This window comes from Hemibagrus wyckioides, linkage group LG06 (assembly GCF_019097595.1).
Source record: "Hemibagrus wyckioides isolate EC202008001 linkage group LG06, SWU_Hwy_1.0, whole genome shotgun sequence".
Taxonomy (NCBI): Eukaryota; Metazoa; Chordata; class Actinopteri; order Siluriformes; family Bagridae; genus Hemibagrus; species Hemibagrus wyckioides.
In genome coordinates this window covers 17,072,783-17,361,140 of record NC_080715.1, presented here as the reverse complement: position 1 = coordinate 17,361,140, position 288,358 = coordinate 17,072,783, and the positions used below count along the sequence as shown (strand labels likewise).

Below are 288,358 nucleotides of genomic sequence, written 5' to 3'. Positions count from 1 at the left end.
AAAAGAGGGTTTATTCTGGAAACTGAGGCTCTTGCTGCTATAGTGAGTTACAGCTTTATTACTGAACATCTACAAAGCCATCTGTTTTACTTACATTAACAATTCTGATAAACATGTACATTTTCAAAATGTTAAATTGAATGCAACAATAAAAATAAAAGTTTACAGTAAGCAGCTACCCCTATTATTTTTGTGTCATGCCTTCTGCCGATGCTTGAGGAGATAAAGGGGGGTGATGTGACATCATCTTACCTGCGAGACCGGAGTTGAAGATTACAGTGGGGGATCCACAACCTGGTAGAGGTGGTGCCATGGGTGGTGGAGGTGGGGGCATGGGGGAAGATTCTTCTACAGTGTCGCCAGAGCCTGGGAGAGGTGGAGGTGGTGGTGGTGGAGGAGGAGGAGGAGGGGGTGGCTCAAGGACAGCTGATGGACCGTTAAGTACTGAAACATAAAAAGACGGAGGAGAAAAGAGTCAGTGAACGAAAGTAAACAAAGAGATAAGAAAGAATGCAAACAAGAAGCGACAATAAAAAGCTGTGAACACCAAAAAATGACATTAGAGAAAAAACAACACGAAATGTAAAAGAGCCACATAGAGAAAGAGAGAGAGAGACATGCTACAGTAGCTTGCCAGAAGATATTTCTCCCACAGAGAGTCAATTAGCAAGACCAAATATAAAGTCATTTGCTGTTTCTAATCCACTTGCTGTGTGATACAAAAGAGAACTGCTGGAGCTGGAGGCTGCCATGCCTCTGTTATCATTTCCATTTAAAAGCTTATAAAATGCTGTAGAGGCAAATGCAAACACTAAGTATTTCAAATTACTACAGTTCAAACATCAGAGCACTTGTCAGGAGAACTGAGCATTGATGCATTAGTATAGAATCTAACTACCTGACTAAACACATTAGTACATCTAAGTTACTCACACATTGCAGGCATCGGTGGGGGTGGAGGGGGAGGTGGTGGCATGGACATGGCCGGTTCTACACCGTTACTTGGTCCCACAGGACCCACCAAGGCACCCTTCGGTACCCCCGTCACACCCTCGGTGCCCGCCAGCAGGCCATTCGTGGATGGTGCAGAGGTCAGGATGGCAATATCCCCGTCTCCTTTCTTCTGGATTTTGATGGTTCCTTGCTTTTCCAGTTCATGGATCTTCTTCTCCAGATTGCACTGCCTCTGGATGGCCTCGTCCTTCTCCTTCACCACCCTCCTGAGTGTGTGCACCTGCGAGCTTACATCCTTGTAGACTTCCTAAAGAATAACAGCATTCATACTGATTTTTCTCTGTTCACCCTGCAAATGGATTGCTTAGATTTCTATTTACAATTTTTTATATACAAAAATAAGATCTGCCGCTAGCAAAAAAAAAAACATGGATAAAGAAGCAGGGAAACTCACCCGTATAGAGTCCAGTTCCTTGTTTTTATGCATTAGCTGCTTCTCCAGTTCTACAATCTTTGCCATGGCTTCATTTTCTGTGTCCTGTAACTTCTCTGTCATCTGCATCGAGAGACATGATCATAAACAGAAACTAATATTTTTGCGAAAACTAAGAGAGCCTTAGATTAAGATAATCTAATAGCAATCTTAAAATAATAGATGACAATTTGCATGTAAAGTTATAAAAACTGTCTAAAGAATATGCCTAATATTCTCGTGGTAAATTGGTGCATCAACAACAGAGATAAACACCAAAAAGCACGTATCAAAAAGATATGTTATGGTTATGGCCTTAAATTAAAAAAATTACAATTCTAACAAACCCCGTTCCAGCATTAGCAGAGTCGATTCTATTGAAACGGACTACATAGAAAGAGGGCAACTAACTAAACAGAAGTGTTCAACAATACTTGATGCTTACACTGAAATGACTTCAAAGCTTTGACATGCTAATTATCAAGTATCTGGGGCACTATTCATGTCATTTCCTTTGTCATCTGATGAATTGAGGAACATTCTTCATTGATCTAATTTGTTTAATAAAGTCCATTTCTTGGCTGGAGGGAGAAAAAAAAAACTCAGGTTTGTACCCAGAACCATTAGAGGAATTTAAAATTCAGGCCAAGAGCCCCAAGGGCCTGAGTGTTTTTTTCCTATCCTAACGTTCTATTTTATGCTTATTAGCTATCAATGAAAGCCGGTTAACAGAACACATAAGCATCTGAACATCTTCTATAGGTCAGGACAGTGTTGTTAAACTCTTTCCAAAGGGAGATGTTTTAAGGGAGAGGCTGATGAGTCGAGCACATTTACATGTAAGAAACTTTGCTTATTTTTGCCCTCATGGTCACTGGGAAGGGAAATGTGACGGGTGTCTAAACAAGGCACTCACATGAGACATGCTCTCTTCCAGCTCCTCTACTCGTTCTATTGCTGCATTCTTCGTCTCAGCATCCTCCAACAGCGCTCCCACATCGAACACGTTATCCAGGTAGGCCTGGATTTGCACCTGCAATTTATCGCTCTCAGTGTGCTTCAGCTTCTACTCAGAGCACAGAGACGAGAAAAAAGGGAAAAAGCAAGCAGGGGATGAGTGTATCTACAAAAATAGCGAGTAAGTAATGCTTAAAAAAACCAGCTAAATAAACCTGGCCTTTATACCACTGAACTAATGTATACTCACATCCAGGTACTCATCCAAACATAGTTTAGTGAAGTCATACTGTAGGTGCACTCTGAAATTCATATCTTCTACCGAGTGGACCACAATGTTTATGAACTGCATACACGCCACCTGGAAGGTAGTGAAAAGCTGAAAGTTAATAGGTAGAATTATAAATAAAAAAAAAAAGAAAGAAAAGCAAATACTAAATGGTGACCACATAGGGTGTGCCTATTTACTATGCCCAGGATAGCAAAGCATGCAAAGCACATTCAGCAGTCTGCAAAACAATGCCTGTTTAGTTGATGAAAACTAAGAAACTTTCCCCCCAATAATTACATACACAATAAAGAACAGAAAAAAATGTAATCAATCTCACAGATGAAATGCAATGATACGACAAAAATGTCAGTAACATGTTGAACTGGTAAAGGTCATTACACAAACAAATGAACTGCAGCCTGCTGCTTGCTATTCTCTGTAGCTGTACTCACTACTAGATAGACTCCGGGCCTGACTGCACTGATTTGCAAAAAAACTGCAATACAACAATACAGCACTAAAGAATTAGTGCGCAAGATGATGCCCTACTAAATTATTTCCCCGTTAACAGGTATAGGTACATGTAGGGTAATAATGTGCCCATTAGAGTAAATCTATTAAGTAAGCCCATTACCCTATGAAGGAGTTGCTGTATGTTGGAGATACAGTCATAGCAGCATGATAAAACTGAAGCAACCAAAACTCATCACATCACAGTAAAAGAAATGTTTTGAAAATCCACTGACAGTAATGTGGAATTACAAAATGTTCTCACCTTCCAATTAAGAAGGAATTAAGGCATGGGAAATAAATGCACATTTGAAAACATACATGACAATGCGTCTGTACACAAAGCGATGCCCATGAAGACATGGTTTTCTAAGGTTCTAGTGGAAGAACTCAAGTGTCCTGCCCAGATCCCTGACCTCAACCCCACTGAACACCTTTGGGATGATCTGGAATACCGACTTTGCCCCAAGCTTTCTCATCTGACATCAGTTTTTGACCTTACTAATGCTCTTGTGGCTGAATAGGCAAATCCTCACAGACAAAATCTAGTGGAAAGCCTTCCCAGGAGGAAAGGAGGCCATTATGCCAACACAAGGAGGACTAACTCCATATTAATGCTCAATGGAATGAGATTTTCAAGAAGCACACGTGTGTAAGCAACAGGGGTCCAAATACTTTTTAGCCATATAGTGTATACAGAACATACTGAGGAAATTTAAGAGGAGAGAAAGGACAATCGGATTTCACTAACTGCTCATACAATTGCTATAGTTTCTCATCAAATAAGGACTGGACAAAAACTAATAAAAATGGCTAATACAGAACTACATCTGTGATGTGTTTTCATCAAAAGTCTAAATTAACCCTGCACAAACACAGACTAATAAAAAATTGACTTGAAGCAAGGTGCAAATGGACTGTTTGTTGTTTTTAGAGAGCGTTTCTCACACATGAAGGACTACGTGACAGCGAGCTGACACAGACTTGTGAATTTAACACACAAGCACTAAATACACACAGGCCTGCTCCTCTGTGCCTAAGTTATGATGAATGTAATTTATGATTTATTTAAGTGGCACAATGCAGCAGAAACTACAAGTGCATTCACTGTGTAGTAATAATCTACTATTACAAACTGAATGGTAGTTAAGGATGAAAAGAAGCCACCAGCAGCTGCCTGATATGGGTTTGGATAAGTACCATGAAGTCAATGTTATTGTCCTCATTCTTGAAGTGCTCCATCAGCTTCTCAAAGCGTTGATTTTCTGAACAAACCTTTAAAAACAAAGCACACATTTGCATTTTCTTTAGTTACACAAGAATTTGTATGTGACATGCTTGCAAAAAGACGACAACATGCATATTCTATAACAAACAAGAAGACAACACAAATGTAAAAAATTACCCAGGGACCCAGGTTGAGATTACTGTGTTACACAGATACAGAGGAAGAAAACAGAGTTTGAGCACTCAAAAACAGAGATCTATGAAAGCTACCTGCTATAAATCATGCATATGTGATTGAGGATTTATTCAAACGCGATGGTCCTTGTTAAAAAACAAATAAAATTAATAACTAAAGAAAGTGCCTTAATCCATATTCATATACAAAATCCATATTCCTGCTCAAAGCTGAACCTGCTTCAAATCTGGACAGCTGTCTAACAGATGTGATTTGCATGTATCCATGTTAGCTGTTATTACTCATTCCCTATTACCTTACAGCACTGGTATTTCAACGGGTTAACATTAACATTAACATGTACTTCTAATAATCAAATGCTATCGCTGACAGCACTAAAGAAGCTGACAATTACTGCCATTTCAGCCATTAATACATCTAATACCAAGTGTTTAAATTTGCAATAGCAATAATAACACTGAAAGACTTTCCCCTACATCTGACTCCACCTATTCATACAAACTATGTATGCATCTTAAGTGGCTTTTTAAGTAAAAGGAGAAGAGCAAAGGTCATGGTGGGGTCAAAATTTTGCAAAGAAATGAAATGTGAAATGAAAAGAAAAAAGTGAAACGAAGAGAAAGAAAAGTTCTAAATAAAATATTGCACAGGATAACAGGACTTTCGACCGTGCAACGTGATGCATAATGATGATTTGGGAACATTGCAGCGCTGTACCTCTTTAAAGTTATCAAAAGCAGCGAGAATGATCTCATGCCCCCCTCGGACTAGACAAACGGCAGCCAGTAGCTCCAGTACTAGTGCTTTCGTCCTACAAAACAAACACACACACACACAGGAAAAGATATAAGTGCTATATTTCACCATTTCATGTTGGTGACTGAAATTATATCCCATTAAACAGGAAACACAACAGGGGTTTTAAACTGGCATGACTACTATAGTGGTAGCAATGAGAAGTGCACAAACACAACATAAGTCAGGGAGCTATGAACATGCAAAACTGGGCACACCCACATACACAGATTAGGAGACTGTCCTGTTACAGCTGCCGATATTTATGACCCTGCCATAGAGGACTCGCAACCTGCCTGAATGAGAGCATGGCACATGCTGGGAAAACTCCATTACAAAGCAGGTGTTTTCAATCTCTCTCTCTAAAACACTTTCTCCCTCCAGCACAGACATACACATAACCACACACCATTTACAATGCTTTACCTGGGGTTCCTGTTGTTCAGACTTAGTGCAATTTCATTCACAGCATGAGGGTGGGACATAACCATGTTGAAGCCATACTAACAAAAAAGGGGGAAAAAAGGGAGTGATGCATTAATGAGCACAGGAGGATGCCTTAAATTGAATTAAACACCCAAACTGAAAATTTGAAAAATGACCTGTCAAAGTGTAAACAAGAGAAAATAAAGCCTTCGTCAGCAAATGATATGTACGCCACTGTGTATGGTGTTCACCTGATAGTTCATAATGGCTCGTAGGCACATAATGCAGACGTGAACGTCGTCTTTCTTACACAGCAGTCTCGAATTCTTCAGCGTTCTTCTGCTGGGTAATGTATTACATCTGAGAAGAGAGTTAAGAGGAGAGAAGAAAAAAAGCAAAACGCTGAAAGAATAAATCGCTTCGCCGCAAATCAGATGCAATTTGGAAAAACACATTTCAGAACAAAACTGTTAAAATGTCAAGAAGAAAGAGACTCACAGAAAACCAGAGCAATATCGCAATCTAACACTAAAGCCTTGAATGGTAACAGACTGACAAATGTTGCTACGGCGACAGCAGCGGAATTTAAAGTAAAATATAATGTTTATTATGCTCTGGAGACTGCCAACCCACCGGCCATAACTTAAATTACAGCTAGGACATTAAACGCGCTAGTCGACAAACAGTGGTGCCTCTGCTGTGTAGAGGGTATTGTCTTAACTCGAGCAGCTTCACACACATATCACTTGCGCTGTGCACAATGGCAGCATCATTGACATGCATGGCAGAGGTCTGTGGTGCTTTATAAAAGCAGAATGAGCCCAAGGCTTTTATGTGCGATACAGGGGCACACAAACAAAAGTTAAACAAAAAAAAAAAAATGCGAAAACACATGCACACACACATACATACACACGTTTTGGCAAAATGTGCAGACACATATCCATTCAGACTTACTGCATATTAACTGTTCAGTACTTACATATGTCTGACATAAATATTAATGCAGATCATTAATGCTACACCGTACTTAAATCTAATCGGAAATGTAACTCCAGTAAGAGAAAGGAAACATTATGGCTCTTGCAGTTTCATAAAATAAAATAAAAAAACTTGTATAAAAGCATGAGGACCAGTCAAATGCACCAACAAAATCAAAACTGTCAGATTTTCCAATGCATGGTATATATTGGGATATAAAAACACATACACGGGTTATTTCTGTCTTGTCACAAGGCCCATGCATGCAGAGTTTCCGAATCATCTTCCTCAAAGCACTGAGACAGTAACAGTGAGACAGTCTGGCACATACATGTCAGCGTGAGTGTTTCTCCTGTAGTGCTTATTCTACATAGTGTTAGAGGAGTCTGGAGCCTATCCCTGGAGACTCGGGGAACAAGAAGAGGGGACACCCTGGACGGGGTGCCTACCAATCACAGGGCACAATCACACACACACACACTATAAACAAATAAAAGATGCCAATCAGCCTAAAACACATTGAAAAAACGGGAGTACCTGGACATCCAAACTCCACGCACCCAGGGTATCAAACCTCGTACCCCAGAGGTGAACATGCTAACCTCTAAGCTACCATCCCTTCGTTCCTCAGGATCTATCATGTAGATGCAAACCATTATCATGCTATTATCTTCATTAAGTGTGTCTCCCTGAATTATTTTTACTTTCATTATGTATGTATCCGGGGAGATGCTATTTAAAATCATTACTAATCATTTGTGGAATAACTAATTACACATGTCCATGTGGGTACGAATACACGAGTGCAACTCAACATCCTGCCAGACACGAGAGGGTTTTCTCTTATCATAGTCTTGGCAACTTATTATTTCTCACTAGCATTAGCCAAATTAAAGTCGGGGAAAAACAATCCTCTAGCAATCTGAATTCTCTGCATTACATCGGAAAAGGAAGGTTTTGCCTTGTGTTAATAAATATAGCTTAGTCCCTAATCTGTATAATCTGGAATCAGCCATGCAAAAGGAGTGAACCAAACTCAACATGTTTTTATGTTTAAGGGTCCTACATGACAAAACTGGAATGTTACGTAGAAGCCAAGGATAACTAAGCCTTTTCGCTATCATTTTTGGCTCAAATATTCACAACATCCTGAAAAATCTGGTAACGCTTGACTCATCCTCATGACTATGTTCAGTACATCCCTGTGAGGATGCAGTAGGTTGGTTATGTTTGCTTCTCTTTTCAGAACAGTAGCTATGCCCCCACATGTGTGTGTACATCCGGTGAGAACAGTGTGGCGTATGATTGTGAGTAATTCATTAATCATAGGAATGGAAGTCTGACAATGTTCTCTTCGATTCTGTAAAGCTATTATTCATAGTCTGAGTTTATACCTCATGTAGTGTCGACTTGTTTTGACAAGTTTGTGCTGTGACAGCAAGAAATTCATCTTACGCACCACAGCTCAGGCAGATCAAAATCAGTAGCATGGCTTATGCCTGGTTTTGCTTCTTAGAGTCAAAACAAACTTTTAACGTTTAACGGAAAAGCAGAAGAGTAGCAGAGGCATCTCAGCTGCCTGTCAAGTAAAGAGGCAGGAAAAAGCACAAAGCAATGAAAAAATAGATAAAACACATTTTGTTTCTTTCTTTCTTTTTTTTTCACTGAATCTCATCATTTTCCAACAAAAGCATGTCCATAAATGTTTTATTATTATTTTATTATTATTATTTTTTATTTATTACAATTTGCCAACAATTCATTTTTTTACTTCTGATACCTAAAATATCTTATACCTTTTAACCACTTATGGTTAAGCTTCACGTTGTGAAACAAGTTTGTTCCTGTTATCACAGCTATAAACGGTGGTTCCTTTATCAGCTTCTCTTTTTTCTCTTTCTGTTGAAGATAAGAATAAATATAAAAAAAACCTCCACTTGAGATCTTTTACAGAAACCGCAAACTGACCTGTCCTGAAGATATACTAATAAATAACGTTTTTTCCCCCAAAAAATTTGCTTATTATTAGGCTTAGAGTGTGTCTACGTATTAATAAATTTTAAAATTAATAATAAAGTATTAGAATGAGCACTTTAGTATAAACTTAACAGGTGATTTGACCTGCAGCAGGATTGAGAGTTCCAGTCAGGAAGTCCATGCACACTCACTAAAGTGTGATACACACACCACTGTTAGGGACTGCAGCCAGCGTGATTTGATTGCTGTTATACATGTAGGAAAATTAGCGCCTAAGGAAATTCAATCATTCCATTTAACATACCTTAACGTAGAGTGTCTCCCAGCTCTGCTGATGCTTCCTGGAATCGGAGAGGGTAGATTGCTCCCCCTGTGGAGATCTTCAATAGAGCGACTCCAGGATTTCGACTTGTCCATCGCATTGTCTGTGCCATTCTCAAAACTGTCACCGTCAAATCTGCACACATCAGCATACAGTATACTAATCTTCAATTCGATTTCACAATGGATTTTATTTTTATGTTTATCTGCCCATCCGATGCCCGTTTAGGTCAAACCTTAAATGGTGTCCTATTTACTCTTATTGAGCACTAAAGTTTGGGCTTTGTTTTTCTTTATTTTTATTTTCATGAAAAGGGATGGATAATTAATGGTACATGAACGTAAAGCACAAACACTCATTCCAATAAAGCATATTTAATCACTCACTGGTTTGGACACCGATAAAGTCTCTACAGTACAACCCTGTGACTGTGTCTGTCTCTGAGAATGCAGTGAATGGACAGTGTACATTATACACGCTAACTCCCAGTCCAGTCGGAGTGAGAGGGAGAGTGATGAGTCAGTGTAGCACAGCATATGTGGCAATGTGAATGTGAATACATCTATGGTTAAGGAGAAAGGATCTATTGTGCTCATTGTGCGTTGTGTATAAGCATGGGTGACTTACGTGACAGCATACTGTGCAAATGAGAGATACTCCACCAACACGTCCAGGCCCTTATTCTCCTCGTTTAGAAACTCGCGCACCCATCTACACAAAAAAAAAAAGACAGGCAGAGAGACATTTGGGACCAAGCAGTGACAGCTGCAAAAATGTATTTTCAGAAATCTCAGAAAGCTGTACAAATCATAAAAATCTGCAAATCATAAAATGTGTCTCAAACAGGAGCTTGTGAACAGACAGGAAGGATTTGAAGATATTTTTTTTTCCTTTTACAGAATCTAAATTCCAAGTGTTTCCTCTCATCATTTTCTAGGCAGAATCATGAATATTTTGCACTTCAAAAGCAATGGCAATGATACACACACACACACACACACACACACACACACAAAACAGAAGCTGAGTGATCAAAAGCCACTTTTAACCGGTTCTCTTCACTGTGTGTGCACTTCTTTGCTTTCATTTGGAAAGCCACATGGAAAGAACTTCCTTTCTTCTCACACAGCGTGTCTTTGATTGGCTCATATTCAGTGGCAGCTCTGTTGAGTCTACCTTTGTAAACACTTTTCAAAGAGTAATTGCTATATAGTTTAACACTTGAATTAGATTAGTTTGTTAACTTCCTATCCTTGTCAGGAGTCTTAAAACCTGAAGCACATACATTTTCCAAACAGCTTTATTATGTTGCCTTGTCAATTCCTCGCTCTCCCCATGTCACTAACAAATGCTAATGCTCTATTATCTTATACAGATAAGACAGATTAGTCATAGAATCCAGTTTAGCAGCATGTGGTGGGCTAAAACGACTAATCCCACTAGTAGTTACAGTAAGCGATGCTCTGTGATTGAGCTTTGTGTATTTATATAGAGTGGGCCGTCGATTTGCTTCGGGTTTTTTTTATGGTATAGCTGCCTCTCCTGTGTGTGAGATCTTGTATACTTAGGTGTACGGATAGTTGGAACGCCAGGAACAGCAGGACTTCCTGCTTTTCTGCAGCTGTGACCTCATGAAAATCTGTCAGCTTTTCCACTTCCATCTGGTTTTAGACTTGTTGTTGCAGTCATCTCCTTATCTAATGATCTCTCAGTCACAAGAACAGCGATCTTCAGAGAACTGGTGCCCATAAATGAGATTTTCATATGTCTGAATATATTGTAAGCGAGTTTCTGCTTTCCTGAGTGTTGTCTGCAGCAACCTAGAGCATAGACTAAATTAATCGATTGTGTGTTTGAGAAATCATATTTGGCCATGTCAACAAATAAAGCTGAACCAAGAAAGCTAAGAGTATTACAGATAATGACTTTAATGTATATTCTGAACACATATCTATTAATGTTTGTTAATGGCTATTTATTTCCTACTTAGGTACACACAAACACACAGTCTTGATCACTCACCCGATGTGATTAGTCCTTAATGAAATTTCTAGTTCTCTCAGCACCTGAGTTGATTCTTGAACTCTCCGCCGGAATTTCTGTGTACAGGATGAAAGGAAACAACATGAGAATTTATGAAGGGAAATACACTGAAAAAGCTTCCTGTGTTGCTGAATCAGACACGTCACTAATGCTAACAGTTAACTCCCAGAACACTGATCTCACGCTGTCTAATGTAAAGAACTAAAAAACACACAGTGAAGTGAAAGATGTACTCTGTATCATTATTCACTTGTGACGTGATAAAACAAGTTCTGAAACTCATTATTTCATTTGATCCTAACACTCAAGTGGAGGATTCACCCACCTGGTTACAAAAAATACAACACAAACAATGCTAATTAGCGAACACTTGGGTGGACGCACTGTCATGCTGGTTGCTGTTTTGGTTCAGAGGTGACTCCTATGCCTTGAGTAATCATATCATCTCATTAAAGTGGGAGCTCATTTCATGTGTAAGCCTCTCTGTGCTGAAGCTAAACTGTGGACCCATTCTTGTCCCGCGTGCTGTTTCCAAGGATACAGCCCCTGTGTGCGAGCCCCATGACCCGATCTCGTGTCAGGTGAAATGCATGTGAACAAACCACCCAGCGCAGCAGAGCAGACAGGGGAGGGGGAAGACTAGCCTTCATCTACAGACAAAAAGCTGAGCCAGACACACACACACACACACACACGACAGCCTTTTCGAAGATGTGCTGATACAAATTGTGTAGGGACTAGAAACTAACAGGCCAGGCATGAATAATCAATCCCTGGTTCATCAGAAGTCAAATACTGATGTCAGAAACGCTACAGCAGGTGGGAGAACCACAAGAAAGTAGCGTTTTTAATCAAATACACAGAAAGAGAGTGATATTAAAGAAACAAACCAAAAGAACAGAGGCTGAGGCAAAAAATAATAAAGCATGTGCTTCGTGACAGCTCCCTGCATGTAGCTCTGACTCATGTAGAGAGGAACTCTGGGCAGTTTCAGGGGCAGTTACGTGTGTGTGAGCATGTATGTCCATATAATGCTTGAGCATGTTAAACAAGTACACAGAGGCATGACTGTATTTGCTTTTGGAACTATTTTACCCATAGGAGGCCTTTTATATTCGGGTTTATCCTCAATCCGCTACATATTAACAAGCTTTGTATTACATAACCAGCTCAGAATGTCTGTTTGGTTGATGCTTAAGCTGGCATATTGGGCAAATTTATTAATTTAGCCAGTCTAAGGAACTGACCAAGGGTCTTTAGGATCGTCATCCTCATCCATCTTGTAGTGAAAACCGTACTCTATATATGTATTGTATTATAGTACAGTATAATACAATACCTAATATAATAAATTATATAATATACATTTTTATATTTCAAATGGATCTACCCCTTTAAGTTTGTAAATTTGTGTGTGGATTACAGACTCCTCACTCTTCACTAAGCATTCCCAGCTGTGTGTGAAAGTAAGAGAGAGAGAGAGAGAGAGAGAGAGAGAGAGAAAGAGAGAAAGGAAGGGGGTGGGGTGTTCTCCCAGAGGGGTCATCCTTGAAACTGGAAACAAATCTATGGCTCAGACATTCTTCAGGACCTTATGCAATGGCCGTCTTCCTGCTGCTAGCTGATTGGCCAAGAAGGGTATGTGGAATGCGTTCTATGTAAAAACGAGAGAAGGTCTGCTTGAGCTTCACCAGCACACAAAGTAGTGATTGTTCAGCTGTGTTAAAAAAAAAAAAAAAAAAAAAAAAAATGGGGCGAGCCAGGATGTAAAACCATAACTCTCTCTCTCTCTCTCTCTCTCTCTTTCTCTCTCTCTCTCCCTCCATAACCCTCCTTCTTTTCACTGTCTGCCTCTCACCTCCTTTTATATCTCTACCACTTCTGTCCCTAAGAGTGTTACTGGGCCCCCACTGTCTCTCACAACTATTTTCTCGCCTAACTCTGTCTCCCGTTTTCCTTTTTTTTCCAGTTGTATTTGCTTACAGCTCTCGTTCCCTCCTCCTCTTTTGCTCTCGTTTTTAACTGTATTTTCTGTTTCTTTTGCCCCCTCATGCTCTTGCTGCTGTTCTCGGAAGGGTAGGGAGATCAGAGTGTGCAATACTCAGGAAGGAGGGGTTGTGGATGATGGCTGGGTGTTTTCTCACAGTCTCACATGTAGTATTGCCTGATTTTAACGGCCCTCCCACATTCGAAGGAAAAACAACAACAAAAACTTGAGCTCTTTTTTTTCCAGAATGAAATTGTTTTCATCTTTCCATGACAGGGGCAGTAGGTAGAGCATATCACAGTAGATGCAGTGCATTAGATAAATGATTGTACTAACTGGTTGTAAATGATTGAACCGTAACAGTGTTAAGTGTAAACAGCTCTGGTGATCAACCCTTTTTTTTATTATTCTGTGTAAGAAACAAACTTTTCATTTATCTCATAAATTCTCTCTGGTTGTTTCTGGAAACACTTGCTATAGTAACATCTGTACAGCTTTGTATCTCCTACGTCGTTTCCTTGATCTTCATTCATTCATCATTCTCCTGTCTCTCCTGTCATCATCCATCTGCGCTCCCGTCACTTCCTTCATAAAAGCATCACAGTTTACTGGCAAAAGCTGAAAACTGCTTAAAAGAGAAACCTTTCCACCCAGTATACACTCTCTACATGAGAAATAAAGTTATTCTGAACACAATAATAAAAACACTCACTTTAGAGAAAATGCCATTCACTATCCATATACAGAGCTCATCTTGTTTATTCCACAAGCCAGGACCATTCCTCAGACTCAACTTCACAACTGACAATAACACAGTAACTGAAAAAAAGAAAATCCTGGAGCTACTCTGGGGTCTGAACTTTTGGGGTCTGTATTATTTTTAAGGTTTGCAATGACAGCAGTGGAATGTTGTAGCAGCGATGTTCAGTCTGTGAGACATGAAGCACTGCAGCAAATCAGAACTGACCTTCCTGGTGACTGCTGGGTCCAGATAACCCTTCAACTTCTGGATGTATGTGTGAGGAGGGTTTTTCACTTGAAATCTTTCCTAATAGAGAAAAAGATATTGTTAGTTGTAAAAAAAATGCAGAATGAACAGACAGGGGAACAACTAAGCAGCAGTATAGTACTAGTAGCATGAATTCCTATTTACGACAAATCTGTACAGCAATTTGACTACATACAGTATAATACGATTAAACATCACTGTTTAACTGATTGAAAACAAGGTGGTATGGAAGAGCAGAGAGCTACCTCATAGATCCAGAGGACTGAATCTATGCTTCTGAAAGTGTTTATGGCTTATATCTGACATTTATACTGGTTTATTTGCTAGAATGGTGACCAAAATAATAAAAAGATGAGGCATGTAGGACCAGTACCCATTTAAAATAATCTTTTATCACACATACCATAATACAATTATACATCATATAAAACCTTTTTTATGACAGTTTTAGTATGGCTTTTCTTTTGCTAGAGGAGGTCAAACTGGGCAGATTTGCTATGGTCCAAATCCAAGTTTGCGATTGCTCCGCTGGTCTGGATTCATGCACACTTGATTCTATCGAACCCTGATGTATTTGCTGATCATCTAACATCATGAATGTCCATGGAGAACACAAAACACAACATGATTTTTTTGATCGTTATTATTTTGGTGCTATTATTGTCACCTCAACTGTTCTGACCCACAACGTTCCCCTGCCACTCATATTACACATGCGACGTGGAAACAAATGATGTCATCATCAAAAACACAAGGCACAGGGCGCTTTACTTCCTGATCAAGTGCGGACCCGAGTACCAGCTGCGTTCCCATTCACATTAATCACAGCACAGTTTCAGTGCAGCTGAACTCACATTACCTCTGACAGGTAGTCTCAGGTTCAGTACCATGTTGTGTTTCCAAGTCCACATAACAGCTTCCATATTACTAACTTTTCCTGTGAACCATGCTCTGTTTCAGAAGAAACTGCCAGTGTGAAACCCCCTGTAATATTCTTGAATAAGTCTAAAAGCATGGTGAAAAGACTGAAGTTATTCTGTCTCAATCCTCCTTTCTCTTTTCGTGATGTAGCTTGATATGTTGATTGCAGCAGGCAATCTTTGCTTTTCTTTAGTTGCTGTGTTTCTGGCCTGTTGTGCATCAGTGTCATTACTAAGCTATTCCTGAAGGATTATGACAGGAAATAAGAAAAATAATACACATTGTAATTCCCACAACAACAGCACAGATATTCAATTGTATTTGGGTGGTCGTGAAACAGCTTAACTGAATTTGTATGTTTTGTTTTCGGGTTGATTCATGTTTTGATTTGTAATGATAGAAAATCCCAAAATAATTAATTTAATTGCAAACATTATGGAAATAGGAGTTGATTTGCCAGTTAATAAAAAAGTTTGGAGTGTTTAAAGTATTTATGTCATGCTCTTCTGAGAATTTGAATTCTGACCATTGGAACAGCCGTTCCTTTTGTTTGGCCTTGGTAAGGACACTGGATAGATAACCCTTGTGTTCCATGCACAATAACAGGAAAAAGGACAGTCCCTAGGAAACCTCAAACCAAGGCCCTGACACATAGCACTGGTGTTAATATATATACACTAACATTTCTTTTTCATTCATTTTTGCAGACACGTTTATCCGAAACAAATCACAAAAGTGGTAGTGCATAATCCAGACCTCTATCTTTCACCTTGGCAGTTTATTCTCACCGTGGTCCAAAACCTGTTACTACCAGTATGAGGTGGTCTGAGTTCGGTTGCACTGGCACAACTGTGCCGTGTTTACTGTAAATGTGAACGCAACTCATGCCCAGGTCCTCTCTTGTTCAACATGAGCCTGTGTTTTAGTCATCATTAGTTAAAGAGGAGATGCCCTGCTGCGCTCTGTGCACATGTGTGATGAAGTAAGATGAACGTAAATGCACCAGGGTTCGATATAATCAAGTATCAATCAAGAATCAAACATGCAATCCAGAGCTAAATGGCTACAAAGTGCCTATAACCAAGTAAAGTAAAGTAAAATTTAGTTGTAGGAAGAAAAGTTAAAAGCACAAGAGAAGCCAAAAGTGTTTAGCTGTAAAGTGTACAGTAAGTAAAAAAGAGGATCAAGCACAGATCCCTGAGGTACACCGCAGTACATGTCTTGACGTGACTTGATGTAGATAGAGATACTGTGCATTAAATCAGACTTGTGGAAATGTTCTTAATTCACTTATTAAGACTTCCATGCCAAGCTTCAGAGAGTTAACAGAGTAAGGCTACATGACATCAGTACTCATTCACGCAAATGTCAATAACAGGCCTGAAATAACTAAAAGCAACCTGGTGATTTGGGAAAGAAAAGCATGAGAAAATGTGTGTGGCTTTGTCTGGAGGCCTTCGGCCAAGGTTAAACAGTGGCTTAGAGGAGCATAAATTTAGATGGATTTATACGTGCTGCTGTTGCTGTGTACTTTATACACATCGAGATCCATGCTTAGTCTGTACATGCAGTCAGGTGAGCTAGAATGAGAGCAGGATTAGAAGCGTGAAATCATACGGCTCACCTGATCGCAGATGAGCTCCCACTTCTTCTCGTTGTCATACTGACGCAGTAACCGGGCTTTGTCTGGAGGCAAATTCATAGAATTCTAGGAAGATACAACAAAAACAATGAGAACAATGTCAAATGCAACAGTTACAGATTATGAACAGAGAAATGTGTGCAGAATATTAAGAGGTATTATAATACGCATTTATTTATTATTCATCCACATTTAGTGCTTTATAAAGACGTTACAGAGTGACACAGGCTAAAGGAGACATGGGGTGACATATTTGTATTCTATTGGAAATTATAAGTATATAACAACTGCGTATAACTATATACCAAGTGCCAGATTTTCTCAAGTACATATAAATCATGTGTTAAAGCAACAGTGCACATGATTGGCTGAACCAATCCTATAGCAATCCTGCCTGCTGACCCTGGACACCTGTGCTCTCGCAAATTGGTTCCTACTGACATTTATCCACCATTCAACCACATTTGCCATTCAAACATTCCATCACCAACAAGTCCAGTCCTTCTCATAACAAATCTGTATGCATGAAATACCTGTAAAATATACATTACAATTTCTTTACTTTTTTTTTTTTTTTTACAAAGCAAAAGATATAAAATAAAATGAATAGCAAATTAATACTGTATAATAATAATATTAACAATAATAATGAATTGCAAATAAATAAAATATGAATCATGTGACTATTAAAAAATTTAAATACTGATCGATAAATTAATATTAATTCTTAACAAAATATATTTCCCTCCCCATTTCTTTTTATAAGTGCACACAATTTTGTCTCATTTTTCTAGGGGCTTTGAAAGCTATTGTGAAAAAAAAAAAGATTTTAAAACATTGGCCTTGCCATGACCTTAACCCTGACTGTCCAAAATGATCAGTGCCACAATGATCGTTTTACAAAACCCTACAAACATTTAACCACTTGTTTTTGAGATATCGAGCTAACAAGAATGTTGGACAGACAGATGCACAAACAGACATGTGAACAACCCCAAAACATGAGACAAAGCTAGCATCATCCAGCGTATGAACGGTTCTGTAGACTGCATACATCTCTATTTCCGTCTCAAATCAGAACTTTGAGACGGTGCAAGTCCACAGTTAATGGTTTTAATTGCTAGTGTACAAGTGTTAAATCCCCCTCATCTCTGCCCTCATCACTTCAAAATAAATGCCACACAAATTTAATAATCGCATTATAAATCCAGCACACATTTTCACAAAGCTGTGTGTCAGTCTAAGTGCAATGCTGAGCTCAGCGCTATACTAAAAATGAGATTCTATTGTATACAGCTCACTTCCTCCTGCACTTCCACTAGACTAAAGCAAAGTTACAGCGTGACAGAGATCTTATTTACAAAGCTAACTGGTGTAATTACATTATAACACATTTATAAGATCTTTTTTTTTATCTTTTTTATCATTTCATGATCCCACATTTTAGTTTTTTTTTTATTTTAAGGCAGGATTTTATATATATGGACGTTTTTCATGATCATTTGTAGAAAACTATCAGATTTACTATTGCTATATTCATTCTGGTAGTGATTGGGATGAGTGCAGCTTTGTTTTTCACAGTTTAAACTCTCACATGTCGAGCATCCACACACATGTTAGTTCCAAACCTGAAAAAAATAAATCAAGCACTCCTTCCTTTTCCGCTCTTGCACAAACCCCTTTTCCCTTCTGCCCTACTTTTAAACATCTGCGCCATGGAACTCCCCAGAAATACTGCAGTCAACATCAACATTTGGCTCCAAATCTCCTCCTGCTCCTTTCCTTCGTTTTTATCCTCCCCTCTCTTTCAGACTTTCCCTCTCTCTCATGCTGCTTCGCTTCCCACCTCTGTTATACTAGAGAAAAAAGCGAGCTTTCTCTTTGCACCCCACCCTTCAGAGCATGAGGTAAGAATGAAACGAATAATTATAATCGAACCGTCCCGCCCTGACACACAGTCTCTCAATCTGACATATGCACCAAAACCAAGAAACAAGAGTGCTGCTTTAAAGTGCGTGTAATCGCTCATGCCCCGCCCACTGCCCGAAGCTCTTTGTAACGTTGCCTCTTTATATGGAAAAATATCAACCATTTCTCATGTGTTTTCAGCTGTAAACTTCTACTGTTTTCCACTGCAGGGCTGGGCATGGGAGCACTAGAGAAGCGATCAGGATGTTGTCTTTTCCAGCCTCATCACAGGGGCTCGGCTGGAGAAAAACGCCACATGGCATTTAAGCATCAGCAGATGAGCTTGCCTGAGCTGGGCTACGCCAAGCTTCAAGGTTACGTGGATATGGCCGCGTTTTTGTCCTACCATTTACAATTCGTGCAATAAAAATGGAAACGTTAATAAAAATCAAAGTGCTTGTGAAGTGTATTAACCCTTTAGGCTTCACTTTTGAGTATTAAAATCATATAGGACCAAAAAGCATCAAGCATCAGGTACATGTTTTGTCAGGATTTTGTAAATCCACACTGAAGTGATTCGGTGATGATGAACAGTGTCAGGTGAGGTAACACGGTTGCCATGTACACAATGGCAAATCACATGGTCTGAAAGACATCCCAATCTTGAGACAGAGATTATGCTGAGACTGGAGCTGTGTGAATCCAGCAGATGCAGACAGAATCACAAACACACACCAGACCTGTGACCAGTGAGTCAATATGTATCAAGAGATTAAATCATGTCTGTTAGAAAATCAATGAGGAAAGCATTCAGACAAATGAGCAGCCAAGTCCACTAACATGTCCAGTAACCACAAACTGGCCGAAGACATTAACCATCACGTTAATCCGCATAAATCTGCTCAAATTAAGAAGCCTTAATAACGGAATATTTAGACAGTGTACGCGACTTGTTATGTTTGGAAATCAGGATGAAGATCAATATCCATAATGTAGTTTACAGAAGAAGAAAAGGATAACTGTCCACTGCTTGAGCGTAAATCTAATCTCGGGTACGGTATTTAACCGAAATAGTGAAATGTATTTCAATTACCACAAATTATAAGGAAAGTAGAGAAGCTGAACTTCTGACCTGGCCTTCAACTCAGGACACAGATGGAGTGGGAGACAGAAAGAGAGGGAAAAACAAGCAAGGGAAAATGAAAAGGAAAGAATGAGAAGGCTACTAGTCCTTATATAACACCAAAGCAAACACAAACCATTGGTCACTTTACAAACCAGAATGACTAATGAACCTGAATGTGAATTATACAAACAGAAAAAAGGGATGTTTTAACATAACATACAGTCTGGGTCAGGCTTTACCTTCACATCAATCTGTCAACTCTGCGTTACCTGTATTTTAACTGGCTCGTAGTGGTCAGCACCAACCTGCCTGAGCTCTCGCTGCCTACAATTATATCATTCCTGTTTAATATAGAATACAAAATACAAGCCAGAGAAAACTACACAGCGGCCATAGGTGGTAATTAAATAAAAAATGATTGCTCTGAAGTAGTTCGCAAGCTGTTTTTATTCTGACTAGCAATAAATTCTATGTTGAATCTTTGGCGTTATGGCATCCATGTTGCTTCATATTCAGAGATAATCATCTAGAAGCATGCTGAAACAGACTGTGTATAATTTTGCATGTTTCTGTATTAACTGTCCTTCTAAGACATTTATGTATAGTCTGGTAACTCTCTACATGTTCCAACACACACACATACTTCTTGCTAATGGGCTCCTAAGCAAGCTTTGGTACATGTTCAAAAAAAAAGGCTGCAAGGGTGTTTTAATCTTGTTATGTGTGCCTCCCAAAATAAAAACGAAATTACAGCACAAACTCTAAAACTCTAAGGCTACCTCTACACTAATCCAGATAAATTTGAAAGTCTAAAAACGCTCCGTGTCCACATTGTTGTTTTCGAACCGTTTCCCATAAGTTGGTCATCCACACTGAAACATCTGAAAATGCTTACGTCCCTGTACTGTGCATGAGTAAAGAGCAAGACGCTTCGACCTGCGTCTTTTCCGCCTGCCATTTATTTACTTTCTGGCTCTTTGAAACGCCGCGGCAATATGTTGAGGATAAGCAGCGAGTTTTTAAAATGGACCGACAGTGAGGTGGAGTTAAACCTTTTCATTATTGTACAGTACACAAGCAATAATTTCACTTAGTGCCTAGAAAGGACCAAACAACTCTGTTTAAAGGCACTATAATAGGTGAGAAATAATCTATTTACTAGCTCGCTGAACAGGTAAGTAAAAGCCTAAGTGTGCTGCTGGTCTCATGTTGTGGTTGCCTGGAAACGGAGCAGGCTAAAAAGTGGTAGCTAATGTAATATAGTAATGTATGGTGAGTTAGTTTGCTGGCTAAGTGGATTAATACAGACTAAGGGAAGCGAAATATGATCTTCGTCCTCTTCAAACAAAGTTTCTAATGTTGCACATTGTGTTTGCAAGCAATGTTCAGCATTGAGCGGTGGTGTTCTGTCCTCACATTACAGATAAAAGATAATATTGGAGTCTGGATAGTGTCTTGGCAGCATGTTTACCTGGGAAAGTGACTACATGTAGTAGCCAGGAGATTTATACGATGACTTTTTATTTTTTTGCTTGATTTTTTCTGTTTCTCCACAAACCATGTTCATCCATGCACACTAATGCACATTATTCAAACTGGTGTATACACAACCGTATCGTGTTTCAGCAGGTGTGTAGTTTCAGCAAACGGCGGGATTCAGAAGCTTGTGCTATAGTTACAGCAGTGAGGTTTTTGCTCATCAACTATGAATGAAATAAATCCATAGCACACAAAAATCTGCTCGTTCCTGGAGTTCCTAATGAATTTTCCACCCTGGTATAATTATGCAGTGTTGGTTATATCTATATGAAAGTTATGTAAGTCTCCATTATTGAATATTTGATAACTTCAACAGAAGAAAATTCATGTTGTAATGAACTCAGTAATAACTCTGATGCTCATACTCTTTAGGGATAACTCTTTAGAGATAAATATCCATTTATAATTCGAATTCTGAATTTTTAGATTCCTGTAAAGCTGCTTTGTGACAATGTCCACTGTTAAAAGCACTACACAAATAAAATTTCATATCAAATTCAGTATTTAATTCCCGTTTTTCACTTAAATCAAAACTAGGCCTTCAATAATTGCTCAACATCTTCCCAATAAGCAACAAGAGATTTTAACAGTAAAAGGTTTATATTTAACATATCTTTCATTAAAGTAAAATAATGGTATATAAATTGTGTTTGGAGACTTATTGTAAGTGATGTTCTATGCAGTGAACTCAAGGTTACAGACAATTTTATTGTTCAGTGCCACGGCTGATTTTTTCCTCTTTCTGACTGCATGATTTAATGACATGACAGGAGAAACATGACATGTCTGAACTTCATTTGCTGATTTGGGCAAGATCACAGACTAAGGTAATGTTAACTTAATGAATGAGAGGATTTCATTGCGAAAATATTTCTGAGAACAGCTCTACCTTGGAAGCAGAATTAAATTCATCTATTTCAATAGCCAAAGGGTAAAGAGAACTCTTCAAACACTGCATTCACTCCAGAGCTAGTGACAAACCTATATTCGGTCCTCCTAAAAGCACAGATTAACATACATCTGGTGTGTTACATTACAACTGAAAATAAACACATGGAGACAGATTACCAGGCCTCACACGCCATGCCCACAAACCACTGGCTGAATGTCTGACGCATATGGTACACAAAATTGGAAACAATTCAGGAATTTCGAAAGTCATCATCTGATTGGTTGGATTTCCATTTGTGTCACATTTCAACGGTCCTCCTGGTGACTCCTTATGTCATGTCTACAACTGTGATGATGATGTTGAGTGTTAATGAGGATCTCTGCCTTGTGCCCTGAGTTCCTTGGGATAATCTCCAGGTTCTCTGTGACTGGATCTAGAGAGCTAGCTAGGGAGCCAACATTATTAAAAACTTGTATGTTCATGTGCTAACTAGCTCTGTATACAAACCGTAATCTTTTTTAAATGCTACTGTTCGCTTGTTAGCTAGCTAGACTGTCAAGGACAACTAAACTAACCTTTATCTGAGGCAGAGCTGCCTTCAAAATGATCTTGACTGGTGAGTATCGTCACTGGCTAACAGAGACACAGATACCTTGACCTTACACATCATCTTACATAACTTCGTCAATGTTTCAGTAAGTTGTGTTTGCTATTCAGCATGAACATTAACGTACAATCCTCAATCAAATGTGACTTTTTGCACCATGAATTAAAAATGAAAAGAATCTGGTTTAAAACATTGGACACAGATTTCTCTCAAATTCTAGCTGCTTTTGCTTTTCCATCTTTGCTGTAATCTTTTCTATTTCCCTTCCCTCTCTCGAGTGAAACACTTGGTTGTACTTTCTCACATTACTGCATTTCCTTAGTGTTTCCTGAGGCGGGTGGAGAGTGAGAGAAGCAGCCAGACACCGTCTATCCCACGACTGAAGAAAAGCCTCCTCTCTGATGGCCAGACAGAGTGAGATGAGAAAACCACCAGGCAAATAGAAGAGATGACAAGAGTTCGTTTAATTAAATACTAGAACATGGCATCAAACCGACTCCAAATGCAGTCTGCTAACATTCTTGGCCTGTGTTCCGTCTCCGAGTTGTGCATACTGAATATCACCATGCTCAGAGAGATCGGTTACTTGCTCCTGGATTTTTCATATTTAAATACAACTGTACAGGGATGGCTAACTTTTCTCAGTCAGGACAAAGTGGGCAAGCCCTAGCCTGGAAAGTTATCTCCAGTTACCCACAATCCTGTGCAGGCCTGGCTGGCTGCGTTAGTTTCATCCCCTAATTAGTGCAGTGCATTTCTGTAATCTGTTGAATGTCTGTGGGTGCACAGATGTCCCCCGGCTGTTTTAGGATAAGCTGTGTAATCCTACCTTCAACCCCCACTGCAGGATCATAAGATAAAGCACATGATGGTTTATTTTTGTGAATTTGGATAATTTGTAGTTTTAAGACAAATATTAGACAAAGGATGTATATTGACCTTTTAAAAAATAGCATTAGAGCTTGTCCACAGATCAATTGTCCATGTCCTATATATAAATTTTTCTTAATATCCAAAGAGGAAAAATGAAAACAGACTGAATTGTGATGAAGAATGTCATGATAATGTGTAGTCCACTGTAGAGTTTATCTAATTGGCTGAATTTTTCCACCACACTCCAGTCTGAGTGAGGTGAAGTGCGGTTTCCACTCAGTGACGGAGGACCTTAATAGAAATGCAATGAGATCATGGTTTGTCAAATATCTATTCCACCTGTAGCATCTGTTAGTGCCATTCACCTCTACAGGCAACGATAAACCTCTCTTTGTTAAAGGTAGGAAACTTGAGCTATAATGGGTTTGTACATTCTGCAGTTCCTGCAGCTTTCATGTCTCTATCTGCCACTCTATCTGTCTTTAATTTACCTACTCGTTCACCCACTCATAAAACGTAATTACTTGTGTCTTTATTGTCCAAATCCTAAAACAGCACCATATCTGCAACTGCATCCAGGACGTCTAGACTACCGGTTCTTTTTTAAGGCTGGTGAATCAGCTGTAGGCAGAACTGTTTTCGGTTTTTCACAGTGGACTGCTTGTAGATCTAACATCAAGTATGTCTGTGTGACATCAATCAACTTTCATGTGATTATGCTCTAAAACTTAGGATCATATTTGGAAACCATAGCCAGCTCCATTTTTTTTTTGCAAAGTTAGTACAGTCTACATCTGTACATTACATACACTACACAAGCCAAAAGTTTGTGCACACCTCCCCATCACACTCATATGTGTTTGATAAACATCCCATTCCAGAGTTACTCCCTGTTGCTGCTTCCAATCTTCTGGGAAGTTTTTCCACTAGATTTTGGAGTGTGTCTGTGGGGATTTTTGTTCATTTAGCCAATAGAGCATTAGTGAGGTCAGGCACTGCTGCTGGGCGAAGAGGTCTGGTGTGCAGTTGGTGCTCCAGTTCATCCTAAAGGTGTTCAGTGGGGCTGAGTTCAGAGCTTGGGTCACCGGAGTTATTCATTTCCAACCTTAACAAACTATGCCTTGATGGAGCTTGTGTTTAGCATGGGAGCATTGTCATACTGGAATAGGGCTGGGTCTGTTAATTCCAGAGAAGGAAAACTGTAATTCTACAGCATACAAAGACATTCCTTACAATTGTGGGCTTGTGGTAATAATTAGGAGGGTCAAATGTCTATATTTCAGCCATACAGTATATCTGTAACAGATTTGTCCATTTTTAAACCATGAACCTAACATTATCAGTGTTTTATCATGGCACTTAAAGCACAATGAAAATCCAGATTCTGAATGGATCATTTTTAAATAGGAACGTACTGTCGTTATTTCTGATAAATCTTATGTGAAAAAATTATTATTTAAATTAGGAATTTTACTCATGTATGGATCCTTTCAAGTCAAAGAAATATAGAAATAGCCCACGTAAATATATTCCATCTAAGTGGACAATCTAGTAAAGATTTTGTTACAGCCTACACACCTGGTAATGATCACACACACCATAGTCCCGACAGCAAGCAGCTATATTATATATATAAAAAAAGGTGTAGCCTATATAGTACAATTCCGATGTGACGATCCTGGAGACACTCCTATTGGCAGTAATTACTTAAGATGTCCTCTGGCAGTGTTTTTTCACTGACAAATGTTCTACCTGATCAGTCCTTAATAGCCTCTTAATAAAAGGGGGAGGCCTGTTATGACATGACAGATGTTTTGTGTGAGGTGGAAGCACCACTCTGAGTAGGCCCAAGCACAGATTACACACTATCTGTCCATGGCTGATGGCTGCTGACTGACAACCTGGCACAGAGTCACCCTGAGGGCATAATGAAGACATCTACACAATGAGCTGCTGTCAGTGCCAATGAACTGTCACTGACAGACCTATTCAATCATTCAGGAGGCAAACTGCTAGGTGGTATTTTTTTATGCAATCTAAAACTAAAATGATGATGATAAATGCTATGCTTTAACTGCTGTCTGGATTACTTGCCAATGTTCAATTGCACTTGTCCTCCAATATAACCTCTTATCGCCTTTTCCAGAGTTTATTTGATACCTTTTGTATAATTATTGTCTAGTGCTCTGGAGTGGTACAAAAAACATGTTTGCCCTACTGTCTTGAGGTTGTAGGCTAAAATCCCAAGTTTCACTCTGGTTGTTCTTGAAAGCTTTCATTACAATAACATATACATATATATATACACATACATATATATATATACACATACATATATATATATACACATACATATATATATATATATATATATACACATATATATATATATATATATATATATATATATATATATATACATATATATATATATACATATATATATATATATATATATATATATACATACATATATATATATATATATATATATATATATATATATATATATATATATATATACATACATATATATATATATATATATATATACACATATATATATATATATATATACATATATATACATATACATATATATATATATATATACACAAACATATATATATATACATATATATATATATACATATATACATATACACATATATACATATACATATATATATATATATACATATACATATATATACATATATATATACATATACATATATATATATCCATATACATATATACATATATATACATATATATATATATATACACATATATATATATATATACATATATATATATATATACATATACACTATATTGCCAAAAGTATTCGCTCACCATCCAAATAATCAGAATCAGGTGTTCCAATCACTTCCATGGCCACAGGTGTATAAAATCAAGCACCTAGGCATGCAGACTGTTTTTACAAACATTTGTGAAAGAATGGGTCACTCTCAGGAGCTCAGTGAATTCCAGCGTGGAACTGTGATAGGATGCCACCTGTGCAACAAATCCAGTCGTGAAATTTCCTCGCTCCTAAATATTCCACAGTCAACTGTCAGCTGTATTATAAGAACGTGGAAGTGTTTGGGAACGACAGCAACTCAGCCACGAAGTGGTAGGCCACGTAAACTGACGGAGCGGGGTCAGCGGATGCTGAGGCGCATAGTGCGAAGAGGTCGCCAACTTTCTGCAGAGTCAATCGCTACAGACCTCCACACTTCATGTGGCCTTCAGATTAGCTCAAGAACAGTGCGCAGAGAGCTTCATGGAATGGGTTTCCATGGCCGAGCAGCTGCATCCAAGCCATACATCACCAAGTGCAATGCAAAGCGTCGGATGCAGTGGTGTAAAGCACGCCGCCACTGGACTCTAGAGCAGTGGAGACGCGTTCTCTGGAGTGACGAATCGCGCTTCTCCATCTGGCAATCTGATGGACGAGTCTAGGTTTGGCGGTCGCCAGGAGAACGGTACTTGTCTGACTGCATTGTGCCAAGTGTAAAGTTTGGTGGAGGGGGGATTATGGTGTGGGGTTGTTTTTCAGGAGCTGGGCTTGGCCCCTTAGTTCCAGTGAAAGGAACTCTGAATGCTTCAGCATACCAAGACATTTTGGACAATTCCATGCTCCCAACTTTGTGGGAACAGTTTGGAGCTGGCCCCTTCCTCTTCCAACATGACTGTGCACCAGTGCACAAAGCAAGGTCCATAAAGACATGGATGACAGAGTCTGGTGTGGATGAACTTGACTGGCCTGCACAGAGTCCTGACCTCAACCCCATAGAACACCTTTGGGATGAATTAGAGCGGAGACTGAGAGCCATGCCTTCTCGTCCAACATCAGTGTGTGACCTCACAAATACGCTTCTGGAAGAATGGTCAAAAATTCCCATAAACACACTCCTAAACCTTGTGGACAGCCTTCCCAGAAGAGTTGAAGCTGTTATAGCTGCAAAGGGTGGACCGACGTCATATTGAACCCTATGGATTAGGAATGGGATGTCACTTAAGTTCATATGCGAGTCAAGGCAGGTGAGCGAATACTTTTGGCAATATAGTGTATATATTATGAGTGTGGCATTGTTGGTATTCAATCAGTCTAAAATAAAATAGTCTAAGCCTTCTAAACTACCAAATGTACGAGTATGACAAAGTAAGCCACATTCAGAACACACACTATAAAATGACTGTTTTTAAAAGCTTCACATAAAATTGCACAAAGTGCAAAGATCAATATTAGCACTGCCTTTAGCAGCCATCATCACCTCCTCTTGATTGGTTCAAAGTTGAGTTCTTTCAATTAGTGTTCTATCATTAAAACCTCTTGCACTGTTGGTCTTTTCTTCATGTTGGTCAGGAAATTACTTGAGTTGTTTGTCATGTGGAGTAAATGATGATGCCCTAAAGCTGGGTCCAGACCAGAAGCACTGTGAAGAATACATCTGTGACCAGGTTTGTTTGTGGTGGAAAAGCATGGAGTGGTATGGCTCTGCAACCAGCACCATCACTTGTTAGTGGAAAATGACTAGCTCTGTCCTTCCTTCAGTCAAGTCTCAAGAGATACACCTCCTCACAAAAATCTCCCTCACAAACAACACTAGTATTGAGCACAGATTAACAGCATTTTGAACATAAGTAAATAAAATGTTTTTGTTTTAAATGCTGAGAGGATTACGCTACCACTGAGCTGAAGACAAAAACAGAGGGTGTCGCTACCTGATTAGTAGTGACCGCCTGACCTTTACTGCACATAATCACCATTTTTATAGCAGCTTTCACTTTCACTGAAGCTTCAGTTGTATACGAAGACAAAAATAGGTGAGGCACAGCTATGGACCTGGTTCAACAATTCACCAAATACACACACAAGCATCTGGGACTGATTTAAGCGGTGAGGAAAGACACCATTATCGCTGTAGTTGCCCTGTTAAAGGGTGTTTAATGGTGTTTAGAGAAGGATGCAAGCTGTGACAGACCCACACAGCTTCGGTTCACTTACCTGTGTAACACCATTGACTGGAAGATATATTTATAACCCTAATCATTTAACGCTACACTTTATAACATGATTTAAGAAAAAAATATTAAACTCAAAGTTTTGGGACAGAAAGTCAGGCTATAGAGATATCGATTCAATTCTGTTTTATCCGTATAGTGCTTTTAACAATGGACACTGTCGCAAAGCAGCAATCAGACATAATCAGATCAGACATCAGACATAGATCGGTATAATCTACAGGACAGTCCACGAGGAAGCATGTTTTCAGTGCTGCTAAGTCTCATAACTTTCTTTGTCCTTGTCCTAGACTCTGGAATTGACCCCGGGCAGTAATCCTAGAGCTAAATCAGAAACTCTGCCTAAACAAAGGAAGTGGATTACTAATAAAGTCTTGTGACTTATTAACCCTGAGTCTCTCAACCGCTGATCACATGATATGCACTGGGCTCCTGGAGATTAGCTGAGAGAAACGTGTTGGGTAGGTTAACAATCCAAACTACAGAGAAATTAAACCTGGGTGCTTCATCCTCATGTGTGGAATGTGACCCTGTCAATCCTTTGGATGGTTTTTATTAAAGCAGTTGTTTTAGGATAATGTTTACTTTTCCCAAGCGCATCCTGGGAAGACTTATAATATATAATAATCTTAACTATTTATGATTAGGTTCATAGTTGTAGCAGGAAGACCCAAGAAGACCCAAGAAGCATAACATATTGTATAACATATTAATTAATACTACATGATTGCTTATTACTTCTATAAGCCTCTATAAAGCAGCTCAGCTTTATACTAGCACTTTATGGACAGAAGAAAACATCAGCTTTGTGAAAAGTTTGGCGAGAAGACACCAAAGTATTTTGTTAAGACTGGATGAAGATGGGAAACATATCAGACATTTGAGTAAACTAAATTTCCTACTTTTATGACATTAAACACAGAAAAGTAAAAAAGGAAATAAGATCACACAATGCCTTGTACATTAAAACAGAATTGTTGTTAAAAATGGGGAGGGGGGGGCAACAGGGGTTCTTTGTGCTTCCTGGTGATTTCTGAGCTGATGATGATTCATGAGATTATCATACACTGTTAGATAAGACTTCACACAATGGTTTGATGTGTAAGTTTACACAGCAAAACTAAATGTCTATACTTGCAAGTCAAAGCATCTTGAATTCGGCCAAACTGACATGATCGTTTTATTCTGAGATTACTATGAATCAAATTTTATTCAAACTCTTTAAATCTATTGTCAGATTTGCTTCTTTCTAGAAGGTATGCTTAAAATTAGAAAACGATCTTCCAAGAAAACAAGAAATTAGTAAAAAAAATATCTGGAAATAGGTGTAAGACTCATATTTGGTCTATTGAAAGCTTATTAAATGAAATTCTAGATAGATTTGATTATATTCAGGATACATTCACATGCTATTCACATGCTACTCTATGCGTCTATTCTGTATCTGAGGTGCAACACGTTTGTATTATATGACGTCTGAAGTCGACGTGTCAGCAGAGAAAGTGGCAGCAAGTATAAAGCCACCCTGACAGATTGCTGTATTGTTCTCTCTCTCTCCATGCAGCACATTCAGATACAGTTGAAGCTCCCATTCACACAGCAGATGTTGCCCCTGGCAAGAGCTCAGGCTACAAACAAGTCCTTTCACCCACACACCTTCAAAAGACAAGCCTCTCCAGGGACACACAGCCACAGTGCATCTGTCTGCGCTCGGCAGAACTGTTTGCTTGGGTCTCGTCCAATGGCCAAAGTGTTTCAGCATCACTGAAGCCCGAGTACAAACATTACAGGCACAAAGGCGAAGTCCATTCAATACCGGAGTGTATTAGGAGGAGTGCTTAGACGATGGCGCTCTTCACATGCTAAGAGGGCCACAGGGCAAAGCAAGGAGACAGTAAAGTGCAGAGCGCAGGGATTAAAAAGCATCTGAGGTTCAGTAACCAGGTCAAGGCAAAAAGCTTAGTGTATAACGGACATTTTGGCATGAACAAATGTGTGTTTCGAATTGAAATACTTTTTAAAAAAAATCATTTGAAGAAAATATTTCTTAAACAATCCTAATAAGATCATATAAGATCATAAGATCTTAATTAGAACGCATACAGTAACATGAATACTATCCCAGTACTCAGAGATACTGAATTCACACACATTGCAGAAGTGTGCAGCTAAAACACAGCAGAAACTTTGTGCAGTCACAATCTTGTGAAAAAAACTGCTTTGTTTCTCTCTTTTCTGTTCTCTGAGGATCCTTCTCTTTGTTTTCGAAGTACAGATGCAGGTCTCTGTGTTTACAATGAAAAACAGCTGGATTGCCTAACGGCTCGATTTGTCAAAGCAAACACCCACGCACGCGTCTGCACTCTCAAAGTGTCTAGTCACGTCCCCGCTACGGTTTCTAACAGCCGTCATCTTGGCCAGCACAAAGAGCCTCCCAGAATGCCCTGCATGACAATGAGGCACGGTGCCCAGTAGTGACGCTCTGGCTACTGTACGGCTGCACTAGGCGAATCGCAGCAGCGTTTCTGAGCTGTTAATGAAGCCGTAGCAGACCATTACATCACCCCACAACTTAGGCCATCCAGCAGACAAAAGAGCTGCCACGTTAAACAATCGAGCTGATGAGAGGCACAACACTGTAGAGTGTGTAGTGAATATAACACACAGGACCTTGTCACATGTACGTTAGTGTTTGTTAATCAGTGTTAAGGACGTCACAATCAAGCGATCTTATCAGTAGCCTCAAGAAGGTGGGTCATATACTTTTATGAGCGCTTTTTTTTTATAATCAATGCCACACAGCATTAGACATGTATTATACTGTGTGCTTCAGAAACAGAAAGTATACCATGCATGCATTTCAACCACTTTTATTTCCACTAGCTTAAAATAAAACAGATGAAAATGTTACTGTACTCTATAATAAAGACACTAAGAGATGACAAGGCCAAGGAAACACAGGCTGTATAGAGTGAGCAAAATAACAACAGAAATCCCAGGATTATATCGAAATAAAAACACACCCCAAAAGAAGGCCAACTACAAACTGCTGTTAAGGTCAAAGCCAAGAATCAGTTTCCCACACGGCAGGCTGCCACACTGCCCGCTGCATACTAGAGCTCTGCTTCAGCTTTTCCCAACCAGCACTTTCCTACACCACAGGCCCTGACTGCACAGAGCCCTTAAAAGGGCACAGCACTGACGCTACTCTCTTCTGTCTCCAGATCTTCTTGCTTTCTAATTAGATAAGGGTGTCAACGTGTCACTAGTTGCTTTTCAGTCAGGGAGCACCTCGAGCTGCTCATGGGTGGATGCACGGCTAGAGACCTACAGCCAGAGCAGAATCCTGGGCTCCAGTAAGGAGCGAGTAGACACCACAGGGTTCGGGTGCTGTGCCAAGGTCCACGCCGAGACAGAATAAAGAACGTCTCTGTTCTTTTTGCTACTTGTGTGGAATCTGACGCTCCTATCAACTCTCTACTGCACTAAGGATCAGCATTGTTCACTTGATTTAATAGAAAGTCAGCAGAAAAATGACAAGAATGCTGTGAGTAGCTGCACTGCTGATGTCATCACTGAACAGCGTACTACGGGAGGCATGTGCATGTAATAATGCTTAAGCGTGACTTAATCGTAATCAAATCGTAAATATGTCTTTTGAAGGAGGCTATAAAATGCAACATTGATGTGAATTCTACCCTCGGTACATACACGGATGGGTTTGCTAAGCATAAAAATATTCTGGTTTGCTGCATGGCATAGCACAGAAACAAGCACTACAATTTCATAACCACAGGCTACTGCTCACATTTATTATACAGCTTTTAAGTGGAACCTCAGCAGAATGCTACTGCAGCATAAAAAAAACCTCTGTAATGAAGGTCTACACTAAATGAAAATAAGGTCGGCTGTGAGAAAGATAGCGAACCATGCGTGACTAAACAAATTTGACTAAAACACCATGGATATACATGCATGTCTTTTAAAAAAAAGGTTTTAGGAATGTACGTATTTCATACACCGATCAGGCATAACATTGTGACCACCTGCCTAATATTGTGTTGGTCCCACTTTTCCCGCTAAAACAGCCCTGACCCATCATGCACTGTGTATTCTGACACCTTTCTATCAGAACCAGCATTAACTTCTTCAGTAATTTGAGCAACAGTAGCTCGTCTGTTGGATCGGATCACACGGTCCAGCCTTCGCTCCCCACGTGCATCAATGAGCCTTGCCCGCCCCTGACCCTGTCGCCGGTTCACCACTGTTCCCTCCTTGGACCACTTTTGATACATACTGACTGCAGACCGGGAACACCCCACAAGAGCTGCAGTTTTGGAGATGCCCTGATCCAGTCGTCTAGCCATCACAATTTGGCCCTCATCAAACTCGCTCAAATCCTTACGCTTGCCCATTTTTCCTGCTTCTAACACATCGACTTTGAGGACTAAACTTTGTTCACGTGCTGCCTAATATATCCCACTCACTAACAGGTGCCATGATGAGGAGATCATCAGTTTTATTCACTTCACCTGTCACCGCTCATAATGTTATGGCTGATCGGTGTATTATAAACAATATACACATGAGCCATCCTTTGCAATCCTTCAAGGCAGGGCTTATTTAAGATTATTTAAAAAAAATACAAACAGACAGTGACACAAAAGATGAATACATCCATACATTTTCTGTACTGCTGATCTGACACAGGGTCACAGGGACCCTGGAGTCTATCCCAGGAGACTCTGGGCACAAGGCAGGGGGCATGCTGGACCGGGTGCCAAACAATCACAGGGCACAATCACACACACACATGCACACAGTATGGACAATTTAGAGACTCCAATCAGCCTCTAATGCACGTCTCTGATCTGGGGAGGACATGCAGTACCTAGAGCAGGGATGTCCAATCTTATCCGCAGAGGGCCGGTGTGGGTGCAGGTTTTCATTCCAACCAAGTGCAATACAAGAAGCAATAGGCTCCCTGTGAAGGTACATGTGCTTTTGAATCCTTTTGAATATTAGTGACAGGAAAAACAGTGTGATTAGAGAAGGATGTTTTTTGTACATCATTCTTGAATCGAGCTAAAAAGAAAGCTGCCTTTTCAGAGGATGGAGTGTTAAGTACATTAAGTTTAAACATTTATTTCACCTCACACAAGCACTGAAATTATTATTAATATTATTAGTAGTAGAAGTTACTTGCTTTTATTTCCAGTAAACACCTTTTTCTCAAATTCAGCACACTCTAACTTTGTCTTTTGTTCATTACATTCAGCATTCACTTCTATTTTTATCAAACTCCCAGGTTGATCTATCTGTAAATTCAACAGGAAACAAACCCATGGGGTTTTACAGGAAAGACAGCAGAGGTGGTTAACAATAGCACTGCTACTGATGTTCTCCTCCTGGCTGGGCTTGTCACTGGTGAGTCTTTCACAGGATAAAGCACATTATTTTAAAGACAACAAATCCTTTCCTTCAGACATAAGTTAGCACCAGGAAAAGACTACAGGACTTCTTTTCAGCATAATCCACTAATTACATATAGACGGATCCTCGTCTCAAAAGCCCAACCATTACACCGGGCGGAAATACGAGTGCTTTATTATCAAAATTTCGGTGTTCTGAATGCCTCTGAATAACTTAGGTCAGCCTACTATGTTAAAAAAAAATGTTAAAGACGTGTCCAAGCAAACATTACAAAAGGTAGAGTCAAGTAAAATAAAAAGAAACGACACAAGACTGCGATCCTCTCGCCACCTCAACAGCTCCTTTTACCATTCCTTCAATGATTTATGCTACTGACAATTTTTATTAACTATGTATAGCGGTTTGGTCGACTTTTATTGCTGTGAATGTGCTTTATACAAAAAAAAAAAAAAAAAAAGTGCTTACTTTTACTCACTAAAGCACCGAGTCTTGCAAAGCCAGACTGTTTATTAAGAGCGGACAGCTAGAGCAAAAGCAAACCAGAAAATCCTAGACGACGGTCAAAGCCGTAAATACTACTGTAACGTTATTTGTGAGCTGTACTGAGGGGGGAAAAACAAGACCACTTATAAAACATTTCCACAAGACTTTTGGGGATTGTGCATGTACATGATGTGCATCATGCTATCTCTATATTCATCTCTCTAAATTTCTTAACATACTGAGCTTTAACGCTATTGAAATCACTGTAAGCAAATAGGGTTTGCAAACACACTGGTTATCCTGCTTAAGACTTTACAGGACTGATCTTCTCCAGCAGACTCTTTACCTAGCTTCCATTCATCACAAACTCTAAAACTGGATGTGTTGGGTGGTTCTCGTCGACCTTGCCCTACTTGGCCTATGTTTATCCTTAATTACACAGAAACAAACCCCAGCAAAAGTGTTGACTAGATTAGAAATGTTCTGTTCTTTGTTACTTTTCATGCTGGAAGAGTTTCATAACAAAACAGTCTTTTCCTCTTAAATCTGATAAGTGTGCTCGTTCTACACCATGCCAAGTACCGGAGTCATGGTTCTTCACCTCGGAGAAGCGGTTAACAGTAATGTTTCTGCCGCTATGGTGACCGCGACGCTGCTTGAAGATATGCTTTCGGGTGAAGATTAGCACAAATGCCACACGTTGTTGCCTCCTGGCCTTGGGGAGATTACACACATGCACCTAAACTCCTCACGGTTACTTCAACAAATCATGTGTACAGGTTAAAATTCTTGAAAGGATGTGATGGCAAAAAAAAAGAAAAAAAAAAAAGTGAAGATTAATAAATTATAATTCACATCTACAAATATTTTTACAGACTGTACTATAACTGGAATTTCCCTTAAAAAAAAAACAAAAAACAAAGAAAAGATTTCCATTTCAGTCAGTCACATGTGAAACAGTTTGTCTTTTATCTTGGCAACAGCTGAAGATCATGAATATGTCTGGTTTGAGAATCAGTAGCAGTTCCAGACATTCTTTATTTCCTGGGAGTTTCAGGTCAAACGCAGCATTACAGCATGAGCGGGTTGCGCTTTTGTGTCTCGAGAGAGAGCGGAATAATCTGAGGGTGGATTTCATAGCGTCCACACAATATGTGCTTGAATCGTCTCAGTGGATCACTGTAGTGGGTTTTTACCACATACTGCATGCAGCTGAGCACGTACGTGAGGTTTAACGTCTAAAGAAGAGCTCGAGCTGATTTACACTGGCACAGAGATCCAAAGTGGAAGTGTTTACACTCCCCCTGTGGCTACACAAAAAAACACAAGAGTCACATGTTACAACACCGAGAGGATGTCATGGGATCATATACAAAATAAATATTCAGGTTCATCATCAGTGACAGCAGCACAGTGGTGTAGGAACGGAGGGGTCATCAATAAAGCAGCTACTCCGTCAGCCTGCCAGAGCTCAGAGCTTGGCATGTGTCGATGTTTAATAGCAGTAAAGAACTTTAAGAGCTGTGATTAAAACGCAGAAGCCCTCCGGACGCCTGCCAAAACATCATGACCTCATCGCTATCACAATCTGCCATCACATTTACTCGAGAAAGTGTTACAGTATCATGGAAAAAAAATATATCCTGCAGAGTGTTTAGCCTAGACACAAAGACGCAATTTTTTACTTACAAACACAATAAATACTAAAGGATTTTGCCATTCTATTATGCTGTACAATAAATCTGACCACTAAATTGGATTCCTGATTTGACTGGAACGAAATCTATTCCTTCAATGTGGAAAAATACTGGATTATAGCAATACATAAAAATGCTTTTTTAATACATAAAAAATAGTAATTGTTGGCATACTGATGTTGATGAGAGGATTAAAACAAAAGAGGAAAAATCTCTTCATGGTGGTAACAGCCATCCGTGAATTTTCCTATAACGCCATGTCCTGCCATGTTTTATTACATACAAAATAGTCAAGATCGATAAAAGTGATGTTGCCATGAGGTGAAAAGCAAGTCGATGTGGTTATTATAATACTGCCTGACTGCATAGTTACAGGTTTTTTTTTTATTTTTTTATAAATGATCATATAAACATACACAAGAAGTCCCCTCTGGCCAGAGAAAAAGAACCGCAGCCTCAGGCACTGTGCGAGGCTGAATGACTCATTAAAACCAAACCAGCTCTATTGCCTCCTGGGGCACTTTAACTTTCCAGTTTGCATCTTTTAACTTTCCAGTAGCACTGTAACTTTTCTCGCTTTCTTTCGCCCCAGGCCTCTCTGCCGTCATTCATCTGAACTGTGTGATCATCATTTGTGTGTGTGTGTGTGTTAACTGCAGAAGCCTGGATCAGAGTGATGAGGGCTGCTCTAGTGTCAGTGAAGCATAAAGTCTGACGGTGTTTGAGCTATAAAAACGAGACGAGCAGGCAGCCAGGGCTGTACCACCAAAACACATGCATACAAACACACGCAAAACAGAAGAGTAGACATCAAATGCATTCCTCAGACACGCAGGTGTGCAGTCTGTTAAAGCCGACCTAACTACAGATTTGGGGATCACAAAGGTTTTGAATAAAGCTGAGACGCTTTGGGACGGTATTCTTATTCATAGAGACAGTAGGCGGGGCTCCGCAGAGAAAATGAATAGAAGTTACAGAATGCATTTAGTACACTGTAATGCTTTAGGATATGCGTTTCATTTTCACGGGCAGGATGATATGCGCCAGGGCTAGACCGGTATGAGCTGAGAAAATAAGGTAGAGTATTAGTTCAATAGTGGAAGATTTTTTAAATAGTTTTACACTCATCGCCAAGTCTGCTTCCAACTTTTAAAGCATTTGGAATGATGATTATTAACACTGCAGGTATGAAAACTGAGAGAAGACTACCAGACTACTCATTTATAAATATACCTGCTAATCTTAACTCTATGAATTTCACGTGGTGTGTTAGTTCTGCACAAATTACGCTATGCATATGTTCCAAGGATTACAAGGTGCCTAAATATTTAGATACACAATCTGAAATTTCAGTATTCAGTAATATAGTAATGACATAACTATAAATCCCTCAGAAAAAAGCATGGGTTCCCCGTTAAGTCAAGGTTTCTTCCTCATGCTGCCTCAGGAAGTTTTACCTCACTGTTGGTGCCTCTGGCTTGCTCATTAGGAAGCTAAATCTACATCCGGATTTCTGTAAAGCTGCTTTGTGACAATATCTATTGTTGAAGCTTTTTGTTACATAAATAAAACTGGACTGCATTGCCGTACGGTTCGATTTAATGATACGACCATTCCTGATTTCCTAATTCCCTATTTATTTATTGATCCCGTACTGTAGCCACTGAATAGTACAGACTTTCTGAAAGTGTAAAACAGGCCACCATCACCAGTCTGATGCTTTGCATAACGTCATCAGAAGCTTACAGAGAGAGAGAGAGAGAGACAGAGAGAGAGAGAGAGAGAGAGAGAGTCAGCTCAATGAAACAACAACACAAAAACAAGTCAGACACTGGACAACAACCAGAGCTCTGACATCGGCGTCTTATCCAAAATAAAAACAGAACGAGAAGGACTGGTACATCTCTAACATTCATACAGATACGGTATCACATGCTCAGCATTTGCAGTGTAGATGAGACAGGCAGCTGGGGCAGGTGTTGTGTAAATGTGGATGGTGAACTGATTTGCAAGCAGCAGCAGTGCGTGTTAGGCAAAACAATGCTCTGTGTCCATCATCACTCTAACCAACCAGCCATGTGTAAAGAAATCTATGTCTGATCTTTTACCCAGAAGGAAAACTTGCAAAATCATCAGCACTTCTTGTGAGCTCTGAGAAAAATCCAGCACTAAAAACAAGACCATTCATTTTCACTGCCATTGAGTGGCATTCACTTTTACCTAGGAAAGGTGCATATAAGGTACATTTATGTGCCTTAAATCATGTTTAAAGATACATTGTATTCCCTTTTCCATGTAAAAGTTACATATTTACAGATACAACTAATAAGTGGAAGTCACCCATGACTACATGAAGCTAATAAAATACAAATAAAACATATATATATATATATATATATATATATATATATATAAGCTTCATGTCAGAAAATCTTTCTAGCTCTACTGTTTAAAAGAAAAGAGACGAGGTAAGAAACAGGTTTTCCTCTGACCACAGAGCAGATCTCATTAACTAACCCCACTTTAACTCTGCTCCGGATAATGTAATAACTAATAACACACGTTATACGTGTATAATAAATGTGTTATATACTCTAACATCTTTTGTGTGGCCGTGCGCGGTTTGGTGATACAGTGGAGAGTAGTAGTTGTAGCTGGTCTCGTTAGCTTAGCTCATTAACGCACACAATAGCGGGGAGTGACCGAGTGGAGCTGCTCAGTGTCCGGCGGCCGGACACTCCTCACTGCAGGCAGGATGTGCCACTTACAGCCAAACAAAGGCTGACTTTAATGAGACACGCACCTTTTTATTTAATATGTTTGTTTGTTTTTTAAAAGTTCTCATACTTTACTTACCAAAACAACTGCGAACCGTTCTTCTAATTCCCCCGGGTCCGGCATGGGCAGTTTTAACGGCATGTTGTGTCCTCTCGGGTCAGTGTGCTGGTCCAAACTCCCCGCATTCCCCATGTTGAAGTCTTTCTTTCTTGTTTTTTGACTTGTAACTATTTCACACAGCTTTCCAGTCCAAATTGTTGCCTTTTACACGTTACAAACAAACTCCAGCCTCGATTTACGGCGTCAGCAGAAACAAATCCGCGAGAGGGAGAAAATGGGGTAAGTCCAGACGCAGGGCTCCTGCGCGAGCATTATAGCGTTAAACGGGAATCCGGGAAACTTAGAAGCAGCGGCGGAACATTTGATGGCAAAGTGAAATAAACGTGTCTTATCCGTATCTTGCACAATTTCCACACCACTCCCAGTGAGTCGTACAGCTGACGCGGTGCATGATTCAGACTGAGTGGTCGCCCCGTCTAAGTTAGCTAAGATCTCAGGTACAGCTCCGGACTAGTTCACTCTCTCCTCTCTCTCATCCTTCAACTCAACTCAAGTCTCACACTAACCACGCCCACTGTGGGCGTGTCGAAAACACTGTGGGTGTGTCCTTATTGACCGCGGGTTCTGGGCTGGTGCATGCTGGTATTTGGTGTTCTCGCGGAATTAGCAAAAACCTTCGTCCTAGATTTTAATCTAAAGCTCATATAGAAATCACGCAAAGCACAAAACAAGCATTAATATATATATAAATCAGTAAAACATGTGTTTGGTGAGCTGTGATCTATCCAGCACTTTCACAGTGACATCAGTCTGGGAGTGTTTGCTTTGTCCCAGCTGGACATTTTCACAGAAATCACAGGGCGTTAGCTGTCTCAGACCATCTGGCAGAGAGGACCAAAAACACATCTGAATCTCACTCTCAGGCTTAGAATTGGTCAAACTAGTCACTATTACTTCTTTCACTTCCACGTCTTTCGTCTTATTCCCGTAATGTCAGTAGTCCCTGTAGAAACGTGGGAATCAGGATGGGAGTTTTATCATTTTGCAGCCACTTTAAGCATTAAATAAACTTCATGAGACCATGCGGCACAGATTTATTTGATGAACATGATCCAAGTATTTAAATAGTTCATTATTAAAAATGTCTTCAATTCAACTTCTTTGTATGGCGCTTTTCACAATGGACATCGTCTCAAAGCAGATTTACAGAAGTAGAGAAACGGAAGGAAACTACATAAGACTATATAAACTATACATAAGTTTAAACTAAAGTTACTGTTTTATCCGTGTAAATTAATTCTATGTTGTATTCTGTCTATTCTTCAGCGCCACAGAGTTTTTATATTCTTCAAATTTCCACTCACAGATCACATTCGACACAGTTTGACACCATTTATAGACCGACGTGTTTTTGAGTTTGGATTAAAACCTGTTCAATTCAGTCATGTAAGTCTTAGATCTATATCAAATCTAATTCTGATATACAAGTCAACCCCCTGGCTATCACAGACCCCATTCATCACATGATAATCACGGAGATGATGCTACATTTTAGGATAGCAGACATCTACTCCAAAATAAAACAATGAAGTTGTTTCATTGTCGGCTTTCAAGCCTTTTACGTTCTTCCTCTTGTGGTATTAGGGAGTTTTTCCATGTTATGTCATCTCACTGGGATCTTAATCCACCTCTGGGTTTCTGAGAAGTTGTTTTGCTGACAGTGCCTGTAATAAAATGTGCTGTGATAATGAAAATTTAATCTAATTAATACTGGGGTCAGTAATTGTTTCAGTCAAGGTCTCCCTGGCTTTGCTCTGGTCCTCAGTCCTCACTCTGAGATTTCCTGATGTAGGATAATGTACACTCTCAAAGCAAAATAATCAGCAGTGCAGGTCAGTCGTGACTGATATTTTAAACTCTCTATACCTTCTTTGTACGCTCCCATGCCTTCTTTTTGACCAAGATCTCTCAGTTAATCATGAATTTATATAAAAAATGATTGAGAGAGAAACATGCATTGTTTGTACATGTGAGGGTTTATGTCTATAGTGTGATTGGAGTGTAAAAGTTTCCACTATCTTATGACAAAATGAAGACAGAAATTATTTACCAATAAGACATATTTGGTCTCACAGATGTGCCTCCAATTTTACAAGCAACAAAATGGTCAAAAAATGCACATACTGTATATAACTCTGTAAATTCCTGTTTTACGCAAGACCAATTTGTCACTGGAAGATACATATAGAAAGTAACACAAATTATTCAGTATAATTGTGACAGAAAAGTTCAGGCAGATTAAGTGACTAAGGAAAAAAAAAAGAAAAGAAAAATGATACGATTCAATAAGTTGAATTTTTATTTCGAATTGTGATATTATTTAATAACTCTATTATTGTGTTTTTGGCTCACATTTTATTTTTGCTTTGATTTTTTTTTTGTATAGACATTGTTAAATCGAGGTAAATATTTTCCCATTTTCACCCAGAAAGCATTGCACTCAGCTGTATTTTTGGAGCTTTCATGTAAAGACAGACAGACACAGTTGCATGGCACCTAAAGTTCCTACATTCGTAAGTTTGTGTCGTCTTAACTCAAATCATTTTACTTCAGATGAACTATTTTACTTGCCAAGGACACAGTGAGACTTCAGTATTGTGTTTTAATTCCACACAGAAGGGAAGGGAGTGCGGTAGGAAATAGGAACACAGCTGGTGAAACGTAAGTAGTCTAAAGAGACCCTCTGCGTTTAAGTGCACTACAAGGAAATGTAAAATGCCAGACAGATGCCAAAAATAAAGTCAGAACAATAAAATCTCTATGTCAAAAGGGGATCTCTGAGGGACTCCAATTCACGGACGTTGCTAAATTAGTCTGCAATGTAGCCAAAGGCAGCACTGTTCTTAAGCCTGGAGTACACACTCACGAGAGAGCTCGGAAAACAGAGCACACATTGTGGTGTACGCCAGCGATGCCCTCCGTTTAAGGCACGCTCATTCTTTCACAAAGTCAGGAGAGGGCTTCGAGTGAGCCAAAAGATGCTTATCAGTTTAGAGAATTAAAACGCTTTAAAAAAAGATTTTCATTTTTGTTCATTAATAAAGTCTTTATTTGTTTGGCTTGGAGTCTATGATCATCTAATGTATTGTTTGCATTGTACTGAAGTCCCAGAGAATGGGAAGGGTGAATTTGGTCACGGGACAGTCTTGTTCTTGTGTACTGGTGGGTGGGCCCCTTTAATAGGACACTATAAAGCAACACTGACATCTAGGGGACATACTGCTGATGCTAGTGCATGCTCCTTTCAAAGCACTTTTGTGTGTACAGCTTGCCTTTGCTCTTCCTGCTATCCAGTGTAACCACAAAGAAGATGAGTTCCCTTTAAAGTCTCAAAGGGTTTCATCCTCAGGGAGTTTTTCTTGCCACGGTCACTTCTGACTTCCTCATTGATGGCTCAATCGTTAAGGCTCTGGGTTACTGATCAAAAGGTTGGGGGTTCAAGCGCCAGCACTACCAAGCTGCCACTGTTGAACCCTTGAGCAAGGTCCTTAGCCCGCTCTGCTCCAGGGATATTTGGCTGACCCTGTGCTCTGACCCCAGCTTTGTAACAAGCTGGGATATGTGAAGAAAAGAATTTCACGGGTTGCTTCGTCTACTTCAGATTTCTCTAAAGCTGCTTTGTGACAAAATGTCACTATAATTAAATTGTAGTTATATTTATACTACATTTAATTATATTTACACTATAATTATATAACATTGTGATCAGCTGCCATTTTCCTGTGTACACCACAGCACAACACAGAAGCATCCATTTGTGACTTAAAAAACATTTATTCAGTAACAGTGAGTTACTACAGTTGTAGTGTTCTCATTACAATGTAATCTACAGTTGGTCAACGTAATACCATAAAAATAAAGAAATATAATACTTACATATCGGCTGTAAAACCTTTAAGACGTGGTCAGTTATTTGTAACAGTTAAGTGCTGTTTTAAAAGGTGGTGAAGAGTGGCAGCAATGCAATAAAGGTAACTTGTGCCTGATTAAATACATAAATTCATTCTAAAAGAGAAGTAGCACACAAACACACCTGCGAGTTTGGGTTTGTTTGGTTAAGAAGCAAATTAAAATGGAACACAATTAAATATGGTGAATATCTTATGACATAATGTCTGGAATGTAAATTTTTATAAATACTTTAACACCTGCCACGGCATCTTGTATTTAAAAAGAAAAAAAAGTAAAAGTGCAATCACAGGAGAAATGTAAGCCCGCCTCTAATATACCTCCTTCAGTCCATGTGGGTAAAACAAAACGAGTGAGTGTAAGAAAGCAAGGTGAAAACCAAAGACTGTCCCATCATCTTTTACCACTTATTCCTCTTCCTCCTCTTCCTCCTCTCCTCCCATGACTTCTACAATGAGCTCAGCTGTGCAGATGGCTTCTCCGAGGCTATTAACTGCTTTGCAGGTATATTTGGCATCATCATCCCCGCTAACCTCAGATATAACCAGGCTGCAGTTCCCTTCCTCATCATAATCAATCTGGAAATGACGAGTTTCCTTGATAGGCTGGTCGTCCTTATACCACACTACCTCAGGATCAGGATAACCTGAAAAAAAGAAACAAAGAAAAGAATTTAAACACAGTTTGTACTGATGAAATCCACACACCCATCCATCCATCCATCCATCCATCCATCCATCACACTGCTTATCCTGCTGGGTCTCAGAGAACCTGGAGCCTATCCCAGGAGACTCTGGACACAAGGCAGGTTAGATCTTGGACAAGTTCCACCCAGGCATATATAAATATAAAACATGCACACTTCCAGACAATACATCATGCCTATTTATTTATTAATTTATTTAAATCCATTTTGTCAGGGACTGGTGGAATGATGGACAAAGCTTGAATATGTGATCTTTGCACCCAGGGTCTAGAGAGCAAAACTAAAATATCTATCTTAAAAATACATTTAAAAAGAAAAACTTTACTGTAATAAATAGTGATCAGAATTCGCTATTAGGATCAAAACCTGTTGAGGTGTTTGTATTCACATACCCTCAATCTTGCAGTCGAAGCGTGCAGCACTGCCCTCCACCACCTCCACATCCTTAATCACTGAACTAAATGAGGGTTTCATCTGACTCCTCTGCTCGCTCTCCTCTGGGAACTTCTTCTGGTTCTCTTCTGCAGAAATCCCAAGCCATTCAACAGAATGAAAAATAGATGTCCAGACTGTTCTCAATTCCTCAATAAGCACAGTTTATAAAAAAAAAAAAAAAGTGTTCTAGTCTGAACAGTGATATCAGAGGACAATGTGAAGGACTACGAGTGGTTTCTTTCACATATGTATCTATACTACGTGATATTAGGAGAAGACGGTAAAATTGACATTGATAAAAATGTATGTGGCATTGCACCATTTAAATATAAAAGCATCCAAATGATGCTTTTAATAAAACTCATCTTATAATCCCCACCCACTAACTAGCAGTCCCTTATCACATCACAGCTAGCAGTCAGTTTGAGTACCAACACGTGACTTATGATGTAAGCCATTGCAGTTGCAACACACTCGGAGAGAACTAATAACTACCTTCATCCACAAACAAAGTCACAGATGCTAAATATAGGTTAATGCTGCTCTGATTGACAGGAGTGTGAGTATGCCATTCAACCACCAATACTGCACAACGTTCCTGGATTCTTGGCCACAAGCTATCTGAATTGTAACTTGTCCTTGGGCTTTGTGGACATCCAATAATGATGAGGCATTAGCTTACACTGTGTCTGTCTCTATTTGGCCATTAGGTAGGGTTGTCTTTGAACCAACTGGCAATAATGAAACAAAAGCCCCAACTACCAATGAAAGAAAAACACTGTTGTCATGGTACCTTCAGCTGAGAAGCCCCTCTTGGCATGGACGCCAGCCATCATGGCCATGGAGGAGAGTCGCCCAATGGCACGCACTGCATGCCCTGTTTTCTGTGAAGACGGTTGATTTGTATATTATGTTAATATGAATGTTAATAAGAAAGTTGTCAGCAAGAATTAAAAAAAAATATTCATAGATACAGATGAGTGACAAATTAAAGGAAAACCTTTGATAATCTTAGTGTTTAATTATTTGTCGGATCACTACAAGCCACCAGAAGTACATGGAACTGTAGTAGAGCTTGCAAAAGACAGCTGTTCCATGAGATGTTCCTTCAAATAGTGTTCTGATGACGGTGGAGAGTGCTGTCTAACACACAAGCCATAGTATACGATTTACATTTTCTTACTTTCTCATTTAAAGTCAGATATATTCTATGGACCCCTTTTGCTCTGTGTATGTGGACAATGTCATCATAGAAGAGACCATACACATCAGCAGAGAAAATTTATTATAGGATAATAATAATAATGTGACTAGTCAGTATAGCTGTGGATTGATTTCCAGTGTCTCTTAATCAGGACAAGTGGACCCAAACCAGACAGGAACTGTTTTCTCTTTAATTAGTCACAGATCTGTATGTACCCTATCAATTAAAAATATGGATATACTTCTATATGGAGGCTTTACTAGCTTCTATTATCAACACTGACATTAACACTGACATTGATGAGACCATTGTTGTTCTTTCGAGAAAGATTCTCTTCAAGTTTTAATAGACATCAAGCACTGAGGCTGATTCTCCTAGCTTTTAACTACTAAGTTAAGTAGAAACTAGTAAAGCTACTAGTTCATCTTCAGACAACATTTAGATATGGACATTAATGTATTAGGTCACAGAAGTATCCTGTACTTCACAGTACAAGACTATCTATTTCTAAAGTATAGTAATAACGCACTTTCTATATCAGTTGCATCATCTACAGCACTTCAGAATAAGTTGACAGTGAAATCATGGTCTCCAATATGACATTTAAAGTTGCACACGGACACTGTGACTTGAGATATACACCGTCTCAGCTCACCTGCCACCTCCTCCTCAGAATGTATTTCTTCATCCTTTCCTTAGAGAGCTTCTTGGCTTCCATGTTCTTGGTGTCCTGTTTAAGCCAGGGGTGCTGAAAACACTGCTCACACGTGAGACGAGCCCTAAGTAAACACCGTTACTCAGCTTCATATAGAAACCACTTCTTTCACCTCTGACTTTTAAACCAATCTGCAGTGACTGAATGGTTTATCACCGAGTTACTCTCAGCTCGTCTAAAGCTCATTTAAAGCTTTAAATACCGCACATCCTCGTACCCTGAAGGAATGACTGTGTAATGTAAATACAATCAAACGACACCCAATAATTAGATCATCATTTAGAGGACCGAATAAGTAAACTGAGTAAGTAACCTCATTTAAGTCTTATCAGGGACTTCATTCACCACGTTCATTAAGAAAGATAATCAAATCCTCGCCACAGTCTGGATTGAAAACATGTGTGACCCACTTATTTACAGAAAATGTGTCAGTAATTAAAATCAACCTTCTCTGCACTCTACACTCACACAAAAATAAATATCCCCCTGCTATAACATGAAATGTATAACATGGAAAAAAATAATTATAGCTGAAACAGATCTGAAACATAAAGCTGCCCCATACATCTGTATAAGCCCTCACTTTGTGTTCATGCATTCATTTCTTTAGAACCTTTTCCAGACTCATGAATATACATACCTGCCAATTATATCAAGCTCTACTCCATAATTAAACATATATAATTTTGTTTCTATATATTTATATACAATATGGAGTAGTGTTTGTAGAGATGCCACACCAGTAAATTAAGCCAACAGTGAGACGAAGCCTACTTCATGTCTTTCTTCAGCAGATTGCTGATAAAGTCCTTAGCTTCATCGGAAATTTCATCAAATGCCTCGTCCTCAAAATCCCACGTTGCCGATGTAACGTTGGACAGCGTCTCGTTTTCATTATCCCCCATGAATGGAGATAATCCACTCACGCTGAAAAGAGAGACAGGGAGCGAGAGAGAGAGAAGCAATGGTCAGAGTAAAGGCAGAAGACAAACATTAGAGAGATTAAAGGGTGAATTTGTGAAAGTGAGTGGGGTTGTGTGACAGCTGGCTGCACTCACACTGAGTAATTCCATCATTCTCTCCTCAAAGCAGTAGCTGTGAGAGATTACTATTATTTGGCATTAATTACGCTGATCACTATCAGATTATTCTCAATACCACTCCACCCACAACAGATGGAAACAGAATACTACACAGATGCTTCTACACTCCACCACTGTTACTTCATCAACTTTCATTTGCTTTTAAATACACATCCTCTGCGTATCTGAAGTGCTCTGGTGCTCTAGTGCTCAGCGGGACATTTTCTTTGTGCCAAGCTCAGGCACGGTTTATTGCTGAGCAGCAATTTCTCTTAACCCTCAAAAACACTGTCTTAATCTTCCAGCTCTTTACAGCTCAGCCACTTGCGCTAGCCTTGCTGGAACCTGGAATCCCAGGACTAGTATTAAGGGGAAAGATCAGAGAGAGGCCACAGCACTACCACAGAGAGACAGACTTCTGCAAACAACGCTGAGATCACATGAGCGGCGGTTCTGTAGCATAAACACAGGGGGTGAGAGAGTCCACACATTTCCCTCCCTGTGCACACGGATTCTCTATAGATCAACTGCCTACAGCTGGGGATGTATAATCTCAGCCTGACTACCATCTGCTCTCTCTTTCACACACACGAGTACACACACAAGCAAGACAAGCTATCTGATCCCCATGGCACAATAAAAATCTGCAACCGATATGACTGCTACCAAAACCAAATGTTGCGTTACTCACAGTATGTAGCAGATGACACCGATACTCCACATGTCTGTAGTGTAGCTGATCGCTTCATAGTTGATCACCTCTGGCGCTACAAACTCTGGTGTTCCGAACAGCACCTTCAGTGAGCCAGCATTTTCTATTGTTTAAAAAAGATTTATGCTTTAAACACAGCAGAGACTGTAGCAGCGGTTAGTTATACACTCTTCATAGACAGTGTAAGATTTTTAATGTTTTATATGTTGTACACCAACACTGAATAAATATTAACTGATAAAATGTGTAATGTGTTAATACTGTTAGATAAATTATAAGACAAAGGGGATACCCAAAAGAACATACCTAGCCTGCGAGCAAGCCCGAAGTCGATGAGTTTGATTTTGCTGCCAGTTTTGTTGACGCACATGATGTTCTCTGGTTTGAGGTCCAGGTGAACGATTCCTTTCTTGTGAATAAAATTGACCCCGTCTATGATCTGCAGCATGTATTTAATCACTTCTCTTTCTGTCAGCTCAAAATCCTCATCGATGATGCGCTCGAACAGCTCTCCTCCAGAAACCCTGCACAATGTTCATCATAATCCTTACTGTTTCGTAGTATATAAAGATAAAAAAGACTATGATATAAACTCCTCCTCTGTATGCCAGGATCGCCGAGACGCATAATAATGAAATACGATGCAGGAAATTAACTTCTGAATAAACTTTTATTATTTTCATGGTGTAAGTACAAATTGAAGTCTGAAGCGATTTAAAAGAAAACTGGGTTTGATTTATTTTTCTAGAAGGTTTAAGCAAGAAGGATATACGTGCTCATTTAAGGGGATTGAAGGAGAGAAGCCAAATGTCTGAATCAGCATAGTTTAGATGCTCATCTACGTCTGAATGCATTTAAATAGAAATGAAAAAAAATGGGCAAGATCCTTGCTATGAACATGTGTAACCTCCATTATCAGTCGTATTTATCTAGCATGTCTGTATACAGCAATATATAATATTACTATATAATAAATAGATATAATTTAATATCAATGAGAACTCATTAATAATATATTTATAATAATTAAAAAAACATACTCACATCTCCAGCACCATGACCATGTCTGACTTGCCTTCGAAGGCATCAACACACTGCACAAGCTTCGGGTGATGCAGGTCATTCATGATTTTAATCTCTTGTCTGACATTCTCCTTCTCTTTTGCGGAGTATGCTTTTATAAATTTCCCAGCCCAGACCTTTTTGGTTGATTTCTCCACCAGTTTAAATACTGTTCCAAATTTTCCCCTAGGACAAATCAAAGAAAAAGTCACACCGAGACAAGGCTGATTTCAGGATTGTGGCACCATTTAGGCCTTTTACTTCTGAAAAATTAGACTTAACATTCTGTCCATTATCAACTTTTAGTCTTAAAAAACAGGCCATATGAAAAGTGTTTTTGGCCAAATTTTATTGATTTATTTATTTGTGTGTGTGTGTGTGTGTGGACAATGGCCGAATGTTTCTCAACCCTGCTTCAATTGTTTAAATATTATTATTAATAAAATAATATGTATAATGAGATTACTTTCCCTTCAGTCAGTGTTTGAAATAATGCTTACAGATTCAATTTTTCACATTTGTTCCAAAATAATAATTTGTCATTTGTATTTCATTTATATTAATTGAATTTGTATTTCATTTATATTAAATCTCAATTTTAACAGAGTCCACATGCCAACTACATCCAAATATTTATCATTTTATTAGTAAAAAAATAGTAAAAAAAAAAAAAAGAAAAAAAGGAAAGAAATTGACTATTTTGTGATAAAACAGTGAAGTAACAGGGTTTTGTCAAAATTTATTTCTGGCTCTATTTATCCACTTATAATGAATTACTCATGACCAAATATATTTTATGCAATATACCCAAAATAAAAATCATTTTGTAGTATTCTAATGTTTATTTTTCAATAAAAGGTGTTGTCCCAGAGTGGAGGAACCTGATAAAAAAATTGAAGCAGCAACAACTTATCAAGATTTTCTTAATGTTTTAATTCAATTTTATAAACTTACACTACCGTTCAGAAGTTTGGGATCACTTTGAAATTTCCTTGTTTTCCAGTTGTGCACTGAAGCCTCACACTTTTTCTGTTCTGGTTAGAACCAGTTTCTATGAAGGGAGTAGTTCACAGCATGGCAAGATATGTTCTTACCATGAAAAGAGTCAAGATTCAAGATTCAAAGAACTTTATTAATCCCAGGGGGAAACTGCTTAAAAGAAAGAAAGGTCTGAGCCTGTAACCAAACCCATACCTCCTGATGCTCCAGATACTAAACTAACCTAAAGAAGGCCACTTTTATTGTTCCCTTAATCGGTACAGTAGTATTCAGTCATGCTAGCACAATTCCAAAAGTGTTTTCTAATAAACAAGTAAAGAAATGAATTCATTTCAGTCTTATAAAATGATTAACTTGGATTTGCAAACATGAGACTGAAACACAGGACTGATGACTGCTGATAATGGGGCTCTGTGCATCTCTGATTAAATCATCTGATTAAATTTATATGTTGTTGAAATTGACAAAAACATAAAAACAAACAAACAAAAAATCTTTGGAAAACAAGGAAATGTCCAAGTGATCCCAAACCTTTGAATGGTAGTGTATACACATATATTGACATGAAGCTCATTTACCTCAATTAAAAAATGCAAATTGTCAAAAGTCAGTGAGATGTAAATGGCATGAAATTGGGGAATCATCTCAACAGTTCAACATTCAACGGTTTGATATTATAGAAAGCCGAAAAAGAAATCACAGTATTGAAACTCACGAGCCCAGCCGGTCGCCCACATCATAGAGGTCTTTAACCTTCACGTCTGTCCTGATGGTGACGTCTCTGTACTGGGGTTGCTTCTCTGATTCTGTCAGTAAAACACAACAACTCTATGAGAAAGCCTTTTTTTTTTTTTTTTATTACCGTATTCAATTACTTACACTGAAGTAACAAAAATAATTTACAATCTCAATTTAAAATAAAATTTAAAATCAGATCCAAAAATCCATAAAGACATACCTTCATCTGAAAGCTCAGCCTCATCTTTATTCTCTGTTGAATAACATTTAAACAGCATGTTGGGATGTTACTACAGGACTAAGATGTAACATACAGTGCAATTTTGGTATCAAAACACTAGGTGGCGCTCACCATCTTCTTGTTCCACTTCCTCCACCCCCACTTCAACAGGAACGCTTTCTGCACTAGGCTCCCCAACACCGTAAATATTCGCTGCTCTTACACGGAATTTGTACTTCCTATCAGGTAAAAGGCTTTGAACATTGTAAGAGGTGCTGTTACAGGATGCCAGGCCTTTCCATTCCTTATCCACCGAATTCCAGGCTTCCAGCTTATAAGACTGAACGGCACTTCCGCCATCGTACGTTGGGCCGTACCATGAGAGGGTCAGACTGGATTTGCGGATGTCTGTGACAGCTGGGATGCGTGCAGGAGGGTCGGGTTTGTCTGAAATGCAAAGGGTAAGAGGTCAGGGTCAAAACTGAGGCAGCCAGGAATATGATGCACTACTATATAGCACTATTTTATGAAGGCATTCATTCAACTTCAGTGACTGTTTCGTCCTGATTTAGGGTGGATTTAAACCTGAAACCTATTCCATAATACAACAGGGCTTGAGGTGGAGATTCACCCAGTATAGGACACCAGTCTATAACAGGACATTTACACACTCATTCACCACTGATCCTCCTATTGATGTGGCTCCTAAAGAACAGAGAAATTTGGGTCTGTAATATTTCCCATATTTTGTATAGTTTTCATAGTGGGTAGCATTGCTGCCTCACGGCTCCAGGATCCCTGGTCCAGTTATGGAGTTGGGTAACTGTGGTGTTTCTGCATAGTTTTTGTCTGGGTTCCCAGGTCTCCTCCCACTATCCAAAAACATGCCACTGGGTGGATTGGTGTGGATAAGTTGCCTCTAGCTGAGAATGAGAGTGTGAACGTGTGTGTGTGTGTGTGTGTGTGTGTACACGAGTGTGTGCATAGTGCCTTGCATTGGACTGTTGTCCCAATAAAGGTATGTTCCTGCGACCTAGTGTTGTTGGAAACTGGATTCACTGCAACCGTGACCAGGAAGAAAACACTTATAAAAAATGAATGAATGAATCCATCAAATCAATCAGCTGAATCAACAATGTGACTGCCGATGGCCTCCATGGAAAAATTAACTACTTATTACACTAAATCTAATACTGTGACGCATTTCTCCTGAAGGGAAAACCTTGAACGTTCTAGAATGTTCGAGTCCAGGCGATGTTTCTCATGACAGTAAAAAGTTTAAAAATAGGTTTCTAATTGTTTTTCTTAGAAAAATAAGATTTACTTTTTGGTCTTTAGTAGCTAACGAACTGTGAAGTACAGCAGAAAGTATAACCTGGCAAACATAATAAAGCAAAAAATCCATTTCTATTGCTCTGAACTATCCAAAAAGTTCAAAGAGAGTGCACTTATTTAACCTTTAACTGATTTAGGCCATTTCAGGAATTTTGGAAAAAGCTGTTTTAAAAAGCAAGAATCACCATAGACAGGACAGAAAGGTGGACATGCCAGTGAAGTCCACGTTAGCATTGGTGCATTTTGATGAAGCCTTACCCACTATAGTGAGATTGAGGGCAGCTTGCTTCATGCCATAGCTGTTCCTGATCTCGATGGTGTAGCAGCCGCAGTGCTCTTGCTGGCTGTGTGCTATCGTCAGCTGACTGCTGGAGTCTGTGCTCTCGATGCTGATGTCTCCGGTCCTATCTTCAATCTGTCATGACAGGAAATCAGTTTTAAATGTGTTTGCAGCAACTTGTACGGTAAACGCTGGTCTTGTTAGGGTTTTGTTAAAGCATTGCTTATTAATAAGTAAAACATTTACTGGTTTGCGGAACTTGAGCCAGGTTGAGTTGATGGGTGGAGCTCCAGTGAACGTACAGAGAAGACTAACCCGCTCACCTGCTCGGATCTTCAGATCATCAGGAAAGTGCAGGATCTGAGGAGGCATACCTAAACGCAAAGTGTGTGTACATGCACGCAGACATAAAAGGTTTAGTGCTTTTACAGCTGGTGCCAGTCTGAGTCAACACACAGTAAGGGCATAGGTTCAGGGGCTAAGCGTGTTATTAGGCAAACAAAGCTTAGAAGATTCCAGAAATCCCATGACACACTAGAGGCTATAGGCTACAGAAATATACCCAAAGCCTTATTAAGGCATGAGTAAACGCAGTGAACTCTAAGTGCTGAATGCTAAATACGTGACTTTCACTGAAATAGGACAGTAAATCAAATGGTCTTATGTTACCTTGTTTAGGAGGTATTTTGGGTGGTGGCTTCTTGATTCGAGCCTCGTCTGAAAAAAACAAAAAGAAAGAAACATAAACCATTTCACTGAGCCTTAACTGCCACCAACAACCACAAGTAAATGGGTCAATAAACAAACAAACAAAAAGCAATTTGAATACAGCATATGTAGCAAAAATGTAGGAATGTACGAAACACACACACGCCTTATTTTTGTGAGGACTTTCCACTAACCCTTACCTAGTAACCAAGAAAGAAAAAGAAAAACAAAAGAAAACATTTCGTGAGCACCAGCCTCCTATAACAGTCACATCTTCCTATGTTTGTGGGGACATAGTTCTGATATCTTTGTGAGTTACATCCATTGGCTTTGGTATTACTGTAGCTGAATTATGCAGGACAGGTTAACTTGCTAAAAAAATAGAAAAGAAAAAGATTTCTTTTTGTGAGATCTAGCCAAACATGCTCCCAAACATGAAATGCTTTCAAAACCTTTATAATTAATTAAATATCAGTTCGATAATGGCATCAATCCCTCAGAAAAGATTAAAAAGCTGCACACACACACACACACACACACACACACACACACACACTGGTGGTTTAGCCAGCTCTGAGAGTAAAGAGAGAGGGGTGTCTTGTATTTCTGTCCTCAGAGAGATCAGCTGCTTATTTTCTTTGGTGTTTGCCTTTTTTGGTCATACTAAATATAGCCCCCAAAGAATCCAGGAAATAGTTCTTGGCAACATTTATTTTACATCTGATTATTGTCATGAAACAATGTGGTCGAGAAGCCAACTAACCCAAAACAGCATTCAGAAGCAGTACCAGGGCTAATTCAATCAAACGCCATCAGAAATGTAGGCTGTATTTTGCTGAAGGATGTCACACATTCCAGACGCTTTGCTGCTCCAGAAGAAAACACTTCCCTTTTTAGAGGAAATGAAAACATCCCTTTTCCAGCACTAAGATATCAGTATCATGACTCAAATGTTCACAGACTGTTGATGAGAATCAGCCAAGAACGATATTTTGATTGTAAGCTTGGTCAGTATCGAAGGAAAATAACAAACTATCAGTGATAAACGAATGCAAACATCTTCGTTTAGTCATTTAGAATCATCACCAAAAATGTCTTTACCCAGACATTTCCACTTACTTTTTTTCCCCTAATTTTTCAATTGTTTACCACTATGCCAAGATCTACTCTGTCATTACTTTTGTAACTAAACCCTGAATAACACAAATCTCAACACTATGCCTGAAGCCTGTCTAATGGAGTATGATATCAAAGTTATATAAATTATGCAAGTGACCATGGAATCAGTACATCCACAATTAAGACTTTTACCAACTTTTACCCTTTAAAGGCCTGTCCTGTGTGTGCAGTGTCTCTTTAGGGTCCAGACTCATGCTCAAGAGAGATGCAGAGCCACTACCCATTAGATATGTGTCCTTTCATATTAAGGATTCAGTAAATCAACTCGCTGATGAACCATGTTCTGAAGGTTCATGTTCATTATTTAAACCAGATTTGTTTAGAAACAGCATGACACAAAAATCATGGCATCTACAAGAAAATGGCTTTCAGAAGCAAATATTTAGATGATTCATTAAACACAGGCACACACACACACACACACACACTATATGCATGCATACTCATAAGGACCCTTTACCTATCCGTCTCCAATCTTAACCTCAGTAATAGGGGAGGGGAAGGGAAGGGAAAGGAAGGCTTTTTTTGTCTTCTTTTTCTTCTTCTTCTGCAGTTTTCCATTTCAAAAGCCAAAACTATCCTATATTCCTGTCCTTATGGAGATATCTGGCCTCAATGAAGACAATGAATATTGACCCCTACACAAACACACACCACAGCTACACTACACAGCCAAAAGTTTGTGGACACCTGACCATCACACACACACACACACACACACACACATTTGTTGTTATAATAATCTGCACTCTTTCAGGAATGTTTTATACTAGATTTTGGCCAGATAATCTACATTCTACCCTACCCATCACTGAACATTCATAATGTAAATTATGTTAATTATGTTATTATATTAAATTCACATGTAATTTTCAAATTTATACAAATGAGTAGTTTCCAGTGATGTATGTTTGTGTGTGTGTTCCCTTCACTCATGGTTAAGACAATGTCCTTTACATGTTTTTCCCCTTTTTTATTTAATCATGTTTTAAAAAGTTAAGAAGAGTTTTATTTGTTATACAATTTCACATTGGGATTAAATGAATAAATTACAGGAACAAATTCTCCACACACAAACACACACACACACACACACACACACTACAGCCCTCTTTCATGTCTAGCAGTGTTTAGTCTGTATTGGGCATCTTCAAGTCGTCACATTTTTATGACGGATAATCACTAGGCCACTGTACGACGGAGCATGTGCACTCTTGCCATTATAACATCACGTTCAGCAGTGAACCAAAACGCACCAGCCTCTTAAATTAGTATTTACAGCACCCATCTTTAAATATCCAATAATTTACTAGGTCTTGAGGTCAAGCTAATTTTATGGGTCCTACTATTTTTGGCCACTATTTTACAACTTGTGTCAGAAAGAAGGTTTTTCTTAAAGAAAAAATGAAAGCAGGTCCAGACTCCTTAATGAGGGCAATAACGTCAAGGAAAATCTGAAATGGAACAATGTCTGAGTATGAGTAAAGACTCGGAAGAGGAATGCGGGAAAGATACAAATACAACAGCGGCAGCAACATAACAAAAAGGATGTCACTGACATTGAAATAAGCAAGTTTAGAGGTTAGATTAGATGGTTCACTGTGGACACATGGGAAACACACGACTAGGAGCGGTGATGAGCAGAGCAGCACACACAGTGAATGACACCAGTAGTGGTGAGATTTCCAGCTGGGTGTGTTTGCATTACTCTCAGCACGGTCTTATTTCAACCGAAACTTTGCCATCCAACCCAGTACAGACCCAAACTCTTTCCAGCAGCCTACACAACACTGCCTGCCTTTAAAGGTTTAGAGTAAATAATAAATGATTCCCTATAACTGCACATCATACAAAGAATGCATCTCAATCAACGTCCTAGCTCATGAATCAGTATATCGTGTACACGGGTTTGTGCGCTCGCACTCACTACATATTCATGTCTCAATTTCCGACAGCATGACAACCTGCTCGTGTTGTAAAAACATCACCACTTTCATTTATCACCCAAAGGCAGGGCATTAATTATTCATATTGTTTAAGGTACATAATGAAAACATAATTTCGGTCATGGTTCTTCACTCAGGCTAGTTAGTGGATTTTTCTTACTCATGAAACAGTCAGACTAAACAAACCATACAGTATATAGAACGTTAAAAACTTGTAGACGAAGTTGGCTGGGAGTTTTTGCCTGCTGTTTATTTCAAACTGAGAGGCTTCCAAAAATATGGCGTCGTTTCCAGTAAGAAAACGCTGATGCTCCCTGGTTTCGGAGGTGCATCGAGAGGAACATCCAGTGCACTGGAAGGATTTCAGTTTGTAAGACACCACTTAAAAAGATTGACACACTGATCACCGTGCCCTGACTACTGAACTAGGGAGAAAATTGAGATGCACCCCAAGTCATGAAATAATTCATTTAGTTATTCATTTACATATACACATACACACACACATATATATATATATATATATATACACACATACACTATATTGCCAAAAGTATTCGCTCACCCATCCAAATAATCAGAATCAGGTGTTCCAATCACTTCCATGGCCACAGGTGTATAAAATCAAGCACCTAGGCATGCAGACTGTTTTTACAAACATTTGTGAAAGAATGGGTCGCTCTCAGGAGCTCAGTGAATTCCAGCGTGGAACTGTGATAGGATGCCACCTGTGCAACAAATCCAGTCGTGAAATTTCCTCGCTCCTAAATATTCCACAGTCAACTGTCAGCTGTATTATAAGAACGTGGAAGTGTTTGGGAACGACAGCAACTCAGCCACGAAGTGGTAGGCCACGTAAACTGACGGAGCGGGGTCAGTGGATGCTGAGGCGCATAGTGCGAAGAGGTCGCCAACTTTCTGCAGAGTCAATCGCTACAGACCTCCAAACTTCATGTGGCCTTCAGATTAGCTCAAGAACAGTGCGCAGAGAGCTTCATGGAATGGGTTTCCATGTCCGAGCAGCTGCATCCAAGCCATACATCACCAAGTGCAATGCAAAGCATTGGATGCAGTGGTGTAAAGCACGCCGCCACTGGACTCTAGAGCAGTGGAGACGCGTTCTCTGGAGTGACGAATCGTGCTTCTCCATCTGGCAATCTGATGGACGAGTCTGGGTTTGGCGGTTGCCAGGAGAACGGTACTTGTCTGACTGCATTGTGCCAAGTGTAAAGTTTGGTGGAGGGGGGATTATGGTGTGGGGTTGTTTTTCAGGAGCTGGGCTCGGCCCCTTAGTTCCAGTGAAAGGAACTCTGAATGCTTCAGCATACCAAGACATTTTGGACAATTCCATGCTCCCAACTTTGTGGGAACAGTTTGGAGCTGGCCCCTTCCTCTTCCAACATGACTGTGCACCAGTGCACAAAGCAAGGTCCATAAAGACATGGATAACAGAGTCTGGTGTGGATGAACTTGACTGGCCTGCACAGAGTCCTGACCTCAACCTGATAGAACACCTTTGGGATGAATTAGAGTGGAGACTGAGAGCCAGGCCTTCTCGTCCAACATCAGTGTGTGACCTCACAAATGTGCTTCTGGAAGAATGGTCAAAAATTCCCATAAACACACTCCGACAGCCTTCCCAGAAGAGTTGAAGCTGTTATAGCTGCAAAGGGTGGACCGACGTCATATTGAGCCCTATGGATTAGGAATGGGATGTCACTTAAGTTCATATGCGAGTCAAGGCAGGTGAGCGAATACTTTTGGCAATATAGTGTACATACATACATACATACATACATATATACACAGCCTTTAGTCGACAGCCTTATCCACAGTGACTAACAGGTGTTCTTTGTAGTAAGAAATATCCTCAGGCTAGTATAAATATCAAGATATAGAGGGCTTAGAAAGAAAAAATGTCTTTTTTTAATGCTCATATCATGAGAGAGAACCGCATCTGCAAAATGCTGACTTACTATTGTCTATTCCTACATTGTTCATACACGTCACTCATCACTGCAGATGCTACTGAATATTACACAGGTGCTGAAAGTCACAGGTTAGATACAGATCAAGCCAACAGGACCAAGTATCTAAATGCACAGAATAATGCAACAACAACAACAAAGCAGTAATAAAAAGGCTCTCAGGTTCTCTGCTTTATTAATAGCTTAGCAGCAGGGCTGGATAATATGATGATATCATACTGATACCATGATAGACTATCCCACAGTACACTTTTCTGACTGCATGCATCATAATATCTTTATCACATTTTACATCTTTTTAAAAAAGAAAGTGGCGTAACTGAACTTTTGTACTTGATCTTTAAGGAACCAAAGAGATTTTTGCACATCATTCTTTTAACTGAATTATATAAGATATAAGATATGAAACAGCTGCTTATATTTACTTTAAATGATCATGTATTATGGTAATTATTGCATATTGTGTATATATTGTTTATAAGCGCTGTATATTGCACGACCAAGACAATTTCCATGTAGACATTTACACTCGGCAAACTGTTTTTGAGGTCCTTTTCAGTGTATTTTTTCTTCTTCTTACGTTACTGATTTTCGAAGAGTGTTAGCAAGCATGTTTGTCGAGTACAGTAGAAACATCTCTGAAATTATATGATATTTTCGTTAGATTAACTCCAATCCATATCTACACATTCACTAAGAACTCAAATGTAGTCACTGGAACTCTCATCATGCCGACTAGGTGCAAAATGCAAAACAAAACAAATCTTAAAAACGAGCATTGCTGCAACTGGCTGTGAATACAACAAAATCTGATCCTCTGACTATTTAGTTTGTTTGGTTTTCTCCCACATTTTGCCGGGTGTTAAATTGAAAGTGAAAACAGCAATGTTGTAGTGGCGGAAAAGCTTACTTTCCCAAAAGACCACCCAATCAGCAACACAGCCGGATGTCTGAGCACAGCTGATCACAGAGCAGTCTGTGTGGGTTAAAGGGTGTGTTCTGTTGATCCCAAAAACTGTGCAACAAAGTTAAGTATTTCTTTATTTGTCACATATACATTACTGAACATCCATTATATTTCATCCTTGGAGGGTTGGGGTCAGAGTACAGGGTCAGCCATGATGCAGTGCCCCTGGAGTGGGGGGTAGGTGGTAGCTTGGTGGTGAACCAACAATCTTTCGATCAACAACCCAGAGCCTTAACCACTCAAGCTACCACCACATTACAGTAAACTTCACACCTCATAACTGATAAGTTCCTCAGCAGCCTGTTTGAAGCATCAGTTTAGCTTCCCTGATCATTGCCTACAAGTTCAATAACTAACGTGAAGGGTATACAGAATTAACCCTGATCTTATTTTAGAAATTCAAATAATTACAGATGGTTTAAATAATGTTTAGGAAAAGGAAATATCAGGTTATTTAACCTTAACTGAATTAAATGTAGACATTATGGACAGGAAGAATTCTGTCAAACACATTTGTTTGTTTGTTTTTTCATGTGGAGCAGGTCACATTATTAATGGGCCTCCTTAAATTCACAAGCAATGAGCTAAAGCCGGTGCAAATAATGTCTCAAGTGGAACATTTCCATAGCAGTTGATATCAGGACAGAATTACCATTAGAACTTCCTGAAAATTTAAGCTACAGTGACTGAGGCCTGAAACTATGCCACTAGGAAAAGGTTAGAGGAAAAGATCTGAGGCATGATTTGAGGCTAATTGTGGTCTTGTACCTTGTGCCTCCAGTCTGAATGTTCAAAATCTGCATATACATATGTACATTAGCCCATTAATGATATATTTGGAGGACATTTTCACCATTGCTTCAGTACTGTTGCTGGTGAGTGTCCTCTTATGTGAACCACATCACCCTTCTGAGAAAAAAAGTTAAATAAGAACTAACCAGAGGATTTTTTTTCCCCTTACATCCAGGTGTCCCACATTCACTACACACACACTCTGAGGTTCTACTAAGAGCAAACAGAGGACAACACTGCAGACAAACACTGGCAGTGATGGCAAGAAAAAATAGAAACAATGTGTGTGGCAGAGAGAGAGAGAGAGAGAGAGAGAGAGAGAGAGAGATGCAGACAAAATAAAGAGAGAAAGAGAGACGACTGAGACCATACATGGAAGTTTAAGAGAATTGTAGCCATGCAATAAAAGGCTTAGTTCTAGCTTGATCTCTGATACTTTGTCCTTTCCAGACTGTCTCTTCATTTTTTCCCCCCTTATTTTAACTCCACATTTCCTTCACCTTCACCCCATACAGTCTCTTGTCAAAAAGCTGCAGTGGTAAGAAGCTGAGTTCAGACATGAGACCTATATGAATCTACTGAAATGAAGCAAAAACACTCTGGTCACTTTTTTTTTTTTTATCATGGAACTGTACTAGATATAAAGCTAAAAAGAAATCTGTAGAACTACCAGGTCCGCTTCAGTACAATGCAAACAAACTACAGCAAATCTGTAATTAGCCTTAAAAATGAAAGTTGTCAATTTGTTATTTAACTGAAGTGGATAAAAATTGATGCATAACATCAATTTTAGTGGAGAATTAGTTAGAATTAGAATTAATTAGTGGAGAAATATTATTTTAGATTTTGATGCATGCTGTATTTTTTATTATGTAGAACATTAAAATTACTACATGTATAGTTTCCCATATCCTAGAAAACCTAAATCTGTGTGTATATAACCCATATACAACTCATGTTAAGGCTGAAGACTGTGTGTGTGTGTGTGTGTGGAAAAGTTTCAATTTGAATTCAGCAGTGGGAAAGACAGGTCTCTCCCATGCCTCTCCTTTTTGGGAAATAAAGAAGGAAGTGCATATTTTGGAAACTTACTCTCTGTGGTTGGAGTGGAGGGCTTCTTGCTTTTCTTGTCAGCTGGTGTTGAGCTTGAGGCACTGGGATCTGAAGAAACAGTAGACAGCATGTGAAATGCTGACTTTTATAAACATATGCTTGGGGGGAAGAAAAGCGATAGAGATAGAACAGAGCAAGATGTAGAGAACGACACAGAATGTCATCACTTATTATTTGTGCAATAGCAGAAGTGCAATTATGTGCAATAGCGTTTTTTTTCTTCCATCCTGCTTGTACCTCTAGAGGCATGCAGTTGGGAGGTAAACTGGCTGACCTTAGTAATTGCAGGAAACCACTGGGTTGGAAGGAGAGTCAGCCAAGTCACACCTCACAAAAAAGAATTCAATCTGCAACAGTGAGCTTAAACAGCGCTGATCCATAATCCATATAGTGACAGGAACATGGCTAGGTTACATTTTGTACCAAGACTGAATTTGCTTACCATCAACCAGCACCATGCAGCTGCACTCAGCTCTTCCTGTGCTGCTTTCAGCTCTGCACACGTACTGGCCCTCGTCTTCAGGCAAGGCCTTATCGATGGTCAGGGAACACAAGCCATCTGATTGTACAGAACACACACACACACACACATTATATATAAATACATATATCAAAAATTAGAGAGAAAAAGAGAGGGAAACTCCGATAAATGACAAATACTGAAATATTGCAGTCAGAAATATTAATATAGTCATAACTTCAAGCCTTTCATGTGTGCAACAGAATAATTCATACTGTGCCAGGAAAGACTGGGAGCAATGGGCACATTGGTGGTTCTGTGGTAAAGGCTTTAGGGCTGCTGATTAGAGAGTTCTGAGCTCTTAACCCTCAACTGCTCATATCTGCACTGTCTCAAATAATGATCATAGCACACATAAGGACAAGTATATGAGCAAGAATATTTAATTATACTTGTATTTCAAATTCTTCTGGAACAAAACTGAATGAAAATGATCGACTGATTCAGTGCACCACTATGCAGCCAAAGTGCTGTCTGTTGTCCAATAATGGCTCCAGACAACAGGAGAGCAGCATTCTAAAACCTTGACGGTGCACACTCAAGAAATTTGCTGTCTCTGTGCCTGCTATTCATACTGTAAATGTGATAGCAGCTTTTATACAGAAATTATGAGGTGTACACAGGAGACAAAGCGGAAAGGAGCTATAATGTTAATAACTAGCTTGTCGAGTTATTTTGGATCATACGCCTATACTGAGATGAAGCAGACCTCTTGGACTGGACATCAAATTGGGCATCTAAACTTTATGGCTCCCTAGAGTAAATGCATCTGAAAAAAATCAGATCCTGGAGGACACAGAGTCAGAAAAAGGACTCAAACACAATTTTTGGAAATTCAGTTCATATTACTGTCCATATTACATTCTCGTATCATTCTGCTAATTAAATTTGCATGTTGGAGTAACATGTGAGACATGTTATATACATGAGTGATTATAATGCAATCTTTTACATTTAATGTTGAAGCGCTGTTGCTTTTTGGGGGGGTTTGAAGTTAATGGATTCTAAATATTTGTTAATTTCTAGTTTTAATGTCATTTTTGTTTTTAATAAATATAAATTCCATCAAAACAAAACAAAGTACAAATTTTTATACTAACCCTCATTGGAAATAATGATGAATTTGGACGGCTTGATAACCTTTCCATCTAGACTCCATGTCACGGAAGCAGGTGATTCAGATGAAAACTGGCACTGCAATTGTAAGCGTTCCCCATCCAATACTCTCACATCTCTCAGTTTTTGTGTAAAAAGTGGCTCTTTTCCTTCTCCTGCATTTATTATTTCTTTCATCCCTCCATGTACACAGTTCACATCATTTTCCTTCCCCGTGGAGCTCTTTGGCTCTGGGCTCGGTGTATTATTCTCTACACTCCCTTGTTTCTTCTTCTTGTTCAATACAGATCTAAAGTCAGTTGGCTCATTTTTGTTGATATCTGCCTTTGCAGAAAAAGTAGAAACAGGTTTGGGGCTCACAGTTCCTTTTTTGCCCAACACTGCTCTGAAGTCCACCTGCTGGGGAAAGTGGATCTTTCTCTCCTCCTCGCTTTGGGTCTTGGGCTTGATTTGCCGTTGGAGGTTGCTCCTGAAGTCCATCTGCTCGGCCGTGATCTCCTTCAGGTCCTCCTCTGAGACGCTCTTTGTGGTGACCTTCCGGCCCAAGACGGTTCGGAAGTCAATCTGCTCAGCTTCCTTTTGGCGGATTTGGTCTTCTCGATGCTCCTTAGTCTCCACTCGCCTTTTCAGAAGACCGCGGGAAGCAACTGACTCCTCTGGATCCCAATGGCCCCAAACAGGATCCGGCTCTGATGGGAGTGTAGTGGAGCTTGGTGCCTCTCTTGTCTCTCCCCTGTCTCGCTCAGTCTTCTCCACCCCTCCAGATCTCTTATCAGCCCCTCTACAGTGAAGGACATGCAGTAGAAAGAACACAACAATGTTTAAAAAGGAACAGCCCACACTAGAGTGCAGCATAAAGGAGCAGAGACTTAGTCAAGCACAACATAAAGTTACATCACAGATGACTTCAGAAGCCTTATAAGGAAAGGAGTCTAAAAGAGGCTCTTTTGCTAGAGCGCTCCTCTTGGGACTATAGCACAGCTGGAGGAATCGGCATCAACAATTTGTTAAGCTAGAGGGTGTACAGGTTATAAACTGAGCCTGGTAGCTGAGACATCTATAAATAATGCTGAAACAAAAAAAAAAAAAGAGGTGGAACACCGAGAAGTACTTACATTTTATAAGACTCATGCCCAGAGTCCTCATTAACAATCAAAGGGGCCACTGCGCTGCAGTCTCCTATTTTGTTTCTGCAGAATGCAAAGGTTTTTGTGGGTTCAGACAAAAAGACAACTGGAGAAGTAGCACAATATTATGCAGAATTGAAAAATATGAAAATGATCAGCCTTTTTTTCTCCACTATATTTGTGAAGGAAGTGAAGGCACTTCATCTACCACTTCTGTTCACACAGGTTTAAAACTTCAGAACTGAAACCTATTGTTTCCCCCTTATTCTGAAACAATACAATACAAATCCTTGACTATAAATAGCAAAAATAACTTCCTCTTGCCTCCCTGACCTAGCCTGAATGAGACTTTTTTCTCATTTTACATAAGAATATAAGAGACAAACATTTCCAACAGAAAGCCCTAAGAAGAGCTCATACTTGAGATGGATCTCGTAGTTTCCAGCATGATGAACTTTCACTCTTCTGATAAGGAGCGAAACGACATCCTCTTTCTGCAGCACCTCAAAGTCCTGCCCAGAGGACACCGCCTGTCCATCTTTCATCCAAAGGAATTCTGGGAAGGGGTCTCCTGCTATGGCACAGGAAATCAGAGCATGCTGACCCTCAAACACTGTGGTAGACTTGGGCTTAGTGATAAACCATGGCTGTACACCATCCTGGGGCTCTGAAATACACACAAACACAAGTCTTATTTTTAAAATCCCACTAATACCCAATTCCAAAAGAATTCTGTCCAATCCTGCCCATTCCCACAGTTATTATTTCAATTTGTTCCCACCCATGATATCTTCAAATGAGCTTAGTTTCCTAAAACAGAAGCAAATTAGCAATTCACACATTTACTGATGAATGTTGCACAGCATCTCATGGTGTTTTACCATCCCACAAGTGTCATATCACACCTGCTCCTGCCTGAATGACAGTAAACCCCACCTGCTCTCACATCCTGGAACCCATTTAGTTCAGCAATAACAAAGTGCTAGATGATAATAACAGGTAATAATAACGCTGCACAATACCTTGCACAGTGAGTGAAGCTTCAGTCCGAGCTTCTCCCGCCTCATTCCAGGCCTCACAAGTGTATGTGCCGGTGTCTTCTGGGAACACTTCCTGTATGAGGAGGCTATACTGGGTGCCTTTGCTCTCAAAGTGGAAGTCTTCAGACTCTTGAATCTCCTTTCCATTTTGTAGCCAGAGCACCTCTGGAGCAGGATGTCCTAAACACCATCACATCATTCATCATCGCAAAGCAAGTCACCTTTCAATGGACAAAATTTAAATAGACTTATTCTGATTTTAACCCTGGATTTTACAGAAATCAACAAGCCAAAATGTTTCTATTTTAGCCCTTTGTTGTACTTCATAATCTATATGAAATGTGTGAGCGATTTCTCTGATTCCTCTAGAGGTTGATATACGGGAATGACCCTAAGGGCAAAAGCATTTGCACATTCCAAACAACAGCTCATAGGGGAGACTAGCGGAAATTTTAGCAAAACAACACAAAACACGTGAGCAAAACAACAAACACAGATAAACATCCTGATGTACAGCCACATTTATAGTAGGAAAGTCAGACAATACAGGATCCTACTAAAATTCCATATAAATACAAAAGCAAAGATAGCAGAGCTGTTAAACATTAAAACAAAAGTGATCATTAGCAGACTTTTCATTGTATGTGTTATCATTATATGATATTATTACAGGCTGTCAGTGTTATTGCCTCTGAACAGCACCTGGGTCACCTATTCAGTCTTGGACTGGTTACACTATTTTTTTCTTTTTATTTAAGTAGCCTTTGTCACATATATTGCACAGTGAAATTCTTACTTCACATATCCCATCCTTGGAGGGTTGGGATCAGAATGGAGGGTCAGCCATGATGCAGCACCCCTGAAGCAGGGTGGTTTAGGGGGCTTTGCTCAAGGGCCCAACTGTGAACTCTGAACCCCAATCTTCCGATCAACAACCCAGAGCTTTAACCACTTGAGCTACTATTGCCTCTATGTTATACAGAGTGTGGGAATGTGTGTATGCAGAGTGCCCAGCAATGGACTGGCATCCTAGCCACGGTGTATTTCTGCTTCATGCCTTGTTCCCAGGATAGGCTGTGGATCCACTGCTATCATGATCAGGATAAAGCAGCTAATGAATAGGAAAGAATCAGGGGGCTTTCTCAGTGGCAGTTTAATATGAAACAGAGTATGGTTTGGATGAAAAATTGGTAACGTGAAAGCTGTTATGTGGACCAGGAAGCAAGCTGTGATACCAAACCCGATCTGTAGGAGGTGGTGTGAGCACTGTAACTGTGTTGTGTTTCCTGTGAATATGAATTCAGCTGATTCTCCACAATTGTTCAGGAAGTAAAGTAACCTGTGCATGTCTATTAGCGATGATGACATGTGACACTCAATGAACATTGAGTGACAGAAAAAAGATGCACAATAATAGTACCATAATAATAAAAAACAAATACTATGGGGAGTCGTATTGAGTTCACTCTCTTGCATTTGTGATTATGTAAAATGAATCCAAATGTACCAGGGTTCGACAGAATCAAGCGAGTCTGAATGCAGAACAGCGCTGCGGATGGGCACCAAGAACCACTGCATTCGGATTCAGACTGCAGCAGACATGTCCAGTGTAAAAAGCACCTTAGACTGCACCTAAAACAATTAATGATGTCTCTTACCCGTCACCTCCACAGTCATGGTAACCTGGCTGCCATCCATCACCCTTAGATCATGCAGTTCCTTAAGGAACACTGGTGCAGAGGGTCTCTTCTGCTCCGAGACCGGCACAGCAACTGGTCGTTTAACGTTTGATTTGGCTGGAACAACCACACAGACAGAAAATTAGATAATGAGATTAAAACGTGACTCTTCCACAAGCAGCTATACTGTTTTATTAAACTCGTTAAAAAAAAAAAAAACCTACACAGATGATTAATAACACGTGTGTCAAACGCCAACCTTTAACACAAGTCATTCTTTTATTGACCTCTTTGTCACACAATTCCATCAACACTACTGCAAATCACCTCCAACAAGACCAGAAAGATATATTATGAGTTCTCCTACTCTCTAACCTCCTCCCTGAGGGGAATTACTAAGGACTGGATCAGTGTGCATGGGAACAGCCAAGAGATCATCTGCAGAACTAATGATCAAACCAGAGAAGCCTGTAGAAATATGCAGGATGGGAGAAGAAAAAGCCCTTCAGCTACAGTGGCTTGCATAAATTGACCCCCCCCCCCAAAAAAAAAACAAAATTATATATATATATATATATATATATATATATATATATATATATATATATATATATATATATATATATATATATATAAAATTTTTTTGTTTTGTTTTATTTTATTTATTTATTTTTGATATAATATCATAAAGCTACTGAATTTGAGATTGGTGTTCAGTAAACAGCAATACAAGGTCAATTTCATTTGTGTGGACCTGAAGAGACATTCCTGATCCAGTCCAAGTTTATAATCCGAAGATCTCTGATGTCAGATGAGTTCATCAGGGCTTCAGTATGCAAACATGGCAATGGTATTATTATTTTAATGTGATATCAGTGAGGCTGATATTTTTCCGAGAATCACTCAGCTGCAGGAGATCTTGCAATATTACATGATCCAATATATTATGTAAGCACAAGAGCAGGTGAAGGGACTCACAAATCAATGCAAAAGCAGATTAAAATACATCCAGAATGATCTTGAATGATATTTTCTGACTGTCTCACTCTGCTACTATAAGGACTTCACGTGAGATGTGCGTTTGATAAATGCATATATGATTATATTTAGAACAACAATACTATGCACACAATCTGATGATTTTATCCACAGAGAATTCCTGCAGCCTCCCTCAATGTTATCTGTTATGTAATGTTATCAAAGCTAACCCCTTCGTTAGCCCCATATAGTGCTCTAGAAGTCCAGAAATGCAGGCTGGTGATTATCGGCCATGTGCATACAGTTTCATGAATCTCTTTTGTTATTATCTTTAACTAAATGCCCTTATTAATCTGGATATTATTTGTACATTACATGTAATATTATTATCTATTATTATATCTATATCTATTATTATTATCTCATTACTTCCTTCTCCTCTGCTATACTGGCTGCTCTCCACATCTGTCCTTCAGAGGGACAGGCAGTACTGGCCTATCAGTTCCAGCCACGGCTGTGTGGGAAAACGCTGGTATTTCACATTTTTAACTCGCATCAATGTTGAACCTTTGCCACAGAGCAGTTCACAGACAGCAGCAAGTACAAGCAGGAACATAGAAAGCAGCTGGTCTTTTTAATCCTACAGAAATATCTCTTAGAAAGCACAGCCATGGGATTTACTTCTTAAAGGGAATTGAAGTGTGACAGAAAAATGTTAATTCATATCTGAACAGCGCATATCTATTTTTTCAAGACTGGAATTGAGTAAAGATTGTTGGAAACTTGTAAAGTTTCAAAAAAAAAAAAGTTTGAGATATTTGATGAAACCTGATATTAAAAGATTTCTAAGAATCAGTGTCATCACATCCGTTCCTGCCTTTCACATCCAAAAAATAAAAAGCCAGGAAAATCTGAGCAGTGGGGAATTTTCCCTTTACTTTTAGAGTCTTTTGATATTGTAAGAGCTAGCTTGACTTCAGCTCTGTGTATGAAACAGTTTTTTGGTAATACATAACTTTTCATTCTGCTTTTAATTCCTTGTTTAATTCTTGCATACTGGCTGCCAAAGGAATCTTCTCAGACATTGCTGATGGTTTCAGAAAAGTGCTTTTTTCATAATGAATTTTGTCTTGATCACAAACATTCAAGGGTTTTGTTGCTGTTTTTTTTTTTATATATATATTTTTTGCTGAGCTGTAGCTAATGTTGGGATATTAGACAACACACTCATACCTTTAACAAGCACTCGGGCGGTGCACACTGCTCGCCCATGCTCATTTTCAGCTACACATGAGTACAAGCCTTCATCTGCACACACTGCATTCTGTACAGTCAGCTGGGCCTGAACGCCATCAAACACAGCATTTCCATATGGGATTGCTTTATCTGAGTGAGTGAGTGAGTGAGAGAGAGAGAGCACATTAAAAGGATTAATATGATGTGCAGGTGTCATGTCATGTCATGTCATGGGTTACACCTTACAAGTTATATCTCACTTCCTCCATATAAGAGCTCAGGGGGTTACCACAAACCTGATCATTTCCTCATGAAACTGATATCTGACATGTACTTATTAACCATACACAATATTCCCATCAGTACTGTTCTCAAGTGATGAGAAAATATTCATTGATAAAATTCATGTTAGGATCCATCCAACATTTATTTTATTATTATTATTTTCTTGTATCTGCTATCACAGCTCTCTCTTATCACACAACACCTACCACCTGTGTAATGTGAAGGCCATTACAAAATACATTTTGATTCAAAAAATTTAATTCACTAGTTACACATAGAAACTAATTTCAACCATAAGCCTTTTTCAAAAATGATTACACCCCCATGAAAAATGCACTAAATCTCATCTACTGGTAAGAAAACAGACAGCACATGTGACCAGAGCAGCTGCAAATGTGAAGAAGCTCTCAGAACAGCTTTCCACACTGTGGTTATCATCTCTCTAAACCCTGCACTTAACCCTGGGTTATCATCTCTCTAAACCCTGCACTTAACCCTGGGTAGAGGAGTGTTTCACACTTGTAATTCAAAAAGCAGGGTTGACAATGCTTTTGCCAAACATGTACAGTGTGAAGGATACAATGTCAAAACATTACGACTAGATGCTTAGCAACAATGACCCAGTCAGAAATGGGAGGATTTACATAGTGGCATTTTTTCCTCAGTGATGCAAAAGCAGAAAACAGACCATTATTTAAAGTGGTTGTGTGCTGTATTCCAGTGACATTCCAGTCATGGTTGTTGACACCACAAGAATGCAAATATGAACACTAACCCAGGGGTTTAGGAATGTAACGTGTGAAATGTCAGATTATGAATATCCAGGATTAACTCTTAACCCTGGGTAAAGTATGAGCAGTAAGTTGCCCTCTGTTGGCTAGGAAGTGAACTGTATTATAGTAACATGGAAATATAAACACAGCTATTGAATCCCAAAATGAAAGCCATGTCCCATTGATTATTTTCCTATGGGTTTTACACACATGCGGTAACTTCTTACCATTGAAAAGCCAGGAGATTGTGGGTTGTGGCCTGGCCTCCACTGAGCACTGCAGACTGATGTTCTGTCCTTCTGTTATTGTACAGCCTTTTAGAGCACTGCTGAACACTGGAGCCTTCCCTTCTAAACGCAGGCCTACACACACACACACACACACACACAGTTTGGCGGTGTTATCAAAGAAATCCAAAGCAGAACCCACAGCTTCACCAGTAGGTGGCAGAAATGCTCTAATGTGTCTCAGAATCCAAACGTAAAGAAAAAGCCACTGAAATAACTCCCCAAGTTTGAGATATAACCTAGGCTCAGTGTGAGATATGAAAATAAAGCACATGAGCTAACCGAGGCATGCAGTCAGATTATGATGAAAGAACTTTTTAGGCCTTTATATGGTCAAACAGCTCTCACAGAAAGCATATAGTGCACGCCTTTGACATCAGTTCAGTGGACTTTCCAGCCTTTACAGCCCTAAGATTTCATCCAATTTCTTTCTCAGACAATTTCATCGAAATTATTGCTGAGCAAGCCGTCATGCCCTTCTCTCTGTCTTCTCAGAGAGACAGTCAAAAAGAGTTTATAGTCCAGTACACCACTCCAAAAACAATATACTTTCATATTTGAACTATATTTGTTTGAAGGTTTAAACAAACCATTTTATGACCTTTATACTCCTCATAATCTGTCTCACAGCATTTAACGTGAAACACAATACAACATTATTCTTTTGTTCATTCATTCATTCATCTTCAGTGATCATGTTATCTTGGTCAGGGTGGCAGTGGATTCCCTAGGAATACTGTACAAAGTGGGAATAAGCAGAAGCAGACATTCTCAGACACACACACACACACACACCTATTGGCACTTCAGCACTCCCAATCTTCCTGACATGTTTTTATGAAGTGGAAGGAAACCCACCTGGACATAACTCAACACTCAACATCACACATCAGTCAGATGTACATACTTACTCTTCACAGTGAGAGTCCAGCTGCAGGTAGCTTTCCCCTTGCTGTTTGTGGCGGTGCAGCTGTACTGTCCTGCATCTGTTTTCTGCACATTTTCCACACATAGCAAATGCAGACCATCCTCCTGCTGAGTGCTGATACCTGCTCCGAGTCTGAGTACAGCACCATCTTTAACCCAGCTCACAGTGGGCACCGGATAACCGGCCACTGAGGACACATACAAACTTATATCATATATATTATACAGTATTTTATAAACTAAAGAAATCAAAAATAGTAAATATACTTTATGTTCAATTTCAGTCAAAACAAAAACAAACTCAGTTTGGATCTTGTTAAATTTCCATAATGAATAAGTGAAATTAGTTCTGAAAGCAATACACTACAGAAGATACACACTTGGGCCATTCAGAAATCTTAGGTCTTATGAGCTAGTTCTGTTATTTGTACTCACCATTTTGACTTTAACAATTTCTTTACAAAGTGAAGGTCTGAGTCATTGCTGGCTTGTGGTTAGCAAAACTAACTCATACATTAGAGTTAATGGGAAAGATATGTAGAAGTTGACCATGCTTACCTTGGCATTTGAATGTCACTTTAGTTCCTTGGGTGACCTCCTGGCTTTGAGGCTGTAAATCAAAGCTGGGCGGACTTCCCAAAGCCTCAACTCGACTCTCTCTATTCATCCTGTTCATCTCTCTGCTAGACTCCTTCACTGCAGGAACCTCGTTCTTCCTTAAAGATCTTTCTTCTGGATCTGGATCTTTCTTCTGCACAACCTGCTCTGTCACCTTGGTGCTGGATTCAGAACTGCTTTTCTTGGTCTGTTGACTACAAATGGTTATGGAGGCAGATGACCTCTGTTGACCAGCTGGTTTCCTCTCATCTTTTGATTCAATAGCAGTCTGTGGGGATGGCGTCACCGCGCCTTTCTGGATCTCTGGCCTGGGTGCCGGGCTCTCTTTTACTGCTGTAGTGGTAGTGGATGCTGTGTGGGTGTCTGTGACAGCGCTAAGTGTGGATGTGTTGGTGGACTTTTGCTCATCGATAAGGCCATTACTTTTATGTTCAACTGCAGTAGTGGAAGCCAATTTTGGGAGATCATTACTTGAAGATTTGCTGCTGTTTGGAGAAAGATAAGCAAAAGTTTAATGTAAGCAAAGCTAACAAACTAAAAGTACACACATGTATAGATAGACAGATAGACAGATAGAGAGGTTACTCACTTGTCATTGTTTGTGTCTGAACCTGAATGAAATGTACAAGTACAAGAAACCCAGAGTTAGGTAATGGAAGATAATATCATAGTATCATTTCATAATAAAAACAACCAAAATTGTCTCACAAATGTGCAGCTTGGCTTGGTTTCTCACATTCAATTTGATACCACAATGCTTTCATACAGATGAAGGACAAGCTCAGTTACAAAATGTTTATACCTTGAACAATGACTTCTGTTGTAGTAGAGGCCTTGCCCGCACTGTTGGCCAGCAGACAGGTATATGTCCCAGCATCCTCTGCTTGTGCAAAGCGGATCTCCAAGAAGTGCAGTCCTGACCTCTGAAACATGTTGTAATGATCCGAACTCTGAAGCTCATTGTCACCCTGTAACAGCCAATACACAGAGACAGATAAATTAAATATATTGTTTTATTCCAAGGTTAATTAGAGACAATAAATTCGGTGCTTTTACCTTAAACCACTGGATCTGAGGTTGGGGACGTCCAGTAATCTTAACTGAGAACTTGCCAGTCTGTCCAATTTTCAAGTAGAGGCGGGAAGGTTTCGTTACAAACTTTGGAGGACTTTCACCCCAGATGCTGGGCCTGTTCTGTACTGCAGGGATCCCCAACCGACCCCTAGAGTGAAAACAACACCACAGAAGCAAAATAAATAAATAAAGTGATTATTTTAATACAATAAAATAAAATAAATAAAAATGCTGTCTATGGGCTATATTGGTTATTTTAATGATGGCAATGGCCAACTATGTAATATGGAACATCATATTGTACTTTTATCTATTATCCATAAATACATTTAATGTTAATCCATGAGACAGCTTAGTTCCTATTATTACCAACATTGCTGTTTTACCTCTAAATGTTATAAAGTGCTGACCTGGGAGATTCCTTCCAAAATACTAAACATCTCCTCACAGAATACTTCATACTTAAAATATTGTCACACAGAGTGTCACATCCACCACAGAAGCTACTATAGAAACAATAAAGTATTAGAACAAGTGCATCAAAATACACCCTGCAGCCAGCACTACTGTGAGAGTTTATAGAAAATAAACCAACATCTTCTGACCAATCAGATTTGAAGATTAATAAGCACCGTCATAAAAATATTCATAATGATATTATCCTCTAATATTGTGAATGCAGACACGCTGGCCACCTTCTAACTGCAGTCTCTATGACCTGAACATATGGGTAGATCTTTGAGTGGATTATTCCTGTGTAACTCTACATGGTGCCCCTGATTTCCGGCCCCTGCCCCTAGCCCATGAACTGTCCTGCCTGCAAACCTGGGCATGTCACTGTGCAATACATACTGCTAAATGTTAAATATATGAAACATTTGACCTTTAACTGCATGTTATCAAATAGGATTTAAAATTCCTCTAACAAAGGTAAGCAGCTGTTTGACTCATGTCAGGAAAACAGACTGCAAGCCAAAATGCCAAAACTCAGTATAAACTCTCAATCTCCATTTGAATGCAAAATACTATGTGCAAACCATACACATGCTTACAATATAAACAAAAAAAAAAAAAAAACAAGTCTTACCCTGGTTTACTGGCAGATGGAAGGCTGTATTTCTTGACTGCATTGTCTGTGTGATGGATGAAAAATATCAATTGCATAGAAAACATACAAAGACACGTAGACAGACACACAAACACATGCCTCAGTAGTGAGGTGGCCTCTTCCTCTTGTTGCTGTCTCTTCCATCTTGACCTCAAGAACACTATTTGTGCTACCAGTTACAGAAGCCATGCATCACCCTGTATGCTTCCAGTTGTGTTCAGTACATCTAACTGGCTTCAGTGTTTATGGATAATAAATGAATACAGATGTTTTCCAGAGGCCATGCTGGTGTTTACACTGATGCAGGATATAGACTGGAGTGCCATGCGTCTATTTCATGCCTAATGTAAAGTCAGGATGAAGAGCATGATGTTGGCGGATTGACAGACACAGCTGCTGAAGTATTTGTGCTGGAATGTGAATGTGAATACAGGAGGATGTGAAAGAACAAGAAAGATCTCAGTGGAGGAACAAGAATGCTCCAAGTGCTCAAGCGGGACAGGCTGAAATGTTGGTTTTGCAAATATGCCATTTCCTTTCGACAATTTTCTTCTGTAATTATGGTGCGCTGGTTAATTTGTCATCAGTGATAGAGACGAGACGTTGGTACTGAATACCACATGCACAAGGGTTGGAATTTTTGAAGCCAAGTATCTGAATATTTGTGTTCCTTGACTTTGAGGTATGCCAATATGATGGGGTCAGTTAAGGCAAAGTCTGTAGTAGCCATAACCTCTAAGTAAAGAGGTAGGAGAGATCCTGTTGCTCATTAATTTTTTTTTTTTTTTTTTGCTATATAGTGCAGAGTCATGTAGCATAGTAAAAGGCTAGAGAAGGATAATATGTTCTGTCATCAGGCCTGCTTTAGTTAAAATAAAATGAATAAAGCTTGGGACTCTGGCCAACATTGCTTCGCCTGACTTAGTGTGGAAATTCATTAGCTTGACTGTTCTTGGAAAACACTCAGGGATTCCTTAATGGTATGAGTGCTATTCATCCAAAAAAAGGGTCACATACATCAGTTCATCAAAGCAGCATCAGAGCTTAACCTTAGTAAACAAACTAAATGATTTTTAGTATATTAGATTAAATTAGATTTTTAGTGCTGTTAAAGTAATAAATTATAGTAAATGAGGTGAAAAATCTGTTCATTTTCTCTCCTTAGCAGGGTTTTAGCACGACCTATTGAACTAGCAAGAGAATGTTTTTGATGGAGACAAACCACTTCTGTATGTCGCTCTGAGGAAAATAATTCTGATGAATACTGTAAATGTGAATCTAAAAAATGTAGGGTGGCTTCATAAGTCATTGACTCGGTTGAGTAACCTTGGAAAAAACATGCCATGACTGCTTTGTAATTCGAATGAGTATCAGAAATGTATTTGTATAACATCAAATTAAAGCAGTACTGTACCTTCCACAATGATGTCTACGGTAATCTGTCGAGTTCCTGCATCATTTGCAGCCTCACAAGTGTAACGTCCTGCATCGTCTTCCTGGACTCCTTCAACCACCAGACTAAAGGTTCCACGTGCACTCTGTTCCATGGAGTATCGACCTCCAGCGATCACAGCTTTCCCATTCCTGAACCAACACACCTGCGGTTCTGGAGAACCACGAACCTTTAGAAACACAGAAACGGTCAATACAGACAAACACAGCACACACACACACAGAGCCTAAAGCAAAAACAGTGTGAAACAAAACAATGTACATTATCAAAGAATCATTTACTGTAACAAGAAAAAAAAAAAAAAAACAATTTTGTTCCCGTATGAGACTAGCGATTACAGTTCAGTCACAGGAAGCTCTTGGGTGTGTGAACAGCCGGCATGTGAGGGCCATAATTAAAACAGTGCAGTTGGAAAGACAGCACTGCTGCAAACATAATCAGCTCTCAGCCCAAACTAGCCAAGGGCACAGTACACAGAGTCAGTTCCACTCCAATAGCGATGATAAGAGCAGCCTTCATCATTAACCACCAAGTTACTGATTATCAGCACCAGCACACTCGCTGAGGGAGAGCACCCCGTCTCTGCTTCCTGCTCACTTTCCTGATTCCTGGTTTGCTGATGCTAGTAAGACTCTCTGTCCTCCAAATACTTTCCCATCAGCACAGTCTCTAATTACTTTCCTTCTTTTCACCATTCTGTATCCTTTTTATAATCCTCAAACATGCCAGTAATTCTGAACAATTCCAATAAAAATCTTCTGGCTTCCCAAAAATCTTCTGCATGCGACCCAAACCCTTTGTTGTCTTCCCGGTTGTTCACTTAAACGAACATTAGAAAAAGTGATCAGTGCTTATTCTGTTGCCTTATAAGTCTTTAGCATGAGTACAAGTCTTTAAGTATTGTAGTGACTCGTTCAATTTCATTTTGAGTCACTTCCTGAAGCTCAATCCCGCATGTATCCGAATTCCACCAAGCATTACAAATCAGCCGGCCACAGCTAATTTAATGAACAATATCCTTCCTAGTCTTTTTACTCATGGCAGTGCAAAATCTCAGCTCGTAGCAGGCCTGGACATTGAACCAACATTCAATTTCTGAAAGTGTACCATGAAAAGCATGCAAGCAGAAACTGCTTTGCTCACTTTGGAAAACCAATGCACTCATAGCACAGGCTCACTTCCAACAAGTGACTGAAGACAGAGAGAAGTACAAAGCATGACTCCAGCTGCTACGAATTTCGGATCGAAAATACAAATTAATATGGCTCGACAGCTTGTAGACAACAGAATGATACCAGATGGCCTTCAAAATCCCACAAAAATGTTTAAAGGAAAGAAAAAAAAAAAAATAACCCATTGTTACACAAAGTAAAACTTTCTGTTTTCTTACCCAGACAACAGCATATAAAAATGTCCTCTTTTGAACCGGATCAGCCGTTACCTCACTGAGACTGGCCCAGGTTCTCCAAAAAGATTTGCCCAAAAATAGCAGTATTAGGTCTGAACTCTTTATTAAAACATAGTGGCAGTGGTATTTCCTCAGTGTGCTCGCTTAACAGCTCTCCTCTTTCTCTCTCTGGACCTAGCTCAGACTAAGACCTTGAGTTAGAGACTGTGGTCAAATGCTGTACCTCAAGAATCCTGCTGTACTTAGAAAAAAAACATAGGCTTGTTTACATAAAGACCTTCCTTTCTTCAATTTTTCTTTCACATCCAGACAGAAGCGATGCTTAGGACGGAGGGAGAGAGCAGGCATACAACTATTGTTGTCAAAAGAGACAAGGGTACACGTGCAGAGGATCAGGAGATACAATAGCTGCTAAGGGATGTTTACGGCTGTTTATAGCGGCAATATAATAAATGATAAAAGTGACAAACTTGCTTTGCAGAAGTTCCACAACATTAAATATAGCAATAAATGGATAAAAAAACATAACAGGGTCTTTAAAAACAAATAGTTAGAGTTGCTGTGGCTTCAGAAGAACAAAACACTTTGAAACATGCTTTTATAGGACAATATTCAAGTACTTCTCTTCACACCACACCATAATACAACATTCCATCATGGATTATTTCCTTATAACAGCATGCCCCATTGTGTTTTATTCCTTATATCATAGAAAATTAGACATTATTTGGATAATCCACTGCAGACATGGGTTAAATGTTTCAAATAAATGAGAATGAGTTTCAATGCGAGTCACACTGTAGATGCCATTTGAACAATTCACTTATAATACACTGATAACCAAAACATCTGTTAAACAGCATCTATAAAACATTTCATAAAAGGGGTGTGTGATGTCATATTGTTGTTTAACTGCATGAGCAAAACCTGATGGTTGTTTGTGTTATCACAATTTCTTGGCATTTTCATTTTCTTGGCATTGTTCTTATTGCCTAAACCTTGAAGAAATCTTGTATAGACAAAATCTTGTCTGCTAATACAGAGTCAGAGGTCTTCTGCTGGGAGACGAGGTTCAAAAATAAAATGTAGAGAGAATTTGTTCTGCATCGTGTGCCAAGTGGAATTAATTGATAGCATCTGCGCCAGCCAAGCACTTCAAATGATAAAAACATTTGTCCTATCGCTGGGAGAGACTGTGTCCACTGTCTCAGAGAGAGCACTATCTTAGATGATCAGCTGTTACATGATAATATGGCAAGATCAAGTGAAGAGTGGCAACAATCTGGACTGAAATCAATCGAACTAATTCATATCCAATTGAGACTTAAATTCAAATCCAATCCAAATGGACTAGGAGTGAGGAAAAGAGAGGAAAAGAGAGGAGAAAAGAAAGAAAGAAATCCCTCACATATGCTTCCAATAAGCTCCTATCCTGTAAGTTTTTTTCCTTTTCCAAACAGCATACCTTGCAGTATTTCTTACAGCAGAACTTCTCCATATAGTCTCCATACTAGAGCTACTTATTATATAACCTGTTACTGCTTTTAGCTGGCCTGGAACAAACAACTAAAAAGAAAAGAGGGAAGGAGAGGACATGCCAGGACAGGAGGACAAATGAAGTGAAAAGCTCCCATATCTTCTCGCTTATTCAGACAGAAGAATTCCCTATTATTGGAATAATGGCCTTAATTAATAATGGGTCATGAAGGCTATGTGACATTCAAGTATGAAGCAACACCTGAGCTGTATTCACACTGTCATACAAATATTTTTCTGGAATATGAGACTATAAACGCTGCATGGAAAAGGACTCGGACGATATAGCCAAACAGGCAGCTTAAAAAAATTAAAAACATGATGGAGGTATTTTAATCTCAATCAGGTCTCATTTTTAAACCTGTCCATCAGTAAGAGTAGCACAGGAGACAGCTAGCCTAATCCTATTTACCCCTTCCTATTCCATACTACACTTACATAACCAATATAAAAAAACTTCTTGGCCACAAACACACCATCAGCATCCTATTAACCTGCTAGTGCTGGGTCCAGGCTTTAGTCTGCATGGTGCTTAAAATGCTGCTCCAGCAAATGATTAATCAGATTAGTTTTCATGCTCAATAAATTACTTGTTCTCCCAAAAGGATTCCCTAATAAATGCATGCATACTCACCTGCTCACCTAAACTCAAACCTCTCACTGCCCTCAGCGCCACTCACTCACGCACGCACTGCCCTCAGCTCCACTCACTCACGCACGCACTGCCCTCAGCTCCACTCACTCACGCACGCACTGCCCTCAGCTCCACTCACTCACGCACGCACTGCCCTCAGCTCCACTCACTCACGCACGCACTGCCCTCAGCTCCACTCACTCACGCACGCACTGCCCTCAGCTCCACTCACTCACGCACGCACTGCCCTCAGCTCCACTCACTCACGCACGCACTGCCCTCAGCTCCACTCACTCACGCACGCACTGCCCTCAGCTCCACTCACTCACGCACGCACTGCCCTCAGCTCCACTCACTCACGCACGCACTGCCCTCAGCTCCACTCACTCACGCACGCACTGCCCTCAGCTCCACTCACTCACGCACGCACTGCCCTCAGCTCCACTCACTCACGCACGCACTGCCCTCAGCTCCACTCACTCACGCACGCACTGCCCTCAGCTCCACTCACTCACGCACGCACTGCCCTCAACTCCACTCACTCACGCACGCACTGCCCTCAACTCCACTCACTCACGCACGCACTGCCCTCAACTCCACTCACTCACGCACGCACTGCCCTCAACTCCACTCACTCATTCACTGACCTCAACTCCACTCACTCACTGACCTCAACTCCACTCACGCACTGACTGACCTCAACTCCACTCACGCACTGACTGACCTCAACTCCACTCACGCACTGACTGACCTCAACTCCACTCACGCACTGACTGACCTCAACTCCACTCACTCACTGACTGACCTCAACTCCGCTCACTCATTCACTGACTGACCTCAACTCCGCTCACTCATTCACTGACTGACCTCAACTCCGCTCACTCATTCACTGACTGACCTCAACTCCGCTCACTCATTCACTGACTGACCTCAACTCCGCTCACTCACTGACCTCAACTCCACTCACTCATTCATTGACTCAACCTCTCTCATGGACTCACTCACTCACTGACCCACTCACAGTAAGCACTGTATCCTGATCAGAGTCACAGGGATTGCAGGGGATCATGCGTACACACACACACACACACACACACACACATATTCACTTACTCCTTCACATCTTTGGGTAATCAACCCCCTAGCATGTTTTTGGGACTTGGGAGGAAACCAGAGAACCTGGAGGAACCCCAGAAGGAGACAGGGAGAATGTGCATAAAAGCTCCACATGGACCGTATAGAAACCGAGCTCAGGAGAGACTCAGCCTGCCAGAACTAATCGGTTGACGGTAAATGGTGCAAATAATACAGCCATTGTAGTCCAATGCTGGCCATTGTGAAGAAATTAAAATATGTGGAAAATATCTAAATTCAACTCCAGCATGTTCTCTTTAATGAAAAGCCTGCCAAAGAAATGCTACTGTAACTGTCTGGAGCCGAGACACCACACTACACCACATTCTTGTGGAAAGCTATGAATTTTAGAGCTACACGTTTTCATAACGGGACGCTGTATCTGTAAAAAGAAAGTAAAAGTGTCTTGATTCGGTTTTTGAAATTGAAGCAACATGAGATTTCTGTTGCTCTTTCTTTTCCTTTTTCACTCTCGTTTTGGTCGAGATGTTTTATGTGGGACCCAGAATATGGTGACAAACGTGATATTTACAGTGGTCACAGTGAGTTGCAGTATGTTATGAAGGATTGGAAGCTGTGAGGAATTTCCCCAACATTTTCTTCGAGTAACTAATCTTTCCTATTTTAGGAAATACATGGTATCCTTGAGCCATTCTGGTTCACTGTTTTTTTTTTTTCCTTGCCTCTCAGGAATTCATACATGTTGGAGTAGAAACAGAGAGCAAGTGTATCAGTGCACATGTGCCAGAGAGTCACAGTCTAACATGCTCTCTAACACTATTTGCTCCTGTTAGAAATGTGGACCGTCTCTGAAATTCCTCTCTATAAATCAGCCAAAGAAAAGTGTAATGTGTTTAAGTGAGTGTTATTTTAGTTGCATTATTTTACAGGTAAACCTCTTCAGATGCTCCAATGGGTAAACTGTCATGAACCAGACAAACCAAACCTCCACCAAATTCTTTTGCTGCTGCCTGATCATAACATAAATGTACATTATTTAAAAAAAACTGATTCAATCAGAATGTTCCTATGGAGGAATTCCTTCCACATCAAACTTTTTTGTAAAAGTTAGAATAAAATCCTGGCCTTGAAACAGAGACATCTGGCTTGCTTCTGATCATCAAAGCAAACAGGCTAAATGGATGATTTGGACTGTGAAACATTCGAAGTAGAGAAAAATAAAAACAGGAGGACAGCAGGAAAGCAAGAGCCACAAGACTGAAGTATTTTAATCTCTATCAGGACTTATTCTCAGACCTGTCTTTCAGAAGGAGTAGCACGATGTCTAATGTTTACCAGGCCTCCACTATATTACATTTTCACACACTCCTTGGCTACAAATGCTCTCGAGGCACTCATAACCTGCTGTCAAAATGACGGCACATCAGAAATCTGCTAGCATTGGATCCAAGCGTTAGTCTGCATTGAGCTGCAGTCATTTTAGGCTGGATAATACTGATGTAAGACTGAGCAATGCTGCTTCAGCAACTGTCAAGCTGACTGATTACACAGGACGTCCTGCCAGTGAGTGGTACAGTGGGGTGTTTTCTCAGTCCATCTGCAAAACTGCACAACAGCAGGAGCTGAGGAACTTTTCAAAAAAGAAGCCTCTGGATTCTTCAGTGTTGTTTTTGGTCGGATTTACAGCCCGAGACTGTCTGCTGGGAGTAGCCGTAGACACAGCTCGCTTTCTAAACCTGAAAATGATATCGGATTTGTCCGAACTACTGATGGGGCAAAACAGAAAACTAGGCCTGAAACGGTCTGTCTGCTTAATGTCCTCTCCAACTTTCCATTCAACAGACAACAGTTATGAATTGCTCGTCTGCAGCTGGTCCGTTTATGGTAGTTTTTCTTCTGTATGGAAAGCTAACATTTATAACAGAACAGAAAGGCCCTGAGGTCCAGAGCACTGACAAACACACTCACTGTTGACTATGGTGCTGAGGAAGGTTTAAGCTGCTATAAAACAACATGAGCACTTTCTTTTAAAAACAACAGAATGCTACATGGTCTGTGTAAATCAAATTCTTTAATAACAAGAAAGTGGTTCAGGTGAAGAGATCTGAAGTCAGTGTGCATGGATGCTCCCAGTTTGTAAAATCTAATGTACACTGAAGATGTTGGACCAATTAGCTATGATCTACTGAGAATACTAGAACCCGTGAACTAAAAGAACCAAAGATTTGGGCTGAATGTGAGGTGACGACATCAAACGATGCTCGAATCTGGGTCATTTTGAAAAGATCCTCCAAATATCAGGGACTGCCTAATACAAAAATGTTAAAAGTGTGTGTTAACAGAACATTTAAGTAGAATTTTTTAGAATCGCAAGAATTTCTTAAAACATACCGTCTTTCCTTAAAGAGTTAAGAGTTCTTGAATGAAGAGTGAAACATTAAGTAGACTCCCTGAATTAGTTCTTGAGGTCTGAAATAAAAAAAAAGATACATTGCCTTCTACTTCACAAGACCATAGCCTTGTACTAACAATCTCCTTCAAAGAGAACTTTAAGTGAAAGCAGAGCTGAGTACACATGTCTATCAGGACCTCTCCCTTTTATCTGGGATCTTTTCTATCTGTTCCCTATGGATAGAACTCCTGCTGTCTGTGGCTAAAAGACCAGCAGTGGCTGATTTCCACTTCTGTGCCATCTCAGGCTTATAGCAAGGCCAGATGATGAGCAGCTGTTGTGCTCTTTTAGAAATTACTCAAGTATAAAATAACTTGTGTGTAAATTAAGAAAAGAAACAGTATTCTAGTGTTCCAGTGGTGTAGTAAATCAGATAAATTACAGATCCATTGGTTTTGATGGAGCTATCAGAGATGACTGGATGTTCCCCAAACTCGCCAAAAACAATAACATGAGACTCATTCTGATGCTTAATGCTAACTTTAGATATGATATGAATGCAGTCCTGCTCGCATGTGCTATTGTAGAGACTACCGTTATTTACTTTTGTATATTTTACCCCACATGTCCAACTACGTAACGTGCAAGGCCAAACATTGTTGTGACCACCACTAACTGACTCAGCTTTTGGTCTGGTTTCATCTAATTTGGCCTGACTGCTGCTTTATCTAACAAAACAGACAGGTGGAGTGTTTTGGTGGCTCCTGCACCATCGTAGCAAGAGGTCAAAATTAATAAAAGCTACAGCTAAAGAGTAGATGTTGGCATATCCATCAGCAATAACATCAGCAGTTTTATTAAGGTTGGTAGAAATGCAATAACCACTAATTCTGGCTCATTATTTATTTTTCTCTCTTATGCTTTGTCTATATCAATGGCTATTTCCAGTAGAAACAGGACATTCTGTAAATTCTTACTGTATTAGAACAGTAAAATCTTACAAATTTTCAATAATGTCTGTCATATAATATATATATATATATATATACACACACACACACACACACACACACACACACACACACACATACACACACACATATATACATACACATACATACATATACATATATACACATACACACAGGGGTTGGACAATGAAACTGAAACGCCTGGTTTTAGACCACAATAATTCATTAGTATGGTGTAGGGCCTCCTTTTGCGGCCAATACAGCATCAATTCGTCTTGGGAATGACAGATACAAGTCCTGCACAGTGGCCAGAGGGATTTTGAGCCATTCTTCTTGCAGAATAGTGGCCAGGTCACTACGTGATGCTGGTGGAGGAAAACGTTTCCTGACTTGTTCCTCCAAAACACCCCAAAGTGGCTCAATAATATTTAGATCTGGTGACTGTGCAGGCCATGGGAGATGTTCAACTTCAATTTCATGTTCATCAAACCACTCTGTCACCAGTCTTGCTGTGTGTATTGGTGCATTATCATCCTGATACACGGCACTGCCTTCAGGATACAATGTTTGAACCATTGGGTGCACATGGTCCTCCAGAATGGTTCGGTAGTCCTTGACAGTGACGCGCCCATCTAGCACAAGTATTGGGCCTAGGGAATGCCATGATATTGCAGCCCAAACCATCACTGATCCACCCCCATGCTTCACTCTGGGCATGCAACAGTCTGGGTGGTACGTTTCTTTAGGGTTTCTCCACACCATAACTCTCCCGGATGTGGGAAAGACAGTGAAGGTGGACTCATCAGAGAACAATACATGTTTCACAGCCCAAGATTTTCGCTGCTGGCACCATTGAAACCGACGTTTGGCACGAGTGACCAAAGGTTTGGCTATAGCAGCCCGGCCATGTACATTGACCCTGTGGAGCTCCCGACGGACAGTTTTGGTGCACATTTAATTCTGCAGTGAGTTGGGCAGCTGTGGTTTTATGTTTTTTGAATACAATCCGGGTTAGCACCCGGACATCCCTTTCAGACAGCTTCCTCTTGCGTCCACAGTTACTCCTGTTGGATGTGGTTCATCCTTCTTGGTGGTATGCTGACATTACCCTGGATACCGTGGCTCTTGATACATCACAAAGACTTGCTGTCTTAGTCACAGATGCGCCAGCGAGACGTGCACCAACAATTTGTCCTCTTTTGAACTCTGATATGTCACCCATAATGTTGTGTGCATTGCAATATTTTAAGCAAAACTGTGCTATTACTCTGCTAATTAAACCTTCACACTCTGCTCTTACTGGTGGAATGTGCAATCAATGAAGATTGGCCACCGGGCTGGTCAAATTTAGCCATGAAACCTCCAACACTAAATTGGCCAGTGTTTCAGTTTCATTGTCCAACCCCTGTATATACACACACACACACACACACATATATATAATGTGTGTATATATATATATATATATATATATATATATATATATATATATATATATATATATATATATATATATATATATATATATATATATATATCATATATCATATATATATATATATATATATATATATATATATATATATATATATATATATATAATATTATATACACACACACACACACACTATATTGCCAAAAGTATTCGCTCACCTGCCTTGACTTGCATATGAACTTAAGTGACATCCCATTCCTAATCCATAGGGTTCAATATGACGTCGGTCCACCCTTTGCAGCTATAACAGCTTCAACTCTTCTGGGAAGGCTGTCCACAAGGTTTAGGAGTGTGTTTATGGGAATTTTTGACCATTCTTCCAGAAGCGCATTTGTGAGGTCACACACTGATGTTGGACGAGAAGGCCTGGCTCTCAGTCTCCACTCTAATTCATCCCAAAGGTGTTCTATCAGGTTGAGGTCAGGACTCTGTGCAGGCCAGTCAAGTTCATCCACACCAGACTCTGTCATCCATGTCTTTATGGACCTTGCTTTGTGCACTGGTGCACAGTCATGTTGGAAGAGGAAGGGGTCAGCTCCAAACTGTTCCCACAAAGTTGGGAGCATGGAATTGTCCAAAATGTCTTGGTATGCTGAAGCATTCAGAGTTCCTTTCACTGGAACTAAGGGGCCAAGCCCAGCTCCTGAAAAACAACCCCACACCATAATCCCCCCTCCACCAAACTTTACACTTGGCACAATGCAGTCAGACAAGTACCGTTCTCCTGGCAACCACCAAACCCAGACTCGTCCATCAGATTGCCAGATGGAGAAGTGCGATTCGTCCCTCCAGAGAATGCGTCTCCACTGCTCTAGAGTCCATTGGCGGCGTGCTTTACACCACTGCATCCGACGCTTTGCATTGCACTTGGTGATGTATGGCTTGGATGCAGCTGCTCGGCCATGGAAACCCATTCCATGAAGCTCTCTGCGCACTGTTCTTGAGCTAATCTGAAGGCCACATGAAGTTTGGAGGTCTGTAGCGATTGACTCTGCAGAAAGTTGGCGACCTCTTCACACTATGTGCCTCAGCATCCGCTGACCCCGCTCCGTCAGTTTACGTGGCCTACCACTTCGTGGCTGAGTTGCTGTCGTTCCCAAACACTTCCACGTTCTTATAATACAGCTGACAGTTGACTGTGGAATATTTAGGAGTGAGGAAATTTCACGACTGGATTTGTTGCACAGGTGGCATCCTATCACAGTTCCACACTGGAATTCACTGAGCTCCTGAGAGCGACCCATTCTTTCACAAATGTTTGTAAAAACAGTCTGCATACCTAGGTGCTTGATTTTATACACCTGTGGCCATGGAAGTGATTGGAACACCTGATTCTGATTATTTGGATGGGTGAGCGAATACTTTTGGCAATATAGTGTATATATACATACACATATATATATACATACACATATACATACATATATATATATATATATATATATATGTATGTATATGTGTATGCATATATATATATATATATATATATATATATATATATATATATATATATATACATACACATATACATACATATATATATATATATATATATATGCATGCAATTCTTTAATATTCAATAAGAATTCTAGGACTTTTTCCTTCTAAGTACAGTCTAAGTGGGATGTGGCAGCTTAGTTAAGGCATTAGGCATTGGACTACTGATCAGAAGGTTGTGCTGGGCCTCTGAGCAAGGCCCTTAACCCGCAGGACAGTCCATAAGCATCACATGAAGAAAGGTTCTTCACTATTGAGCAATAATGCAGATGAAAGTCTTGAGTGTCCAGTATGACATCTTGTGTATATATACGATCTGATTGTGTCAGGATTCAGAGGGGAAATGAAGAAAGTGCCTTTTGTTTAGAACAGGGTTGATTTCATGTAGTTTGTTATGAAGGCACTGGTCCTATTCCCAAGTTTAATGTAATGGAACAGGAACTAGTTTATCTTGTGGATGCTGCACAACATTAACTGCACTATAATCAGTTAAATGTTTCCTCTCCCTTTCATTAACATGTTGGAAATGGTAATTGTTGGCAAACTGCTGTGGTAGTAGTGAAATAAAACGAAAAAGGGTGAAAATAAATCAAAGTGGCGTGATGCTTTCATGAAAATTGTGAAAAGTGAAAAAAAAGGTGGAATATTTGCCTCACGTGCTATAAAAAAGAAACTTTTCCGCAGTGCTTTGTGATTCCGTGATTGATTCCTACCAGACGGTGCTGCTCTTTGTGCTGGAAGTTTCAACACTGTTAAAGCCACAAGGTTTGCCAGCATCTCCTGCAGCGTGAGCTTTCTGTGTCTGTCTCTAAGGCTTTCTCTCTGGATGCTTTCTGACAAAATGTCTGAGAAGTGAAGGCAAGAGAAGTCCAGGTCCCCCCCCCCCTTCACTCTCAGCTCCCACTGAGTGTGTGTCTGTCTCTCTCTGTCTCTCTCTCTGTCTCTCTCTCTCTCTCTGTATACACAGGCAGCTTGGACAGAGGCTTTTATTATTTCAATATCCTGTGTTTATCCACACAGTGTGAGAGGGAGACAGCAAAGTCGTGTCCCAAATCCACCTCATCCTGCACCTCATACAACAAACTTTCTGAATGCAATAAACTGAAAATGTCTGTTAAGTTTTTACACACACCCAAAAACAAAAGATTCAAAAGTGAACAATAAATTTATCACATTGGCCATTATAGTGAATGATGACGGATGAAATGGAGAAATAAATCACATTATCATCTTCATTCTTTAATTCATGTGGATGGTGAGGATATATTCCCTCTGTATATATGTGATGAGACAGTCCAAATAGCTGTACCTGTATTTCACAATCATTATATCATATATGACAGAAAATGAAACACTACGGACATTTTTGTAAAACGTCAGTGAAAAAAGAAAGGCTGCGCCTACATTTGGAAAGAGTATGTTTTAAGTCCTTTATTCTTCTAGCAGACCTGCTGTCAGTTTGTTATTATGACTACGTAAGTCCCGTACCTATAAACCAATCAGGAATAACATTATGACCACTTGCCTAATGTTATGTTGGTCCCACTTTTGCTGCCAAAACAGCCCTGACCCATCATGCACTGTGTATTTTGACACATTTCTATCAGAACCAGCATTAACTTCTTCAACAATCTGAGCAAGTCTGTTGGATCGGATCAGACAGACCAGGCTTCACTCCACAGGTGCATCAATGAGCCTTGGCCACCCATTGACCCTGTCACCGGTTCACCACTGTTCCCTCCTTGGACCACTTTTGATAGATACTGACCACTGCAGACCAGGAACACCACACAAGAGCTTCAGTTTTGGAGATGCTCTGATCCAGTCGTCTAGCCATCACAATTTGGCCCTTGTCAAATCTTTACACTTGCCCATGGCACTAACAGGTGCCACGATGAGGAGATGGCACTGTTATGCCTGATTGGTTACTGCTGACAGACGGACAGACAGACGGCCAGATTCAAAGGTACATAGAGCATAGAAAGATCTTCCCTCTGCTGATACACTTTATATCTAATGCTAACTTCTGACATCTAATGCTCCTTTCATGCACAGAGTGACAGCAACAGTTAAGAAAAGTTCAACTGTATGCAAATTTGGACTCCATATGAGAGTGAAGACAGTAGTGCGCACCTGAACCATGGCAAATAGCACACACTGCTTCTCTTAGCAGGTAGAAAACTAATTTGTCGTCAAGTGGAATGCTAGCTGCACCACAAACTGATAACTGGATCATCTACAGGGGACTTCACAGTACAGCAACTAGCAGAGATAAAATCCCTGTATATGTGAAGTTTAAGAGGAGTTACTTGACACTGCAGGACTAATGTGCACATAACACACACAAGAAAAATCTAAACCATCTGTGAACTATGAAATTATTAAACTAAACTTAAAGCACAAAAAGCTAGCTTGCAACATTTTAGCAAATTTCAACCTGAAATTTAGGTTAGTGTCAATATAAACTCTGTATACACAATGTGCTTCTTTCAAATCATAACTAAGATGTATTTTATATATCTAATTTAAGAAATATTTGACATTTGTTGAGAGCCATGACATTTCCTTATTACTAATGCAATAAAACAGACTCCGGAGAACTCAGACATTCGGATCCAATTGAAGGAAGATTATTTTCTTATTATTACCACCTTTCATCAAATTTAGAGCAACTCTGCAGCAAATGTACTTCATCGTTGGCACGTGTAAAGTTCGCACATGTAAAATCAAAGCCAAATGAAGATGAGGATCACTGAATGATACTCAATAATGCTAGAATGGTGAACTGTATGGTTAACTGGAGTTGTACCTTGCCCTCAAGTCGAGCTGTGCCTCCTTGAGAGACACGAGCATTGCAGGGAGGAAGGGTGAATGTCGGAGCTTCGTTACCGAGAGAGACCTTCCCCAAAGTCAGCCTGGTCTTTGACATGTGAGAACTCGTCACCAACTGTACATCTCCCATATTTCTGCAAGTAAAAGAGAAAACAATAGAGTTGCATCACGGATCTAGGTAAAAGACACACATTTACACACTTCTTCAGATCTAGGGACAATTTAGCATAGCCAATTCATCCACAAAAACACACACAACTCACAGGATTCACTTCACCACCGTTCCACACAGAACACAAGACATTATCATGTAATGTTTAGCATTTCTGTGTATTCCCACATATCTAGCATCTATTAAACCTGACTGCTAACATGTTTTCTTGTTTTACTTCCCTTTTTTCATGACTAAATAGGTGAAGTTTATAGTTTAATTCCACTCACATACCTACTTTGGATTATATAATTACCTTTAAAAAGAAACCTACAAATCAGTTAAGATCAGTGTTCGACTGAGTGCTGCTTAATGTATCATTTTTTTCATAGTGAAAATTGAGGTTGGCTTCAATGAGCACATTTGTTTAGTTCTGCAGCTTGTAAAAACAGATAAGGTAACACACCTTATCATATTCAGCTTGTCTCAGAATTTTCAAGTTGCGATTATTTTGGAAGAAAACACATTCCACACGAGTGACACATTAAGTTAAAGGCTCCAGTGTAATGTTCGCTATTAACTGAGCTGGTGACTTTATTCTGCTTACATTTTGTTTCGAATTCAGATCTTATTAAATGTTGGCCCATGATCTACATTTTATCCAGTAAATCAAGTGAACCAATGAAAACACTGACTGATCTTGCATAGATAGTTCAAATGACCATCATCTTCTTCACATGAATGCAGTTCCTTAACATATATGTAAATTTTCACTGTATAATTCTGAGCCATGTGAGCCTGAACCCAATATACACCACCACATATGACCCTACTCGAACCTGCCTTTCTTAGGGAGTAATCATCTGGCTAGCTGTTTAGAGATTCCAACAATGAGTCAATTACTTTCTAAAAAAAATAGCCAATACTGTCACAGTGAATATGCTACCAGTATAATAAAGTGTTTCCTTCTATATGCTTCCTCAATAGTCATCAAAAGTTCACTGAGCCACTGATGGGCCTTAAACAAGTTCATCCACTGCCACAGTTATCTTTAGATTTTATCTCAGCTGTAAGTCACTTAAATAACGTCTGCCAGATAAACCAATGTAAACACACTACAGAATAAAAAATAATTAGCTACACATTTTTGATCTAGAATGACTGTGGACCATCCCTCTCATTTCATATGATTCTGTCCAATGTAAGCCGCACCTCACACACCCAGGGATTTATTGATTAAAATAAACGAATCTGACGCCCAAGTAAACCTGAGCACCTCCAAATTCCTGCTAGTAAATGGAAAGTTTCTGGGAGATCAGCCAACCAGCACAAGGTTACAGTCATAATCATATGCAAAACATAAAATTATATTTCACAAGGATTTTTAATTTAGTAAGATAGCAAGTCAAAATATAACGAAATTATTAAAAAAGCCTATTTGATCAATTAGTTTCTTGACTTTTATTTTACATGTTCATTCATTTGGATAGCACTTTTTCTGTGTAACAATAGACACTGTCCTACAGCAGCTTTACATAATTATTGGCACCCATTAGAGAATGCCTAAAACTATAGTGAATATTTTTTTTTATAAACTTTTTAGTTTGTAATTGATATTTTTTCCCCCCTCAAACACACTGCTTCTGAATCACGTGTAATTTCATACTAAAGAAAATTTTACATTTCATCTTTTTTTACTCATTTATTTATTAATTGCTTGCATTCATTCTTTCCAAATTTTCTTTAGTTATTTTCCATGTTTTATGAGACAATACTACCTTTGTTTGTTTGTCTGTCTGTCTGTCTGTCTATGTGAATATCTATCTGTCTGTATGTCAATCTATCAAAGAAAAGTATTTCCTCCAATTGAATGGAAAATCTGAATCACTGTGTGTACTTATATATATTTCATTGTATACATTTTTCTTTGTTCACACTTTTAAAAGACATCAATAATTCTGGAGCTGACCGTATGCTGGCCCGTTGCCCCCATCTCTTCTGTTTAAGTCGTTATAGTGCTGCAGTATGTAAACCAAGCATTAACACCATATAACCAAACTGCAAATGAGTACAACACACTCCTATAAAATGCATATAAAAATAAATGTCGGTGATAAAATACACATACGACGGATGCTAAAACCACAGGCATTTATTCTCTTTGGAATACTCTTTGGGAAAGTCCAGCACCGGTGCTCCTTAATGATTTGCTTGACCTCACTGAGACATAAGGAGGTAAAGGAGGATGTTTCACACTAAGCTGGAAAAGCCCTCATTAGCACTGAGTAACTTCTTCAGCATGGTCTAGTGGCTTTGAGGATTCTAACCTTGATTAAAAGTAAAAAACATCAACATAAAGCAGTACAGAGAACAGCATGCATGTGAGGAATGCAATGGCTACTGAGCACTCCACGGGTAGTGTAAATACAGCTGGATATTTGATGTAGAACACTCTTCCTTTTCTTCCTCTCCCATTTATCTCTCTACATCTCCCTGGAGTTCTTTCTTCTACCACTATGATTTTTTTTTCCTCCTCTTACTTCACATCTACCCTAATTGTGGAGCTTTAAGGCTTTTCTAAATGGTTTTCTATCAGTTTCTTTATGAGGCAAGCATTGCCTGGATGGACTGGATGCAGCAATATTCTATAAAACAGACAGTAGGCAAATCTTAGGTTTATATAAATGCGCTTGGTCTAATGTGATATTACACAAAAACATGTTTGGCAGACACTCCACCTAAACAGGAAATGTGTGTTGGTGATGTATTACAGTAATATTTTCGGTGAAGAGCTCATACAGGAATCTTTCAAAGGAGATTACAGTGTTTTCTGCTACAGGAAAGTCTTTAGGTTGAAGAGCTTTGTGCTTCAAAAGCAAGTCAATTCGCTCAAGGATTTCTCGGAGTCATCATGTCAATTTCCTTTAGGATCAGAGCAGTTTATTCAACAGTACATGAAAGCTCTCGCAAAGCAAAGAAGGTGTAAACTGTACCAGAGCACACTACAGTGCCTCTCAATTTTTCAACTAAAATAGTTATGTCTATTACACCATTACATTTTGGAAGGTGTTTTGCATGCGGTTCATCATCAGTGAAAAATCAGCTTAGTGGAACATGAGATTAATATCCCAGTCATGATCAGCAGGGATAAATTTCACCCAATGTGAACTCTCATTTGTCTTAAACACTTTCTACTCTGATTTATATAGAGCTTTATATAATTGATATAGCTTTATAGAATTTATAAAGAAAGAATATAATGGGCTTTTTATGCACCATATCCGCTTTCGAGGGACCATAAGTAACTGGAACGATTAACATAAACTGTTCTGTTTAACTTGGAGCAAGACAGAAACACACCCAGTACATTGCAGGACACACACACACCTTTAGGGTCAATCCACATATATTGGCATATTCTTGGGAAATGGGAAACTCAGCACACAGTAACCTGAGCTCAGGTTCTAACCAGGGATTCTGGAGCTGTGAGGAGATTATGCGACCTGATGCACCACCATGTCACTCCCTTTTAGTGCAGTTTTACTAAAGTTATTAGCTCATTATCCTGAAGTGTGGCAGCATTCAGTTCTGGGAAATTTGGATGGATCTGAGCAGCAAAGATGATTCTGAGAAACAGAATTCCTTGTGTTGTTGTTGTTGTGTGCATTTTCATCAATCAAGGAGAAAAATGTAAACTAATTCCATCCCCACCATCTTTTCAAGCTGTTCCTTTCTTTTCACAACACATTCCCAGTGCCTCTCTCTCTTACAGCTGGCGTATCCCTAACCCTTAGCACCTATACTCTAAAGATGTTAGTAGTCTTATATAGGGCAGTAAAATCCTCTGAAGCCATTCATGCAATTTCGATTTGCATCCATTACACAGCGGAAATGTGTAATTATTGCACTTCACAGTTTACAAGGTCACTTGCTATTGCATAGCTTTTAAAATTGAACCATAGAGTCATTCTGAGCCAAAATGTTTTGTCTAGGTCTGTGTTTTTTTAGTCTCATAATGGCCTGCTGCACTGGCATCAGCTTTTCTAAGCTCCTCATGTTGCCCTCACTCTCTGTTATAGTCATCTCTTGGTGTATAGTGCATGAATATGTGATTCAGACAGATCGGACAGTGTAATCAATCTGCAGGAATTAAGAGAACTCTGAATATTGGGAAATATTTCCAGGCACTTCAGTCTCCCACTGTTTCATTCCTTTAAGACAGAAGAAAAGCTTTTTACAGAAGAGCAAAGATGAATGCACCAGACCTGCAAGAACACAAACATTCAGGCAATGCTTTTTTTTTTTTTTTTTTTTTTTTTTTACTAGAATTAAATATCTTCAAGCAGAAAAGATATAGATGCCTTTATTTAAAACAGCCCTTTATAAAACACCAGGATCCCCTCATTCACTGACTGGGTCCAGTCTGAACCTGAGGCACGGTGATCATTAAACATAAATTTATAATAACAACAAAAGAATGAGCTCACTCTGCAGTAGATTCTGGTTTACATCAGTCTACAAACTTCATTGGACGTTGAAATAAGCTCTCTATGGAAGTTTTGCTAATCCTGTCGAATGAGAGAGAGGATTCACAGACAGATCTTTGTCCAGAAGCAAAACATTACATCTAACCAGAATGCACACCTGTTTCAGATTAAACAAATAATTTGGTAATAATTTACTATGAGGCTCTTAGCTTCTAAACCTGAAACGTGTATAGGTGAGCAGACGTTTATCTGACAGCTTTAACAACTAGCCTCTATAAGACGAGCATTTACCCTTAAGCGCATATCCATGTCTGTGTGCATGCATGTTTGTTAAACTATTATGTACAGTATTCCATTAGCGTGTGTGTGTTTATCTGATTATAGTATTCAGCATGGCATATGAGGCAACAATGACTCTGTGCCTCGCAGATACACACAAAACAACACACACACACACTTTCCTTTCTTACAGTACAATGGGATAGATGGAAAACAGGAATGTGCAGTAACAGTGTTCGCAATTCGGGGCATTTAGAATGATATAAATGGCAATATTTAAATCTAACCACAATTTTTAACAAATTAGCATATTCACCTAGTGTTTTAATTTGACTTTTAATAAGGATGTGCTCATTATCCTTCTCGAGCTTAAATTATAACAGTCTAAGCAATTTCATTTAGATTAAATTGCAAATTGTCTTGCATTGTTTGCACAAACTGTGTGCTTGCACTTAGTCCCTAGTTCTTTATGTTACTTGTTATTTTATGTAGCTCTCTGTCTTTTTGTAGCACCATAGTCCTGAAGGGAAGGTTGTTGCATTTCACTGTTCTGCACCAGATATGTACGGTTGAATCGACAATAAAAGCTTCTTGACTCGCCTTGAAATGAAATTCTGACAATAACTGTGATCTTAAATGATCGGATTTACTGCAGTCTTCTCATAGTCAGGTGAACGGCTTTAAACTCACATATTTAATGTAATCAATTTGTAAGTCAGATGTTTGTACACTCCACTTTGCTGTAAGAAAGTGTACAACACTATGATTTTAGCCTGCTCACAAAGTAACTCTTTAGCACCCCCATGCAGTGTGATAGAATCATTTATTTGATTGTATCAACCATGCTCACTTCGATATGCTCATATTGGCTCATCTCATTGGTTAATTCAGACATCAGGTAGCGGTCTCCTGACTGCTTTGCTACGTTGCATTTATTTAGATCCTGGTTCACCTGCAGCCCCTTGTCTTATCATGGAGGTTTATATGACCATGCGATCATTCACCCTAGCATCACTGTGCTGTTAGATAACAGCCTTCAGACAAGGTGAGCACTATTGCCAAATCAGTGGTTAATAACCTCAGCACAGTGATGTCATCTGTGTGTCTTTCGTTCAAACACATGCCAAGACACATTACTCACACTGTCCAGTTGAGATCTAAAATTTCCTGGATGCTTTAGTGGCAAGTCCTGTCCAGCTTTGCACAAAACAAAGATGAGATTCCTAAAAACATATTAGTGCAAACCTCCGAGGACAAATAACACACACAGATGCCAGTAGCTTTTCTGTCTTTCTGTCTGTTCCAACATCTGATGTTTTATCATGGAAAAGAAACCATATTTTACAAAACTGGAAAGTGATCATGAAAATAAAGTTACGTTATACTATCAAAGTAAAAATGAGCGTGCGAGAGAGAGAGAGAGAGAGAGAGAGAGAGAGAGAGAGAGAGCAGGAAAACAACTATTAGTTTAGCAGCAGGATGGGAAAACAAAGCTATAACAGAGGGGGTGGTCTTACACATGGGCAGTGTGTGGTTGGCCTTCTGGCGGTTGTAGAAATTTTGAGACTAAATTAAAGGAATCAAGTCCAAACACCAAACACACACACGCACACCCACACATTCTGTCACAGCACACACAAGCTCACACACAGATACATTCATACATACATATGTGACGTAATATGTTGTGAATGTTATATTTTCCCCAGCTGCACAAACACAGCATGTAGATATTGAACACATCAACTAAGGAAACAATGACAGTGAAAAAGGAAAAACAGCATGACAAAAGACACACACACACACAGAGGACACTGACAGGACACTGATAAGGGACAAACGCTGCCCCTATCTGCTGTTAACACCAGCACAATAAATTGTGTGTTTGGGAACATTCTCCATAAGCTTTTATTCACAACAAGAATAGTACACCTGGTTACACTGATGAAACTCTTGTCTGATTATCCCTGTTCTGAATCCAGCAAACTGAATAATATTGACCTATGTAATGCTCAGCACTATAGCTAACTATCCTAGACACGCCAATAAAATGTTCAGAAGTTTAGAGACATTGCGGCTCTGCTGCAGTAATAAATCATATTTCTTGCCCATTTTCCATGCATCTGAAGTTTCGTGCTGAAAAATACAATAGTATCAGCAGGACGAATATCAGATCTTGTTCAAGGCCAAAATGAGACTGATAGAGAAACAGAGGATCAGTCTGCGAGCCATTCAAGACCTACATTTCAATTTAACTGCTCTCAAGTGGTACAGGTCAGATTCATAAACATGTCAAAGAGATGAGAGGGAAAAACACCACAACACACATAATTCATCATGAACAGGTACTACAGAGGCTGATGACTATTTTAAAATGTTACTCTTAAATCTCCACAAAGCTATTGGAAAAAGGTCAATCTACTACTGATTAAAAGTAACAGAATCCAGAGCCTCATGACAACGAAAGGAACAGCAGCCTGTGGTTTAGGCAGTTAATGTCTTTTCCTGTATAGGGAATACCAGAGCGGGCCACTTTATTTGGATTAAAATGGGATCAAAGGGATCTCAGGGTCAGGCTAAATCGATGTCGGAAACGTCTCATTTGTGCTGAGCGGGTGCAGTTATGCATGAGACACACTGCCCTGGACAGAAACTGGGAAACTACAGCTACGAAAGAAACTACACCTGTGAGTTAGGGCTGCACATGTTTTTAAATCATTTCAATGCTGGCCTTTAAAAGTCTGCTTGATTTTCTCTGCATGTATCATCAGCTTCTTGGAATTTCTACAACAGTCCAGGCCAAACTCAATCATATGACAGTGTGAAGATTTAATACAGTTCAGTGCATACCACAATTAATAAGAGCTGGAACTAGGGTCAACATTTTAGTGTTGAGCTCATCATAGTTCATATACGACAATGCCAAATGTAGACTACCTGAAGTGTTCATTTCTAAATGCCTGTTATGTTATGCTTCCATTCCTCCATAAATTTCTTTAAACTTTTCATTTTACTGAGTTAAAAATGTTAGTTTAGAGTCTCTCTGTGTGCTTATCCTCCTTTTCTCTCTTGATTCTCCTTTAAACAGAATGGACGATTGAGTGTATGGGGTGTGTGTGTGTGTATATAGTACTATAACTGATGATACTATATATTGTCTTGGAGTAGAAGTTTCTCCACCTATTAGACTACATTCAGCCATCACACTATCAAGACACTTCCAGAGGTAAAACAACCACCCAAACAAACAAACAAACAAACAAACAAACAAACCCCCTTAAAATGGTGATCTAGTTACTAGCCATGATTGTAACTGATTATAAATCACAATGTTATGTTATATTTAGTTTACAATTCCTCAACGATTGCTGCTCAAGTCACTTCAAATCTTATTGCTCTGCTGCTCTTCTTGTGATCTAAGCTAGATATTTTTCACTAGTTAAAGAGCTTGAAATGATCAGATCAGATCAACCACTTAAGGGGAAACAAATGTGATGGCGCGCGCGCGCACGCGCACACACACACACACACACACACACACACACACACAGAGAGAGAGAGACAGAGAGAGAGATCTTTGAGTTTCATTTGAACACGTGATTAGAATCACAAATACTGAAAGTCTTCAATTAAATAAAAAACCAGAATAAGAGAGTATTTTAGCATCAGTGCACAGGAACTCTTCACTGTCATACTGGTGATGGGAAAGTTGTCGGTGTAAGTGCACTGCTGTGTAGATAAGCAGGAGTGTATAGTGAGTGAGTGTGAGTGAGTGTATAGTGAGAGTGTGTGTGTGTGTGTGTGTGTGTGTGTGTACTCACCGTGCTGGATGCAGCAGATCTCCGTGCTGTTTAGTTAAAAGCTCTGCTCTGGCTCTGAGTATCTGCCCGCTGCTGTTTGGAGTTAACGCGCTGTCACGGTTCGTGACGTAACACGCTATGGCGATTTTTATTGGCTGAGAGATGAAGATGCGGAAGAACAGGCGGTCCTTAATACGGCGGTCAGAAATGTGAATGGCTACTTCCAAAACCTGATACTATAATGTTCAATAGTATGCATAATAATAATAATAATAATAATAATAATAATAATAATAATAATAATAATAATAAACAAGAGCAAAGCTACGTACCACTACTGCTGTCTTGTAGGTGTTTCCCCCCATTTTCAAAACTGCACCAATTTAACAATTCATCAATTTACACATGTATATAGGTTGCATGGTAATCAACAAATCATTGACCTATGTATTTTCCAGCATTACTAGGTCTAACACAGGGGTCCGAGTGTACCTCCCTGTCCTGTACTTTCTAGTGTTTTATTTCTTCTCAGGTAGGGCTGTTAGCTGAATCAGGTGGTATTGTGAGCAGGGAAAACACTAGAACAGAGGTCCAACAGGACCAGGGTTGGAAACCTGTTGTCACTGAAATGAAGCTCTATCAGCCATTGTTTTCAGACACCAATATTCATATACAATCTGTCTGGATAGACATCAACAAACACATCTAGACTACTAGCTGCCTCTAATGACCTTGCTGAAAAATCCAGCTACCTGGTCAAACTGCTAGACCTCCTTTACCAGCTGGTATGTGCTGATAGAAAGTGGTGTCTGAATCACTGCTGTATCATAAACAAGCTGTAAGAAACACAACAGTATGTCAGTTACAAAATCACAATATTAAACCTGTCAGGTTGACCAGCTAACACGGGTGTTGCTCAGAACAAACTAGACATTTCAGCAAGAGGTAATAAATGCACAGCTCTCTCACTCAAACAGCAACTTTAAGCAGCATCTGTGCATTAAGATGCGAAAACATTGTTTTGCTACACCAGTTACGTGTAACAACACATTCAGATTTTTGAATTTTCAACACATTTTATGCCTTGAACAGTATATTATTAGGATATGTATGTATGTCCAATTGAAAATACTTTTTCTAGGCCACCCAAGCATCTTTAACTACAATACAATTTACAAAGAAATACTTTTATATGTTTTTAAATTAGGTGTGTAGCCATGAGGAAGATAAGGAAGGTGTTATAGACTGCCTAAAACATGTGGAATTATTGCTGCATGTGTTTACAGTCAGAATTATATATGCTGATTATTATTTATGATTTTCTTTTTCTTTTCTTTTTTTTATCGACAGGGGAAAACAATAGTCCAATGTGTATACCTTTGCTATACATGTAAAAGAAGTTACGTCTTGATATAGAATGACCAAAACTTCTAACTTCTAACACATTCTACTTTAATGATTATTTAGAGCAAGCAAGCAAGACAGAAACAGCACATTTTTCTGATAGCCTTCTTCTCCTAAAGTAACAGTCTAGACATGCCACCTAGAGGCTGACATGTATAATAGAAGACAACAGACATTATATTGGGGTTGCAACATAGGAATTTGCACCTTCTGTTACTTTACCTTGGGTTGAAAGTGATAAAGAATGTGGTAATTGGTCTCGTGATGTTGGCTTATATTAAAATAAAAAACACAATAAACTCCACTGTCCACATTAAGGATAGGCCTCTTCCTGCATGACAACAGTAGAATCCCTGAGAGTCAGATACAACCCACAGGAAAAGTTTAAATAAACAGCTTTTGGGAGTGCTGCTGCAAACCAAACACTAGACGCGACAAGATAGTTCAGTGATTTGGGTGATGGATGGTAGAGAAATATTAAATCATGATCTTAGAAATGTATTTATTTCATTCTTTTTCAGTATCCACCAAAAACTGACTTTTGGATAATCAGACAGATATTTTACACATTTTGTATTCTTTCTCTGTAATATATCATACCTCACCTCTTTTCGCATCTAATGCTTTATTTTGGCATGTACACCATAAAGGTTATGCACATTCCTGAGTGATAAGACCCCAAATAAGTTATTTCTGATCTGCACAATATGATAACACTCTCTACCCAAATTTGTCCTGACATGTAAACAGAATTTGGGGAATGTCAACTTGAACAACAGTGTTTTCAGCTCATGCAAACAGGAAAGCAATGAGGCATTGATAACAATTCAGTCCACAGGTAACCTGATACTCTCTGCCTCTGGTTTTAGAATACAGGACTGTGAAGCTTTCACGATATATATAATGCTTTTCAGTGCTGTTAGGGCTGGGGAACGTGCTAGGACTAGTAGGTCTTCTGGAGGACAGACTTGACTCTAGTGTGGATTAAGACAAATGTACACATCTTTATTCACTCCAGGGTTACAATAGCAAGGCCATGTTACATTATTTGGAACATAATGTTCAGGCAGACTGTCCTATAGTCTTTCTGCTCAGCAATGTACTGTGTTCCAGCATGTAGAGTTTTCAGGCCCATGGGGGGAAAAACACTATTGCTTCTGGACCTGAGGATTTTAGAGTGTTTTGCAACTCCTGTATAGTACAATAACTGTAATAAAGTAATAAATCCCAGTAACTGATTGTTAAGGACGTGTCAGTCGCAATCCTTTCAACAAAGTTGACTAAAACAGGAAGAAAAAAATGAGGTTATTTTAGTATAGTGGCACAATAAAATTCCTAAATTAGACTTAATGGTCACTACACTCCTGATTCCTGTTAATATTACCACATATGCATAGGAATGTTGCTTGCTCACACACTGTCTTCCAACTGGTAGATTTATTGGTGGAAAAAAGTTTAGCAATCCCAAACTGCCTATATTATGAGAAGTGTGACAGACGTATATCTGATTAGTCACAAAGATCCTTTTCTATTTAAATAGCCATTTCTGAATAACCAAATCAGAGAGATATTATAACTATGACTAATAACGTATAAAATATCCAAGTGAAATTATGAGTGGGAAATTAAAACTATATCTAATCCTCTGCTGCATGGATTAGGGTCAGTGGAGACTCAATGAATAAGTTGTTGGACTATTTAATGGAAGGAAGGGAGTTTGAATCCCTGGGCCTTTGAGCAAGGCCCTTAACCATCAATTGCTCAATTGTGTAAATGAGATAACTGTAATCTGCTCTGGATAAGGGTGTCTGCCAAAATGTAAATGGAGGGTATTGATTAATTTTCTCCAACAGCACTGCTCTAACAGTGGTGTCAATTGTAGTTCAGATGATAACTTTATGTCAGTTCTATTCCAATATCGTCGTCATCACTCTGTTGTTTATTGTTTTCCTATAACAGATCACCTAATTGTGTGTTATTCTTTACATAATTTATTACAACTGGATGAAGGTTCATCCATTTGCACTGAGCTCCCTGCTCCCTGACCTGCAGTCTATCTAAAGCAAGTGGTGCTGGACCAAGGCCAGGAAGATAGTTAAGGACTTCATGAAGGCAAACACAGGGAAAATGAGGAAAAGATGCTTCCAGTACATTCGAGCTCTCAACTAGGAAAACACATTGGACTAGAGCTTGGACTGATCACCCACTATCTCAACCTCTCAACCTGATTTTTTATGTATATTATAAATATATATTTTTTGATTTCTACTTGATGGTTCATGCACCTGGCACAAAGCTGACATGGCTCTCTGCTCTTGGCTGTTAAATAGCTAAACCATATGTTGTGTGTTCGAGGAGGCCTGCTAGTCAGAGAGAGGAAGCTGGCATTGTGCCTGGTCAAAGTGCCATGGCTGACTAACAATACACCTTCTGGTCAAAAATTGTACACACACACACACACACACATACACACACACACACACACACACAAAGAACTTCTGAGTGCATTGATACTCATGGTAACAGCAGGAGATGGAAACAGAATGACAGGCATTTTACTGAATAAGCACATATGTTTTTAATATTTTTCTGATTACAAACAATTCTAAACTAGAATGTTTTTGTGCATAAAACCCTAACTGACAAAAAATGTTAACAAAAGATTTGCAAAATGGTTTTCACAATCACATATGTACAGTCTGCTCTGTGATAGAGAGAAGACCTGTGCAAGTAGATATATTTGTACTAGAGATGCTCACAGTCTCATCGCTTTCACACAGGGACAGACTGCAACCTGCTGTAGTCCTGACCGCCATTTTTATATTGGAAGAATATTATGATTTTATATTATACATAACTTACATTACAATTTTGAAATCATTTGTTCTAGACCTACTCACAAAATTCTAAAACAGTTATAAATTCCCTATGGAGAGGTTGCATGAAGACAACACCAATTACACTTCCAAGTTGGGGGGCACAGTGGTTTAGTGCTGAGTATGATTGCTTGCCGGGGGTTGGAGCTACAATTCCTGTCTCTGTGTGTGTATTTGTGTTTGTGTGTGTGCATGTAGAGTGAGTTTGCATATTCTCCCTGTGCTTTGGGGGTTTCCTCTGGGTACTCCTGTTTCCTCCCTCAGTAAAAAAACATGCATTGTAAACTGATTGTCATCTTTAAATTGTCCATAGTGTGTGTGTATGTGTGTGTTTGTGCCCTGTGATGGGTTTGCACCCCATCGTGGATGGCCTATTCCTCGTCCCATGTCCCCTGGGATAGGTGCCAGACTACACAAGTAGTCTGAACAGTACAGAAAATAGACGGACGGTACTGTTTAGCAAATTCCCCTATACTGCCTATAAAATATGGTCACGAATAAAAGGCCACGGAGTCTTGTAAAGATGGACAGCAATAAGAATTCCTTAAAGTACAAGAACATGTTGGCCCACAACCTAGTTGCTTCTATTGGGAAATTATGTGAAATTATGAACTGGACTTTCAACAGAATAATACCCCCAAATGCACATAAACCACATATATGGTTTCAGTAACAAATAATCTGTATCATGCGATGGCCATCACTGTCTCTGGATTTGAGCTCTGTTGTAACATGTGGTCTGAATTGAAGACTGCAGCCAACATGCACAACCCATAGAACAGATAGAAGCTTTAAATGTTTTGCCTGAAGGAGTATTCAAGATTGTTCAGGTTTTCTCTAACCTTGTTAGTAATTACAGGAAGAAGCTCAGGGTTAGGGTTAGGTTTCAATGTTATTTTCCATCTGAAAATGTATAGGTCATTTGTTAATAGCAGAGGTGCTTTTGATGATTTCCCAATAGTGCAGTGTGTGTTCCAGCACTCATTTCTTAATATATACAATTATATATATTTGTTGTTCTGTCTAGGTAGTGAGTAATGTCCTGTGACAGTGATATATGCATTCTTCTTACACTGTCACATATTTGCAATTTGTGTTTACTGCACTGCTGCATATTGTTCTGTGCTGCTGCACCACGGTCTTTTTAAAAAATAAAATATATATAATATATATATATATATATATATGTATAGTGCCTTTCTGCAATAGCATGCGTAACTAGAGTAGCGGAGTAGGGGGCGGGGCTGACAGAAGGACGTGTGGCTTTTGTAATTTGCATATCATGCATATTTATACATGCATGTTTTCTGAAAAAGTCTAGTCTATAGCTTGAATACTAGTCTATAACTTGTAGAGATTTGTGATGTGATTTGGGATGCATGACGTATAATATAATGAACTAATGATATAGTAGTATATAATACTAGTAGATATAGTAGTAGCTTTTCCTAGTTTTCCGTAATAACTTATGTATAATATATACACACAGACACACAATATGAGTTCTTGAAATCAGTATATATATATATATATATATACTTATGATTTCTTTGATTTTTTTATGATACTTGATTTCAAGAACTCATATTGTGTGTCTGTGTGTATGTGTGTGTATGTGTGTGTGTGTGTGTGGTAATAAAAACAGTTAAATCTTAGAGAAGTGCTGATGGTGCGATTCGCTAGAGGGCAGTAGACAACCGCAATTCCACAGCCTTTGTCTCCCACATTATTCGCGCCGGTCATTTTGGGATACACTGATTGGTCATTCATTTCTTACAGTTATAATTCCCGTAGAACTGTTCACGAGACATTGCTCTGATGAACCATTTTAAGAGTCACACCAGCATGGTTGGCTGGGCTTCATGAAGCAAATGTAAGTCAGGATGGACTGTGTAACAGTAGAAAAGAGACAGAAAAGTTATATTCTAGTGTAGATCTATAGGTTCATCACGCCTGATCTTATTTTGCGTATTGATGTGGCACGGGTGTTTGCATTTTAGCTATAAAATAAAGGTGGAATCGAGCCAAACACATTGTGGTGTTTTTGTGACATCACCAGCTCTGCGCTGCATCCGCGCGCTCTCCACTGTCTTGTCCTTCCTTACGATGTTGAGCTGCTCCACTGCTATTGGCTGGTCGAAACACCATTGCATTGATTAGAAATTCACAATTTGAGTGTGTATTGGCGGTCGCGGTAGATTTGCCAGTCATCTCCTCGGTGTACCCCGGCTCTTTGTGGGAGCAGAACTGAGGAGGCAGAAGGAGAGGCAGGGTCGGAAACAATAGAGCTGAGGAGCCGCTGCGCTTTGTGCCTCATTAGCGCTGCCCGGAGCGCGCGCACGTCCACCACGCCAAGATGCGGGGATTTTAACGCACGCACGCACGCACCTCTACTTACCGGATTCTCTTCCTACCCTTACGTTTGAGTTGTTGAAAGAACCAAGCGGGTAGATATGAATTCTGCCGAAGCAGCCGACGAGGGACCAAACGACTCAGACACGGACGCCTTCTTCAAAACAGGTAGGGCTGATATAATATCCGCGACGTGGGGTGGTGTTTACATCCATTTGGGTTTTTTTAATGCAAAAACATAGAACCAATATCAAGAACAGAAAAACAAAAACAAACAAGCATACACAGAAATGGATGTAAGTGAAAACGCAGCCTGATGATGCAAACGCACAGAGTCTGATGTTGGTGCGCCGCGTGAGCAAATCAATTCACTCAAACAACTCAGTGTGTTTTTAATGAAAGACTACATGACTTAACTGTATAAAGATTAATGCGTGATTCAACAGTTATACTACTGTTCCTAGTACTACATTCAGTAGCAGTGGACACCATGGCTTTGTTTGACAGCTGCACTTCTCCCTGTCACTGGATTCTGAGCCTATCAGTATTGTCACACACACACACACACACACACACACACATACCACGCTGATGTTACAAATGATGAACAAGAAACAGCAATGGCTGAAAGATGAAACTAATGATCAGAGCTGAGTGTTTGGGGATAAGCTATAAGCCCCTGTTCATGGAGCTGTGCTTGCCTGACTTGAGTAGACTCTCTGTATCCTGATGACTAAACTAAACAGCTAAAACAATGATACTGCACTGGACACTGATTGGACAGTCCATATTTTGAACCAGTTTTATACACTTTAACTATAATCACTATTAGAAATGGGGTCTGGGTCTTTGGTGGATCATTTAATAATTAATGAATGATTGGTGATTTGGTTGAAGTTCTTTGGGTCTGCTGTCTGAAAGAGAAATTGTAGGCGTTGGGGGTTCCATTAAAGGGGTCAGTGAAAGGGTTGGGGCATTGGGGGTTCCATCAAAGGGGCCATTATCATCACTATATCAGGCATTAATTACATGCTATATACATGTACATCCTAGTTTCCAGGACATTTAATACTTCTCACTACTCGCCATAATGGAGATACAATATCACATCACACTCAGAAAACAAAGGTCAGATCTAAGAGCCTGAATCTTTTGGTTGCCTTCAAGAGGAACCTTTAACACGTCTGTGTACAACCCCACAAGAGTGTTTTCCCCATCAGCGAATGTTCCAAGGCTAAGCATGATTGTAACTAGTTGTTGTTGCTTCATGCTGCACAAATAAACACCAGCTAAAATTTTAAAAAATACTATTCACCAGCATCATTTGGCCATCTTCATGTAGCTGTGCAATGCATGTGTGCCATTAATCTGCACTTTATGCCTGAATGAATGTAAGATTTCTGTTTTAATGCTGAAAGGTTTTTCTCTTTTCTTGTGGTACCTTAATGCAAACCAGGTTCTTTCACTCGTTTGAGTATAACCATCTGAAAGCTGGAATGGTGGGAGCAAGATGCAGGCTTGAGCAAGTGTTGTGGTGATGTGGCCACATATCGAGCACTTTCCGTAGTTACGCTAAGGAAATCTTGCTCATTTAGAGTTGGAGAGACCCTGAACCGCAGGCACTGTGAACAATCTAGGTTTTGCCCAACACAAAGCTATAGAAATATAATCTAGACTATAGAAAGACAGCAGATCTGATTCTTGATTTGTTCAGTCTGGACGTGGAGCTTAGTGGACCACAGCGCTGCGTTTTGGGTGAAAGCTAAGATGATTTACAGATGGTATAGAGGTCTGAGAGCATTATCAGAGATGAGAGAGTGTCTTTGCTGTGGTTCGTTCAAAGCATATAAGGACATCTGTCTCAAGCAGCACTGGGAGATCAGTCATCAGTGTCTGTATTAATACGTCATGGCAGCCTCTGCCCCAGGGGACGCCAAAAGATGAGGAGAGGGATGAAGAGAGGGATGGATTGGGCCAGGATACGGACAAAGGGAATGATGGACAGACAGATCTGCAGTGAAACAGATAGTGAGATCTAGCCTGAGACCAACACAGTTTGAATGGAAAGCCCTCCCTTCTACACCTTTTCTAAAAGCATTGGGTGTTTGCCCTCAGAGAGAAAGGCATTACGTGGCTGAGTAAGCAGTAATCCATTCACAAACTGCTGTCTGAAAGAGCTGAAGTGGTTTTATGTCCTTAGCCGTACGGCACTCTTTTGCTTCAAGTGTATTCACTGCTTACAGACGGATTAACCCAGAGCCAAACTCACACTCATGCATGGACAAAGACTTCAGGCTAGCCAAGGCTTTTAGTGCAAGTTTACAGCCCTCATCCTATTAAGAGAGATGAAAAAAAAATTCACCCCTCCTTCAGTTGTTCTCATCATTTGTTCATTTGAATCATCTGGAATGATTCAGGCTTTCTGGCTATTAGAAAAGCAGCAATTTGGCCTACAGTGCTGGTTTAAATGAGGCGAGCTACATCCAACTGAAGGGCGGACGTGTCTTCAGGTAATAACAGCAGGAGATTGGCACAGAACAACCCTCCAATCAATACCTGTATAGCTTTAGCCATTTTGTCAACAACAATTGCCTCCCTGGGAGCCTGACAGAGTACAGCTGCAGAGCCTGGCTCCAGTTTTGCTCGTCCTCTCGAAAGCTACTCTACACGACACAAGGAGGGTTTTCTGTATTGATTAGCTAATCACTCAATGAGCTGGGATGGAGGCCAAGGCCTGGAATGAGGTCATACTGAATTCATCCCAAGAGGTCCAGGTTAGTGATGCGACTTGGCTACTCTAATCAATTTCATCTAAATGGTGGGGTTATAGAGATATTTAAAGAGCAACAAGGACCAAAATTATAAAACAAAAAATAAACTGTCAATACATCTCATGTAAATGTGCCTACTTGCCTCTTAAATGGAGATTTCCCATGTGTACTACGTATATATTGCTTACTCCCCCTCATCATGATGCATGTTATATTCAAAAGATTACAACTGAGAGTGGATATTTGTGGGCAGGCACTTCACTTATTTAAAGAGGAGGTCTGATATTAATGATACAGCTCTCAGTGCAGGGTTTTTAATAAGTAACAATTTTGCTTCAACTTCGTAAATGGCACAAGTTGTGTTGTTTTGAATCCCTTCCCATACAATTCACAATGCAAATACAGCTAGGTGATTAAAGTCTGCTTATTTCAAAGGGTATTTACATGTAAACTGGAATCTCTGAGCTTTTTATATATCGTTTGTCATATTTTTATGCGCATGAGCTGACTGGCTATCTTTGCTCTACATAATAATACCATAGTCATTTGTTATGCCCTGATATATTTCTTTGATATTATTTACAAATATGTTAAATAGTGTTGTGCATGGGGCATGGTGACTTAGAGGTTGTCATATTTGCCTCGTACCTCAGGGATTGGGGTTTGATTCCTGCCTCTGCCCTGTGTGTGTGGAATTTTCATGTTCTCTCTGTTCAGGGGTTTCTTCCGGGTCCTCTGGTTTCCTCCTCCTTTGTACCTTCTAGTACAAAGACATGTGTTGTAGGTTGGATGTGTGTGATTGTGCCCTGCGATTTGTTGGCACTCTGTTGAGGGAGTCTCCTGCCCTGTGCCTAGAGTCCCTTGAGAAACGAAAAAGCATGAATGGATGGATAGACAATATTGTACACATGAAACTCTTTTTTTGCTGGCAGTTTGTTAGCAAACCTAAATGTTATGATAAATGTTGTGAATCTTTCAATAGGTACTTTTAAGAGGCTTCCTAGACGGACCTAACCATAGAGGGTCCTACATTTATTTTTGTTGTAAAATATATACATTAAATAATGTTTAAATAATCTTTCCGTTAGAAAGTTCCCAGTATCTTGGACCAAAGTGTATTAATACGCAGGGATCATTTGTGTATTAGTGTACTGGTTGATTATACAGTGTTTACAATGTGATTACATTATCAACTCAACAACATACTAGCAAGTCATTCAGTGGGCTGTTAGTCATTTGATATGCATATGTGACTCAGGCAAATCCATTACATTACACCAATGTTAAAGGTAGAACCAAAAATGAAATCGTTTAACGTCCCTAGAGTCAGTTAGAAAATGTAATGAAATCTTGTAAGATGAAACATATTTACATGTACATTACATTTGAATAACACAAATTTGATCATATAATTTAAACAGGCTCATGCTGTGTACAGTGTAACATTGGAGACGCTTTCAGAGCAGGCTTACTGGATTCACTGATTGCCTTGCCTAGCGGGTAGGCTTTGTTGTGACAGACGTTGGCCCTCTAGCATTGTGTGTGTGTGTGTGTGTGTATTTGTGTGTGTGTATTTGTGTGTGCACGTGTGCGTATTCCCTCCTCCACTCTCTATTACATTCTCTGCCTCACACACACAATCTAGCATGGAGAGAACAATAGGAGGAATCTGGCCAGTGTCAGTCAGGACAATGAACACGCCCATGGTTTGGCTTCATTCTGTGTTTGTGTGTGTGTGTGTGTAAGAGAGAGAGACTCTCTCCCTTTCTCCCTCTCTCTCTCTCTCTCTCTCTCTTGCTCTCTTACACACACATTTTTGTAGAAGCAGATGGCTAATTGGCCAATGTAAGCCACATGGGTAATAAAGAGCGTAAGAGGAGATTTGACTGGATTATTGAGTCATGATCTGATGTTAAGGGAGAGAGCAGGAGAAGCAGGATATCCCCTTCGTCTTATGGAGCCAGCAGTTTCTAAATTCACCAGGCAGAAACATTTGCCTCTACCGGGTTAGTGTGGAGAGACAGTTAGCACTTCTGGCTAATAGGGTCAGAGCTTATTAGCTGATGCTTGAATGAAGCTTTTAGGTGGATTGGAAGAAAGATTCTCTAGAGAGCTCTGGGCAGGCAGCTGTGTCTCTGCTGATAAAGACCCATGGCTCTTTAAATTTGTAAAGTTAAGTGTTTGTAATGCAGTAAAATTGGTTGACATTTTCCTTTCAGTTTTCAACTTCACCACCAAAACCCATTTTTCGGGAATCTGTATTCTCATGATTATGCTCTTTGACAGTAAGACAGTCAGTGTCTATTAGTTAGATAGCTGGATCTACTGAACCTACCATCATGTTTTTGAAGGTGGGAGAAAACCCAAGAACCCAGAAGAAACCCAAACAGTCCGGATGAAAACAATCACAGAAACTCCACACAGGCAGTAACTCAAGCTCAGGAAGGCACCAGGGACCCTGAAGACCAAGCCTATTATAAAATCTGACAAAATAATGACTTTTATAGATAGAATTGAATGATACATTTTTACAAGTTATATTGAAAATTAAGGATTTCCCTTGATTTTAATATAGATCTGTGTCGCTGTCTTTGCTAACTGATGAGAGCTGTGAGAAAGAAATGCTATGATGTTGCTCTTTCTTACTCCTCTGTCCATTTCGCTTAATGGTTTTTTTCTTTTTAGTGAATGATTCAGTGAATTGTAGAAATATCAGATGGATGCTGTAAGGATATACTTAAATTCATTTTAGGTCCCAGTATAATTATCTTTAATTTACCTGAAATTACCTCTAAGGGAACCTTATAATGCTGACATATATGGACAGACCTGTATTGTCTCACTGTGTCACTATTAGGAGTATTAGAGGGATGAAAGTGCTAGTGACAAACATTATTAACTTCTAGCTTTAAAGGATCAACGGTCAAGAAGATAGATAGATAAATGGATGGATGGGTGGATGGATGGATGGATGGATGGGTGGATGGATGGATGGATCAATGTATAATTAAATATGTACATATACAAAACTATTAGGTGTTTCTCTTTGACATTAAATTTGGTTACACATCTGTTGAAACGTCTGTTGATCTTTTTACCATTCATCTGCTCTTTGCTGTCAGTTGTCAACACATTCAATTGTACATAGAGATAAAAGGCCATCTATTGATTATCATTGATGTATTTTGCTGGCTGCAAGACCAAAGAGCAAAAGGTCATTTATTATTATAAATCATTAGTCAGCTATTCTTAACTTTGGATGGTTTTCTATATCACAGTTCAGTTAGTTACAATTTTTGTCTGATACTTTCCATAGTATTTCCACCTCCAACAAATTTAGTATCGTCAACTAGCCTAGGCTATTTTAGGATAGGAATAATATCATGGGCTGAGTGTATTGTCTGATAATTGAATTGTCCTAGTGTCATATATGATCTGGCAGGAGTCTTGAGATCTGCTATATGATTGCTGTGCTTTAGCATGGATGGGAAAATGGACCCATGCTAAGAGCTATTGATCTTTGTGTGTGTGTGTGTGTGTGTGTGGTGTGGGGCATGGTGTTTTGTACCTACCAACTACACAAAGAAAGTATGATGTAATATCACCGCGAATGGGCAGATTTGGAATCAGTTGTAATCACATTCATGGAGTTTCAACTACATCCTTACACAGGAAGTTTGCAGACCATAGAACCATCAGCAGTCTGGCTGTGGTTCAGTGCTGATTTATGCACATACTAACCATGTATTGCTGTCCATAGGCAACTCAGTGCAGGTGTAAATTCTTAAATTAAAGCTGACGTTCTGTGCTTTAGGCTGTTATTCATTCTCTGTTCTGCTGTGCTGGACTATAGAAGTGAAAGAGCAAAATATGTCATTTCCATCATGTGGGCTTGAACATGCATTTTTTCCGGGTTATTAATTAGCAGAATGAGTCTGTTTAGTGTGGAGATTTGGAAAATGTGATCTGGGTTGTCTGCAAGATTTTAGGAACTTACTGCAACATCTTCAAGCACCGCTGCCGTCTCCCCACAGATTGAGCATGTAAGATCAGCTAATATAAAAAAGGAGACTCATATAAATCAAACCTTTTTGGCAGGATCTTTAGAGGGAGTAATAGCTTTGGTAAGCAGAGGAAATGAAAATAGGTATTGAAATAGATCTACTGGAGATTCTATTGCTCATTTGTTCTTCATCAGAGGGGGCATATCAGGTTCATCTTGCCCAATGAGGGATCACTCTGACTGGCCTAGCAGCCCCAAGGACATGCCGGTGGAAGCAGAGAGGACTCATGCATATTTAATATCCCGCTTACTCAGTCTGCTTCACAGGTACTGTAGATAGGATGCATACAATGGCATATAAAGATAGCTCTAAAGATATTGCAGATAATAAACCTCCCACTGTAGAGGATTCATATTTGCATTAGGTGAGACTGTTTTTAGCTTGAACGTTCTTGAATAAACCCGTAGGCATACTTCAGACTAAGCTCAGTAGATGCATGTGCTTTGCATATTCTTTGTCGTGGCATTTAGTCTTGGTCAGCATTTCATCCCCAGAGGTGATTCAGACCTTTGTGTAAATGCAAGATCTGACAGTGAAATCCTGCAGTGCAAGCACTGTGTTCACCACTTACAATGCTAGACTGGAACACTGGAAACACAGACACACACACACACACACCACACACACCACACACACAATCCTTCCAAACTATCCATCCAAACAGATGCTGGTTATGCATCATCATTCAAGGAGAGGAAAAAACCTGGGATGGACCAAATACAGAAAAGGATAGACTTACGTACTTAAAAGAAATCAGCTTGGCCAAGTGCTTCTATAGCATAATATTTCACCAGTGGAGAAAAAAATCTCTCTCTGTCTCCCCTTCCCTATATATACCCTGTTTAGTTTTGAGTGTGACATATTTCAGTACAGTTGAATATGCTATATGGACCTACATTCACCCTTCACTTTATTAGGAACACCTGTACACCTGCATGTTATCATGCAATTATCTACTTAGCCGATCATGTGACACAAGTTAATTTTCACCTCACATCAGGATGTCATCCCTGAGTTTATCCGTGGAACGGTTGTTGGTGCCAGATGGGCTGGTTTGAATATTTGAGAAACTGTTGATTTGCATCTCCTGGGAATTTCACACACAGCAGTCCCCCGAGATCACACAGTCTATGTATGTAAAATGGATTTATGTAAAAATGGCTACAGATTATGGAAACAAGGATATGACTAGACTGGACATTTTAGTTAAATTAAAATGTACAGGTCATGAAAAATAGGCTGCTATTATTAATAGGCTTGATTTCTGGATAAAAAACAAGGCTGTCTGGATTGTTATGCAGAAACAGAAGCATGTGAGACAGTTAGTATAAGTGTGCATAAGAACTGTGTCAGGTTTTAAGATACTTAAAATAATGTGCCAGCTGTTTTGCTTATTATATTAAATGACAGTGTACCAAAGAGTACTGCTGCAGTGTTTAAAAGGAATCGGTGGATGCATGAAATATTGATTTGAATTTTCTGATATTTATTGTATTTACAGTCATTTGTTTGGTATCTAACACTATATTTTCTAGTTCCGAGTATGAGTATTAATGATAATCCTCTCCATATTACATACATACATACATAAGATGAGTATTAATGATAATCCTCTCCATATTCCCTGTCTACACATAGATGAGTTCAGAGATTACAAGTGGGCTCACACTCTAGAGACCCTGCCAAGACGTGTATGCTGGACGTATAAGAATCATATATTACTACTTACTAGAAACATCTGGAAAAACCATTCAGTGTGAGAGATGGAATGAGTGAGACCCACTTATTGAATTCATGAGCTTTCGGCTGGCCGGGTAGGAAAATATGTCTTACAGATAATGGCATGAGGCTGGTTTTCTTTCCTACCAGATAATGAGTGTGTCTGAAACTGGGTGAGCTGGAGCAGGTCTGATGGATGTAAGTCTAGATGTAAGCCTCATTTGTATGACCATGTTAAGGAACCAGTGAGTATAGAGATGATAGACACACTCCTGGATTTGCTGACCTTGCTGACCTAGCTGAGCAATGCACCATGAAAAGATGTGTGTAGTTTTAAGGCTGCCGAACATGAACAATATATTTTTGTGTATTTGGTATGTTATTGCCGTGTTTGAGGTCAGGGTGAGAGAAAATCATAGCTGTGCCATTAGCCTCATATGGAACACAGCTGCTGGATTAATGAACACATCATGAGCGTTGGCACTGCACACATACAGCTTCTCTGCCAGTATAAACCAACTGGTTGCATTAAAGTAAAACTCAGGGAAATGTAAAGTAAAAACAGAAGTGCTGTGGCTATAGTATGAGAGTAGTGAATAGATGGAAAGAGTTGAAAGGCGATTGCAATGCAAGTGTAAGAGGATGAGAGTATAGGATCTAGGTAACCTAATAAACACAAAAGATGAAAAGAAGCACCAACATTGGTTTCAGGGTTGTATTCAGTGTTCCAGTGCTGTAGTAAATCACAGAGCCTTTGCAAGTGTAAGGCATTCAGCAGTATCAAAGACAGACAGCGAATAGGGCCAGATGGAAATGGTGACGGAAATTTACACAGTAAAGCTTCTGCATGTTTATGAACTTGGCAGCACAGCGTACATCAGTGTCATGTAATAAATGTTGCCATCGGTTCAGAAAAGCAAGATAGTAAATAGAAGGTCTGAGGGGTTACTATACAAACTGAGCCCAGTCTACTCTACTGAGTAAGTCTTTAAAATGCTTCTCTGACAGCATGGCTGGATTTATACATCAAACTGAAGTTAAATTACAGCTGAACAGTTCTCTCAAGGGAGGACACCGATTACAACTAATGCATGGAAACACACACACACACACACACACAGTTGCCTTACTATCCTTGTAAGGCCCTTCCACTGAATTAATTACTAATGCAGCTAATTAATTCTATGCCAACACCTGAATCTAATGCTAACCTTAATCTTAATAACCAAAAGAAACCTTTTAACTAAACAGATAGATAGATACCTTATTAAATTTATGTCACTGCACACACACACACACACGCACGTACAGACGTATCACACTTTATTCTACTCTTTACCTAGAGGAATTTGGTGACTGTGGTTAACACTCAGGAGCAATAACGTTCACAAGTATGTAAGCTGAGGATTTTATCAGTATTCGTCTGGTATGTTTCAGAGAAGGAAAGGAGCTGGGGTCTTGTGGGTACGTATGTTGGAGCTGAAAATGGCTGAGGAAGTCTGGCTTGAGTGTGTGTGTACACAGAAAAATGGTTGGAAAGGGTCTAAATACCGCTGACATAAAAATCTCTCCTCTCCAGCATATGGAGATGATGGAGAAAGCAATCCTATTTGCCTCACCACAGATGAATTTTAGCCAGTACTGTGCGAACTGAGGCCTGCGGCGTCCCACTGCTCTCTGCTCCACCATAGTCTTGGCAAGAAGGCAGCCAATTGAAGTTTTCCTTTTCCTTAATTGGTAGGAAATAAAGGATTTTGTAAGTCTGTTTGCTGAAATGAGTGGAGCATTGCTTTGTAGAGATGGTGCATTTTTCCCATTTTTTGGGGAGTGCTGAAACATGCATGTCACTAGCAATTACAAATCATGTTGCCAGCAATTAAAGGTCATTTTTGTTTGGCTTGTTGCCATGCCTACTGAACCGCTGGATGTTATTTTTTTGTGTTTAGGACACGCAACAGAACGGTTGTGTTTCAACCAGTCCCAATGGACTGAACAGATCCTGTATACAGTGTCTGTGGATTTTATTAAATGAACAAAGAGGTTTGCTAAAAGACTTAAAGTGATTTCAGATTACTGGCTTGTGTGCTTAAAATAGCTGGTGGGAAAATCTTGGTCATATGGTGCTTGGGAGTCTCATGAAGGTTGCATTGACTTTTAGTGTATTATGTGTGCATGTATTTGGAAAAAAGTCATTTATTGATCAGAATCAATAGGAACATCAATGAACAGTGTGTCAATAGATAAATAGTTTAGTTCTAAAGTGTACTTGAGATCCGTCCGAGATATTGTACCATATCAGAAATTCGAACTGATTTTTGATTAATCATTTAAGGAAAAATTCATATATCTTTTAAGAAAATGCATATATCTTTTCAGTTAAGAATACCAATATATACCAACATGTGCTAGGTCCATACTGTATGTTCATGCTGCTTTTAACAGAATTAGTGCTGCTGAAATGTCATTAACTGTGAAGCACTTCCTTGAAAATGGTATTTTTTTTTCTGGTATTATACCCAATCCCACTTTATTAAAGAATTTATCAGCTAGCACACTAAAAGTAATTGGAGTATTACAGCAGTTCATCACTGAGATTAGGACCAACTGCTTTTAACAAAAGACATCCCACTATGGCTTAGAAAGGGATTGCTGCTCTGTCTGTCTGAAATCTGATGACAGAGGATTAACAGAGTAACCTCTTAAGCTGAACAAGAGCAGATCACATCTGTTAAAGCAAAAACAAATGGCAAAAGTGCTTAGATTTTAGAGCAGAAATCTGCTCTTCTAAAAGGGTTTTAGCTCTTTGTTAGCTTGGCAGCAGTTAATTAGCTTAGTTCAGTTTTAATGGGTTTCCCTTAAGGGTTTTAATTCTGTTGGAATAATCAGCTGTGCTCTTTCTCTGCTGGATGCTGAATGAATTTCTAAAAAAGCACAAAAGTAATGTGCTAACTGTTTTAACCAGATGTATGTCTCTATCTTTAGATGATTGGTCTAAAAGATGCTGCTTAGTCACTGGCATTGAGAGATTTGGATTTCACTTTAGCACTTGAACATCTAGAATATCATGAAGTCTAATAGAAAACGGTTCATTGGAACAAGTAAATATTGCATTGTTGTTTAGAATGATCGAGTATGTGAATACATGCAGTGTAACAGTGCAACGGCTGCCTAACAGCTCCAGGGTTCTCAGTTCAGCCCGGTGATTCTGATGTTTTCCTTGTGTGTGAATGTGAATGCATTTCCTCATTGTTCTCTGGTTTCCCCCTATATATATACATATATAAATACTTTTTACTTTTTAGTATATTAGTGTATTTTACTATATACTTTGTAAAAGGTCTAAAGTCCATAAACAGATGTCACATACTTACGTTAGCATTAACATTAACATTCAATTGTTTTGTTTCTAAAAAGCTGAATCAGCACTGAGCCTCTCTACAATTGGAGGTTGACTCATTTTATGGCATTCAATTAGCTGGAATGAGTGGTCTGCTAAAAGGCAAGTCGGAAACAAAAGAAGGCACCAAACAAGAGCCCGTTTGTTCCCGTTTGTCTCTTAAAGAGCTCCACTAAAATTTGTGTTGTGGCATATACCTTCTGTTTGGTCCTGTGTAGCCAGTTGGTTGTTTTCTCACTGTAGAGTGTTTGTGAATGCTGCACCACGGGTCTCAGCTGAGTCAGCCATCAGCAGGTCCGTCCTTCAGTGACATCATCACCTGGTGTCCAGGCGTTAGTGAAAGAGCGGAGGCGGAGGAGAAGCTATTGGGTGTGGGGTTAATGGAATTACGTCTCTCAATCTGTGAAACGAGTCAGCTATCGATGGCTCATCTTTACATACCACACTTATGTAGCAATGAGATTTCCTTGGGGAAAAGATCTGCTTTATCACATCCAGTTTTAAACATCATTCTTTTTTGTCTGCTGGAGAAGTGACCCACATCTGGTTTACGGTGTTGGCCCTGCATGTACTTTGCGTCAGTGGAGTCATCTGGTTTCTACACAGACAACTTGCGTCTGTTGTGATTTATTTGGTCTGTTCACATCAGCTGTATGTGATTTGGTTTAATTACAGGAAGACGTTCATTATTATGGGCATGGAAACAATGGATTACGTTTTGCACTTTAAAGTAATCACCCAGTAATGTTTGCTATGTGAACTCTGGGTGAATGCTCCCAAAAATAGCTCCGGTTACAGCTCGCAGAGGGAAAGAGAGAGCAATTAGTCTTTCAGTGAGGGCCCCACAACTCCTACTGTTTTATTGTGCTGCATTCTGATTACACCAACCTTATATATAACAATCTGCTAAATCACAGTTCGTTTATAGCTCCATTCTTTTAGACAAAGTGATCAGAAATCAGGAAGCAACATCTTATCTGATCCAAAATAAGTACTAAATGAGTTTGGTGCATTTTGGATTATATTGAGCCTGCACTGAATTCCCTGCTACATTTCTGTATGGACTCTTAGACGGAAGAAATATTCCAGAGAGTGTGTGAGTTATGGAGACACAGGCAGTCCCGTGCCAGGCTTCATTTATATTGACAGTCTGTCTGCGGCTTGAGGGCTGCTAATGCCATTTACTCCTTTCAAGTAGTAATGATGATTGTTCTATTTGGCAGTAAGATGCTCCATTCTCCAAAGGTTATGGAGGCCAATGAACCACTGCAGTGACCAGAAGCCACTGAGCGGGAGAGGAGAAAGAGAAAGAAATGTACAAAAGTAGCTAAAGGTTGTTCACTGAATTAACTTCACTGAGAGAAGCTTTGCAATAGCCTTAGGATATTGAGGTGCTGTTTTCTGCATATCTTGCATTTACGTTAGAGCTCCTGCGTGGAAGAAAACCACAGCAGGAAGCGTACATGCAACCACTCCTCACAGGCAGGATTTTTAATGAGCTACAGGAGGTGAGTTTAGAGACTTTAAAAAGAAGCAGTCTATCTAAAATGAGGAAGCAGATCTCCCTAATTGCTGCCTGCGGTGAGTGTAATCACAGGTTAGGCAGCTGGTTAATGTAGTAATGTAGTAGTCTTGATAAATAGATGTTTAAGACAACACTATTGTACTTGGTCGGATTCTCATCTGTGTACACACATACAAACATTTTCAGTAAGAAGCTGGCCAATTGCAGGAAATAAGAAGGACATTCAGAGGGTTGGTTTTAGTACTGCTGATGGCTCTGTTGTGAGTTTGTGGTAAGAATATGAGGCCACAGGAACCACGCACTTGGGGGACAATGGCAATGCCGACTTCCAGCTCCAGGATCCTCAGTTCGAACTTGAGCTTGTATTACTGTCAGCATGATGCTTGCCACGTATCCGTGGAGATTCCTCTGGGTTCTCCAGTTTCCTCCCATTTTTCAAAACATGCCAGTAGATAGGGTGGCTGCTCTAATTTGCCACTAGGTATGAATTAGTGTGTGAATGTGCTTGTGCATGCAATGGACTGCTATTCGAGGGTATGTGGTGCCCACCTTATGCCCAGTGTTACCAGGAAAAGTGACCATGACCAGGATGAAGCAGCTATAGAAGATGAATAAATAAAGAAACCAAACAGGTTTAATTTGTTAATTTGCTGGCTGCTCTACTTAACAGCACTCTGCTGCCATCAATCAATAAATAAAATACTTGGCAAATAAGATTGAATACAGTCAGTATTGTGAGGGAGGAAAAAGGTAACAAGTTGCTCTTTTGTAAAATAGGAAAATAATAAACAAACAAACAAAACAAAACAAAAAACAGCATCACACAACAGTCAAAAAGCAGATTTTAAAAATGAAAAATGAATGTACATTGTATTGATGGTGTATTGATTACCATGACGTTTATGTTTCACTTGTTTCATTGAATCCTTGCAGTCAATATAAGAAGTTACACGATTATTTAAATGATCAACACACTGACCCTGTATTGATGTTCCACCAAGTGCTATAAATGTTCAATGTTCACTAGCTCCTCTGACTGCTGCAGTGCGACTGACTGATGACAAAAATACATTGGCCGTCTTCCTCGCTGCATCTCAGCCTCACTCTCCCTTTCGCATTCTGATGTCATTCTGACCAAATGAAGGACAGACGTGATGATGATGTAATCGCTGCCATATCCTATATTATTATTCTTCCCTTGTCCCATATGCCTCAGGACAGTCTTGTCAGCTAGCTCAGCAGATGTATTCTAAAAGAATTTGGCACAAGGTACTGACTGTCTGTATCTCTGTCAGACACACACACACACACACACTTGTATATGGGGGCCTTGTTTCTCCTTTCAGTCTGGCTGTGCAGCTGGACTCCAGACTGATAACCCCTCCAGAGCCTGGCCTCTGCACACCAGAGCCATTTAACAGGTCATGTCTGCCAAAGGAAGTGTGGCTGTTAGTCCTTTTCACTCGAGTAGAAGGTAGCTGTTCACAGCCTGGGTTAAACAAAACCACCTTTGACTATATCCTATTTAAAATCCTGCCAAGCCTACAGCCTGTATAACTTATCACTGTGAATGGCTAACCTGGTTTTCTGTGTCACATCTCTTATGTATGTTAAAATAGCTGTTTAGAGAGGTCACTAATAAGTATTCAAGCCCTCAAAATCTAAAGTACCTCATTGCTTATTTATGGCCACGGGAAATGACTGTATGCTGTCTGAGTGGCGGTGTATCAGGGAGCGCAGGGAGCTGTGTGACATGAGTGTTTTATCGGGCCGATAACTGCAACCGTCTGCTGGGTGGGTGTGCATGAGTGAGTGACTGATTTCTGAGTGGGTGCTTTCCATGCAGACAGACTGGAGCAGCTGATGCATGCATACACGCACATGCACACACACACACACACACACACACACACCAATATCCACTTTGATTCAAGTTGCTCTCTTAATCTAGTGTGTGTCTGTGTGTGTGTGTGTGATAAAGGGGTTGAAAAAGCAGACATCTACAGCTGAACAAGCACATGCATCAAAGCGTTAACTTTTTTTTTTAAAACTTACAAACAGATGGTTTGAGTGTTTCTTATTATGAGGTACCCTTTGAACAATTTGGACACTACTCTTGCAGGCCATGTTCTTGAAGTTATGTTTTTGAATTTTGAGTGAAACCTGGTGTTAGGAAGGTTTCAAAATTTCTTGCATCATGCAGCTGGCTAACCGTTGGTTAATATGTTTTGCTGTGCTGGAATGTTTTGTTTACATTCTACATCTGGGGATATAATTGGATTGAGAATATAGATTATCCAGAGTAATTTGGTCCAGAATGTAAAGTACACAAAGGTAGTGACAGCAATAAGCATTCTGTATGAGGTGAGATTTTTTTTTTTAATACTCCTGACGTAAGATACTTAGTTTCCTGTACAGAAATCCCTGGATCCAAGAGCTGTTAATGTCAAAACTGTGGAGTTTAATGGACCGATCATCCGATCATGCCTAATCCAAGTGAAAAAACATTCATAAATCTAATTCTGACTAAATGCTGCCCGGGGTGAAGAACATAAAGGTTTGCACCAAGTCCATTTTCCTCTCCGAATTTAAATTTCTATTATGCATAGAAAAGGTATCCAGATATCTTGCTGTAAATGATCTTCTGAAAGGAGTGTCTGGAACTGTACATGTACTGACACGTTCACTGCAGTTATTCTGCTTACTGAATAATTCATAGTAGTTACTTGAATAATAATTTGACGAACTCAGTTTGGTGGAAATAATTTATTGTAATATATATATATATATTTAAATTTGTTAGTTGATGCATGACCTGAGGTTGCTGGCTATTAACCAGATTAAAGTGATTGCATCTGCATATCAATCTGGGAAGTATACAGCAAAGTATACCTGCTATGTTGGCATGTTAGCAAAAAAATCTGTGTGCACTACATACACTCACCAGAGGCATCAATGATCTCTGCTATTTCCCTTCCAAACCTTTTTTTCTTCATATAATGATTATAGCAAACATCATCCTTGGCTATTTGTTCCAAGTTATAAAGAGGTCATTCTATTAGGAGTTTCTCAACTCTGTGACATACGAAAGGTATCGTGTCAGTAAAAGGAGCTTTATAGTGTTATATCAGCATGATCAGAGAGAACTTACGGGGCTTTATGACAGTTGTGTATTTGCAGTAGGAACCTTTTATCCACTAAAAAGTAGTTAATCCAGATGCAAATATGAAAGATAGAAGAGGAGGAGAAAACAGAGGCCTTGTGAGAAAGAGATGGATTTCTTCATGAATGTATGGATCATTTTGGTTTATTTCGATGATGTAAATGCTTGTGTAGAGCAGCTAAGCTGTATACACTTTGTTGAATGTTCTGAGCTTAGATATCACAATTCCTCCACAATATCAGCAATTCATATTAAATAAGAATAGATTTTGTTTGGCTTTAAAATGGAATGTTGTGCATCAACATCTCTGTGGCAAAAAAAATATGAGGTACAGCCAACGATAAAAAATTACCTGGAGTTATTCCGTGTCAAAACAGGGAATTTGTTTAAATTGTGACCAATTTTTAGTCTCAAGATTTCATAGCCAAAGAACCAGAAGTACTGCATTAAATAGTGTGTCCAGGTGTCTGCTCTTCATCACAGTTACAGAGTGAATTCAGTAATATCAGTAGACCGAAGAGAATACGCAGACCTCAAATTAGTCCTAGTAAGAAGTAAGTGGTTGTATGTAGACTAGTAGTCTGGTGTTGAGAAATGACTATGTAGTGAATGTGAAGAGGCTTAGAGAGATGCAGGGACAGCTGTTGCTCAGACAGAGCTCAGGATCTGTAGGTCCCACCTGCTGTTTCTTTCTGCTGTTTAGAAAGTCAAACATGACAAATGAGAGCAATAGGAGAGATGGTTTCCTGAGATCTGGGTAGGCAGAGGGCTAGAAATAGCAGGTTTTGAGGCAGACCAAATATAAACCTGGGATGAAGGATAAATCGAAGACAGGTGTTCGTGGATGAAGAGGAAGGGGAAAAAATCCCCCTCATTGTATTTCACATCTGACTCCGGCTAGCTTGTGTGACAGGTGTAAGGAAAACATGACTAGGCAAGTCTAGATTTTTCTAGACTACATGAAATGCTGTACTGCACTGGGCAAATCCCTTCACACAGAGTGGGAAAATCAGTGAAATGATGATATGCTAAACCACAGAAAAAATGAAGTCAGACATTTTAGTCACAACCAAAAAATGAACAAAAGTCATTTGAAACACACCATCATTACTCAAACTAACATCAAACTCACTAATCCTAGGACAGGAGGCAAGAATAAATGTAGGCTTCATTTTTACATTTTGAAATCTTTTTACCAAATGACAAAAATGGGATTTCTGTCTGTCTTGGGCTTGCCCATGTTCAGCATTGAATTTTTGACAGGTCACACTCCACAGTGGTGGTTAATGACTCATATGGAAGGAGACACTCAGTGCTTTAAGAATTTCTAGCTTTTCCCTAAGCATTTCTGGTTTTTACCGAGCATACTAGGGGCAAAAGTAGTTCACACAAATGCTTGTTCATAAGCATCTAAAACTTTTAGGCATTGTCTTCAATCACTAAAATTCTGTGTAAGGTTATCCCAACAGAACATTTCACACTGAAAGCCAGCAGTGTTCTGACTAATTTTCTATCACTTGTGTGGATAAAATGATTAATTTGTTTATGCAAACTAAAACAGGTCCGATTATTCGATGTCCATTCTACCAGCAGAATGGAACTCCATTCGGCCACAGGAAATCCTACCAGCAGAATGGAACTCCAGTCAGCCACAGAGCCACAGAGTTTCTTATTGAACTTCTCAGAGTTTATAGATTGATTGATAGTCCAGGTTGTGTCTTATTAACTTTAAAAGAGAAAAAACTTTGGTTAAAGCTGCTAAGTGACATGCAGCAATAGTTTTGTGTATCCCTGACCATCGCAAGTTTATGTGGTTCTTCTCCAACCTTCTGCCACAAAGTTGAAAGCAGACACTTGTATAGGTCTCTGTAGGCTGTAGGAATTACAATTTCCCCTCACTGGAACTAAGAGGCCCAAACCTGTTCCAGCATCTCAATGCTCCTGTGCACTCCTGTTCTTCACTCTGATGGTATCCATTGATAGCCTAATGCCTATACACTTCAGATGAAAGTGGTGTTAACTCAAGTGTTATCACCTATTGCGGAGCCATCCTGTATCTTAGATTACCTCTTTTCAGATAAAAGCCTCTTCCATCCCCGTGTACAGGGCAGGAAGTTGGATAAATGGAAATGGCAGACTGACTAAAGGAGAAATGTGTGGCTTTAACAGTAGTTTTTTTTAAAGATGCAGCGTGTTTAGGTCACTTATTGATCGTCTGAGTGGTGTCAGTAGGCCTGTCTCTCCATTTGCTGCTTTTTTCCCAACTGAGCCATTGTTAATGCAATGTAAGATTTTCTACTGTGTGCATCGGCTGAAATTATTTTCTTCACTGTAATAGAGTGGATTCTTTATTGCTACATACATTTTCTTTTCTAATATTCTTTATTGCATGCTCACAACCCTCTCTGCTTTTCCTGAGAGCTGAACCTCCCAGAAATCTCTTCAGAATTCTGCTTACATGCATCCTTTCTACCACAGTAAGCTGCTAATTTCAGAAATCAGACTTAAAGTAGATCTTTCTGTGATGGTCTAGCTCGAAGTCAGAGTTGGGAGAATCTCGTATCAATTCGCTTGAGGTTCTCATTGGTATCAATAGTTTAGAATTAAAGGGTCACCATGGCTTCAGATGAGATGCTGCATTCATGCTACATTATGCTGTATATAGGATTGAATGAAATTTATTATTACTTCCAGTAGGTCTAAAATGGTTGACTTCAAAACTCAGTGTCATTTGGCACAATGACATTTGGCATAATGTTCATAAATTCTTCGGAAGCATTCATAGATGCACTCATATTATAAAGCATGCGAAATGATAATAGAATTTTAAAAATGACTCTTGTGTTTCTGGGCTTTCTAACAGTTAGGTTCAGGGTATCAGGGTATTTTCCTGTCTTGTTGTGTTTTATTTCTTGCATATTCAGGCAATGACATCACATAGGATTCCAGCTGAATAACTAATTGAAATGCTCATAAGAATCCCACTGAAATTTCATGGCTGCTTTTTTTGCTCATAAGGTATAGATGTGTAACTGCACTTTCAGTGTTTATCCACAAAATAGTTTCTATGACGAGGGAGACCACCCTGCTTTTATGCAAACCATTCCCACCTCCTATAATCTACAGAAAAACATTCAAAATCCTCATACTAACAACGATATTTAGCTCACATGGAAATTCATTCACATTCCAATTATACTGTCTGTGTTTCACATGAAAAGCAGCTTTCTCTCTTTCTTTTACTGTGTGAAACACTAGCTGGAGTGTGCCTCACCTGCCTGTACCCCTACATAGGTCAGAGGGCAGAGGTCGAAGGATGGGCCCAGGGGTGGGAAACCCAATCTGTGCTTTGAGCTCTTCCTCCCTTGTTGTCACATTTTTTTTGTATGTATTTATTTATTTATTTATTTATTTATTTATTTTTAGAAATACAGCAGGCTTCAATATGATTAATGCCAAAGCCTATAAAAAAAATCACCAGCTACCTCTTGAGAAGCTAGACATTGTAAATACAAAGAAAGAAATATATAAACCTATGCCTATAAAAAAAACAAAAAAACCTTTGTAATAAAAATACAGGTCCCATTACTCTGTGCAATAACAGTGAGTGGAGGTAACTGCCAGTACTTGTTTCTGTTCATTTATCTCATACTTTTCTCTTTATTTCTAACAAAGAACATAAATGTCAGCTTTCTCAGTCATTGCTCAGCATTAGCTTGAATAAAGCATGCTCTTTATTATCAGCCTGTGCTGCACATACTTTTTTAAACCAAGATGGCCTGTTCCGGGCCTTTTTATAAAGCTGCATGGTCTTGGGGCGGCTTTGGTATTTCTTAAACCCTTCAGCTGGCCGTGAGGATGACCACATGGGTGTAATTATGACTATCCACTATCCCAATGACACACACACACACACAGAAAGAGAGAGAGAGAGAGAGAGAAGAGAGTCTCAATGAGGGTTTAAATTATTTTTAATATATGATTCGTTCAAATATGTTAATAATGATGCTTAAGACGCCAATAAATCAAGTGAGTGCATCATTCTGTGGTACCACACAGTAGCCTACTTCAGCACTTGCAAACCATCTGCACAGTAGGATATCTATCTATCTATCTATCTATCTATCTATCTATCTATCTATCTATCTATCTATCTATCTATCTATCTATCTATCTATCTATCTATCTATCTATCTATCTATGCATGTTGAATGTGTTTATGGTTAATTACATCTTTGTTCATTCTCTGGACACCCCCCCCCACTCGAAACCCTAGGGCAGCTTGAGTTTCACAGCAGGAAAAAAAGAGTCTGGCTGGAATATATGTGATAAGCGCAATGACTAAAAGGACTAATTCATTCATGTATTCATTCATTATGAACATATCTCCCTGCAGATATTCCCCTGTGTATTTTGCTTTTCACAGTTTATACATGTTTTTCAATCAGAGCTCATCTGATAAATTAGCAGTGACAGCTGTGGTTTGCGACATTCACTACATTCAAAGCTGCTTGGAGATTAGCATTAGCTGACTTTCTAAGAAATCAAGCTTTGTGTTGTTGCACACGAGCTTCCTGATAAGGAGAACAACAATTTATTTTTATTTGATATAGTGTATCTCGTGTAATGAACATATTGTTTGTACTGTGGGGAAGTGACAATAGTCCGTCTCAGTGTGTTGGTTTTATGGTGGAAGCGATGATTACCACATATTCCACAGATTTCCCACTTTGTTAATGTTCTGGGTGAAAAAAGGTCCTGCAATGAGGAATAAAACATTGTTTTGATGGAAAACATTAAAACTGCTCAGGAATTTAGCCCTGAACTCCTTGCCCTTTGTGTGTTTGTGTGTGTGTGTGTGTGTTTGTTCATACTGTAAGTGTATGAAGGTGAATGTGTTTTGGAGCCCTTATGGGATATTGGTGCTGAAAGCTGACTTTTCTCAAACAGCTGTACTGTAATCTACATCATCATCATCATCATCAACATCATCATCTCTCTCTCTCTGTCTCTCTCTTTTTCTCTATTTCTTGCTCACACACACACACACACACACACACAGCATTGGATCAGAGGGAAGCAGTGCTGAAAGCTTTAGTTCCCCTGGCAGCAGGGTTAAAGAAATAAGGGCCTCCCTTCCATCCGTCTGTAGCCAGACACCTGAGTCCTCCCCTGTGTGTGATATTACACTGACTCGCCTAATTAGCACTGTGCTGTTATTCTACTTTCACACACACACTCAGGCTGTTGGCAGTCCAACAGTGCCAGAAAAATTCATCCACATCTGCTTACACACAAGGTCCGTTTGTGTTTATTTGAGTAGAAAGACGTGGACAAAAATCTTTGTGTTAGATTCAAAATATTCGTGAACTGATGGAAACCCATTAAGCATGTTGCTATCACTTTAGACCTATAAGAGTTTTGGTGGTTCCACTCTGTTAAAGATTCAGATGAATTGCATTGCATATTGACAGAAGATTTAGTATCTATACAACCACAAACATCTCTATATCAGTGGTTTCTTTTTTTTTCTTGCAGACATTGTTCCAGATGTGTATATATCACACATCTGGAATAATGTTTGCCAGACCCCCACAGGACACATTTGAATGCCCTTAGAAAACCATTAAATGTATTTCAAACTGGCCTCCTGTTAAACTATTAGAAGATTCTGCATTTTGATAGACATATCATTAAAACATGCCATTACTGTCCATTATAAACCTGTAACATTTCTGCCATATTATTATTATTATTATTATTATTATTATTATTATTATTATTATTATTATAATGCATTCTCTTGTATGTGTATGTTAGTTTGTGTGTGTGTGTGTGATTTGGAACTTTGACCTTTTTTTCTGTCTGTCTGTGAGGTCAGAGGCAAAGTGTGTGGATTTTGACCTTTGTGTTTAACCTGAAGTTCAGCTGTGGTCACAGGAGAGCAGTGGAGCTTGTTACTGGTTGAGTATTGAACCTCCTGTTTGGAGTCACATATGAGGATCTGGAGGATACACTTCTAAATATTTAGTGTAGTGTAGTGTGGTGAAATGTAGAAGGAGCATTCCTGCCTTATGGATGCGTTAATTGAGAGACTTTATCTAATGAAGGAAATTGTATGACTTTATTAAGCAGTAGATTAGTGGGAAAAAAATAATTTACTTTTGCTGGTAGATAAGAAATGTTAATTTAATGGAGAAAATAATGTAGCATTATATTAGTGTGGACACAAAAAATGATATGACAGTGACTGCTTTCAGAGCTGCTCAAGCAAACATGTTTAAAATCATGTCTAATATGTCTAATACCCTATATGTAGAGGATGTCTGGACAAAGTAGGCTATAATATTATAAAATTAATAATATTTGGGAATTAGCTAATGCCCACATGCTTTTCATTTCACTGCAAGTTGTATAGCATGTATAATTGTGTTCATGACAAAAGAAATCTTGAATTTGGACTGATCTGTCTATAAATATAATTATAACAGCTCAGGAAATTCCTAATTTGCACTATATAATGTATGTTCTTTTTTTAAATCTGTATATAAAAGGAAACAATTAATATGTAAAATGTGTGCAATATTGCCTTTTGTTGCAGAAGAACACCCCGCATGCCTTTTCACTCTCTCTCTCCTTGTCTCTCCCTGCTGTAATTCTGTGCTAATGTGTTATGAGCAGAGACTGGGCTGATGCTAGAGACACATTAGGCTAATTTAGCCTCTAAAGAGTGAAATAATCCAATCCATCAGTCCAGTCAGCGTATACTTGGACAGAAGCGAGAAAGAGGAAGGGAGTGTGTCCTCAGGGACAAGATTGAGGGAGGAGGAGAGACCGGGTGAAAACCAGAGGAAGACCAGCCATCTCTCCTTCCTCTTTGTTTTCTCATTGATCTTGCTCTCTAGCGAATGGCTAAATGGTTTTTGGCATGTCCCTGTGCCCACCCTCACGTCTCCTCTCTCTCCACTCTCTCTGCTCACTCTGTCTTTGTTTACCCAGCATCCATCACTGTCCCGGACTCCAGCATACACAAAGGGGCCATCTACCTCAACTACCCCAGCGTTTTCTTGTCTTTATCTTTGGAGTGCTTGTATACACCGTCCTGTATTCTAGCTCTCTTACTCTCTTTGTTGTTTCTTTTTTCTCGCTCCATCTCTCCTTCTTTGTCTAGTATGGACTCTTGCCTTTCTCCCACCAGTGTCCTGAACTCACTGGAGTGTTTCTCTGCCTCTCCCTGCGTCTTATTTTCTTTTGCTCGATCTATCGGTCTCTGGTATTCTACCATTTTATCTGTATCTAGATAACTGATACAGATCAGTCTGCATTGTGTGGACTCCCAGCAGAGAGCTTGATGTACACTTTTGTTCTGTGTAGTGAAAACTATGGTCAATGTCTGCATATTTATTATACTGTATATTTATTAGTTATAGTTAGTGATCTTGATGTTGAAGCATTCATTTGGATGTATAAGCCAGAACTGCTGAATACTGCTGTTAAAGAGGGAGTTTTTTCAATTAAAAGGTAACTGATTGACAAGCACTTCAATGATGATGTCCCTTTGTCTGGATTGGTGGTCCTTATCATCTGATTTTTGTCTCATTAACAGAGATTGGGGCAATACCTGTAGCTTTTTCTCTGAGCATGTAGTTTATTGACAGCTAGGAGAATGTGAGGAGTTTCCCACAAATAAATAATAAATAAATAAATAAATAACATAAAGCATAAATTGTTAAGCATAAATTTAACATTCATTCTGTATGAGTGATTAAACTGGCAGATTGCCAAGGCATCTTTATTACACAAAACAAAAATTCTGTTCTTTTGTGGTTCATTTGCTTAAATGGTAAGAAATTTATGCCAGTAGTAATGCATAATTTTACACTTTGTTTATGACACTACAGAAGGAGCCACTGAATAAATAAGTTCATCTGCTGTGCATATCTTTCAGTTCAATCCTTAGTTGAGCTGATGGTATATGGAAGATTACACATCTACATTTATCATTACAGTTTGCACTGTTCCTCAGCTTACTGTCTGTGTGGAGTTTCTGTTCATGTACTTCCTGTGGCCAAGTGTGTTTTCTCTGGGTTTTCTGGTTTCCTCCCAACTCTCAAAACAAGCTAGTAGGTGGACTGGCTATGCTAAATTGTTGATTATGTGCCTGTATGTGTGTGCATGGTGCTCTGTGTTGGACTGGCATCCCAACTAGGTTGTATTCCTGCCTTGCACCCAGTATTCTCAGGGTAGGCTGTGGATCCACCATGACCCTGCATGTTAAGACCCAAGTGTCAAAATAAAATACCATTTAAAGACCAAAAGCCAATAATAAAAATATATAAACATTTTTTCTGATTTTTTGGTTTTCATTTATGTATGAAAGTCAACAGAGTTTTCAAAATTGAGACAGAAATTTGTGAAGTTGTAAATGCTTGTACCTCAGGCATGAATTTTTGCTGGAATTTTAAGCCATAAACATTTACTACATAATAATATTGTACAGTACAATTACGAGAGCCCACAGAGACCACTCTTAACTCAACCACCAGTTGTTAAAATCCTGATTTACAGTCAAAGTTTATCAAGGCACAGAGAGCAGTGCGTATAGAGTCGTTGTAATGACCACTCTTCTGTATGCCAAGCTACCACCTGCGACTCAATGAGTGCTTTTGCTAGTGCTGTACCATCCTTAACTCATCACCTGCACTAAAGTCCTCGATCAAGTGAAGGTCACCAGCCATGTTGCATAGGATGGAGGATCATCACGTATCTAAGTCTAAGATTATACTCTATGGCAAACTTCCACTGGCCACTGTGACAGAGGGGCACTGGTTACACGTTAACCTCCACCAGTGCTGGGCTTTAGCCATGACAATGAGTGGATTTGGTTTCTTATTGTATTGGCTGACTTTGTAATTTTTGGTTTTCCAAACCGGTATATCTTAACCTATGCATAAAATAGCTAGCTTATAATATAAACAAATATTGATTTTAACAATGCAATTGTTTTAATAAGCAAGTTTATGTCATTTAACAAAAATAAATGAGCAATCTTCTGTTGTTATATGAATCTATACTATTTTGGGCACTTTTAAAAGAAGACAGCCTTGTTTGGGAAGACAGGTTTTGTTAAAATGCTGCATTCTTTAAATTGCAAGAATTAGCTCTATTGCTCTAGTTCCAGTGTATTGTCTTGTTACCTTTTGCCATGCTGCAGTGGTGATAAAAACATAATAGGAGTGACCATGTTAGTGTGTTTGGTACATTGTAAAAATGTGTGTAGAGTATTATTCTTTTGTTAATATGAAAAGTCCCCTAGTAAATGGTGTGTGCAAAATCTATCACGGTGCAAGTTGCCAGTAGACTCTATATTTTAATGTGTTTGTGTGGTGTGAAATGCTCGATTGACTCCTGATAATAGTCTCCAAAGTACTCAGTGGGTAATGTGAGAGAAAGCTGCAGCAGCGTGTGCAGCGGTGTCATGCTACACTGCACTCCATCCGCGGCACACAAACCCATTTCTGTTTTCATCCTGGAGTGCATTCTCTACAGCAGAGAGTGGGTGTACGTAAAGCGAGAGCTCTTCTCAATAACTGCTACATCACAGGTGACTTACCCATAAACTCTTTCTCTCTCGTTCAGGTTTTACTCAGTTGAACAGAGCTCTCACGTTATACTGTGACAAATCAGCATTCACAGTATACCCGTCTCTTACAGCATTTATTTTCCACGCCTTGGTCTCCTTTCATAACTGGAATGCCTCAAATACCACCTTAGACCTCTGTTTTCTGGCAGCCAGTCAAATGAAAATGCACAAGATGGCACAAAGTCTCTCTTGTCTTGTAAGCATTCCTTTTCGAACAAACCTCAGTTGTTCCTAGTTCACCTCAAACAGCAGAGATTTCTTGATCTTGCTTGAAGGGAGAGCTACTGTAATTCAGTAGAGAGGAGCTGGCACTTCAGGAGCTTACAAGACCAAGCAGTGTATTAGTGTAGTGGAGACCGGAGCATTTTTTTGTGCTACACTATCCACTTCATCTTTTATCCAAATTTTGCTGTGTACTCGCCAGTGGTCAGGAGGCCCTATTGAATTACATAGGCCCAGTTTAATGAAAGATGCAAGGAAGGGACTTGTTTCTCTTGCCCTGAGGAGGGACATTCCAGTAGTTCTTACTATGCAGAAATATTTGAACTTCGACTCAACATTTGTCTACGCTGATGCTTATTAGAAGTAGAAAACATACATATAAGACCTTGATATAAAGCACATTGCAAGTGCTTTCTTTTATGATCTTGACAGTACTAAGGTGTGCCCATGCAATACTTAGTATCCATACCAAGGCTGATGAGCAAGTGTGATATTCACCAACACAATACACAATCTTTTACATGACTACAAGGGACAAATTCTTAAAACTCTAAACACTAAAACATTATTACTCTGTACAGAGACATGGCTTAAGTTAAGTTTATCCATCAGTTTTCAAACCGTTGGCTGAAAAATAGAGAGAGGTACATTCATAATTTTTGCATTTCTACAATACTAATGTGCCTCCAGTACACTATGCGTTCAGCTGGAAGTCCTGTTCAGCAGCCCCTCTTTTGTCTTGCCCTGAATGTGATCTATAATTCAGTAGGCCTCACCAGCGAGACTGACAGACCATAATGAAAGTCTGAGTCTCAAAGCAAGCTGTCAGGTGAAGCAGGTCAGTGGAGTGCTGTTCTGGTGGAGCTAAAGAAAACACTCCTCCATGCTTCATTAGAGTGGTCAGAGGAAATATTAACCCCATGCCGACTTACCCTCCGTGCTATTTATACACATCCAGGTTGACAAAATATTATTCCAGTGCATGTTCATTTTAGTCTATTGCCTGAGTTTATCTTCAGTTATGCTTATTTTGGTATTTTGCACCAGCTGCTTGGGTCATTTGCAAGTATTCCTGCTGGCTATTATTGTACATTTGTATTCACGTCATGTGATTTGTTATTTATTCAAGTGGCACAGAGATGAGGGATGTAACAATCAGATAGTTTGGATTGCTGCATCTATTTAAAAGGCATTGATTGAATTGAATTGATGCAATAATCATAAACTGATTATTAAGCAATTATAACTTGATTACTGTTATAATGAAATATGAATATAAAAAAAACAGACATTTTGTGTGTAAAAAAAATAAAAAACAAAACTATAATTTGATAGGCACGCAAGGTGATTTTCCATAACTCTAATACTTCAGTCCTTCTTTACAACAGCACATTGTTATAGCTTCCAAATGGGAAGAGTGTGAATGTGCAAGTGAGCAGTGATGAAAACATTGCACTGATTTAGGCATAGATGGCCACAAGGTTAGCAAATGCAAAGACACACACACACACACACACAAATTTACATGCAACAGCATGAGAGCTGTTTTGATGGTCACATGATTCATCACATAGTTCTGTGCACATTTGTCACATTGTGTATGAAAGCATAATAAAACCCTATAGAAATGGAATGAGGGGTAATGGGGTAATGAGGATACATACACAAGCTGTCAAATTGTGTCTAACCATGGTTGTGTGTTCTGAATGTTTATGATTATGTAAAATTTCTTAAAACAATGTATATTAAATATTGTATGATATTATGTGATGTATTTTATTTTATTTTATTTTATTTTATTTTATATTTTTTATTTAGTCAAATCTGCTATTCCAAAGTAAGTGCATGTGACAGGTGAAAGAATTAACATATTAAGTCATTTAATTAACTTTGTGTTGAAACCAGTGTGGGAAATAACTGAAATTAAATGACAATAAAAAAACAACATCCAGTCTGTTTGTAGGATTATGGTATATCTAAATGTCTTAAAATAGTTAAAATATTAAATATATGGACAAAATGTATAGTCCCGTTATTCAGAACCAATCAACTCTAAAGCTCATATTGATTGTAATGGCCATTCTAATCTCTGAGACGGAATAAAAAGAAGACAAATGGCATGTCAGGCAAGTGGGCTGGTCCTGGGATTGTTTCACATTATCATGTTCTCTACACAATAGCTGACCCCAGAGTTAGCACATGCGTGTTTCCTCTTCTGACTAATGATCCGTAAGCACTGTGTGTTACTCTGCCACCTGAAAAGAGCTATTGTTCCTCATAGCAAACACATCTGTCTAACTGTTTTTATTCAGTATTAATATTCTTTATTGACAGACACTCGCAGCAGTCACATTTTTGGAACAGTTCCTCCTTTTGTTCTTTTTGTTTTACAGTTTTGAGACCTCTTCATGCTAATTTAGGTTTTTACCCCGATGATTATTTTATTTTAAACTGATTTTTTGCCCGGTGCTTGGAAAAGAATTGGAGACCTTGGAAAAGTGTAGGCAATTCATCACCAAACATTTCCTGTTACTTGTCTCCGGAAATGTCAGCCACTTCCTTTTCTTTTATTTTCATGGTCCTATGTAGTTGTGTGGTGAATTATTGCCACAGCTCTGGTTGGAATGGTTGTGGGAATGTAATTGTGTGGTCCTGTGGTTATCTGATTACTGGTCATTGTCTGTTTGTTATACTGTAAACTAGGACTAATATGAAGATATCATTGTCATGATGAGTTACCATGATTTATTAAATTCATTTCTACACATTGTATTTTTTCTATTCACACACGCACACACACACACACACACACACACTCAGTAAAACTACATGGACACAGAGAACATCAGAAACAGACAGAAACTTGAGCTTGGGATAAAACTGTGTTCCCCAAATTACAGACATTAACTCAATACATTATTAGAGGTTTTCAAAGACTTTTAAAAAATTGGGACTCTGCATTTTATAGATGGTGTATGTTAATAGACACTTAATTATCATGTTGCACAGCAAGACTACAGCATGAATATATCATAATATATTATGAGGGTAAGATTTTTGCAATATCATCCATCTATCCATGTATTGTTTGAACCCAGCCATATCCCAGGAGTCTCTTGGCACAAGGTGTGGGACACACTGGACAGTGTGCCAGTCCATGGCAGGGCACAATCACACACACACACACTATGAATAATTCAGAGATGCATACAGTGCATGTCTTTGGATTGGGGGTGGAAACTAGGGCATCTGGAGTAAAACCCCTGAACCATGAGAAGAGGATGCAAATGCCATACACACAGGGTGGAGATAAAAATTTATAGCCTATCCTCGGCAGTGTGAGGTAAACATGCAAACCACTAAGCCACTGTGCCTCACATGATATCACCCAATGGCAATCTACATAATAATCCACACGCCAACACTACATGTACACACAGAACAAGGAATTTCATTTATGGAAAGATGTGTTCATATGTACACTCATTAATAAAACGTATTAGGATAAAAAATAAACAGAAAATCCCAGATTTCTCTCTCTTGATTGCTCAGTCATTTAATAAGACAAGTGTTATAGAGCTGATGGTGATGGTGAGGTGAGGCTGATGGTGGTGTCTTGCTGCAGGTTTTCTGTAAGAGCGAGGACAAAGCTATCAAGCATTATGTGACCAAGTTGGCACATTTTATTGCTTTGTGGCTTCAGTCGATGGTTTAGCAGAGCACAGCTTGTCTGATTCCCCACCTCCTGGCCCTTTTAGTGATGAAACGATAAGAGGATAAAGAGAGAGGAAGTATTGATTTCAGTATGTGGGAGGGTAAAGTGGCCCAGCCTTCTGCCTGACTTATTTTTCTAATCTGAAATCATGTTTCAGTAAAGGGCAGTCCACCTCTCTCATCTAGCAGAGAGCACACAGAGACAAGAGACAAGAGAAGAAGAAAAGAGTGATTTGGGTGAATCTTGAACATGTACACTCTGATTTAACAAACGTGTGTTGAACTGAAGTTATACAGTAGGTGCAAGACAACTTATCAATAAGTAATGAGATGGAGAGGGTGAGGGATGTGTAGGGTTTTGTGTGTGTGTGTGTGTGTGTGTGTATGTGACGTGTCTAGCTTTCATTCTAAATCTCAGGTTCTGCTGTTTGCTCTCAGTAAAAAAAAAACCCCAAAATATCAGTTTTCTTGCATTTTCTTGCATTCCAAAATTAAAATTGTGATGAAAATGCACAATGAGTGCAGAGGGAGTTTCAGATATTGCTTTTGTCTTTCACCCAAACTTCCTGCTTCCACCCTGATTCCCAGGGAGCAGCTCCTTTACACCCTGTGTTGGAGAAAAGAAAAAATAAACATAGGAGTTACAACAATTCAGAGGCAAATCAGAGGCAGAGCTGAGAGAGAATAGCAAAATAAGAGAGAGAATGAAGAATGAGGGCCCGAATGAAAGTTTAAATCTCTGAGGCTTTTTAGCTGAAGTCAAGGCAACACACACACACACACTCTCTCTCTCTCTCTCTCTCTCTCTCTCCATCTTACCTTTTCTGAATCAGAAGAAATAGAGCAACACAGGTTATACAGATTTTTTCAGAAAGTGGATGTTCTGTCTAAGCAAACAAATCGGATGTGCTCGCTTGTCATTCAGACAGGCAGCTCACATATGAATTTTTTTGGCAAAAAGGGAAGATTTTCAGCATGACGCTCTGCTGTTCTTGCAAACATAAACCGGTCTTAGTCTCACTGCGGCAGTGTGCGTTCACACATCAACTGAGGTTCGATAGAAGTTTTGTGTAGGTGCTACTAAGAACAGCAGTGAAATTTGCATGTTATATTTACTCACCCAGTGCAAGAAAGCTCATATTCAAGTGAAAACCATTTAAATGTACAAATTCTGTCAGATTTATTCAACTTTAATGAGATGAACTTATTTCTTTGTTTGTGATGCTGCAGTATGAAATACATTTGTAATGCATTTCTATTGACACACAAAAAAAGATGGTACTTTAGATGGAGGCTCCATTATACTTTGAGTGAAGATGTGCAGATAATATAGTCCAATGAATATATATATGGTATATATATATATATATATATATATATATATATATATATATATATATATATATATATATATATATACGCTACCACTGAAAAGTTTGGGATCACTCAAGAATGTTATTGTTTTCCAAGGAAACACACACAAAATTAGTCTGAATAGAAAATATAGCAAAAGAACAGGACATGCTGACATGTCAGAGTTAGAAATAATGATTCTGATGGAAATGATGAATGTTTTCTTCAAACTTCTGCCTTCATCAAAAAAACATCTCTTGTAGCAATTAATTCTAGCTGTCTAAATGTGGAAGAATATGTGAATAATTTCTGTGATCTCTCTGGATGTAATGGGATGGTGTCAGGACACTCAGGGATGAGGTCTGTTCCGGGTGAACCTCCCTCATGACGCTGGTTGAGAATTTGTGTGTGCAAAGCTTCATCAAGAATACTGTTAAGAAGTTTCACAGTGTTGAAAAAGTGAAGTAGTTTTAATTTGTTTAACTTTTTCTCTCACTGCACAATTTTATGTGTTATTGCCTGGTGTTAATGTATTCCCAAATAGTAGACACAGTAAAAAAACTTTTGACTAGAAGTGTATTTGTGGCAGTGTGAGGACACCCTTAAAATACTAAGCCGAAAATCCATGATACATTGGCATGTTGAGAAGTTTTTCAAAACCCAGGAAGCTCACACTGGCAGAAGTGTTCATTCTCAGAATAGACAGTGACGTAATGTATCTGTGTGAATCACTAGTGAGTCTGCGTTATATCACACAGTTCTGTCTGTGCATGTCAGCTGGGGTTGTGTGTGTGTGTGTGTGTGTGTGTGTGTGGAGTTAGACATGCACTGTTGTCTGATGTGTCAAACTGAGCCAATATAATCAAGCATAACCTTTTCTTTTTTCTTTTCTTTTTTTTTAAGAAACAATGCGGCTTTTATAAGTCATTACATTTCTAAATAGTTTTTATGGTACGACTAAATGATGTAGCACTACTTTAATATGAAATAACCTAAATGAAAAGAAGCACAAAGATTAAGGTTAGCATCCGGTTTAAGATTATTTGTATTTCTTCTGACTTATTCAAAATTGAATAAAATAAACACTTTGTCCTCATTTGTTCAGATTTGTACGACTTTTTGAAAAATAAGGTCTGGTTGGTTTCATACAGCATATCTATCTGATCTTGCTGGAATCACAGTTCTTTCGTGAGAGGAAGAATACAGAGTGCCACAGATTCCCTTTTGCTTCTTCCCATGCAGGATTTTCATGGTCATTAAGTTGTATTCAACTGAACAACGTCAATCTCAGGAACTTTGGTAGACTGTTTCCGTGCTCTGAATTAATTTCTCTCTTTCTTTCTTTCTATGTCTGGTTTGTCTCCTTATTTTTCTCAGCTCCTCAGGAAAAGGACACAGCCAGAAAAATGCTCTCATTAGTCACTGCTGTCTAATGAAATCTAACAGGAATATTCAAGACTTGTTACAAGGCTTAATTTTACTTGTACTATGTTTGAGTTCTATAAGACCTGATCTTAGGTTTGTCTCAGGTAGTGTAGAAAGCTTGGATGATCCTTTATGGTTATTGCCTTCACTACATCATGTTTGCTTTGTAAATAAGATTATTTACAGCAGTGCACAGTGGGAAAGATTTGGACTGGCTGATATTTACAACGGTGTATCTAATGAGTGTACATAGTGCAGAGCAAATCGATATTCTTATTGAACTGTATTTGTGTGTGTCTATGTGTGTGTGTGTGTGTGAGACATACACATCATGACACAATTTAGTACAATAATCAATAGTAAAGACGGAGACTAATGCTACACATTAATCATCATAAATGTGTGTGACTTTTGGTCTTCTGAATGTGAATATGTGCTCAGCTGAGCATCACTCTGATGTGGTTGCTTAAGCTGAGCACATGCACTGTTGAGCGAGTGCCAGTTGTGTGAGTCACGGGGTGTAATGAAACCCCTCCATTTTTGTAAGAAGAAGAAGAAGAAGAAGAAGAGGAAGAAGAATACTGTCCTTGAAAGGTTACCTCTGATGACTTTTTTTTTGCCTAATGATTTTGTGGCTTGCCCACTTTTCATTATCAGTCACTTACATGGAGTTGAGCAGGGTGGAGCAGGATTGGTCATGTCAGTGTAATTATGTGCTTACAGACCAGGATTTACAATATCCGTGCTACTTCCTCAGAGAAAAAGACGTGCTACACATGCCTGTGTCTTAGTGCTGTGAGTGCTAGTGATGAGGCAGTTTTGATTACATTAAAGGCCCTTGTTCTAATCATCTAAATAAATCTCTTTAACCCATTACTCCAGGTGTCTGTGCTTATTCCCCAGTGTACAGTTATAATTGCTAGAAATGATGTAGACATTACCCATGATTCTGCTTAGCCTCAATAACATCTGGTAATGATTTTAGACTACAGACTGTGTGAAAATGTTGTCCTTTTTTTTTTTGTTGTTTTTGACTGTCATACCCTCTTCTCTCTGAAGTACCTAATCCTATATTCAGAGAATATATTTACTCACCACATATCATGTAACACTAGGGTATTACACACAACTGACATTCTAGGTCTAGGATTAGTATTTCCTACTCCAGGGTCAGCATTACTCACTGAGAAAGACATCAAGTCTCTGGTTTCAATTCTCAATTCTTTTAAAAGACGTAAACAAGCCGGTGTGAGGCATTGAAGCTTATCACTTGTGAGGCATTGAAGCTTGTTAACATTTAATGCATTACTCTGATTACATGATGCATTATTGTAATTATTCCGATATGGTGTTCATACTGTGATAAACTGTATAGAAATAAACTTTTCTGAGATATTACCTTTTGAATATTTTATAGCAATTACACCCTCTGATTCAAGGAAGTTGATTAGAGCTTAAATGTAAAACTGTGGTGCATTTTAATCCATAATGCAAAAAAGAAGAAGATAAAATGACCTGCATTACAAATGATGTCTTTTCTGTGTCATTGGAGATTTTCAAAATACAGCACTCTTGTTTTGCTTGGAGTTTTTTTTTTTTTCTTCAGCAAACCCACTGTGATACATTTTTTTGTATCATAGAAATGTCTTCAAATGTTGTAATATGATATTTTTGTCATATCGCCTACACTTACCTCTAATCCACTTTGACTGAGGTTTTGTTCCTAATTTCCTCTGATGGATTATTATGATAATGGCCTGCTGTATAACCATGATTTATGAGCTGGGCTTTTTCTCTCTATGTTGCCTGGCTCAGTGGATGAGGTTTTGTGTGACGTAAACCAGGACCCTACCGCACTGGTTGTTGTTGTTCCTAAGCTCCCCTCAACAGGTCTGTAATTAAGTGACAATTGTGAGAACATGGTAGAAGAGAAAGTGGCCCCTGTGAATCACAAAGGACACATGTTTACAAAACAGAAAGCAAATTGAGAGAATGTGAACATTTGATGATCCAATAATAACTGACCTACAAAAGGCAGAGAGCTAAACAAAACCTCTGTATGTTTGCAAAGCCAGACAGTTTCAGACAGACTCTGTCTTATCTCGACTCAGTGGAGCCTTCAACAGCAGAACAGGGCTTTTTTGTTTTTGTTTTTTCAGGCTGTCGCAAAAGAGAAATATTCAGTTTTTGAACTGTGTCCTGCAATGCCAAGTAAAAAAGAAGATATCGAATCTTTTAGCTATAATTTATTTTGTATACTTTCCTGAGCTCAGTTTTCAGAATGTTGAAGGTTGCATTGTGATTGGCTCGCTGTTTTTCCATGTGCTGATTTCCAGTAGGAGAACGTCTGAATATTACATTAAGCCAAATACAATGTTCCCCTTATCAGAAAAATAATTAAAGAAAAATGTTATATAAAATTTACATATTTATATGGATTTGGTTAAACCCTGGGATTTTCACCTCATCACTCTTATCATCACAGCCATGAAGAAATTCATTAAAGATAAATAATTAAAGTCTTTTTTTTTTCACTTAAGGTGCATCCCAAATCATGTCCTCCCAGCATGCACTATTCTACACCATGCTGTAGTATAAATAGTGTCAGTACTGAAAAGTCTAAGATGGAGAAGTGCACTTCAAATGCCCAGATGATGCATTTATGTACCAGAAAAACGAAGTGTGGATCGCTGGACATTTCATGCACTGAACGATTGCCGCTTTGCTAACATAATGGAAAAGTTATAGTTTTACACATACATCTTACAAATTTCTTTTAAATTAGCTCATGCTGTGTGACTTAATTTTCAACATTTTAAAAAATTTACTGTATTCTGCTAAAGCTCGCAGTGTCACATTTCGTCATTTGTCATCGTCGACTTCTGTAAATAAAAAAGTGTAATTGTTCTATTTGAGACGATTCTGCCCTTCTACACCTACACTAGAGTACATCGTGTGTAGTGTAGAGTACATCATTTGGGCCACTGTAGTTCGGCTTAACCGATCAGAGGACTTTTTTGATTCTCAAATTGCTTATCTGTGCATATCTAACCCTTAAATTGTTTAGTAGACTGAGTGTAAAACCAGCAATATTTACATTGGCAATGCAGTAAGCATTACAGCATTGATGTTGTATCAGCTGTGTCTGTGCTTAACTTTCATTAAAGTAGAATTTGAAGAAAATTCCTGTCTGATATTTAGATTTCCATAGTCATGCACAGATGAGAGCCAAACATCTGTCTTAACATTTTCAGTACAACTGAGTTTACATTGTTATCCTGTGCCAACCTTCATAGATCCACTGGATGTATTTTTTGGAAAGAAGACTTTGTCACATTCACAATACAGCAGAGTTGAGTTCTTTTCCTCACATATCCCAGTTTAGGAAGTTGGGGTCAGAGCACAGGGTCAGCTATAATACAGCAGGCTGGAACAGAGAAGGTTAAGGATCTTGCTCAAGGGCCCAACAATGCTGGGGCTTAAACCCCTGACCTTCTGAGCAACAATCCTTAAACATTTGAGCCACCAATCCCTTCTTTTTCATTTTTATTTATATTTCAGTTACACTGTGATTTCCTGAGCGTCATAAATACAGAATTTTCATTGAGAGCATCACCGAATCTAGACATATTGTCTACTAAATAAATAAATGAACACAAATGAGTGAATGAAAATGCAGCATGCTAGTGAGCACCTGACTTTTTATTTGACTTTTTATTCACTGTTTGTGTATAGCTTATCATTATAAATCTGATTGTACTGGTCACTTTTTATACAATGGATGTGCTGCAGCTGCTTGGTTCACCTGTGTTTGTGTGTGTGTCTGTGTGTGTGTGTCTGTTCTGCTCTACTTGGACTAGAATCTCTCACCGTTGGGTAACTCCACTAGGAGCAAAACACATTTTAAATCCACTCAATTTCCCAGCAAGCATTTTGTGGATGAGGTAGAAATTTAACAGATACATTTTACAGATGTGCCCAGTGTCATGCTGTAAGCGCAGACATGACCAGTCCAGAAGCTGAGCCTTTTCTCCAGAGATGCGGCAGCTTGCCACCCAGCAGGAGTTAAAATAGTGCAAGAGTGTCTTGCTAAAGCGAATCGTGTTAATCACATGACTTCTGCACGTTCCTCTTCACAGCTCTTGTCATGACTCTTCTTCTGTGACTGAGCAAATGTTATTCTGAACATATATGTGTAAGGCTTCATCCACACACGTGTACAACAGCTGAGAATTCCTACTGCAAGCTGTTCAAATCCGGTGGATGCTTCCTTCCTTTCCGAGCTAGAGCGGCACCTGTCGTCTTGTGCTTTTGGCCTCCCAGGTTTATCCCGAGGGTGCCGTGTGCATGTGGAGGAGAAATCGCACATGTTCTTGAACACAGAGTGGCTGTAAAAAGAGCACTTAACTGCTGTAATTATGAAAACAGCTTCACAGTTCAAAGATGGGTCTGTGTACGCAGGCTACCGTAGACAAAGCCGCCTGTCAGGGTATCAGTGATCTTTTCTCCCTCTGCGTGACTCATGCACCACTCTGTGTTGGGATCAAAATATACAGCAATATATAATTTAAGGCTCTGCATCAACACGGATGGATCCAAGTGAGTTTTTGACTGTGACAAGATTATTCACATCCATTCCCATGTACCTTGTCAAATGCCTCATCTACTCCCCAAAGCTGATTGATTCATGGGTAAACTCCATCAGATTATTTATACTGAATATATGAGTATTTTCAAGTTTACTACACCAAAACCCAAAGTGGGTGTGGTCTGTTTGTTTCTTGTTTCATAAATATAACTAATGATATTAATCAAATTATAACTAATTATTATAATCAAAATATAACTAATGTAGTAGCCTAATTTAAACTATGACCATGATCAGGCAGGTAATAAGAATGAATAAATAAAATCCACATTTACAAATACGGTCAACTATTGTCCTGTGAGCTTCACTCTCATCAGCATGATAGTAAAACTTCCCACTTGTGCGACTTTTTATAGTTTTTATCCTCTGGGATCGTGATACACACCTAATCTCAACCAGATATCCTATGAGTCTTACTATAAAGCCTCCTTTAAAAAAAATAAAAGCACAAAGTGTACCTCAGTATCTGTATTTGTGTCTGTTTACAACACATTATCTGTATAATAAAGGTAATATATTTGTATTTTCATAGACGCGCCCTTTTAGCAATAGCGCTTATTCATTCACTCCTACACACCTCATACCAGCTGGCACTTCTCTCCATTACTGTTTTGTTAGAAATTAGCAGAGCTCTTTCATCAGTATTACTGGTCTCAGATCAGTAAAGCCCTAGTGATCTGGCACGTGGCCTGAACAGATGGTGAGCAGTGACTGTTACATAAAAGCAGTTGCTATTGAGCCAGAATCCGGCGCTCAGGCCAAACCCTGATCTCAGAGTTATAGAACCGTCATGGGGGACTGATGATTCAATTCAATTTTATATGTGTAGAGCTTTAACAATGGACAGTGTCACAAAGTAGTTTTACAGAAATATATACATTCAGGATCTAAATTTATAAATGTATCCCTAATGTATCTACAATGTACAGAATGCACATATATTGCACAGATATATAATTGTATTTTTCTTTACAAATTATGTGCTGTAAATACAACTTGCACATACTTTTCTATGCACACACTGACATAGCTTTAATTATTGATGTACATATATTTATTTATTTATTTTGTTTCTACTATTTGCACTTCTTATAGATGCTGAATGGCATTTTGTTGCTATGTACCTGTAATTTGCAATAACAATATACAAATATAAAAGTATTAAACAAATTCTATCTATCTATCTATCTATCTATCTATCTATCTATCTATCTATCTATCTGTCTGTCTGTCTGTCTGTCTGTCTGTCTGTCTGTCTGTCTGTCTGTCTATGAGCAGAGGTGACAATGGCAAGAAAAATCTCCCTGAAACAATATGTGGAAGAAACCTTGAGAGGAACCAGACTCTAAATAGTACCCATCCTCATCTGGGTGATGATAAGCAGAGTTGTTGAAATATTGCGACCTCTCCTAAAGTCCTCAGAGAACCTCTATCACATGCTGAAGTGCTTCATGGCACATCTGTATTTTGTGCTTGTAAATTGTCTTGGATTCACTTCAATAAAGTAACAAAATCCCAGGTTTAAATGCAGCACCTAAAAATGGCTACGCTAAAATCATGAACAGATTTTGATAGAATCATTAATGCATTTGATGGAAGACAGGCTTAATCTATAAAATCTCTCTAGGCTTTCTTCTATTTCATTTAACAATAGTGATACATGCACATGACAAATTCCCTCTTGCTTGGCTACAATTGACTTCCACTAAGTATCAAACTTGGAGGTGGATTCAGTCCCTGTTGTTTCCAAATTAATTCCAGCAGTTCAGGACAGCCGAAATGAAAAATTTTTTCAAGCATGCGTGATTGACGCTGATTTAACACCTACACCGAAACAATCTGTAACCTCTGTTGCCCTTCTGTAGATGAGTATGTGAGCCTAACGGAGACAGCTAACTAACACCTCTCCTGCATGCTCCAGTATGGACACTCATTTATCTCACTGACTTTTTCATCCTCCAGAGCCATCCATCACACCTTGAACACACACACGCACACACACACACACACACACACAGTATAGATTTTTATTTGCTCACTGCTGTGGTGGCTGAAGCAGGAATTGACAGGTAGAAAGAGCAGAGAGGGAAAGAGAGAGAAATTGATGGACTGTCTACTGATCTGTAATGTCTTTACTGTGATAGTATCAATTTGCCTTTCCCACACACACACACACACACACACACACACACACACACATGCACACACAATTACACATGCTTCGAAATTCTATAACTCCTCTTACCTTAGGCAAGTGATTTATGGTTTTGCTTCATCTCAATGCAAACACAGTCATATTTTTGCCATGTAGTGGTAGTTTGTTTTATTGTTAATGTAACAGTATAATGGCACAGCATGACAAATCCTGTGTCACAGAAAAAAAACCCTTTTGTATACAGTTTATCTGCAACACCTGATTTACAAGGAAGATCAACCTTCTGCTACAAGCAGTGTATTAAACTTTCATTTGAATGCTTTGTATGAGTTGTTCGACACTAAAATAATTTGACCAAACATAGTCTTGTGTAGCCAGGACTTAAGACTAACTGCAGAAGGTCTGGACTGACCTTCAGTTTTTACTGGCCAAGGTTTCTGATTGATATGTAAAGCAACCAATCACAGTTCATTTCTTTTAGCGTCACAGAAACGGGCTGTCGTGCAAAAATAGATTGTTCATTTAAGAAAGTCGTGAAAATTAATGAGTCTGTACAATGAACTTGACATCACTGTCATCCTGAAGTGTTTCTAATTTTGTGTGCCATATGCATCAGACATTCAGCTGACAGTCTGTGGGCGTGACATATGAGTCTGTCACTAGACCAAGCTAACCTCTACCACTACAGAGTTTAAATAAGATCAAGTTAAAAAATTTTTTTTTTACCTCTTTATGAACATACTGAGCCAGGCAATATGTGCCTGTAATGACATGATTCATTCCTTACCTGGTTTATTAAATGTCTCCTTTTTTCTGCAAGCACAATCAGGCTTGTAAGTCATGTGGATGCAGTCTCTGTATCCTCAGAAGCCTAAAGATGTTACAGGGTAAAGACTGTCCACATTTTGGATAAATATATGATACAGTTATACATTACTGTGTGTCCAACAAGCCTAAGTTAGGCTTATTTCATGAACCTGGCAAGTTGTAAAATGTTGTGAAAGTAGGTTTACAGAAGAGGTATATATATATATATAGATACATATATATATATATATATATATATATATATATACATGTATGTATGTATGGTACATTCTGACCCACCATCACTTAACCAAGCACATCTCTTCTGTATTTGAATTTTGAATGATATATATATATATATATATATATATATATATATATATATATATATATATATATATATATATACATGTACAGAGCGTACCATACAGAGCATTCAAGTTTGATACAATAATATTCATATGCAACATATTCTTGTTCTGGCGAATATATGGAGAATATATTGTCACTATAAATACATTTTAATATTTAAAGTATAAAAGATGCTGCAGATAAGGAGACTGTGAATGTTTTTTTGTGGCACTGGGTTGGGTAAATCTGTGTGTCAGTGTAGCTGGTGGTGGCCTCTTCTTTTGTGCACAGAGCCAACATCTATTTCTGACTCTTTCTTTCTTTCCATTGCAATTTTCCTTAAAGAAATCCTTCAGATTTTTTTTTTTACCTATTCTCTATCAACTGCATCAGAAGCATAGGGGTCATTTATATGCTTATCTTTCATCAGTAATCACTTAATCTTGGTCAGGGTTGTGGTGGATCCAGAGCCCATACTGGGAACACTGGCAGGAAAATTCATCCATAACAGGAAGCTAGTCCATCGCAGGGCTCCATGCACACACACACACACGCACACACACACACACACACACACACTCATACCTATGGCAGTTTAGTGTAGCTGCAGTTGGAGGAAGCCTGGAGGAAAATTGCTATTAACAATAATTTCATCAAATCACATTTTACTGAGATAAGAATGTAAAACCATTATTTTATTAATTATATTCAATTTTATTAACATTACATTTCTCTATAGTCTACTATATTTTTTGTTTGTTCAAAATATATTTGACGATATTCTAGTTCTATTATGTGTGATTATCCTTCATTTCTAAAGAAAAAACCTCACATTACATCACAGGATTGTAAAACGTTTGTAACAAATTAAGAACCTTGAATCTTGAACTTGTTTACTCAGAGCTAACTTATAATGGAAGCCATTTGTTGATTTAGATGTAAAACTTAAAAAGAAATGCGTCTGTCTAACTACACTTATTATACCCAATAACAATAAAATTCTTTTTCAGATGAGACAGGCCTGAAAAAATGTTACTAAAGCTGTTTGTAATGTAATTTTATCCAATTTTCCAGTACTGTGGCAATAAAATAAATGAGCATAAATAATTTCTGTGTGTGTTTCTTTATGAATTCCCAAAGGTTTTGTGGTTTTTGTGGCAAGCGGAGTCTAAAGCGCATGTTTACGCGGTTACGTCAACAACACAGTTCCCTCTGAAAAATCGGTCACTGAAATTATGCAGATGTATTTGGCTCTTAATTCAGTTTGCTGAATTTGAAGCTTAATTCACACACACACAAAAAAAACTCTGGCTAAGGAGTTCATAAAAGCACCATTGAGACATAAATTAATTTACATTTCGTAAGCTAAGCGATAGCAGAAATTCATTTGTTTCATGGATGTTCCACAACTGTAATGGTTATAAGTATAATCAGTTATACAACAGTTATAAAAACAGTTTTATATGATGTGTATTTCAAAAAGAAATTAAAAAAAAAATTGCTGTGGTATAAGAGGAATAAAACATGACATGACATGACGTTTTCGGTAAATATTAAACTTAAAAAACATGGTAAAAGCATCACCTTGGCACTGATTATTTTCCTATAACCCACTGTTTTATTTCACACCTAATACTTAACTACTTTTAAAAATTCTTTTCTACTCACAATTATCTAGTGCTTATTAGCCTAAAGTCAAACACAGAGTCTTCAGTATGCACTGTTTGTGTTTGGATGTAGACCGACTGCTGCTGTGTTTGCTTGAAAGTCTGTTGTTTTGTCATGTTGTCTTCAAAACTGTGTCTCAGTGGGTTATTCCTTTTTCTGACAGGGTTTGACTTATTAGAGCACAGGGAGAGACAAAGAGAGAGAAAAAATAGGGAGAAAAAAGGGAGGAATGAGAGAATCTTTGCCTTTTCCTACATATTTGTAAATCACTCTTTCTGACTAGGGACTACTTCTGTATGTAATATGCCAAAATAATAGATGACTATATGGTTTGTTTTAAATTAAGCCAAAGAAAGAAGCCAACTTTATTACAGATATATAAGTTACAGGGAAGTTCACTGTGGAGTTCTATAATTGATTTTATAATCAACAGTTTTTTAAGTAGTACTATGCCATTAGCCTTATAAATGAAATTGGTCAAGGTGAATTATTCCTCAGTTTTGTTTTTTTTGTTAGGCAGAAGCCAAAAAATTTATAGTTCATGAGATATGGACAGAAACATAAAACCTTACACTATAGCACCATTAACACATCAATCTGTCTGTGTCCATTTCATTTGCTTTAGTATGTGTAAGGAGTAATATTGACCAAGTATAGTATATAGCACACACACGCACACACACACACACACACACACACACACACAGACACACACACACACACACATCTTTGTTACACACACAATTACACATGCTCCAAAATTCAATCATAACTCCTCTGGATTTATGGTCTGGGCTCTGCAGCAGTTTTTATTGGCCAGGGACCGCCCAAGAAGGCGACATGTAAAGCAACCAATCACAGTTTGTTTTGTTCAGCATCACGCTTAGGGATGTGAAAATGTAAAGTCGATGTCTGTACGAAAAACAGACCAGCGTTCAACCTTAGATTCGATGTTCATTTAAGAAAGTCCATATATATATATATATATATATATATATATATAAAGCATTGTGTGTTTCATCACCACAGCTATCAGGTTTTTTTTTATTACCAGGGAAACAGTCATCATGTTTTCAGACACCCTTACTGTTTTGTAATGTTTATCTATATATAAGTTTACAGTTAACGGTACATGCAGTTGTTCCTTAAATCCAGCCATGGCTATCGTATATTAAGTGGCAGAAAATTAGAATCACAATTGTTTCATATTTTAAATCTTGCATTCATGGGCCTTAATACAATCTGAGTACTTCCTGTAAGGCCAAAAGCTTGTATCTGTAATGAGGCTGGATGCTGAAAAGCATTCATTCGCTTGTCACGGGTCTAGTAACAAGAGGATGTACAGCGATCACTGCTGTCTTTCTCTGTTGCTGGCAGAGACAGTTTCTATTTTCAACTTCCGTTCTGCCTACGTCCTAGCCAGTGCAGACTCCAAAACTTGGATGTTCATTTCCGAAGTGTGCAGTTTTTAAGACATTTGAGTTACAGGCCCCTGAAGCAGCTTGTCATAATCTATTGTGCGTGTCTGTGAGTGAAGTGAGTGTGGACTTGTGTTCGGCTGATGACTGGAGCTCCATTGTTCTTGGCAGCGTCTCTAGTTAATGTGCACAGCCTGCGCCATGCGTCTGAATGCCACTGGGAGTATCAGCTTCCCCTCAGCCTGGCATCCATCTCCTCACAACTCTGATTTAGTGCCGAGACAGATTAGCATTTCAGATGCTAGCTCTGGCCTGTTAGCATGTTAGCCGGATCACAGGGGAATTCCTGACATACTACTCCAGTGCTGAAATACATTTTTGGTGTTAGCATGCCACCACAGCATCCAGCTCAGAGAGCCTGCAGGAGTTGTGGGGTTCAAACAATTATGTGTCCTTTTTTTACGCCAGTGCAGTAAGTAGGTCTCTTTTGGGAAAGAGAAAACAAACATTTAAAATAAACCCACAAAATGTGTGATATAAATGTGAATAAATATGCGCATGTGGTGGTGACTCATGAGTAACTTGGCATGTAATGTATATTGCTAAGGAGAATCTCAGATGGCTTATATGGAAGCTCTGGGACCAGGACTGCTCTGAAATTCACATTTTCTGGAGTCCTGAATTACATTCTCTAGTGGAAAGAACCAGATTCTGTTAAGCAGACAACAGGGAATGAAGTATGGGACCGTGTCTACACCCCTCAGCCCAGTTGTACTCAGTTTGCAGGCTGTATTCAGTATGATACATTGTATGTCAAGAAAAACACCTGCATAGTATTTGCTACTACAAGAATAGTTTAGACTCCTCAGTGTCTTCTTTTATATTGTGTTGTAATGTTGATATGTTGCTTTTGGAACAGTGACGAGTCATAAAATTGTGAGCTTCAGAAAGTAGCTCATGTTCCTGACCAAAATCCATTTAATGGTTGAGTGAATTTTAGGTTTTAATAATTTCTCCTTGTATTCTGGCAGCTATCAGATTGACTCAGAGGCGATACACAGGTTTCTGATGCTGCCCCAGGAACTGATTAACTGTGCTTGGGAGAGAAACAAAATCCAACATATAACCAATCAGGACAAAGAGTTGCCTCTGTAACTGTCCGTCAGTGTTGCCTGTTAATTCATAAAGCTCCATTTCTTTAGCCAAACTCATCTTACATAAACTTTTGTCTTTCAATGGTAGTGATAGAGGGAGGAGAGTGTGAAAGAATTTTATTAGGTACCAACATAATCAGAATTTAGTTGAGTGCATGTAGAGAGATAGATCAGAATTTAGTTTCTCTTAAGTAATATGTTATTTGCTCCTCTGGTTTTTAAAATTTACGCATAATCATGCACCGTATTGCCCTTTCAGCATTTAGATATCGATATCAGAGCAGTATTAAGTCTGACAATTTGCTGTAATCAGTATAATTTATCCCGCCATACATACTCTGGGCATTTGAACACTACTATGAAATTCCGAATTAAGTATAAATGTTTGATATGGTGATGCTTGGGAATAGGCAAAATGTCATCTCAGTGACTGTGGCTTGGTTGTTGGTGCCAGACAGACTGTTTTCAATCTGCGATCTTCTGGGAATTTTAGCCACAAGAGTTGATACAGAATGGTTTGACAACAAAAAACATCCAGTGAGCGGCAGTTGTGTGGGTGGAAATGTCTTGTTGATGAGATGGAGAGGGAATGGCTGGATTGATTTGAGCTGAGAGGAAGGCCACGGTAGCTTAAATAACTACGTTTGACAGCCCTGGTGAGCGGAATAGCATCTCAGAACACACGCATGCTAAACCTTCAGATGAAGATCAGGTTCCATGCCTGACAGCCAAGAACAGGAATCTGAGGCTACGGTGGGGAGAAGTCTTATAGAAACCGGACAGTTGAAGATTGGAAAAATGTCATCTGGTCTTTTTCCGATCTTTAACTGCCTAGTTTAGGGGAACCTGTGCGCCCACACTTTGCAGATGTTTTATGCTACATTTTCAGTGCTCTTTTTGGGGGGTTGTAAAAACAGGCAATTATGTTAATATGGTGGTCCAGATGCTGCTGAAGTAACGAGTGAACTCACTGTAACGAGAGCACTAGAGAAGGAGGTGTGTGGTTAGTTTCAATAACTTCAATAACTATGTATTTTAAACTCTGTGTGAAGACTATGCTGGTTCTGGTCGAGGAAACCCATAGGCATGTGTTTTGGGGGGGGGTAACATATGGTGGTGACTGAATACACCTTTACACATCCAATGAAGTAAATGCAGAGAAGCACCTGGAGTGTGTAACACACCACATTGTAGATGGTTTTCATCTGCTATGGAAATATGGCTTTAAAAAAAGGAAGCGAACAAAAGCTGGTACAAATGATCCATCTGGAGATGCTGTGATGAAGACAGGGAGCATCCACACATGATTAATGGAAAACACATGGATATCTCATGGATGCTTTCTCCCCACACATTCTTTCTCATTCCCTTTCTTGTACTCTCAGAATACAGAAAATGCTTCCAGCATGCTTATGAGCATGCTTCATTTATAGACCCTTTTTTTTAGGTTCATCTCAAAACACATGCTCACTCAGGAGCAGCCAAACTCCACAGTCCCTAAATCAAAGGAAAATCAAAACAGAATTATCAAGCACAGTGCCAGCTGCATGTTCTTTTCCTGACTATGCAGTAAATTGGAATTAGCCACTGGCTGTGTTCTGGAGAGAGCTGTGTGTGTTCGGCATGGGTTGGTGTGTGTTTGTTCGTTAGTACACATGTTAAATGGGGTGTATTGGTGTGTGCTGTTATTATACTGCTGTGAAGAGATTTTTAAGAACTCTTTCGAGAGTTGCAGGGCTGTTCTACTGCACTCACTGTCTGTAGGGTTTGTTTTGGCACATACATAGTATAAACACACACACACACACACAAATGTTATTAAGAGACACTCTAAGTTAATATATTTAAACAGAGCTCCATTTTGGATATGACATCATTCTGTCATGATAACCAGGAATCCTACATTCAGTCCACTATACTCCCTGTGTGTGTGTGTGTGTGTGTGTGTGTGTGTGTGTACGTGTTTGAGAAACAACTGTTCTCATAATGATATAGTAATATCTTAGAGCAAGCTGTATAATAGTAATAGCTGAAAATGTAGACAATGTGAGTGAAATATTTGTAAATAAAAAGCACTTTACAATAAGACTGATTTTATTAAAAAAAAAACCCAGATACTTTTGGTTGCTGAAGAGGTATAGCTTCATGTAGCATTCTGTAGCTACAATAATACATAAATTCATTGGCCTCAAAATGGCCTACAAAGATTTGTCATTTTAAGTTGCCCACCTACATCAAACATGCATCAATATTTACCCGTGGTAGAAAATATTCACATGCGGAATTGGCTTATGTAGGTGCTTAATGTGCTTTTTGTGGTGGCCCATTATTATTATTATTTTTATTATTAGCTGGATTTCATGCCTAAGAGGATGCTAGATTTTAATAGCAAAGTGTATAGAACACCCTCCTTGAACCCAGCACTTGCCAGTAAACCAGAAAAAATTCACAACTCTTCAGAATATGGCCCAAAAATTTGTGTGTGTGTGTGTGTGAGAGTGAATCAAAACAAGCATAAGTCTATACATTGATAGCGTATAGATAAATGTCCTCAGAATCAGTGTCTTTATTAAATATATGGCATTTCTATAGCTATTATTTGAAAAAGTAAAAGAACCTAAATATTCAGTTATTCATTACTGAGATTAAGGCCAGGCTTAGATATAAGTATAGGCATTACATTAGCTACAGTGATCGTTATGTCACCGGAAGGTCACAAAGATCGAAAAAGCAATGTTTGTGGGCGTGATTCTAGTCTAGAGTTCTGGTCATAGACCAGAAATCGATAATTTGCCACATTACGTAACTCATCGAAACATAGTCATAAATGTACAAACACACAGTGACATATGCAAATCCACCATGATAAATGATCTCAAAGATAAATGCCCACATCATTTAGTGATGTAAATATAATGTAAGAAACTATTCTTATATAGTCTAATACATTTCATGCAAATCCACAAACTCATGCATTTATTAAACATATACTTGCATGTGTGCATTTAAAATGATCCTCAGTGTTAACCAGATCACCAGGAATCCTACATTCAATCCACTATACTCCCTCTGTGTGTGTGTGTGTGTACATGTTTGAGAACCAATTGCTCTCACAATGATTTCTATTTGGAAATAAAAAGCATTTTTATTATTTTTTGTATACTTGCATGTGCATATCACATTGCTGAATTGGAAATGAGAGAAAAATTTACATTCAAACACAGGTAATTTTTCATTTTCATTTCAGTTCTGAGCTTGAGACTCATCATTGCCTGCGTGTTTGTGTATTGGCTGTGTCATGCTTGTCAGTGTCAGTGGCTATGCCAGTATTTTTGTGTTATTCAGCCTTAATTGATACCAGACTTGATACCAAGCTGTACAAACCACGTCTACACTCCACAAAATAAGAACCGTCACTTACTATATGTACAGTATACTTGCTTATTTCAGGAGTGTGCTCTTTTTAAATTACTTTAAGCAGGTTCAATGAAAAGTTAAATACTATCACTATTATCATAATATAATATTACCATGCTACTTGTAATTCAACATGGCTTTAGATGATATTTAGTACGCAGAGCACCAGATCAGGAAATTAGTATGTAGTTGTTTGTTTTTTTTTTAAACATGTCCTATTTGTATAAAGGCTTTTAAATGAAGTTAGAGACAGAACACAACTAAACTACACCTTTATGGTTGCAAGCAAACAGACTATACATCAACAAGCTGCTACAAAAAAATTAGACAATAGTGACCTGGACAGAACGTTAGACAAAACAGGTAATATACAAAAGGCCAGCTGTGCTGAAATGGCACTGTGTGATAACCTTTATTCACAGGGATAAATATAGGTGTGATAGGATTGGTTGAATAGGAAGATATGTTTGAGTGAGTGAGTAAGAGCTTGGGACAACTCACAAACGCAAGTCTGGGCATGAAAGAAATAAAACACAACTGGCTATGATGTTACTAGTTTATTTTGTTTTCCAGCTGTTACTTAGTCTTTTATTTCTTTTCTACTACAGCTGTTGGCCAACAGAAACAAAATTTCACTTATTAAGGAATGATGACACATCATTTTTTTTTATCCACTGACTGTTACAAAGCGTAGACGTTGGAGACTTCCTTCCGTAATTGCAAAATACATGGCTCCTCACAGAAACAAGACACATCAATTGCACACATTGACAAATAAAACTGGCAAATATAAGTTGTTACTATAGAACTAATAACGTATTAGATTGTAAATCTAAACAGCAGTGAATGAATCAACACTAATCAGAATCAAGAATTCAGCAGTGCTGTGGTATAAGCAGAAAATAATAAATACAGATTCAGATATGGCTTGATTACTGTAAACGTATTGTTTTATTATTTATATTTTATAAATATCATTAATACATTTACCTTTATTCTGATAACACACAGCTAGTTTTTTGCAGTAACACCAGCAAGGGCACACAGTTATAAGAATTTAAAGCAATTAACATGAGAGTGTGTGTATGAAAATGATGTTGCAATAGCAGAACAGAAATTCAGGTCCTGTTTTCTTTAAAATTAAGAACCAATGCAGTTTACAATGGTTAGAACTTGTCTATATTGCACACACACACACACACACACACAATCTCTCAGTGGTCACCCACCCCACCGTATCATGTGCATATGGTATTCCCCTGATTGGTCAGCTGTAATGAATTGTCAGTGAAAGAATGATGAATAAAGATGTGTGTTTGTGCGCAGCAGAGCATGAACTGTGTCGTGGAAATTCACGCTTGAGCTTCAGATTATAAAGCGATTAGAGGGGCATGCTGTTTTGCCCCTACAGCTCCTACCACAGCACAGGTATTTATGGAGATATTAGCTCTCTTCTTCTTTACTCTCCTTTCTTTGTCTGTGCGTTTGTGTATCTGTGCGTCTTCCTCCTGTTGTGACTGGTTCACTTCAGTGTTTATTAGGAAATCCTCTTTCATTAGCCGATCTTCCTGTAAACGGGACATTTTATTTTGTATAGACAGAGACATCCTGAATTCCTGCCGGAATTATACCTTTAGTGAGATGGGAGATAAAAGGTGTTTAATGTGTTGTCAGCGCTGATAACAGTGTAACTATCTCCGAGTCTCAGACAGATTTCAGAAAGGCTTCGGCTGCAGTCTAATGGCCCCCTGGCTGATTTTGTTTTGTAGGACATGCCATTTGTCTTTTCTTTCCTGGAAAACCTCAGGAGATTCATGATTTATGGGTGTATTTTTCTATTACAAAAGACCTGTATGTCAATTTGGATAATACTCACAATAAATCATAAGAATCTTACTCTCATTAATTATTCATGAGGCACTTTAAAGATTAAGAGTAGATCAGAGTAGATTAAGCCACTGTGTATTATTTCTAGCTGTTCACATTGCTGTGTTTATTTAGCTTTATCTCTTTGTTTGAATTCTATAATCTGTGTGGTTTTAATGTAATAACTAACCCCAAACATTGTATGTACTTTGTACTCTATGACTGTCAGACTTCACAGTCTCACAATGCAGTTACTCATGAACACAACACGGACACAGAATCTCTGCATCATGCAGCTTCTTGAGTGTTTGTGAATAAAGCAGTATTCAGAGAAAAAGACCTGAAAAATGTGCAATCTGTGCATTCTTTATAGTGTTATCAGGAGAGCTAGCAAGCGCCTTCTGATGTACATCAGTCTTAAGCATGTCTCATGGAAGGGAAATATACAACCTTCAACAAGCTCCCAGGTGCAGAAATATGTTGGTGCTGATCATGCTATACAGAGGGCAGTGAGTTATGTGCCACAAAGAGCATATTAACAAGATCTGTAGTTTTATACGGGGAGGCAGTAGAGGTGAAGTCAGGATTTATGAGGTGTGAGAGCACTGCTCTTTTCATGGGTGCCAACAATGTGAAAATAATAACATACCAGTTCTGTTATTAAAAGAACTTCGATATCACGCAAATGTGTCTGAAACAAGTTTTTAATAAATCTGTTAAGGGCCTTATTGAACTAAACAATTTACTATTCATTTTTATGTTATTTATTTTTCCCCCAGGCCTTATTCATACCCTCCTTAAATATTCGATTGATTTGATATGAAAATACAATCCATATATCTTCAAATCTTTTTTTTTGTTTCTGTTTCTGTCTCTGTGTTTTTTTAGATACATAATCTAAATAGATACATAATTGAAATAAAAGCAGATAAATGAGCATGCTTGCATCAAAACATTAACAGCTGCCTGAAGTGAAGTCAAATACATTTTATAGTTTTAAAATAAAATAATTTCTGGAAATAGCATTGTTCAACTGTTTTAGATTATTATTATAATCATTATGTTGTGTTATGATCAACATTTTCATCACATAACAGTGATTAGCTCCAGACTAGAGGTCTAGGAGAGACCGGAATGTTGTAGTGGTGGTGGTGTCGGTCTGTTCATGCACATTATAGATTTCTAATTTTTTCATATTTTATTGTCATCATAGTTTTGTCATGTTTGCATGTTTTGGGCCTAGTGTTTTTTTGTTTTTTTTTAAGAGATCATTTGTTTGTTATTATCATGCTGTACTATTAACAAATACATTGAAGAATACATTAATTGTCCATTTATTTTTCCAGGCTGAACTTTGGCTGCTCAGAGAAAAGTCTAAAATTACATTTCCTCACACACCTCTAGTGACAGCATGCTAATAAAATATGTCTGATTTCTTGGGACTGTTAGCTGAGTGCAGTCAGGAATAATTGATTTTTGACAGCGCAGCCAGACAGTGCTTAGTAAATCTTCCTGTATTTTTTTGGGCCTACAGAAGTGAGGTGGCAATTAGGGCAGTAAGTGCCATGGACAGGGTGACAGCTGTGGTAGATCCAGCCCTCTGCCAAATATAACAAAAATGAGGCAGATTGTTAGGTAGTGTGCTGGCAATTTTTATTCCTTCATCCTCCTGGAGAAACTAAATATGACTCTGAGAATGTTCCAGGATTTAATCATTCACAGCAAATTCTGAAATAAATAGAGTAGAAATTAAATTGTTTACAGACATGTGCAGATGCGGTGGAGATGGTTATCTTTAGTTTGCAGTTTGCTGTGAACAATTATATGCAGGAATATATCCAGATTCATAGTTAGCTTGTTTCGAGGTTAGAGGAACAGACACTAGCTGTGAGTCTGCCTCCCTTTGGTTCTCAGTAAGCTCTTTATGGCCAGTATGATATTTCTCAATGGAACACCTAGAAACGAGTCAGGATAATGAGATGAGGGAATGAAGACTTCAGAGCAGCTGATTCTAGCTAAAGTGCGTGTGACCCTACCTCGATTAAGGGTGTAAGGGTCTTGTGTACTACCTTATAATTGTGTTGTGCTGTGGTAAGATACTGTAGCTGGGGGAAATATCAGACCTCTTGGTGGTAAATGCTCATAAGCTGGGTTCTATTAGGTATTAGGAAAATGGTATTTTTATATGGCAAATTATACAAACGGTATAATATACTGTAAATAAATATTGACAAAGTTTTCCAGTAACCTACTGGCAACAGGGTTGTTAGTACTGTATAATATATTACACTAAAAAAAGTATACATATTTACTTACACAGCATAAAGATAACACATCATCCAGCACATTTGCCCATTTGGCTAATTCTTTGTAGGCTGTGGTGGCTCAATGGTTAAGGCTCTGGGTTGCAGATCAGAAGGTTTGGTCTTTGAATTATAGTCTTAAACATCAGCTCAGCTTTTATCCTACATTAACTATAAGCTGCTATCTTAAAATATATCACCCAAATCAGCAAATGTAATGACTTATATGATATTTCATGCCATGCCACAGATTACAGTGCTTAAATTTTATTGTAAATTTTTTGGGGAGATTTTTTATTTTGTCTGTAAAATGTAAGGTATTTTTTTCCAGTGTACGGGTATACAAGGTAGTCTATTTTTATTTTTATTTTTTAAAGTGCAGCCAAATACATAGATGCAGCCAATACGCTAGAAGAAACAGAGTGATTTTTCAGTAGATGGTGAAAGATGGTGATCGTATAACGACAGGGGATTGCAGTGTAGATGATTATTGGAAATCGTTTTTTTTTTGTCTCCCTCTACCTCTCTGTGCCATGTGGTGCCAAGCATTCTGCAGTTTGCAGTTGTGCCTAAGGGAAATCCCTGCTTTATTTCTATTTCATGCCTGTATTTCATTATAATTTTTCATTTGCATACATTTCCCTCTCAGCTTTTAGACCAGCTGCTGCTGCATCTATCTGTCACTGTGCTACCAAGAATGGCTTCCCTTTCCTCCTTTGACTTTTCTGATCTAGGGACTAGAGAACAGAGATAGCATCATCTTCAGAATGATTGGCATCCTTTATGAAAAACGAGCAAAAACTAGTTTAAAATGGAACAAATCTACTTGTCACTGACATCAATAAAACTCTTCCCATCATTCCTAGCTTCTTCACTTTTGAAATATCGCTCATAGCCAGTTTAACTTTAACCTTGTCTTGAGTTTTGTGATCCGTAGCTGATGGAGTGGCAGACTGAGAGTCTCTTAAAAGGAACCCTGGCATCTCTCCAATGCCAGCCAGTGGTAAACCTCATTATTTCTGTGGTCAGCAGGTGCAGATGGGTGATTAGACGCTCATAATTAAATGCGTTAACACCAACAGATGTAATGCATAAGGGGTCCTGCTGTGAACTGTGCTTTTTAAATAATTACCCAACGTCCACAATAAGAAGGTAATGATAAACGTAATTATTGCATTCAGAAAATAGATAATGAGTAGTGGGTTTATTGTATGTTTATTTTTTATATTGAGAAGTATTTTCTTACAATATTAAGAAATAGATTGAATTATTAACATTAAATGAGGCACACAACAGTCATAAAAATTTCTAAAGAACCTAAACGCACATAAATGAACCTTTTTACACTGAAACATCACCCCAACGTGAAGAATTATTGGAAAGCTCATGCAGACATGATTCCTGTGAGCTGCTAGAATAGACACAAAGCTTCCTCTAGATTTATGTGCATGTGATGTAGTGCATAAAAGAGCAGTAAGTAACACATGTTATCATCGACGCAACATACAGACCCATTAGGATGTGGGCGCTGGGCCATGTTGCTCCGGTCCTTTAATTCTGTTTGGGGGGATGTAGGACTGCAGTGTCTTGATTTATTGGGGCCTGATGGAGATGTGGTTAAGAGGATTTCTTCTGCTTTGCAAACCCAGACGGTCTGGGTTGTGGATTAGATAAAATGGCGTCCCCCAACCCCATCCCACCCCAATCATACGCAGCCCCACTATTCTTTTTTTGTCTGGCTATACAACGCATCCAAGCTATTTCTTGCTATCTTTTCACGCTGCATCGTGGAACGCAGAGATCCTTTAAACGATAATTCTCCTATATTTTCAATGCTAAATATAATAGATGTCTGAATTTGGCTGTGTGAAATCAGAGCATAACTGAGTGGTTTATGCCAGTTGTGAGGGGCTTGACCTCATTTCTTTTGTAGATGTGTTGCTAGGGGTAACTGTCCCCTTGACAACAAAAAAGGATCCAGGGTAGTTTTGTAGTCCTGCCTCTTCTGTCAGTGTATCTGTTCGTGTGTGTATACATGTGCATGAGTAGTGTCGCTGAGAGATAAGACCCTGCCTGTTTTCTCAGCTTTACCCTGCACTTGGACGTTTGCTCTCATTTGTTGTGTTTCTCATTAGCCGGAACCATCTCATTAAGGTATCATTTGCATAGTATGGCTTTGTTAATGGAATAATTTCTCATTTGCAAATGCAAACATGTATTTCTCCACAACGAGCAGTGTGCCAGTGCTAATCGGAGATTAGTGTTATAGCACACAACACAATCTGCTGCAGAGGACTACAGCATTCATTGCTGGTACTTGTACACAATGTCTTGAGTTGAAACCTGTCAACATATTCAGTTGTTTAAATTAATCTATATTGATTTTTTCATAAGCCAGTTCTAGAGAAATCTGGATATAGATTTATATTTGGATCTATAAAGAGCTAGTGACACTACCTAGGAAAAGACACCATGAGGAAGAAAAACTTTAAGAGGAACCAGATTCTAAAAAATCCATCCACTTTTGGGTAATCTTTTCTTATCTAAAAGCATATACTATAAAGTCAAACACTACCAATTGTTCTGAAAGAATGTTTATGTGAATATTCTGAATAAAAACCCTGGGATGAAGAAGAAAATTCTTTCTGACTACAGCAGCAATTCTTAGATAGAAGTCTACAGTATCCAAGTGAGATTATCCTCTGGACCACGTCTGAGCCTTGGCCATAAACTATTTTTGGGAGGTGCAAATCCTTAGAGTATCCATGTGGGACCATGCACAGCAGCAGAGGGTGAGTCACAAATACAAAAAGGTCCAAGCAGAAGTAGAGCATCAGAATGAATCAGGCAGATCCTGAGGGCGTGACGAGCCACCAGCAGTAGAAGTGTGTCAGAATCAGACACCAAAACCACATCATGCAGCAGGAGTACAAACTAACAAGCATTTCTTTAACACTTCTAGCCTTCTACATAGGAAGAGAATAAGTAGTGCTCAGTGACACAGAATAAATAATAAGCATTAATTGTGTATTGAATACACCGAATCTGAGTCATGCCACTGTTCACTTTCATTTCCTCACGGTCCTATTGACTGCACGTCTCCACTCATGCACAGATCTTCCACATTTAAATGACTTTCTTCTACTTCCTCAGATTTCCAAAATGATTCATTTCACTGGAACAGTCTATTCTGTTGAAGTTAATTACTTTTGAATTTCTTTCTGTGAAACACTAGAACGATAACGAATGGATGTTTTCTCAAAACCAAGCGAAAGTCAAGAAACCGGAAAGCCACTAAGCCATTCTTGTTATCCAATAGGATTGATGATATATTCTTAGACAAAAGATCCAAACTTCCTTTTAGCTTAAATTAATCTATTCTTTGGTTTTGTTATTTACTAACGCAACAGCTGTTTTAGGTTTTTGTTGCCTTTAGCGTTTGTCAAAATAATTTTGTTGCACTTTGTAGATGAGGCATATGGCACAAACTGAGGCAGTGTCCTGTATTTTTCCAGGAAAACACACACACACACACACACACAGACACACACACACATATGGATTCTTCACTTCCTTTCTATTGACATTGATGAAAAAGCTTCTGCACTCTGTGCTCTCTCTTATTTGGTGTATTCATGTCATTTCTATATTAAACAAAAGGTAGTGATTCATAAAAGATGGCAAAGATGCCTGTTTATGGATGAAATATAGATCATTGATCAGTAATAGAGAGAGAACCTGGGACACGAGGCTATAATTTATTGTCTAGAGGAAAGGCTTAGACTGGAGAGAGCTTTTAACCAGGATCAGACACAGGTTAGAGTGAAGAGGGCTGGAGGAGTGTTGAATAAACACACACTCTGAGGGCCTCATACAGACTGGAGGAGATTGATCTGGGAACATTGTAACCTCTCTCTCTGTTTCTATACATCTCATCTCTTTATCTCTCTCACCCTGTTTATCTTTGTCTCCGTCGCATCTTTTTTATGTTATGACTCGTTTTTCCTCTCTTGTACCATTTTTTTTTTCATTGTACAACATTTTCTGTGTTTCTCTAGCCATAAATCACATTTGTTATCTGCTATTTTTTTGTTTTATTATTTCTTTTATGTTTGCTCTCTCTAACCGGACCCTGCTTTTAATTAGACACATTCTAGATCTTAGCTGATAATTCACTCCGTTTTTTAATCAACACACAGCCTTGGAAGTGTCTCTTATTTGCTGTGTCCATATCACAGCCCTTTTCTAATCATTCATAGATTAGCATTATTGCCCATTGCTTCTGTAAATGTACCGCATAATCATTTCCTGCAAGTGGAGAATTAAACATTTTGCACTTGACATTTACTTTATTTCCTCTCCGAAAAGTGCTGCATTTCAAGCCTTTGAAGTAGTTGTTCATTAGCAGACTGATTCGCCGTGTCTGCTCTTTAGTAGGGAGCCGAGAGCCAGCTACATGTCTTCACCTCTCTGAAAGGAGAAGCATTCAGTGTCTTTAGGGAGTCGTTAAGTGAGGAGTGTTTTGAATGGCTCAATTCTGAAGAGTGCTGATGACGTGTCTTTTTGTCTCTATCATTTCGATGTGTATGTGCATCTCTCTGGTGCTCTCTTCCCTGTCTTTCTCTCTCTCTCTCTCTCTCTCTCTCTCTGTCTGTCTCTGAGGGAGTGGAATCTTTATGGCATTGGGTTTTGTCTTCAAACCAGTACGGTTCAGGAGGGTAAATGGAAGAGAGATAAGAGTCAGGTGGGTGGCTGTAGTGATCAAGCAAGATAACAAGACAGATAGGGAAAACCTCAGGAAGATGAAAAAAGCTGTTGAAAAGATGAAAGTGTGATGAGAGAAAGGAGGAAAAGGAAGGCCAAGAGGTAAAGAGAAAGAGAGAGATTTACTGCACTCTCTGGATCTATATTAGTGGTAGACTCATCCTGCAGTGGATTGGGCTTTACTGCGAGGAAATGGCTCCTAAAACAGACAGCAAGCACTCAATTTTCCTGCTGCATGTTCTCTGTCTTTTACCGAAGAACACAGACAAGTGGTGTAGCCATTATGTGTGTGTGTGTGTGTGTGTGTGTGTGCTTTACTATCTAGATTTTTTGTATTTCTGTCAAAAAAGTGTAAGCATAACCCTTACTATATCTTACTGGACATCCCAATCCCAAAAAAGAAAAGCACATCTTGAACAGCAGGTATTATAGAAGACATCTCCAGACATGATCACTTAGTCGACCTCAGTTCAACTCACAGTAATCAAATGCTGTAAACTACAGTGAATGCATACAGGTATTGTGATATGAAAGATCAGGTTTGATCTAAGAAAATCCTCAAAATGCTTGGGATATTTTTTTTCTACAAACAGTAAAAATTAGAACTGGACATTGAATGCCTGTTGTATGACTAGATCTCTACACATGCTTTACTTCCAAGCTGATTAAATATCAAATCCTGGTTGACAACATTAGCAATATTGGTTGCTGATATAATCTGGTACTAACCTTGTTCTACTTGGATGATTGGAGAGGGGAACAATTTAAGGCTGGATAAACTATAGTTTAACTTCTTTCTTGATATTTGGAGAAGGCATTGTATTGTGTACTCTTTATAAATGCTCTTCAACATCTAGGTTTTGTCCCCATTTTCATCCCAATTTGTTCTATTGCAAATTCTTAGCTACGTACCTTCTAAGAAGTTAAAGGCTAGCTATCTACCATCTTCCACATATATGAACTCAAAGATGCCCATGATTGGCTAGACGGGTGAGAGAACTACCTAATTTTGATGCATCACAGATGAGCTACTTCTCTCCAACTTCCAGAAACATACATATAAATGAATAGGCATCTACAATAAATGGTAATATGGCACTAAAGTGTTTAAATTGCCTCTCAGAGTGTGAGTACATGGTGCCCTGCAGTAGACAGTTTTCCCATCCAGCTTTTAAAACTTTCAACCCTGAATGAGATGCCAGTAGGTCACAGTATGACACCATAACCGTCCAGCTGCACACTCATTCAGGCCTACTGGCATGAGTGGTCAGAGGAGATAAGAGGAAACTGGTGAATATGGAGGAAACCCACACAGATACTTGTAAAACAACACAAAACCTGAGATCGAACCTGGTACCCTGGACCTGTGAGTTGGATGCATCTTGCTGCACCTGAATATAATTGAATAAAAAAAAAAAGAATGGATTTTTATTACTTGGGTGGTAACGAGACATGCTAAGTTCCGTGTATCATTTATACATGGCTTGGATAGGTCAGAGCACAGAATCAGCTACATGTAATACAGCATCCTGTAGCAGAGAGGGTTAAGGACCTTACACAAGGGCCCATCAGTGGCAGCTTGGCAGTGCTGGGTCAACAAGTATTATGATTTGAAATCTCTGTTTCTAAATCCAGGTACAAGCGTTAATAAACAGTGTCTGCATTGGACATTTTTAACTACTGCACTTGTGGGACTGTGTTGATGGCAGCATGTGTATGATGGTAGTCTGGTAAGCCAGCAGACTGCAGCACAGCTGAGCTAGAGATCTTCACTGAGCCACCAATCACATGTTCCACTTACTCAAACTCTATCCCCTGCCAACGTACACAAAAGACACCATAGGCAGAGAGAGAGAGAGAGTGTGTGTGTGTGTGTGTGTTTAGTTCTGTATTCCAGAGCCAGTCACGCCTGCCATTGTTGCTGTCTGTTCATATGAGGTTTCTTGTGAATGAGGTGTTCCTTGCCCCAGTGTCTCAGTTTTCCTACATGCTGTATTTTCTTCCATACTGTATATATATGTACAGTGTATGTTTATATATATATATATATATATATATATATACACATACATACACTGTATGTATTACTTCTTCCTAGATTTCAAATATGTCATCAAATAAAGTCTGGACAATCATTTAAATTGGAGTTGGAGTTGGACAGGTCCTGTAGTCTCTGTTGCTGAAGTGGAATGCAATAATCTGTTAATGAGATTAAAGTTGAAAGCAGATTGAGTGATCACTTTTTCTCTCCCCTTTTCCCTTGTTTGCAGGATCTTACAGGAGTGAAGGGATAAAGGCCAGCGATGTGTTACATGTGCTGAAAGATAAGGTGGCCTTTGTGTCAGGTGAGTAGACTCTTTGAGCAGCTACTGTGAATGCACAGCTGCTTTATGTTCATTATGATAATTTGTAGGTGATTCAGAGAGCAAAGTAAAGTAAAAAAACAAACAAACATGTGGTTTACGTTCATTACAGTCATTTATTTGGCTTACCGTTGTGGGGCTGAATTCTGACAAACAGTCAAAAAAGACCAGAAATTCAATTGATCATAATTAAAACAATGTCCATGTGAAATATGTAACCTTCCCTTGAAAAGCAGCAATGGCTGTGAAAATGAGAAAAGTCTTTAGGTTCTGGTGTACAGCTGACCTTCTGTTGGTGCTGATTTGGTGCTGATGGCCAGTGAGTCATGGACTGAAACGTCATTGTGTGTGGAAGCTGCCAGACATGTGTATGATACACCAGCACTAGTACTGCAAACAGGTGTAACATCACACATGTTGGTCAGTAGAACATGAAGCCACACACATGCACACTCTGCTGCTTTAAAAAACAGCATTTCTCGGCTGATTCAATCCTGGTTAAAGAAATCAGTGTGGAGATCAGGAATTTCATAGCTGCAGATAGTAGTGGAGAGTGCAGGATTCAGAACATATCCAGGGCTACAGAAAGCATATTTAATTAGCCATGGTTCTGTTGCATTGCTTTTGTTTCACTTCAATCTGGATGGACCATTCAAACACCTTCATTACCAAGTCTTAATTATTGTATTTGTATATTTTTAGTTTCGTGTATTGTTCCACCTCCAACAATGGAAAATTACAATAATAATTTATCGTCTCATTATTGCATCCTTTAATGCCAATTCCAGCTCATGGTGGTATCACAGCTTTGGTATAACAGTGTAAGGTTCCAATGTGATTGTGATATCATGTTTTACACACGCAACATGATAGTTCAATAGAGCGTAATAGAATTCAGCAAGTTTGAGATGGTCACATCATGTAAGCAACATAATGAGAATAATTTATAATATGTGATATGTTGTGATGTGTCTGTTACCATAACAACTGAATTTTTTGTTTAAGCTAAAATAAAACAGATTTTTTGAAGGCTTCTGAATCTTGCATCCTAACTGCTGCTCCTTCTGGTCTAGTTCTGCCTCATTGTGTTAATGAGGAGAGTAAATCAGGCCAGACGGAGCTTTTAGAGGAGCAGGAGGAGCAGGCTGGGGATAAGTAGACAGGGGAGAGACTCTTATAAAGGGCTAAATACTGTGTTGAACTCACTTTACTTGCATTACTTCAGTGCACACAAGGAGGACATTAACTTTAAGCAGTCCTTGTAAAGACCTTGGGGGAAGAGAAAAGAGTGTGAATGTGCATAAATGTGTGTGTGTGTGTGTGTGCGCACTGGCACTGGAAGGAATTACTCTCATGTGACTTACAAGGATGATTTTAGCCCGATATATTGGAGTGTTCTCAGCTGTGATGTCTCCCTGCATCATCCCCATGAAGAACAGCATAGTCCTGGACTGGTGCCAGAGCAAGGCAGTGCTGCTTAGCAGTGTGAAATGATGGCGCAGTTGACCTGCCAGGGAGGATATCTGTGTGTATACTGTAAATCAGACGCATACGGCACTGTTGGCAGTTGAGGCTCTCCCTAAAAGTGTCAGTACATATATGTCAGTGCAATCACTCCCAGAAAATGAGTGTCTTCTCCCCTGTACTGTGTGTGTGTGTGTGTGTGTGTGTGTGTCCCCTTCTGTTTTCAATCACTCCAATCTTCCATCCTCTTTCTCATGGTTTCGTTTTTCTTCACTGCATCATAATAGAATGTCAAAAGAGGTTAAAGACAGTCTTAAAAATTGAGCCTGCATAGCTCCCGTTCTTGTTGCTAGGCAGACCACACATCTGCTTCATCCAAGAAGTTTCATATGCAAATAAGAAACGCCCTCTGTCATGTAAAACAGGTACTTCATTAAATAAATATCTAGCTTGTGTGACACACATCAACGAAAGACCTTGAGGGGAAAATGATGTATTTTAATCATTTATTAGCAGCATACTAAAGAGGTACTGTGCTCAAGAAGGAAACCGTTTGTGTTTGTGTTTTCAGGAGGTCGTGATAAGAGAGGAGGGCCGATTCTGACCTTCCCAGCTAGGAGTAATCATGACCGAATAAAGCAGGAGGATCTGAGGAGACTAGTCACATATCTGTCCACTGTGCCCAGGTGAGCAACCACACAAATCTACACAATTAATGCTAAACAGCAACCTTTACATTATATATATATATATATATATATATATATATATATATATATATATATATATATATATATATATATATCACCATTATATACAGATAAATATAAATGGCTCGCATACTGTATATTTCAGTATTTCATAATACTGATATCTGCCTTTACATAGTCAGTGTTTAAATGGACAATAAAGCAACCATGATGCTACAGATCAGGTTGATAAAAATAAATAAAATTATATAAATAAAAATAAATAAAAAAGCTCAGTCGGGGCTTCTGATTTTGAGTTACTTTTTGGAAGGTTGTGTGTTCATATCCCACCACTGGCAAGCTGCTACTCCTTTAACCCTAAGGATTTCAGTTGTGTAAATGAGATGTTTGTAAGTTGCTATGGATAAGGGAGTCTGCCAAATGTAAAATGTGATGTTAATATTATTTGTTGATATATGTACTGGCTTTTTCATAGATGATTTGCATTTTCTACACGAGTCCCAGCCAGATATCAGTAAACATGCCAATATAAATATGGTTGCAGTTTGAAATGGCTTTTCTGTGTAAATATGTTGTGGCATTGATTTGGCACTGATTGCAATAACATTAATTCACATAGCAAACTTATACTTAAATCAGTTTTTTAGACTTTTTATCTAAAAAAAACCTGTAAAAGTCAACAAATTAAATTATTTATTTGGAATTTATTTACGTTTGCTGTCCTTAAAATACTGTTTGGATGTTAGCGTAATGTTATGCTAGGAGATTTTGCCATATACTGTGTTTTTCCTACAAACAGTTAAGATCGTAAACATTTTCAGTGCCTTATAAGACACAACACCAAAAAAAGCTCTACTCCTGTCCTGTCATTTTGTGTTTTTGTTCTCTTTTGCTCCTGTCACAAATTTTTGATTTACACAGTGTAACAGAAAACTCTCCGCTGCCTCTCTGAACAAAAATCAGTACATGGCCTTTAAAAGTAAACTGGCTTTCGTCGCATAAAGGCAATCCACTGTCATAGTAGCGTAGAGGTTATTTGTGTGCTGATTCATTTTGCCCGCTGTTGTAGTTACTTTCTGGTGAAAGAGGGTGTCCTTCATTACATCATTACATAGTGAATTGTCCTTGCATTTATTTTTGCATGAATCGATATTCTTATTGTTCCTCTTGGGTATTTCCCTTGATTAAATGCAAGGTCAACTGTGTGTGTGCAGGTGTGCATTTTAAATGAACTGTAAACTAGAGCAAAATGAAAGACGTTGTTTCTGGTGAATGTGCTGTACTGCATTTATTTTTAATCCATTAAAATCCATATTTACTGCCACCCATCCCGCAGTCACCCGCTGTTCTCCCCTCACAGAGCAGCTTCAGCTTGTGGTTTACAAGCAGCTCTGCTGGACAGCTGGTATCCCTCCTTATAACCGCCTACACAACTGCCTTAGTCCACATATCAGTTCACATGTCTCTGTGATGGAGTACAGGCTAGAGCTGGCATTCACTGGTTCAAGATTACATTCAAGGTCAATATGTGGCATAATAACTGAGATGAACAATGGACAGTTTTGTAAAGAAGAAAAAAAAACAGTATGAGCAGGAAGTGGTGTGTGTCATGTCCACACTTATGTTTTGCTTGGCTTTAAATGGAATGTTTGCGTGCTTCTACATTTGGGTGTAGTGTAGTATAGTGTACTATAGTATAGTGTAGTGTAGTATAGTTTAGTGCAGTGTGACCATAAATGGGCTTGTGAGCTCAAAAAGAAAAATAGTCAGATGTTTGAAAAACACACATACACAGAGGTATGAACATGAAGTATGAATACATCCATGGTCAGGAACTTAGGAATATCACACTTTGTTATTAAATGTTTACAAACATAAATTACGTATTTGGGTTGCTTGTGTGCTTTTTTTGTGTGCGATGGTACTCTTTATACATCATCATCATTAGACTTATCAAAGCTCATGTTAGTTACGAGAAACTACACTAATGCAAGTATAAATATGTATGTAAGTAAAGCGAGATGTTCGGTTTCCAGTAGAGAGGACATCATCAGCTGCATCATCAGACTTAGATCACTGTGTAACTGTAAGCTTGTACAGAAAATCGATTTTACTGAGCGTGTCTTTCTCCAGGGTATGAGCTCGATTCTCAGCAAGTCATGAGATTGTGTTGTAGAGAAAGTCCTGTTTTTTTATTTACTTTTTTTTATTTTTTTATTTTTTTATTTTTGTCATTGTATAGCAATTGCTGTCAGAATGACAAAAGTGTAATTTGTTATCAAGAAACTGATATTTGTTGGTTGATAAGTCTATAAGTTAGTATGCTGGTTTTATCTTCAAAACATTGTACTGTGTTTTGACACATCATGAGATGTTAGTAAAGGCAAGGGAAGCAGCTGAGTAGAATGTTTAACAGTAATATTTAACTGCTATGGCAATTATTTAACAGACACATGGTCAGTGTGCATTGGTTTCCATTTTTATTGTTTAAACCATAGTAAACTTGTTATAATTGCTCTCTCTCACACAATCACTATCAGGGTGGTGGCCTAAAACCAGGAACACTGGGCCTATGGTGGGACTACACTCTGTATAAGGGACATTACATGGCACCATGCACACACACACACACACACACACACACACACACACACACTTCACTAACTCAATCTCAGGATTGAATCAGGGATTAAATTGTACATAGTGTTGGTGGGGAGGAGTGCTTCACCTTTTTTCATATAGAAAATTAAGCCTAGCCATGAATGAAGTGGAAACTCAAGACATTGGACTGCTGATTGGAAGGTTGTGAGCTCAAATCTCAGGACCTCCAAGCTGCCACTGCTGGGCCCTTGAGCAAGTCCCTTAACTCAGTTGTATAAATGAGATAAATCTGAGGCGCTCTGGATAAGGGCATCTGCCAAATGCCTTAAATGTAAATGGAGGCTATAGAACTGACCTGTAGTTTGAACGAGCCATTTTCCACACACTGATGTATGACTATTTTAACAACAAAATCATTAAGCTATAGAGAGCAACGTCTGTATCTCCGACATATTTTTTTTTACAGTTACTGAGGTGTATATAAAAAGTCAAAAACATCATCTAACTCGATATAATGTGTTCTCACTTACCTGTATGAATACATTCTAGACATTATTAGTTGTTTTTAAACCAGTGATCCAGACAAAGCAGAGAACATCAGGCTTATATTATGCCGTATGTTGTTGATGATCACAGAGCCTGTACTGTATGTAACGTATGACATTCCTTGTCTTGTGCGCTGTATTAATTCCAGGCCGACTGAAGCACACGCAGAGAAGCAGGCAATTATTCCATATTTTTATCTCCCAATTGCAGTGTTCTACCACTGAGGCAAATGCTAAAAATAGCCACATGGCTCCATTGTAGCCTCTGGTTGTGACAATGTAGACCCGTTGTCACAGAATATCTGTAAAGTGGATATATTTTATTTGAAAAGGTTGTTTATATATTTTATATCTTAAGTTTATTTATAGTTAGCTCTTTAGGGAATAGGTTTGTTGTCTGATGAATTTACGCTTTATTCACATGGTTATACCTTTTAATAGCTCTCCATGTCTCTCTTTCTCTCCTTTCTTTGGATGTTAAAGCTATTAATTTACCTGATTAGGCTATAGTGCATTAAGCACTGGTTTTTGCTGTAGTAGTCTCTTATATTTTAATTCATATTGATGGTCACATCTCTCTCTCTCTCTCTCTCTCTCTCTCTTCTCTCTCTTTCTCTCTCTCTCTCTCTCTCTCTCTCTCTCTTTCTCTCGCTCTCTCTCTCTCTCTTTCTCTCTCTCTCTCTTTCTCTCTCTCTCTCTTTCTCTCTCTCTCTTTCTCTCTCTCTCTCTCTCTCTCTCTCTCTTTCTCTCGCTCTCTCTTTCTCTCTCTCTCTCTCTCTCTCTCTCTCTCTCTCTCTCTCTCTTTCTCTTCTCAGTGAGGATGTGTGTAAGCGGGGTTTCACCGTGATCATTGATATGCGTGGCTCTAAGTGGGACCTGATTAAGCCGTTACTGAAGACCCTGCAGGAAGCATTCCCAGCTGAGATCTGTGTTGCTCTCATCATCAAACCTGACAACTTCTGGCAGAAGCAGAAGACCAACTTTGGCAGTGCCAAGTTCACCTTTGAGGTACAGATAAGCACCAGACTTCTAAATCTTCTGTATAAAACTGCTATATTTTTTTTTTACAAAAGATATTTACCATTCCATAGGTGCTGTATGCTAGTGGATATAAATCAACAAGGAGTATTCTTGTTACAGATTAGAGAAATATTTTATTAAAAATCTTTGTTTTTGATTAAGTGGGTGTCAGTCTGAGGTTTTTGTTTAGTTGATGTTAGTTATGTGTGCTGAACTCAATATTCTGAGATTTATGTTTGTTATGCCATTTAAACAGTATCTTAATAGAGGGCATGTGTGTGTAGAGTAATATCAGTGAGCATGTTTTTTTGGGATTTTTTATGGATGCAAGAAGCTGTTAATTATGCCGTGACTTGCAAGCATAGTGTAGACCCCGGCAAAAGGAGGTGTGCATGTCCCAGTGCTCGGTGCTCGTAGAACTGTAGTGCTTGCACACATCAAGTCATGTCAAGTCAAGTCAAGTCAAGAAGATTTTATTGTCATTTCAGCCATATATAGCTGACACAGTACACAGTGAAATGAAGAACCCTGGTGCTACAAAACAACACAGAACTACAAAACAACACAGAACTACAAAACAACACAGAACTACAAAACAGCACAGAGCTACAAAACAGCACAGAGCTACAAAACAGCACAGAGCTACAAAACAACACAGAACTACAAAACAGCACAGAGCAACAAAACAACACAGAGCTACAAAACAACACAGAGCTACAAAACAACACAGAACTACAAAACAGCACAGAGCTACAAAACAGCACAGAGCTACAAAACAGCACAGAGCTACAAAACAACACAGAGCTACAAAACAACACAGAGCTACAAAACAGCACAGAGTTACAAAACAGCACAGAGCTACAAAACAGCACAGAGCTACAAAACAGCACAGAGCTACAAAACAACACAGAGCTACAAAACAACACAGAACTACAAAACAGCACAGAGCTACAAAACAGCACAGAGCTACAAAACAACACAGAGCTACAAAACAACACAGAGCTACAAAACAGCACAGAACTACAAAACAGCACAGAGCTAAAAAACAGCACAGAGCTACAAAACAGCACAGAGCTACAAAACAACACAGAGCTACAAAACAGCACAGAGCTACAAAACAACACAGAGCTACAAAACAACACAGAGCTACAAAACAGCACAGAGCTACAAAACAGCACAGAGCTACAAAACAACACAGAACTACAAAACAGCACAGAGCTACAAAACAGCACAGAGCTACAAAACAACACAGAGCTACAAAACAACACAGAACTACAAAACAGCACAGAGCTACAAAACAGCACAGAGCTACAAAACAGCACAGAGCTACAAAACAGCACAGAGCTACAAAACAGCACAGAGCTACAAAACAGCACAGAGCTACAAAACAGCACAGAGCTACAAAACAACACAGAGCTACAAAACAACACAGAGCTACAAAACAGCACAGAACTACAAAACAGCACAGAGCTACAAAACAGCACAGAGCTACAAAACAGCACAGAGCTACAAAACAGCACAGAGCTACAAAACAGCACAGAGCTACAAAACAGCACAGAGCTACAAAACAACACAGAGCTACAAAACAACACAGAGCTACAAAACAGCACAGAGTTACAAAACAGCACAGAACTACAAAACAGCACAGAGCTACAAAACAGCACAGAGCAACAAAACAACACAGAACTACAAAACAGCACAGAGCTACAAAACAACACAGAGCTACAAAACAGCACAGAGTTACAAAACAACACAGAGCTACAAAACAGCACAGAGTTACAAAACAACACAGAGCTACAAAACAACAAAGAGCTACAAAACAGCACAGAGTTACAAAACAACACAGAGCTACAAAACAACACAGAGCTACAAAACAGCACAGAGTTACAAAACAGCACAGAGTTACAAAACAACACAGAGCTACAAAACAGCACAGAGTTACAAAACAACACAGAGCTACAAAACAACACAGAGCTACAAAACAGCACAGAGCTACAAAACAGCACAGAGCTACAAAACAGCACAGAGCTACAAAACAACACAGAGCTACAAAACAGCACAGAGTTACAAAACAACACAGAGCTACAAAACAACACAGAGCTACAAAACAACACAGAGCTACAAAACAACACAGAGTTACAAAACAGCACAGAGCTACAAAACAGCACAGAGCTACAAAACAACATAGAACTACAAAACAGCACAGAGCTACAAAACAGCACATAGCTACAAAACAACACAGAGCTACAAAACAGCACAGAGTTACAAAACAACACAGAGCTACAAAACAACACAGAGTTACAAAACAGCACAGAGCTACAAAACAGCACAGAGCTACAAAACAACACAGAGCTACAAAACAGCACAGAACTACAAAACAGCACAGAGCTACAAAACAGCACAGAGCTACAAAACAACAAAGAGCTACAAAACAGCACAGAGCAACAAAACAACACAGAACTACAAAACAACAAAGAGCTACAAAACAGCACAGAGTTACAAAACAACACAGAGCTACAAAACAACACAGAGCTACAAAACAGCACAGAGCTACAAAACAACACAGAGCTACAAAACAGCACAGAGTTACAAAACAACACAGAGCTACAAAACAGCACAGAGCAACAAAACAGCACAGAACTACAAAACAGCACAGAGTTACAAAACAGCACAGAGCTACAAAACAACATAGAACTACAAAACAGCACAGAACTACAAAACAGCACAGAGTTACAAAACAGCACAGAGCAACAAAACAACACAGAGCTACAAAACAACACAGAGTTACAAAACAGCACAGAGCTACAAAACAGCACAGAGCTACAAAACAGCACAGAGTTACAAAACAGCACAGAGCTACAAAACAACACAGAGCTACAAAACAACACAGAGTTACAAAACAGCACAGAGCTACAAAACAGCACAGAGCTACAAAACAACATAGAACTACAAAACAGCACAGAGCTACAAAACAGCACAGAGCTACAAAACAACACAGAGCTACAAAACAGCACAGAGTTACAAAACAACACAGAACTACAAAACAACACAGAGTTACAAAACAGCACAGAGCTACAAAACAGCACAGAGTTACAAAACAACACAGAACTACAAAACAGCACAGAGTTACAAAACAGCACAGAACTACAAAACAACACAGAGTTACAAAACAACACAGAGTTACAAAACAACACAGAGTTACAAAACAACACAGAGCTACAAAACAGCAGTTACAAAACAACACAGAGCTACAAAACAACACAGAGCTACAAAACAACACAGAGCTACAAAACAACACAGAGCTACAAAACAGCACAGAGCTACAAAACAACATAGAACTACAAAACAGCACAGAACTACAAAACAGCACAGAGCTACAAAACAGCACAGAGTTACAAAACAACACAGAACTACAAAACAGCACAGAGTTACAAAACAGCACAGAGCTACAAAACAGCACAGAGCTACAAAACAGCACAGAACTACAAAACAGCACAGAACTACAAAACAGCACAGAGCTACAAAACAGCACAGAGTTACAAAACAACACAGAACTACAAAACAGCACAGAGCTACAAAACAGCACAGAGTTACAAAACAGCACAGAGTTACAAAACAGCACAGAGCTACAAAACAGCACAGAACTACAAAACAGCACAGAGTTACAAAACAACACAGAACTACAAAACAGCACAGAACTACAAAACAGCACAGAGCTACAAAACAGCACAGAGTTACAAAACAACACAGAACTACAAAACAGCACAGAGCTACAAAACAGCACAGAGTTACAAAACAGCACAGAGTTACAAAACAGCACAGAGCTACAAAACAGCACAGAGTTACAAAACAGCACAGAGTTACAAAACAGCACAGAACTACAAAACAGCACAGAGTTACAAAACAACACAGAACTACAAAACAGCACAGAACTACAAAACAGCACAGAGTTACAAAACAACACAGAACTACAAAACAGCACAGAGTTACAAAACAACACAGAACTACAAAACAGCACAGAGTTACAAAACAACACAGAACTACAAAACAGCACAGAACTACAAAACAGCACAGAGCTACAAAACAGCACAGAGTTACAAAACAACACAGAACTACAAAACAGCACAGAGTTACAAAACAGCACAGAGTTACAAAACAGCACAGAGCTACAAAACAGCACAGAGCTACAAAACAGCACAGAGTTACAAAACAACACAGAACTACAAAACAGCACAGAACTACAAAACAGCACAGAGCTACAAAACAACACAGAGCTACAAAACAGCACAGAGCTACAAAACAGCACAGAGTTACAAAACAACACAGAACTACAAAACAACACAGAGTTACAAAACAGCACAGAGTTACAAAACAACACAGAACTACAAAACAGCACAGAGTTACAAAACAACACAGAACTACAAAACAGCACAGAGTTACAAAACAGCACAGAACTACAAAACAACACAGAGCTACAAAACAGCACAGAGTTACAAAACAACACAGAACTACAAAACAGCACAGAGCTACAAAACAGCACAGAGTTACAAAACAGCACAGAGTTACAAAACAGCACAGAGCTACAAAACAGCACAGAGTTACAAAACAGCACAGAGTTACAAAACAGCACAGAACTACAAAACAGCACAGAGTTACAAAACAGCACAGAGTTACAAAACAGCACAGAGTTACAAAACAACACAGAACTACAAAACAGCACAGAGTTACAAAACAGCACAGAACTACAAAACAACACAGAGTTACAAAACAGCACAGAACTACAAAACAGCACAGAGCTACAAAACAGCACAGAGCTACAAAACAGCACAGAGTTACAAAACAGCACAGAACTACAAAACAGCACAGAACTACAAAACAGCACAGAGTTACAAAACAGCACAGAGCTACAAAACAACACAGAACTACAAAACAGCACAGAGCTACAAAACAGCACAGAACTACAAAACAGCACAGAGCTACAAAACAGCACAGAGTTACAAAACAGCACAGAACTACAAAACAGCACAGAGCTACAAAACAGCACAGAGTTACAAAACAGCACAGAACTACAAAACAGCACAGAGCTACAAAACAGCACAGAGCTACAAAACAGCACAGAACTACAAAACAGCACAGAGTTACAAAACAACACAGAACTACAAAACAGCACAGAGCTACAAAACAACACAGAGCTAGCTGTAGCAAACTGATAGCTGCAGTTGGTGGCAGTTTGAAATGTGTGCAAAACAGCAACAGCAACAATTGAGTAAATGTGCAAAAAAACATGTCAACAGTTATAATATGGGTGATGCTATAGACATGGATGAATATTGACTTGAGTTGTGTGTTTGACATGACAGTTTCTCTAGATGCTTGCTTCAGTGTTCCATGATAACTGATACTACTCACAGTCTCTATTAAAGATACTATATAACCACTACAAGATGTTTTTGTATTGTAGAAGATGCTGGATAAGCTCCACTTGATGTTTTATAGATCACAGTATGCAGGCTGCTTTGGTTTGATCATTAATGTAAGTACATTACTAGGCTTATGTCACAACGTATCACCTGGTAGGGGTCATGTTGGTATCAGAGCATTTTTCACGACCATGACTCTTGTCATGCTATCCAAATTTTTCAGTTCGATTTTTTTCTAGCCTACTCTAAACACAAGCTGGTTAACAACTCAAATTGGTATGGATCTTGGCCGTAGGCAATGAAAAGTGTGAAAAGAGTAAATACAGGAAGTGGATAAAACATCAGACAGGGATCTGTAGTTACAGGAGGAAAACTTGGCTGCAAAGTACTAACACAGCTGGATGGGCAAGAAATAAGGTTTCTTTCTTTCTTTTATTTTATTTTTTGCATGTATCAACACATACAGTGTCTTAATCAGCAGCTGTGAGCTGTGGCAGCTCCGTGTTTGTTTTGCTGTTGCTGTCTCCAGGCACTTGTTTTTGCGAATTGGTTTTCAGTTCAGCAGAAAGTCACAAGTTGAGTAATGTGTTATCCCAAGGCGCTATTGTGTGTGATACCCATCATTTACTCTGTGGTCCCTAGTTGTTTATTGTGCGGTCCCCAGTTGTTTAATGTGCATTCCCCAAATGTATTAGTCACTATACAAATCGATAGAAAACAGCAAGAGTGTGACACCCAATCTGTTTTTAAAGGTTTAAAGTTCATTGAATCCAGGGCTATAATCATCCCACATGCATTTCTCTAAAAGCAGGCGCTAGAGTTCATTTTCCTGTAATAACCTCTCCACTCTGTCTGTCTTTCTGCTGCTGGTAGACTAGCCTGGTGTCGGTAGAGGGTCTGACCAAGCTTGTGGACCCATCTCAGTTGACAGACGATTTTGAGGGTTCTCTGGAATACAATCACGAGGAGTGGATGGAACTGCGAGTGGCACTTGAAGAGTTCCTGGGCAGCGCTGTGCACCTCCTCTCACGCCTGGAGGAGCTACAGGAGCAGCTGGCTAAGAAGGAGTTCCCGGTGGATGTGGAGGGATCACGCAGGCTTATTGAGGAACACACACAGCTGAAGAAGAAGGTGATGAAGGCTCCCGTGGAGGAGTTGGACCGAGAAGGCCAGAGGCTGCTGCAGTGCATCCGCTCCAGTGACGGTTATTCTGGCAGGAACTGCATCTCAGGCAGCGCAGATTTTCAGAGTGTGGTGCCTAAAATTGCCAGCCTGCTTGATAAGCTGCACAGCACCAGGCAGCATCTGCACCAGATGTGGCACATGAGGAAACTGAAGCTGGATCAGTGTTTTCAGCTGCGGCTCTTCGAGCAGGATGCTGAGAAGGTGAGCGAGCTTTGTGCTGTTAATTTTTTATTTCAGGAGCTTTTATGCTTGGGACAAGCTTATAGCTTAGGATAAGATGATAAATGAACAATGGGGCTTTACCAGGTTAAAGGAAAAGATGATGTTCTACAGAGAACCTTTACCTATTGTAACAAAAACAATACACATTATTTCCATGCTCATGCAGATATAGAATAGGAGGAATATTTTTTTGTCATATACCTTGGAAAATATTATTTACTTCATCCTATATATGCCTGTGATTAAGTGCAACTTCCTTGTATTTATTTAGATGTGCAATGTCTCTGGCATGAGAGTTAACTTTTGAGTGTATGTGTATGTCCAGCCTCAGTCTGTGTTCGGTCAGTCAGGATTCATCACAGATATAGAGAGAAAAAAGAGCAGCCTGAGAGGGAACGACTTTGTAGCTGCTGTAATGTACTTGATAACAGGAACTACCGCATAACATTCTGTAAACATGACCCTTTATGCATTAACAAATTATTAATTGGAATTGGTGGCAAATTGGTGGTGTATTAGATAAGCACTATGGAACATACTGTTTTAGTGAAAATAATCCACTTTCTTTTTTAATACAGCATTAATTTCCTATAACAGCAGATCCCATCATGTTTTGTTACTTACTTGGCTACACCTAAATTGCGTGTGACATAATTCATGCATCAATACATCTTTCAAATCTCCTGCAATATCTCACATACGAATCACTCCACTTTATCTGGGGTCTTTGTAAATCAGGGCTTCGCTAAGTGAATCTGTAGTGAATCTAGCTTTCAGGATTGGATTAGTCATTCTGTTTCTATGGAGTGTAGTGCTTAAAAATAGGCCAAGAAGAGTGATTGCACTATAAGAGCTGAAAAATCACAGCACGGTGAAATGGGTAGATTTAAAAGAAAGATGGATGGGCAGCCACAGAAATGATAGCTATATTCCTATAGCTATATTGAAACCGTGCTGTAAATAGCACTATCCCGGGGGATCCACTAGTTTGAAAATACAGCTTTTCATGTTCATTTTTACTGTAGAATGAAGACAAGCCCCCTGTGTGTACATTATTACACATTTCAGTGTCCTTGGACTGGATACAAAACAGTGAAAATGAAATTCAATGGTATAATAAGATATGACACCGGGCCAGGGCACTGAAATGTGTTGTGTTGTATTGTGTTTTGTTGTATGTGGAGGTTTGATGATGCTCTCTAAGCAAGCATTTCTCCAACCAGTGTTCCGTATCAGCACAGAGGCAGCATATGGTATAATTTACTAATAAACTTGGAGTACTTTGTTTTGCCTTGCTTGAAAGTTAATATGTTTTGGAACAAAGCCATAATGCATCTTTTATAGCAGTATCTGAGGGCTGGCATGTTGATGCACCATTATGTCCTGGAGAAGATGGAAGAGTGCAATAGACCGCAATGAAAACTCTTGTTTTGCTTCACCGTGTTAGCAAAAAGGTATTCAAGCTGGATATTAGCGCTAAAAGATCAGAGGTCAGTAATGAACACTTGTCCAGTTAGGAGCTAAACCATGCTTTGGGGAACCTGGGCTCTGTTCCATTTTAGTTGCTTGAATTTTATTGCTATATTCTGGGTGTCAGTTTCCGTAGAAGAGCTGAACAGTTTCTCAAAATCTCTGTAGTCCAGTATGACAGGCAGTAGTTGCGAGGTACAGCATGTGTTACCTGTGACCATGCGGTGGCTCATCCATGTGTAGATTCAGTTTGACTTCAATTGATTTGAATGACATTTTATGTAACGACAGACCTCAACTTTACCAGAATTACAGTGGGTGTAGATTTAGATCCATAATAAGCAAAGCTAGAGGTGACAGTAGTAAGGAAAAACTCCATGAAATGGAAAGAGGAAGAAAACTTGAAAGCACTCCAAAAGGAAACCGCTGTCTTCTGGGTGACAACGGATTATAAATCATTACAGAATAAAGCTGTAGAAGAGTCGAGTCAAACAGTACTAAGAGTGTTAAAAGGATGAGAATAGTGTGAATAATAGTTCTGGAACAGTGTGCAGAAGTCTTGCATGCTGTAAAGCAAAGAAATGCTGTAAAGCAAAGATGTTTCTACATTAGAAGAATACGATAAAGAGCAGGGAGCAGAAACAAATGAAACAAGGTAAGTATTTGGTGTGATCACCTTTTGCTTAAAAATAGTCTCAGGTACAGTGTGTTCAGTTTTATAAGGAAATTAGCTGGTACTAATGTAACTGTTATATATACTAATTATAAATAGGGAAAATGTAACCATATTATACTATACTATTATATAAGTTTAACTGGAAAGCTCATGTTTGGAAATATAAAATGTTTTAGTCATTTAAAGCAATTTAAATGCAAAAAAAAGGTGCCAAGACTTTTTGTATATATGGGTTAGATATGAATGTATGCTTGAATGTATGCTTACACACAATGAAGGTAATCGAAAATGTAGCTTTTCTTTTGCACAGTTAGTATTATTGAAGTGTTTTCTTCAGAGATTTGTTGTGTCAGTGCCACACTGACCTGGTTTTCTCCCTCTCTCCGTCATGCTCTACAGTTTAGTGGTGCACCTGCTCTTAGAAGTCAGAGCACTTTTCATGCTACACTTATTATTTGGCACGTTTGGAGTTTAAAAGGGGGATTTTTTTTCCCCCTTCGTTGGCTATTGTTAAACTCAACGCCTTTCACTGTAATCCCACTGAAGACTGCTTATATCTCCACAGTTCCAGATCAAAGACAGTAATAAAGGAGAGCAGAATGGCTGCGGACTTTCATGTGTGTTTCTCTTTAAGAGTGTGGGCTCGGGGCTGACCTCACTCTGCCTCTTTCCTTCTCTCTGATTACGGCATGTTTGATCTCCACCACTTTGGGCTGGAGATAATTCTCTTGACATAAGGTGGATGCCTTTAGGGCTGGTCCATAGAGCTGTTCTGAAGCCCTGCTCTGTAGTGGAAGATTTTCAATAAAGATGTGGTGTTGGGGAAACAGTCTGGCAGACAGGCTGAAATGCCTCGGGGGAAGGGGATTTTGCTGTGGTGATTAAATTTCTTTTCAAGAACAATATGTGATTTTTAATCGTAGCGTGAATCGAGCGTCGAATGTTAACACAGCAAACGTTTTGTATGTTTTGAAATGATCAAAGCTTAAAGTTATTTATGCATCCTTGTGCCAAGCTGTGTTGTAGAAAGATAACAATTATGTAAATCATAATGCTAATCCACACTCCAGTCCTGACTGATAACGATTAGATAAATCTGTCAGTAAACTTTAATATACGTGTAGGGAAGCCATGTGTATCAATATGAAGTGAGGCTGATATCAGACTCCGTGGAAGCATCTTAGGCATAATGAATAAAGCAGAGAGATAATGCTTGTGTGGTTTGGAAATGTGAAGATGTTCATTCTAACTACTATAAACATATTTGTGGTAAATTATGTTTGGTTTCCAGTGTGGTTTAAGAAATATTTGAAATGTTTAATGTGTTGGAACTGGGTTGAGAGATTAGTCTAATTATTTTTAGCGTTAGCTAGTCATAGCTTAAATCACATTTTATTTGAATTAATTGTCTAGGTTAGGTCTCTAGGTTCTAGATGGTATCAGGTGACTGCAGTTTACTGAAGAATTTGTCTTTTTATTTACTAATGATGACTTAAAATTATATGAAGAACTAGTGACTTATTCAGCTTTATTAGCTCCGTAAACTGCAGTCCCTTGACACTACCTAGAACCTAAAGATCTACCAAGTCTAATAAAATGTGCATTTAGGTTCATAATTCATAATAAATCAATAGTTTGTATAAGAAGGGTTTAATAAGGTGTTTCATGCACATGATCAATAATTGCTAATAACCTACTTATTACTCATATATTAATGAATGAATAGTAATATATAGCGAATAAACCTTACTTTACAAGTGTTCCATTTGTCCTTCATTAAACAGTTATTAACATGGTCTTAATTAACCCCATATATCTTTTCCTTAAAAAAAACAAAGTGTTACTCATAGTTTTAACAGCTTTTTGTCTGAAGTTGGAACTACTAGAGTCTGAATTGATTACAGAAATTTACCAGAAAGCAAACATGCCTGAAAGTTAAATGCTTTCAGAGCTTAAATTCACACAAGGATGCTCCATCCAAGTCTTTCAGCTAGTTGTCATGGTAGTGCCAACACACTCACTATAAGCAAATAACTCCTTTATCACTGTTCTCACACTTCATCTCCCTGAACCCTGTCATGTCTTTTCTGGGTAATTTGTCTGAGAATATTTGAATTTTTTAGTGACCCAGTCCTGTTACGTCTTCTCTCTCACAGATTGTTGCGACTGTTTTTGATTAATGAAATTTTCACGCAATAACAATATGACATAGATGAATGAGGAGTTAGAAATGGTGCTAAGTTAGTTTGACCTCAAACCCTGTCCTCATATTTCTGTAAAATGAGAGAGGAGCTGTTTCTCGGCAGCAGGAGGATTGTGTAGAGTGTGTGAAAGATTCCTCATAACGCATCGCTTCTCTCTGCAGATGTTCGACTGGATCAGTCACAATAAAGAGCTGTTCCTGCAGAGCCACACTGAGATCGGCGTGAGCTATCAGCACGCTGTGGACCTTCAGACGCAGCACAACCACTTCGCCATGAACTCCATGGTGCGTCCATTTTCACCTCGCATACGGATTCTTCTTTCAGCATTTGTGCATTGTGTGTCCTTACAAAATCTTTTCAGAAATATTGTGTACCAACATACAGCATTTGAACAACTCTGTCCACTGTGTGATGAAATATTAACAAGTTTTGTGTAGAATAAATATGTATCAAATGCATTTTTTTTTGTCCAAAAGCTCTGTATATGTTATATATTATGTGATATTATTCCTCTCATATTTATCATGTTTTTTAAACATGTTAACAGAACAAGTAAGTACTGAATGGTTGTACCATAGTTTGCATTAGTTATTCTATAATCTAGAATCAAACATTATATAATCTAACATCAAATATGTCAAACGAAGTCACAATAATAGATAGAAATTGATCTTTTATCTGTATTGAAACTGCTTGTGACTCCTGCACCAGCTTCACTGTGTGTAGAATCAAAGCTGGTGTCTGTTTAGTTTATAGAGACAATAAGGGCAGCTTTTTCACTGTTCACATAAAGTCGGTTATTTATGTGATAACTACAGATGTAAACAGCTGCAGATGTCCTGAAACAGAATGTCTGATAACCTTTTATGAATTTATGTATTTTTTTCAGAATGCGTATGTGAACATAAACCGGATCATGTCTGTGGCATCACGATTGTCTGAGGCAGGTCACTATGCATCACAGCAGATTAAACAGATCAGCGCACAACTCGATCAGGAGTGGAAGAGTTTTGCTGCTGCTCTTGATGAACGCAGCACAATCCTTGCCATGTCTGCAGTCTTCCACCAGAAATCTGAACAGGTAAATCTGTGCATAGATTTTAGATAGTTTTTGTTGGCAAAGATGATTTTTCTAAACCAGTGAAATCAGACTGTTGCTCGCCGTATAGCTCGTCATCATTGTGCTGTCACTAATTCAAGACAATTCTCTTTGCTGAATTTGTGTGTATGTATCCAGTTCCTCTCAGGTGTGGAGGCCTGGTGTAAAATGTGCAGTGAGGGAGGTCTTCCCTCAGAGATGCAGGATTTGGAGCGAGCCATTCACCACCACCAGACTCTGTATGAACAGGTCACACAGGCTTACACAGAGGTACACAGCTTTTCTTTGAGAAATTTTTCTATGTAGTGTTTATAGTTGTCTAGATTAAAACTATGCTTTTCTATTTTTTGTATCTTATAAAATGTGTTTGCTCTTGTGAATTCTACACTCTATTTGGTCAGAAAGTTTGGATACATTTTTGATTAACAGCACAGATCTGTCAGTAGTGCAGACTACTGTATAATTGTCATATATATACACAATATTTCCAAACATTTTGGGACGTCTGCCTTAACATGCACATGAATTTAATATCGAGTTGGCCCGCCCTTTGCAGCTATAACATCTTCAACTCTTCTGGGAAGGCTTTCCACAAGGTTTAGGAGTGTGTTTATGGGAATTTTTTGACCATTCCGCTCGAAGTACATTTGTGAGGTCATGCACTGATGAAGGTCTGTCTCGCAGTCTCCGCTCTAATTCATCCCGAAGGTGTTCTATCAGGTTGAGGTCAGGACTCTGTGCAGGCATTAAGCATTAAGAGTTCCTTTCACTGGAACTAAGGGGCCAAGAACAACCCCTGAATTTGAAGGGGTGTCCCAAAACCTTTTGGCAATATAGTGTATATATTCAATATATAATAGCATAATTTCACCATTCACAGAAACATGTATGATGAATGCTTCATCTAGTCTAAGCTTACTAATAGATAAGATAAGATAAGATAAGATAAGATAAGATAAGATAAGATAAGATAAGATAAACATAAATACATAAAAGACAAGACACAAATAGGCATTAGAAATAAATATAAAATAAGGTGCAGTAAAATAAATATTGACAAATAAAATCCCTGAGACTGCTTGAGATTAAAATCACAATAACTAACCTGTTTTGCAGATGTTCTACTAAGCATTGTAGAACAATATAGAATAAATACTAAACAAATGTAAATGTAACAAGAAAAATGTATGACATGACTTTCTTTAGTTAATAAAAATTATGATTGGCAGCTTGCTGTGGTATAAGAGTGAAAAACATTTCAGGAAGGTAATCAGCTTTGTCACTGGACTTTGGAGTTGATAATTGCCCTCTGCTTGACATTGCATCACCCCATCCTGTGCTAAATTATTTTCCCATAACAACATGCCTTGCCATGTTTTATTCTGGATATAAACAACTGATAGACCAATCTTGCTCAACTGTAGTGTCTAATAATTGAAATAATGACATAAGGACATAATGAAAATGTTCCAGTAAGAGACATGGGATGTTATAATGTGTATTGGATATATCCTATAATTTAAGTTGAATGTGAATTACAGAAAATGAAACATTTTCACGAATGTTCTTGATTCTGGGCTGCAGGGGTTGTGGGTTTTTTGTATGTAATGTTTAAAAGGTTGAAAAATGCTGCATAGTGTTTTCTTATGTAGATCTCGGTGTAACATGCTGCTTGTGGATAGAGTTGATTTCTGAAACTTGGACGTACTGTATCAACTGAATATCTGTGTTAAATCCCCTTGTTTTTCATTCATTGGAAAAACAAAGACGTCGATTTCTAGTCTTACAATTTCTCAATCGTGTTTTGGAGGTTAGGCTTTTTATTTTTTCCAAAACAGCATTTTTTTTTCAGTATGGTTCAAAGAAAGGCCAGCATTGTCAGTAAGATGTAAAGTCCATTCTAATTTTATCCAGTGGTGCTTTACATGAATCTGCCACAGCTTGACATTAACATTGCTTAACATTATTTGAGGAAAGAAAAAGGTGTATTTATTAAACAAAGGGCTTAAGATGAATGATGAATTATTAATCTGACATTATTCATTCATACATGATCAAGTACAATTTTTGTATCCCATGACTGATCCAATCAGAGCTGTAGTGTGCACATGATGTATTGGGAGGTTTAGCTGTAAAACTTGATAAAGGATCACAGACTCTCTTGAGAGCTCATAGTCTCAAATATATTGCATTTGCGTTAAATATGGAGAAATTTGAGAAAATGAATGGGAAATAAAACTTTTATTGTCATTCCTGTAGATTTTGCTCTGTCTCTGTGTTCTTCTCTTCATGGCTAAATGAAACTAAAGATGCTAGAGTAAACTCTATAATGACAAAAAAAGTGAGTGCATTCATAAATCTTGAGCCAAGTCAATGATTCAGTTAGTTTAAAAGCATTAGCTTTTGTGCAAAGTAATAGTATGCTACAGTGTTTGCATTGTAAGGGTTTTTGTATGTCTTACCCTTATTGTTTTTTTCTTTGTCTCTATAATCATCTCTTATTAATTGTGTCTCCCTTCTCAGGTGAGTCAGGATGGGAAGGCGTTGCTAGATGTACTGCAGCGGCCGTTAAGTCCTGGCAACTCTGAGTCACTGACTGCAACAGCGAACTACTCTAAAGCAGTGCACTGCATACTGGATGTAGTGCATGAGGTCCTGCATCACCACCGGCGCCTGGAAAGCATCTGGCAGCATCGTAAAGTCCGCCTGCACCAAAGACTACAGCTTTGCGTGTTCCAGCAGGATGTGCAGCAAGTAATGGAAAAAGCAAACACACTCATAAACACACTCAGATTTGTAGCAATCCATTTTCCTCACTGTATCTGAAGCTTTTAGATAGTTAGGTAAGGATACAGTTATGAAATTCAATTTGATCAAATTCATATTAACTGTTTAATAGATCAGGATCCAATATACACACATGAATAGCTATACACACATACACTACTGTTTACTGGGGAATTCCTGTACATCTGCACATGTATTGGCTGATTAGATAATAATATAATCGAGCAGTTCTTTATGTGGTACAAATAACATGGGCAGTGATGTACCATATATATATATATATATACACACACATATATGTGTGTGTATATATATATGTACCATATATATATATATATATACACACACACATAGTGGCATGTTGTGGGTCATGGCCAGATTTGACGGTCCAAATGACCTAAATTCACAGTCATATTGGCATCTCCAATCAACTGTCATCTCTTAACAAACACTTTTAATGGAAATACTCTGACAAGCAATTTTTTTTTAGCTATTCTGGTGATTATAATGTGTGAACTTTACATGTCTATGTATCTACATCAGGAGTGTCCAGTCTTAATTGCAAAGGGCTACGTTGGCCCTTTCTGGATAAAATTGGACACTCCTGGTCTATACACATAATTTGAATTACTGAGTCTATCCTAAGTGCCTTTACAGAATTCCAAAAATATTTTTTCGCTTCTCTTAAATGTGCTTTAATCGATTCTGCATTTAAGAGAACATCATGTTATTTGAGCTGCTCTGTCAGCACTTAGCTATGAGTATAGAATTATGCATTCTGCTTTTTTACATACCACATTTTTTTCCCTCTAATAGTTTTGAGGCTGGATATCTGCCCAGAAGTCCAGTTAATATCCCTGTCTGTGAGTCAGTGATGGCTGTGAGCTGGATTTCACCCTAAAGACAAGCTGGCTTTATCAGCAGCGAGAACGCGTGAGCCTGCATTCACTCCAGTGCTGCCAGTGCATATCTAGTGAGGTCTTGCAGGCCAAATCAAGATTTGAACACAGCCCAATAAGTCAAAGAGTCTAAACGCACAAACGAAGCCAACCTTAGTGTAGCCCAGAGGGGAGACACGCTGATACGAGTTTGGCTTTGTTAAAAGCCTAATCGGTTATTCATGTCTCTTGTTCAGGCTGTCTTATCATAGTCCTCCTGTTCTTCCTTTACATATACTGTAGCTCTTCACAAACGTTGCTCACTTAAGCTGGGTTGAATGTTCAGGTCTCCCGTGCTAAGCCAATGAGAGCAGCATGAAGCCTAGTGAAGATAAACTGTGTGTATTGAGACCCTTTTCTCATATTTCATCACTTCTTTACACATCATAACACCAGGTAATGAAGCTCTCAAAGGCACTGTATAATGTTGTGCAGGTTCCCACACATTAACATCTGAGTATCTGAGAGGAAATTACCCGAATCTGTTACGATGATTAAATCCATATGGTGCTTAATTCAGCAATGCTTATATCTTCTGCAACATTAATCTCACCCAGCTCATCTTGTCTTTCCAACTTTCTTGTAATTGCTGATTTATAATCGGCTATTTGAATGGTCTGTTTCCATATAGATCTTTGCATGAGTACCTGTATAGCTAATATACTATATCTATTTTTAAAACCCTTTCTGAAAAGTTTGTTAATCTAGGCAGAGATCAAGCTCTTAAATAGCTTTATAAGTGTGTGCAGTAAAAAGGTAGGTAAATCAACTATGCCAGGTATTCAGGCTGAATAAACAGGACCTCCCAGGTACAGGTTCAAGAGGAATGCTCAGATGAGTGGATTTATAAGCTAGGCACAAGAAGAGTTATGTGCAAGTCCACCCTAAGCACTTCTAGAGACTTGCTTATTTGTTTATATTGGAAACTCCAGCTGTTGGGAATATAATGAGGAAAAATGCCAGGTAAATGATTGCAGAAACACTTTTGTGTGTATGCAGTTGTAAGACTATGCAGTTCTGTTGATCTGTCATAGGCTAGAAAATATATGTTCTTGAACATTTTCTGAAACTCATTCATGTCCAGTAACAGCTTTTGTAGGATATCCTATCCCTGTGGAGCCAATCTTAGGAATACTGAGCATAAGCCAGGATGGGAGACCAGTCCATCACAAGGCAGCATGGACATATTTGCACATCTGTCCTCTCTCATTCACATTTAGGAGCAAATTTAGGGTAGCCAATCTACCTACTGGCAGGTTTTTAAGAGGTGGGAAAAAACAGGAGAACCTAGAGGAACCCCATGAGGAAAACAGAGAGAACATGCACAAAAATTCTGCATAGACATTGATGAGCATACACACCTGCTTTACTACTGTACTGCTCGTCCCTTTAACTGTAGAATAGATCCCACAGACTATTCAGCAGTGTTCAGATACTGGGATCAATATTTAAATGTATACAATAATATTCTGGCTAATTATTGGCGCTCTACAGCTTTCGACTCCTGAACCTTTAATTCATAGAACATATTATTTCACATTATTTATAGACCTATTGTTTTTTGACCTTATTATTATTATTAAATTCATTCAATTCACACTACCACTACCAGACTGATCACTGTAAGAACTCCTTTATACACATGATAGCTCTGAATATTTTGGGTTTTTTACACCACAGTATTGAGAGAAAAAAAAATCACAATCCCCTCAAACATACTTCATGGACCATTTGAGGATCCTGGACCTCTTCACCATACTAAGTCAGCAGCATTGTCTCCACATTTCTGTGTCCACAGACACTCTGTGTAGTTTAGTAAGTGAGATCAGAAAGATAAAGCTCGAGTCCCTTTCCTCTTTTGACCTCTGTCCATCATTACTGCAAGGTTATCAGTGGAACACATGTGCTGTGACCTCTGTCCTTTGTAATTGAGATAAATCAGAAGCCATGATTGTGGTGATTAAAGACCAGAGGGACAGGAGGGATTGTGTGTGAGAAATGTGAGGGGGGATGTACCTCTTCACCTGAAGTCAGAAAAACGATCTGTCCTGGGAATGTCAGTGAGGAGTGAACAGAGGCCTGGGCATATTAACCTTTCTTTCATCTCATATTCTTAGCAGTAATGAAAATTCTAGCCTCTGCTGGTGTATTTCCATATGGTGTCCATTCCACAGATAAATACTACATGATTGCATCTGTGCAGTTTCATTGCTGCAATGCAAAATAGATTTGGCCATATTTCGCAAATGTAAACCTTATGTACATCTTCAGGTACGTGACCTCTCTCACCATTTAAATTATACACGGATTAAGACACACAGACATAACTCCCCTTACACAAGTCTGGTTAAGATTAGAAAATGTCCACCGGGTTTTTGAATGTTATTTTTATGCGGATGAGCATGACACAGTCCTGAAAAACTCTTCAAGTCTAGACCAACAGAAACTGAATCATCCATGCAACATTTTTAAAATCTCTCTCTGGGGGAACCGGCATCCAGTTTGTACGCCAAAATTGTTTAGTACGCTTTCTGTTCTCACACATTAGTTCTAGTGTGTTGAGCCTGTTTTATTCTCAGACATGGTCAAAAGCAGCACTGGTGGAGGGCTTCGAATGGTTTTATATTATTTGTGTATGTCCTACACATGATCAGTCTTGTTTTTCGACATCATGAAAGCAGAGCATTAAGAGGCGAACCAACATCAGTGAAAACTGGCTACAGCACTGAATGCAATAATTATAGATCATAAACAAAAAACTAATATGCATATAAATGTGAAATTCACTTATTATGATAAACAACGCTGTTCAAGGTTGCTTTTTTAAATCAAGTATTTTAAGTCTATCTTTCCTAAATTTTAAACATGGTCAGGGGAAAAGCTGTGCTTTCCATTAGGAAGCTTTATCATTCAAACCACACAAAACTTACAGTTCTATCATTTCTCTTGTCATGTACTTGTGCTTGATTAGACAATGTTTGCTTAGTGTATTTTCAGTTTTTTTTTTTAAAAAAAGGCCATGCTTGAGAAGCAGTCCATTATGTTTATGTCATGTGCATCATGTGAATCACTGCTTATACCTTGTTATGGAGATAACTAACTAACTAAATAAATAAATAAATAAATAAGTAATTGAGCTCCAGCACTTTAAGGCATTTCAAGATGGTTAATCTTAGAAATAAAAGTTGACCTGCTGCCTGAAAAACGTTAGTAAACTCAGCTTGAAGAGAGCCTTTGTTCCACAATGGTTGTTTCCTTTCTGGAAACACATACACTTAAGATTAAGTTGCCTTTATTTTATCACATATACATTACAGCACAGTGAAATTCTTTCTTTGTATATCCCATCCTTGGAGGTTGGGGTCAGAGCGCAGGGTCAGCCATGATATAGCGCCCCTAGAGCAGAAAGGGTTAAGGGCCATGCTCATGGGCCCAACAGTGGCAGCTTGGCGGTGCTGGGGCTTGAACCCTGATCTGCCGGTCAACAACCCAGAGTGTTAACCACTTGAGCTACCACCGCCCACTCAAGCTCAGTATTCAAATCTTGTCATGCCAGTTGTAGTTAAAGAGAATGAATAAGTTTAATAATTTCATGGGGCAATCATGTTTCACAGTGAATGCACACCAAATGTAACTGCTTAAAACAATCATCAACTACAGGCTGTGTGAATCTACAGTCTGCAAGGCTAGGGAAAAAAATCTGTCCCATCCTTCACTGCATACCCTTCTGTTTATTTTTTACTCACAACTATTTCCCAATATAATACTGATATATTCCACAAAATCCAAAAGATAATTCACCAATTGATTTGCGGAATATCATTTTTCTTTAAAGAGAAGGAGGGCTTAACCTTGCTAGCCTATTTACACTAGACAGCTATGATCAACAGTAATGAGTTCCATAATTAGGGTGTTTATACTGTTGAGTGCTTCAAGAATGAAGAATTTTACACACCACACCCCAGGGCCCAAGCTGATATGTTTATTGGAAAAATCCCACAAAAAATATTGTTGAATCCACCTGAGCTGTAACCTAATCTTAAATCTTAGTGTTACAGTAATGATCATCACAGAGTGGTTCATCTAATAGACAGTTAAATATAATTCAATTTTTTTAATTACTTTGCCTTGAAAACAGTGTGAATGAAAGCGGGTTTATCCGAGGTTAGAGCTAAATGTGAACTGGAGCAAGAGTGAATGCCATATCATTAGATAAGCCAGTTATATTTTGTGTTATCGTTATATTTAGTGTAGCTCTCCCTGTTCGTGCGAGTGTTTTTAAAACAGACTGCGGATGCTGTAATCAGCCATGCATAAACAGAAGGCCACCACACCCACTGAAATGGTTTATAAAATTATGTCATATAAAATTGTGTCTCTCCCCCACCTTCTGATTGTGTAGAGAATGACAGACATCATCAGGGACGGATTTAAGATTGAAATTTTTAATGTTTTCCTAAGTTACATACATTATGTGATTTGTATATTTAGATATCTTTTTAATTTCAGGAAGTAGAAGATGTGGACTTAAACTATTGAGACTGCAGACTTGTTTAAACTAAGACTTGTTTATTCAGAGCTTATACACTCAGCGTCCCATTCACATGAGCTCACCCTATGGGGTCTGTATTGTGTTCACATTCCAGAAACATACAGAGACAGTCTAAAACTAAATTGGGTTAATCCTCAGTGTTTGGCCTCTCTACACTCTCTCTTCTTCTGATATTTATAAACACAGTTTCTCTGCAGTGTTTTGCTCTCTGAAAGTTGAGCGACGAGGCAAATTAATAGGGTTTCGGTTATGATTGCACAGGCAAGCTATGGTTTATGTTAGGCCAGACTGTGTATAGTACTAATGAAATCAAAGCTGTGTTTCTGTATTGCTGTCCACTTATGTAACTGCTGATAAAGTGGCTTCAGCGTTTTGTTTGACAGAGAGACAGTCGTAACTGATTGTTCACCATGTGGAAGAGTGAAGAGGCAATTACTGTCGCTGAGCTCTGTCTGTGTCTGTGTGTGTGTGTGTGTGTGTGTACTTTACTTACTTATAACACTTCTGGGCATGAACCTAATCGAATATAGGAGAAAGAATATGAGTAGTACACATTTATTTCATAAGAAAGTTTTTTATTACATTATTTCATTGACTCATTTCAAATCATTTAAATGGTGTGTGTTTTTGTGTTTTACAAAGGTGATGGACTGGATAGAAAATCACGGCGAGGCTTTCTTGAGTAAACACACAGGAGTGGGCAAGTCTCTGCACAGAGCCAGGGCCCTGCAGAAACGCCATGATGACTTTGAGGAGGTGGCACAGGTAACAGAACAAACACATCTGTAAAAATTCAATTCAATTCAATTTTATTTGTATAACGCTTTTAACAAAGAGCATTGTCTCAAAGCAGCTTTACATGAGAAACAACATAAGAAAACAACAAACATATGAACAGACAAACAGACAGACAGTCCTAGATGTTATCCCAAGTGAGCAAGCCTGAGGTGACTGAGGCGACTGTGGCAAGGAAAAACTCCCTTAGATGGTATGAGGAAGAAACCTTGAGTGGAACCAGACTCAAAAGGGAACCCATCCTCATTTGGGTGACAAAAATGTAAAAATCATTGTAAATAACTGTAATAGTGTAACTCTTTACTGCATGATTCAAGTCATATGGACAGTTCTATACCTTTTCTGACTGAGTATGAAACCTAATATGAACAAATTGTTTTGAATGAACAGATATGTTCCAAACATAAGCCAATACAGATACAAATAAGTGGTGCTTTCCTTTTTTATTTATTTATCTATCTATCTATCTATCTATCTATCTATCTATCTATCTATCTATCTATCTATCTATCTATCTATCTATCTATCTATCTATCTATCTATCTATTTTACATAGAAAGCTGGATATAAATGTTCATAGAGCATTTGAGCAGTCAGATATGAAGCTTTGATGTGACTATTGATGGGTGACATAAACCTGTGCTGCTGCATTATGCATATAAAGCATCCTTAGTATCTGCCTGGTCAGGGTCACAGTGCTTTAAATTAGACTCCTAATTTGTTTATATTTTAGAAAATACGATCACCTAAATCACATATAAAACATTACAGTGCTTCCAGGAGCATGGTGGTTGTAGGGTTCAGGCCACACCCACTTTAAATCTGAATGCATGAAATATATGGAAATTTGAAACACTGAGCAGTTACAGATACACATATTGTCACTGTGTTACACCCGGTCTTACAACATTATTCTTATGAAAGCAAACAAAGTCCGATCACATCACCACTGTTTGTTTGAATTAATTCATTTCTCATGCGATTGAGTTGCACAGGATAACAAACACCATTTTGACTTATGGCAGTGTGAATTCAGCAGTGGGCCATATCTAAATAAACATGAGCAGTGTGATCTTAGCATTGTTTGTATCTGCGTACAGCTTTGACTACAAGAATTATAGCCATTTAGTACTAACATCATCGCATCTGAAGCAATCCATCAATCTCCTCTGACCACTCTTGGTAATTATAGGCCTTAATGTTAGGTTTTTGTAACATGTGTAACACTATAATAGCTGCATAATGGTGTATAAAGCAATTCTATCTATCTGTGTAAATATGGATCAATGAGAAAACTGCACAATGAGCTTCTTTTACACAGTGTAGTGGGAGCTTTTACGCACAATTATAACACTGAGTGGATGTGTAAGCCATTGGAAAAATAGTCAGTATTAAAATGTTTACACAGTGTAATAAAAGGATATTAGAAAAGGGGAAAAAAAGATACTTAACATACTGAAAAAGACACTTAAGAAAATAATTCTGTTTGAGTTATGTTAAGCTATAATATTCTGTATCAAAAAAATATATTGACAGTCATTATTAGGATTAATGTAAACCCTGAAACCTCTCCACTCCCACTGTTTGTAAAAAAGCACACAATCTCTGCATTGTCATTAAAGGTTTCTACTCATGTTTACGATTCATTGTTGAGATCTTCTTATGAAAACATCTATTTTGCTATTTGTTTCGAGAGCTTTAATTGTAGTAAACATTTCTACACAATATCTCTTTCCACAGATTTGTCTTTCTGTAATTGTGGATCCCATGAGTACTTGTGTTCTTATAAAATGCATGCCACAGCTGTCTAACTTCCTGCCTTGGAACTATTTCCACTATTAATTGCTGCTATTATGAATGCAGCTCACAAAAAAGTTTTATTACCTATAATAGGTGCTTACAAAAGGTTACCAGGTGACAGCTCTGAGTAAAAGTAAAAAAAAAAAATTCTTTATTTTCAACTCAACTACTTGTAGTACTTTATCTAGGATTTTATAGACTTTGGCAAAAAAAAAGAAAAATAATAATCAGTCTGCAGTCTAGCAGCCTGGAGGCAGTCATGTAAATGCGGCCGCTTATACATTGCAAATATTTATAAACCCTACAGTATAAATCCTATCTTCTACTTCTATTTTTTTCTCAACAATGGTGTAATAAAGAGAAATCGACAATTTATAGTCTCTCCTGTAAATGTTCGGGGGGCTTTTAAAGCATAATAAATACATTCGTCATTACACATTCTGCTACTGACCTTTCCGTTTTATATGCTTAGCCCGTTTTATAGTACACAGTTTAATCTTTCTGGAATATTCCTTAAAGAGTCAAATGAATATGAGAACCAGCTGCTTTTACCAAACTTCCTGGATGACCTGAACCAGGCAGATTTGGGATGGCTGGAATGATTGTGCAAAAGGAACAAAAAACACCTAGGCAGTTTGTCATGTTCTTACACTTAAATGCCAACAAGTTAACACCATTTCTTAAGGCAGTGTTATTACAGTCTGTAGTCTTGATGCTGAAAATGTATTTGCTGGATTTAAGTTTTCTAGGACTTGTTATTTTTTTGCCTAGTAGAGCAATACTGCACTCAATGAAGTCATAAATAATATGTGTATTTAAATTATAATTTTTAACTGGACTTGATCATATTTTTTCAGAGTTCACATGTCTTTGAGAAAAGAAAGAGGGATGAATGATATTTGCAGATAATCAGAAAAGACTAATACATATAAAGACTTATTTATATAAAAATAGAAAAACATGCAGATCTTTTCTTGAAGATATACCGTAAATCGGTAAATATCTATTATCTGTGTGCAGAGCACGAACATTACCAGTATATTTTATTACCATGAATATACAACAATGCTATACATTACCTCCTGCAAAGATCCCCGATAAAATTCAGACTCAAAAGAAGTCCATTCCCCTAATCAGCATATTGAGGATGACAGTAACAAGCTAAAATAAGGAGAGAAGCTAACAGTAATTCATCTTCAACTGCATGATACCGAATAGGGAGGTTCTGAGCAGAGATGAAGTTTACTAGAGTGAGATTTAACAGCGGAAATTGGATTGTGCAGAGGAAGGATCTATGACATCCAATGTTAAAAGTCTATTGATTGCATTAGCGATATGAGATTATGTAGGAGTTCAGTATAACTACAAGGCACACACAGACGACCAGTGCGCTGCTTTGGAGAACACTGAATATTCGACAGATACGAACTAGAGACTGTGAGACTCCAGGAGAGGTTAGAGGAAGTAGGATGGAGTTATAGTGCACAGACTGATTCATATAGTAGTTTGAGATCAAATACAGCTTGAGAAATAGAACCAGATATGGTAGATAAGGTTAGGTAGACTCACAGATTTGAAAACGGTGTGATCAAAACAGTTATCAGTAAGTACAATGAAACTATTTGGAAAGGGTTGTTGTTGTGAGAGGAGTCTATCAGCAACATGCCTGAGAAATAATAAGAGAGTAAAGAGTTACAATACCAGTATCTGTACTAAACAAAAAGAAAAGCAATCTGAACAAGTACACCATATTATGAAGATCTTTCTCAAAGGTCAGACAGCATGTAGTGATTCAAACTTGTTGAGTCTTGTTGGTCAGTTTGCATACGACTGTGTCCTCCAAACAAATATCAAACCAGCTGAACCTCTTCATTGAGAATAGTTGCTGTAAATGTATAATGCATAATTTGCATGAAAGTACAGAGATTTTTTTCTTGAGAGATTTTTTGTGTGTGAGTAATAAAACTTTTATACATTAGTTGAGCGTAACATTCTGCTCATTCAGCCAAGCAGCTGCCCTGCGGTTTGAATACATTCACATTTATTTGGCAGATGATTTTTCTAGAGTGAGTTATATCTGAGCTGAACATTTCAGGGTTAGCAGCTTTGTTTCAGGGCCCAAGGACATCTTGCTTGGAATTGAAGTAATAACCTTTCAATCACAAACCACAAAGCCTTCACCTTTGAGCCTCTGAGAATACTACTGATTTATGCAATATACAGAACCCTCACCGGTCACTTTAATATGTGCACTTGTACCCCTGTCTGTTCATGCAATTAGTAGGTCAGCCAATCACATGCCAGCTCCACCTGACCTTCTAATTTCAGCTGCCCAGTTTCAATCATCCTGTGCCCACTGAAGCTACTATAACTATAATATATGTAAAGTACTGCTGCCACATTATTTTCTGATTGGATAATTGCATAAATGAACATGTGTACTGGTGTTCCTATTAAAGTGGCCTGTAATTATATCTTGTTGCTCAATAAATATCTCTAGTATAGTCTGACGGCACTGTCCTAAGAGACATAATTTATCCTCTGTTAAGCAGATACAATTTAGAGCATTGTTTGCAGGCTAGGAACTCCACTTTGGCCAGCGGAGAACCACAGGTGCACATGAGCTGATACAATAATCTCTAATAACTGGGGATTTTCATGGAGAGGTTTGTCCTACAGATGGCTGTTATTATGCATGAAATAAAAAGATGTGCTTGTGTATTTTAGAGTGTCAGTGTAATCAAATCAGACAAGCAGAATGGTTTAGAAGGGCATCTGTCAAAATGTAGAGTTTTCCTGCTTCTGAACACATGTATACGCTGACAGTGGTCTAACTAATACTTGTGTCCTGGTTTCTCATCCATCAGAACACCTACACTAATGCTGACAAGCTCCTCGAGGCAGCCGAACAGCTGGCTCAGACGGGTGAGTGCGATCCGGAAGAAATCTACAAGGCAGCGCGGCACCTAGAGGTTAGGATCCAGGACTTTGTAAGAAGGGTGGAGCAGCGGAAACTACTGCTGGACATGTCCGTCTCCTTCCACACTCACACCAAAGAGGTAAACTTTCCTTCGGTCTTATAGCTCTTTTATTAGGATCATTTAACTATATCTGAAACCTTATATCAGCTAAGTGCAGATTTGTCTCGTTTATGGGAAACCTAATGGAATAAGTAGGCATGCTGGGTAATGTAGTCTGCAGCTTTGTGGACTTTCTGGTAACCATAGAGACAAGCATACCAATCATTCGTGGGGGATAAGGTTAGATTACTTAAGATTGCTGAGACTCTTTCCTCTGTTTAACACTCGCTGATCAGTACCAGATGTGACATTGTTTTCCTGCAGAAAGTGTACGCATCTGTGTGTTTGCGTCCGCATGTGTTTATGTGCATGTTTATTGATAAAACAAAAGTAACCCTGTCAACACTGAAACGCAACAAAACTAACTGCTACTGGAATCAAGTGACACATTTTGATCTTTCAGCTTCACACACTGATTTCAGAGAAGGGCATGCTATTACTCATGCAGCCACAGCAAAGTAAATATTTTATAAAACAGAGCAGGCACCATCTGTCCCAGCTGAGTGGATACCATTCATCTCATGGAGTTGTCTTAAAACGAGTCCCCTGTTTGACTGTCCCCCTGCTTGGCTTCTGTAATGGAGATATAATTTATTTTATAGTCCTGTTGATGGATGAGATTTTAGGCTAGACTCTGGGATTGTGGAGTTTATAAAGGCAGTGCTCTATCAGGCGCTTTAAGGATGCTGGTTTGCTCTGGCTGGATCTCTGGTGGATATGCCATGCTGAGGCTGGGATTATGTACAGGATGAACCACAGCTCTCACTGAGAGAATTCTCTTAAAATGAGTCAGAAGACGGCGTTCCACTTTCATCTATTTATGATTGTGATGTATTTTGGGATCTTACCTCACAAATAGCCCACTGATTATAGTGTAACTTGAGTACGTATACTAAGAGATGCATTGTGGTCAATAAAACAACATTAAACTCTTTCTTCGTTTGAGCTTGTGAGTTAAGCGTGTGCTAATGTGTGCTTGCTTTGGAATATTGGCTTAAATAAAGTTTGGAATGCTAATTTTTTTTTTTTTTATGTTGCATATACGTCTATAGTGTACATTATTATAAAATACAGACCTAGTATTGGAAACAGCCAGGAAAATCGTTTTGTTTTTCAATCAAAAAACCAAATCAAAAGATGAATACGATATGATAGATCATAATTTTAGCCTTCATTTCTTGTTATTTACATCTAAACAATTATGCAGAAGTATTGGAACAGAACAGTACATTGAAATAAATTGGGGTTGGGGTATGTTTTTGGGAGAGAAAAAAACAGTGACAATGTTATTAAAATTAAGGTTTTTGTTGTTTCTTATGAATATCAGAGAAAGGGTCAGAATATGTGTCTGTGGACGTGTTAGTGAGGACCAAATGTCCCTTCAAGGAATAGGAATTTCTGCAAATTTGAACTTTGGAACATGTTAGTCTGGTGTACATGAGGAAAACTGCTTTAATACAAACATTCTATCTTTTATTAAAAAAGAAAAAAAGTAAAGAGCCAAAATGCTCAAAATTACTCTGCTTATAAAGTAAGTGAAAATATCACAGAGAGTTGAACTTAGGACCTTAATGCTATAAGAGCTCATCATTGTATACAGCATCCAATAATGTGCATGAAGACCTTTTGCACTACATGAATTAAAACACCATGAAAAAAAAAGCTGCATATCAAAGCTAAACTCTGACCATCGATGATCGGGTCCTGACATTTCTGAATCACATTTTAAACTGATGTTCTGGATGTGAGACTATGCTACACGATGGTATCTCAGTTGAAGGATGTGTGTGTGTGTGTTGTGTTTGATACGATTCCCATCTTAGTCTGAGTATTAAGCAGTAGATCAGCATGAGCAGCATGAAATGTGTTTGCTTTGGGCAAGTTGTGCACACTCGTTCTGATTTTGCGTTAATCAGCACGTCATTCTCTTCATGCCAAATCTATCAGTGTGCCAGTTTGAATCAAGGGGATTACATGGTCTAGTAAGAGCAGATAAATGCTGAGATCACATCTGAGGTGCAGGTAAAAACAACTCAGTGTTTTGTGCACACATAGGCGGTGGGTCATTTTAAAAAAAAATTCTCTGTGAACACATTGTCGCACAATTGTCATCGCTTCCATTGTGTGTCAAGATATTAGAAAAGAAATCTTATTTTTCATCCTCAATTTCTACCAATCTTGACTTGCAAAAACAGGCATGATGATATATTAGGCAGTTCCTTATTACTGATAGCTCAGCGAGATTGCATTGTTCTTTGGCAAAGCTGAAAAGTCAGCAAATGGCATTTCCTATTCAGAGGCCGCACTGATTGACTGTGAATAAGGTTACTATGGCAACTCCAGACGTACTGCCACTAAACCTTATGAATGCATTAACCCTTTAAAGCCAGGATTACCAAGTCATACTCCAACACGCTTGAGGTTTTTTGTTTGAATAAAGGCTAAAGTAATAAACAAGATCTAATATCAACAAGACCTATTGAAATTCATGTAGATGATACTCTCATGCTGTACTTTGGTCCTTAATACTACATATAGTACACTTTGTAGCATACTGTATGAAAGCAGGTATAATATTAAAATATGTTATAAATTATTTGAATCACTGTGCATTTGTGTGTGATGAGAAGATGTGGGTGACTGGATGAGAGTTTTATTCAAGTGTCAATCATTTATTTGTCTTCAGTAAGTGCTTTACACTAGTGAAGGTGGTGGTGGATCCGGAAAAATTCACCTATTCCAGAAAATAAATGGGCAACAGTCTGTTGTGGGGAATATCCAAGACTCAGGAGTAAGCTGCAAGATGTGGGCTACAGGTCAAATCTAATTGATGACCACCGGCTTTAAAGGTTGAATGATAACTGGTTCTGTGTAATCTGTTAAGTAATCTGTTATTTGTAGCTGGAGTATTTCATTTGGATGGAAATGGCTTGCATCCTATTTCTGCCATTCATGCTGCCATGATACTACATGTCATCACAGTAAAACAAAAAAAGGTACTTTTCACATCTGAGCTTCCTGAGTCATGCTAATTTGCCATATGTCAAACATCACCAATCAGTATGGCCTGAGCTGTGGGTGCCTTGTTCTGGGTTATAGTGCTGCCAAAAGCTGGATAACTTCATGGCTTTTTCCGAACAATAACTGACTTGTAGGCTTATATAGATACCTGCTGATTCTTGTAGATTAGAACATATTTCCAGCTACAGAACAAAAAACAATGTTAATAATAGTAACAACAAAAAGGACAAATATTTCAGTCTTTTCTCATAATTACTTTAGCTTGTCTTTTTTATGATTGTTTTTAAACATTTTTTACTTTGTGATGTTTTTTATTTGTATGACAAAAACAGACGACTTTTTGAAAGCAGTAGAAGGTCATTTGTTGTGCCAGTGCATTGTGCATGGAAAAGCCTGTGGCTATGAGTAGTGTTTCCAGTTTATTTACTCTTATCTTGATGTGTCAGTCAACCGCCAAGAAAACAGCACTAAATAATCACCAGCAATGGCATGTTTTCTTTCTCTGGGCCAAATGTGCGAGCTGTGCAGAGCCTTGAGATGTTTCATATGTTCCTGTAACTCTGTTCCTGTAATTTCTGGCTATATGGAAACTCCATGTCTCCAAATGCATTGTGTCACTTCCATTAAAATAGTTTTGTTTTTCCCCAATTATTGCTCTGGCACACTTGTAGAACACCACATGTATCTGAGTAAGAATGGATTTTGGTGGGACACTTGTGTCCAGTAGTGACATATTAGAGTAACCACATAATCATTTTTTTTAGATGACAATGATTTAAAAAACTGAATGTTATTAAATCATTCACGCTATTCATGGTATTTCTCTCTACCCTCACACACATGCATGAGTACACTCTCTGCTCTTTCACTGCTCTCTAGCTCAACGTTTTTGCATGATAATGTGCTGACAGAAGGATATTCTTTTCTGCTGTAGTTTGTGGAATGTGATGATAGGTGCTGTACTCAAAGCTTGTTTGTAGTTTTCTTTAGGCCTAGCTGAAGTCTTGCGTGCGATTTCATCTTTCATCAATATTTAAAATGATCCATGGATTATTGCTGCCTCCTGGACACAAGCATAGATCATCTTGCATGGGTCATAACACCCCATGACCCCAAGTTACATCACTCAGGAGGTGTCCAGTAGCATTGAAATTATTGTTATTATTCCAGGCTGAATCTTCTAGTGATGACAAGGAAGAGTCTGCAAGAAATTATGGTGACATCTGGAGAAACACCAACCTAGGCCAGTTAGGATTACAGACCAGCCTGCACCTTTTGAGCGGAAGAACCCACAGCAAGCTACAGATTGGCTTAGCAGGATATTTATTCCCAGGGGTCTAAAAGTGGTGGAGGAGTTACTCCACAGTACCCGAGCATCCAGCTGATACAAGCCCATTTAGAGCATGGAAATATCTGAGTGTCAGTTGCTCTCAAGCCTTCAAGGAGATGTTTCTGCAGATGATGTAGGTGCCCTTGTATCCTCCCATGACTGATAACAGTGCACTACAATCCAGGGCTACTCTGAAGGCTCCTGAAGATGATCTGGAGTAGGAGCAAGGTTGCTGATCTGTTGAGATGTATAGATTGGGTGTGAATTCCAAAGATAAAGTCAATGAGCATTGATCAGTTCATCATAATGCTTCTAAGTGCTAAAGGAGAGATATTCTTTAGCATTGTTGCCATGCAAGTGATAGACTAGTGTGTGAATCTACATCTACACCACTGGCCATGAGAGTGCCGTAGTATCTGAAGTATGCTGGGTAATGTCAGCTAGATGATAAGGGAGGCTAGAGAGATGAAACAGGAACTATATGATATACCAGTTCAGATATCCTTTTGACTCAGATGATGAACATCAGTAATTAGCCTTTCATCTGGAAATGTCACATTAGGATTAGAATTAGATGGAGGTGTTCTTTGACCTCGTTCTCTAGTCCAAGGGCTTAATGGTGAAGGCTCTGGGTTACAGGTCAGAAGGTCAGGGGTTCAAGCACCACCAAGCTGCCAGTGTAGGACACTTGAGCAAGGCCCTTACTGTAACTCTGTCTGTCCTAGGGATACTGTATCATGACAGATCCTGTGTTCTGACCACAGCTTTCTAACAAGCCTGATATGTGAAGAAAATAATTTCACAGTGCTATGAATTATATGTAACAAATAATGGCTTGTTGTGATTATTCTCCAGATACATCCTTTGTGTCATGGAGCAGGTGTAGACTGAAGGTTGGGTAACTTTAAAATCTCTGGCTTTAGTGGTGGAGGTAGAGAAGATGATTGACACTTTCTAAAATACACAACAATATCATTCATCACAGAAAAAATCTGCAGTATTTAACTGCAGCCATAAAGATGCTAATTTGATACACGCAGCAGGGCAAGGGGTGGAAAGATATATTGTTCCAAGATGGAAGCAATTTGGGCAATGAGAATAATATATTTTTGGTTCGGTTTCTAATAATGGAAACAGGTCCAGACAGAAATGATCATGAAATAGATTATTTATTGAAGTAAATGGAGGCAATGTTTGGTCTTAATTTGCCTGTGTGTGGTGTTTCATTCTCCTAATAAGGAACAAATGTCTTTACAGTGGTAGGAAAATACCATCCTGATATTAGAATGGCCAACAAGCTCATCAGAAAAACCTGGCTCTTTACCTGAAAAATGTAAGCTTCCATAACACTAATGCAATTCTTCAATGGATTATTCTGGATTTGCTTGTATTTGCAGCTGTGGACATGGATGGAGGATCTGCAGAAGGAACTGTTAGAGGAGGTGTGTTCAGACTCTGTGGACTCGGTGCAAGAACTGATCAAACAGTTTCAGCAGCAGCAAGCCGCTACACTGGAGGCCACGCTCAATGTCATTAAAGAGGGAGAGGACCTCATACAGCAACTCAGGTTAATACACACTAAACATACATGCATTCACACACACACCCAAACCTCTAAGCTGACCTCTCTTCCCTTTCTCTCGCAGAGACTCAGCGATGAACAGTAATAAGATGCCCCACAACAGTTCTATATCTCACATAGAGAGTGTGCTACAGCAGCTGGATGAGGCGCAGGGTCAGATGGAGGAGCTCTTTCATGAAAGAAAGATTAAACTAGACATCTTTCTTCAACTGCGCATCTTTGAACAGTACACAATTGAGGTGAGGGGTTCAGGTCAAGCAGTATTGTCATTTATCTGTAATATCACATAATGTATCAGGCTTAGATTGCTCACTCTCTCTCTACTCTGACCAATGTGGCATGAAGTTGTGCTTATTTTCAATTTTCAATCTGTTTCTTACACATGAATTGGGATGCTTTTATATGCAAATAACAATTCACGCTACAATCAAAGATGTGAGTAAAATATAACTTCAACTGTTCGATTCTTAAATGCTGCACAATAAATGAGCAGAGAAGAATTTATAAATTTAGGTTGGGTTCTGGATTGATACTGAAATGTGCTAATATATGAACTAATTGATTAGCATAATTAACACTGACATTACATCAGTATATGGAGTAAAAAGAGACAGTGTGGCCACACATAGTGACTTTAAAATTGCATTCGTTTTCTTAGCACATTAATATATGGTTTAAAAGGAAACTGCCTGATAGATTTTTCCAAGCCAGCTGGAGAACTTGCCACAGTTTTCACTTCTGTTTCTGTAGGTACAGTAATACCAGGGGGCCTTAATTATGTTTTTGTCTCCAAAATAGCTGGTTACTTAATATGCTTCTTTCTTTAATGGAATATAACATTTAAATAATAATCTTTTTGAAAAATGACTTTTGTTTGGGAATGAAAATCGATTTTTGTTTTTTTCCAGATACCTCATAAAACAAAATGTATACTTAAGAATCAGTATGACTGTATGAATGAATTTTTTGCACAGTATTGTATGGCCTGATAAATCTAGCAACATAACAAACTGTCCTGTAATATCAGCCTGACATGACAAGTCATGTAAAGCTTGAAATCAGATTCTGTTTTGTTTCACTGTCTGTCGTTAGTTAGATTCATATTGCATGGAATGATGACCGTGAATGAATTTAGACTTTTTGCCCTGTCCCGTGATGTGCAGGTCACTGCAGAACTGGACGCATGGAATGAGGATCTGGTACGGCAGATTAGCGAATTCAGTGCAGAGGATCCCAGTCTGGTGGAACAGAGGCTCCAGAGGCACGCTGATAGAAAACTGGCCATGAACAATATGACATATGAGGTCATCCAGCAGGGTCAAGACCTACACCAGTACATCATGGAGGTCCAGGCTTCAGGTGAGAGAGAGAGAGAGAGAGAGAGAGAATGGATAGATGGATGGACAGATGGATGAATAAATGGATGTTTATATAACTGTCACGCAAGCAAAACTTGAAATCATTAAGCAATCTTTAAATGCTAGTGGAGAGGCAACAGAGACAGAAAAGTGTATAGGGCAGACTGATGGATGTAGATAAATGAATAAAGAAAGGGAGATAAGCAGACGTTGAGTGTCTGAGCCAACGAGGCAGCTGAGCTTTACAGTCTCTCTGGCTTAACTCAGCAGCTGTGTGACTCTCCATGCAGAGAAGCCAAAACGAAGGTTAAATAATCAAAGCCCATCTATAACCTCCCCTGTCCCTCTCTCCATATTCCCTGCATCTATCTATTTTGATTTCTATCTCCTCCACCCCTTCTGTCCTCCACCCCTATAATCCTTTTGCTCTCTTTCTGCCGGCGGTTCTGTGTCTTAGAGATATTTTTAACATGGGAAACAGGCTTTCTTTTTCAAACTGCTGACCCATCTCACACCCCCCCTTACTCCCACATATGGACCTTGGCTCATGAGTCTCTGCCTGTTCTGGCTTTGAAAATGCCACTCTGCCAAATCACACTGAGGCAATCTCACACACTCCCTCTCACTCGTTCACTGGGTGTGTCTTTGTCTCTACTCTAGTGCAGGTTTGAACACTTAAATTAGGCTGCATGATCGATCTCCATACTGAAATTCTGTATGAACACGGTTCAAACATCTTGTCTTCTGGCCTTTAAATAATTGTTTTTCTGTCAGAGTCAAAGAAGCTTTATTGTCACTTCAACCATATATATCTGATGCAGTACACAGTGAAGTGAAACAACGTTCCTCCTAGACCAGAGGTGCTACACATACAAAGACAAAGTACAGTGACGCAGACAAACATAGAGCTAAACATAGATAAAAACTAAACCATACTTAAGGTGCAATAAAAACTAAAACTATATTTAAGGTGCAATAAATAAACTAGACATATAACAGAAGCGCACAGGATGACAAGACAAGACAGTGCAGACAAACAACATATAGACTGACTTTTGTGCAGATAGCAGTGTATACAGTGAGTGCAAATAAGAAATTGACATTTTGTGCAAAGAACAGTGTATACAGTGAATGCAAATATTAAAGTGACACATGTAAACAGGATTAATATAAAAAATGTAAAGTGAAATGTAAAGTGACATGTGCGTGCAAACAGGACAATTTTGTGTGTGTGTGTGTGTCTGTGTCCAGCACAGTTCAGTTCTTATTGGAACACAGAACACAATTCTTTTTATTGTATTTTGTCTGTTATTCTGTTATAGAAGAGGGATACATGCATAACCTTATGGTGAATGAATAAATGATGTATTTCTAAACAATAGTCATGACTGTAAATTATAAATCATGCACCATATGGTTTTACTATATTGACCCCAAGCAATATAGTGCACTCAGGTTGTCCAAGACACGCGACACTCCATGGAGAAAGTAAATAGGTACTGCCACCCAGTGGCTATTACATGTAAATGCTTCACTACATTCAAGCACTGTTTTCTATTACAGCATTTGATTTTGAACGTTTACATTCCCCTGACTTACCATTTTACTATTTATCTGAAAAAATAGAACTGGCAACAACAGGCACAAGCTACTATCTATGCTGAAATCCAAACCAGTTGAACACAGGAAAGCATTTGTTCATATACATTTGGCAGACGCCCTTATCCAGTCTTACATTGATTTCATTTATATACCCAAGATGTTGAGTGTTAAGGGATTTATTGAAGGACTCAGCAGTGGCAGCTTTTGGTGGTCCGGGGATCCAGTAATCCAAAATCTTAACCACTGAGATGCTCCATCCTGTGCTCATGCTCTCCTTCACAGTCCTATTCATACCTAGAAGCAATACAACATCTGCCTACCTGCATGTTTTTGAACAGTGGAAGGAAACCCATGCATACAGGCAGAGAACATGCAAAACTCTGCACAGACAGTAACCCAAGCTCATCATCAAACCCAGAATCCTGGAGCTATGAGGCAGAAATGCTACTCACTGCACCACCATGTCATCCACAGTACAAAACATCAGAGAAAAGTTTCTTAATAATAATAATAATAATAATAATAATAATAATAATAATTAAAACATGTCAGAGTTTCACAATCATTGTCTTAGATTCCAGACCTGATTTAAAGAAGACATGTCTGAAGAACTGTCTGATAAAATGAATAAAGATTGCCAAAACAGTCATGTATATTTAGGGGAGCAAAACTTACAACTAAAAGCTGTTTGTTATTGATATGTTTGTAGCCATGGTCCTGCGTGGAGAAGCAACATTTCATTCCAGTTTACACAAGAGGAACGTCAATAAGAACCCACATGACTTGATATCGTAATATATATCTTAACATGATTTGACCATTTTGTTAATTGGGATAATGAAGAATCTAAAAGTAGATGAATCTGTGAAGCCTAACACTCTAAATGTCTTGTTAGTATCAATAGATTTAAAAACATTTCAATTAAAATATTGGAGGAATTATTCTTTATGCATTTCAACACTGCATGGACAAAACACTCATGCTTTTATATTTGATTATGTGTGTGTGTGTAGGCATAGAGTTAACAGGGGAGAAGGAAGTGGATTTAGCAACTCAGGTTCAGGAACTGTTGGAGTTTCTTCATGAGAAACAGCATGAATTGGACATGAGTGCAGAGCAGACACAGAAACGGCTAGAGCAGTGTCTCCAACTGCGCCATCTACAGGCTGAGGTTAAACAGGTAAAGCATTTATGCTCACACACACAGACACACACACCCATATTCATACACAATTATACACACATACTCATAAAACTATAGGCACAAAGCATATTCAAAAAACACCTACATGCAAAAGCTTCCATCTTATACTACTTCTTTGCATGATGTTCACTGAAGATCTGCTAGTTGGAACGTGGCAAAATCTAGCCTGTCATGTAGCAGCGAAAGTTCAAAAAAGCATTATGAAAATGAACTCCACCACCACCATATTGCATGGCTTTGCAAAGGAGAAAGCATTTTATTTGCTGCAAATAAATCCATGGAAACAGCCTTCAGCATCTAGCAGAAAGAAGCAGTGCAGCACTACTGTATGTGCCAGCAGCATATGCATGTGCATACATAGTGTTAGAAATATAACCGACTGACCCGTTCAGCTTGAGTCATCCATATGCAAAGCAGAGAGAACAGCAGCCATGCAGAAATCTGTCACTTTTAAAGCGAATGTGATGTGAGGTCTGAGTGGAAAGCTATGAAGACATACAGTACAGAATAGTGTCCTCATTCTCAGTCTCACCTCTCCAGGCAAAAACATAAAAGTATGGCCATATGAATAAAACATGCCTTCCCTTAGGTGTAGTGTGCATACAGAATTTTTTCCTCAACAGCTCTGGTTCTGTAACATTCAGCAATCCCAGCTCATGATGACAATACAGCTAGACTGGTCAACACTAGCCACACCTTGGGTGATGACCCACATTTATTAATAATACATTGATACTCCCTATACAGTCCCTCAAGGATTTTGTGGGGGTTTTTTTGCTGCCAAAAAATACTACAGCTTTTTTAAAATCTGTGATGCAACTTGCAGAGTCTTGGATGGCTTGCCTGGAGACAGGGACTGCCTGTAATTCTGCAGGAACACTTAGAGACCTGTATATACGTCCTATACAGGTCTACAGTTTTTAGGAGTGGTAGTCTGTTTGGTGTAGGTCATTTTATTTTTAAGCAAAAATTGACGTTCAGAATTCATAACCTGTAACAGGTTATGACAAATATCACAAAAATAACATCAACTTATGCATTCAGTACATACAGTATGTTTACACTGCCCCATACAGACCTATCAGCTGTGTTATTCCAGACAGAGGGTCAGAGGCTAATGATGCCTCCGGCTACTCAGATGTCTGTCACTTCTTCCTGCTTTCTCCGAGATATTCTCATTCAGGATGTAATGAAGGGTCAAGCGGAGTCTCCAGAGACAGCCATCAAGTGCCTCCACTTATACAAGTGCTAATAGAGAGAAATGGGCTGATTAAGAGCTGCAGATACGGAGAGAGACAGAGGGAGAGAGAGAGAGAGAAAGAGAGAGAGGTTTTCCCTGAAGCCACCAGGGAATCCATGTATGTTTAAAATTCAGGAACCGGCAAACAGGTTGAATTAGTCGAGCATGTGAAGGTTTAAATACCACTGAAACGAAACACTGCTCTGAATTATTCATGATCTTCGCGTATCATATATGTGTGGTGGCCGGGGAAATCCTGTCACATGGGGAAATTCTGACTATTTATATTATGTGCGCGTCTGACAATGACAGGTTTTCCGGAACTGAATTGTGTTTCTCTTTTGCAAGTATCTCAATATTTCAAGCATAAGTACATTTATAGATATATGCTATAAATCATATCGATTTATAAGTTATAAAGTTATATTAACTTATAAGTCTATTAATTGTATGCTGTAATTTTATGCTGTGAATTTATTCAAATTTGTTTAAAACATATTTTAAAAAAGAGACACAGGATACACTGTTTAAAAGCAATTGTTACTTAGTGATTTAATTTTCATTTCCTGTAATAATTATCAGTATAATTATTAGGATATAAACAATGTAAAAACTAATACATTTAGCCAAGAAAGCTATTTTTCGCTTACATATTGGCTCCTGATATGATCTTCTTCATGACTGCAGAAATCCTAGGCTAGTTCTGAAACTTAATATAGGCATTTCTACATTGTTTTGGGGGAAATCTTATTTATTCCTTAAAATTGGTCAAATTGTGTCAAAATAGGTACAAATATTTTGCTAGAATTCAGATTCAGCCACAGCAAAATTTGATGGGATTTCCCAGAATTCCACACATACTCTGTTTGAATCATTAAGAAGATGTAAAAGCTACAGTACATTCTGGGTTGAGGTTTCATTCCTAGTCGTGTGTGTGTGTGTGTTTGTGTGATTTTGTATTCAGGTGCTCAGTTGGATCCGCAATGGTGAGTCTATGCTGAACGCCAGCATGGTTAATGCCAGTTCACTGTCTGAGGCGGAACAATTACAACGAGAACACGAACAGTTCCAGCTTGCTATTGAGGTACACACACACACACACACACATACATACATACATACACATACACTCACACAACCACCCTAAATCCTACTCAGCTCAGAATAGCTCTGGAACCCATTTAAGGGGATGAATACAAATGCCTTTAAAAACGTATTAGCTGCATTTTTATTACATCAGTACACAGGATGTAGCTGTAGCAGTAATAATCATCAGTATTCCAGGCCCTGCTCCCCAGGCCAGAAGAGATATGACTGCAAGTACTTAGAAAAGCCAAAACATGTCAGACTTCTTCCCCTTGTGAGGAAGAGTTTTAAGTGAAGAACTTTAGGGCAGGATCTTGTATGAAAGAAAACACTCTGATGATATACCAAGCAGATGGAGCTGGAGCTGTTAGTCTACAGCCTTTACAATACAACTAGATAGATGTATGACTCAGAGCTCCTTTATAAATATTTTCCCTTCTTGGTGTTGGCATTTCAGGTTTCTTGGCTCATGTGGAAGTTTAAGGATGACGCATTGCAGCTTTAACTATTAAATATCCTGAATGACATGCACTTTATTTTATAAATATTCTCCTTATTAAAGGTAAAGCAGTCCATATTTTGTCTCTGGCAAAAAAATGATACTGATATTTTAACTGTTGCGCCATGATATACTGCATGTATTTGTAATTACACACACAGATTTAATAGATTTTGTAGTTATAGAAGAAAAGTCAGATGCTCAGAAACTGGACTTTTTTCCTCTTGGAGGCTGCAGTGCTCGTTGTTTATCGCTGTGGCTTTTGGCTTTAGGTTTCCTGTGCTGTCGTTTCCTGCTTTGGGGTAAATTTTGTCAGTTTGTCACTAGTAGATGAGGAACATGCAGTCTCTTGACCCCAGAAATCCTAATTCTGTTGTACTGAAGGTTAAATGATTAAATAGCAAGGTAAAAGGATACAGAAAGCATGGATCTAAATATAAATTCGATGTCTTTGGATGTTACTGTAAAGCTGCTTCGCAAAAATGGCCACTGTTAAAATATCCATTGTTAAAATCGTTATACAAATAGAATTGATTTGAATCGAATGTCTATCGTTGTTCCAGTGAAAAAACAACATTGTAAGGATTAAATTCCACATTATTTTAATGTTTAACTCACCCTGCTGATGACTTGCAGCTACATTTACATTTCTGGCATTTGGCACGCACCCTTATCCAGAGCAACTTACATTTTATACAACTGAGATATTAAGGGCCTTGCTCAGGGGCCCAGCAGTGGACGCTTGGTTGACCTAGGATTTGAACTTCCAATTAGTAGTTTAACACTTTAACTACTGAGCTTACACATCCCACAGCTACATTTCTAGACTTCTGCATCATAATGTTTCTAGAAGTCCTGAAATTTCTAATTATAATTTGTATTCATTTTTGTTTTTTGTCTCTGTCTCCAGTCCCTGTTCCATGCAAACTCTCTTCAGAAGACCCATCAGAGTGCACTGCAGGTCCAGCAGAAGGCAGAAGTTTTGCTGCAAGCAGGCCACTATGACCCTGATGCCATCCGCACCTGTGCTGAAAAAGTGGCCATGCACTGGCAGCAGCTCATGCTAAAAATGGAGGACCGTCTCAAGCTAGTTAACGCTTCGGTGGCCTTCTACAAGACCTCTGAGCAGGTAAAATGCATCACTGTACCATCTGCTGCTTATTCAATAAATACTATGATACGTAATATTCAGCTTTGTTAACCCCAATGCAATCGACCTGAGTATGAAAATAAAAGAAAGAAGAAAAGACTGAAAGATGGGTTTATTAAATGGGAAGGGAAGATGGCCGAATGTGAGCTTGTGTGTATGTTGTATATAGGTGTGCAGTGTGTTGGAGAGTTTGGAGCAGGAATACAGACGGGATGAGGACTGGTGTGGAGGACATGATAAGCTGGGACCTTTAGCTGAGAGTGACCACGTGCTGCCTCTCATCAGCAAACATCTGGAGCAGAAGGAGGCCTTCCTGAAGGTAATTTAAAGATGATCACATATACTTAAGAAGAGATATATTTTATTTAATCTCACTTTTACTGCTGTAAAGCTTGTTTTTTTTTTTTTTTGTTTGTAAATACAGAAATAAAACATCTGAAATGCTATGTCAAAAATGAACGTAAAGGAAAATCATTAAGTTAAGGTTTTATCTTTAACTCTATTAACCTTTTTTACCAGTACACCAGCGTTCCATTCTGCCCGTGGAAATCTGACATTTAATAAACAAATATATAAACAAGTGAATTATTTTATTGCAGCGAGTCTGATATTAACTTAGTCAGGACACTGTTTTACCTTCCATTGGAATAACCTTACACAGAATTTTAGTGGTTAAAAATTAGACCTTTAAATTAGCTGCTTGTGAACAAACATCTTAGAGAGCAGAAATGGGTTTGATATCACCATTTAACATTAAAGATATAAACATATGGTTGAAAAAGGGGGTTTTTTTTGGATGTTTTATGAAGATATTGATCCAAAAAACAAAAATGTTTACTACAAATTCTTGATATCCTTTCATATGAGTCTTTAAGCGCTGCTGTGGAGTATGACAATGCAAAGTAACTCAATGCTGAACATGGACAATACATAACAGGCAGAAATGTCTTTTTTTTTGGTCCATCATGGCCAGTTGGTTTTTCCTAAAGCATCCATCAAAGCTTTCACACTTGCTTGTCAGATCTAACAGTTAATGCCATGTTCAGCATCGATCTGTCAGCTAAAATGCTGTTTCATAAGAAACGTATTTATTATCTAAGCCTTTATCTCTCTATGCAGACACAATGGAGACTGAAGAATTCATATACTTTTCTGAAAAGTTTTTATTAAGTTTACTTTCTATAATACTGTCATCTATAATACATTTAAGCACACTATATCAAACCTTTTGGACTGTGTTTTTGTGTTGGGCCTTCTGACTTTTTAAAGTTCTGGATTTTTTGAAGCTTAAAGTATGAAATAATAAAATAATTCTCAGTGATGTTTGCAGCTCTGCTTTATGAGATTATCTCTTTTAGTCGCTGTAATTCCTTCCTAATTTGTGTTAATGTGTTCTTCACAGTTTCCCACTAATCCACTTTTCTCCACTTATTGCCCAGATTAGTTTAGTGTGAAACCGAATTGTGTGTAATTATCAGTGTAAGTCACTCTGAAATAAAGAATGAGTGTTTTGTATCATTTTGTCTCCTTCTACTAAACCGAACCTCTGACGTAGCTGAAGAAGTCACAAAGGCAGGACTTGTTCAGGATTCTGATCTCCGTTCATGATAATGTGCTTGTTTCAGGCGTGTACTCTAGCCAGACGTAATGCTGAAGTTTTCCTCAAGTACATCCACCGCAACAACGTCAGCACTCCCTCCACCTCTGGCAACACGCGTGGCTCCGAGCAGCAGGTCAAAGGTCAGACTGCTGTATACTGATTCATGTTGAGTTGCTGTATGCTGGACAGATTAAACTGTAGCATCTATTCAGTAAACGCTTATGGGTAATGATGCTGAAGGCAAGTGTCTTCTACAGTGTACTGATAGGCTGTGTTGTTTTCTCTTGTAGCAATCCTTAATGAGCTGTTACAGAGGGAGAACAGAGTCCTGCACTTCTGGACCATGAAGAAGCGTCGCTTGGATCAGTGCCAGCAATATGTGGTGTTTGAACGCAGTGCCAAACAGGTGAGATTAATCAAACTTGAGAGCAGCAGACTCACACACACACACACACACACACACACAATGAATACTCCTCATCATTTGCATAGTGATGCCACTCCAGGCATCTGCACCACCCGACAGTGATTTGTAATGAATGCACCTATAAAAACTTCACGCTTTTTATATGCCTTTTATTTCTTTTACACTTCCTCACACCTGCATCCTTTCTTCATCTCCACAATGCAGTCGTTGGACTGGCTTCAGGAGGCAGGTGAATATTTCCTGTCCACTCACAACACTCTAGGAGACTCAGCTGAGAAAACTCAAGAGCTGCTGAAAGAGTATGAGAACTTCTGTGTCCCTGCTAAGGTGGGTATTGCTCACACACAGCCCTGGTGAAGAGTCCTCTGTCTTTCTGTGTTTTTCATCAGCACTACGTACTGTAAGTGTCAAGTGTTTCTAGTTAAACATATCACAATGCTTCTAGGCTTTATTTTTATTATATACACTCTTAATAAACTTGCCAGAAAGGTTCAATCTGAGACTAGAGGTGTACCATTGGATGCAGCAAATAATAATAATAATAATAATAAATAATAGCAAATAAAAAGAGAGGTTTTTAATTTTATGAGGGAGAAAGTGACCAGTCAGTTATTCTATTCATGGGACAAACAAAAGACCGTGTTCATTAACATCAATATGCAGCATTTAAAGTATTCTGAGCAACTGCTGGGTTAAGATTGCAAGTGTTTCAATTAGAAACAACAAAATTTGTTTTTTAAATCTAAAAATGATCTCTAACACAAATGATATAGCTTAGGGTGAGGAGCTTTCAGAGCCAGAATTCACACACCATGCTGACTTTCCCCAGTGTGTTCCAATGTTTCTGGGGGCATCTTGGTAGCATTAATGTTTTTATTTATGAACAGATGTTTTTATTTAATAATCAGTTTCAGTACAAAGAGATGAAAAACAGACTAGAGCATACAACGTAATATAAAACACAGCATGGGAGATATTTGTGAGATGTTGCAGTAAAGAAACATTTTTAAAACATACTTTAAAATATAAGAAAGAAGGAACAAATGATTTGATAAACTCCAAAGCAATCCTCCGAATCTCTAATATCTTAGCTCTTGCCCTGCTTCCTGTTAAGGCTATGGCTATTTTAGGGAGCAAAATATCTACAGTATATACACTGCCTTTCCATTTGTGATTGCAGTTCTCCAGACAGACAGCAGAGAGCTCTAAAAATGTTTTTCTCTCTCATAAAATATTCAAGAAACAACTCATGATTGTTCTGAAATAGACCAACTAAAACAAACCCTGTCACTCATAAACATGTGGAAACAACATGCACAAACTCACACCTGTCTACTCAAACCATCCAGTGTTTTCCAGATTTATCCAAACTCCCTGTCATACACAGAGTACAGATTCACTCGCCTAGCATTTAGGATAAATTCTGCATGTTGTATCTGTCAGCAAACCAAGGAGAAGGTAAAGCTGCTCATCCAGCTGGCTGACAACTTTGTGGAGAAGGGCCATGTGCATGTGACCGAGCTGAAGAAATGGGTGAGCACGGTGGACAGGCGCTACAGAGACTTCTCCCAGCGCATGGGCCAGTACCGCTGCGGCCTGGAGAACGCACTGGGCATTAGCACTGAGGTGAGAAAGCAATCTTCAGCACAGACAACAGCTACAGTATTTTATCTGACCCACTAAAGAAATGAATAGGATCATTTGAGTAAGTCATTTAAATGGCTTAAAGCATTTATTACAAAAACACGTTTACTTATGATGGGTTGGAAGAAGATTCAACTACAAGTATATCATTGCCATCGCTGTGATCATAATGATGCAACTATAATTGATCCAGAGATTTTTATGCCTATAACAACAATCTGTTAATTGTGTTAAAGGGTTTCATTTTGCACACAGGCAATGAAATGTTAATAATGAGCTATACTTTCCTACAGCAGTAAAAGAAAAAATGGTATTACATCAGATTATCTATGACAGGATGTGTGCATATCTGTGTCTCTCTTTCAGCATAATAAGGACCTGGAGTTAGATATCATTCCAGCCAGCCTGACTGACCCAGAAGTCAAACTCCGTGAACCCAACCATGAGGTCAATGAGGAGAAAAGGAAGTCAGCCAGGAAGAAAGAGTGAGTCTTTAAATGTTAAAACTTTAAATATAACAGGTAACTTGTCCCAGATTAAAAAAATAGGAAGTGGTTAATTTACCGTATATGTCTAAAACCTGTATAATAATTATTTAATAATTTATTTAACGGCATGAAGTCTAGAACTGTATCATGCCTATTAAAACTTAATAAAAGGTAATTATAAAAGAATAAGCTAAAAGTGACAGAGATTATAAATAAATTGACAGAGATTAAAAATAAAATTAACTCTTTCCTTGAATTTGGCTACTGTGATGATCAGTGTGTGTGTGTGTGTGTGTGTGTGTGTGTGTGTGTGTGGGTGGGTGGGTGCCATTAGATTTATTATGGCAGAGTTGCTGCAAACTGAAAAAGCCTACGTTAGAGATCTTCATGAGTGCTTAGAGGTAAGTGACAATGTTCCTAAATTAATATCAATTCATTAAAAGCATAGATGATAAAACCGTCATTGCTGGGAATATTCTCTCATTTTTCTGTCAGATTCTAAGACCAATTATTGTGTGTAAATTTTCTGATTTTTTCTGAGTTTTTGTTTTGCATGATTTTGTGGTCATTATAGCAGACAGTAATTTTCTGTGTGTGTGTGTGTGTGTGTGTAGACGTACCTCTGGGAGATGACTAGTGGTGTGGAAGAGATCCCACCTGGCATTGCCAACAAAGAGCATGTCATCTTTGGAAACATCCAGGAGATTTATGACTTCCACAATAAGTAAGATGCTATCTAGAAGCACATGTTACAGGTTATGCATTAATACAACGCTTTGATCAGATCCTGACTCGGATTGAGGAGCCGAGTTTTACTACGATGTTGGTGTTTTTATTTCATTTTAGATTTAGTTTTAAATATGGAAATGTAAGCAAGCATATTGCTGATTATGTTCCTCGTTTGAGATGCAGATGGCGCTGGACCATGATTAAACATTGTTTTCATCCTGATTTCTTCTTATTTAGCATTTTCTTGAAAGAGTTAATCAATTACGAGCAGTTGCCGGAGGACGTGGGCCATTGCTTTGTCACATGGGTGAGTGCCGTTGATGCACTTTGATCTTGTGTTAAGCCTCTTACAACAATAATAATACTACTACTACTAATAATAATAGTGCTTAAACATGATCAATCTTTACATTTTATGCTATATTTCCAGGCGGATAAATTCCAGATCTATGTGACTTACTGTAAAAATAAGCCAGACTCAAATCAGCTCATCTTGGAGCAAGCTGGAAGCTTTTTTGATGTAAGAGCATCTTCTCTATTCTTTTTCTCTGTATTCACTTCTTCACCCTATTAAACCCCTAGTGTTAGGATGTTCAGAGAAAGGGTGACAGAAAATGTGATTTTCTCAATGAGGGGCAGAGACAGATCTATGTCTAAACTCAGTGGCAACAGTTCCAATTCTGAATCAGTGTCAAAATGTCAGACACTAGTCAGACGATCACCAAACAGCATGGAACTAGGGCAAGCAAGAGCAAGCCGAGTGAGTGTGCAGTCTAGGAAGTCCAATGCAGCCATGTTTGTAGGCTGTTGTGAATCTTTATGTGTAGGAATGCAAAGTTTCTGATGGTCTTGGATGTAAAGAAAACATGCTGTGACTTTCTCTCAGTTTATAGCAGCTACATGTATGAAAAGTATGTACACAGACACAGCCGTGACAAATGATGTCAGGCAGAGCCAGGCCAAAATAGCAAGCATAGCCCTGTAACAACCATCATGCGCTAGCTTACCTTCATTCACAACTCATTGCCATACCTCATACCTGAAAATGCCTACGAAAAGGGAATATGCAGAGTTGGAAAATCCAGTGAACAATATCAAGCGACTCAGGCATGGACCCATGGTCAGTATAAAGCTTTGGATCACACTCCAAGAAGTCTATATTTCACAGAAAAGACAGAACAGAAGAATGAGTTGAGAATGAAAAACAGCTGGATCAACTCTAGCAGTTCCTTAAATGCCGCCTCTGAGACAATGTATTGTACAACTACTGACAGGCAGCACATAATGGAGCAGGAGCCCAGAAGTAAAGCAGCAGCATACAGTAGTATCAGCATTCTCAGCAATCTCAGTCTGAATCTGGAGACAGGAAAGATGCCTGACCAATCATGAGAACAGAAGCATAACAACTCCCTGCATTTTATCTCCTAAAGTTTTGTTCATACTGTAGTGTAGCTAATGTTTAATTATGGCATGTTTACAACCAGCACTCAATCTTAGCCAGTGGAGGGCACCAGACACTGAATTACAGGATGCCAAGGTATTAATCATGAGTAATCATTGAGCACAGACAGACCATAATGAATTCAGCATGGGAGTCTGTGTGCTATATTTAAGCATGCTGTTATAATCTATTGATTATTCTCGGTGCAGGAAATCCAGCAGAGGCACGGCCTGGCAAACTCCATCTCCTCTTACCTTATCAAGCCTGTACAGAGGATCACCAAGTACCAGCTTCTCCTCAAGGTGCTGTGTGTGTGTGTGTGTGTGTGTGTGTGTGTTCATGTGTCTGTCTGTGAGATTGCCATTTATTATGTCAGAGGTGGTGATGTTGGGGTGCAAAAGAGAACAAAAGAGTGGACTTAAAAGACAATATCTATAGATTGGTCATTATTCCATTTGCCTAAAGAAAAGCTACACCTTCTATGACTGTCTCTTTCTCTCTCTCATTCTCATTCTCGTTCTTTCTCTCTCTCTCTCTCTCTCTCTCTCTCTCTCCTTCACTCTCTTATTTTTTCATACCGTTTCATCATGCACAGCAATATTCATCATATTGGATTTCTCATATTTTCCCTTCATTTATCTCATACTCTCCTCTTTCTAGCTCAATTTTACATAAGAAATACAGGTGTGTTTTTGTGTGTGTATTTGTGTCCTGCGTATCAGAACTGCTTTTGTGAATATCAAAAGATTCTGCTCGGTGTCTGAAATAATACAGCCGAAGTATACCATTTAATGTGGCTTTCTCCTTTTGTCCTCTCAGGAGCTGCTGAGCTGTTGTGAAGAGGGTAAAGGTGAGATTAAGGATGGGCTGGAGGTGATGCTGGCTGTGCCCAAGAGAGCCAACGATGCCATGCACCTCAGCATGCTAGAGGGTATGCACACTTTTCCACCGCTGAAAGCTTTGTACAGTGAAAGCACAGAGGATACACATACTATTATCAAAAAAAAAGATACCCTGGCTTATATGCAGATGACATTTGTTCAGATGATTCTGCTCTATGGAATTGACTGGCAGGCTGATGACTGTTCTCTAACCTCTCATGGTCTTTTACCTGACCTCTGCTCTTTACTTGTCTGAAGGTTTTGATGAGAACTTGGATGTTCAGGGAGAGCTGATCCTACAGGACACATTCCAGGTGTGGGACCCCAAATCTCTGATCCGGAAAGGTCGAGACCGCCACCTCTTCCTCTTTGAGATCTCCCTCGTCTTCAGCAAGGAGATCAAAGACTCAGCTGGCCGGACTAAATACGTCTACAAAAGCAAACTACTGGTATCCAGGATGTCTGATCTCAATATTTTGCATTTAAAACTGTAATGATTTAGAGGGCAGCACACCATTATTCTCAGTCTTAGTTTTCAGTGTTGCTTGAATAACTTATTTTGTTGGGTCTTTCAAAGACAACACAACATCTGTCCGCAAGCAAGCACAACATCTGATTTTTTAAAACAAAAAATTATTCACACTCATCAAGAGGAAGGACATATTGTATCAATCAGCTTGTGCATGAGAATGACTATGTTCAGTAATTTATTCACTTGTTCATTTACAATAAACTCTTCATCAGGGCCATGGTGAATCTCAGGAACACAGGGCATGAGGTAGGAATGCACCTTTAATGGGCTGCTATTCCATCATTAACATCTAAGGGCAACATAGGGTCACAGCCAGTCCACCTACTGGCATGTTTTTGGGAGGTGGGAGGAAACCCACATGAAGATGAGGGGAACATGAACAGAAACTCCACACAGTGGTAATAACCTGATCTCAGGATTGAACCAGCAACACTAACCACTGCACCAGCATGACACCCTGGCTGAATGCAGCTTAGCATAAAACTGCATGGTTCATTGTTGGCCAGATGCTGAGGTTGCATTTTGTGCTTCATGTTCAAGCAGGGCCTAACAATGACATTCTTACTTTTCAGGAAGAAAACTGTATGATGCATTGATTAAAGCTGTGTGCGAGTTGTTTGATGAGCAAATGAAACAGCGGGGCAGTGTCCCCTGGAATATATGTTAACTAGCCTGCAATATCACCAGAGTTCAATCCCATGTAAAACATTTGCCTTTACTTGAGACAGCAGATGAAACACTAAAGCAGACACCACAAACTGTGACGCTAATGCTAGTGCTGGTATACTTTACTTACAGGATTGCTGCTGTTATTAAGAAGAGCGAAAACATAATTAAATATTGGAAAATAATATTCGTTGACTCTTTTTTTTTGGGATGCTTAAGTTATATTATATATAGTTTAGATTTAATGCTTATACAAATGAACAATACAATAAAGTAATACATAATACACATTTTTTTGTCCAAAGATCTTTATCTGTAAGAGGTTAGAGTCAGGTGTGTGGGGTTTATGTATATGCTGAGATGTAGATCATGTAGAAATTTGTTTTTGTGCTGTGTAAAATCTCTAGAATGAGAAATTCACTTTACCCAGTGTTTTGGTGACAGATGTACCAGTCAGAGCAAATCTGTTATAGAAGCTGCATCATCCCTGGAATTTTCCAGGAAATAGAAAAGAAAAACAGTGATCAGATTTAGTATTTTTTTTTTATTTAATACCACTGTATGTCAAATGATGCTGCTGATGTGATGAGTTGTTCTCATTTATCTCTTTATTGTTTTTTTTTGTTTAGACATCTGAGTTGGGGGTGACTGAACACATAGAGGGCGACCCCTGTAAATTTGCACTTTGGGCAGGACGGACGCCTTCATCTGACAACAAGACAGTCCTCAAGGTGCTATCTAGGAGATATATGTAAACATTATGACTCGTAGGTCAAGGATTTGACAAAGCCAAATATTACTGGAGCTCATTATGTGCATTTGTCCAGCTTTGTGCATATTTATTTAATAATACAGCAGTGAGATTACCGCTAAAGGCCATTTTTGTTAAACGTTTTCCACAGGCATCCAGCATCGAGGTAAAGCAGGAGTGGATAAAGAACATACGGGAGGTTATTCAAGAGAGGATCATTCATCTGAAGGGGGCACTAAAGGAGCCTATACCAATACCTAAAACCCCTGCCAAGCCACGCAACAACAGCAAGAGGTTAGACTTCACCCTTGTGTTCTTCCAAACATATGAGCATTTCTACTGTATGTTTTAAAAACATTTACTCTCCAGCTTCCTTGTCTAAAGGTACAGCAGTGACGGTTGTGTTATGTTTATTTGTTTGTTTGTGTCTATGCAGAGAAGTTGGAGAGGATGCTGATAGTCAGGGAGATGGCAGCAGTCAGCCGGACACCATCTCCATCGCCTCTCGAACCTCCCAGAACACAGCAGACAGTGACAAGGTAGAAACTCAGCATGTTTCAGTGCTCCCACTGTCTACAATCAGACCAGTTTGCACTGCATGAGAAACTGCAAGATTGCTTCTGAGACTAATTTCAAGATAAATTATCCCAAGACATCACACTTTAGAATCATTTTAATGATTCAGGAGAAAATTTTGTAACCCCACCCCTGAAAAGGGCAGTGTGACTTTTGATTGACAAGTGGGTATCAAACAGGGTTTCCTGCCCTTTCCTTAAGACTTGAGCAGGGGTGGTACCATGGCTAAGTAAGAATGCTAGCCATGTTGGCACTTTGTATTTAGAGTGCCAAATAAGCATGTTAAATTATGAAAAGTCTGTTTAGGTTTTGTGCTAGTTTGTGCCGTTCCGTGAGGAATTATGAGGGGGCCTGTGAATTCAAAGTAAGATCCATTTACACTGCTTTACTCTACAGGTCATTGTTTATTTGAACATGATAGTAGTATTACTAACAGGAGTGAGTGTGTGTGTGTGTGTGTATTGATTGTGAGATGACTGTGACTTGCACTTGTCCAAAGCTAAGCTGAAACTCTCAATGGTGAGAGCAGAGTGTGTGTGTGTGTATGTGTGTGTGTGTGAGAGAGAGAGAGAGAGAGAGAGAGAGAGAGAGAGAGAGAGAGAGAGAATGAGTGAGTAAGTGTGTTTGAGTGTTCTCATGATGTCGTTTTTCTGTTGCTCTGCTTTGTTGGAGAAATGTCAGTTCACTGTATTTGCTGGAGGTAAATAAACCCACATGCATTTCTTTCACACTTGACAACAGCAGCACACACTTGCACACTTGCCATGTGGGAGTATTATTTTCCCCTGCTGTGTCCTTCAGACGAGTCTGTGGGCAGGTTTGGTTTTTTCTGTCCTGTTGTTCTTTGTGTGCTGATTCTGCTGAAATTGTATTTTCTTTCTACTTGAGGCTCAAGTGCAGTTTAACAATTAGATACTACACTAGCATGAGCTGGCTTTATATTTAGGTCTCGGTTGTGTTAGAGCCATGACACTACTTTACTGTGATATGGTCGTGATGAGTGAGGGTTAGAAGCAAAATCAGGCAGTGTACAAACACACTGGGTCAAGAGTGAGATTTTATGATGTATTTTATTATTAAAAAGAAATCTGTTAGTTACATTAAGACCCTGTGGCTTTATTTTGTTGATTTTTTTATGAGCTCCGCTTTGTCGATTGTTTTCTGACAGTGTTCATTCTGGGTTCTTAAACAGTTATTTTCTCAGTTCATTGTGGATTTTCCAGACCACTCAGATGCCCAACCTACATCCATCTCCCTGCATGTCTCAAATCTTCAGTCTTGGTTTTTGGAGGTAAACACGCTCAAAGCTCCAGACATGGGCTGTTTTTCTGCTGTCTTAAATCTTGTGGTCCAACAAGCAGACAAAGACGCCCAGTCAGGCTCCGTAGCACATGAGACGTTTTCTTTCTATGGTTTTTCACTTACCATTAATTGGGGCTATGGTTCCATTGAGGAAATGAACAGGCACAGCTCCATTACTGCTCAGGCTTTTTTTTTTCTCAAAATCTCTCATGTCCTGAATTGTGAAAAATGATACAGTTCCAAGAACCTGGGCCCTATATAACTTTTTACTGATGAATAGTTGTAATGTATGAGAGTTCGTCCAGTTATTCATCAACCTGCACAAGGAGCAGATAATGTATAACTCATAAAAAAAAAACAGCATAAGATTAGTTTATCATACTTACTGTCATTGATATACTGTATTCTTGTAGTCTATTAAAAATTTAAGTTTTTCCCCTTTTAGTACCCTATACTGTACACTATTTCATGCATATTTTTTAGCTTTAAACCCGCCTTGTCACTGCTTTGCGCAGATCCATGGATTATATAGTATAAATGATATCAATTCAGGAAGTAAATCATAAATTTATCCCTAATGAGCAAGCCAAAGGCAGCAGTGTCCAGAAATACTCCCTGAGATGATATGAAGAGGAAACCTTAAGAGGACTCAAAAAATGAACCCATCCTCATCTGGGTGACACCAGAGAGTGCGATTATAAATGAATGTCCTTTCTATAAATGTGGTCAAAAAGGTCCAGGCAGGACTTCACAGCACCAGTGTCCAGATTGTGATCCTGATCACAGGATTCTGTCTGCGTGGACTTTCAGAGCTTACGAAACCAGGCTGGTTGGTGGACTGTCCTCTCTAAGGTGTGAATATTAGCTGTGAATGGGTGTGTGTGTGATGCTGTCTCATCTAGGGTGTAAATCCTTAGCTCCAGTGTGTTGTTAAATGTCTAATTTATGTAAGTAATAATAATAGCCTTATTATTTAAACTGCTTTTTGTACATAATACAACTATGAGCATCTAGATAATACAGCTATTCTGCTCTCACACCACTGAAACCTCATATCATAAGACCATGTGCATGCTCCCGCCACCAGAGCACAGCTGCTTTAAAGACACTCACACACCTATTACAGCTATCACTAAGAGCAAAGGAGGTTAGAACCGGCCAGAGTGTGTATACACACACACACACACGGTCATAGTTTACAGGTTGTTCAGGCTTGCAAACACTCAGCAGTGACAGTTTTTTTGCAGTACTACCTGGAAGCCTGTCAGTCCCAGCCAATCAGAATCTGTCACCGATCTGAGAAAAAGAGAGAGCGAGAGAGAGACAGAGAGAGAGTGAGTGAGGGAGAGGCAGAGAGACGCAGAGAGAAAGAGAAACACAGAGGTGGAGAGCAGGAAGGAAAGAGAATAGAATCACAGACAAGTCACCATGCCAAAGTGGATGAGCTTTAAACTTTTCAAGGAGAGCAGTCGAGTAAGTACTCCTCTTTATAGATTTGTTTTCTGCTGTCATAATGAGCCATGCTGGAGACATTTAAAAGTCTAGGAGTGTTTAGAGGTTTAGTGCTATGGCTGTGCCGTGTTGCAGACAAGCTGACGGAGATTACACGAAATCAGGTGGTCAATTCATACAGGGCAAAGGTGCTCCAAGTGATGATGCTGTATGAAATGACTGTCAGTCTGGCTGAGACTGTGAAGTCAGTCGAATGGGGGGGGGGGCATTGAATGAAGTTAAGACGTTGGTTATTGTCACTTGTTCCTTTATGATTCACATAATGAGTCAATTACAAGATTTCAGAAAAAAAAAAACTGATGTCGGGATTTTTTTTGCATCCATTCAGCTCTGAGAGTGTTGACCAACATCTGTGTATCAGATGGTTATTTATTTGGATGAATTGTATGCTCACAGCATGTAGAAACAGAAAAACAGACCATTAGAATGTGAGATGAAGATAATAACAACCGTGTTTGCTCTTAAAAATACAAATAAAAAGCACGCAAAAATATGTGTTCTCTCGAATGTAGTGCTTTGCCGCCTTTGAATGTGTGTAAGTTTATCATTCTCCCTATAGAGTTCCTTGTTATTCTCATGAGAGACACATGAGAGATAAGGAGTGTTTTCGCTGGCATGGCTTGGCAACTAGAAATTAGGTCACACTGAGGGCTGTAACACACCTACTCGGGGGTTACGTTTTTTTCTTCTTTTTTTTTTGCAACCTTAAGTCCAATTCTGCAGTCTGTATTGATTTCTTAAGTAATGATAAATGTTGTTGTAAGGGTTCATAGAAGCCAAAGCAATAGATCAGAGCTGTCGGGCACATTCACCTGAACATGTTGACAGCGTGTTATTCCACTCGAACCCACTATCTTCTAGCATGTTCTATGAAGCATAGATCTCAAGCATGTGTAAACACACAATGCTTAAAGGAATAGTTTGACTAAAAAAAATTCCCCCTATGTAGTGCATTAGTTTTTTTGTGTGTATGAAGTTTACTTAGTTTTGCACTAGAGTTATGAGGTTATTGTTGCTAACAAATAAGAGAATACTCATACCACCAGTATAGCATGGTACAGAATCTTAAATCATCACACACTTTTTCAGCAATGCATAAATATACTTAATAATGCATTTTCTCACTGTGTGAAATATCACTATATGAAATGTCATATATTATATTATATAAATGTATATTATGTCAAATATGCTCTCCTGCTGCACATCATCAGACATGTAGGTGGCACTGGGCAAAGATTTTAATGATTCATCCAATTTGATGTGATCAGTTATTTTATGAAAACATATAGCTACAAATAGTATTAAAACTAAATTCTACTAAAAAAGCCAAATGGAGGTTTTGAGGTTGCCGAGCGAGGTACAAATAAGTGGATAATGAAACCTCATTATCTTAACTGAAATAGACACTAACTAACTAATATAAACATGCATGTATGACTTGTAGTAAAACAAATTTGTACATAATCCTTAACCTCTTTATTATCCTGTCATGTTTGCCAGAGTGGCATAAAGTCAGCCAGTTGTTAGACAATGTTTTGGCTACGAGATTTGAGGTTCTGTCCTGGCTTTGCACTTCCATGACACTCCAGTTTTGTTTTATGTTTAACAATTAGCTTTTAATCTCACATGCATGCATTTTCATGATTCATGATCCATGCATTCTATTTAATCCACTGTGAAGCCAAATCGTACCTTGGCTGATGTGTGTAATGCAGAACAAGAACAAGTAGCATGCAATGTATCTACAAGATGAAGTTTGTGTGACATAAGTGTTAAGCTCCTTTTGTTTAAATACATCAACATAGCAAATGAATACTTTTGCTCAAACGTTTCCATTTTTTGTAAACCGCTAGCTTAAAGCTTTAATTTCTACTCTTATTCTTATAACTTTTGTAGCTCTAGTAAAAAAAACAAAAAACAAAGCACGTTTCAGGCACCATTTCTGGATGATGAATTAAATGAGAGAGAAAGACAAATATATAGAAAAAACCTTTTTAGATCCTCTAATTTCCATGACAAAGAACCTTCATCCCATGAACTTCGCAAACCTTGTCACCTGACGCGTGTCCTTTCCGAGGTGGGATTTTCTACGTCTGACACTGAAAATCACCTAGCAACATCACCTTCCTCCCCCTCAAATCTGAGACCTGATACTTCAGCATGCAGATGGTTGCTGAGAGAGAAGAATAATTAAAAAGGAAAAAAAACTGAGTGAATCTGCTTTGCGCTGTTAAAACAAGCCACCTCTCTGACCTTTCAGCATCTGCCTCCAGTGTGAAATGAGGCTCTACTGATGTGAGATCATAAGAGTCGCCACATGACATGGGAACATAGTGGAACATTAGTCTTGTAGAGGACCAGGGTGTAGATTCTCACTGTAACAGCATGATTTACTCATCTATTCAGTGTTTTGTTGGGAAAAACCTTATACCTGACCTGGCCAGATAGACAAAAACGACTGTTCCTTTCTTTGACCTTTTTGTCTCTTATTACTAGGACGCACACACAGAAGAAATACACACAACTTTGACACAGTTCGAAAAGGATTGTTTCTAGTTCAGGTGGTTTTCTGATCCTGAGGCTCTGTAACAGGGTGAATCAGGAGAGGAGTCAGTTCTGCTGCTCAGTTAAAGGTTTTTGTTGTAGGTTCACTTTTAACACACAGATAATGCTAAAAACTAGTTCCTATACAGAAAAGCAGTTGGTGCTACACACACTCACAAACACTGTTGCGTTAAATCCTCCTTGTAACCGAGATGTGTAGACGTTTTATATCCACAGCATTATATCTTTTAAAAATAATTTAATCAACATACGTTGTCTGAAGTATGATTTTTTTTTTTTAGTGGAAAGCTTTAGACATACTCTACTTTATATATAGCTTTCTGTTCTAAAATTGATGTTACCACAGTGACAAGGCAAGGTATAATGAATTGATGTTCTCTGGAATTGTGAACTTTTCTTGGAAGTGATGCCCTGTCTCATTTGTTTTAAACTTTTGAACTGAGGGCAAGAAGCCTTTATTATCGCCACGCATACATTACAGCACAGTGGAAATCTTTCCTTCGCATATCCCTGCTGGGGAAGTTGGGGTCAGAGTGCAGGGGCAGCTATGATACAGCACCCCTGGATCAGGGAGGGTTAAGAGCCTTGCTCAGTTGCCCCACAGTGGAGCTTGGTGATGCTGGGGCTTGAACCCCAAGCCTGTGATCAACAATCCAGAGCCTTAACCACTTAAGCCACCACTGCACCAATTTTGGAGAAACAAAAATCACAGCTTCTCCTATGAAGTTTATCTCTCATAATAAAATTATGCTTTCAGGTGCATAAGGAGAAACATTTCCCACAAAATACTTTGCTGATTTTGTTAGTTTGATTGAAGTCTCTGTTCACTCTCCTGGTTGCTTTTTATAACATTAACAGAAAGCCCAGTCAAGGAATCTTATTTCATCTTATTTATGTTAGTCAGAATGCTACAGCACTGTAAATGAGGCCATGGTAGATAATTGTTGTAATAATTAATTATAATATATAGATAATTGTTGATAATGGTTGTAATTTCCCATTGTGTCTTAGCTTGGCAAAGGAGAATGACATCACATCCTGTAATCCAGTCAAAGTGTACACTTTGAATCTTGCTGGACCTGTTTATGGTGATGATGGCTGTCATAAAACAATCAGTGACACACCCTATATGTTTTAACATGTTTGTAGAAACCTCTGTCTGTCTGTATTCTATTTAAGATGATTGTGGTAACTGACTGAATGGATTGAATAGAGTCTTGATGGTTTTGGCTCATATCTCTGTAGTGTCTCGCTCTGATGTTATTGTCAGTGTGGGTGAGTTTTGGCTAAAGACAGTTGCTAGATGCACTTAAGTATTCAACCTTTGGCTTTGTGTTGACATTGCCCTGTTGCAAAATTCATAAACACCTTCATGAGAAACAGTTTCTCAATAGTCTCTTATCTTTCTCTGTGCTTGTAGCTGTAGCATTAAAGCAACAATACTCCTACTGTCTTAGTGAGCATCAGTTGGACACCTGGACAGAGTACAGAGAATTATACCTGGATATTCATAATCAAACTTTTTTTTATTACAGTACGTAGACCTTAGCTAAACCCTGGGTTAATGTTCTTATTTGCATATTTTCCCTGTCAGCAAACACTATGGATAAATACAGCACGCAACCAGTCTAAATATCAGCACATAGATCTGTTTCGAGCCTCCTGTAATGCAAAAATGCAAGAACACAAAGACAGGAAGAGAAAAGGAAACACAGAGGAGCAAATTATATGAACCTAATTTTGAATTCCTTTTAAGCTTGGAGTGACTTGTTTTCTTGTACAGTAGAACAGCATCATTGCTTACTGCATCTGTGTCTGCATCTAGCTGTAACTTTCTGACACCACATTGTTTCACACTGTACATATTTGACACCGTAGAAAGCCCTCTAGAAACTTTCTTAACCTGCAATAAGCATAGTGTTGGTTGGTAAACTGTATACCAGGGGACAGTCAGTCTCTTGTGTACATGCTTGTGTTGTATGTGTAACCCTGTATGTTATGTGTAATGTTAGCTGGTATGATAATGAGACAGATTTATTAATCATTTTCCTGATCGAATTGTTCCCTTCACAAAAGAAGTCAAAGCAAAGAGTTTTTATTTATACGCTTAGCAGACGAAGCATTGTTCTTGTTTTGACTGCATGTTCATTTTCTCACCTAGCTAAAACAACACAACTTCAGCTGACTTGCTAAAATCAATGCAAGCAGTTGATTAAGTAATGAAAACATTATCTACGGTGCATGATGACCTGGATCACTGATGTGTCTTTTTTTCTGTGTTGCGGCTAGGGTATAAGCTGCTATAATTATGTAATGTTAGAAAAGACCACAGCATTATGAGTCAACATTTATTCATTAACTTCCTCACCTGCTAAAGCAGACTCATGATGTGATCAAAGATTCTGGAAAGCTTTGTGTTAGATGCTTTGGTTCAGTTTTCAGTTCCAACCATGCAATTACCAGAAAAAAAAGGAATCTGGAGATAATTTGCAGATTGTTTGTTGCTACGCTGCCAATTTTGCCAGCTATTGTGCTTATAAAAGGAAATTACGATATGAAAGAGAAAGATTGACTGCACTTTTTGGGGGTGATGTTAATAAATAGAATCCAGACTTGCTAATGAGCCAGAGAAAGCAATCGTTGTTTCTTTGTTGGTGTTTGTGTGAAAATGTCTAAAGAATAATTACATGACCACATTGCTTTAGCTCTTATCCATTCCCAAACTTGTCAGTTTATACAAGATCATCTTAGCCAGTTTGGGTTCAGTGATCTCTCAATGAGTGCTTAAATGACAGTACTATGGGTTCATGGTTTCACCGATTCAAGTCCACTTTTTTGATGGATTGTGCTACAGTCCGCATGAGTGAACTACAAATCATTTTGGTGCGGTCCATCCATCTGTTTTATTGCGTGTGCTGTGTATCATCAGGGTAGCTTTAGGCAGCAAATGCTGTGTGGTCCTGCTATATCCAGATTTCTTCGTCACTTGTGTGTATATCATTATTTTTTATTCATCCCTGCAGATAGGAGTTGCACTCAATTTTTCCCTTTTATCATGTGATAGTAATAGTAACTGATTGTCAAACACCCACACACTCGCTCAGACAAAAAAAAGAGTTGACCTATGAGTTTTAGAGCTCGGCATGTCACTCCTCCTGCCTTTCTCTTGACCAAATTGACAGGATTGTATTTGCTTCATCCTCACAGGGGAAGGGCTGTACTCACTTAAAAACTATAGATGGAAGAAACACTGATTTTCCTAAACATCCCACAGGAATATGGGTTCTACAGGTTTCATTATGAAGATTCTGTGTGCACGTTTTCAACATTTTGAATGCAGTGCAATCTGAGACCGTTCAATACATAATCCCTCTGTGTGTGTGATTCATGAAAGGTGCCGCCACTTGAAACAGTAGACATCATTGTTCTTTTTCTCTTCTTTTCTGTCTTTTATCTTTCTGTCTCTGTCTGCAGCTCTCGGGTGGGTGTGAGTTGACGGTGGTGCTGCAGGACTTTGCGGCGAGCTGCGTGTCGGAGCTCAGTGTACAGACGGGACAGACCGTGGAACTGTTGGAGAGACCCAGTGAGCGGCCGGGTTGGTGTTTGGTACGCACCACGGATAAGAGCCCGCCTCAGGAGGGTCTGGTGCCCAGCACTACGCTCTGTATCTCCCACTCTCGCAGCAGTGTCGAGATGGACTGCTTCTTCCCTGCAGGCAAAGGTAGTAACGTGTCATATTACGTCTCAGACATGCCATTTTATCCTTATCTGTCTAGATTGAGAATAGTTTTCATTCTTCTGCCATCTATCATATTTAGTCACGAAAGATTACACACTGCCTGACGTCTGTGTTGAATCAGAGACCTGACTCTGTGTGGCCTCAAGGGGGCAGCAGCAGACATTAATTGGGAGAACTCTGCTGTTACTAAAAGAGCATTATCTGAAACAAGCGTATGATCTTCACCTCTGCGCTAGCACGTATCTCTTAGGATCACACACTGAGGCTGAGGAAAAAAGCATTCAAGCCTTTATTTGAATAAGAGTCAACTGTTTGTGTGTCATGAGGTGATTAATTCTCTCTGTCACACACCCAGACACTTTCTGGTTTCAGTGTTGCCTGAACCTGATTGTCAGTCCCTGGGTTTCATGCGGGCCTTGGTCCACTCAGTTCATGCAGGCGTGTCTAATGAGCAGTTTCCTTTTCGCTTTTTTGTTGCTTATAAGAAAAACTTATACATGTCTGAAAAGCACCAAAAGGCAAAGCATTGAAGCAACAGAAATATTGTCATTTCACTTATTGGTTAAAATCAGTAGTTTAATAGTTTATATGTTCTGTAGCATGTGATATAGGAATGTGGGTTTAGTAAAAGGTCACAAGCTCATGCTTTAATATAGAATGATGACATGCTTTGCTTCTTTAATATATATTTAAATATGTATGCACACACATGCATACATACATATGCACTTACACAGACACTTCATTTTAAAAGGGTATTCCTTTATACAAAAAGAAAACACCCTTTTCTATACGGTCATTTATCAGTTGACCAGGAATTTGTTTTGAACTCTAATAAACTCTAAACTAATTTTAATATTTAACTTACTGTTAATAAATCTTCAAAACTAATTTGAAAGTCTGGGCAAAGGTTATAAAACTGTACTCAAAAGATAACACAAACAGTTAGTTTAATAAAACAGTATTGGAGCTAGATGTATTAACGACATTGTGGTTATGGATCTTTTTGTCTTCTGAAATTCCCATGTAGGAAAGTCTGTGTAATGCAGTTCAGTCATGCTGTGTTGATCATGTCAGTGAGACCTGTTATAATACATCTACATCCACTTTGAAGGGCAGGAGCTTTGTTGTGGTTTGCTCTGAGGTATATATTATCCTGAGTTTTAGCAGCATTGTACCATCACTTCCATCGTGATATAGCCACTGAACTTACATAAGTTATTGTTGAAATTGATAGTCAATGAATAATCAATCTACTTCTGATTTATGACTCTAGTCTAGCTGATGCAGGTGTTATAGAGAGCTAGCATGTTGCTTGTTATTTATTATTAGCCATAAGGAAATTACAGGAGTGGCGTTTTAAGCATCAGACCCGTTTTCCGGTGTCTGAAGAGTGTTTAGTGGGTTTGGATTTCAGACATTCTTTCAGCATGTGTTGAATTCTGTCGTTTCTAAAACTCCTCATTCTAATGTTCTTGAATGCATCTTCCTTCTGGTGAAATACAAGTCTTCATAATAACAAACAATGATTCTCATTGCCTGCTGTGAGTTCACTTCACACAACTTCCTCTTTCATAGCTGCTCTATTTGTAAGAGTATCACTTACGTAATCAATGAGTCTTTTGTTTCCTTATGGAGTATAGCCTCCAAGCAGTATATTAACTTTGGTCCTTTCCAGAAGAAAAGATAAAAATGAAAGTGCTTAGTAACTGTGAGTTTTCTCTTATGTGTCACTCTCCCTGTTTACATGTAATTGCAGTTACGGGAATCATAACTCAAATCTGATGGTGTACACTTCAGAAAGTCAAGATTGTGCCATTAGATACCCATGTTGTCATGATCTTTTTCTTGTTTGTTTGTTTTTTCTGTCAATCTCTGTCCTACATGACCGATCCCTTGCTCTTTTTTTTCTTTCTTTCACTTCTCCTGCTATGTTAAGCAGTATGGCATTTGGCTAATGGAATAAGAAACTTATTTGCTTACCCAGCTTCCTTTTCATGTTTGGAAGCCTTCCCCCCATAGACCTGTTATCTTTCCATAACCAAATGCAAATTACACTCACTAATAATCTCTATCCAGTATGGAAATGGCAGCAGTGCTTCTAAACAACATTCACTGCAGTGCAAGTCTGAATGCATCATACACTCCTGAAGCAAAGTCATCATTCCCTGTACAGTGTATACTCCACTGCACTGACCTTCCTTTGTATCTGTTGTATAACTATATGCCGGGTGTGTTCTGACTCATCTGTACCGTGTGTGTAACAGTACAAAGATGAGAAATGGTCTAATTGCAGCAGCAGTTTCCTGTGTTGCTCCTTCTCCATGGTTGAGGGCAGTTATCCTGTGTGTGTGTGTGTGTGTGTGTGTGTGTGTGTGTGTGTGTGTGTGTGTGTGTGCGAGCGACTGTATAATAGGGGTGTATGCGCTTATCTAGGACAGTGCGGTGAGGAACTATCTGGGCTATATGGCAGGAGACACATGCAAAATGAAACCACTTTGTCTGTACAAACCTCTTACAATGCAAATATGTAACAGGGACAACATTTCTTTTGAATTCACAATAGACTAACTTTGGCATGAACTACGTTTCCTAGTGTCTAATATTTAAACAAGAAGACAAAAATAGCAAGTAAGCAATCACACAAGCAAACAAATAAGTAAATAGGTCAATTTATTTATTATCTGTATTTATTTTGATTGCACTGTTAAATAACAGCATAAAATTGTAAATAATAATAATTGTTATAATTATAAAACATATCGAAATTGAAATAAATATGTATATTAAGTAGGTCTCTATGTACACACAAGCTTATTGTGTACAGGGATGCAATATCAGGATATAATAGCAATAAATAATACATTTGTTCTGTAATTATAAAAGAATTACTGTTACTATTCTGTGCATTATGTGCTGTAACACAAGTGTTATGTGTATTGGATTACACGGAAAATAACATCAAAGGGGACAAAAATATTGTGCTTCATGCTCATATGAAAACACTGATATTATTCAGCTTTATTTGTTTCTTCCTCTGACACTGAAGGAAGGGTTACAGGGATTTGTCCAGCTGTTTCAGGAGACTCCTATTCCTCTTGCGTATAAACAAACAGGTTACGAGAACATTCCTACAGACAGGAAATGTATATTAACCTGATGAACCTGATTTTATCAAGGGTCCACACCCTTACAGCGGTTCATTAACTGCAGTTTTCCAGTGCATTGTGAAATGCATTTTTAACCTCTATAACCATTTCATGTTATCAGCAGAATGCAGCATGTTGTCTCTCTTTCGATTCTGAGAAAGCAGCTTGAACAGAGACGCATGCCTGGTCTGCTGACCCGTGATCCTGGAGAACGGCTCGCCACGGACTGAGAGTCGCTCTTTAGATCGCCACTGAGTAGAGCCTTTGTCACAGGCAGGAATGTAACTTGACTCTCTGTCTCTATAATCCAGCATGTGTGGCAAGGAAGCTGTGAGAGAAAGAGAAAGAGAGGAAGAGAATGAGAGTGCAAGTGTGGGTTTGAGTGCATGTGGCCCCTCCCCTCCCTCCTCCCTGCTGTGGAAGAGTGCAGAGTGAACTTGGGGGAGTAACTCCATGATTACACTCCACTATCTCCACACCACTAAGCAGGAATCTCTCTCCCCTTCTACACAATCTCACTTCTTACCCCTTGGTCTGCTTTCCACTGAGCCATGAGATCTTGAGGAAGAATGAAGAGTGGGAGACACGTTTGCTCATGCTGTAGTTGGATTATAGCGAAGTGTTGCTGCTGCTGCTATAGCGTGTCAGGTGGGTAGTAGCCCTGATAACTGGATGGGTTCAGGAATGAGATGCAGGCTGGATTGGGAGTGTGATTGGGTCTGTTGGTATTGGGTTTACTTGTGATTAAGTATAGAATCAATCAGCTATTAAATTGAATGTGGTACAGATAAATCTAGCTGTTAGTGATGAAGGCTTTGGGGAAAAGTTTGTAGTTTTTTGCATGTCATATTCTTATAATTATGCAGCAGAACTTGTGTGACAAATCTCAAGGATACAAAAGCGATGCCTGATATCTACAACCCAGTTGTGTGTGTGTGGCAATTATGTGTGTTATTGTGAAGGCCAAACATCTGATTAATCATGAGAATGCATGATTATTATGACCTTGTGTTAATGTTACAGATGTAGTCATTATTTGAAAAACTGAAAAATCCAACCACTTTTCTATCAGGTGCTGATGTTGGGTGTAAGTTTTAGCCATAACATTAATTACACTGCAAATAATGACATCTTCGCAAGTGACACTATCTTGAATCTAGTCAGACTTATGTAGTGTTTCCTGTACATTACATTACATTCCTATACATTACAATGCATCAAATATATCATTATTAAACCTATTTCTAGATATTTTACTCGTTTTTTTCACCCATTTTGCTTCTGTGTAAAAATAAATTAGCAGCATACTCTGCCAGTAGAACAGGACATTTTCAAGTTTGGAATGAGTACAAATGCCTGAAAAGGTTTTAATAAGCTTATATTTGTTTTTTTGTAATCTAGATAGATTAGGAATATACTAATAGGAAATACTAGATAGATTTGACTATATTCAGGATATTGCTAAGATGCCAGTTTCTTTGCAAGTCAATGGAAACATCTCACAAAGTTAGTAATCCAAGATTGTGTGCGAGTGTGTGTGTGTCTGTGTGTTGATGTCAGTACCCCTGTGGTTTGCTCTAAAGTGGGCTAAAGTGCTCTCTCATTACCTATTAACTCAGGAAGTCTCTCTCTGCAGTGAGATAGCGGGGTTGACTCGCTTCACAACAACAACAGCTCCCTCTTTAATGTCATAGCACTGCTTTCAGGTACAGAGGCTCAGCACTGCAACAAGCATTAATAAAATGAATCCTGAAATAACAGTAACGCTGCACTGAAAGATTCAGTAGGATTCAGGGATTTCAGATTTCCTGGTGTTAATTGGATATTGGATATTCTGTACTGTAGGCAAGTCATTAAATAATTCTGGTTGGAGTAGATGTAGATATTTAAACAGCTAAGTTTCGATATATGGGTCTGTATACAAAGAAAGAATGAAAAAAGGAAAATTTAGATGTATAGATAAATACTACATATGAATATATAGCATTATACTATATATAGTATAAGACAGTGTTTACCTATCTATCTAAATTTGTTTTTCCTACTTTATTTCTTCCTGTCATTCTTTCTTTTCAGTGTCTCTCTCTGTCATGTATTTATCCTCATTTCCTTTTTTCATATTTCTTTTTCATCTTTCTTTCTGCCATTCTTTCTTTTTAGTCTCACTCTCTCTTTCTCTCTCTCTCTCTCTCTCTCTCTGTGTATGTATGTGTATATATATATATATATATATATATATATATATATATATATATATATATATATATATATACACACACACACACATATATATATATATATTATATTTATATATTATATATATATTATTATTACCTACTGACACAGTCTTTTCTTTCTTTCTTTCTTTCTTTCTTTCTTTCTTTCTTTCTTTCTTTCTTTCTTTCTTTCTTTCTTTCTTTCTTTCTTTCTGTCTTTCTGTCTTTCTTCCTTCCTTCCTTCCTTCTTGCTCGTTCATAATTCTTGTCAGTCACAGAGTCAACATGATACTGCAGCAGTTTCTTTCCTAAACCAGTTTAAACAAGATGTTCTAGTTTTATATCTGTGTGCTGTTGCATTTCAAGTATCATGCTGCACGTCAATACATTGCATACATTTTTCACTAAGAACTAGGACCCAGGAAAGTATGTGTCATGTTTAGAAATATGCAGTACGCATACTGGCTGTAGCAGAATTTCATTGAATTGACTCAACAGAGCGAAAAACAGATAACACTGGTGCACATCTGCTGCTCTTCCACTGGTTGAATAAGAGTCTTCACTCTTCCTTTATTACAGGAAGTCCTTGAGGAGATCTGTGTCAGTGACCACCACTAGACTAGACTAATGCAACATTTTTTTTTCTGAATAGATACTGTAGGTCATATATTTTTATGAAATATGCGAGATACTTTTTTCTTTCTTGAACAGTTTTTAATGATGAATGTGTACAGTTTATTCCACTTTCTTATTAAAGAACATTTAGTTAGTTACATACTTACTTAGTCAGTCAATTAGTTTGTTAGTTAGTTAGTTTTGCAGCACTCCTGTAGGTTCTGACAGTTAGACAGGGTGGTCTGTCTTTAACATGGGTTAATTCAGTACCAGACCCCTAAAGCCTTTGCTACCTGTCACAAATCTTCAAGTCTTAGCTTAGCAGATGGAAGATAAACTTTGCTGGCTGAAAAGAGATCCTCAGATTCACTTATCTCACGGTCTCTACGCTTTAGTCAGCTTCTTAGAGAGCTTCTCACAAGGGGTTGCCATGTAACAAGTGTTACTATGCTAAAACTATCTGTGGTATTTTTACCACTTTGTCTGAAATCTGCAGGTGTTAATAGGAGAACACTGAACTTTAGTGTTGTGAATGTGGATAAGAGGAAAGAAAAAGACACAGGAGTAACCTTAATATAAGGCCTTAAAGAAAATGGGACAAGTGAGTGAAAAGGCATTTTATCAGTTCTAAGTTATATAGCAGTCTTTTTATACAGGTACAGGCACATTGAAAGCAAGGAATATTACGGTAGTATATTGGAGCATTGTTTTTGCAATTCCATTACCTGTAGGTATTATTTATTAGCATTTATTTTCTGCTAGTTTATTACGTTGGTGTTGGATGTTAATTGAGAAGAAAATTTGCATTATTATTATTATTATTGTTACACAGTACTTTTATTGAAAGAGACATTGCACCATCATAAATGGTGCATTTGTGTAGAGAAGCAAACACGTGCACATCCAGCTGGAAGTGATGACCTTGTGTCTTTGTTGAAAGCTCTGTACATGTTTTCTGGAATCAGTAACTATACAATGTAGCTCATGACAAGAGACTATTCATCTCCGACTGAGACAAATTCCTTACTTAAACCTTTCTATGTTTTTGGCTTTAGCTGTTTTGCAGACCTGTTTTCATCACTGTAGAAGCTAAAGCTGCTTTTCTGGAAGCCTTCTTGTATCGACTGAGACGAATTTCTTACTCAAACCTGATTCTTCACCAACATGCTCAATCTATGCAGTTTATATTCTTAAATATTTTGGACGGAGCCATGCATTGGCATCACAACAGGTATAAATGCACCTGTATTCTGGTTTAAGGGCGAATTCTTACATCTTCCTACAGTTGATATGTAAGGAGTAATATGACAGCTGCTGTTATAGGGGAAAACACATGATGAGGTGGTGTGTAATGCATTACTACTCCAGTGTAATAATTCACTATAAGAGCATGTTCCAAAGTGTTTTATTCCTAATGCTTGCACTTATTGTTAATTATAACACGCTAACTTCTTGTTCCTTACTTTTGTAGCACTTTTATTTAGTTACATTTAAAGTTGTGGAACATCAACAAAACAAATTAGTGTCAGTGATCACTCATGTAATAAACAGTCGCTCATTTACCAGCCTCTTATTTTCCCCTCTCTTCTGAAGACAATAAGACAAGAAAGACTAGCTTGTCGTGCTACAGAGAAACCAGAACGTGCAAAGTCCTCTTGTGTCAGAAAGTGCTGACACTGAGACTGTTTCCATAAATGTCAAATAAATGCCACCTTAGAGAACTTCAGCATATCAAAGATTAGAAGTCCCTGTGTAAGCTGTTCTACCAGAAACAATAAGGATACTAGAAAAAGCTCAAGAATATAAACCTGTAAATTGAATTACAGCTGGTGCTATTTTCAGATCTGTTCCAGAAAATGAATGAAGGCGTTCTGACCAATCAGATTAGAGAATTTAGCAGCGTTGGGGTTTAATGTCAACCAGTGTTACAGAAGTGTTAGAGTACATTTAATCTGCTTTCTGATACATTTAACTCCACCTTGTCCTTAGCTTAGGCATTTGTAATATGTTGGAGCTCGCTGTTGTGTAATTCCAATGAATTGTTAGCTGAAACCACTTGTTTGAGCAAGTGAGCGTTTGTTTGTTCCTATAGTGAAGCACAATGGCTGCTTATTAGAATCAATCTTCCAACTACTACACTTTCAAGACCGTATGCTGTCGTCAGCATGTCTGTGTGTCAACATGGATTCCTTGTTCACTTGTTTGACCATGAGGGCCTCTCGGTTCACTGTAGCCTTTGGCTATAATAAAAACCAAAGCTTGTTGAAGTACGTCTCAGTGCTTAGCTGAGTTACTTGGAGGAGAATGGAGTAGAGAGACTTTCTATGAAACTATGGATATTCTTTCTGCCAAGCTTGAGGATGGAGTGGCACAATGAATTTACTGTACTGCATTTACTGTTTTAATCTTGCTTCATTTATCCACATAAAACATACATCAATTACCATTCAGAAATCTCGTCCTTTAATTTTAAAGTCAATATACTGCTTTCGTTTTAAAATAAAAATTTTTTTTATTCTTCCCTAAAATATCGATTTTAATACAACGTTTAAACTAATCACATATAGGTAGGAACTTCTTGCAACTTAAAAAAAAAATAACCTAAAATATCAGAATTCATTTCTTTAAAATATTTTGGGTAATGTGTAATAATGCATTATACATGTTTTTCTGGGGGTTTTTTTTGCACATTTATTGGGTGCAATGCATCACAATGGAATAAATGTGTGTGCAGATGTGTGTGGTTATTTTGTTTTCATTAGAAGCATACATATGCATGAGCCCATAAAGTGCAAACAGTTTCATCACAGTAGAACAAACAGCTCGAGCCACACTACAACACAACCCTACAGCTGGAGATCAGCTAATTCTCCTGGCTTAACGATAATATTAGCCAAAATGAAAAAATAAAGTCTATCAGCAGTCAGGCAAAATATGTATATGTTAAGCTGAGTATTGGAGAATATTTGTTACCATTGACAGACGATGCTAAATAAAATATTCTCTGTTGTGTTTATTTCTAACTGCACGGCACCTCCATTATAGCAAAGGTAGCTTTTTTTATTTTTGCAAGTTTTGTGGGTTACTTTTGTACAGAAAAGACTCTAGGATTTCTAGGCTGGATAATATTTCTTTCATGTCATGAATGACTTCCTTATAGTCTTAAATGATGGTGTGGATTACAGAATCTCTGAATGAATGTGTTCGATATTGCTTCCTGAAAATATTACAACTGCTTTTTGTATTATTAAAAAGATAAGATTTGGATCAGCAACAAAAACAGCAACAATGATGGATAATTGGAAAAAAAATGGAAAGTTGTTTAGTCTTATTAATAATCATTATATAGGACACCAGGTCCACCAGCTAAGCTAAGAATGTTATTTGAGATTTTTATTCCCTAATGTTCTGATGCAGTAATTTTATATTACAGATAACTTGTTTTCCATATTCTATATATTACGTATGACATTCTTTGAAAGCACAGAAAGAGGACAAGAGCAGCAGCTACAATGGGTAAAAAAGCCGATATGATTATGTGATTGACTTAGTTATGGATCATATTTGAAGGCTGTTGCAATATGCATGATGCTGGGTATTGTGGTGTAATCCCACATTGTGTAGCTTGGATCAATTACTGTGCATTACAGTCGCAGACAGAAGAATTAGTATACTCGATACACATATTGACTTTGACTTGGCACTGTGTGGTTTGCACGTGTTGCCTCATTCGACTGCATGGAGTAAAGTGCAGTTTGATTGTGCAGAGTTACAGTAATGTTACATCAGGATGTACGCGGCACCCGGCTTGCTATAATGATGTTTACATTCCTACACTGCAAATACAATAAATAACAAATTAGTCTGATGGATTATAAACCAGTTATTAATTGTGTTCTCAGTCTGTTTTCATCTCAGAACAAATGAATCGTTCTTCATACACTTAGCTATTTCTAGTACACTCTTCATCAATACTCAATTGTTGCCTTTGTTTCATTATCATGAGTTGCATCCTGCTTCAATCAAAAATGCAGTACGATATATTATATCAAATATCAAGATGTATCTCTCTGGCTTGCATCTTGTTACATGGCTTGTGATGATTTGCATGATATGTGTGCTATATTGTCATGTGTTTGCTCATGATTTTTTTTTTTTTCGTACTCTTGCCTTGCAGAGAACTACACAGTCACTGGTCCAGATGGGAAGACAGACTCAGTGGCGGCACTGCAGCCCCAGGCTTCACTTGCTTCCCTTCATAGCAACTCCCCAGGACCCAAACGCTCTGGAAACACCCTGAAGAAATGGCTCACAAGCCCCGTGCGCCGCCTCAGCCATGGCAGCAACATCAAAAAGCTGCCCAGCAAGCAGAAGCAGAAGAGAGATGGCCGCAAAAGCATTGACCTGGGACCGCCCGAAATGCAGGACGACACTCTGGAGGAGGTAATTATACTGCTGCTGTTGAGCACATTACAGCCTCATAATCTGCATGCAGTATATGCATATTTATCTATTAGATTTTATTAACATGTGCACAATAAGCAGCACTGTGGCACAAATACAGTGAGTAGGTGGCAACGAAATGATGTCTTTCATACATACACAGTATATTAATGTGTTTCATAGGAGCTCAGTTTAAATTAGGAGGTGCTATTATGGTTTGAGCAAATAAAAATTTTCTGACCTATTTTTTACTGTATGAAATAACTAGTTTAATGGCTCCACAAAATCTAAAGCTTATCTGACTTCAGTAAACCAGTTCATAAATTCAGGATTTCTTTGTTTCAATGTGTTATTCCCACTCTTCTGGGAATAGGCTTTCCATTTGATTTTGTGTGGTTATGAGAATTTGTGTTCATTCAGCCACAAGAGCATTAGTGAGGTCAGAGACTGATGATGGGTGAAGAGGTCAGGGGTGGTGCTCCACTTCATTCCAAAGGTGTTCAGTTGGGTTGAGGTCAGGGCTCTGTGCAGGACACTCCAGTTCTTCTACTCCAACCTTAACACACCGTGTCTTCATGGAGCTGGCTTTGTCCAAAATAGTATGGTCATACTATTGGGCTTCAGTGAAATTGTAATGCAACAGTATATAATGTCATATTAGACAATTGTGTGTTTCCACATTTATAACAGCATTTTGGAGGAGAAACACGTATTGGTGTGATGGTCAGGTGTCCACATACTTTTGATCACAGTATTTCTTGTGGTTTGTTAAGGCACTCCTTATTTTATAGTCATGATATCTATGAAGGAACTTGTTCTTTTACAATATATCTATCTATATCTAATGTTCTTCCTGCATGTCACATAGCATTGGAGAGTAGCATATGGCATTGGTGATGCTCAGTTTAACATCAGAACATTTTGGAGTTTCTGCTTTCATTTACAATGTCACTTCTTTCTTTACGCAATCAGAGTTTCATACAGAAAACTGGTTCTTGTTCTCTGTCTTTTGCGAGTGTGATATTAATTGGCTATGGCTGGAGCAGCAGTAAGGGGTGGGGGGGTGGGGGGTCTGCAGTGTGGATTCGCCTGGGTTTTTATGCCCGTGTGATGTGCACAAAGAGTCTCTGTAGGCAGGGCAGGAGCTATGGACTCCAACACAATGACCCACATTAACCCTGACCTGCCTCCCATACTGGGATTGTAAGAGCCGAATCAGTGAAGCAGTACACATTGTGGAATTTAGAAATTATAATTTGGATCATTTAGAGCTAGTGCATAGAGAGCTGTTCCAAAAACCCAGTCTAACTTGAACAAGGGGTCACAAATGTACAAGCTTTTGTAGTTCTCTATAAACTGAGAAATAACAAAATCTTCACAGCACATGAACTCAAAAATACGAATAACCACAACCAAATCATAATACTAACAACACAAACCCAAACCAAAACAACAGACTGCTCGACACATGCCATACTCGCATGCTGGCCACAAAAAAATGTGAAAGACAAGGATTTTTTTTTCTCCTTTGATTTGTCTTTGGACAAGACCAATTTCCAGCATCTGTTCTGCAAGTCATAACCGCATTGATGGCTGGTCATGATAGTAAATGGAAGTGCTAAAATTTAATATCTGTAAATTGCTTGACAGTGAAGCTATTGGGGTTATGCAATGCATTATATCACAAGGTCTCATCAAATGAGAGTCATGTGAAGCAAACACACACTATTTAAGGAGTACAGAGTAAAATCAATATATCTGATACATGATATGCATTTTAAAAAATATTTTTAATTTAATTCCAAATTAGGAAGCTGAAGCTTTATTTTTTTTTTTTTTTTTTTTTTTTTTTTTTTTTACAGTGATAACTTTTTTTTTAATAAACATGAACAAAAATACATTCTTAAAAACAAAGAAATAAAATGCATTTATTGTTGTATTCAGATAAACATAAATAGGCATAAATCTTTTTTTTTTTAAATGCTGTATTGCTGGGCCGTTCTAGAAACAGATTTAGTATTGAAGAAATGCATTTGTAAGGGTTGTGATTTATCCATCCATTCATTTCCACAAAAAACCTACTGTGTTAATTTTGTGCTCTTTCTGAATATCAAACAATTTAAACACAGAATTTGTAAGCCTTTAATCAAACAAAACCAAAAAAATATACAAAAACCACATAATTGGATAAATCTAATCAGTCTGTCTACTCCAAAGGCATTTTTGAAGGAAAATTGTGTTTCACTTAATTGTGTGATCAACTAAGATGCCCGACACTGAAAATCTACAGTCTGGACTAGAAAGAAATCAGCCCTAGTGTTGCTCCTTCATACCACTGTCTTTTTCTTATGAACATTATTGGTGCTGTTGCACTTTGTTCTGTAAATGTCTGAAACAATTCATTTTAAAACATTCATTAACAGCAAATAATCTGATGTGAATGGCGAAAATATGATTTCAATAAAAAAAAAATGATAGAATAAAAATGGCCAAGTTTATAAAGATTATTCTTCTTCAAAGACATTGTAGAATTTATTTTTCTGAATGTAGCATTTATAAACAGTGAAACAGTAGCTCTGTTGATTTTTCATGTAATAATAAGCTATGTAGCTTCAAAACCTCTTTAATGAAAGAAGAGAATTGATGAGGAAGGAAAAAACAAGTGAATTCGGCAACCCGATCTGGGAAATGTGTCTCGCTGTTTGTTTAGTGTATGCAGTAAATTATAGGGCTGCGAAAACAATATGTAGAAAACAAAACCCTGAACATTTGGAGAATGTATAATGTCAGCTCTGAAACTGAATACCACAACATTGCCTTGTGGGTCGTTAAGAACACATTCTTATTAACAGTAATGATCTTGCAAGCAGCAAAATCCACATAGAAGTGAAGGTTCACATACTTAAAGAAGCTGGTCATGGAACTGTTTGTCATGAGTTAATAAGTGCCATTTTAACATATTTCACATTCTTGTTCTGCAGAGGATAAGGAAAGATGGAACGCTCTCTAAGTCATCAGGAATGCAGAGTGGAGGAGAGGAGGAACCGGAGGATGACTCTCATACTCCACTCCCTCCACCCATGGAGATCATCAAAGACCCCCCCACTCAGGAAGAGAAGGTATACGCATGTGCACACACATACACACACACACACACACACTGGTCTGGGTTTACACTCTTAGCAGACAAGAGTGTTGGTATGGAGGCTGAAGTTTCAAGTCATACAGTACATCACAGGTGATTAGTAGCTTTCAGCACTGATAGGTCATAGATGACAGGGATTCATAAACCCATACAGTACTTTAGTTTAATAATTCATAAATGTCACACAGTATCAGTTCATAAGGAGGTCTGACTTATAACTGCAACCTGGACACACACACATGGAGGAATATGACTTCTGACTGAGATTTATTCCATTCATGATGCACACAGTCTTTAGTCTTTTTCAGTGTAAATGTAGTACTTGATTTGAGATTTTATTTACAGCACACACACACATGCGCACACACACACGCGCACACACATGCTCACACATGCACACACACCTGCTCCCATTTTCTTCTGTATTTTTGAAATGCTATAAGATCACTCCCTAGCTTATACTCCCTTAACCACCAAGACAGTCTACAATGTTTGTGCCCATTCAGATTAAAGTATTACTTCGCCAAGTTGTGAAACATAAACACGCCCTCGGTTTTGTGGTCTGCCCTGTGTGAGAAGGTTTTTCACTGGAAAACTTATTTTCCTGTGACCTGCCTGTTTGTCTATAAACCTATCATCCGATACTGGTATTGTGCGGCGTTAATCTGCCACTGTTTATGTACAGTGAGCAACACACTGGAACAAATTGTGCAATAGTATTGTGGCTTAGACTCACAAACTGACCATGTTTTCTTTCCTCCTACTTCCTAAGCATGCTTCTTTAAGGTTCTTTTGGCGAGCGGAACTTCATGACTTTAGTATTAGAAGGTTCTATCTGGGTTAAGAGCCATTTTGAGGGTATGGAGCATCAAAACTTTGACATTTCAGCTATCAAAACTCTTTAAGAGTTTAAGATTTAAGATTTCAATTATCAAATTTCTTGAGTAAATTTTTTAACCCCTCAAAATTCTGCGCATACAGACAGAACATTTATATTTATTCTGTAAGATCAGAAATGTTGGTTTTAATAAGAATTTATCAGTCTATGTTTCCTGACTAAGCATAACTCAATCTTATTAAATGAAAGGTATAATGTAGAAGAGCAAAACCGCTAGGGTTTTTTCCGGGGGTTTTTTAATGTTATTTTCAGTTCAAGGCACTGTTATACAAGATATTCCATTTTTTTAACTCTGAGGTTGTTCCCAGACAAGATATTTTAACTTGAATATTCATTGTACAACATTTAACAAAATGTCGATTGTCGTTTCCTGTGCAACCACTCAAACACTTCTTACATGTCTGCTAGCTGACCTTCAGGCCCTGGTTACACTGAACAGTTCTGTTTATCGATGTCAGCTAACGTTAGTGATATTTAACACTAACCTTTATCTAATCTGATGTTAACCATAATATTAGCTGCAAGAAGATTTACACCGTGAAACTAGTAAGCACGGCAGATCTGTTTTTAGCACTCTCTGAGAGCATATGTAAAACAGCTACAGGGAAAAGTAGAATTTTTCCTTCTGTCTTGCTGTATTTGTGTAGGATTCATGTAAATAGATCATGGATGTTGAAAATAGCAAAAATAAAAAAAAATCTGAGATTATCCAGTGTGATCATCCTGGATGATGAAGGGCTTCTAGAAGCTTACAGACCCTTATAGAACCAAGTTTACTTCTGAGTGTGGAGATACAGTAGAATTGATTCACAGACTTAAACAACAAAAAACACAGGAGAATAAAATATCCCCAGGTTCTCATTTTTGTCCAAAAACCCAAATAGAACCTTATAATACTGAGGTCAGCACTTGGTCACTAATATTCTTTTCTCTTTATGTCCCTCTCTGTTCTTTCCTTTATTTCCCTTCCTGCTTCCTTGCTAATGCTTCTTAACTCGTTTGCTGGTGATTTGCAGTCCTGTGCATTGCTTGCATCACGGCAGGGATCCACCGAGGTCCCGAGTGCCGCAGAGCTAGTCAGTGCTATAGAGAAACTGGTCAAAACTAAGATGGTAAGTGGATGGTGTGTGTAGGCGTTTAACTGTAAAGCACAAAAAGCTGACACTTTACGTTCCTTCACGTTTTCGAGCTTCATTGTTTCTTTTCTCTTTCACTACCTTGTGTTTTGTGCCGTGTGTTTTCAGGATTTTTAATCCTGAAGCATTTATTTTCAGCATGAATTTCCTTTTTGTTTTACACTAAGCATTCTTCATCATCATCGTTTCTGTCTTCATTCCCCCAGGTGTTTAATGTTGTCTATCGTGTAAGCGCTGAGCCCGTGTTGTGCTTTGTCTGTTCGGATGTTGTAGACTCTTGAAGGAGGAACATACACTGGTTTCAGCTCAGTAAACCCAGTAGAGCAGAGCCCGGCCCAGCCGAGGAATCCCGAGCTCGAACAGAAGGCCAAAGCACTCCGTGGACGCATGTGAGTCACGCTGTTCTGTTTGCTCTTTAAATGTAACAAGTCAAGATTTATGCAGCCTAACATGAATTGCTCACTGTTTTAGGTTTGTCCTGAATGAGCTGATACAGACAGAGAAGGATTATGTCAAAGATTTAGGAATCGTAGTAGAGGTGAGGAAACATAACAAGAGCACCAAGATCAAAACAGGAAATAAGCAACCCTGAAATAATGGGCTGTAATCCTTTTTTTTTTTTTTTTTTGCATGAATGAAAGATAAAATGATAATTAGTAATAGATCATTTCCAAATATATTCCAGTAGGAGGCTTGCTCTGACTTGTTTCTCTGTTTCATTTGGAACACACACCTCTGATGCATCCAAGATGAATTAATATTCGAGTTTGAAAAGTAACAATCTATGATTAGTTTTGTTAGCAAAGCATGTTTCGCAAACATAATGGGCCATTTCCTTAACAGGGTTTCATGAAGAAGATAGAAGAGAAAGGAGTCCCTGAAGACATGAAAGGAAAGGACAAAATTGTCTTTGGAAATATTCACCAAATCTATGACTGGCACAGAGAGTGAGTTTGTCTACTTCTTGTTCTCTGTTTCTTATTTGTCCAGTTTTAATTTCTTTGTGCTTACTGTACAATATACTCTATACAATATATAGTTTATTAATATACTAATATTTATTTTGCAGTCTATGTACACTATAAGTCAAAAGTTTGGACACACCTTCTAATCCCATGGTCTTTCCTGATGTTTATTTCTTTCTACGTTGTAAAACAATGCTGAAGGCGGCCGAAATACACAATAATGTCCTTTGAACAGTTGATATTGAGATATGTCTGATACTGATGCTCTGTAAAGCTTTCATAATGGCTCTAATCTGAGGTGCTGTTAATTGGTGATTTCTGAGGCTGGTAACTCTAAATGAACTTCTCCTCTGCAGCAGAGGTAAGTTTTGGTCTCGCTTTACTGGGATGGTCTTCATGTGAGCCAGTTTCATCATGGTGCTTGACGGGTTTTGCAAATGCACTTGACAATACTGTTCTTGCAAGAACTATTCCAGAACACCTGACCTTCGTGTCTTAAAATAACAACTGACTGTTTTTTGTTGTCGTTACATATGGATTACTTAAGTCCATGTGTGTTATTTCATAGTTTTGAAATCTCCAGTATTGTTCTAGAATGTAGAAAATAAATCCCTAAACAAAAAACATTGAATTAAAGGGTGTGTCCAAACTTTTGACTGGTAGTGTATAAACTAAGCATGTCAACTAAAAAGTGCTAATTCCTCAAGTATGGAGACTTTTGGGCCAACCTGCACAAATATTTGTTATATGAGCTTACAGTTGAACTAATTTAGTAATGACGGCTTTACTGTTGGTGCTTTCACCTTTATTCTTTTATATTCTATGTTTACAGTGTAAACTGTCATTTGACACTAAACGTAAATGTAATCGATTTACTTGTTTTCGGTTTCTGTTCACAGCTTCTTTGTGGGGGAACTAGAAAAATGTCTTGATGACCATGAAAAACTACCAGAGCTCTTTATTAAACATGTATGTGAGACTTACCGAGCACTTCCTGATGATCTTGTTGTGTTTTTGGTCTCTGAATGCGTTGGCGTCTGACTTTTGTACGTTTGTACACAGGAGCGAAGGCTGCACATGTATGTTGTTTACTGCCAGAACAAACCCAAGTCGGAATTCATCGTGGCTGAATACGACTCGTACTTTGAAGTAAGCTGCGCTTCATTCTTGCTTGTTTTTAGCTGTGACAAATTATTAAAAGAACACGCGTATTCCAAATGGTGCATTTTCTTATTGTTTCTCACCTTCAGGCGGTTCAGCAAGAAGTGAACTCCAGACTGGGTATCAGTGATTTTCTCATCAAGCCTATTCAGCGAATTACAAAATATCAACTGTTGTTAAAGGTAAAAGTTATGAGAGATTGAATAAGCTCCTTTTAATAAGTTTGATTGAGAAAACATGGCGTAAATACAATGTCTTTATATACTTTAGGACTTCCTGAAATACAGTAGCAAGGCAGGGCTGAACTGTCAGGATATTGAGGTGAGATGCTTTTGCGATTTATACCAATGTGCCACTGATTCATTCTTGAATCTGACTGGTTTATTGGCTATTCATTCTCTGGAACAGCAGCTCTGACAGAAGATACCTGCTATAATTCACAGTACAGGATGTTCATGTCAAATGCATCATTGTTTCTGTACTCGTACACATCAGCTTGTATGGTGTACACTCTATATAATCTAAGCTTATTAACAAGGGATTTAAAAACTTTGCAGTGTTGCTGCAAATGCTGCGTAAAAGTCAACCAGTTTTCCATCACGGAAATGTTTTCAGGACAATTGCATTGTGGTCAGTCTATAACTTGACAAGCTGTTATTAACTTGGAGAGGAAAAAAACGGGCTGGAGATTAAATAACAGTTTAGTTTATAGCAGGCTTTAGTTTTTCAGATGTTCCACAACAACAAATGCAACTCTAAATTGTTTTTTTTTTTAAATGATAAATTAAACTGGAATGCTTTGTATACGTTACATTGATTAACATTATATTTGATCCTTTGTCGGTACTCACCTGCATTTCAATGCTCTTTTTGTAGAAAGCCGTTGATCTGATGTCCCAGGTCCCTAAACTCTGCAATGACATGATGAATCTTGGCAGACTGCAAGGCTTTGAGGTACATACATCACCATCTCACCATTCTGCTGGCTCACTTTCTACAGGATGTGTAAAAGAAGCTAACTGCTATCATGCTGTTGCTCAGTTGTATTCTGTCTGTGTGTCGAGGAAACGGTCTCATCTGCTGTGTCATCTGTATCATGTTTCATGTTATCAGCTGTGAAATGTGAAAGTAGACAGGCAGTGCTTTTTACTGAGAGCACTGTTTGTGTCATTTGGTTTCAGCTATGGAAACAGCAGTGATAAGAGCATTGGACATAATTATGCATGGATTATATCCAATAGTGACCTTTAACCCTCTGACATTTGGGTTTGTCTATTATGTAATGGAATGAGAGAGAGAGAGAGAAAGACAGACATGAAGGTGAGGCAAAAAAGAGCATGTGAGATAGGTTGAGCTGTTTATATAGCAGTGTTGACATGCAGTTTCTGTGTAATAGTCATGTGTTGACAGACTGGCACATTCACACTCAGTCACAATCAACATTCATTCAGTATGAAGCGTGTGCTCTTACAGGACTTCTATGTACACAAGTGTACAAAAATAGCAAAACTACACTAAAGGATTCATGCTATAAAAAGATAAAAATAACGTGTGTGTGTGCTTGTGTGTTTCAGGGAAAGCTGACGAGTCAGGGTAAACTCCTACAGCAGGAGACGTTCTTCGTGACTGAGCAGGACTCGGGTGTCCTGTCTCGCAGCAAAGAGCGCAGAGTTTTCCTCTTCGAGCAGATCGTCATCTTCAGTGAACTTCTGCGTAAAGGTTCTTCAACACCTGGTTATCAGTTCAAAAAGAGCATCAAGGTAAACAGCAAAGAACGTAGTGTTTTTTATACGATTTCATCATAGATTCTGGGACAATGTTCACAAAACATAACATAAAGCTTCTAACTGGCAACTGGCTAAATAATTATCAGTAGTTAATAGTACACTTTTGTTTGTTTGGGGTTTTTTCCCCAGTCTAAAAGTAATTGACAGTATTTTAGCAGTAAAATTCCTAATTTTAATGCTAATATGCTGTGTCAATTGCTGAGGTTTGAAAAATATAAGAAATCAACATTAGTCAACAATCTCACACTCATCATTTTTACATTGTACAACTTGATTTTGTTGTCACTGGTGGAAATCACACACACTGTAAAAAAAAAAACCCTTTGGACATGAATTGAGATCCTTAGAATGTAGCACAGGTCTATCAGGATCTCAAGTTGTACAGTGTGTAGCACAGATGGACTTGTAATAGATCACTGGTCCTCGAGTTGTTATGCATAATACATTAAATGCCTTCTCCACACTTAACCTAGGGTATTGTCTGCCAATTTCATCAGCTTTCTTAACCTTTCTCCCAGGCTTGTTCTGTAGCCTTTAAATTAAGTGAGGTGTTCAAATCAATAGTCTAGTTAAATGTAATTCAGTCAGGCTCAATCTTATCTTTCAATTCATTTGTGTTGTACCATGTAGGCTGACAGCTAACTGACCTAGTTATCTTTTTTTGTTCATGTCGGAAGCATGTGACTTTCTTCGTGTTCATTTTTTTTATTTTTGTTATGCGAGTATCCATCAGAATGTTTCAGACACTGATTACATTTATGTATGAAATATTTTGTCTTTCATAGCAATATGGTCATCACTGTAGATAAAGAATACTTTTTGGGAATAGATTTTAAGGAGAATCTATTCACTTAGACCTTTTTAGTGCAACCTCTCTGAACTTGTAGTGGGAAGATTTATTGTGAATATGAAAACTAATTTGCTTGATACAATAAAAATACTGTGTGTGTGTCTTCTAGGTGAGCTATCTGGGTCTGGAGGAACATGTGGATAATGACCCATGTAAGTTCGTGCTGTCGTGCCGTGGCTCATCTGAGCGGGTCACTCTGCAGGCAGCGAACACAGACATTAAGCAGGTCTGGGTGCAGCACATCACTGAACTGCTGGATGCCCAGAGCAACTTCCTGTCAGGTGAAGATGCTCTTGCATATCAATTGCTTTGTTTTAACAGCCTGACATTACAGGTCCATTTACTTGGAATGGTCTGGAAGGTCTGGTGTGTTGCTGGCACGTTTGAGAAAGCACTTTCTAATCATTATTTATGGGTTATGGTGCTTTATTTGCATCTACTGCTTTTATCTCTCCACTTGTTAGAATGCTGTTTGATTTATTGTCCACAGCTCTTCAGTCTCCTATTGAGTATCAGAAGGAAAAAGGCAGCTCTCACTCGCTCACACGGAACTCAGCAAGCAGCAGACCCAGCTCCACCGTGTCCATCAGCCCAGAAAAATCTGCTCCAGTGAAACACCCTACCTCCAATGGCAGTGCTTGCTTCGAGCCCCACAAGCACTCTGACAGATATGAAGGCCCCAAGGTGAATATACTCTCATTTGCTGACGCATTCTGAAACAAACCTCTGAATGAAATTTAGTCACGCAGTCTTAATAGATATACTTGGAATGTTATCAGTGCTCCTGGTACATAAACATCAGCATGGTTAATTTGGCTGACCCAAGCAGAACTGAGAGCTGTGTTGCTTCATAAATAGGATATTATTAGCCTGTTTACTGGCCCAGTTTGCTGCAGCTCCACAGGGGGTCTGGGGGAGTGTTTGATGTTTTTATAAGAACAAATACATATTTGAGAGTGCAAACAAGTGCTCCTGTTTAGCCTAGTTGAATTTTATTAGTTATTTGTATTATATGATGTCATATAATGAATTCAGAGAGAGAGATATAGAGAGTGATAGAGAATGTTGTGGTCTGCCATAATACAAGTATATATTGAGTTATTACATGATGCATTTTGTATCTCTCTCTCTCTCTCTCCCCCTCCCTGTCTCTCCTCTCTCCATTCTTCACCATGCTCTGCATCTTTCTCATTTCTCTGGTCTCTCTGTGCTCCATCTCTCTGGCTCCCTGTGCTCTCTTTCTCTATCTGCCCTTTCCTCTTTTGTCTCTGCTGTTGTCACTGTCTTCTCTCTCTCTCTCTCTGCTCTTTTTCCACTCTCTCTGCTCTCTTTGGCTGTCCACCCCCCTTCTATTTTCTGACTCATCCTCACACCAGCATGATGGACTTGGCTGTAATGGCATGTCCTCCTCCATGATGGTGACTCAGGACTATAGCGCGCTGAAGGAGAATGAGATCTGCGTCACACACGGTGAGATGGTACAGGTGCTGGCCACCAATCAGCAGAACATGTTCCTGGTGTACCGGTCTGCCAACAGCCAATCCCCCGCTGCTGAGGGCTGGGTGCCCGGCCATGTCCTCGGCCCTCCCCCTAAAACCGTCATAGACACTGCTGCTCATTCCAGCATCAAGTAAGTGGCAATCAACACTAACTGGAACTCTGATTGGATGATTAAACCAAGACTCCACTCCCTGTGTTTCAAAACCCCTCCCTTTTTGTTGGAACTAACCTGGATGTGTTGGACCTTTTTGCCATGGAGAGATGTTTAAGTTTCTTCTTGATTTTTTTTTTTTTGTTTGTTTGTTTGTTTGTTTTTGCGTGATCATGTAAAAAGCGATTTACTGAATGAACTACACACTTTCTTTGGTTTAGACTGAAGAGGTTCAAGGAATCTTACATCAATGTGGAGACTGACACGTCTGGACTCTTATTTCTGTTTCTAACACCATGTTTTTGTTTTTTTTTTCTTTCTTTTTTTTTGGTGTGTCTGTTTTATATGTTTAAAAGATTTAAAAAAATAGGCCATCTGATGGACTTTGAATAATTTCTCCTGATGGAGAAAATTTCTGTTATTGTCTATGGCAATTTTGTACAGATTATGTTGTTTTAATCTTATTTTTTTTTTTTTTTCAAATGTTAAGTTCAATTTTATTTGTTTTTGTCCTTAATCAAATATGTTGGTTGTTTACTGTAAATACTTTTTGTTGTTTACTCTTTTCAGTACATTCCTGTAAAAAAAAAAAGTCTTTTGCACTATTTAAGAGAAACCATATTAAAAAAAAAAAAAAAAGTCAGGTTGGTGCAATACGATGATAGTCACAATGTTCAGCATTGTAGTTCAAGAATAGTTTTAACTGTATTATTTTAAATATGTAAAATAAAATTTTGACATGAGCATGAACTAAGATGGAATGGGTTGATTTTGCTTTTTATAGTGAATCAACAAAGTATTCGCCTCATACTGCTGACAAGACTGTATACATTACACACTGCTCTTAAAGTGCAAAAGTAATCCCTTTTAAATATTACATAAATTAAGACCCTGCAGGTTCCCATATACTAGGTCAAAATAGGATTTATGTACTTTTATTTTGAATTTATTCATTTTAGTTTCTTATTATTTAATCCTGTAGTGTGTAGTTTACTTAATTTTGTGTTTGTACTAACCACACTAGTCCTTGACCGTTAATGTTTGTGTGTGATGCAGCATCCGGCCTCACTTTTGTCTGGTGAGCATCTTGGCCAGATTGAATTGTATTTGCATGGGCTAATGAGGAATATGCTGCTTCTTCACAAACTGTCTATCCACCATGGTGTAAGAAAATGACAGCCAAGTTTACCAAGTTTTAGTATTGATTTAGTAACTTGGAAGGAAGTTACTACATAAAATGTGTGTGTATATATACTATATATATTATACTATTTTTTTTATATATATATATATATATACACAAAAGGAAAAATGAATACAGTTATATATTCCAGTCATTTTTCCTTCTGTTTGTTGTTTTAGCTTTCCTATTTTACCTTTCCCCTATCTTCTCATTCTAAATAAGCTTAAGCTTTGACTGGGTCATGTTTCAACATAACAGGAAGTCTCTTTCATGGAACACGCTCCGTGCCCGCAAGCGTGCTGAGAAGGACAGTGGTGTGGGAAAAGGTGACCCAAAGCTTGAGAATGGACTACGTAAACCTAAGGACATTCTCAGCAGCAAGGTCACTGTAAAAGTGAGTAAGAGGGTGTGTTTGTGCCGCTTCGCTGCAGGTGCAGCACTGCCTGAATTCTGAATGGTTCATGCATTACATTTACATTTCTGGCATTTGGCAGGTGCTCTTATCCTGAGCACCGTACAAAAGTGAATGCATAAATGCATGGCAGTCACTTGCACGTAAATGGTTAGAGTCTCTACCAAGAATTAGTCACTTTAAATGAAGTTATTCCGTGTTTATGTAGCACATGTATTTCCTTTTCAATTGCTGATAATATCTTAATAATATTTTAACTATTGTGATTTGCTTTTTCGATACAACGGACAACAAACTCACATTTATTCATTAAAAAATGAATAATTGCCAGAGAAAGGGAGGTCCTTCAGCAATTTCAGTAAACTATAGGCAGTAAATCAAGTAATAAACAATGCTGAGCTTTCTAACATTGCTTTTTCTTTCTCCGACCTGAACGACAGGAGTCTCACAGCTCCGAGGAATCAGAATGTGAGGATGAACTAGACCCCAAAACTAGCATGGAGGTAGAGCCATCACCGTGCACTAATGCATGCTGCCCTAGATTTAGTGTGTGTTTTTATTAGGAGAAAATTTACTGTGTTAAAATTATGTGGATAATTCTATAAAAATAAGTATGAGAATTAAAAACTCGATTGGTATTATTTGCTATCAAAGTACTTGAGGTATTGTGAGTTAACAGTGTGGTGCTTTTGGGAAAACCTAGCCGATCTCTCTGAGGATTAAAAAATAAAATAAAACAGAGAAATTAGGGGTTTCTTCCCATAATGTACTTTAAGAAAATGTAAATATATTTAAACAAACAAATAAAAAGACACATCGTAATGCGAAGATTCATGTTTACATTTGGGAAGCAATCTATCTAATACTGTCTTTAACAGTAAGCCTAATCAGTAAGCCCAATCCTAATCAATCAGATGCCAGCTTTAAAATGTTGTAAATTTACTTGTGTGTCTGAGCATCATGCAAAAGAGTGACATGCTTCAGTTATAACAAGAAACATGTTTTACTTGATATAGTAGACAATGTCACGGTTGCCATGTAAAGGGACCAACAAGGGGACTGCACACACAAATGTTTTGGTGTTATTTACATGTAAACTCCAAATGAACAGATTTTGGTATCCCTGTTTCCAGATGATCTTTGCTCCTACTATTTCTCTCATCTTGATCAGATTTATGGTGTGATTGTTCACTCTCACTTTGTGGAGATTTTCATGGGTGAATTATTACAGCATCCTGACATTCATTTTTCTACTTCACAGTTAATGAATCCCAGTTTCATTCAGGAAGGTAAGGTGTGCTTGAACTGTGACTGTATATGTAACGTTGTAATTAGTAGCTTTTGCTCACAGCGAGACACAGGCATGCCATAGAAAAAAGTATGACGTGTGTTTCTTTATGCTTCTGGAAGCAAGTTGTGTTTTTGAAAGCTATCCAGTGCATACTTGAGTCAGCTTTGAGAATGCGTGAACTCATTCATTTAATCCTTCCTCTTCTGTGTATGCTGTGAAGTTGCTCCTGAGTTCCTGATCCCTCTGGCAGATGTGACGTGTGCTCTGGGAGAAACTGTTGTGTTGTGTTGTAAAGTCTGTGGTCGCCCCAAACCCACTATCACTCTAAAGGGTCCAGACCAGAGTCCAGTAGTGAACAACAACCGCTTCACCATCAATATCCGGTAAATACAGCTGAGTAAATGAGGGCTAAAATCCATATAACTCTAACTTGTACACCCTAGTTATTGTATTACAAATTGTGTAATAAGTCCAGCAACACAGAAGAAAAACAAAACAGGAAAACCTTTTAATTTTAGAACAAGCTCTTTTGATTTGGATTTATTTCTGCTACACCATGATGCATCATGGTATTTCCAAATATAAAAATATACATTAACCCTTAGCTACTGGACTTATGGGACCATGTACCATACCTCTGGTCCAATAAAGAGCCCTTTGGATTCTTTAAATAATTTTTTTTCACTTATTCTAGTGTCAATTTCTATTTCTATAGAGGCTTACGTATAAGAATTGTGTACATTTTGCATTCAGCGTTATGTCTTATGTTGTGTTGATTTTTAGACTAGAAAAGGTTGATGCTTCTAATTTTTTTAGTTCTTTTTTTAGTTTTGAATCTATTGTGTGTTGTTTTTTCCTCCAGGGAAACAGGTGACATTCTGTTAAAGATCTGTAATCTGATGCCACAGGACACAGGCATCTACACCTGCACTGCCATTAATGACCACGGCACAGCTTCGTCCTCTGCCTCAATTAAAGTACAAGGTAATGTGGAAAAGGGAGATGACTGATGTGCCTTTTATTTTCATTTAAGGACGTTACGCAGGATAATAAAGGATCCTTCTATTTTCTCGAGCTCATATTTTTGAGTCATTCACATGTTTTATTTTTTGTGCTTGTTAATAAAGGATGAAGGCAGCAGGAGAATAAATAATTGTCTAATTGATGTTTTTTCTATCTGTGCTTATGTGAAGGCGTCCCAGCAGCCCCGGCTCGACCTGTAGCCCAGGAAGCCAGCAGTACAGCGGTGGTGGTGCACTGGCTTCCACCTGCTAGCTTGGGAAACTGTGCCATAACCAGTTACACTGTGGAGTATAGACAGGAGGGTAAGTCTGCACTTCTGTATGATTCTCACTTGGTGTGCATATGGTCAGACACACAGCTCAGAAGAATTATTAATATTATTAGTTTTTTTTACATTGTGTAAAATATTTTAATGATATTATTATTAATAATAATAAATGCATATTATATTATCAAACTGATGTTAAATAAATTCTGAATTCAGTGATTCACCTGTATGAGTTGAGATTATTAGTAAAAAAAAAAAAATGACAATTTTTAAAAAATATATAAACATTAAGAAATCATTTGAAAATGATTGGCTAGATATGATTATGCAATTTCCAGATATTTGTGAATCATTAATGACTGATATATTTAGCTAAATATTTGGTCATGTTACCCTGTAATTCATATAATTAGTTGCTTTTAGTAGGAGTGCCATCTGCAGGGTTGGGAGACTTGCTAGATATAAAAGATATAACTTACTCAGATTACTCTCAGTATTCATCTTTATAAGAATATTTAAACAAGATATGTGGCTAAATAATTCAAAGACAAATTAAAGGCTAAATAATTATTAAGGTGGTTTTTTTTCATGATTAAAGCAAATATATTAACTCTGTTAACACCACAACAAGCTACACAGACAACATTTAGTAGCTGTTGCTAACACCATTTAGCTGCAGATAAATATAAAAATATATCATAAGATGAATATCAAAAATTTAATGATGCTTCAAAACTATAGATTAGCTACAGTGATATACCAATGTGGGAAGAAAGATGAGACCAATGTGGTAAGAAATTAGTTTATGTTGTTTTGAGAAGAAAGTACACGTTGTAAAATTATATTTCAAAAGTGGTTTCATTTTACAGTGTACTTGATGCATGATTGCTAGTTAACGCGAGTTACGAGCGCAGACTAGTGGTAATAGACGGTTATTACATCCACCTTGCTAAAATGCAAATGTAGGGCTGTTGGAGACTCTAAGTGGAAGTTGAGGCGCATCCAAAACTGTATTTCTGTACTCAAGAGACTCTTGAAATACAAGACCCACAAGATAAACAGCACATCTCTGATGCTAAAATACTTCATTATTAAACACCTAATACAGTTCTATATCCCACTGCTATAGACAGATAGATAGATTTTATTGATCACATGAGGGAAATGTGTGTGTATATGTGTGTGTGTGTATATATATGTGTGTGTGTATATATATATATATATATATATATATATATATATATATATATATATATATATATATATATATATATATATATATATATATAGATAGATAGATAGATAGATAGATAGATAGATAGACAGATATATACACACAATTAAATGTAGCAATGCAGATGCTTTACCTCCTGTTCTAACAAAACTGTTGTGCCATTGGCTTGAATTATAAGTAAGGATGTATGGTTGATTTAGTATAAATTGATGGTAAATGGCCTCCTGGTGGTTCAGTGGCAGGATCCTGTGCGCTCGTTGCCGCGGCCCGGGTTCGATTACCAGGCAGGGCGCCAACCCAGCCACTGAAAAGTTAACTCTCAGTGCCGGTCCCAAGCCCAGATAAAAATGGGAGGGTTGCGATAGGAAGGGCATCTGGTGTAAAACCTGCGCCAAATCATGCGGATCAAATGATCCGCTACAAACGGCAGACCCTGCCATTGTGCTGGACAAACGCTAGGATTAAAAAAGAAAAATTGATGGTAAATATTTTTGGGGCTGTGTATGTGTGCAAATGCTTATTCGTGTTAATCTGCAGACTCCCTGGTGTGGCAGCAGTCAGTACGCTCTACAGCTGATGTATGTGTGAAGATCGAGGATCTGATACCAGGTGGACATTACCAGTTCAGAGTCAGAGCTAGCAACCCCTGGGGCATCAGTCCCCCCAGTGAGCCATCAAACATGGTCACTCTACCCAGCTGTGGTTAGTGCAGCACACACATTTCTCAGACAGACTGTATTCCCAAAGCAAACTTATTTCATTTGGCTTTCAACTTTCCAATAATGATATTTTATCTTAAGCTTCAACATATGATGGAACTGGAATCCAGTGGAAAGAAAACTTTGAATCAGCGTTTACAGAAATCTGTGAAATTGGAAGGTAAAAGTTGTTGTTTTTCATGACGACGATGATGATTATGCGCTTGATAAATCCATCTTTTATTCAAAGACAATGCACTTTCACTTATTCAAAAACATGCATTTTCACTCGTTCACTCTTGTCCTGTCTGCTTCGCAGGGGTCGCTTCTCAGTGGTAAGGAAATGTCTGCACAAGGCCACGAAGAAGGAGGTAGCAGTGAAGTTTGTCAACAAGAAAATGCAGAAGAAAGATCAAGTGGCTCATGAGGCAGATCTCCTCAAACATGTACAGCATCCTCAGCTGGTGGCTCTGACCGACACTTATGAATCACCCACAGCTTACATACTGGTCTTAGAGCTGTAAGTCTAACTTACTCCCTATTCAAACAGAATAAGATTTTCAGGGTGATTTTGGTAATATGTAATAATATTTGCATTTATCTTTGTGTTCACAAGACAAACAGGAGTCGTCTTTCTGTTCCTATGAATCTGGATGTTTTTGTCACACATGGACATTGTTTCATATTAGGGGATCATGAATTTATTGCAGAACAAATTGTGATATTGGAGCACACACACAATATGATGAGGCTTTATAGTGACTGAAGCTATCATTATAATATCAGCATACATTTAATTTCCTTGTTTTTTTTAGTACTAGTACTTTTAACTTGACTTGTATAGAAAACAGGTGAATAATATTTGTTTTAATATATTTCGGTTTATATTTCTGAAGTGTTACTTTCAGGTTTTTTTTTTAAATTAAAGTGCAGATTTTCTTCCTATATATTCATTTCTATATTTTAACATGTTTTTGTTTGTGGTGTTCTTGTCCAGGGTGGAGGGTGGACGCTTGCTGGATTACTTGGTGGCCCATGATGAGCTGATGGAGGAGAAAGTTGCATTCTTCATTAAAGACACAGTGGAAGCCTTAAAGCATCTACACACCTGCAAAGTGGCTCATTTGGACCTGAAGGTGAACAAAATAAAAGGCAACGTGACATTAAAATGACACCAAGAATCAAGTTGTTTTGAATCCTACACTATTTTTCTGGAATGATAAATTTGATTTTAGGGACAAGGATCATGTAGATGCAACAGTGCTCCAAGTGATTCACATAATACAGTGGTGTTGCATGCAAACAGATAGGGCTAACAGGGCTAATAGGATACATATGATGACCACTGTTCTCACTAAGCTCCATTCACAAAGAATAATCTGCACAGAAGGGAAGTTTGAGCCCATTTTATTATTTTATCTGACAATCACCCATTAAATCTTTCCTGCACAGTAGTGCTGCCAACAGTTGTCTTCCCAGGCTCTCTGGCTAAAGTAAACCAGAGCAGCCAGAGTCTTTATGACTCATTTGGGTTTTCTCTTCCAGCAGAAAGGTCTGTCCAATAAAAATAGGTTTTGCTCATCAAATATTAAATAAGAGGGCACGTTGACGATAACCATGAGACAAAGAGAGATTAGTTAAAGTAAATAACCTTTCTTTAACTAGAATAAAACTCTTTAAGATTAAATCTCTTTTACAAGAATGTCCTGGCCAAGAGGCAACAAAAGACAAAACAAAATTAAAAAGACAAAAAAATACAACATATAAATTAGATATATACATGCATAGTAATAAACAAATCATAGAAACAGCTTGCTTCCAACATGGCGATACTTTAAGATTTCCATAAATTCAAACACCAAAGGAAGCACAGTAAGTCTGAAGTGTTCCTGCAAGTTGTTCCATGCTGATTGGGAGGACTAGGGCTGTCAATGTTAACGTGTTAACGCATGCGATTAATACAAAATCCTTATCGCGTTAAAAAAAATGAATGCAAATAACACAAATAAATTACTGAAACACACAAAGGTGGGTCATTAATGTAATTTGCGTCACGCAGATGATATTGGGGGTCGAGAGTTTATCACTCTTATGCCGAGTTCACACTGCACAACTTTTTATCGTCGACTAGTTTTGCCAAATTAAGGCAGATTAAGAGCGAGATACAGGGCAGCGGTCAGTTTGGGGAGCAGTTATAGACCACAATATCAGCAAGCATGGCATTAAAATATTATAGTTTAATAGAGTTTATAGGTTTGTATCAGAAAAAAAATCTTAAATATAGTTATATCAGAATAAATAAGCTTTACAATAGCATCAAACAGAAATAAAGCAGAAATATTTGCTTGACCAGCCGCAGCAGCACAGTGAAAAATTATTCATTTGGTCAATTCTGCAGAACGCACAATCCTTGTTCCCCGCACTTACCATTTGGATTATAAACTTTTTGCGGGGTTCCATTTCCAGTCTCTACATATAAGGTACATTTCTATACTGTTGAATTTTTGGGAGCGACACACTAGTTTCAGACACAGACATTTTGTCTCTTACATTTTTTTTGTCTGTTTTTTTTCTAAAATTACAACAGCTACCTTATTCTTTCGCCAAGAATGATAAATTATTAAAATGATTTTAACTGCATTTACTGGCCATGTAATCTGCATTTAAATAACTGCATAAGAGCCTAAGTGTCCTTTTTAATGAATATCTGTTAATTCTCTACTCTCTTTTGTTAATTCATTAATAAACTTAATGTTCTCTTTTACAGCCTGAAAACCTAATGGTCAACCTCCGCATGCCGGTACCGTGTGTGAAGCTGATCGACTTTGGTGATGCTGTGCAGATTTCAGGGCACAGGTATGTGCATCTCCTGCTGGGAAACCCTGAGTTTGCTGCTCCGGAGCTGATCCAGGGCACACCAGTCTCTTTCTCAACAGACGTGTGGAGCGTCGGCGTGCTGGCCTACGTCATGCTGAGTGGAGTCTCGCCGTTTTTGGATGAGAGTCTTGAAGAGACCTGTGTTAACATCTGCAAACTGGACTTCTGCTTCCCGGATGAGTATTTCTGTGGAGTGAGTCAAGCGGCGAGGGATTTCATTGTCTCAACTCTAAACCAGGACACCAGGAAAAGACCAAACTCGACGGCATGTCTGCAGCACCCGTGGGTGAGCGCTCATAGCGGAGATTATTCCAAAACTCCGCTGGATACGGCTAGATTGGCGGCCTTTATTGACAGACGCAAGCAGCTGCATGATGTCAGACCTGTCACTAATATTAAAGGCCTGGTCACTACCACTATGGGACACACCATATGAGAGAGAGTGCTTTCTCAGAGAAATGCACACTGGAAGAGAGGGTTGTGTGTTGATTAGTTTAAGATTACTATATCAAAATGTTTTTTAATCTATACAGACCTCTCATGCCTGTTTAATAAGAAGTCACCATTTTGGCCAATCACATCACAAAAACACCATAATATTAAAATGCGATACTAATTCCTAGAAAATGACTATGCTCTCCTTGGATAAAAGCTGACATCTTGTGGGTGAAATAAAGTAGAGGCATTCCTGGTATATTTCTGGACTAAACAGTGCACCAAATTATTAATGAAGTCAGTTAAACTGAGATCACTGTGGGTTTACAATCCTGAATGCTATCGAATCTGAAACGAGCGATGAAACCTAGGTTAATGTTTGAATGTACAGTAATATAGAATGCAGTTAAGCACTGCTGTAATTGAAGAGGTATTTAGCATTGTTTTCTAGAAAAAGGATTGTATGTAGATATAGGCGACAGATATTTTTACAAATTCAGTATGAGAATACTGGGAGTATATAGTATTTAAAATGTTAGAATTTTCAGCATGACCGTTACTTATGGTTAAAAAAATACCACCACACAATCAGTTTTAAGATATGTAGATCAACATTAGGTGATTGGTAAACCTTTCATAACTAGGGTGAATATCTTTGATGCCTTTTATTATGCCTTTGGACAGGAAGTGGTATGCATCTTCGTATTTTCAGAATGATTCCTGCTAAATATCGACATATAAAATCTGAAAGTGATTATTTCATTTGGCTGAATTGATCAGACTTGACGCCTTAAATGTATTTATTCTGTTTTTACCACGTCGATTTCATTTAAGTGAATGTTTTCAAATGTTTTGTGTTGTATTTGCTTGTACTTTTTTTTTATTATTATTATTATTATTTGTATATGTTATGTAAAGTCTGATTGTGCAGAATCACTGCCCAGAACTGACGAGACTGCAGAATTTTGTCCTAAATAGCTGCTTTTTAAATCTTCATAGCAGCTAAGTGAGAAGGAAAAACACTCAAACCCTTAAAATATTATAAAATATCAAATTACAAAAAAAAAAAAAAAAAAATCAACATTGGTCAGTATAACACTTCAGATTGACATTTGCACATGCTGAACATTCTCAAAGGTTCCACCAAAGATCTCACAGGCTTAAGTGTTGAGAGTTGTGTCTTCGACTGACAATTCCTGAATGGGTCAAATGATTCTTTGGAAAACTCTAAACAAGAAGCAAATAAGTAGGTTTACATTTTTTTGTAACTACATATCGCTTTCCGTTATGATAAAAATGGCTAGCTTGGGAGAAAGCGTCACAGTTAGAAATGGAGCTACGGAACAGCATGACCAGTGACTACTGATGACTAAGGAATGACTCTTTTAAACAACGCAGGCTCGGAGTCTTACTCTCTTTGCTATTCCTCTTCTCTTTAATTCACAATAAACTACATTCTGTGTGGAATGATGCTTCAATGTTTCACCTACAACAGGCTGTAACACTGGTATATCATAGTGCTTGCTTTGATGTTTCTAGGGCTATTGCCTCCAAGATTTACTTTGATAGTACAGTGTTCTAAAAACGACGGAAATCTGTTTTTCTTCTTTTAGTCATGTTAGCATTGTTGTACAGAACTCGAAGTGTACAATTTACATAGAAAAATAAAAATGTTCTTTAATCTGATGGGCTGTTTGTTACTGGATGTTTAATAAACTGCTTGTTTAATAAATTGTTTCCTGTGTGATTGAAACTTGGACTAAGGGAGGGGGGAAGGTTAGCATGTGCTTTTTATGGTGCTCATGTTACCTCCCGAGATTCAACTTGGCTGCATGAGTGTACCCAACCCTTAACTATTACTTTACAACCCCTGGCAAAAAGTATGGAATCACCACTCTTGGAAGATGTTCATTCAATTGTTTAAGTGTGTTGAAAAAAACAAAACAATCACCGACATGCCACAAAACTATTTTCATTTAACATTCCAACCTTCTGGCTTTATGAAACACTTACAAAAATAAAAAAGAAAGAAAACTGTAGTCAGTTGCAACTGTTTTTACAGATCAAACAGAGGAAAAAAATATGGAATCACTCAATTCTGAGGAAAATATTATGTAATCACCATGTACTTTGCAGTTCTAAAACAAACACCTGTATCCGAATAACTTCTGCTAATTAGTCTGCAGTTAAAAAAGAGTGCTTGCTCACCTTAGTGAGCTGTTGAACCAAGCTGATTGACATAAATCAGGGGGGTCCAATCTTATCCGCAAAGGGCCGGTGTGGGTGCAGGTTTTCATTCCAACTGAGCAGAAGCCACACCCGAGTCCACTGAAAGCCAAGATCTACTGATTAGCCAGTTGGAATCGGGTGTAGCTTCTGCCTGATTGGAATGAAAACCTGCACCCACACCAGCCCTTTCTGGATAAGATTGGACACCCCTGACATAAATTATGGCTCAAACATGAGAGATGTCAGTTGAAACAAAGGAGAGGATTATAAAACTTCTTGAAGAAGGTAAATCTTCAGAGAATGTTGCAAAAGATGTTGGTTGTTCCCAGTCAGCTGTGTCTAAAATCTGGAAGCATATCGGTAGACCAAGGACGACATCAAAGCGTCAAGATAGAAAACTTAAAGCAATATGCCTTGAAAACAGAAAATGCACAACAAAACAAATGAGGAACAAATGGGCAGAAAGTGGAGTCAATGTCTGTGACCGAACTATAAGAAATCGCCTAAAAGAAATGGGATTTACATACAGAAAAGCCAAACGAAAACCATCATTAACATCTAAACAGAGAAAAACAAGGTTTCAGTGGGCTAAAGAAAAGCAATCATGGACTGTGGATGACTGGATGAGAGTGATATTCAGTGATGAATCACGAATCTGCATTGGGCAGGGTGATGATGCTGGAACTTTTGTTTGGTGCCGTTCCAATGAAATTTATGAAGACAACTGACTGAAGAAAACATGCAAATTTCCACAATCATTAATGATATGGGGTTGTATGTCAGGTAAAGGTATGGAAGAGATGACACTTTTCTTATTCCATCAATTGAAAGGATGTTTGGTGATGATGACATCATTTTTCAGGATGATAATGCATCGTGCCATAGGGCAAAAGCTGTGAAAGCTTTCCTTCAAGGCCTGCAAATAGTCTGGACCTCAATCCAATTGAAAATCTATGGTGGAAATTAAAGAAAATGGTCCACGACAAGGCTCCAACCTGCAAAGCTGATCTGGTGAACTGCAATAAGAGAAAGTTGGAGCCGGATTGATGAAGAATACTGTTTGTCAATAGTTAAATCCATGCCTCAAAGAATTCAAGCTGTTATAAAAGCCAGAGGTGGTGCAACAAAGTACTAGTGGTGTTTTTGTTTGGTGATTCCATAATATTTTCCTCAGAATTGAGCGAGTCCATATTTTTTTCCTCTGTTTGATCTGTAAAAACAGTTGCAATTGACTACAATTTTCTTTCTTTTTTATTTTTGTAAGTGTTTCATAAAGCCAGAAGGTTGGAATGTTAAATGAAAATAGTTTTGTGGCATGTCTGTGATTTTTTTTTTTCTACACAATTAAACAATTGAATGAACATCTTCCATCTGTTACCTTTTGCCTGTAATACAGTTCTCAACCTTTTTTTGTGTAAGCCCATACCAGCTTCTTGATTTTTCCACTCTTCCTTGGAAAAATGCTTCAGATCTATCTGATAGTGAGGTGATCTGTACACAGCCCTCTTCATGTCATTCCAGAGTTTTTAATAGGATTTAGGCCTGGGCTCTGACTGGGCCATTTCAAAATATTGATCATCATCCTCTTCTGAAGCCATTACTTTTTTGAATTGGATTTGTACTTTGAGTAATTTTCCTTCTGGAAGATGCAATTTTTCATCATCCTCGGCTGTCTAAAGGAGGCCTGTATGTGCTGTGTCAAAACAGATTATTATTTGACTTGCTATTTTGACTTGATCCTCAGTCATCGATGAAAAGAAGCTGCTTCATCGTGTGTATGAAGTTTTTTTTGTTTTTTTTTTGCACCAAACATCTCATCAGACTTTTTACCACTTGGTTTAGAGTTATTTAGTTGGGTCTAGGTTTTTTTTCCCCACAAGGAAAAAAACTTCCATTAAGTCACCCTAACCATAGCCCAGATATGTGAAGAATACAACAGATTGCTTTGTCATATGCAGGGAGTGATCAGTTGCTGTAATGATGCTGTAAGTTTCTTGGCAGTCTCTCTGATGCTTTTATTCTTGTTCTCTAGTCCATTTTGTAGAAACGGTTTGTTCTCCACTTGTTACTGATGACCTTCATAGAGTTTCATGGTATATTTGATGTTTTATAAATTAATTTTGTACCCCTCTCCTAATCATGGACCATGGTTTCAGCAGTTAGAAGAAAAACTGAGATGCTCTGATGTGATCATTAGAATCACTTCCCTGATAAACAAACTTATTGAATAAACAGTTCAATCCTGAGCTTGGGTTACTGTATGTTTCTCATGTCCTCTCCATGGTCTTGTGGGATTTCTCTGGTTTCAGTCTGCTTCCCAAAAACATGCCAGTAGATGGATTAGCAACTCTACATTGCCCCTGGGTGTGAATGTGTGAATGTGGTGTCTTGTAATGGACTTGTGTCTTATCCAGGGTATATTTCCTCTGCACAGGCACATCCACATCCACCACAACCCTGACCCGGATAAAGCAGTTACTGAAGATGAATCAACAACATTTATTTATTTATTTATTTATTTTGGCTGTTATGAATCATCGCAGTGGATCATTGGTCTATGTATTTGATTTGGCACAGGGCCATGGCTGTGAGAGCACCAAAGACTAACCACCAACACCACCAATAACAACAACAACAACAACAACAATAATAATAAATACAAATAAAAAATAATATTGAATAAATATTAAATAAAAAAATTTAGATTCTTCTTCTTCTTCTTTTTATTATTATTATTATTATTATTATTATTATTATTATTATTATTATTATGTTTATTAGGTTAAAGAGGCGTATGTCTTGAATTTTGTTTATTACATGTTTGTACTTGTGTGGCGCAAAAAAACTTGTGATAAATCTGCGGCTGCAGTTACCCATATGACATCTTTTTTTACAGCTTTTGTTGTTAAAATTCATTAGCAGAATTTCTTCCAAAAATAGTAGAGTGTGTTTATTTGACCTGCTTGGGCATGTTAGATAAGCAGCATGTAGAGCTGCCAGCTGATCGACCCTGTCTTATTTACTACCAGTCTGTGCTGTCAGTTGGGCAAAGCGCTGCATGATCTCGCGAGAAAAGCCGTGAACATAGCAACAAGACAACCAAAATAAATTGTGGACAACATTTCGGAGTGAACGATGGCGGCGTCGCTGCTACGCCGGGATAAGAAGACTACAGCCGCTCACTTAAAGGCAGACCTCAATCGGACTGACAACAGCTCCGGGGTCCGGCAACTTCAGGAACTGCTGGATAATGTTCTCAATCCGGAGAAACCGGCGGCGGACACCGAGGCCCTGGACTGGTGTAAATATCTGCTGGCAGGAGGGGACGGTTTCGAGGAGTTCTGTAAAACCGTACGCTCCTACGATAACGCTACGCTGTGCGGCTTGGTCTGGACTGCTAATTTTGTAGCATATCGCTGTCGGACCTGTGGCATTTCGCCCTGCATGTCACTCTGCGCTGAGTGCTTTAACAACGGCGATCACACGGGCCATGATTTTAACATGTTTAGGAGTCAGGCTGGCGGGGCCTGCGACTGTGGAGACGGTAATGTCATGCGAGAAAGTGGGTAAGTTCATTTGCTTGATAGCTACAAGCTAGCTTGTCCTGCTACCCATATTTAGTCATTAGCTAGGTGAGGCAACATTACTAGCTAACATGACCTGTCTGTCCTGTATTCGTTTGGATACTTGTCCTTAACTGAATGCATGTCATGAGCACCGGAATGCGGAATAAAAACAAATAACAGGCTGATTAGCGATGCTAAGTAGTAGTGCTACCTCCAGGATCCTAGCACGGTAACACAGCTAGCTTAGCTTAGCTTAGCTTAGCTGCACGCCTTACTGAGTGTCAGTGGTTTATTTTTAACCACAGAGCACCTCACTGACAGCTCTTGACTTTTCCCCTCTTACATTTATCTACGTTCAAATATATTTAAAAACCAAACAAACAGCTCTAATATAAAGCAGATGTATTGAGTGCCCCCTGTTTGGTGGAGTTAAAGAGCACAGTGTGGTGTTTTTAGCCATAGGTGTTATAGATAAAACAGGGGTGATTTTTATCATGAATTATGACACAAATTTCATTGCCAATCATCATCATGGTGATGATGATTAGCAATGATTATCAGTCAAAGCCATAATCATCAGTATGGCTTCATACCTCACCCAGCACTTTCCCTAAACTTTCTCTTTCATCATACAGAGCTTTTGTTATGCTATTCATCTAGAAGTGTACAGTAATGTGATGGAGTTTTCCATGGTCTATTATAGAAAAGTGTAAACAGTGTGGTTTACCAGATAATCACTGGACAACACTGAATTAGAAAAAGTTCCAGCACAAAAAAAGTACAAGACATTAAAACAGTATTATTGTGTTGTAAGTACAACACAATAAATATAATGCACTGCCATGATGACACAGTGACGGGGAAGTCTCATCACTACAGCTAGCAGAATAAACCTATAATTATATTTCTTTCCATCACTCTTCATTTGATGGTCAGAGCTGTACCGCACAGTGACCTGTGTATAAAGAACCCTTTATAATTTTCATTTAATGCAGGCTCTCTTTAAGAATAAGTTTTCATTATTGCTAAGAGTACAGAAGGCCGTACCATCAGTCATCAGTCGAAACAATGCTCTTTTGTTTGATCTGTTATGCTTGTGTTGTCATGAAGACATGATGACAAACCAAATTGCACACAATTATATATGAACACTATATTGTCAAATGTTTTGGGACACCTCTCGAAATCATTGAATTCAGGGGTTGGGCTTGCCTCTTTAGTTCCAGTGAAAAGAATGCTTAATGCCAAAACTGGGAGTTGGCCCGCCCTTTGCAGCTATAACAGCTTCAGCTCTTCTGTGAAGGCTTTCCACAAGGTTTAGGAGTGTGTTTATGGGAATTTTTGACCATTCCTCTAGAAGTGCATTTGTGAGGTCAGGCACTGATGTTTGGCGAGAAGGCCTGGCTCGCAGTCTCCGCTCTAATTCATCCCAAAGGTGTTTTATGAGGTTGAGGTCAGGACTCTGTGCGGGCCAGTCAAGTTCCTCCACACCAAACTCCCTCATCCATGTCTTTATGGCAAATGTCTTGGTATGCTGAAGCATTAAGAGTTCATTTCATTGGAACTAAGGGGTCAAGCCCAACCCCTAAAAAACAACACCTGAACTCAATGATTTGGAGGGGTGTCCCAAACCTTTTGACAACAGTGTATATATCATAATTACAGCAGATTATAATATCATTAACTACTGATGAGGAATAACGTCTGCGCTTCTACATACTCTAAACAACTGATATAGGAGGCAATGAATTTAATGAATGAATTTCATATAATGCATAGTTTTGCTTTTGATGTGTTGTGTTTGCTATTATGGAACTTTTAGTATCTGGGTTGCTTTATTAATTTGTGTGCTTTCGTTCAGCTTGGTCTGTTATCAGTTTTGTGATAAATGCCCATAGCAAATGATATTAACCAGTCCTTTCCGTCGGATAATTCTGTTTAATTCATTTAATCGTTTCCCCTCAAAACACATACAAATCATTCTCCGGAGTAAATGACTGGATATTAATGGTGACACACAGGATGTTTGCTCTGATCAAGTGTGGGAGACGATTGCATTATCATCAAAAAATGCAAGCTTAAATTTTATATGCACCTGCCACCTTCTCCAGATTATTGATGGAGAGCTCTAGGCATGTTATTTAATTTTTTTCTGAGAATGCCCTGCACTCTTCCCCATCTGTTCTCAAGATATATCATTCTTGTTAGATCTGGTTTTCACTCCAGAGCTTTACTTTCTATATACCATTTCTGAACTGGCACTGTTTTTTATAGCATTGAAATTTACCTTTTTCGTAGTATTGCAAAATAATAATTTATTATAATATAATTTTATTATATAACATTTATAATATAATTATATTATAAAATATAATTGCTAGTTAGTTGCTGGTAGTGTATGGACCTTTTCTCTACTGGATATCATTTCTTTGGAGCCATCAGCTGTGTGTATACATGTGACATGCTGGATCTTGAATTTCCACCAGGTTCAATAAACTGCCTGTCCATGTGTCTGTCCATCTATGTGACTAACCAGATCAAATCTCTCTTCTGCAATGTCTCACCAATCTTTATTACTGTACTAGTCTACCTGGGGCAGAGGTGGGGGTTTTATCACTGTGTGTTCCCTAATCTCTTTGTACTAAACTGATTATTTAATAAAATAGTTGTTTATAAAAAAAAAAAAACTAACGAATGTATCTAGGAATGTTTTGTACAATGTCATGGATATGGTAAAAGTTGTGTGTGAGCTAGGAAGCGGTCAGTCTACCTGAGTAATGACAGGCATTGGGACTGATTTGATTTGGGCATCATGTTAGTTGTATATTGATACTATGCAAGATAATATGCAATTTTAACAACATGTAAGGAATTAGATATGACTGAAATAATCATCACTAGGATGATTAATTTCCAATAACATGTCCTAAAATGTTTTATTCCCACAAATTATGTTTTAAGATTAATTATTAAGATTTTAAATGCCATGCATTTTCTGTTTTTAGTTATATTTCCTGAAATGCAGAGTGTCAATACTACTGATACTAATAATACCATACTATTAAATGTGAAATGCTCATAAAAGTTCCTGTGAAAGAGCTGTTACTATTGAAACGCTAACATAGCTTTATTTTAAATTGCTCATTCCATCATTTTTGTTAAATCTGGTGCTACTATATGGGCTATTATTCTAGAAAATGAATCCACACCTTTTGTGGAATTTAGCAGTCCTGTGGTATAACTATAAATAACTCCTTAAGGAAAAATAACAGAACCGTACATGCAATGTGAAGGATTTTTTTAAAACTTGATTTTTTTTTTCCCTTGCTGTAGTAATAAGAAGTGCATTTTATTTTATTATAAGGCATTTAATGGAATCTCCTGATAAGCATGTTAATTCATCTTGGCAGGTTTTGCAGAAGGCATCGGTTAAGAACCGGAGAGAATGTTCCATCAGTCCCTAGAGATTTGCTGCTCATGTCTGAGATGGTTCTTCCTCGTTTTATCATCAGCATAATACAGTACCTGAGGGATGGCTACATAGAGTCAGGTGAGGCACTGTAGTCAAATTCCTGCACTTGCAAAACAGGTGTCCTTTTGCAAAGAGTGAATCTTTTTTTATTTTATTTTATTTTAAATGACATATCCCTTTTATGATCATTTATAAATCGTTTGTGACTAAACTATGCTGTGTTTTTCCAGAATCAGCCACAGACAGAGATCTGCAGAAGGTTCTACAGCAGCTGGAGCCTCAGATCTCTTTCTTAGAAGACCTCACTAAAATGGGCGGAGCCATGCGCACAGTCCTCACGAAAATCTTAACCAATCAGCAGACTTTTAAAGAACTGAGCATGGGTAGGCATTTGAGCAAAACATTTTGGTTTAACACACGTCCTTAGCTGGCATTGAGACGAGAGAAATCAGAGCAGCACTCTGTCTCTCGACACAATTGTCAAGATGTGCATGCTGTACGATACAAATAATAGGGACGCAAAGGAGGTTGTCGCTGCTCGTCCATCTGTCTGTCAGTCACCACTGCTCACAGGGCACACACGTTTGTTAGAATGCTTATTTTCATATAGCATGTGTATGTAATATCAGACCATTGTGAATAGGATCACAATAATGGTCAGATCTCCAATGTTTACACCCCCCGAAATTTCTTAAGGTGCGTCCCAAATCGCTTATAAATACTTCTGCACCATGTTGTAGTATAAATAGTGTGAGTAGTGTCTTCACACTGATAATTCCAACAAGAAGTGCACTCCAAGTACCTGGATGATGCACTTATTTACCCCCCAAGGGGAAAAAAAGAACAAAAACACGAAGCGTAGGAGGTGACAGCTTTGCTTACATAGTGGAAGAGGAGCAGGGCTACCAAGTGCTGACACCGGGTGAGGAAAAATGTTCAAGGTAGCCAAATGACACTCTAGCGGACAAGACATCTTACAAATGTCTTTCTATTAAGGTTTTTTATTTATTTATTTTTTACATATATTTTCCCCCTTTCAGTAATAATAATAAAAAGAATCACTTTATATTAACTAAAAGTATAATGGTGTTCAGTAAGGCTTGTAGCATTGTATTATGAATGTTTGAAGTCTGCCATTGATTGGGAAACGGCTTATTCTTCTGGTTAGTCGAAGCCATTACTGTCCATTAGAGACGACATGACTCTTCAAAAATTCATACACTAGAGGGTAGAGTACATGGAGCATAGGATACTTTATTTAGACACAGCTTTATTGTCTAAATCTAATGTGATTGTAGAAAATATATGACAAATGCAGTAAGTTATCTTAACTTATCAGAAGGTGCTTGTTCAGGCAACATCAGCAGCTGTTAGCAGATGTAGTTGGTGTTGAACTACATTCACTCATATCTGGTGTTGAGGTTTTAAAAGATATTTCATCAATCCATCTTTTTGTTGTGAGGAACTTGAGAGAACCGATTTTTTTAGGATTTTTTCTCTTTCACAGGCCAAGAGGAGAATGTGTATGCAAAGAGAAACTATGAGAAGTACCTGTCAGCACTTAAGAATTCTGGTCTGGTGTCTGTGGAGGATAAGGGCTTGAGTGGGGCTGGGGCTGGGGCAGGGGCGGCAGATCCTTCAGCTGGGGCTGGAACTGGAGCACTTGGCTTACTGGGTAACTCTTCCTTTATATGCCGGTTATAGTTTCTTCCAATACTTTTGCTTTAAATAAATAAAATGATTTTTTGTCCTTCGGTTTTAGGTGCCACGGCAGCAGTCAGCCCAAATGAGGAAAATAAAGAGGTAAGATTTAAATTTATGGAGCTAGCACAACAAATTTTCCCAGCAGTTTTTCTTTAGAAACCCAGTCCCATGTATAAGAAAATCTAAGGCATGTGTTATTTTTCTCTCTTAAACAGGAGGATCAGGATGGAGGACAGAGTGTAGGTCAGAGAAAAAGAGTAAAGCTGAGTAGCAGTACCAAAGGTAAACTACTTAGTTACTTGCTCTCAATTATTTTTTTGGGGAGAAAAAAAATCTGGAAAAAAGAGGAATTCCTGATATTCCGTTTTTCTTTCTTGTAGATCCATCAATAATGGACATTCTAAAACATAAATGTTTTTTAGAGGAGTTATTGTTTTGGACTATTAAATATGAGTTTCCACAGAAGATGGTTACTTTTTTACTCAACATGTTGCCAGATCAAGACTATAAGGTATGAGTTGTGATTTTGATTCATTTATTTATTTTACTGCATTGCTTTTGTTGCAATAGTTTACTTCTACACAGCACAATGATGGCCGTTGATATATTATTAACCTGTGTGGCTGGTAGGTTAATAAGTCGTTTGCTTTTCCCCTTCAGATCACTTTCACTAAAACGTTTGTCCAGCATTATGCCTTTATCATGAAGACTCTGATGAAGAGCCATGAATCAGACACGATGTCCAACCGAATAGTTCATATCAGCGTGCAGCTATTCAGTAATGAAGAGTTAGCACGTCACGTCACTGAGGAGTGCCAGCTGCTGGACATCATGGTCACTGTACTGCTCTACATGATGGAGAGCTGCCTTATCAAGAGTGAGCTGCAAGGTAAACATGCATGCTGGTATTAATTCATGGTGTTGAGAATGCTTATTTTGATACCTATAAAGTGTATGTGCGTGTTCTGAGTGTTTATGAACAAGCAATAAAAAGATGCATGGATAATATATGTAGATAATAGTGTTTGGTCAGTGAGGATTTAATTTAATAGTATTTATTGGATCTAAGACTAGTTAAATGCATGGCAGTCTGGGAAAACACATCAAATGTCTTTGTGGTTGAATTTTATTAAGCTGCCAAAAAGCTGCAAAGGTCATGTTGGGCCAAGAGCCAGTTTATCAAAAACACAGTCTGCTAAATGATGACTAAAACCTGGCAAGCTAAGTGTGGTGATCTCACAGAGTGAATGTCACGCTATGATCAAGTTTTTGCAAGTCTAATCAATTCACGAGTCAGCTACCGGCTGTCAAAAGGCAACTGGCTCTCAAAACTTTGCATCTGTTTGAGATGCGTGCCAAAAAGAAACACTTTTTTTTTTTTTTTTGTCGTCGGAATATAGAAAATGTAGAAGAGTTCTTCCAGGCTACCACAAAACATACTGTGAAAGTGCAGGACTTATTAAATCAGTCAAAATGGCTTTTCACAGTGTAGCTCTTACATAGCTAAAGTACACTTTTTCTTATGTTGTAGATGAAGAGAACAATCGTCACGTGGTGGTGAACTGTGGCGAAGCCTTGTTGAAGAACAACACCTACTGGCCTTTAGTTAGCGACTTTATTAATATACTCTCTCACCAAAGTGTAGCCAAGCATTTTCTGGAGGATCACTCCCTGCTCATGCTCTGGATGAGCTTTGTCTCCTTTTTTCAAGGTCAGTTTCATTGGTTTTGCAGGTTCATTTTCATTACCGTGACAGTGTATTATTCTTGGATTTATTTAGTTTTTGTGAACTGAATTTAAAATGAAATGTATAATAAACTAATACTCGCATTTTAACAGAAAAACATGTCTCTGTATTTATTTACTAGAGGCTTTTCCATCTGCTCTACATATTTGTTTTTACTCATTGTTTCAAGCTCATCCCAAACCTGTACTATTTGTAGTGCTTCAAAAATAATGGGCCAATATGCTATTTTTCTTCATTATCCTTCTCTCTTTTCAGGAATGAATCTTAACAAGAGGGAGCTGAACGAGCATGTGGAGTTTGAATCACAGACATACTATGCAGCTTTCGCTGCTGAACTCGAGGCTTGTGCTCAGCCCATGTGGGGACTGCTCACACACTGCAAAGTCAAAGTAACGTCCTGTTTGGATACACTTGCTCTATATATAAATGCATATTAGGCTTTTTATTTTAAAGGGTGTTTAGCTGCCTGACAGAAACTTGCTAAATCATTTGACAAAAGTCAGAAGTGAAACTGGGATGTTCAGGATGTTTGTGGGATTTTTGATTCGTTGGCAGGAAACGCAGGAGTACACCAAAACAGTGGCACGCTACTGTCTGGAAACCTTACAGATATGGTTTGATGCAATTGGCTTTGTTGATGAGGTACAGCAGTTCATGGTTGTTGCCATTCATGTTCATCCTTGATGTTTTTGGCTTATTTGTGGACAGGTCTGGAGTGTTGATTCTCTCCCCCCCCTCTTCTCTCTCCATTAGCCTGCTCCCAATCAGATAACGTTTCATTTGCCATTACACCGCTATTATGCCATGTTCCTTAGCAAGGTAATAAAGTTTAACTTATTCAGTACTTGCACATAAGTGCACATGACTTTAACTTTTATTAAATTTGTCTCTTGAATTATAGACAGAGAATTTTTTGAACAGGCTTTTACAAAATTGGATTTGATTCGTGTTTCTGATTTGGTTCAGGGGGTGAAATGTCAGGGGCTGGATTTGGACAGTCTCCTCCCTGATCAGGAAATGCTGATGAAGATTATGGTGCATCCTCTACAGATACAGGTAACTTAACACTAGGAGCTGGATAGATTCAAAGCTTGATTAGATGCCCAGCAGGGAGGTCTATTGACTCACTCTTAATACCACTGAGTGACAATTTAGAAGATTACCAACAGGTAATTTCTTTTTTTTTGTTGTTTTTTCTTGTGATCTTGACATTACACAAAGCTGTTTACTAATGACTTAATTTTATTTCAAGGAAATCTTGTGAATAGGACTGGTGTTGCAAGCACTTTGGCATCATCGCCAAATGTAGTAATTACCTGCTGTAGAGATGGACTTTTTATTTATGTATTAAGAGAGAGGGGTGTTCCAAAGGAGAACCTCACAGAAATGAAGAAATATTATGCATGTCGCTATATTATGAACTATTCCTGCATTGTGGTTATTGAAATGGTCACACCAGTGATCAGTAGTGGACTGGGACAATAATTCGGGCCGGGAATTCGACTCCATCCCAGGCCACCTTTGCTGCTGCTGTCATTGCCACCCTGTTAATGTAATCCAACAGACTGATGATCTTGCAGGGTAACTTTTAGTTGATGTAACAGGTAAAATACCAGACAAATTATAAATGAATAAATAGGCCTAAATGAACCCTCAAAAACTCGCCAGGAATACACCATCTATACTACCACACCACAGACCAATATAAAATTGGCTTTCACTTTTACACAGATACACATTCAAATGTTGAAATATATATATATTTTTTGTGTTTCCAATGATCAAGTACAGTATATCAAAAGTATCAGAAAGGCTTTCACTGTCTTTCATCTTTCCCTGAATCTCTCACTCTCTCTCTGCACATCTAGTTGCTATGCAATATGAAATAAACACATTCAATAATCTATACTTATATTAATTGTATATTACAGTCCTATTACTGATCTCATAAATCATAAAAGCACACGTAAAAGCAATGTTTAGTTTTGCTTAGCTTAAACTTAGCTTAAATTTCTGGTCAAATTTGGCACAAGAAAATACTCCAATTCTACAATAGTGTTATTATTACTTAAAAAATCATGCTACATGTACATGCGTTAGACTAAACTAGACTTGTCACAGCACAGCGCTTATATATTGTTGCTCATTTGTTTGATTTTATCTATTGTAAGTTGCTTTGGATGAAAGTGTCCGTCTGTCAAATGAAGACGCCAGAGTATCGTGAGAGCGACTCTAGCGCATATTCGAGCGCACTCTCTTAAGCCACTCTCATGGTACTTTACCCTCATATACCAATCGGTCTGTGCAGCGCCGCTTCAAGTCGAAAACACCTATTACCTGCCTCTGGAAATAGCCAGTGCGTCGCTCCCAATGGCCTGTCCGCCCATGCCAGTGATGGAATTTACTATGATTTGTGTTAAATATACAATTTTTCTGTGTACCTGACCAAAATTAAGTAATGAATACAACTAAACAAGTGTGTTATGTGCAGATAAGAAGAAAACAAACCAGAAAAAATGCATGGGTTCTGTAAGAAATGTTTTTCATTTAATTGTCTGTACCACTAATCCGATCTATACTTGGGTCACGGGGAGCCTGTGAGGAGAACATGCTAACCACTAAACCACCGTGCCGCCTGTAAGAAATGTATACTGCTCAAAAAAAAATTAAAGAAACACTTAAATCGCACACTGGATCTCTATGTACAAAATATTGAAGTTGAAAATCTTTACTTGTATACATTGTGTTTTGTTGAGAACAAAATGATGTGACCAGGGTCAAAGGAAACTAAAATCTTTAACCCAGTGAAGGCTGGATTCAAAAATCGCACTGCAGATGAGACCTGGATTAGTCCATCAGTGAGCTCCAGTGCGGTCTGTGGTGCTACTTGCCGGCTTTAGATGACGTCCCAGTGGTCCTCAAATGGTTTCAGGTCGGGGGAATGTGAAGGCCATTTAATGTAATCAGTACCTTCATCATCCAGAAACTGCCTGCACACTCTAACCACATGAGGTTGGGAAAGACATGCACCAGGAGAAACCCAGGGCCCACTGCACCTTTGGAAGGTCTGACAATGGCTCTGAGGATTTCAACACGGTATTTAACAGTAGTAAGGATACCGCTGGCTGGCATGTGGTGCTTTGTATGACTCTCCGAGGATATTCCTCCACAGGCCATCACTGACCCATCGCCCAACCGGTCATGCTGGGTGATGTCCCCATGGCATCTCTAGACTCTTTCACGTCTGTCACATGTGCTCATTGTGAGCCTGCTCTCATCTGTGAAAACAATGGGGTGCCAATGGCAACCCTGTCAATTCTGTTGAATGACACCACCTGCAAAACCATTTCCTTTTCGGGGGTTGTCTTGCTGATTCCTCTGAAGTGCATCTGTCCCTTTCATTTGCACCAAAGCAGGTGAAACTGATTCACAATCACTTACTAACTGGACAGATTGATATCCCTTAAGTTGAATTGACTTGGTGTTCTATTGTGGTGATTGTGTTCCCTTAATTTTTTTGAGCAGTATAGTCAGATTCCTGCTATATTAACAATGCTGTAACAGACGGAAACGTTTACAGACGTTATTTTTGTATTATAGTGTGGTATTTCGTCCCCTCACCTTCTCCTCCTCCTTTAATCTTAGACCACTTAAGAGTAAGGAAGAACGTACTTGGGCAGAGTATAACAGCTTTACCTTTTGTGATGTCTGTGCTGTTTTGAAAGTGTTCATTAACTGATTGCGATGTGTTTGTGTATGTGTGTAGGCATGTCTGTCTGAGATTCACAGCAACATGTGGGTGAGGAATGGATTACAGATTAAAGGGCAGGCTATGACATATGTCCAGTCTCACTTCTGCAACTCTATGATCGACCCAGACATCTTCCTGCTACAGGTATTACATTATAATCACTCATAGTAAAATACTGTTATTAACAAACATTTCACAGTAAAATGTTGGAAATCAGACATTCAATGTATGTGGTGGTGGTGGGGGTCGTCCGTTTTAGGCATGGTGTTTTTGTGGCTTAGATCATAGTGTTATTGTACTTGGAATACCGTGGAACATGACTGCAAAGTGCACAGGAGGTAGCCACTCTGTATGAAACACTGCAGGCTGCTTTTTGGATAAAATCAAGTGCTGTGAAAATTGTCATGATGGTGTAAAGTGATGGTGGACTGTTTAAGTTGTTAAATCAAGACAAGACAAAGCATGCTAGCTTTTGGTTAGATGAGGTGAGTATATAGAGCTGTTATAGCTAAATATTGTCCAATTAATGGGATGCTTACAGCTGTGTATATTTAGGGATGTTTCCTGCATTTCAGTCACTGTTCACACATAAACCTGCACCAGTGAGATTATTTTCTGCTTTATTTTTTTTTCCCTAGGTGTGTGCATCACGACTAGATCCAGACTACTTTATTTCTTCAGTGTTTGAGAGGTGTGGCTCAGATACTTCCACTACTTCCACGGCAATGACCGTCACTGTTCTTTCTGCTTTATCACCCAGTGTCAATGTCTACAATGTTTTTGTCAAACATGGATCTTATACTTTTTTAAAAAAAAAAAAAAAAAATCAAATTCTAATTTTATTTGTCACTTACATAATTGTACACAGTATGATATGCAGTGAAATGCTTACACGACTATTTGTTTTGACCCTTGAAAAGGAATAAGGACAGAAAAAAGACATGGATAAAATGTAAAATATAAAATACGAAATATAAAAACTACAATTTCGCAGTAGGAAAATAAAACATAATATAAATAAAATATAAATAAAGTAAGGTAGGGTATATATGTATATAAAATATAGAGTATATATTAAACAAATGTATTATACAGAACTATATAAAGTGTATAGTATGCAACAAGGTGCAGTACGGGGGTGTCATATAGTGAAGTGAGATGGTGAGAAGCAGTGGTATTGTCTATCTTTAAAGTGCAGATGTGTACAAGTCCTCTTTGTGTATAAACGGGAGCAGAATGTGCCATTTATGTTTGTTTATATTCTGCATGTCAGGTTTAAAGTAGTGGACTTGCTGACCATGGCATCACAACACCAGAATGCAGTGCTGGATGCAGAGCAGGAAAGACCCATGTTAGAGGGGGCACTCACTTTCCTCGTCATATTGTGCAGCCTCCGCATACACCTAGGTTGGTACACGCTGGTGGTTTTTTGTGTGTTTCACTGTTATTCTTAATAGTCTTTAGTTCCTCAATGTTATCCAAGTCTGATCATAAAATGAGCAAACATTCTACAGATCATTCCATCACTTTTCTTATTTATCAAATTCAACTTCACATAGTTTATGTACGTATATCTGTAAATAAGTATATAATGTAACAGGCTAGGAGTTGTAATAAAAATAGTACGCAGGCTGGATCCTCGTACAAAAATGTAGGTGATGACTTGAATTTGTAAGCATGAAGACGTGTTCAGACCTGGATCTGAATTAGTTTTAGTCCTTCAAGTGAGTAATATTTATAATTATTTAATAATTAATTAGCACCATGGAAGGCTGTTCAAAGATACTTGGAGATCGTCCCAAATTTCTGAGGTTAATTACATGATTCATCAACACTAAAACATGGCAAACAGGATTTACTTTCTGCTTTTCAGTGTTGCGTTCATTTCTTTTGCATTTTATTTAATGGAAATAAGGATATTTGTTTGCTCATGGAAGCTAGATTCAACTGTATTTTATAAAATGCAACCAATAACAGTTTACATACCTACATGCTAGTGATTTCTCACCCTTATTTTTCCACCAATAGGCATGACTGATGACGAGATACTGAGGGCAGAAATGGTGTCACAGTTGTGTATGAATGACCGCACACACAGCTCTCTTCTTGACCTTATATCCTTTACTGCTCGCTCTTCCTCAGATTTAATGATGATATTTGTATAGTGATTGAGGATGGACATGGTCATCAAATCTGGAGGTGCGTTTAAATGCGTAAAGAGAAAGCCAGAGGTGAACTTTACCATATAAAGGAAGAATACTTAATGAGCCAGACTCGCCCCGATCCTCTTCTGGGTGACATCAGATAGTGGCAGTGTGTTCAGTACAGTATACAGTCACACAGAGAGAAGGTTGAAACTACTAAATGTAAAATAAATCAAACTCTGTGCTTTCTCTTGTTTTAAATTTAGCTTGTATTTTCCCTGCACTACTTATGCACTATATTATGTTTTTTATAATACTATGTTTTTTTTTTGTGCTGCTCCTTAACAAATATTGCAAATCCCAGAGAACCCTAATCCTAAGAGTGGGATAGTGCCTGGAAGTTGTAGCTTTGAGGAGATGCTGTCTGCTGTTGCTGATTTTAAAGCTCCAGTGTCTGAGCCTGGTGGCTCCATGCAGCAGGGCATGTACACGCCTAAAGGTGAGCAACCACCGCTGCTGACCTTATATCTGATAGATGGAAAGAGCCAATAAAAGGGGACACATTTTACAGAGCACATTTATGTATTGTACATACACTGATCAGCCATTTAAACCATTGATAAGTGAAGTGAGTAACAGCTCATTACACTGGCACCTGCCAAGGGGTGGGATATATTAGGCAGCGAGTGAACTGTCAGTTCTCGAAGTTGATGTGTTGGAAGCAGGAAAAATGGGCCAGCATAATGATCTGAGCAACTTTGGCAAGTGGTGGATTGGATCAGAGCATCTCCAAAGCAGCACTTGTGGGGTGTTTCTGGTTCCAGTGGTTAATACTTGGAAAAAAGTGGCCCAAGAAATGATAGTCAAGTGGTGATAGGGTCATGGGTGCCGGGGTACATCACTTACCTCGGATAGATGTATTAGCAGGATGCACTTTGGGAAGAAGGAAAGCCGGCGCAGACAGTGTGATGCTCTGGGTACTGTTCGACATTCATGTGGATGTTAGTTTGACACATACCACCTACCAAAACATTGCTGAAGACCAAGTACACCACTTCATGGCAATTGTATTCCCTAATGGCAGAGATGATGTGCCCTGCCACACTGCAAATATTTCCCAGGAGTGGTTTGAGACGTAAGGGTTCAGGGTGTTGACTTGATCTCCATCCATCAAGCATCTGTGTGGTGTGCAGGACAAACAATCTCAGTCCATGAAAGCCTTACCTTGCAGGATTAAGATATATGCTTCTAACATATTTGTGCTAGATGCTACTGCAAACCTTCAAAGGTCTTGTGAAATCCATACTTTGATGGTTCAGAGCTGTTTTGGTGGCACAAAGGGGGCCTACATATTATTAGGCAGGTGGTTTACATGTAATGGCTGATCTGTGTAATGTGTTTAAGAAATTATTTGAAGCAGAAAGTAGGCTATGCTACACTTGCATATTCATACACAGAAATTTCTTTCACTATCCAGTTGCGTTTGAAAGTCCATAATGTAAATATAAATGTCACTCATGTCTTGTAAGGATATTACAAGCTCCTTTGAGCCTATTGCTTTGTGTTCCTCCCATCAGCCTCATGATGGCACTCCTGTTCCATTCCTGAAACCTCTGTGTGGCCAGTGATGCAATAATTCTTGCCATAATGTCCAGACATATGTTGAATGTGATTTATGGCGTTTTTCTGCATTTGTATAGCGGAGGTCTGGGAGAAAGAGTTTGACCCCATCATGGTGATCCTGCGCACAGTTTACCGGCGAGATGTCCAGTCAGCGATGGACAGATACTCAGCTTTGTGAGTGATCTCTTCCAGTCTCCATAAGAAAGCTTCTTGATGATGATTATTATTAGCTGATGAATGTTTTTATAGCTTTTGATCCCTGGGTGCATTACATACTTTTGTTCCATCAAGATAAATGACTTGCTCCCTGTGATCTGTGCATCTTCTGTTAAAATGTGATAGAGGACATGGCCTCTACACTTATTTTGCCCTTGAAAAGATGTGCATGTGAGTTTCAGTGCCTGATACAGGTTCCTCCAATTAGAGCCAGGGCAGGAGCAATCAATAGATCAAGTCTAAGGTCTAATAGGCCAGGGTGAGTCCTGCTGTATTAAAGTCAGTTTAGAGTCTCCTCAAGACAAATGCCAAGGTCTAGGTTCAGGAGATAAGGCAAGGTTAATTTCCTATAGATCCCAGCATGATGGGAACTCTCCAAATTCAAGATGACATTCTGCAGCTGGTCAGGGGGGGTGTGTTCCCCCCCCCCCCAAGTTTTTAATTTATTTATGTATTTTATTTTATATTAGATTTATTTTTTTTAATAAATTGTATTGCAGTTTAGAGCTAAAGAAATGCCTTCCTGTGGTTGGAGGAGAGTGTGTCTTCTAATGTCATCAACGCAACAAAAACATGAACATGCAAAATGGCATACTTATCTCTAGACCAAGTATGACTTGCCTCAATATTAGCACCAATATGAGCTGCTGCTAGTAGAACAATGTCTGATATTTTATTTTTTATTTTATTTTATTTTTTGGGTCGGGTGGGGTGAGGGGGTTGAATTGCCGGACTGAGACTTGCTCTGTGTGCTACACAATGATAGATTACCTGTAGGGAAGCAAAATGTTTCATATCCCACACCCCTCCTTGTTTAAATGAAATCAATGACTATTAAAAACCATTTATACCTCGGTTAATATATTAATACATTTGATAGATTGTTTAGACGTATTGTTAATTTAGTAAATTGTTTTGCCATCAATTAATGAAGCCTAAGTTTACATTTAGTAAAGGTTCTCTCAGGGGCACTGCTTCAGCAAATGTCATTTATTCATCACTTTTTTTTTTTTTTTTTGTGGGTTCAGTGATTTTCTTTACCCTATGTTGAATGACCTTTCAGTTCTCTTTCAGTAACCTTTAACTACTGATCCATACTGAGCAGTACGTTGTGTTCTGAATGCAGTTTGAAGCAGTCGGGTATTCACACTGGTAACCCATGGCCTCCGTATAAGGAAAGGACGCCCCTGCACCCATGCTATAGAGGACTAGTGCGTCTGCTTCACTGCAAAACTCTGCATATCGTCATCTTTACCCTGTTGTACAAGGTGCTTATCTTTTAATTACTTTCATGTATTATTGTAATTGAATTATGTTCTAATGATTTTTAATCAGTAGGTAAAAGGTAAGACCCATTATTGATTTAATAAGACCCTTTATTTATTTATTTATTTATTTCCTGGCTTGTTTAGATCTGGATGGACCATCAGAACATGTCGGAGCATGTGCTGTGTATGGTGCTGTATTTGGTTGAGCTGGGATTGGATAACCATGCACAAGAGGATAAAGAGGATGAAGTGAGTGGCTTTTCTGCTGTAGCCTGAAATTTGTGAAAGCATTGTTCTTGACCTTTTCCCAGCGCTCATGGTACAGATGTTCTTTTTACGTAGTCATTAGCACTCTAAAACCTCTACATACTTGGTGTATTCATTTGAGATAAGCGGTAAATTTGGATACAGAATTATTTTAGGCTTGTATGCCGTTTGTGCTAGAATAGAAATGGAAATTACCTTTTCACATGCATCACCATCACTTTCTCAGCATAATCCCAAAAATGTAGTAGTGACTGATGTCTGGACATGGACAAAATGTAATTCTTGGATTAACAGTGATGAGGCTTGTTATTCCTGCTTTACTGTATAAATGTCAGATTACATTAAATGTAATTCACAAATCTTAACCCAGAGACACAGAGGATTGTTTATTTGTTTATTCCTTTTTATTTTTTAGCGTTTAGAGAAGGTACATCTGCTTTATGCTTGAAATGTATGTATGTGTTTATTTATTTATTTTTAATTTTTTAAGGAACCGTGTATTGAGGAGCACTGCCATGACAGCTGGTTCCCTGGCACCAGCCTGCTCTCCAATCTGCACCATGTCATTAACTTTGTACGGGTGCGAGTTCCTGAGACGGCCCCGGAGGTGGAGAGAAAAAGGGAACGGGAGAGAGAGAGGGAAAGGCAGCGAGAGACGCCTCCCAGCACCAGCACTGATTCATCAACCTTTGGACAGGTCAGCTAGACAAATTCTCCTCTGGCTGTTACTGCAAAACTAGTTATACCTGAAGGTCTTTAAGTCTCTTCCTATATAATAACTGCATATATTGTCATTAATTTTATGCTAAACAACCGGATGTCTCTAAAATATTGTTTGTTTTTGTGAATCAGTGGTTATTGAAGTCCAAAGACCTTCAGTGCAGTACAGCCAGGGGCTCCATGATTTTGTAGCAGTGGTGTAAAATCACACCATTACAAAACTTAACTTTACTTTTACTTTTACTCTCTAATCATTAGACTTATTAACATGCGTGATTGATCCTTTGAATGGATTTAATCCAAACCTGTGAATTAAAGGAATAAAAAAGCTCCAAGGCTCCAGTAAATAGGCTGTTATGCACAATATTATTGTGCATATTTAAAGGAGACCAAGATTTGAATCATTTTAAATTGTTTGTAAAATATATAAATTTTGTAAAATAAATATATTTTACAGTTAAAGGGGTCCCTGGCTCTATGTGATTGAGAACCCTTGGTGTAAATAATAAAATAATGTCTGTGGCATGTTTTAAATGGTATTGATCACTTTCATTCCACAGAGCTCCAGAAGGCTGACAGGGAATTGGAGAGAGGTAGCTGGCTTTGGAAAAGACTGGCCTGGAATTTTGGAATGATTTGGATTGTAAAACAAATGATTGGGAGTGAGATGTGTGAGCCAAGTGCAGGCTTGATCTCTCTGGATGCAAAGACTGAGCATTCAGTGATGTGATATATGATGTTTCCGTCACATTTTTTTTTAACGATGTTCCTCGTCTCCTTTAAAAGGGTTTATTACTAAATGGTGTAATAAACATGCATGTGGTTTATTACATTATGTCTAATGATGTGTTGGAGCTGCAGGACTTGTCATGTGCACTGTGTTTCTGCAGTGTCTGTGTTCTGCCTTTGTGTAATTGTGAAATGTTGTCAGTGCTTGTGTGGTTGCCTTCTGAAGTTTCATGGCTGATGCCTTTGCAGTGTGGCAAACTAATTACATGTTTAATGTTGAGCACAGTTTTTTGGCATGCGAGATTGATGGATATGTTTCTGAGGGATTTGTGACGTGTTGCAGGTGTAACCTGCAGTCAAGGGACTGACCATGTTTTTTTTGTTTATATATATATATATATATATATATATATATATATAACACATTAGCACTGTTGGATTTAATGCGGGGTAGGGGGTCATTTTTTCCAGACTCTGGTACCTGCTAAGAGATTTAGGACAGGACATATGATAGGACATTACCTCCTGTGACTCTCAGTGGGGTGCAAACAGAGTTTGATTCAGAGTGTACAGAGTGAAGAGAGTAAGGGATGAGTATGACTAAGCACTTTTCTATCCAGCAATACAGTATGCACCTAATCCAGATTGACTATTTATTCCTTGATCAAATATTTGTGTCCATATCCTCTTTTAGTGTCTGTGATGCATATTCACCTAGTTATATATATGCATGCCTGGTAGTTTTTTTTTGACGTGCGCCATTTCCAGCAGTTTTCAAGCACACTAGCAATGCTTAAGGAATGTTTTTATTTATTTATTTATTTATTTATTTATTTATTTATTTATTTATTTATTTCTCTAATCTGTCAGTTTAGGCTTGATTCTGTAGACATGATTATCTAATTGATGGTCTCCTTTGATAAGAAGGGTAACCATATTCAGCATGGTTAATATTTTCACATGCAATTGGCCCATACCTTTAAAATGTAGGATAATGGATTTGTTAGCATATAACCCATTCCTGATTTTTTGAGAAGTATTTTCTCATTGTTATTCTTCTGTAAATAATCTGGGCAGCTACTTTAACCAACTCATGATGGTACCTAAAAAGAAAAGCATCATGCTTGCTGTTTTTACCTCTGGCCTGCTCTTTTAAACATTATTTTCAGGTGAAGGAATATGTCTATTTTTTTTTCTGTCATCTCATGTTTGCACTGTTTGTCTCTCCATCAGAACTTGCGTGAGGCTCAGTTGTTCAGTCTGGTGGCAGAGCGCAGGAGGAAGTTCCAGGAGATAATAAACCGCAATAACCACGAAGCGAACCAGGCTGTGCGGCCAAAGTCGTCTTCACGCTGGCTTCCCCCAGGCTCTCCTCCACAGATGGTTACTGAGATCCTAGAGATACGTGAGAGCATGCTGTCCCTGCTGGTTAAACTGCACCAGAAACTGTCAGCCAAGCAGAACTCACTGACTCCGAGCTGGCTGGAGGAGGCTGAGCCAGCACACCATACACATGGAGATGGCATCACTGCCATCGAGAGGATCCTGGCCAAAGCAGCATCACGCAGCAGACATAGCAAGAGATGCCTGCAAGAGATTTGTGGCAAAGTGTGTCCACCTGTGCCTCCTAAAAAGAACAGTCCAGGAGACAAGAAGTGCATGGATAAAGAGGAGAGGTGAGTGTGTATCAGTGTATATTAAGGTGTATGAGTCTGTGTGTTTGAGTTTGAAATTGCTGTTTTTAATGTTAGTTCCAGGCATGTAGCTTGATATGTCACATTGTCTGTGCTGGAATATTCTTGCTATAATTTATTAGTGTAATTATTAGTTTTCCTCTTCTTGGCATACTGTCATCTCCGTTTGTACAGGCCCTTGGTATGCATGTGTCAGACTTCATGGTTGTGGTAGAAATGTGGTAATAATTGCACCATTTATTCTCCATGATGCTGTTGCTCTACTGTTCTCATCCCTATCTTCGATTGATCTGCTAGATTTTAGTGGATAGAAGCTCTGTCTGATTTTCCCTTTCTAAAGGTGATGGAACAGCCTATAAGGCTTCCATTAGCACCTGTTATTATGGGGAAGGTGCCACCTGTAAGTCAAGACAAATTACACACCTACACTTTAGCTGATGGTTACCATGGGAACAATGCTTGGGCATGGCATTGGACCATGCATTTTTCAGTGTCACGTCTTTGTCCCTGACGCTGTCAGTGGTGGGAAGTGAAGTGTGTCGTTCCTGTCTGCACTACTTTATGTCCTTTTATTAAGCTACTCTGTTTGGCTGCCTGAGAATGTAGACAGTAGAGGTACACTGACGTTTAGATATCTCTCATTGAGCATGATTAGCAGCTTTTCAACTAGGAGGAGGGCTAATGATGGGAGGCAAATGCATATCATGCCCTGTCAAGCAGACAGCAATCAAGAAAAATGTATATCTGCAATCTGTATCTGCTGTACAGTGTTACAGCTGATCTCGTCATTGCTGCCTTTAAAATTAGACACTTTATTTGGGTTTATTGTTTGATGTTTTATTGATGTACGTTTTATTGACTCCTCTCACATTTTCTCTTCTGCACTGTCTCAGGCGGCAGCGGGCCAGGGAGAGACAGCAGAAGCTACTGGCTGAATTTGCCTCCAGGCAGAAAAGCTTCATGGAGACAGCCATGGATGTTGGTAAGCATAGTAATTACTCTAGAATTGGTGCTTTGAAAGTCAGTCCGAGTGTCCAGTTGAAAAACATGCCCTTCTTAAGTTATATATGAATGATGGATTATTTCAGTCTGCTTGACCTAAATTTGAATGAACACTGTTCCCATCTTGCTCCACAGTAACAATCGTGTGTGTATGTGTGTGTATATGTATATATATATATATATATATATATATATATATATATATATATATATATATATATAGATAGATAGATAGATAGATAGATAGATAGATAGATAGATAGATATATGCGCAGACACCATAAACTTGCAGGAAGTCCTTGAAGGAAAGTGCTTCATTGGGGGTGGGGTAGGGTAAGCTAGCAAGGTGACACTTACTATAGCTTCCCAGGCCTAGTTAGCGTGTTTGTGACTGTGTGTGTCTTTTTCTCGGGGGAAACAGCTCTTTGGTTGAGGGCACAGCAGATCAGAGTGCTAACAGTACTGTAGACACAGAGGGACTGACCTCATGTGGTGTTGTTAAGGGATGAATAATGTTGGGTTTCATCACCTAGCAGCCCTAAATATAACTGCATAATGGTATAGGAAGTACAGAGTATATATCACAGCAACAGATATGATGTCATGACATGCATGGTTAATTACCACTCTTATGCAAATCTGGGCTTATTTTCTATTTGTAAAATTGCACGTGGAGAATTTCC

General features: G+C 38.6%; 4 protein-coding genes across 11 annotated transcripts in view; 2 read left to right on the top strand and 2 right to left on the bottom strand.

The window, feature by feature from the left end:
* The window catches only part of fmnl2a (formin-like 2a), a 49,557-nt gene extending 9,882 nt beyond the window's left edge, over positions 1–39,675 (bottom strand). For 4 of the 5 annotated variants that reach the window (XM_058390799.1, XM_058390797.1, XM_058390798.1 and 1 more), the window contains exons 1-15: positions 39,139–39,674; positions 16,673–16,756; positions 14,086–14,166; positions 11,111–11,187; positions 9,716–9,799; positions 9,071–9,223; positions 6,060–6,168; positions 5,809–5,885; positions 5,305–5,398; positions 4,365–4,439; positions 2,634–2,744; positions 2,343–2,492; positions 1,409–1,510; positions 934–1,261; positions 253–444 (exon numbers count right to left, since the gene is read on the bottom strand). In XM_058390799.1, coding sequence (XP_058246782.1) covers positions 253–444; positions 934–1,261; positions 1,409–1,510; positions 2,343–2,492; positions 2,634–2,744; positions 4,365–4,439; positions 5,305–5,398; positions 5,809–5,885; positions 6,060–6,168; positions 9,071–9,223; positions 9,716–9,799; positions 11,111–11,187; positions 14,086–14,166; positions 16,673–16,756; positions 39,139–39,252 — 1,831 coding nt within the window. In that variant the 5' untranslated portion in view covers positions 39,253–39,674. Of the gene's footprint in view, positions 1–252; positions 445–933; positions 1,262–1,408; positions 1,511–2,342; positions 2,493–2,633; positions 2,745–4,364; positions 4,440–5,304; positions 5,399–5,808; positions 5,886–6,059; positions 6,169–9,070; positions 9,224–9,715; positions 9,800–11,110; positions 11,188–14,085; positions 14,167–16,672; positions 16,757–39,138 lie in introns of all 5 variants that reach the window. The other variant, XM_058390796.1, reaches the window with a different exon arrangement.
* Positions 39,676–42,924: 3,249 nt separating this feature from the next.
* mylka (myosin, light chain kinase a) lies at positions 42,925–98,170 on the bottom strand. 2 transcript variants are annotated; one of them, XM_058392704.1, is made up of 32 exons: positions 98,090–98,170; positions 89,329–89,485; positions 75,453–75,660; positions 74,018–74,063; positions 72,913–73,078; positions 72,659–72,824; positions 72,446–72,467; positions 71,797–72,341; positions 71,223–71,426; positions 70,252–70,386; positions 68,964–69,116; positions 66,732–66,869; positions 65,056–65,253; positions 64,454–64,700; positions 64,022–64,096; positions 62,891–63,687; positions 61,713–61,829; positions 61,250–61,318; positions 53,247–53,294; positions 52,824–52,951; positions 52,556–52,712; positions 51,095–51,409; positions 50,963–50,995; positions 50,720–50,810; positions 48,988–49,191; positions 48,250–48,467; positions 47,923–48,046; positions 46,924–47,076; positions 46,090–46,213; positions 45,024–45,114; positions 44,188–44,316; positions 42,925–43,735 (listed from the first exon to the last, which is right to left on the bottom strand). In XM_058392704.1, exons 2-32 carry the CDS (start codon positions 89,479–89,481, stop codon positions 43,497–43,499), a joined length of 5,493 nt encoding a protein of 1,830 aa, XP_058248687.1. In that variant the 5' UTR covers positions 89,482–89,485; positions 98,090–98,170; the 3' UTR covers positions 42,925–43,496. The 2 variants fall into 2 exon arrangements, with proteins under 2 accessions (XP_058248687.1, XP_058248688.1); XM_058392705.1 differs by having other exon boundaries at positions 71,797–72,338.
* Positions 98,171–104,286: 6,116 nt separating this feature from the next.
* kalrna (kalirin RhoGEF kinase a) lies at positions 104,287–263,229 on the top strand. Of its 2 annotated transcripts, XM_058391885.1 has the most exons (60): positions 104,287–104,868; positions 164,518–164,592; positions 166,646–166,760; positions 170,746–170,938; positions 177,244–177,756; positions 182,289–182,411; positions 183,017–183,208; positions 183,365–183,496; positions 185,750–185,980; positions 192,146–192,268; positions 196,966–197,157; positions 202,927–203,096; positions 203,176–203,350; positions 204,275–204,470; positions 207,085–207,251; positions 209,480–209,599; positions 211,011–211,229; positions 211,420–211,569; positions 212,876–212,990; positions 213,141–213,256; positions 213,482–213,604; positions 214,721–214,903; positions 215,288–215,406; positions 215,744–215,810; positions 216,024–216,133; positions 216,376–216,445; positions 216,569–216,658; positions 217,789–217,881; positions 218,399–218,510; positions 218,719–218,909; positions 220,288–220,389; positions 220,561–220,703; positions 220,846–220,948; positions 229,842–230,088; positions 240,264–240,529; positions 243,511–243,648; positions 245,589–245,684; positions 245,982–246,097; positions 246,180–246,246; positions 246,552–246,655; positions 247,573–247,642; positions 247,736–247,822; positions 247,924–248,016; positions 248,105–248,155; positions 248,711–248,788; positions 249,409–249,594; positions 250,581–250,752; positions 250,962–251,155; positions 251,848–252,101; positions 253,564–253,699; positions 254,158–254,220; positions 254,979–255,006; positions 255,229–255,391; positions 255,871–255,992; positions 256,202–256,333; positions 258,071–258,235; positions 258,334–258,412; positions 258,551–258,751; positions 259,229–259,367; positions 260,999–263,229. In XM_058391885.1, exons 1-60 carry the CDS (start codon positions 104,802–104,804, stop codon positions 261,542–261,544), a joined length of 8,883 nt encoding a protein of 2,960 aa, XP_058247868.1. In that variant the 5' UTR covers positions 104,287–104,801; the 3' UTR covers positions 261,545–263,229. The 2 variants fall into 2 exon arrangements, with proteins under 2 accessions (XP_058247868.1, XP_058247867.1); XM_058391884.1 differs by lacking the exons at positions 245,589–245,684; positions 253,564–253,699; positions 254,158–254,220; ... (7 more) ...; positions 259,229–259,367; positions 260,999–263,229 and having other exon boundaries at positions 104,430–104,868; positions 251,848–252,872.
* Positions 263,230–266,823: 3,594 nt separating this feature from the next.
* ubr3 (ubiquitin protein ligase E3 component n-recognin 3) overlaps positions 266,824–288,358 on the top strand; it is a 50,593-nt gene continuing 29,058 nt past the window's right edge. For both annotated transcript variants that reach the window (XM_058392475.1, XM_058392474.1), the window contains exons 1-24: positions 266,824–267,338; positions 270,749–270,888; positions 271,041–271,193; positions 272,318–272,485; positions 272,573–272,613; positions 272,730–272,796; positions 272,895–273,025; positions 273,175–273,403; positions 274,046–274,225; positions 274,517–274,650; positions 274,817–274,903; positions 275,015–275,080; positions 275,228–275,317; positions 278,028–278,156; positions 278,651–278,703; positions 279,286–279,419; positions 280,041–280,128; positions 280,516–280,655; positions 281,857–281,953; positions 283,122–283,263; positions 283,408–283,512; positions 284,021–284,227; positions 286,213–286,655; positions 287,567–287,655. In XM_058392475.1, coding sequence (XP_058248458.1) covers positions 266,908–267,338; positions 270,749–270,888; positions 271,041–271,193; positions 272,318–272,485; positions 272,573–272,613; positions 272,730–272,796; positions 272,895–273,025; positions 273,175–273,403; positions 274,046–274,225; positions 274,517–274,650; positions 274,817–274,903; positions 275,015–275,080; positions 275,228–275,317; positions 278,028–278,156; positions 278,651–278,703; positions 279,286–279,419; positions 280,041–280,128; positions 280,516–280,655; positions 281,857–281,953; positions 283,122–283,263; positions 283,408–283,512; positions 284,021–284,227; positions 286,213–286,655; positions 287,567–287,655 — 3,544 coding nt within the window. In that variant the 5' untranslated portion in view covers positions 266,824–266,907. The remainder of the gene's footprint in view (positions 267,339–270,748; positions 270,889–271,040; positions 271,194–272,317; positions 272,486–272,572; positions 272,614–272,729; positions 272,797–272,894; positions 273,026–273,174; positions 273,404–274,045; positions 274,226–274,516; positions 274,651–274,816; positions 274,904–275,014; positions 275,081–275,227; positions 275,318–278,027; positions 278,157–278,650; positions 278,704–279,285; positions 279,420–280,040; positions 280,129–280,515; positions 280,656–281,856; positions 281,954–283,121; positions 283,264–283,407; positions 283,513–284,020; positions 284,228–286,212; positions 286,656–287,566; positions 287,656–288,358) is intronic.

Coding starts and splice junctions, on each gene's coding strand:
- kalrna (XM_058391885.1), top strand. CDS start 104,802: ATGAATTCTGCCGAAGCAGCCGACGAGGGACCAAACGACTCAGACACG. Junction 212,991..213,140: donor CTCCGAGCAGCAGGTCAAAG/GTCAGACTGCTG, acceptor TTTCTCTTGTAG/CAATCCTTAATGAGCTGTTA. Junction 230,089..240,263: donor CTTCTTCCCTGCAGGCAAAG/GTAGTAACGTGT, acceptor CTTGCCTTGCAG/AGAACTACACAGTCACTGGT.
- mylka (XM_058392704.1), bottom strand. CDS start 89,481: ATGGGAGATGTACAGTTGGTGACGAGTTCTCACATGTCAAAGACCAGG. Junction 74,064..75,452: donor CGTAGACATCATTGTGGAAG/GTACAGTACTGC, acceptor TCCATCACACAG/ACAATGCAGTCAAGAAATAC. Junction 50,811..50,962: donor GGCTGAGCTTTCAGATGAAG/GTATGTCTTTAT, acceptor TTTTACTGACAG/AATCAGAGAAGCAACCCCAG.